At 45.2% G+C, this 269764-nt stretch overlaps 9 protein-coding genes and 2 non-coding genes across 19 annotated transcripts; 7 read left to right on the forward strand and 4 right to left on the reverse strand.

The window, feature by feature from the left end:
* Positions 1-293: 293 nt before the first annotated feature.
* CA7 (carbonic anhydrase 7) lies at positions 294-8645 on the reverse strand. The gene is made up of 7 exons (XM_008139882.3): positions 8606-8645; positions 5879-6076; positions 2643-2761; positions 1764-1859; positions 1595-1657; positions 916-1071; positions 294-416 (listed from the first exon to the last, which is right to left on the reverse strand). The coding sequence occupies exons 1-7, from the start codon at positions 8643-8645 to the stop codon at positions 294-296; spliced, it is 795 nt and encodes a 264-aa protein (XP_008138104.1).
* A 7467-nt stretch (positions 8646-16112) lies between these two features.
* NAE1 (NEDD8 activating enzyme E1 subunit 1) lies at positions 16113-40561 on the forward strand. Its single transcript, XM_008139879.3, has 20 exons — positions 16113-16235; positions 19621-19724; positions 19887-19947; positions 22217-22247; positions 22933-23004; positions 23232-23311; positions 23654-23763; positions 25397-25506; positions 26775-26837; positions 27238-27301; positions 27617-27708; positions 29979-30038; positions 30129-30262; positions 31834-31909; positions 32206-32245; positions 35314-35400; positions 36636-36728; positions 38883-38997; positions 39084-39133; positions 40326-40561. Exons 1-20 carry the CDS (start codon positions 16183-16185, stop codon positions 40433-40435), a joined length of 1605 nt encoding a protein of 534 aa, XP_008138101.1. The 5' UTR covers positions 16113-16182; the 3' UTR covers positions 40436-40561.
* A 4199-nt stretch (positions 40562-44760) lies between these two features.
* Positions 44761-75821, forward strand: TERB1 (telomere repeat binding bouquet formation protein 1). Its single transcript, XM_008140126.3, has 17 exons — positions 44761-44791; positions 46859-46969; positions 47165-47293; positions 50529-50660; positions 51947-52007; positions 52103-52218; positions 52684-52806; positions 57772-57924; positions 59322-59453; positions 60832-60957; positions 62072-62232; positions 65008-65348; positions 66411-66475; positions 66782-66877; positions 72333-72482; positions 72774-72839; positions 75633-75821. The coding sequence occupies exons 1-17, from the start codon at positions 44761-44763 to the stop codon at positions 75818-75820; spliced, it is 2181 nt and encodes a 726-aa protein (XP_008138348.2). The 3' UTR covers position 75821.
* A 2588-nt stretch (positions 75822-78409) lies between these two features.
* On the forward strand, positions 78410-78516 carry LOC129147841 (U6 spliceosomal RNA). Its single transcript, XR_008555057.1, has one exon. It is a non-coding gene; the product is annotated as a U6 spliceosomal RNA (small nuclear RNA).
* Positions 78517-80278: 1762 nt separating this feature from the next.
* Positions 80279-108111, forward strand: DYNC1LI2 (dynein cytoplasmic 1 light intermediate chain 2). Of its 3 annotated transcripts, XM_008139876.3 has the most exons (13): positions 80281-80606; positions 80773-80846; positions 82903-83019; positions 89475-89705; positions 94816-94985; positions 96085-96178; positions 97116-97251; positions 99297-99408; positions 99878-99937; positions 100704-100745; positions 101137-101254; positions 102104-102220; positions 103859-108111. In XM_008139876.3, exons 1-13 carry the CDS (start codon positions 80500-80502, stop codon positions 103957-103959), a joined length of 1479 nt encoding a protein of 492 aa, XP_008138098.2. In that variant the 5' UTR covers positions 80281-80499; the 3' UTR covers positions 103960-108111. The 3 variants fall into 3 exon arrangements, with proteins under 3 accessions (XP_054567329.1, XP_008138098.2, XP_008138099.2); XM_054711354.1 differs by lacking the exon at positions 97116-97251 and having other exon boundaries at positions 80279-80606; positions 96085-96123; positions 99295-99408; XM_008139877.3 differs by lacking the exon at positions 89475-89705 and having other exon boundaries at positions 80282-80606.
* Positions 108112-126006: 17895 nt separating this feature from the next.
* CMTM4 (CKLF like MARVEL transmembrane domain containing 4) lies at positions 126007-169658 on the forward strand. Of its 3 annotated transcripts, none has more exons than XM_028143069.2 (4): positions 126007-126393; positions 165116-165292; positions 167935-168033; positions 169400-169658. In XM_028143069.2, the coding sequence occupies exons 1-4, from the start codon at positions 126208-126210 to the stop codon at positions 169562-169564; spliced, it is 627 nt and encodes a 208-aa protein (XP_027998870.2). In that variant the 5' UTR covers positions 126007-126207; the 3' UTR covers positions 169565-169658. The 3 variants fall into 3 exon arrangements, with proteins under 3 accessions (XP_027998870.2, XP_054566363.1, XP_054566364.1); XM_054710388.1 differs by having other exon boundaries at positions 126078-126306; XM_054710389.1 differs by lacking the exon at positions 167935-168033 and having other exon boundaries at positions 126078-126393.
* An 8490-nt stretch (positions 169659-178148) lies between these two features.
* On the reverse strand, positions 178149-186424 carry CMTM3 (CKLF like MARVEL transmembrane domain containing 3). Its single transcript, XM_008139875.3, has 5 exons — positions 186154-186424; positions 182837-182992; positions 180800-180895; positions 180310-180430; positions 178149-179255 (listed from the first exon to the last, which is right to left on the reverse strand). Exons 1-5 carry the CDS (start codon positions 186298-186300, stop codon positions 179227-179229), a joined length of 549 nt encoding a protein of 182 aa, XP_008138097.1. The 5' UTR covers positions 186301-186424; the 3' UTR covers positions 178149-179226.
* Positions 186425-195898: 9474 nt separating this feature from the next.
* Positions 195899-212988, reverse strand: CMTM2 (CKLF like MARVEL transmembrane domain containing 2). Its single transcript, XM_008139874.3, has 4 exons — positions 212537-212988; positions 212284-212442; positions 197028-197129; positions 195899-196251 (listed from the first exon to the last, which is right to left on the reverse strand). Exons 1-4 carry the CDS (start codon positions 212825-212827, stop codon positions 196030-196032), a joined length of 774 nt encoding a protein of 257 aa, XP_008138096.1. The 5' UTR covers positions 212828-212988; the 3' UTR covers positions 195899-196029.
* A 369-nt stretch (positions 212989-213357) lies between these two features.
* LOC103284810 (chemokine-like factor) lies at positions 213358-234833 on the reverse strand. Of its 3 annotated transcripts, XM_054710004.1 has the most exons (5): positions 234656-234830; positions 233541-233699; positions 229473-229568; positions 215512-215610; positions 213358-213665 (listed from the first exon to the last, which is right to left on the reverse strand). In XM_054710004.1, exons 1-5 carry the CDS (start codon positions 234716-234718, stop codon positions 213429-213431), a joined length of 654 nt encoding a protein of 217 aa, XP_054565979.1. In that variant the 5' UTR covers positions 234719-234830; the 3' UTR covers positions 213358-213428. The 3 variants fall into 3 exon arrangements, with proteins under 3 accessions (XP_054565979.1, XP_008138345.2, XP_027998868.1); XM_008140123.3 differs by lacking the exons at positions 229473-229568; positions 233541-233699; positions 234656-234830 and adding exons at positions 222682-222840; positions 225679-226116; XM_028143067.2 differs by lacking the exons at positions 213358-213665; positions 215512-215610 and adding an exon at positions 226469-226631 and having other exon boundaries at positions 234656-234833.
* A 4309-nt stretch (positions 234834-239142) lies between these two features.
* Positions 239143-262506, forward strand: TK2 (thymidine kinase 2). 3 transcript variants are annotated; one of them, XM_028143065.2, is made up of 11 exons: positions 239143-239295; positions 240216-240247; positions 246331-246405; positions 247844-247897; positions 250415-250504; positions 252479-252552; positions 257489-257577; positions 258221-258300; positions 259507-259587; positions 260001-260066; positions 260703-262506. In XM_028143065.2, exons 1-11 carry the CDS (start codon positions 239181-239183, stop codon positions 260799-260801), a joined length of 855 nt encoding a protein of 284 aa, XP_027998866.2. In that variant the 5' UTR covers positions 239143-239180; the 3' UTR covers positions 260802-262506. The 3 variants fall into 3 exon arrangements, with proteins under 3 accessions (XP_027998866.2, XP_008138343.2, XP_054565978.1); XM_054710003.1 differs by lacking the exon at positions 239143-239295 and adding an exon at positions 239439-239677; XM_008140121.3 differs by lacking the exon at positions 260001-260066.
* On the forward strand, positions 255321-255476 carry LOC114231003 (U1 spliceosomal RNA). The gene has a single exon (XR_008555054.1). It is a non-coding gene; the product is annotated as a U1 spliceosomal RNA (small nuclear RNA).
* Positions 262507-269764: the final 7258 nt, after the last annotated feature.

Genomic DNA, 269764 nt, shown 5'->3' on the forward strand with positions numbered 1-269764 from the left:
GTGGGAAGAAGACAAGAGGAGGTTCCCAGGGACCTTTGGATCTTGGGGAGCAGAGGCAGCTCCAGGCTTGGAACATGCTCGGCTCTTGTCCTTCCTGTCCCCAGGGCAGCTGAAGAGTGTCTCCTGACTTGGGGGTCCCATCAAGAAGCCTGGAGGGTGGCCAAGGAGCAAGCCAGCTGAAGAGGGGGGTCCACAGCACCCCCAGGCAGGGAGCCTTAGATGGTTTGGTGTCTGCTGACATGGAAGCCCTTGGGAAGATGGTGTCCTACTGGCCAGCCGGGCAGCCGGGCAGCTCAGGCCCGGAAGGAGGCCTTGACCAAACGGCCCATCAGCGGCTGCGGTGGCCGGAAGTTGTTCACCATGTGGATCCTCTCATCGTCCACTGAGGTGAAATGCAGGCCCCGAAACTTCTCCATCTTGAGAAGGCAGAAGAGAAACTCAGGGCGGAATGGGGTGCTGTGATCCCCTCTGATCCCAGACACATCATCTGGCATACTTGGCCCAGGCAGCTCTGCCTCTCCGCCCTCCTCTTCCCCTTAGGGTTTGTCCCCAATTCTCCCCACTCATTCTCTCTTTGGGACCCCAATCTCATTTATTTATTCACTCAGGGGCCTCTGACCCTGCTTCACCTGCTTCCAGTTCCAATCCCATCTAGTTAACACTGATCAGCAAATGCAACATTTAAGATTCTAACACAGTAGGCGTGACCCCCAGGATCCAGGGATCTCCCCTCCCAGCCTGTGTCTACGTCCTAATGACCATCCATCAAGCTAACTCCCATCTAAGAATCTAAACGTTTATTAGCAAAAGATGGGAGTCTCCATGGTGGGCCCACAGGCTGTGGGTTGCTGGTTGGGAGAGTCATACTGCTGGGGTGGACCCCGGAGGCCACATCCCTCCACCTGGAGGACTGACCTGCCTTTCAGAGATGCTGATGGGCTCTCGGAGCACAATCCAGGTGACGCTCTCACTCAGCGGGGGGGTGGTCAAGGAGCCGGGGTAGGTCCAGTAGTGCCGGCTGGCAGGCAGGAGGCAGTTGGGCTGGAAGCAGGTGAACTGGGCCTTGGTGCCCTGCACAGGGTAGGGAACCCAGAAATCAGCATGGACCTCCCACTAGGACCAGACCCGCAGCCCCCCTACCTGTTTCTGTCAGGGGGATCTAGGCTTCTCCTTGGCTCATGGATGCAAATAGTGGGCAAATGCCTGTGATCCCAGAACCATCTCCCAGCCGGGGCCAGGCCCTGCCCACCCATTTGCTCGTATGTAAAAGCTGCAGGAGCTCTTTGGCCACATTTCTTGTCCCTTGCCTTTAGCGGCCCTTAGTGGCACTGCCTGCGGGACAACCATTAACGAATGTGACAAGTATCTTATCAATCCTTTACCCACCAAGATGGCACGCTGGGCACTCCATGGGGCCCCTGACCCTGGTGAAGAGGAGTCAGGTGCAGGATACTGCAGGAGCTGACCTGCCCCCTTCATCTCACCGAGAGTTTACTACCAGAATGGAAGAGTGGATGGGTCTGCTCCGTGATGTAGCCTCTTCCCTTCCCCTCCCAGGCTGCTCTGGGTCAGAGGCATGGACCCCTGGTCTCACCTTAAACCGAACCATGTAGAGTGCGTCTGTCAGACGGTTCATATAAGGGTGTTCAGCCCCGATCTGTCAGGGAGAGGGTAGTGTGAGCCCGGTACCACTGGGTTCTGGAACTAGGGGCAATTCCAGGCCTTTCATGCCCCCCGCCTGGCCCTGGGGAAACCCCCCTCACCTCCAAGAAGACACCGACCACAGCCAGGCCGTCGGGTGCTGAGGCCGCCTCCCCAAAGGTGCTGTACTTCTTGGCGTTCCAATGAACCAGGTGCAGCTAGAGGGTTAACAACAGGCCAGGCCAGAGCTCAGCACTCCATGGGCCCCGGGAGCTCAGAGCAAAGCAAGGCTTCCCTCACTCCCATCAGACTCCTGGCCCCTCTGAAGGAAGGACAGGCCGCCCAACCTCTGGGGCCCAGCTAGCATCCCATGTGGCCCTGGGGAGCCCCCAAAGGGCACACGAAGCCTCCACCCTGCTCTGGGCCCACCCCTTTCCTGAGCCCCAGGGAACCTGGCTCAGGCCCTGCCCTCCATGAACTAACTATAAAATAGATAATGACCATCCAGTGACACTCCCTGAGGAAGAGGCACTTGCACTGAGTCCAAAGAATAATTAGGGGGTGATCAGGCGGAACCTTGGGGGAAAGGTATTCCAGGAAGAACACCTGGAGGTGTGGGTATGCAAGAGCCAGGTGTGGGCTGGGCCTCATCACCTGCAGTGCAGCGTGGGGACAGGTCAGGGGAAGAGGAGGCTCTGCAAGGCCAGTTCATGCAGGGCCTTGAATGCTAAACGCAGTCCTTGAAGGCTTATTAGCAAGGGTGTGGCGGGACTGGATTTGTCCTTGAGAAAATTCCTTCTGGGCACACAGACCAGGGCAGCAGTGGGCAGAGTTGGGGTAGAAGGCCCTGTGCTGGGGGCCGGTGGAGGGCGTTCCTCCCAAAGACACTGGGTTCTCCTCCTCAGTCTCTCCAGAACTCCATACCAGGCCCCTGCCAACCCCCCGACTCTCCAGTCCCCCACTCCTTCCCCAAAGGGACTCCCACTGAGGAGGGTCCTTACCTCGCAGGGGAATGACTTGCCGTCCACCATGTGCTCTGAGCCCACATTGTGCATCTTGCCCCAGTGGAAATGGAACTGCTTGAGCCGGTAGGGCCCATCCAGGGGGCCCCCAGTCACCACTGCGGGTAGAAGTGGGGCGTGTGGCAATCCGTGTGAGAGAGTCCACAACAACCGGCAGGCGCCAGTGCCAGGATCAGGGAAGTGCCCAAGAGGGAGATACATTTTTCATTTGGAAAACTGGTTGGGCTAATTGGTCTTGGGTCAGTCTCCACTCTGTTCCCTGGGCCCTTAGCTGGGCCAGGGCAGAAGTCCCGGCAGCCTGCAGGTGGCAGAGAGTGTGGCACGGACAGAATACATCTCTCCATTCTCCCCATCCTGCCCAATTTTACATGGAAGCTGGAACCTTGCCTCTAACCACCGCCCCCCACCCCCGCCGAAATGATCACTAACAATATGCCCCCCATGTCTGGAGCGCTGACCAAGGGTTGGGTCAGAAGGATTATTTTGCTTAGTCCTCATAGTAGTTCATAAGGGCTAGAACCTATTATCTCTCTTTTGTAAAGGTGGAAACCAAGGCACAGAGAGGGCAAAGCATTTGCCCAGGGTCACACAGCAAGGCACTGACTAGGAGATAAGCCTGCATATCCTCTGTAAGTTCAGAGCCCAAGCCCCTAATCACCAGGCCATGCTGCCTCCTCAGGACCTACTGTTGTCCAGAGGCCAGCTCCTGAGGGTCCCCACTCTGGTGGCTGGGCCCAGGTACCCCCTTGGCCTCTTTGGTGGGTCCCATTTCTGCTGGTTTTATGACTTCCCCACCCTGATATCTGGTGAGCTGGGGCCACGCCTAAGGCCTCCTGAGACTTATTGAATTTCTAGCTGAAAGGGATCTGGCAGTGGAGGGAGCTCCTGCCAGGCCTGAATGTGAGCCCCTGGATCAGGTGACTGCCCTGGGCTCAGAGTTCCACTAGACCTCTCAGGATGGTGACCAGGCCAGGGCCTTGCCCTCTGTGGGCCCTTTGAGGAGGAGGAGGAGGAGGAGGAGGAGGAGGAGGAGGAGGAGGAGGAGGAGAGAGGACAATCCTTGCTGTCTGTCCTGCCTTATCTGAGAAGCAGGGCCTTCAGGCTGAGCTCCCTGACATGGCCTTCGGGGACCCCCTCCTCTGAGCATGCCCTACCTGGGACCCAAGTGTGGTCTCTCAGAGAATGAACTCCTTCCCTAACCCCTTGAACTTGGCTCCCTTGGCCTCTTCCTGACCATAAAACACACTGCCATTCACTGTGCACTTACTGTATTCTCAACTCCATAGGGGTCAACCCCCACAGAGACCTTGAAGGGGACACATGGTTAACCCCATTGGACAAATGTGAGACTAAGGCTCAGAAAAGTAGGTATTCTGTCCAGGGTCACACAGCTATGGAGTGGCACAGCTCCAATCATCTCTCCCCCAAACCTACCTTCTTTTCACTGGCTCCCTGCCCTCTCAGGCCTGGGTATTCTGGTAGGGGAGGGAACCCCAGTGGGCTTGAAAGTGAGCTCCCGTGTCAGTGGTTCAGGGGTCTGCCCCTGAATTGAACCCTCAGTGCCCTCCGTTTAGGAGGTGCAGCCATATGGAAATTGCTCCTTCATAAACCTAATCTAGGGTTGGTTATCAAGGGCCCCATGTCCCTCTCCAAAGCTCTGGGTGAGAGGCTCGTCTTACAATTTAGTACCAGGAAATGCTATGTCTCTCTTCTGAGGATCTGCTGGATTTGCTTCCTTCTGCAGCAAGAACTATAACTGATCCTCTTTTCCTTTTTTTCCTAGCCTACCAGGGAACTCAGAGCTAAGCAACTAAAATCAGTCCCATCTGACTTCCCTCCTCTTCGATTAAAAAAAAAAATTATTTCAGAGAGGAAGGAAGAGGGAGAGAGAGATAGAAACATCAATGATGAGAAAGAAAGAATGATTGATTGGCTGCCTCCTGCATGCTCCCCACTGGGGATTGAGCCAGCAACCCGGGCATGTGCCCTGACCGGGAATCAAATGTGACCTCCTGACTCAATACTCAACCACTGAGCCATGCCAGCCGGGCTGACCTTTGATTTTTTTATTTGAAACTCAAGTTCCCTTGAGTGCTTTTATTATGTGCATGGGGGGGGGGAGGGGAGCAGGCAGAGTTCGTGTTGCTTTCTTACACAAGAAACTCTAGCAAGTTTCCTCCTTGCCCCACTCCACCCCTCCTAAATCTGATCAGAAGGACACAATTCCTTCACGGAGGAGCTCTTCTGAGGCCCTCTGCCTAGGAATTTATCATGAAAGAGCCTGAACTTTACTCCCAGGGCAAAGAGACCTTGGAAAGAGTGCCGCGAATTCCTGCTGGCCTCACTCTGGCCCAGGATTGTTGGGATCTTGAGGTGGCATGTGGGCTGGAAAGAAGGCCTTTGGAGTTGGACAGGCTGGTTTGGGCCCTCCCCAGCTCACTGAGTCTTTACTTGCCCTTTTTTTTTTTTTTTTTTTTAATCCTGACTCGAAGATATATTTTTATTGATTTTTTTTTAGAGAAAGAGAAGAAGGAAGGGGGGAGGAGAGATCGATGTGAGAGAGAAACATCGATCAGCTGTCTGTTGTACCTGCCTGTCTCCACAGGGTTTTCAGACCCACAACCTAGGTATGTGCTCTGACTGGGAATCAAGCCCACAACCTTTGGTGTACAGGATGATGCTCCAACCGAGCCACCAGGCCAGGGCATCTACTTGCCCAACTTAGAGGTACGTTCTTGAGAGGAATAAAAGAGCTGCCTGTGACCTTAGCAAGGGGCCTGGCACAGAACATTTTAGCTCCTTTCTCACTGCTGGGCTTGGCCAGATCACACGCAGAGGAGGGTTTAGCCTTAGGCCACACAGCCCTCCAGTGATGGGGCAGGGAGTGAAGTGGAAACAAACCTGACCTAAAGCACTAAAGAGAAGAGAAGGAAGGGAAGTAGCATTTCTTGAGCTTCTGAGCATCTGCTGTGTGCCAGCACTACAAACATCGCTTCAGTTTTTCATTTTTCCTCTCTATGACCCTAGGGAGCAAAATAAGGTCTTATTACTCTCATTTTATGCCTAAGGAGACTGAGGCTCAGGCCACGGCTTCACAGCTGGTGAGAGGTGGAGCCTTTTCCCCCCACCACCGCATGCTGCCCCTCCTGTGCCTGCCCCAAACAGGGTTAGTTGCCCAGGTGGAGGGGTGCCAGAGTCTGTGAGGGGCCACTTACCAGATCGATCATCGCTGTCATTGAAGTCCACCTGGACAGAGTGGCCATTGTTGGCAATGCTGAGGGATGTGCAGCCCTCGTAGGAAAGCTTCAGTGGCTTCAGGCTGGGCGAATACACAGCCTGTCTGGAGATGATATTGATTGGTGATTGGCGGTCTCCCTGGGCAATGGGATACAGCTTGTACCACTGTGAGGGGCCTGCAGGTTGGGAGAGGGTAAGGACTCAGGCCAGCCCAGATGTCTCCCTGGTATCCTTTCAGACCTTGGCCCTGCTTTGGAGCTATGTGGCCTGCAGCTCCAATCCCAGCTCTGCCACTTACCCTCCATTTCCTTGTCTTTGAAATGACCTCATTAAAACTCACCACCCAGAGCTGATAGGAGGCCCAGAGAGGTAATGCATGGAAGAGAGCACAATCCAGCCATAGGCTTAGGGGTGGTTCTGGGCAGTGAGTCCTCCCAACATCCAGTCGGAGGGATCCCTTCCCCCCACTCCCAGGCATCTGCAGTTCCTGACCTGACCCCACCAGGTAGCTGGCTGGAGTTAGGGAATTCTGACTCTGGGGAGCACATGTTCAGGTTGTTGTTTGTGATAATAATAATAAAAGCTCCCATCATCCTGGCTTTGGCTGTGTGACATGCATTTGTTCCTTACAGCCACTTTGTGAAGTAGAAACCAAGGTGGTCCTCATTTCTCCGATGAGAGGACTGAAGGCCACTCAGGTATGTGCACACATACACTTGGGCACTGGTATAAACACAGCACATGCATGAACTGCCCCCAGCGGTCCTCCCCAGGCATGTGCCTACCGATCCATAGAGATCTTCACATATGTACGCATGTGCATAGTGACCGGAACTCACTGGGCCCTGAGCAGCGAGGCCCAGCAACACACATGTGTACAAACACACACATACCCTGCTGACTATACTTGAAACACACATATGCACCCTTACCCAGAGACTGCCTGTTGCAAACCCAGATCTGCACTAAGGGACTACAGCAAAACACATGCTGGTACACACACACACACACACACACACACACACACACACCTGCGTGCACACCCACACACCTGCATGCACACCCACAGGCACCCACCACCTGCCTCCCAGAGGCTCCATCTGTAGCCGAGAGGCTTCTCCCTGAGGAACATCCTGAGATGCAGCCTATTTTTAGAGCGTTGCCGGCTGGTGCTTCTCCCTGTCTTTTGGCTTCTTACGTTTTCCTGAGAAAATAGCAGCAGGTGCCAACAGAGCTGTGTCCCCAGTGGATGACTCAGATGGAGGTCCAGACTCCCTGGGTTATTTTTGAAGTCTCGTGAGTATGCCGCCTGCCGGCGCCTCTGTCCTTTGTCCTTTTCTCCCTCCGTGCCCCTACACTGGATCGCCCGGGTCTGGGTGGGTGAGGGGCAGCAAGCGGTCTGAGGGCGGCCGGCCATGGGGCAGGCCTATAGGATACTGGATGCTCAGAGCGTGTGGGCAGGACTAGAAAGAAGGCTGGAGTTAGGGAATTCTGACTCTGGGGGAGCACACAGAAGCTGGCTTGGAGCAGGTGCTGGGGGGGGGGGAGATGATCTAGTATGGGTTGTCAACTCGTCCCTTTTCTGCCTCTCTCTCCATCTCTGCTGGTCTCTGTTGCCTTTTTCTGAATGTCTCCTTCTAGCTTTTGCATGCCCAGATCTGGAGTTCTCCCTCCAAAAGATGCTCCTGTGTCCTTGGGGTCCCAGAGGGGGCCAGATACACCACAGCACCTCCTAACTCCCTCTGGCCCCAGACTGTAGCCCAGGACATCCACCCTCAACTCCCATCGACTGCCTCTCTCCCGAGAAGGGGTGGGGGTTGGGGGGTGGGGAGTGTTCTTCCCACTTGAATTTGCCCTTCTCCCACCCGCACCTGCCCTGCCTGGGTCTACCGGCAGCCTGGATCTTGGGTCCTCATGGTTCACCTCAGGGAAAGGGGGACACCCTTACCCCCCACTCCATCTCAGCCTGGTAAGAAACAGCCCAGAAAGGAACTGACCTGCCGCAGGCCCACACTCAAGCGGTCTGCCTCTGCTCCCTTCCTCTGCATCCTACGGAAACTGAGGCAGAATCGAGGAGCTATTTTCCAGGTCAGACCAGGAGGATGGTGTGGGCCACGCCTCACGCCGGGACGTGTTCAGACACCCTGCTCCATGGAGATACCCACACACATACGTGGGCACCCCAATGATCCATCCCCTCCTGTACCTGCCAACAGGTAAGCGCCGAACATCCCTCGGGGAAACTCTCCAGGGGACACTTCGCCCTTGCCCTTGCGGAGCCGGACTCCGGCAGATTCCTGCGCACTCCGCATCCCGCATCCCGCACCCACGCACAGCGCTCCGCCCCCGATCGACCTCCCTCTCCCCGCCGCTCTGGGTCACCTCCATCCCCAGGGCCCGCGAGGGGAGACTGAGTGTGGATCGCGGCCCGGGTCGGAGTGAGTGCGGCGGTCGGGGGCTGCGCGGAGGAGGCGGCACCGCGCAGCTGGCGGCCGTGCGGCTGGGGCGCAGCGCGGACTTTGCGCCAGGCGCAGGGGAGCCTCGGCTCGGGCTGGGCAGGTGGGCCGGGCTCTGGGGGCTGGATGGGATGGGGGTCCCGGTCTGGCCTGAAGGGTGCGGGCTTTGCGGGTCCGGGAAGCCCGGCCGGGCGCGAGGGTCAGGGGGCGAGTCGCCGCGGATCCGGGCCAGCCAGGGTCTGCGCCTACCGTCCTTCTGGCCGTAGCCCCAGCCGTGGTGGCCGGTCATGCCGCCGCCGTCCCGCAGTCGTGCACCTGCCGGTTGGACTCAGTTCCGCTGGCTCAGGCTGCGGCTCCCGCCCCGCTAGCGGCTGCGGAGCAGCCTCTTAAAGCGGTGGCAGGCGGAGCAGTTCCCGGGAGACCCGCCCCGCCCCCTCACCCCCACCCCACTCAGGGCGAGAGAGGCCGGCCCTGCACCGCCCCGTCCGCAAGCTGGTTGAGCCCCCAGTCGAGGTGCGGGGCTAGGGGGGCGTAAACCTCTCCAGTCCTGACCTGATGACTCTCCCTCCTCCTCCCCAGCACGTGTGCAGGCTCTGGGACCAGAAACCGCCCAGGCTTGTCCCTGAGCAGTAAACCCCACCGCCAAGGACCTGCGCCCTGGGCCCCGAGTCCTCCGTGTTTGGAGAGTCCCCTTTAAATTGCGAATTGCACTGGGCATCAGGTCCAGAACTGGAGCTTCCCCTGTTTGCCAGACCCTTGGGCAGGTTCTGGGCCAAGCTTTTGGGTCTATCCTGTTCTCTGAACCTCTCAGCTTCCCTGGAACATTGGATGGTCCTTCCATTAGGCCGCTTTGAGAGTAGGGGACTGAGGCCTAAGAGGTGCAGTGACTTGCCCTGTGTCACTAACCAGCTAGTGAGTGATTCGCTCCCAGGTTGTGTCATTCCAGGTACTGTGCTCTTTACCACCCCCCTGGGGAAGGCGGCAAGTGGGTCCTGTGGGTGCAGGGGTCTCGGAGCCTTGGGGGAGGCCAAGGGCTGTCCAAACCCCTAGCCCAGGAAAAGCCAGAGCCCTAAGGCAAGTGGGGAGTTTTGGCACTAACTAGTGGCATGAAGACAGACAGATCCATAGACGCCAGCTGGCTTACCCTTGGATCCAAGTTCCAGACCTTGCCTCCCACCCTCTCATTCTCTCCGTTGCTTCTCCGTTCTGTCCAGGACTCTCCGCCTGTCCCTGTGCAGCCCTCTGTTTGTCCCTCCTTTTCTCGCCTCCCATGACTGTCGGCACACGTGCAGGGAGCTCAGGCCCCTCACCCTGCCTTCAACCTCACCGCCGGTCCTGGCCCAACGTTTTCCCATCCTCTAGGTCTGGGCCTTGCTATGTCCTCCACCTGGTGCTTCCTTTGTCTTCCACCCGCTGGTTCCAGCCTGGCCCACCCTAATTCATCTTAGGATGTGCCTTGTGCCAAGACTAGGGCTAGTGTCTGGCTAAGTCTTAGCAGGCAAGCCGAGCAGCTGGGTGGATGGAAGGACGGAAAGGATCCCACCAAGGTGCCTGCCCCCAACAGGAGTTAAAGGGCCATAAGTGTCTGCTGCTCTGACCTTGACCAGAGGAGACTTTTTCAGGCCCTGCTCTTGGCTGACCTTGTGAAGGATTCTGCCATTCTGTCTGTCTGACTCCCCTACTTCTCCATGGCTGTCTTAATCAGTTTCCCTCTCCTCGGCCCTGAACCCCAGTTCCCCAGGAAGAGCTGTGGAGATTAATTGATAGCTTTCCAGGTAAGTCAGTGATTTCTCAGCCTTGCCTAGATATCCTTCTCTGACCCAGGAACAGGAAGGGGCCCTTAATATAAATTTGACCCTCGGGTGAGGACGGGCGACTCAAGATAGAGATGCAAGGAGTGGCCCCAAGACCAGCAAACGACAGAGAATGCAACATTGCCAAGGCCCCAGGTCTCCAAGCCGGAAATGTCATCTTCAGACCAAGAAGAGGAAGGCTGCTTCCAAGCGACCTGCAGCCTCTGTTCAGCTCACAGAGGAGCCTGCCTTCTCCTGGGGGAGTTGTAACACCCTCAGGACCTGGGGATGGGCGCAAATGTGTCTTACTTCATTGACCCACTTCCCCCTCACAGTGAGCCAGGCCTTTTCCATATTTATTTATAGCATTAAAAATAATTTGGAATTTTTTGTATAGTTTTGCATCCAGTTTCATCTACACAGCAATCCTGGGGGGATTTCACCCCATTTTACAGATGAGAAAAGCAAGGCTCAGAGAAGTTTAATTATGGTGTACCGTGAGTGACAAAGCAAGGATGAAAACCCAAGGCTGCTGAGTCCCTTATTCAATATGTCTAAAATCACGGGGAGGGGGAAGAAGTGGATTTTAAATTTGGTTGTCATTTGTGTACATATGCTTTGCATATATATGCATGACTCTGGAAGGAGTTAAGAGAAACTAGGGAGAAATTTGCCTCCAAGGAGGAGACAGGGAGACCAGAAGGGCGGGGGAGGGTGAGGAATAGGGGTGGGAGGGACACTCTGTACTGCCTACTCCTTTCGAAAGAATTAAAATGTGTACAGTTGACTCTTGAACAGCATGGGTTTGAACTGCACAGGTCCACTTGTACATGGATTTTTTTTTTCAATAAACACATTCAGTACTCTAAATGTATTTTCTCTTTCTTATGATTTTCTTAGTAACATTTTCTTTTTTCTAGCTTAGTTGATTGTGAGAATACAGCATATGACACATATAACATACAAACCATGTGCTAACAGACTGCGTTGTCAGTAAAGCTTCCGGCCAACAGTAGGCTATTAAGAGTTAAGTTTTAGGGGAGTCAAAAGTGGTACGTGGAATTTCGACTGCATGGGTGTGGATTGGTGTCACTAACCCACGTATTGTTCAAGAGTCAACTGTATTACCTCTTTAACAACCAAATAAAAGTTGATCCAATTCTTTCCTTCCTGCAGCCTGACTTCAAAAATTTCCTCCCAGTGCTGGAGTGCTGGGAACTCAGGAAGATGAGAGGAGCCGATGGAGTCTGCCTGTCTCAGATGAAGCCCCAGTTGTCCCGGCAGCCATTCAGGTCAACTTGGTAAAGCCTGCGCCCTCATTCAGGCGCCTCCTGTCTCAATTACGTGCTGTCATTAAAGCTGAATTGATTTCACTGCTCTGGAGTTTACTCTCTGGTCTCATTGGTGTCAGTGGATCCTGGATTTTGCTGTTTCTGGAGGAAATGTGAGGGCTATGCTGAAGGGCTGGGGAGGAGGGCAGGAGCAGCTTGCATAGCCACACCTCATTCATCAAGCAACTTTGACCTGATCTCACTTTCCTTCTTGAAGGTACAGTGCTTTTGCTCTATAGCTGATAAGAGGCTCATCCCTACCTTGTCCACTTTATGGGTATTCCTGTGAGCATTGGTTGAGAAAACAGATGTCCAACGCTGCACCAACAGGCAGAATCATGCCTGCTCTTCATATTATATTATGCACAGGACCAACAGGCAGGCTAGAAGCCCTATGGCCTAGAGATTCTAAGATCAGAATTATCGTTTCTTGTGTTTTTAAAAAACATTTCCCCTCCAAGCATGTGTGGGGATGTGTGCAAGCAGTGGGATATAATGATCCTGGGCTGTGGACTCAGACAGATCTGGGCTTGGCTTCCAGCATCACTGGCTGTGTGACCTGGGGCAAGTTGCTTCACCTCTCTGAGTCTGTTTTCTCATCTGTAAGATGGGAATAGAGAGTCTAGAAGGCTAATAGTATAGTCAGGTAAGGTGATTCCTGGCACCAAGGATGCACCCCTGAGACCCTAGGACCTCTGTTCTTCCCCCTTTCCTTACCTTGTTGGGCACATTTAAAACCCCAAACATTCCTTTGCCAATTATAGTAGTGGCAACTATTCATTGCAGAAAATTTGGAAGAATCGGAAAAGTATATAGAAGAAAATTTAAACAACTGATCATGTGACTAAAGAATCAGCACTGTTAATATTTTAGTGACCACCCTGCCCACCTTTTTTGATACATATTAGTCATACTTATAAAAACAATCAGAATCACATGTGTTCACATGTATAGCTTTGTGATCAGCCCCCCTCGCCCCCGCTACACACACACCTAATGCCCTATAGTTAGCATTTTCCCGTTTGGTCAGCCTTGGAGAACTTGACACTTAACAACTGCACAATAGTTTAGTATATGAGTTATTTCCAGTTTTCATTACTATAAATAGTACTGCAGTGAACATATTTATACATCTTTGTATGTGTCTGATGCCTCCTTGGGATAAGCTGCTAGAAGTGGAGTTACCATACCAAATGATATATACATTGCCAGTAAGGCATTTAAAAAATATATAGTAGTTTTAGAAATGCATTATTTCATTTAGTAAGCATTTGTTGAAGACTTATTAGATGCCAAGTATTGGGCCAGGCATGGGTGATACAACTGTGAACATTATAGACCCATAGCTGTTTCGGGAGGGGTGGGAAAGAGAGGTAAATGATTGGCCAATAAGAACCAGGGTGAGAAGGGCTAGGATGGGCAAAGGGCAGGCAGGGAAGGTTAGTGGCGGAGGCCTGGGAGAGTGCCCTGGGTTGTGACTGATTCTTCCTGGCTGTTTTCCCATACGTTATAAATTCTTCTAGGGCAGAGCTAGCTCCAAACTTCCTGGGAGCTCAATAATCCAGTCTCCACTGGCTGGGACCAACAATGATGGGTAACAAAATAGACCTGAGCTGGGTCTGGCCAGATCAGTTGGGGTGATTATTTCTAATCTCTATACCACCTCTTAATGGCTGTGAGACTTTGGAATTTTACTCACCTTCCAAGCTTCTGTTCTCTTGTCTGAACTGGGATGAGCAATAGTGTCTGTTCATTGGATAAGCACAAATGGGCACAAAATGAGGTGATGCACATCAAGGGCCTGCCTGGCATGTAAGTGCTCAGAAATGTGGTTAGGCCCTAACCGTGGTCGGCAAACTGCGGCTCGCGAGTCACATGCGGCTCTTTGGCCCCTTGAGTGTGGCTCTTCCACAAAATACCACGGCTTGGGCGAGTCTATTTTGAAGAAGTGGCGTTAGAAGAAGTTTTTAAGTTTAAAAAATTTGGCTCTCAAAAGAATTTTCAATCGTTGTACTGTTGATATTTGGCTCTGTTGACTAATGAGTTTGCCGACCACTGGTAGGGGCTCAGTTTTCCCATCTGTTCAATGGGAGATTGGCCTAGATCAGAGGTTCTCAAACTTGTGAGTGCATCAGAATCACCTGGAGGGCTTGTTAAAACAATTTCCTGACTTCATCCCAGAGTTTCTGATTCAGCGGGTCTGGGATGGGGCTTGAGGATTTGCATTTGTAACAAGTTCCCAGGTGATGTTGATGTTGCTGGTCCTGGACCACACTTTGAAAACCAGTTTAAATGAATGCAGCCACGGTTTCCTGTTCCGATACCTGATTCTTCGTCCTCCACAACAACAAAGACTCATTCATGGGCCTTGAGTTCCCAGATGGCAGCGTTTGTATCAGATCAATCCCCACAGCTCCAGCACAGGTGCTTTGCCATTATGGGTTGAATTGTATCCTTCAAAAGTTGTTGAAGTCCTAACCCCCCAGTACTTGAGAATGTGATCTTATTTAGAAATAGGGTTTTTGGAGATGTATTCAAGTTTAGATGAGGTCATTAGGATGAGCCCTGATCCGATGTGATTGGTGTCCTTATAAGAAAAGAAGGGCAAATAGAAACATGAGGGGAGAATGCCATGTGACAATGGAGGCAGCGATTGAAGTGCTGCAGGTGTAAACCAGGGATTACCAGCAAACCGCCAGAAGCTGGGAGGCAAGGAAGGATTCTTTCCTTCAGGCTTCAGTGGGAGCCCGTGCCTTCATTTCAGGCTTCTAGCTTTCAGAACTTTGAGACAATGAATTTCTGTGTTTTTCAGCCATCCAGTTTGTTACAACAGTCCTAGGAGACGAACACATTGAGAGATTTGTTTTTATTTTTTACAGATACCGCAAATACAGATCTTTTCAAAATCATACATTTAAAAAACATATTTTTATTGATTTCAGAGGAGAAGGGAGAGGGGGAGAGATAGAGACATCATTGATCAGCAGCCTCCCGCACAACCCCCACTGGAAATCAAGCCCTCAACCCAGGCATATGCCCTGACCAGGAATCGAACTGTGATCTGGTTCATAGGTTGACACTCAAACACTGAGCCATGCTGGGTGGGCTACATTTTTTTCATAGGCAGTATGGCTCCCCCGGCCCCCCAAATTTGGGAATGTTTTCTTTAATGCACTGCATAGGACTGCACTGAGGATGAGAAGCTAAGCAGTGAACTCTCACCCATCTCCTTTTGACCTTTCTACATTCCCTGAGCGTATTATATTATCCCATATATCTCATCTGTCCAGCTGGAGAAGGAAATGATAGCATCAGCACGTAATGCGCTGGGAGAGCCTCATGGCTTGGTTTCCCATCAGTTCCGTGGGTGCTGGGTAGGGGACAGGGAAATCATTAGAGGGTGTGCCTCAACCTTGACTCCAGAGACAGCACCCAGGGAAACTGCATCCATCATTACTACAGGATTACGGTCAAATTGTGTTCCCACCCCTGTCTACATCCCAGGCTAGGTTGGGCTTGGGGACTTGTGCTCATTTCCACCTTATTTCAGGCAATTATTAACCTGGAAATGGCTGCAGGGACTTAGTGAGAAAGGAATCCTGGTCGCACTGCCTGTTCGTCTCCTGGTTTCCAGCGTCCTCTCCTTCCCTCTTCCATATGGAGGCCGCCACCCATCACCAGGGCCACCGTCCTCTTCCTGAAAGTGATTCTTTTCAGAAAGCAAAGGCTTTAAATTCCTCCTTGCTTGTTTGTTCATGGTCCTCACATCTTGGCCCCGGCTGTCTCTCAAACCTCCTCTGACCACTTCCTACCCTTCACCTAACTCCCCACCCCATCAAACTCCTTTAGTGCCTCCAGCCTGCCATGCCTTCCCTGCCTCCCCAGATGACACCTGCTGTTCTTCTGCTTAAAATATTCTTCCTTGCTCACACCACGCCAAACACTCCTGGGGTGTGTGTGTGTGTGTGTGTGTGTGTGTGTGTGTTGTGCCTCTGTGCACCTCTCAGCTCCCCCATTTCCTCTGTCTATAGGATGGCCATATTGTCTAGTAAGTACTTGTTTACTGTTCCTCTCCCCTCTTGGGCTGTGACCTCCTCAAGAACAAGGCCCTGGTCTTATTCATCTTTGGTCTTTGTACCTGCAGTTGGGAGCAGCTAGCTAGCTAGCTTTGTGGTTGGAAACAGGTCCTCACAGTGGGCTTGTTGCATGAGATGATGGGTGAAATGGGTAAATCATCATCGCCATAATAATGAAAGGTATTATTCAGACAGGATTTTTTGTGAGTCTGGTTCTTTATATACAAAATCTCATTTCATTCTAATAGAATCCTTTGGCGGAGACCCATTTATCCCCATTGCACAGATGAATACGCAGAGGACTTGAGAAGTAAAAAGCGGGCCTCACAACTAGTTAAGTAGTTAAAATCCAAACCGGCCTGAGTCCAAAGCCCGAGTCTCCCCGCAATCGCCGCACGTAGAAAATCACGGAATGGTGGAGAGCGGGGCTGGTGCAGGGAGGAAGGAAAGACTTGACCAACCAGTCCCAGTCCAGGGCTAGCAAACCGGCGACGCGTGCGCAGTGCAGTGGCGGCGCCCCCTGCGGGCGGCGCGCAGGCGGCGGCGGGCTCTTAGTGCGCCTGCGCGCTCGCGGCGGAGGTGGCGGTACTCTGCAGGGCACCGGCTCTTCGCGCGCCGCCGCGGCCATGGCGCATCCGGGGAAGCTGCTCAAGGAGCAGAAGTATGACCGGCAGCTGAGGTTAGCCGGGGCTCACCGCGTCGGGCGGGCGGGCCAATGAACCCTCTGCGTCCGTGCCGGGCCTAAGCGAGCGAGCGGCGCGGCCGGGCCTCTCCGGCCTCCCGCCGGGCCCGCCCCTGCAGGGCTCGGGAGCTGGCGCTCGGGCCTCCTGCCTGAGGCCGGGGGTGCTCCTGCAGGGCCGACCTCCTACCCGCGGGGCGCGCCCGCCCTCCAAGCAGTGTGTTGTTTGAGGTGCGCGGTCCCAAAGGTGCAGCCTTTGTCACCGGGCAGGCTGCCGGCCCCGCCTCGTTGCGCTCAGGCACCAAGTTTTGCAGAATGGGGGGATCGCGACTCCCCATCCCCGCGCCGACCGCGGTACCTTGTGTTAGGTGTTGTTCTAAGCCAGCGATGTCCAACAGAAATATTATGCTAGTCTCGTGTGAGCGAGGTGTGTCTATGCATTTTCTAATAGTCACATGAAAAAGAAACAGGTAAAGTCAATTTTAATAATACAATTTAACCCAATTATTCAAAATACTACCATTTCAATAGGTAACCAATATTTACATTTTTTTTTTATATTGTCCTCGAAATCCGGCGTTTTACACTACCTAGCACATCTCCATTCCGACAGGCCTCATGCCTAGTGCTCAGTAGCCACATGTGGCTAGTGGCTACCTTAATGGACACTGCAGGTCTAGGCCATCAGGCAGTCCTTGGTTATTTCCTCTCCCTTGTTTTTTCTCTTTACCCTCCCCATTCCTTATTTCTTGAGCATCTTTGGTGTGTTAAGGCAATGAAAGTAACAAACTCTTGGCTCCCTTTCTTTCTGGAGCCTCCAAGCCAGAAGTTACAGTATGTCCCTAAGGACTGGAACTCCCATTTGCACTTACAACTGAGTGCTGTCTTAGGGGCTTTAGGCACTCAATTCTGAGAGCAGCCTTGAAGGCAGACAATTGTCTGCTTTATTGATGGGGAAACTGAGTCTGGGAGAAGTTAGATGACTAGCTCTGTGTTTGAGCCAGGGTGTAAACTCAGGCCCTTCTGGCCTTTGCAAAGCTGGTACTCAGTCACATCACTCTGCTCAGAAGCTTGTGGGGAAAAGAAGCAAAGTGGCAGAGCCCTTGTAACCAACTCATGCTCTCTTGCAAATTCTTGGAGTTGCTTGTGTTTTGAATGCAGATATAACCATACCTGACAGAGCTGAGATGACATTTTTGGTTACTAAGTAACTGGAACCAAAGAGTTTTTGCTGAGTTCGGTCCATTGAAGGGTCAAACTTTACCTTTCATAGTAAGAACTAGTTATTATGTTGAAATGTCAGAGGGAAGCAGTTAGAACAAAGATGTACAGCCAGCCAGCAGTCAACAAGGCCCTGCTTTTCTTAGGCCAACAAGAGCAGAAAGGATTGATTTCTTGTTTGGGCCCTTTCTTGAAACATGTTATCTAGAAATGCACCAGTAATCTCTTAGGCTCACTCTCCAACTACCACGCATCCATCAACTAAATATGTCAGGTGTCTTCTGTGTGCCCTACTTTCATTGGAAAACCTGATGTTTCCAGTCCTGGTTCTTCCAGGTTTTTCCTCCATTCATTTGATAACTGTTCAGTGATCACTTACCCTGGACAGGACATTGTGCCAGGCATTGGGACTACAGTGGTAGATATAGGGAGTGATCTGGGACCTTTTGGAGCTTAGAGTGGAATGGAAAGATGGATATTCAGCAAATAAAAAACCAAATAAGGCAATTATAGTTGTGACATATGCTGTAGGACATACTGGCTACAGGATAAGATAATCTGCTTTAGATCAAGTAACAAAGAAGGCACATTAAAGTCTATCTGTCCTCCAAGCTATGGAATTTTTCTAATGGTTTGGGCTCTCCTTATACTTCTTATAGTGACAAGAAAAGATAAACTAGTTAGTGAGCTTTCTGGATGAAAATCCGGTTGGCTCAGTTGCCATGATACATGTGTGATCATTTACCTTGTTCTTTTAATGATATGCCTGTGTGAATCATATTATAACATATATTTCAAATCTTTAGTACATCTTTGTTAATGCTTAATTTGTTAATTTATTAATCATGCTATTAGAATGTTCATTGGGTATTATAGGTTAAAGTACTCCTATAGAAGTCAATGTGAGGCTTTTCAGATGATAATTCAGTTTTCTTGGTAAAGCTTTTCTCACTCTTACAGATGTCACAAGTCTTATATCAAGTGATAAGTCCTATGTCAAGATCTTAATTAAACTGGATCCATGTAACTTAAGGAGAAATGAAATAGAGAACAGAATCAATTTTAAGTCTAAGGCACTTCTTTAATGTTAATAAGTATTTTTAAAGAATTTGCGTTCTATAAGTTCTCTGGCTTGACGTGAGTAATGGACAGGAAGCTGAAAGACAAAGTGTCTAGTTTTGACTTGACCCCCCCATCCAGCCATGCACGACATCAGTCTTAGTCTTATGTTACACAGCTATATAATCCCCATTACACCTCCTGCTGTTCTTGTTTTACATATTTGCCATGGTTATCACATCAGTTATTCTATGCAGGAACACTTTAAAGATCAAAGATCACCATTCAAATAAGAAAGCTGTATTTTTTTAAAAAGATATTTTTATTGATATCAGAGAGGAAGAGAGATAGAAACATCAATGATGAGAATCATTTTTTTTTTTTTTTGATCTCTCCCCCCTCCCCCCAACCTCCCCCATCCCCCCTCTGAGGCCCGATAGTCCGATCGATGCCTCCTTGTTTCTGATTCTGTTCTTGTTCCTCAGTCTATGTTGTTCATCATTTCCCCTAGATGAACGAGATCATGTGTCACTAGAGATATACTTATAAGAACTGAATGTGAGACGAGCAATAATAGTTATGCTGACAGGCAGATGAATCAGTCTGTAGTGAGTTTCTTTCTGGACCAACAGTTCTTTAGAGACCCAATTTCAATGTCCACCAGTTCCTTATATGTACATGTCAGTACTGACCCCTCAGCTCTGGATGGTGGACAAATAGTGGTAACGGAGAGTCCGACTCCCTCTGGTTTGGTCTCGGCCGGACCCAGGGGCACGGCTTCACCCGGGCTCAGGTGAATGTGGCCTCACTCAGACCCAGGGGCGCGTGGCCTCACCCGGACCTAGGTGCGCGAGACATCACCCGGATCCAGGGACACATGGCCTCACCCGGACCCGGGGGCGATGAGAATCATTGATCTGCCTCCTGCGCGCCCCCCACTGGGGATCGAGCCCGCAACCCGGTCATGTGCCCTTGACTGAAATCGAACCTGGGACCCTTCAGTCCACAGACTGATGCTTTATCCATTGTGTCAAACCAGCTAGGGCAAAATAGTTGTATTTTTATGAAATGCTTTTAAATGTTGAATTTGTATCTTGTTTTGTAGGTTGTGGGGTGATCATGGACAAGAGGCTTTAGAATCTGCTCATGTTTGCCTAATAAATGCAACAGCCACAGGAACTGAAATTCTTAAAAACTTGATACTTCCAGGTAATGTAGTTTTGTGGTTGTAAATTTTGTGGTTGTAAATTTCTTTAAGGTTTTAACTAGAAATATATATTCTTCTGAGATCAGACGAGATCGGGCGCGTTCAGGGTGGTATGGCTGTAGACAGAAATATATATTCTTGACTGATTCTCTTTTGTCTCCCAGGTATTGGTTCATTTACAATTATTGATGGAAATCAGGTCAGCGGAGAAGATGCTGGAAATAAGTATGTTTTATTCTTTTCAAATATTTGCATGTTAGGGAAGGCAGTGTATTGTCACAGGAGAGGAGGCCTAAGTCCCAGCTTCACCTCATTCAGGGTGACTTGACTCAGTGGACAGTAATCCCTGTTTTGGATTATGGTGAGGATGAAGGGAATTAATGTAGCTCAAATGCTAGCACAGTGTCTGGCAAATAGGCCTTTAATAAAATATATCTATCCATCATTACTATCTTTATTGCTGTTATTAATGCAAAGGAGTAGTCATTATTTTTTCAATTGTGGAGTCTGGACAATTCCTAAGTCCTTGCATGGATTCCTGGATGTTAGTATATAATCTATACTAATAAAAGGGTAATATGCTAATTAGACTGGGTCGACTGGCCATCTTCTGGATGTCCGACTTCCTTCGGACAAAGCCATGGTGGTGGGGGCTGAGGCAGAGGCAGTTAGGGGCGAGATCAGGCCAGCAGGGGAAGGCAGTTGGGGGTGAGATCAGACTGGCAGGAGAGGACGGTTGCGGGCGAGATCAGGCTGGCAGGGAAGAGCAGTTAGGGGCAAGATCAGGCCTGCAGGGGAGGGCAGTTGGGGGTGAGATCAGGCCTGCAAGGGAGGGCAGTTAGGGGTGATCAGGCCAACAGAGGAGGGCAGTTAGGGGCAATCAGGCAGGCATGCAGAGGCAGTTAGGGGTGATCAGACAGGCAGGCAGTGAGGTTAGGGGCAATCAGGCAAGCAGGCAGAGGGGTTAGGAGCAATCAGCAGGCAGACAGAGGCAGTTAGGGGCGATCAGGCAGGCAGACAGAGGCAGTTAGGGGCGATCAGGCAGGCAGGCAGGCAGGCAGGCAGGCACGGGAGCGGTTAGGAGCCAGTGGTCCCAGATTGTGAAAGGGATGTCCAACTGCTGTGGGATTGGGCCTAAACTGGCAGTCGGACATCCCTCCAAGTGGTCTCTGGAGAGGGTGCAGGCTGGGCTGAGGGACTCCCCGCCCCCCCCCCCCCCCCCCGCCCCGTGCATGAATTTCGTGCACCGGGCCCCTAGTTAACAATAATTGTATATTTGAATTATAAGAATAATAAAATCTACCTTTTACTTGTGGTGTCTTCTAAGCTTAGTCCAGGTATATATCTCTCCCCACTACACTGTCTCCATAAAAATGCTGTTGTGAAGATGGCCTTTATATCATTCTTCAAAGCTGATCATATTTAGATGTTTAGAGCATTTCAGACTCGCCTTTTCAGGGACTTGGAGTCTGGGATCTCTCATATTTGTCAGTATACAGCAGCAATGGATAAATACAAGGAAAATCAGAATTTGGTTCATATTGAACTTTGATACACAACACAGCCCCCCCCCCCCCCCTTTTTTTTAAAATATATTTTATTGAATTTTTACAGAGAGGAAGGGAGAGGGATAGAGAGTCAGAAACATCGATGAGAGGGAAACATCAATCAGCTGCCTCTTGCACATCGTGGGGATGTGCCCGCAACCAAGGTACATGCCCCCGACCGGAATCGAACCTGGGACCCTTCAGTCCGCAGGCCGACGCTCTATCCACTGAGCCAAACCGGTTTTGGCAACACAGCCCTTTTATTGGTGTCTGTAAAGAAAAAGTCCTATTACCTTTGATTACTTGGTTGCTTAGAGCAGGATGTAATAAGAAAAAGGCTTCTTTTTCTTATGGAGCCACTGAGCTTGTGCTACAACATAGCATCCTGACTGATTGATTAGCAGCCTCAGGTCTGGGCCCTGGGATATGACAAGGGTATGTGTGGGAAGAAGCCTGAATAGTTCTGTTATAGTTACCTGCAAAAGCAAACAGTTTAATACAGCATTTCCCACGTGTGGCCTATGGAGCATGGTTCTGGGGAATGTTAATAACTGCTAAATGGGCAAAGGGATTCCATGGGCAAATGAAATTAAACATTTCTTTAATATGAGACTTTAATATCATGTGTATTGTGTATGTTATGAATTTCCAAGAGGGAAATATAACCTATGGTGATTTCTAAACTTTTTAAAGCCAGAGAACTCTCTTTTCTCTCAGAGCATCTTGTGAAATTCTTAGGTGCTGCACACTTTGGGGAACATTGATTTATTAGCTTGTCTTTGATTACAAGTTTCATCCAGTTTTCTTCCTCCAGGAAGGCCTTTACAATCTGTAATCAAAATATAGTTTGTTTTACAATATGAATGAAATGTACCTGGTATTACAAATAACCTTCCCTTTATATAATCAAAGAAGCTCTTAATTTTATTTTTTTGTGTCTTTTTCAGTTTTTTCCTTCAAAGAAGCAGTATTGGCAAGGTAAACAATCAATTTGTTACAGAATATAGTTGAGTTTAAGCATTTAATGATGTTACTATATTTTGGTTTCTTGAAAAAGCTTTGACTTTAAAAGAGCTTATATTTCTCTGAGAAAGAAGTTAAATTAACTCATTTTTTTTTATCTTGTAAATTTTATAAGTTTTGTAGTTCAAGATTGTAGAAGTAATATATCTTTTTTTTACTGTATCCTATATTAATGCTAAAGCTTGAGTGATGTTAATGTTCAGAGGAAAGAGTATTTTTAACTAAGAGCCAGAATATCTTTTATTTTTGTATTTCATATTAAAAATCTTACAAAGCCATACTAATCAATTTAGTACAATATTCTGAGTGGAAATGACCTTTTTTAATGAGTGACCTCTTGTACAGTATTGTAAATTGATCTAGAATATTCCTGCCTGGTGCTCATGGTTTTTTGGTCATTTGCATAATCAGAAAAGTAGGATACAAATAAAGTATTCACTTAAAAACTCTGAATAATGAGTTCTGTTCTAAGTAATATTCTGGTTGAGTCCCAGTTTAAACACTATGAAAAGCAGAGTTGTCATATCTGTGCATGAAATTTGGCGTAATTTCATAGTTTGTTTGCTTGATCTGTTAATTGAAGGGTTACATTTTAACCAAATTTTTTCTAATTCAAGTTAAATGCTTTCTTTTCAAAAAGAACCGAGCTCAAGCTACCATGGAATTCTTACAAGAATTAAATAATGATGTCTCTGGGAGTTTTGTGGAAGAGGTATATATGTATATACATTATTATTTCTGTGCAGACATTTTATTTTTTAATAATTCAAAACTCTAGGAATTGAGAAATTTGAATTTTTGTATGCTATTTAGTTGAGAGTTGGATTTAACATTGGAGTCTAGCATGTTGCCTCATTTATTTTAAATAGCTTAACTGTTTCTGCCATGTTTAATATGGTTGTGAACTTGTTGGATTTTTTCCCCCCTTGTCCTATTTAGAGTCCAGAAAACCTTCTAGACAATGATCCTTCATTTTTCTGTAGGTTTACCATTGTGGTTGCAACTCAACTTCCTGAAAGGTAAATTTTTATGTTAATTTATTTTTAATTGAATGTCTGAATTAGATTTGCATAGTTTTGTTTTTCCTGTAGAGTATGGTTTTTAAAAATTCCTAAACTCTATAGAAATCTTTAATTGGAAGTACTTACGAATCTCTAGCATCAAAAACATAGGAAAGAAAGATACTGGATGTGAAACTTTGAAGGATATATATTTAGAGCAGTTAAATTGAACATTGGTTATTTTAAGTGGGGGAAAAAACTAGTTAGAAGTAATTATAGGGAAGAAAGGTACTTTGTTTTAAGGTGTTTTGTTATATATACATTTGCTTATATTCTTATTTATTGTACCTTCCTTTACAGCACATTACTACGTTTAGCAGATGTCCTCTGGAATTCCCAAATCCCTCTTTTGATCTGTAGGACATATGGACTAGTTGGTTATATGAGGATCATTATAAAAGAACACCCAGGTAAAATTGTTGCACATATGGGGCTTGCTTTTCATTGCTTTAGCTATGATTTTAGAACTTGACAATTTAGAAAGTCAATTTTAAATTACAAAGTAAATTTGTAGCAGCACAACCAGTTTATAGATTCAAAGTGTCAATCAGTGACTGATAAAGGCTTTAATCTAGTATTTCCTTTACTTACATTATAGGAGGATACAAAACAAGAGATAAGTAGGTACAGCTTCTTCATCTTATTAGGAGGCCTAGTTGCTGTTCAAGTACCTAGCCTTTTTTATTTTTATTTTTTTCTCTTAACATACATAGAGCATGCATGTATGGCTATTTACAGGCGAGAGCCAAGGTCACACTGACACCTAGAAGTCACACCACCTTTTCCCCACCAATCTTTTATTCCATTCTCATACAGGCCTTAGACTCCTCTAGTTCAGGTACAATTCCACAAAACAAGGCATTTACCTAACTACTGTTCCAAGGAAAAAGTGTTATCAGAGACCAGAGTCATTCATATTCAGGCTTGCACCAGCTCAAGGCTGATGTTAGTCCTTTACTTACAAAATTTTAATCTTAAATGATCGTAACATTTTTATTCAGTATTTACACATTGCTCTGAGCCAGGTAGTTTGCTAGTGCAATGATAGAGCCATTGGCATTGGTGTCAGCACTGAGTAGTAGTTAGTATCTGCTTAGCAGTTAGAGAGGGACTTGAGAGAATAAGCTTTTGGCAGGTGATGTTGGGCCATTTAAGAGTTGAAAGTGGGAGAGTGATGGTAACAACTTCAAGTGGATCACTGAAGCTGAGTAGAGAATGAATGGATTTGAAGAGTCAAAGACTGGAGGCAAGAGTTGCTGTTAGGAGATTTCCAGTGGTTTATATGAGAGAGAGGGAGAGAGAGTGCCACTGACTAAGTGCAGTTGTTACAAGGATAGGGAAGTGGGAATAGATGATAATGAAGGTTAACATTGCTAGCTTTGTGCCTGTCTTTATATGAATTATTTTATTTAATCTTACTAATATCTTATAAGATAGGTACTATTTTATCTGCTTTTTACAGATGAGGATGCTGAGGCACAGAGCAATAAGTTATTTGTCTAAGGTCACACAGCTAGCAAGTAACAGAAGTGAGCCTAGCTTTAAAGACTCACTGGGATTACACACTTTTCTGAACTCCCCTATGTGGAGAGCTGTGTGCAGAGTGACATCAGGATGTGAGGAGTGACTGGTGATGGGCCAAGGAAGCAGGAAGTCAGGGATGACCATCAGGTTTCTAGGGAAGAGGTTCAGGTAGATGGTGTTAATGTTTGTCGAAGACGGCAGGAGGAGTAAGGGTAGGTTTTTAGGTAATATCTGAACACAATTTTATCAGTTTTGATCTTTTTCAACTATAATAACAAAATTTTGTTTTAAGAGAATCTTAGTTTTTACTTTCATTAAAACTGTAGTCTACTTACAATTTGTGCTTTTAGTAAAATGTATATGTAAATTTACCTGAATAATGAACAAAAACATTTTTTTAAACTGTAGAGCCTATGCCCATTTAAAAATTATAGATTTCCCAAATTCTTGTAATGTAGTGTATTGCCAGCAGTATTACTAAAGAAGTAAGTTTATCTTTTGGCATTATTTATTTCACAGTAATAGAATCTCATCCAGATAATGCATTAGAGGATCTACGACTGGATAAACCCTTTCCTGAACTGAGAGAACATTTTCAGTCTTATGATTTGGATCATATGGACAAAAGGGTTGGTGTGACCTTATTTATTTATTTTTAAAAGTATGTTTGGCCTTGCTGGCGTTGCTCAGTGGTTGAGCATCGACCTATGATCTAGAAGATCACGGTTTGATTCCTGGTCAGGGCATATGCCTGGGTTTCGGGCTTGATCCCCAGTGTGGGGCATGCAGGAGGCAGCCAATCAGTGATTCTCTCTCGTCATTGATGTTTCTATCTCTCCCTTTCCCTTCCTCTCTGAAATTAAAAAAAAAAAAAAAGTATGTTTGTATTGATTTCAGAGAGGGCAAGGGGTAAGGTGAGAGAGCTAGAAACTTCAGTGATGAGAGAGAATCATAGATTGGCTGCCTCCTACACGACCCCTGTTAGGGATTGAGCCCACAACCTGAGCATGTGCCCTGATTGGGAATTAAACCGTGACCACTCGGTTCATAGGTCTACGCTTAATTACTGAGCCACACTGACCGGGCTGACCTTCCATTTTATAGATAGACTTAAAACATTTTTGAATACACCAATGTGAGACAATACTATAAACCTCCATAGTCCTGTCATCCAGATTACATAGTAACAACATTGTACCTAATTTGTTTTAAATAAATCTTTTTTCTCCAAAATTTAAAAAACCTTTTTATTGAACAAAAGTACATTAACTGAACATATCTATGTAATTAACACCTAGATCAAGAAATTGAACATTAATATATTCCTCTTCATGGCCCTTTCCTAAACAAATAGATGTGCTTTTTAAAATAGTTTGAATTTGGGGTGGGTGGGTGGGTGTTGAAATTTACTCCACTTGAAGCTTATTTTTAGTGTTTGAGAATTACCAAGGCAGCTGCATATTTTGGTATGAAAATAATAATGATATTTATAACACACCATATAACTTAAGGAGTATATGTATTTTTTCTACCTACTTATTAATTAAAATGCAGGTGTTGGGTTCATCAGAAAACACAGAGAAAATCTTCCTGTAGTCTAGGATTGGTATCTGAAATCAAGAGATTTAAGCTTTATTTTTGGGTGGCAGTCTCTGAAACTGGTTTTTGATGGCAAAATGGGGACAATCATAGTACATTCCTGCCATATTAGGATCAAATTGGACACTGCTTCTAAAAAAAGTTTTGTGAAGCAATTTTTATTAACTCAGTTCATTTTCTTTCATTCATTATTTCATGTATACTGGGGAATGATCATAAATATTGTTGAGTTTGTTGAAAATGATAGGAATAAATATTAACTAATTAATGTTAACTGGTATTTTTTTCTCAATTTTAGGACCATAGCCACACTCCATGGATTGTGATCATAGCTAAATATTTAGCACAGTGGTATAATGAAGTATGTCCTTTTTAAAAAAAATAAATTCCTTATGTGACTGTATTTTCAATTTATTATAAAGGATTTCATTGGAGGGGATGAAAGATTGATTTTCTTTCCTTGCTTGGCTTAGGGTAGGTGGGTGCTTTTCAGTTTAGATCTAGCAGTTTCTGTTTTAATACTGATATTTTTACTTACAAAATGAAATTTGAATGAATGTCATTCTGAAACTGGCAGTGGGGAATGAATGTAGAGAAATGGCCCACAGTTTCTGTTTCTGTCAGGTTAGCCTCTGATTTCACTGGGGTGTATGTTTACTGATGAAATCTCATGTGGATGGGAGAAGGGGGAAATTGTGGACTCTCAATTTCCATATTTTGAGTTTTTATAACTAAGTTTTTAAATTTTTTAACTGATTTAGACAAATGGACGAGTACCTAAAACGTATAAAGAAAAAGAAGAGTTCAGAGATTTGATTAGACAAGGTAATATGGGATGTGACTAAATGTTATATAAGATTTGAAAAGCAAATTGTTTGACGCTAATGTTTATTGAATTTCTGTCAACACCTTTGTCAAATGATGCCATCATTAGTTCATATTTTATTTTGCCTTGGGGAAGATTAAGGAGCCATTCCTTGTACAGTTTTAGGAATGACTGGTGATAAACCATATTTATTCTTAAGTTTCAAAATATCTGATCCTCCCTTCAGAATCTGACAAGTTATTTCCATAATGTTGCGGGGGAGAGAAAGAGAAAGAAGGAAAAGGTTGTTTGCTAACCAATTTCTATTTTAATAGGAATTCTAAAGAATGAAAGTGGGTCTCCAGAAGATGAAGAGAATTTTGAAGAAGCTATTAAGAATGTGAACACAGCACTAAATACAACTCAGGTATTAAAAGAGTGGCTGAGGGATTCATTTAGAAAGGTGTTTTTTGAAGTCCTTATGATAAAATAGTTGATTTTAGATTTAAGTTAATATTTCCTAAATTGTATATAGTTGGTTAGAAATTAATATCTATTATAGATTGACGCTTGTTTTAATAATATTCTGTATTGTCCTAGTTAAATGGACATGAGTGCTTCAGTATATAATAGTGATATAATGATTTATATAAATCAATTATTTGAAGTACATGATTTGTGAGTAGTACTAGTTTGGGTGTAGGAATTATATACTGAAGGTGATACTTTGCTGGTCCAAAATAGTGTTGCCTGAAAAGTTAAATTTTACCCTGCATTTCATTTTTTTTTTAACTTGAGATTTTTTTTCACTTTTATTTTATTATTTATTTTATTACATTTTAATCCTTACCCGAGGATATTTTTCCATTGATATTTAGAGAAAGTGGAAGAGAGAGGGAAAGATGGAATTTTTGTTTCGTTTTGCTTTGTTTTGTTTTTGTTAATCCTCACCCGAGGATATTTTTCCATTGATTTTTAGGGAGAGTGGAAGAGAGAGGGAAAGACAGAAACATTGATGTGAGAGAAACACATCGATTGGTTGCCTCCTGCACGTGCCCTGACCAGGACCGGAGCTGGGGAGGCACCTGCAACCTAAGTACATGCCCTTAACAGGAATCGAACCTGGCACCCTTTGGTCTGCAGGCTGATACTCTATCCACTGAGCCAAACTGGCTATGGCTGCATTTGCTTTTGACAGTAATTTTTTGGATATAAGGAGGTGTTTTTAAATGACATTGATACCTTAAAAATTACTTGGAGGATAACTCATTTTAGATGCCCTTTTGTTATTGAAGCCTGGCAAGTGAGGTTTTGAGGGAACTTAGGAATAATACAACTGCGAGTTTAAGTTAGAATTTTCTTATAATTTAAAACATGCTGCCTTTTAAGATAGAAAAGCACTTAAGCTGTCATTATAAGATTTTTGGAGACAAAGAAGTAGTGTTTCTGAGTAAGTAAAAGTGTGTGCTTTGTGAATCAGTTTTTGGAGGGTGATAAAAATTTTCTATGTCTTAATTGGGGTGATGGTTAAAAATATATGTATATTTGTCAAAATGCATTGAATTCTACATTTAAGAGTTGTTCATTTCACTGAATGTAAAATTTACACCAATTTAAAAACACACCAAGGTTCTCATGACTCGGGGATAATGAACTAAGCAAAGAGATAAATGCACCAGGTATTATGAACAAAATTAGAACAGAACAAAGAGCTAGAGCGTGATGGGGAGGACAGAGATCTGGGATCCAGAGGGGGGCCAAGGAGACCCAAAGAGATGTGTTTTAGCAGAAGCCTGAGAGAAGTGACATGCAGAGATCTGGTAGAAGAGCTTTTAGGCTGCGGACGCACATGTGCAAAGAAAGGCCCGGAACTGGGATGAAGCTTAGCATTTGTTCAAGCAGTAAAACTGCCAGGATGATTGGAGTGACGTGAACAAGGGGGCAAGTAATCAGAGGGATCTGAGTTTGGAAAGGCAGAAGGGCCAGATCATAATATCCTTGCAGGCCATTGAAGTGTTTTGAGCAAGGGAGTGGAGTGATCAGATTTGTATCTAAGAAATTATCTAGTTCTTGTGAGAAGAGATTGTAGAGGACGGGAGTGAAAGCAGAGAAACCAGTTGGAGGTTACCAGTAAGACATTTTTTTCCACAGTAGAATCAAAGCCTATAATTTCTGAAGTTTTTATTAATGTATGATGATCTTGCTAGCAAGATCATCATACATTAATTTAACTATCTAGTTTTTGTCAGAGGGTTGTCTCTTTAACTCTAGTTTTTGTCAGAGGGTTGTCTCTTTCAACAGTTGCTAATTAGAGTGAAAGGGTTGAAAATTTTTGACAAGATGGAAAAACATGAAGTACTACAACTCTAACTTGACATTAATGTTTGTAATCTTAGTTATATTTTAAAATGTAAATATGTTAAAAGATTTACTTTGGCTCCTTTATTCCATTTATGATGGAAAAGAACATGTCATTCGTTAATGCTAACAATAATGGGCAGGATGTGACTTCCTTCCATTCTTTTTTTCTTCATCAAACCTCCATCTGCTACTCATTCTAAATAAAAATGTAAGAAAATCAGAAGTATGTATTTGATTACGGTTTGAGAATTCAAAGAACTTATTCAGAGAAACAGCAGTGAAAATAAAGGTGGGCAGATTCTTAGTATAAGTAAATGTTTCATGTTCCTTTGATAGATCCCAAGCAGCATTGAAGATATATTTAATGATGATCGCTGCATAAATATCACCAAACAGGTAACAACAACAAAAAGTAAAAATAGTGCCACCTTAAGCTTTGGGTCAGATTCAAATGCCATTTAATAATTTTTTATTTTACTCTTTTAGACTCCATCATTTTGGATTTTAGCTCGTGCCTTAAAGGAATTTGTGGCTAAAGAGGGTCAAGGAAATTTACCTGTCCGAGGCACAATTCCTGACATGATTGCAGATTCGGGCAAATATATAAAATTGCAAAATGTGTAAGTCACTGTTTTCAAACTATGTAACAGAAAAGAATAATTTGTTTATATTAGAGATGAGACTATTTTACTAGCCTATCAGAAATAAAATGGAAACCTATTATAATCTAATTGCTTTAAAAATAAGCTAAAGAACTTTGAGGGCAGATTTTTAAAAAAATAGATTTTATTTTTTGGGATAGATTTAGGTTCATAGCAAAATTGAGTGGAAAGTACAGAGAGTTCTCATATACCACCCCCCCCCCAGGAGACTGATTTTTTTTCTTATGTATTTCATGATAAAACGTAACATTTGAGCACTTATTTCTGTGCTATGAGCTGTCCTATGTATTAACTAATTTAATATTCACAACATTAGAGAGAGCTACTATTTTTTCCCAGTTTAATAGATGAGAAACTGAGGCCTAGAAAAGGTAATTTATTCAGGGTCAGACAGCTGGTAACTAGCAGAACCAGGATTTGAACCCATTAAATCTATCTCCATACTCTTAACTAGGGCCCTATACTGTCTTTTATTTGTAACTTAAAACTTGGAAGTCTTCAGTTTGGATGAATTTTTTATTAGTAATGTTTCATAATTTAAAGAGTTCATGTCTATAGATAGACACCTGCTATCCAGGTATCACTAGCCTGAACCCAGATAGACTGTCAAAAGGATGGTTCTCAAAGGATATTACCCTTATGGAGTTTGGTGCAGATGAACCCAGGGCCACTGGCTAGGTTTCCTCAAGTGCCAAATAATGTCACACAGAAAAGATCTCTGTTCCTTAACAGATTGCACTCTTCATCTCAGTCATTGTTTACAAATCTTTGTTGTCTTAGCCCAGTGGTCGGCAAACTGCCGCTCTGTTGACTAATGAGTTTGCCGACCACTGGTAGACTAAATGTTACCGTGTAGTTGGAAGCTGTGAGGATTAGGCAATTGTGGCATATTGTGTGCAAAGAGGTAAAAGGTAGTATATGACAGTGGTCGACAAACTCATTAGTCAACAGAGTGGCAAACCGTGGTGGCTTGCGAGCCGCAGTTTGCTGACCACTGTCTTAGCCTAAAAGTTCAACTACTTAAAACTTGGGAAAAGTCAATTGAGGATAGAAAGAAGTATGACCTCACATTGGAGGGAGTTAGCTTAACACGTATCATTTTCAGGGGTGAAAATGTAAATAGACTTTAAAAATTTTACATTGCAGGTGGACAGTTTTGAAGTATTTAACTTTCCTTGGACTTGACTTCAAGGAGAAAAATCATGTTCTTTAGTAACATGTGTTGCAGATTTTGTCAGAGAAGCATGGGTCATGGATTATGGAGGGCAGTTTTTAAGTTGGGTGCTGTTAGTTACAGAGGGAACCCGGGTATTATTGGATTCCAAGTGTCCATCACCAACACTGGGAAGATCCCCAACCACTAACAGGTGCTGCTAGTAGCATTTCCATGGCATTTTCACATTTCATATGTTCCAGACCAGCCTTTTTTCATGAAAAGGAAAACAATTTTTTGTTTGCTTCCTGGTGATATTTACAATTTGTTGATTTTAAAATTTGTTAATAATAGCTTTCCCCCCCCTTTTTCCTAGTTACCGTGAAAAAGCAAAGAAAGATGCTGCCGCTGTGGGTAATCATGTTGCCAAATTGCTGCAGTCTATAGGCCGGGTAAGCTGCTGGGCACACTGGCTTTGATGGACAGCACAGCCCCATGTAGGCCTGATCCCATAACTTCAGCCAGAAAAGGTTTAGAGATGGAGGGCATGGCACTGGCTCTGTGCTTTTAGAGGGATCTCTCACTTGCCTGCCTCATGAGAAAGACTTTTAAGGAGAAAATGTGTTTTTCCAGTGCTCTCCCAGCACTCGGAGAAAGCCTTCCCATCCCACCGTGATCATCTTTGTGCTGTACCCTCTGCTAACCTGCTCTTTTATACTGGAGCAAAATCTGCATTGTCTCTTTACAGGCACCAGAGTCCATTTCAGAGAAAGAATTAAAATTACTCTGTAAGTCCCCTTGAATTAATTTCCTTATTTTGTTTCATAAAAATGTGCCATAAGGAGTGTTCCCAGGAATTTTAAATAGTTGAAATTAAAATTTTTTTCATAACTTCATGGTATAGATAAATATTATTGGGTAAGGTTTTTTATTCTTACAATGTAATAATAAATGAAGATTATTTTAAGACTGGGTCAGAGCTAGAACAAATATCTATGGCAATGCAAAAAAGTCATGAAGGTCAGTTATTTGAAAATTGTCATTAATACTGACTTCTTTTCAGCTTATTGATTTTAACTACTTTGGGAAAGTTTTATCTGAAGGTTTTGAGTATGAAGTTGAGTCATATGTACATGGGGAGTATTGGTTTAACTACTCAGTTTGGTCTGTGTTTAGTGACTGTAATAGAATTAAGAATTTCACCATCTAGTTTAAGATGGTTAGGCTCCAGGTGTTTTTGATAACTCCTCAGTAGACCCGAAGCATTTCTTTTTTTCTTTTTTTTTTAATGAACTATTTTTTTAAGTAGGTTTACAGTTGTGAGTACAAGAAACAGTTAATTCTTGTATTATTACTTATTAATTACTAGAGGCCCGGTGCATGAAATTCATGCACTGGGGGTGGGGTATGTCCCTCAGCCCAGCCTGCACCCTCTCCAATCTGGGACCCCTTGGGGGATGTCCGACTGCCGGTTTAGGCCTGATCCAAACCGGCAGTCGGACATCTCTCTCACAATCTGGTTCTGCTGGCTCCCAACTGCTCACCTGCCTGCCTGCCTGCCTGATTGTCCCTAACCACTTCTGCCTGCCAGCCTGATCACCCCCTAATCACTCCCCTGCCAGCCTGATTGACGCTCCCCTGCCAGCCCGATCGCCCCCAACTGCCCTCGCCTGCAAGCCCTGGTTGCCCCCAACTGCCCTCCCCTGCAGGCCTGGTCGCCCCCAACTGCCCTCCCCTGCAGGCCTGATCCCTCCCAACTGCCCTCCCCTGCCGGCCTGGTCCCCCCCAACTGCCCTCCCTCCCCTGTAGGCTCGGTCACCCCCAACTGCCCTCCCCTGCTTGCCTGATCACCCACAACTGCCCTCCCCTGCTGGCCATCTTATGGCGGCCATCTTGTGACCACATGGGGGTGGCCATCTTGTGTGAGGGTGTGATGGTCAATTTGCATATCACCTCTTTATTATATAGGATTGTATTTCCATATGAATAACTGTAAACCTACTTTTTAAAAAAATATTTTATTGGTTTCAGAGAGGAAAGGGGGGGAGAGAGAGAGAGAGAGAGAGAGAGAGAGAGAGAGAGAGAGAGAGAAAGAGAAAGAGAGAGAAACATCAATGATGAGAGAATCACTGAATGGCTGCCTCCTGCATGCCCCCACTGGGGACTGAGCCCACAACCCAGGCATGTGCCCTTGACCGGAATCAAACCGGGACCCTTCAGTCCGCAGGCCAACAATCTACTCACTGAGCCAAACTGGCTAGGGCTAAACTTTATTTTTAAGAGCAATTTTAAGATCATAGCAATGTTGAGTGCTAAGTACGGAGATTTCTTGTGTACCCCCAGACCCAACACATTCACACCCTCCCCCATTATGAACACCCCCCACCAGCGTGGCACATTGGTTACAGTCGATGAACTGACATGGACACATCATCACCAAAGTCAACAGTTTACATTAGAATAAACAAACAGGTGATGTACCTTCTGTGGGTTTTGACAAATGTGTAAGGACATGCACCCACCATTATAGTATCATACAGAATAGTTTCACCGTCCCAAAAATTTCCTGTCCAGTTAGGTGTTGCATTCATTGCCCTAGCTGGTTTGGTTCAGTGGATAGAGCGTCGGCCTGCGGACTCAAGGGTCCCAGATTCAATTCCGGTCAAGGGCATGTACCTTAGTTGTGGGCACATCCCCAGTAGGGGGTGTGCAGGAGGCAGCTGATTGATGTTTCTCTCTCATCGATGTTTCTAACTCTATCCCTCTCCTTTCCTCTCTGTAAAAAAATCAATAAAATATATTTAAAAAATTTTTTCCTGTCCTCAGCCTATTCATCTCTTCTTTTCCCCCTAACCCTGGAAGCCACTAATATTTTTATTGTCTCTACACCATTTTTCCTTTACCAGTGCAGTTTGAAATGATACCCCTTCCACTCTTGCCTCTATTCAACCCATTTTCCAACGAGCAGTCAGCGAGATCTCTTAAATAGGCAATTAGACCATACCATTTTCTGCCAGACCTACAATGAAAGTGGATCACCTTCCTTCAACCTACAAGGCCTTGCATGATCTGGTCTCTGCCTGCTTGCCCAGCCATCTCATGCCACTGTTCTCTGAAGCATTTATATTTAATTTAAGACCTAATTTAAGAATAATACAATCTGTTTACATGCTTTCTGAAGATAAAGTCTTTTGCATGCTCCTCAATCCTAAAATATATTTATCAAACTTCTCCATTTCTTTACTCTTTCCCAGTGTTTGTTTAGGCTTAGTTTTAATGTTTTGTTCCATTATTCATCTTGCACCTTGTTTCGGCATACAGTGTTTGTTCTGCTAAATCATATGATACCAGATTAAAAGCTGGATGTTGCGTATTTAAGGGTTTATTCTGTTCCCTCTATTTTGGGATATGTTTGAAAATTTCCATTAAATATTTTTTTTTGTTTTGTTGAAACCTTACATATACTAAGAGCACAATATATATAACACTTTACTTTCGGACTACTTATCCATAATAATGATAACTACTGTGCATTGAGCCCTATCAGGCATTGTGCTAGGTACTTTGCATCCATAACTTTCAAAGGTAAGTAATATTATCCCCATTCTGAGTCTCAGAGAGGTGCCATCACGTACTTACTCAGTGCTGAACTGGTTGTAGTGCCAAGGACATGAACTTAGGATGACTTATGTTCTAGTGCCTTCCCTGCTAACCATTAGAGTCAAATAAGAGACATCTTTTCACGTTACCGTGTCTGTGAATAGTATAGACACAATTTCCTGTTCTTAAAGAGATCTGTGATTTGGAATATTCATGTGCCAGTTAGTTACCTCTATAATGTCTTTCCTGTGTTCAGGTAGCAATTCCGCATTTCTTCGAGTGGTAAGATGTCGATCCTTAGCTGAAGAATATGGCTTGGATACAGTTAACAGGGATGAAATTAGTAAGTATAATAATCTTTTGATGCTAGGTTATTAATTTTACTTTTTTCCATCCTTCCTTTAAAAATTAAATTTCTGGGGTGACACTGGTTAACAGAATTTACAGGTTTCAGTTGCACAGTTCTACAGTACATCATTTGTGTCTTCACCACCCCAAGTCAAGTCTCTGTCCATTTATCACCCCTATATCCTCATTCACCTCCCCCCACGCCCACTCTCCCTGGCAATTACCACATTGTTGTCTGTGTTCATGAGTTCTTTCTCTTTTTTTTCTCTTCTTTTTTGCTCAATTCTCTCCCCCTCCTGTCTCACCCCGCCACCCCACAGCTGTGAGCCTGCTCTCTCTCTATGAATCTGTCTCTATTTTGCTCTTGTTAGTTCATTAGATTCCACATATGCGTGAAATCCTATGGTACCTGTCTTTCTCTGACTGGCTTATTTAACTTATTATAATGCTCTTCAGGTCCATCCAAGCTGTCGCAAAGGGTAAAGTTTCCTTTTTTTACAGCTGAGTAGTATTCCATTGTATAAATGTACCGCAGCTTTAATTTTAAAGAGATTAATATTTTATGTATAATAATAGTGAGTATATGGTGATAATATAAATGATAATGGAAATATTTATACTCTAAATTTAATTCTATAAACCTATCCAAGTAGTCATAATTTCACAATGTAAAACTTAATACATATATACAATTGTATTTAGATAGGTTACTAAGTTGTGTGATAAATAGAAGAGCTAAAGTCAGCATGTTACTACTTTATTTTAAAAATATATATATTTCTTTATTGACTTCAGAGAGGAAGGGAGAGGGATAGATAGATAGAAACATCAATGATGAGAGAGAATCATTGATTGGCTGCCTCCTGCACGCCCCCTACTGGGGATTGTGCCCACAACCTGGGCATGTGCCCTTGGCCGGAATCGAACATGGGACCCTTCAGTCTGCAGGCTGACGCTCTATCCACTGAGCCAAACCGGCTAGGGCAGCATGTTACTACTTTAGTAGAGATTATGTTGACTACGTAATAGTCTAAGACAACTGGGTTTTATCTTAGTGTATCTCCCTTTATTTTACTATTATTTATCATTTTCTATTTTATTGTCACAAAATACTAAAATTTTGTGGTAAAATTGCCTTGAGACCTAAAACTTGAGTATATAGTAAGGTCCATCCTTTATTGTTTTTACGTCATGAATTACCCAAATTATATTTAATTCTTTCCCTTTCAGTTTCCAGCATGGACAGTCCAGATAATGAGATAGTATTATACTTAATGTTACGGGCTGTGGATAGATTTCATAAACAACATGGTAGATACCCAGGTAAGAATAGCAATCGAATTATCAAATATAATAAAATCTTAAGTAGACACTTGAATTAAATCTTAAAAGTGTTCTTGGGTGTTTACAATTGGTCCTTGATTTTTATATTGCAAACAGTTTACATTATATCTTATTGAGGAACTACCATTTGTTTTGTAAGTGTAACTATTTGCAAATAGTGTTTGATTCTAAACCATTACAAGGGAATGTTGGTTGAATGGATAGCATATAAAAGAAAACATTTTTCTGTCATTTTTCACAGTTTACCTCTAAGAGTCACTGAGTTTAATTTAGTGGAAATGGAAAGTCACAAGAAGTATGCCAGTGACTCCTGAACTCAGAGCTCTGAAGATGTAGAGATTTCTTTGCTTAATATCTAATTTTTGTTATCTGTTAAATATAATGATTAGGGAGTTGGCATAATTTCAAAGATTTTCAGTTGCCCAGAAAATTTTTATTAAGATAAGTTTAATTATGCAGGATTATTGCATAGCAGTACATTCTAGGTGTATCATAAAACCTGTTGCCCCAATTGATGTCATATGTCTAGTGAGTTACAGTCTTAATGAGCTAGAAGAAAGAAAATGCATAAACACTATATGTATTGCTTTATTTGTATTATTTGATTAGAATGTTTTTTTTATTATTCATTGAATAACAAACCATCTCAAAACTTAGTAGTTTAAAACAATAAATTATTATATGATGACTTTGTGAATTGGCTGGGCTCAGTTAGGCCTATCTCAGTGAGGAGCAAGGATCTTATTGATGCCTGGAACTGGAGTCATTCTGAAGGCTTGACTGAATTCGACATCCAAGAAGTCATTTTTGCTCAGATGTCGGCCCTTTAGTCAGGAGTACTGGAACTGCTGGGGGCTTGTCAGGCATCTGTCACCACATAGCTAGCTAGGGTTTCCTTTTAGCACGGCAGTTCTAGGGTAGACTTCTTACATGGGTCTGGCTTTCCTAGAATTAACATTCCAAAAGACCCAGCTGGAAGGTACAAGGCTTTTTATGACTTAAGTCTTAGAAGTCACAGCATCACTTATATTGTGTTCTATTTGCTTCACAGGGCCAGCTTAGATTGAGTAGAAGGGGGCTACATGAGGGCACAAAGGGGTATACATTGGGGAGCCATCTTGGGAGAGTAGCAACCACATAGAGCATAGGCTTTGAACCTAGGTTCATATCCAAGCTCTGTCACTTACTATCTCTTGAACTTGGATGAGTCACTGTTTCCCTCTAAGTCTCAGGTCTCATATTTATGAAATGACAATAATAGTATCTACTCTATTAGACTGTTAGGGTTAAATATGTGATGTATGAAAATCACTTTACACACTGCCTAGCACCTTGTAAGTAATAAATGGTAGGTATTGCAATTATGAGGAAGAGTAGTGGTGATCATTTTTAAACCATAGTAGTTAAAAAATACTGATTTTTTTTTTTTTAATACGTGAATGTTATGGCAATTATATTTTAACTTCCAGTAGTAATAACAATTAATAGCTTACCTTTGGAGATGTTATAGCTTAATTATTAACAACTGTCTGGGCTTGTATCTGTTTTGCTATTTATGAGCTAAGTAACTCAGGCAAATAATCTGTGTCTCAGTTTTTTCATCTGTAAAATGGGAATAATAGTACCTACTTAATAAGGTGATTGTGAGGATTAAATTAAACAGTATACATATGGTATTTATACTAGTAACCAGCATCTGTTAATGCTCAATGTTACCTGTTGTTATAGTTTTATGTCCTCTGTGTCATTTAATCTCTTGGAAATGAATAATAAAGACCATAATTTTTACAAAGGGTATAAATAGGACATCACTTTCTCATTCATTCAATTCTTCTATCAAAGTATTGAGCACCAACTGTGTGCCAGACACTCTTCCAGATACTGGAGATGGAGCAGTGAACAAAGCAGGCTTATCAAACTCAAATTTTAATAGGTTTTTGATGGTTTATTTGATTGTTATAGGTTTGTGATATTTGCAAATATTGGTCTCATACATTCTGTTATTTTTGTTCTTCATTTTCACACCTTACTTTTTTTATTAGAACACCTGAAACTAGAGTAAATAAAGGAGGTAGCCATTCATTTTGAATCATGTTTATTTCAATTAAAATTAATTTGCATGTATATTTGTAGGGGTATCTAATTATCAAGTTGAAGAAGATATAGGAAAGTTGAAGTCTTGTCTCACTGGCTTCCTTCAGGAATATGGACTATCTGTAATGGTGAAAGATGATTATGTCCACGAATTGTGAGTATTTCTAAAGCCATATTAAGAAATAATACTTGTGCCTGTCCTAAGCTAGTTGAAGTTCATATCTCCTTTCTTTCCTAAAGTTGCCGATACGGAGCTGCTGAGCCACACACCATTGCTGCGTTCTTAGGGGGTGAGTTCCAAGGATGAGAGGACTGGCATCTGTTGTTATATAGTATAGTTATGAAGTTTTGTTATTTTTTAAGGTTTTTATTGATTTCAGAGAGGGAGAAATAGAAACATCAATGATGAGAATCATTGATTGGCTGCCTCCTACAAACACACCCTTCCCCCCGCCCTCCCTCCCACCCACATGCCCTTGATGAATCAAACCAGGGACCTTTCAGTCCGCAGGCCAACGCTCTATACACTGAGCCAAACTGGCCGGGACAGTTTTGTTTTCTTAACTATTTTACCGAGGAAGGTCAGTGAAGCAGGATGTTGAATATTAAGTGGCACAACACCTTTATATTTCTTCACTTTGTCCAGGTCTTTGTTTTAAATATCTTCCCTGTGAGACCTCCCTCACTCCGATTTAAAGCTGAGGCCCCCCCCTCTTGCACTCATGCCTTCTTCCTGCTGTTTCTCCTTAGCACTAAGGCCATTTGAGATGCTGTTTTACTCATTTGCAAATGGTCTCTCCCTCACTGTGCTGGAAGGGAAGGTCGATGGGGCACTGACTTTGTCTTCTGTTCCTACCATATTCCTGGTGCCCAGAACAGTGTCTGGTACAGAGTAGAGTCTCACGTTGTACTTAATTAACGAGTGTTTGTGAAAGATCAAGCTTCAGGTTATAAAAGATGAAGAATTTTTTTCTTAGTAATTTTTTTGTTTGTTCTATTTTTGTTTTGAGTAGTTATAGCAGTATTTAATAGAGATTCTTTCCAAATTACAAATGTATTTAGAACAAATACACCTTTATTCCCTTTTTATTGTAAAAGTTAAGCAGAAGGGAGTCCTTAGAGAATCTTTTCTGCCTATATGTATCCTTTAAAATGCAATCAACTATACTACTATTTTGATGTTTTTTTACTTAATATATCTTGCTAATGTTTCAAAACCACCATAATTAAAAATACTTCATTCTTTAAAACTGTGGCATAATATCCCAAGCTATGAATGTATAAAACAAAACTTTTAATAACAGTTATTAAAAATTATGGTCCTTTATTTTGATATGACCATAAATTATGTCTGTTTTGGATTACTTTTAAACACCTTTGTTTTTAGAAAAAGGGAAGGTTTTCTTTACAGAATTGATATTTTTATATAATTCTTGAAACTTACCTTTTTCAAAGATTTGCTTTTTTCCTTTCTCCTTGCAGGAGCTGCTGCTCAAGAAGTTATCAAAATAATCACCAAACAATTTGTAATTTTTAATAATACTTACATTTATAGTGGCATGTCACAAACTTCAGCAACTTTTCAGTTGTAGAGTAAATATCCTCTGTAGTGTGTTAATAATTGAGACTATAATTGCCTTTGAGTTGTGCTCTAATCTGTAAAATTCTGCCAAGGGAAAACTGTTAAATTGTTTGCTTAATAAACATTTTCTCATTTGTAATAATGTAGTCTTGTTTGGGGGGCACTGGCTGGGGGGCCGGGAGGGGGATAGTGTGTGAAGGAAGCAGTCATGTTTCCCAGAGAGTAAGAGCTATCCATTTATAATTGAGCTCGCTATTTTCAGCTTGCTATTTCAGTTACTTATAGAAATCATATTTCATCAGAAATAGCTTTAAGTACTTTTTTCTTACAGTCTTAAATAATGAATTTAATACATGTGTAGATTTTAGCTCTGGACATCTTAGGACCATCCCTATTTGTTAAAATTAATAGAATTTTAAAAGCAAATATTTCAGACGTATTAGTTTTATCAGAAAACAAGGACACAATGCACCTCGGAGGGAAGGAGGGCCCGACTTCCGGCGCCCCTCGTGCCGGCGCCCCTCGTGCCCCTCCAGGCCATACTCCGTGATGGGTGATCGCCTCTTCCATCAGGGAGCCCTCCCAGCTAAGTCTTTGGGGTGAACACCCCTCTGAGTAATGGAAGCATTTACAGGCAGGGAGATTGGAGGATTTACCCCTGAAGTTGTGACTTTTTCACCACTTCAAGAAGTCAATCCACGGATTTGCTAACACCTGCCCTTGGGGAGAGATTCCCCCTGGGGGCGGGGATGCCGGAAGTCCCGCCCCACGGAAGTGATTCTTGTCCTCTCGGTGGGAAACGGGCAGCGGCGTCGTGGTAGGAAGGCAGCAAAGGATAAAGAGTGGAAGCCCAGAGCCTGGCGACTTGAGGGTAAAGACCGTGGCTCCCTGCGTGTTCGTGTTCGGGTCCCCCCTCAGCCCGGCCCCGGAGCCTGTCCATCGCCTCCCGCGGGCCCAGGTGTTCCTCACAGTGGCCAGGATTCAGAAGGCCCCGCTGTGCCCTTAGCCGGCCCTCGTGAGGGGATGGCTTGAGCGTGAGGGGATGGGTTGTGCGTGTGGGAAGGGACCTTTCTGCGGAGGCTGCAGTCCCCACAGCAGCTGGTGGACAAAGCTTTGGCTCCCACCATTTAGTCAGGTGTCTAGAGCTTGGCAGTTTTCGACTTCAGACGCCATGGCGCCTCCCCAGGTGATTCTGATGTAGCGAAGGGTGGGAACCACTGGGGAGGTCGTTCCCGGGACAGTGGGCGGACCCTGCGCTCAGCCGCACCTGCTGCCGCCCGCACCGCAACTGGGCCCACCCGCTGCTGGGGAATCGCTTGGTGGTGGGGCCTTTAGCCAGCGCCCCGTCCCTGCGCAGGCGTTGGACAACCTGGTCTACGGAGAGCCTGAGGCACCGCCTGTGCTTTTTTTTCCCCCCTTTATTGATTAAGGTATTACACATGTGTCCTTATTCTCCTCTTGTCCCCCCTCCTCCGCCCCCCCGCCCCCCACTCATGCCCTCACCCCCCTTGGTGTCTGTGTCCATTGGTTAGGCCTGTTCCAAAGGAGTTCTGCCAGCTCTGTTCTGCCAGTGCATGAACGGAAATTCAGGAAACTGGGTGGGCTTAGCCTTCCCTCCTTGGAAAGATCACGCACCTTTACTTGTGCAAACGGGTGAGATGAGGAGGATTTAGGCGACGGCTGTTCCAATCTACTGACTAAAAATATAGTGAAAAGGTTTCTAGAACAGTGCTTGGCCTCCCATAGGACTTACGGGACATTAGAAACTTGTATTATAAAAATTGTGATAAATAGAAAACTGGAATAAAACACCATAGAACCACCAGCTAAAGACAAGTGTTATGTTGCTGTTTTGTAACAAGTATTTTTCCTTACTTTTAAACATTTTGAGTAAACAGTATCCTGTGGATGTACTGTAATATTCCTAACCATTTTTAAAAAAATGTATTTTATTGATTTTTTACAGAGAGGAAGGGAGAGGGATAGAGAGCTAGAAACATCGATGAGAGAGAAACATCGACCAGCTGCCTCCTGCACACCCCCTACGGAGGATGTGCCCGCAAACCAAGGTACATGCCCCTGACCAGAATCGAACCTGGGACCTTTCGGTCTGCAGACCGACGCTCTATCCACTGAGCCAAACCGGTTTCGGCCTAACCATTTTTTAAATGGAATATTTAGGTAAAAAATGGCAAAACTAGTATACGTTTGTATATTACTTTGTAAAAGATTCTCATTTAAAATTGTTTAGTTTGGGAATTTTATTTTCATTTTGAGAGAATGAAAAATAGAAAGGATAATTCGGTGTCTCCCATGAACCACATAATGATGAAGTACATAAGTATTTTAGAGTTCTGTAAGTTCTGATTTATTGGTCTAAGAAGTTAATTGGACTGATAGAATTTTTTCTAAAAAATTAGCATTTAAAAATAAAGCAGCCGAAACCGGTTTGGCTCAGTGGATAGAGCGTCGGTCTGCGGACTGAAGGGTCCCAGGTTCGATTCCCGGTCAAGGGCATGTACATTGGTTGCGGGCACATCCCTGGTGGGGGGTGTGCAGGAGGCAGCTGGTCGATGTTTCTCTCATCGATGTTTCTAGCTCTCTATCCCTCTCCCTTCCTCTCTGTAAAAAATCAATAAAGTATATTTAAAAAATAAAAATAAAGCATATAAGAGGTCAGTCATATCAGGGCGGCTGGTTATTTTAAAAATTATTATAACAAATGACATATAAACAAAAATTTAACAGTGGAATACTATCTTGAACAAGCCATGGGTTGTTAGAAAAATTTTTAGTATAAGCGTAGCTTATGAAGAGAAATGCAATTCTAATGACTGTGTATGTGTGTGTTAAACTTCTGATTCATGAAGGGATGCCCAATCTGAAAGGATGGGATGAAAATTTATAGGAAAGACAATAAGAGGACCAGAAGAGGACTAGTTAGATTTAGTTAACCAACTATTAGTGTGTTTATCTATTTATTAAATATATTTTTATTGATTCAGAGAGGGAGAGAGATAGAAACATCAATGATTATCATTGATTGGCTGCCTGCTGCATACCCTCTACTGGGGATCAAGTGCCATGTACGCTCCTGAGCCAGGAACCTGGGCATTTGCCCTTGACGGGAATCGAACCGGGACCCTTCAGTTTGCAGGCCAATGCTCTATCCACTGAGCCAAACTGGGTAGGGATTCTGTGTTTATTTAATAGAATGTGTTGAATGCCTGTAGTACTTAAGAATACCAGCTGCGCCCTAACCTGTTTGGCTCAGTGGATAGAGCGTCAGCCTGCAGACTGAAAGGTCCCAGGTTCGATTCCAGTCAAGGGCATGTACCTTGGTTGCAGGTACATCTCCAGTAGGAGGTGTGCAGGAGGCAGCTGATCGATGTTTCTAACTCTCTATTCCTCTCTGTAAAAAGTCAATAAAATATATTAAAAAAAAAAAAAGAATGCCATCTGCATTTTTAAATGTTTTCACATATAATTCATGTAACAACTCTGAAGTAGGAATTTCCCATTTTACAGATAAGGAAACTGAGCCTCAGAGAACTAAAGCACACCTTGTATCACACATGTAATAATTTGTAGATTCAATCTCTGCTCTCTGGCTTCAGGAAAACTATTCCTTCACTGTCCCTTTTCATTTATAATCCTGGACTTCTCAAATGTTCATCCATCCATTTATTTATTTATTTTTATTTATTTATGTGAAGGAATTGTTTTTTTAAAGAATTTTTATTGAAATTTATTAGGGTGATATTGGTTAATAAAATTATATCAGTTTCAAGTGTACAATTCTATAATACATACATCATCTGTATATTTCTTTTTTTAAATATGTTTTTATTGATTTCAGAGATGAAGAGAGAGGGAGAGAGAGAGAAACATCAGTGATGAGAGAGAATCATTGATCGGCTGCCTCCAACACACTCCACACTGAGGATTGAGCCTGCAAACCAAGCATATACCCTTGACCAGAATCAAACCCGTGACCCTTCAGTCCACAGGCCGACTCTCTATCCACTGAGCCAAGCTGGCTAAGGCTGTATATTTCTTTTTTTAAAATCTATTTTTATTGATTTTAGAAACAGAGAGGGAGGAAGGAAGAGGAAGAGAGAAACATCAATCAGTTGCCTCCTGCATGCCCCAACGGGATCAAGCCTGCAACCCGGCATGTGCTCTGACCGGGATCAAGCCTGCAACCTCTCTGTGCAGGGGACAATGCTCAACCAGTTGAGCCTCAGGGCTCATCTGTATATTTTAAACTGATTTAAGTGGAGAAAAATACCTTTATCTTATAGGTGAAATATAAGGGGAAAAAAACAGACAAGCATGGAAAGTGAGGACACAAAGAAAATACAAGGTGAGAAATTCATGGATCATATGTCTGGAATTAGTTTCATATATTTGTGGGTAATACTGCAGATTATCTGATAGGATCCAGAAAATGAAAGAATAATTCAGCAATTTACATAAATATTTATCAAGCACCTACTCTGTGCCTGTCACAGTCACTTGGGAAACTGACATTCTAATGGGAAAAGATATACTGATAATTAGAACACCATATGAAAGTTGATTTAATGGAGGTAAATACAAGAAGAGTTGGGAACCTCAGAGAACTACCATCAAAGTATGCCTGGAAGATTTCAGACTGATCAGTATAATAAAAATGAAATCCATGGGCATGGAGAAAATTACCAGAGAGGAAATATTAAGAGAGAATAGAATGGGGAATAGTGTTCCTCTTAGTGCACACTATCACATAAGGATTTGGCTAAAGACTGAAAAAAACATTTCAGAAAGGTGAATGGAGAGTCAGGAATGTAATGTGGGGTTTTGGAAGTCAGCCTTAGTGTTATTGACCCTTCAGGTCCTGGGACCCAAATCAGAGTCCTTCTGCCCAGTATTGTTTGCACCAATAGAACAAAACCTAGTTTGGTAAAGCAGAAGGAATGGAAAGGGTGAGCTCATGCTCTAATGGCACCTTCTCTCCAACTGGGAAGGACCCTTCTATATTTATAGGCTGTGGCATGGAGTGATTAAATTCTTTTTCAGGCATGGATAGTTATTCTTCTGTTGCACTTGGCCCTTTTGTGCATGGCCTTTTTTTGCACATGATGCCCCATACCATCTTGGTCTTTGCGCTCACCCCTCTTCATTTTGAGGTCAGGAATCTTCTCTAGTTCCTATAAGCTAGCATAGCTTTGATATAGTTTAGGTATTGAGAAATGTTAGGTCTTTTAGATGATAGCCAGATGACATTAGAAGAATGCTTTGTGAGAAATATTGCTTGAAAGCATCAGTGTCAAATGTTCATAGTTGTGTAGAATCAATATTATTTCTTCCTTAAATATTTGGAAGAATTTACAAATGAAGTCAACTGAATTGAACCTGGAGGGTTTTTAAAAATATATATTATTTTTATTAATCTCAGAGAGGAATGGGAGAGGGAGAGAGAGATAGAAAAATCAATGATGAGAGAGAATCATTGATCGGCTTCCTCCTGAACACCCAACACTGGGGATCAAGCCTGCAACCTGGGCATGTGCCCTTGACGGGAATCGAACCTGGAACCCTTCAGTCTACAGGCTGATGCTCTATCCACTGAACCAAACCAGTAGGGCTGGAGGGTTGTTGGGTTTTTTTACAGAAAGGTTTTCAACATTGGTTTTAATTTCCTTCAAAGATATGATTATTTAGGTTATCTGTTTTTTCTTGGGTGAGTTTTAGTAATTTGTGTTTTTCAAGAATTTGTCCATTTCACCTAAGTCATACAGGTATGAAGTTGTACATAACCATTATTATCTGTAGAATCTATGGTGATGCCATCTCTCCCATTCTGATATTGGTAATTTGTGTCTTTTCTCCTTCATTCCTGATCAGTTTGTGTAGAGGTTTTTCAGTTTCATTAATCTTCTCAAAGAATCAGCTCTATTGTTTTCCTCTTTTCTATCTCATTAATTTCAGCTTTAATCTTTATAATTTCTTCCCTTCTATTTGCTTTGGGTTTAATTTACTCTTTTTCTAGTTTCTTAAGGTAGAAGCAAGATCATTACTTTGAGACCTTTTTTGTAAAACAGGCTTTAGTAGCATCCCACAATTTCTAACGTCATATTTTCATTTTTATTTAGTTTATGTCTAAATGGCAGATATTTAAACCAGTGTAGCTTTAAAGAGAATAATATTTGAATTTTCTATTCCTATATTTCATGAAAGATAAAGATCAAATAATTTTAAGAAGTTTAAGTTCTTTTATTTAAGGAACATAATTGTTTTATATGTCTTTATTTGTTAGACTATAAAAGTAATGCATACTTATTTTTAAAAAGCAAACATTACAATGATATATATTTAGAAAGTGAAATTTAAATGGTTACTTTTTAAAAAGAAAGATTTGGTTTAAAATAATGAAATTTTTGTTCTTTAGAAATGAAGACTGACCTGAACTTACTATTGGAGTGTCTGAAGTATCAAATGGACAACCCTTTATCACAAAAGGAAGCTTTGGTCACTATTCATTCAATTTGTCAACAAAACAGTAAGACATGATAGTGAATTTTTATCTATGATTCTAGTTCTTTAGTATTGTGACATATGAAATATGCACAGCCCTTTTCCTTCCACTCAGTTGCTCTACATGTTTTGTTACTATGTTCATATGATTTATTTTATTCTTAAAAGAATAATCATAATAAATATGATTTCTGTCTTGTTTTGTTTGCACATCCTACAGGTGATGCAGGTGTATATTTTCGGGAAATTGGTGGTTTGATGTTTGTAAAAAATCTTGCAAGGTCAAGTGAACATAGCATGGTGAAAGAAGCAGCCTTATATACTTTAGGAACTGTTGCAGAAAAAAATGGTAAAATATAAAAACTTTATTTCATTATCCTTCAAGCATTGTGTTATACGTTAATAAACTACTAAAAATAATTTTAGAATTAAATGTCTTTTGTATGTGTCTGGATAGTTTTATCCAGGTATTTAATTAATTAATTTATTAATTTATTTATTTATTTAAATTAATGTATGCCAGTCCTAGCCAGTTTGGCTCAGTGGAGAGAGCGTTGGCCTGTAGACTCAAGGGTCCTGGGTTCAATTCTGGTCAAGGGCACATACCTGGGTTGCAGGCTTGATCCCCAGTCGGGGGAGTGCAGTAGGCAGCCAATTAATTATTCTCTCTAATCATAGATGTTTCTATCTATCTCTCCCTCTCCCTTCCTCTCTGAAATCAATAGAAATATATTTTTAAAAATTAATTAAGGTATACCAAAGATTTTATTTAACTTATTAACTAATGAAGCAATCAGTAAAAGGTCACAAGTGTTTTAAAGGCAATGGCAAAAACCAATATAGGCATTTAAGAATGCTGAAATCCTATGTAATAAAAGGCTAATATGCAAATTGACCAAACGGCAGAACGACTGGTCGCTATCATGCACACTGACCTCCAGAGGGCAGACACTCAATGCAGGAGCTTCCCCCTGGTGGTCAGTGTGCTCCCACAGGGGAGCGCCGCTCAGCCAGAAGCCAGGCTCACGGCTGGCCAGCACAGCAGCAGTGGCGGGAGCCTCTCCTGCCTCCATGGCAGCGCTAAGGATGTCCAACTGATGGCTTAGGCCCGTTCCCCCAAGGGGCTCCCAGATTGCAAGAGGGCGCAGGCAGGGCTGAGGGACCCGCCCCCCCCGAGTGCACGAATTTCGTGCACCAGGCCTCTAGTAGACTTATAAATAGGCACTTAATTGGTCAATATCTGCAGGGCAATAATTAATTGCATTCTAATGTCCAAATGTTTTGCATTTCTGTTGACAGGTGTAACTTGCATTACTATCAGTTTAAAAAAATAATTTACAGAATTGGGAAATAGCTCAAAGACAGTGAAAGACACAGATAATCTAGAAGGGTGCACTAGATAGGACATTCAATAATAATAATTTTGTCCATTCAAAATCTTTCACATTCTCCTTGGCATTAGTTGGAAATAATTATTTTCACTTTATTTTTTACTACCATGCATAAGTATAAGTTTTATTTATTTATTTTTTTTTAATGAAAATAAGATTCATCCTTCTTTCCCATTTTGTTTTGTATTTTGAGCCATAGGAAAGTTTTCCATAGTCCCAGCTTATAGGGGAATCTACCCACATTTTCTGTTGGTACTTGTATGGTTTTTTATTTCACTTCTCCATTTTTGATTCTTTTAAATATTTTCTGAATTATGGTGTGATGAATAGCTCCAGTTTTACCTTTTTTTAAAATGGCAACCCAGCTATCCTAACACTTCTTATTTAAAAAGTAGTTTTTTTCACACTGATTTGAGATAGTACCATCATCAATCACTTAATGAATTTTTATATGCAGTGGGTCTAGAACTGATTTTTCTATTTTGTTCATTGAATCAAAAGATGGAGATAACCTACAACCATCTTGTATATGGATAAATATACTCTAGGAATACATATTCATACAATTTTTCTGAAATGAGTTTGAATCTAAACCATTGATTTGTTAAACAACTTTATATTCTTACTAGAGTACCAGTGCATGAAATTTGTGCACAGGTAGGGTCCCCAGGCCTGGCCGGGGATCAGAGCTGATTGGGGCCTTTTGGCTGCTGGCCGGGGGCCTTCCTTTCCTGGCTGCCAGCTGGGGCTTTGCTTTGTTCCGCGCCACCCCCTGGTGGTCAGTGCACGTCATAGTGAGCAATTGAACTCCCTATGGGACACTTTGCATATTAGCCTTTTATATAGAGAGATATTTTTATCCATTAAATATTCATTACTTGCTAAGATTTAAGCTGTGTGCTAGGCATTGGGGATAGATTAGATCAGTGATGGGCAACCTTTTGAGCTTGGTGTGTCAAACTTCGCCAAAAAACTGAGCATAAACTCGGGTAGTGTGTCACTTTGAGGAAAAAACATTATTTCGCAAATGTTTCATCCTCAGGAGCAGCAAATGTTTCATCCTCGGCATGCAGCCACCTCAGCGGCTGCATGTCATCAGAAATGGCTACGCGTGTCAGTGCTGACATGCGTGTCATAGGTTCGCCATCACTGGATTAGATATTGTCCTTGCCTTTAGAAAGAGTCTAATAGCTGGTTTTAGACACTGGATAAAATATTGATTATAGCCCTAACCGGTTTGGCTCAGTGGATAGAGCATTGGCCTGCAGACTGAAAGGTCCCAGGTTCGATTCCGGTCAAGGGCATGTACCTGGGTTGCAGGCACATCCCCAGTAGGAGGTGTGCAGGAGGCAGCTGATTGATATTTCTCTCTCATCAATGTTTCTAACTCTCTCCCTTCCTCTCTGTAAAAAATCAATAATATATATATATATATATATATCCATGTGTTCAAATTATTTTTTTTAAATCTGTTTATGATTATCACAAAAAAATTCCTACTGTCATGTAGGTATCATTTTTTGGAAACATATTTTTATTTCTAAAAAAATATTTAAAAATAGCACAAATATCATTTCTTCCTCTGTTTTCTAAAGTAGGCTTCTGAATTTTCTTAAATTTTTCTCTTGCTATGTTTTTGTTACTTATCCTCTTAAATTTTGTGTGTGTCATATATTTTGTTGTTGTTGTTAATTCTCACCTGAGGATATTTTTCCCATTGATTTTTACAGAGAGTGGAAGGGAGGGAGAGAGACAGAGAAAGAAACATTGATGTGAGAGAGACACATCAATTGGTTGCCTACTAGGGATCAAGCCTGCAACCAAGGTACGTGCCCTTAACTAGAACCGAACACGGGACCCTTCCGTCTGCAGGCTCTATCCACTGAGCCAAACTGTATGGGGCTGTGTGTGTCATATTTTAAGTTTTTATTCAGTAAGGTTTTTATTGGAAATTCTATGGGGTTGTGGTACATTTTTTAGAGCCTAAATCAAGTACTTTTGATTAAGATATTGCTTCTTGGGAGGTGGGCAGGAGGGAGGAGAAAAAAAAAAAAGATATTGCTTCTTTGGTCTGCTAATTTAATAAGCACGTATCAGTTTGTCAGAGATTTTGTTTATGTACAATAAATGTCAATGAAATGATATTTGATTTGTACTATGCAGAGAAATTAAAATTATATTTTTATATTTCAGTTTATTGTCAGCAGACTTTGTGCACTTCAGAATTGTTTGAAGACTTAATTTGGTTCTTATCTAATAATAATTCAAACACAAATTTGAAAAGAATGTCTGTCTATGTTATTTTGGTTCTAGTTTCAAATAATAGTAAGTACATTCTTTTATGTTGTAGAAACAGTTTTTAAAAACAATAAGTTGGGATAATCATTATTAATCCTTTTATTCTAGTCCTTATGTCTTTTGTTCTTACTAACTTATGAGAACTACTAGCTTTAAGAGAATTAATAGCATGCATTTAATTGTTCAATATTTATTAAGTTTAACAAATAGTAAAGTGATTTGTATATTTAATTAACATCGAAAAGAAACAGCTTTAAAAGCAAAAGAGAGGCATTTAATGGATTAGTTTGGTTGGTATATCACTAAATTGGCCATTTAGTTAGTGTCTGCTTTCAGTCAGCAATGACCTTAAATTTCATGTAGCTCTTACTAAAGTTTTTGTTTTGTTTTTCAGTTTTTATTTTGGAATAATTTTAGATTTGCAGAAAAGTTGCAAAGATAGTATAGCATGTTCCTGTATACTTACTGCTCAGACCAAGGTTATTTTTTAGCATTGCTTTATTTACATCTTCAAATTGTTAGAAATTTTATAATCATTTAAAATGCTTCTAGATTTTATTTTTTCGTCTTTGAATTTTTTAATATTTTGGAGCATTTTATTTTGTAACATAACCATGCAAAATACATGTTTTGTAATTTTTTTATAATTATATTTTAATATATATTTTTTAATTGACTTCAGAGAGGAAGGAAGAGGGAGAGAGAGATAGAAACATTCATAATGAGAGAGAATCATGGATCGGCTGCCTCCTGCAAGTCCCCTACTGGGTATCTACGGGCCTCATATATAGTATATAAATATATATTGTGATATATTCATGCATTTCAGGTCTCTGTTATATGTTTTGAAACTTTGCTATTTTTTCATATCACTTCATATTGTTATTTTTTAGTGATTTCTTCCTCAATACTTCAACTGTCCTTTCGTTCTTTTATTTTTCTCTTTCATGGATGCCATTTTCTTTGGAAGCTTGTTTAGACCAAGTTAATGGCCTTTTAGGCTTCCTCCATGTGAATAGCTCACTTTTTGAATAATAAGAATTATATGTCACGGGGAGTGGGGAGACATCAGGATTTTCGAGATACTTAGGTGGGACATGGCCAAAAAAAGGTTGGGAACCACTGCTATAAGCATAAGTAATATATTTCCCATAATCTTGATTAGGTTTTATCTACCGTAATTGTGTTATACTTTGTAATACTTTAAAGTAATTAAAAGTTATTTATTAAAATACTACTTAAATGTTTTCCATTTCTGCCAAGTTACTTCTAAACAAAGTCATATTCCTGTAATATGTGGCTATTCTTTTAAGGGACTGGACAAACACTTGTGAGAGAAACAGGTTGTTTTAAAATTCTGTCAGAGTTGTTCAGGTAAGCAAATATAAATTTCTTGTTATTAATTAGTCATTACTTAAGACCTTAACACATTTTTATTAATTCACTTCCTTTTCTTTTTAATATAATAGGGCAGTCCTTTCAAAATATGAGTTGAATTTGTCAGATAAAAATGTTTTCCAGAATTATCAGTTGTGGTCATCAGTGTGTGGTACTCTGTGTGTCTGTGTCAACAATCCTCAAAATGGTAATTATTTCAAATATCCTATATAATAAAACCCTAATATGCAAATCAAACGAATGGCAGAAAGACAGGCAGACAACCCATCACTTTGATGTGCACTGACCACCAGGGGGCAGACGCTCAATACAGGACCTGCCCCCTGGTGGTCAGTGTGCTCCCACAGCGGACTGCGCAGCCAGAAACCAGGCTCAGGGCTGCGAGCGAGCGCAGTGCGCAGTGGGGATGGTGGGAGCCTCTCCCACCTCTGCAGCAGCACTAAGGAGCAGCCAGCAGGCGGGCAGTAAGAAGCGAGGGGTCCTGGACTGTGAAAGGGCGCAGGCCAGGCTGAGGGCGCCTCCTCCCCAGCCCCCCAGTGCATGAATCTCGTGCACTGGGCCTCTAGTATGAATATAAAAATAAAGATAAGAACAAATGAAAATTTATATTTTCCAAATATATTAAAATATGATTAACTTTGTCTTCTTTCAGATGAAAATCAAAGACTTTGCTGTTCACTTTTTCCACATGCTAATGACTGGCTAAAAAATTGTATGATGCCTGAGATAATTCGCCCTCTTTGTTCATTTATTGGACTCACTCTTGCAAATAACAGTAAGTATACATTATTCTACGAGTTGTATTTGAAGAAGCTATTTCAAAGCATAATAAAAAACTATTGAATTAGTTATTGTATTAATTGAATTAATGAATTAATTTTATTCCAGTAAATTGGGTCATTTTAGATGCACTTAGACTATCACAGATAGGAAAATCTTAAAAGTAGATCTGTTGGGAAGATATTGGGAAGTATCACATGATCTCACTCGTATGTGGACTCTAACGAACAAAATAATAGATCTAGAGATATAGATGCATAGTACAGACTGTAGAATTTCAGGTGGAAGATGGGGGAGGTGGAAGTGATCAACCAAAAAACTTGTGTGTGTGTGTGTGTGTGTGTGTATGTGTATGCATAACCCATGGACATAGACAATAGGGTGGTGAAGGCCTGGGGTGGAGGACAGGGGCAGGTTAGAAGGGGTCAATGGAAAAAAAGGGACATATGTAATACTTTCAACTTTACTGGTATTGATTAAAAAATTTTTTTAAATGCTAGTAATACGAAATATTGATGAAGGTGTGAGCAACTAGAACTTTCTCACGCATTGCTGATATTTATTTTCAGATGTTTAAAGCAAATAGTCATGTTTCACATTAAAAGAACATATATCTCTATGATTTCAAAAATTGGAATCTATAGCCCTAGCTGGTATTGCTCAGTGGATAGAGTGTTAGTCTGCAGACTGAAGGGTCCCCGGTCTGATTCTAGCCAAGGGCACATGCTGGGGTTGCCGGCTCAATCCCCAGTAGGGGGCATGCAGGAGGCAGCTGATCAATGATTCTCTCTCATCATTGATGTTTCTATCTCTCCCTTTCTCTCTGAAATCAATAAAAATATTTTTTTAAAAATTGGAATCTATCCATGGTGCTTTGACATTTCCTCTTTCTCTAAAAGCCATCTTGAATGAGTAATCATAATAGGACCCTGTTACTCTCAGCATAGTGGTATGAAATATAGATTAGAGGAAATTTGAAATATTCAGTGTACAAATATAGACCCGCGGTCGCCAATCTTTCGGACCTCACAGACAACCAGTGGTCCGTGGACCACCAGTTGGCAACCGCTGGACTAGACTGTTGTTTATAAGCCTAAATTGTCATTACTTACGTTATAAACTAAAAACCTCTGTGGTAACACAGTGTCGTTTTCATCTAAGCATTTAAAAATACTTACTTTAAAAAAATTTTTTAAAATATGCTGATTTTAATAATTATTATATTTATTTTAAATTATTCTAAAATACATGTGTAGTTTGATTTAGGGTTCTCCCTCCCCATCCCCAGAAGCTATATTTAAAATTTTTTGAATTGCAGTTTACATTCAATATTATTTTGTGTTAGTTTCAGGTATACAGCATAGTGGTTTGCATATACTTTATACTTCACAGTGTTTGCCTGATGTTGTCAGTACCCGACTGGCATCATTCATAGATATCACAGTATTATTGACTATATTTTCTATGCTGTACTTTACATCCCCATGCCTGTTTTGTAACTACCAATCTGTACTTCTCAATCCCTTCATCTTTTTCTCCCAGTTCCCAACTGCACTCCCCTATGGTAACCATCAGTCTATTCTCTTTATCTATGAGTCTGTTTCTGTTTTGTCTATTTGGTGTGTGGGTTTTTCTCCCCAAATTTTTAAAAATGAAAATACTTTGCTGTAAAAAATCCTGTTTGGAGTCTCTATAATATTGAAAATGTTTGCTTATCCTTAAATATTTCCTAACTTTCTCAGATGTAGAAAATTCTGAACATAATTTTTTATTTTATTTTATTACATATTGTTTAGAATACTTATTATATTTTATTTTTTTATTAATCTGCACTCCAGGATATTTTCTTTATTGATTTTTAGAGAGAGTGGAGGGGAGGGAGAAAGGGAAGTAGGGCTAGGGAGAGAGAGAGAAAGAGAGAGAGAGAGAAACATTGATGTGAGAGAGACACATCAATTGGTTGCCTCTCAAATGTGTCCCTACTGGGCCAGGGATCGAACCTGCAACTCAGGTACACGCCCTTGACTAGGAATCAAACCCTCGACCCTTCGGTGCTCGTGTTGATGCCCTAATCACTTAGCCACATCTCCAAGGGCAACACGATTTTTTTTAGATTAAGATCTTTGTTTTGTATGGAACAATACCAAAAGTAATTCTTTTGTTTAAAACATCTTGGCTCAATTTGTGGTACTAGGGTAGGCTGGGAAGAAGGTTTATGGCAGAATTGTAATAACTAGCTCATATATTCATTTATGTAAGCTCATTGCTGGAATGGGGGTTTTAGAGACTATTGAATGCACAGACTCATAGATACTTTTTTTTTTATCAGAATCATTTTCACAAGGGAACAAAAGAATTTAGACTCTTAAAAACGATATCTGTCATTGATTCTTTTCTTGGAACAATTGTCATGACTCAACATGTTACAATTTTATGCTCCAAGAAATAAAAGAATTAGGCTTAAATAAGATGGATGAAACGTGTTCTTTTGGAACAGTTAAATTACTTAGCTGTTTGTAGATTAAAGCAATCTGAGGAATGAGTTATGTTGGAATTCAGAAAATAGGCAGCTTGCTAATTGGACTACCAAGCTAGATCAATGAATCTATTCTTTATAGCTATTTTGAAGAATTTTAGTTTAATGTCATTTTTGCAAAATATGCCAGTTCTCACTAAAGGAAGCAAAAGAGGTATCTAACACAAGCAAAAGAACTATACTGTACATATACCTGTACTATGTCAAAGTGAATTTCTTACATAAGGAAGTAATTTATGTTATGACTATGTATATGTGCAGGTAAAGATGGGATTTTTCATTCTTTAATTTTGAGATTTTTATACACTTGGCCCTGTATATGTGGGTTCTGCATCTACAAATTCAAGCAACTGTCAATAGAAAATATCTATATAAGCCCAGGGACCGAATGGCGTAACAACCAGAACGACTGGTCAACCAGTCACTGATGCGCACTGACAGCCAGGGGGCAGATGCTCAATGCAGGAGCTGCCCCCTGGTGGTCAGTGTGTTCCCACAGTGGGAGCGCTGCTCAGCTGACTGGGATGAGTGGAGCTCCCACAGCGGGCCGATCCCTGCAGGCCATGCCCTCCACCAGTGCACAAATCTGTGCACTGGGCCTCTAGTTCAAAAAATAAAGTTCTATTGTTGCTGACATGTAGTTAGACATATGATGGTTACGTCTGTACTGAACATGTACAGATTTTTTTCCTTGTCATTATTCTCTAATCAATCTATACTAATAAAAGAGTTAGATGCAAATTGACTGTACCTTCGTGATGCCCACCAGCCAATCAGGAGTGAGTATGCAAATTAATCCAACAAAGATGGTGGGTTAATTTGCATACGCAGGTGCCGAGCCGCTCCGGGCCTCTGGGCAGCGTGGGAAGGCAGAAAGGCAGCTCCAGGCCTGAGCAAAAAGGCGGCTCCGGCCAGAGCAAAGGTGGTGCCGGCAGCTAGGCTAAGGAAGGCCCATTCTTGCATGAATCTCCATGCATCAGGCCTCTAGTACAGTATAAAAACTATTTACATAGCATCTACATTGTGTTAGGCATCATAAGTAATCTAGAGATGATTTAAAGTATACGGGAGAATATGTATGGGTTATATGCAAATATATACATATATATATATTTATATACACACACATATATAAAGAGATAAAATATATATATATATAAACACACACACACACACACACACATACACATATATATATATATATATATGTATATATAGAGATAGAGAGAGAGAGAGAGAGAGAGAGAGAGAGAGAGAGAGAGGTAATATGCAAATTGTCTGGGACGCTGTAACATCACAACCACTCAGGAGAAGGCTGCACGCACAGGTGGGTGGGAGGGGACTGCGTGCGAGGTGAGGCAAGTCATGGATGGCATAGGCCCGTAGCAGAGATGGGGGCCTGCCAGCCGCTGCGCGCCAGCAGTCCTGCCTCTGCGTGAGCTGCAGAGGAAACACCTTTTCTGACCACTCATTGGCTAAGCTCCCGGTACACCACTCACAGTGTTCTTGGTAACTTGGGTAATAAGAATCCAAGAAGGTGATCTAGGGTTTTCTACCTCACTCCTAAAGGAAAAAATGAAGGTCTGCTGCTGGAGGGGCTAAGAAATGTCATATCCTGCCCTAGCTGGTTTGGCTCAGTGGATAGAGCCTTGGCCTGCGGACCGCAGGGTCCGGGTTCGATTCTGGTCAAGGGCATGTACCTAGGTTGCCGGCTCCTCCCTGGCTGGGGCCCAGGTCAGGGCTCATGCAGGAGGTAACCAATCGAAGTGTCCCTCTCACATTGATGTTTCTCTCTGTCTTTTCCTCTCTCTTCCATGCTCTCTAAAAATCAATGGAAAAATATCCTCAGGTGAGGATAAAAAAAAAAAAGAAATGTCATATTCTATGAAAGGACACCTTAAAAATGCCTAAAGAAAGTTGTCATTTTTTTGTGGTGAAGGGACAGGAGTCCGTGTTGATGAAAACACCTTGGCGGCTGCGGTGGCCGGCAGTGGTAGCAGCAACAGGGTGAAGGGGGTGGCGCCTTCTCCTGATCAGCCCAATTAACTCCCACAGAGGGAGGCCAGACTGTGGCTTAGGTCCACTCCCCAGGGAGCAGGCTTAAGCTGTCAGTAGGACATCCCCTGAGGGCTCCTGGACTGTGAGAGGGGGCAGGCTGGGCTGAGGGACCCCCCTCCCCCAGTGCACGGATTTCGTGCACCGGACCTCTAGTTTTAAATAAGAGACTTTAGCATTCTAGAATTTTGGTATTCGAGGGTAGGGTGGAGTGTGGGGGGGGGGTCCTGGAACCAATCTCCTGAGGATACTGAGGGATGTGACTCTATTTGAAAAAGTCAGGTTAATGTTATATTTAGTGCAGATTATGAATGAAACCATACAATTGTTTTTGTTTGGGGTGTTAATCGTTCTACTTTATTCCTTAAGCACATGTTCAGAAATACTTTATATCTGTGGGTGGACTGGATGTATTGTGTCAAGTTCTTGTGCAACTGGAATCTGATTCACATAAGACTCTTTCAAGTGCTAAGCTTGCAGTGGTGGTGACAAAGACAGTGGATGCGTGTATTGCTGATAATTGTGAGTAAAAATGCTTAGTAATTTTTCTACAATTGCATTTTGCTTGAGTTCAGCTCATGAGGGTTGAAATGGTAGCTTGAATATGGATTATCTATTTTCTCATAGAGGTTATAACTTCCCTAAGGGTTCAAATCTTCTGACTTCAAGTCTAATAATAGATTCTATCATTTCTAAGCCTTTGTTTCACTTAAAGTAGCATTGAAGAGTTTAGATGAGAAATCAAGGGACATTTTGGAGACATAAGGAATGGAAAAGTCTATCTATAGATTTTTTAAATTTTTATAAAGAATTAAGGTATGCCTCTAGCCGAAACCGGTTTGGCTCAGTGGATAGAGCGTCGGCCTGCGGACTGAAAGGTCCCAGGTTCGATTCCGGTCAAGGGCATGTACCTTGGTTTCAGGCACGTCCCCAGTAGGGGGTGTGCAGGAGGCAGCTGATTGATGTTTCTCTCTCATCAATGTTTCTAACTCTCTATCCCTCTCCCTTCCTCTCTGTAAAAAATCAATAAAATATAGTTTAAAAAAAAAAAAAAAAGAATTAAGGTATGCCTCTTTCTGGTAAGTGTGAGGTCTGACTTACCCAGCCATTACTAGTGAGTGACAGAACCAGAGCTGAACCCATGACTGCTTCTCATAAACACTGAGGAATGATAATCTGAAAATTTGTAATAAGCAACTCTTGACATTCACAAATAACTGAAATAAGTAGATTTTTAAAAAATCAGTTATTGAGGGCCTGCTATGCATAGGACTCTATGTGAGCTCTAGAGATGCAAAAATGATTAAGATATAGTCCCTCAAGAAATTCACAACCTTATTAATGATATAAATATTATTAGACTCTTGGTGAACTCTCTTAAGAACACTATGAGCAGAAGTATAGTTTAAAATGGCAGACTTCTTGAATTCTGTCACATCTCAGCTTCAGGTATGCTTCACTGCATCATCAACATCAGTAGAATCATGGCCAGTTAGTAGTGGATTTCATTGACAAGCAGGAATTGGTTACATAAGAAGGTCTTTACTGTCCAATCCAGATAATAAGAGGTGTGTAAGATGAGAATAAGCATATTCAACTTTTAGGAATGCTTCATATTACCAACATTATGCAGGATAAATAAGAAACCATTCTTTAAAAAACTTGCTTTAGTAAAATATCTTTAATATGAGAAAAAGGATTAATGATGGCTAGATAAGCCACTCTCTTATTAGAATTCATTTATTTATATTTATGTATATATGCACACATATATATTAGATGTTATATAGATATATAAGATCATTCTCTTAGGATAAGATCTGAAAAACAGTATATGTAAGATATGAGAAATAGTATATGTATAGTTATAAGTTTTAAGTTTGTATTTACTCTTTTTCTTTTCTATTTTATATTAATAGCTACTTTTGGTGAAGTATTATCCAAGTACCACATTGTTTCAAAACTTCTGGCATTACTGCTTCATGAAAGTCTGGATTCAGCAGAAAAATTTAGCATCATCCTTACTCTTGGTCATTGCACAGAGACTTGCGGTAATACTGGATTTACTTAGTGTGCTAATTAAAACATTGGGTGGAAATACACTTTTTTTTTCCTCCTAGTTATATGAAAGGCTTAAAAATAGTGCCTTTCTCCCATTCATTCAGGTCCCAAACCAGTCATTTTGCTTTTCATCCTTTATAACTTATTGTATTTAGTTGGCCCCTAAGACCTGTGGTTCTGCATCTTTTTACCCTTCTGTATAATATCCCTTGCTGCCCAGTTCTGATGCTTCTCTCCCAAGACCCCCAGCCCCTTCACATCTTTTACCAATGTTATTGCAATAGACTGTTCCCTGTTTTCTCTTCCATCTCTATTTTTCAGTACACACTTCACACTGCTGCACAGATTTAATCATATTCTTCTTCACTGAAAACCTTCAAAAGCTCTATCATTTCCTTCTCTACCTCTCTTTTTTCTCCTTGCTTCCATTTCCCCCCCTCTTCACTCTCCTGCTATTCTCCCTCTTCCATTCTCCTCCTTTCCAACTCTCTTCACTTTCCTCTTTCCCTCTCTTCCAATTTCTGCTCTCTCCCCTTCCACTTTTCCACTCTCCTCTGTTTGCTCTCTTGTTTATTCTACTCTCTTCCTTTCCTCATTTTCAGTTCACTCTATTCTCTTTTTTTAAATATATTTTTATTGATTTTAGAGAGGAAGGGAGAGAGAGAAAGAGATAGAAACATCAATGATTCAATGTGCCTCCTGCACATCCCCTACTAGGGATAGAGCCTGCAACCCAGGAATGTGCCCTTGACTGGAATCGAATTGGGACCCTTCAGTCCGCAGGTCAACGCTCTATCCACTGAGCCAAACCAGCTAGGGCTCTATTCTTTTTCTTCTATATAGTTTAGGATTTAGTATACTTTTTAAATTTTTATTTTTTTAATTGAGGTTTAGTTGAGAACTATACTTTTAAAAAATGTTTTTATTGATTTTTAGAGAGGAAGGGAGAGAGATAGAAACATTATCGATCGGCTGCCTCCTGCACGTCCCATTCTGGGGATTGAGCCTACAAATCGGGCATGTGCCCTGACTGGTAATGGAACCATGATTTCTTGGTTCCTGGGTCAATGCTTAACCACTGAAACACACCAGGCGGTTGGGAACTATACGTTTTTAAGAACCAAGTGAAGGCATTTGTTTATACTCATGAGATATGATGCTACTCTGTGGTTGTATTTCAGAGATCATCACTTATGATACATCTTATGTGAGTCAATTATTTCCTAAATTGAATATGCTTTTGAAACTGTTGGTTTTTCTCTAATTTGGACTATGTTCATAATTACCACAAGGAAGAATTATGATCTTATGTAAATAGTTTATGGTAAAATAACTTTCTTCTACTTTACTTTTTTATATCTTTTCCAGAGGAAAATCAGTATGACCTTTTTAAAAACAATGGGCTTCCACTCATGATACAAGCCTTAACTGAATCTCAGAATGAGGAACTAAACAAAGCTGCCACTTTTGTGCTTTGCAACTGCAAAAAAATTAGTAAGTTTATTGTTACTTAAAAAAAATACCAACCAAAGTTTATGAAGGGGAATTTATATCTGCTTTGATGAGCCAAGCCCCTTTAGCTCCCAGGCTCTTCTTACATCTGAAGAGCAGAATGTTTAATTTGGACATGACACTTAGAGTGTTTTGGCATATAAAAAACCTATATGGAAGAGAGCAACAGTACAGATAATTCACATATTTTATGTAGTGTGGACAAATATAGTTGTAAGACTTAAGTTTGAGGGCTATGGGTAACATGATTAAATCATAATGCAAAGTGTATTATTTATTTGAAAAATGTTTGAGTGCCCATTATTAGCCAGGCACTGTGCTAGGCATTAGGAATATAGTGATAAGAAACAGTCTGTGCACTCACAGAACTTAGTTTAATTAGAGAAATAGATAGTAATTGAATAGTCTCAAAAGTGAATGTATTATATAAACTAACCTAAGAGTTTACAATGGATAGAGCACAGATCTTAGAGTCTGTAACAAAGGACTAAGACCTAGACAGGGCAGAAAAGGCTTAAGGAGGAAATGATTCTTGAGCTGAGATCTGAATGTATAGAGTTCATTAGATGAAAAGAAGGGCATTTTCTATGGGCGAGGATCTCAGCGCTAAGCAACAGTGAGGCACAAGACCTTGTGATAGGAAGGAGCCTGGTGCATTGAAGGAATTGATAGGGCCATGGCCATGAAAAGGATTTTTGTCTTTGTGTAAGAAAAATTGCTGCTACATCATGTGTAAAGAGAATTTTAAGGATTATAGGAAGGAACTACTTTATGAAAACTCTTTTTATGAAAAACTACTTTAAAACCGGTATCAATACCTGAGGGTGTTTATATGCCTGGGATAACATATTTTCATGCTATTCTCTTTCCTATAACTCTGAAAAATAAAGTCTGTTTTATGACACTCTGGGTCCTGGACCTCTGCCAACCACTTGCTTTCCACTTATTTTCAGTATCACTTGGGTGGTTGAGATAGTCTAGAAGGGCAAAATTTAGGGCAGGTGTGGGATATGAAGTTGTCCTTATTTAAAGTGTTAAAATAACATTTCTGGTAATGGATAAACTCACTGTTTCCCCCCCCCCCCCTATTGCAAAGCTGAGAAATTATCTCTAAACCTAAGAGAATGTCCTTTTGATGAAAATGAAGCAGAACAATTAGAAGACATAAATATGAAAGAGAAGAATATTGAAGAGTATTGGAAGAAAGCAAAGGACATTCTTCACAGAATAGAACAGCTTGAAAGAGAAGAAAATGAGGTTGGCTTCTTTGTTTCAAAGAATATAGAACGTTTTTCAAGTATTTTTGAGCAATCTAGGTTAGAAGGTAAAAGATTTTTCTTGCACAGGATGTCGCCCAACCAACTGAGCCACACTGGCCAGGGCTAGTTGCTACTCATGTTTAAGAGTCAGATGCTAAAAGTCTCCTTGGAAAATTAGTTGACTGTGGATTCTCATAGGATTAAGTGGGTCATTTGGAGAACCTCCAATGTCTAATCTCCTGCCTAGAGATTGTCAACCAGTGCTCTGGAATCAAAATGGGGGACGACAGCTTGGGGTCTTAGAATTCAGTACATAAATATTTGCTTATTCTGTTTCTTGAATAGTATTCTGCCTTCAGCTTTCCTTGGAATCTTCCAGTGTGGAGACTGTTTTGTCCCTTCCAGTGATTATACCGGTACTAGAGGCCCGGTACATGAAAATTCATGCACTGGAGGGGGTGTCCCTCAGCCCTGCCTGCCCCCTCTCACAGTTTGGGAGCACTCGGGTGGGAGGCGACCCGGCGATCAGGGGAAGGCGACGCCCCATTACACCTCTGCTGCTGCCACTGCCGGCAGTGCAAGCCTCAGCCGGCCCTGGTTCCCTGAGCCTCGGGGGGCCCTGGGTGGCTGGGCAGCTGCCATCTGAGGCTTGTCTGTACCTTGGGCCAGCCCTGGGCGGCTGGGGAGTGAGGGGGCTGGGGACTCCAGAGGCAGGCGCGCAGCAAGGCCGGACCCACATGGGGGCGGGCCTGGCTTTGCTGCATGCCTGCTGCCTCAGCAGGACTGAGGGGACTGGGCACCACCATCTTATGGCTGTGGGCGCTGCCATCTTTAAGGGTGGGGCAGTCAATTAGCATATTCCCTCCTTATTGGCTGTGGATGCCGTCATCTTTGCAGCAGCGTGAGGGTCAATTAGCATATTCCCTCTTTATTAGATAGGATTTCCAGCCTTGGGAAGGGAGAGAACCTCTGGTGTTAGTCAACTACCTGCTAAGGGTGTGTTGAGAGCTTGGTAGCATATGTTAGGTAGTTTCTTGACTTTTCCCATTGTAAGCTTTGCATTCAGGTTTATCAAGTCTGCTAAATAGGTTATCATTCACCTATTTGCTATTCAGTTTCCAAAATGTTGTTGCTTTTATTTCTTCTTTCATTTCTCCTGTCCTTGTGGGGTTTTGCCTTTTTTTTAAAAAACTGCTATTCTAATTGGTGTTTTAGAAGGAACAAAAATAACCCTAACTGGTTTTGTTCAGTGGATAGAGTGTTGGCCTGTGGACTGAAGAGTCCCAGGTTTGATGTGCCCAGGTTGTGGGCTCGATCCCCAATAGGGGGTGTGCAGGAGGCAGCTGATCAATGATTCTCTCTCATCATTGATGTTTCTTTCTCTCCCTCTCCCTTCCTCTCTGAAATCAATGAAAAAATATATATTTATTTATTTATTTTAAATCCTCACCTGAGGATATTTTTCCATTGATTTTTAGAGAGCGGAAGAGAGAAGGAAAGACAGAGAGAGATATCGATGTGAGAGAAACACATTGATAGGTTGCCTTCTGCATGAGCCCTGACCAGGGCCCAGGCCAGGGAGGAGCCTGTAACCGAGGTACGTGCCCTAGACTGGAATCAAACCTGGGACCCTTCGGTCTGCCGACGCTCTATCCACTGAGCCAAATCAGCTAGGGCAATAAAAATATATTTTAAAAAAATAGAAGGACCAAAAATTAATATGGTTGTTAACTTCATCATCTTTACCTGCAAGGCCTCTTTATTCTTTTTTTTTTTTTTTTTTTTACAATTTCAGAGCATTCCATTGAGGAATATGCTAGCTTCAACTTTAGCTATTACAAACAATGCTGCAGTTAATAACATCAACATTTTGTAATGTAAAAGTGTTTATAGCTATGCATAATTTTTATTATGAAAGATACTGTCAAACTGTTTCTCCATAGAGGTTGTACCAACTTATACTCCCACCTGTAATGTACGAGTGTTTATCTATACCCTTTTGATCTCTGCCAATGTCATAGATGAAGAAAGCTATCTCAGTGTAGCTTTAATGTTTATCTTATTCTAAGTGGGATGGAGCACTTTTTCATATGTTTAAGAGTGATTTATATTTTCTTTTCCTGTGAACTGTTCATCTTTTTTGCCTATTTTTCTACACTATTGTTCTTTTTCATATTTTATTGTAGTAGCTTTTTGTAAACATTAGTAGAAAAATTATACTGTAGTTCAAGATATGATATACATATTCTTTCTAGGTGTTTTGATTATCATTGGGTTTGCTTCTGGCCTCTTTTTCCTCTGAGTTCCTTCCAACCCCCCACTCCTTACATTATTCTTATTCTCTTGCAGAACTTTAAAAAAATTTTATGTGGTAAACTATATTAGTTTTTTTCTTTTATGATTTATAGATTTTGTGCAATAGTTGGAAAGGTCTTCCTCCCCTTGAGAATATTAAAATGTCATGTTTTCTTTTAGAACGTACATCATTGTCATTTTTATATATCAATATTTAGTTCATTTCTTGTGTAAATTGTGAGAAATGGACCCAATTTATTTTTCCCCAGATGGCTACCCAGTTGTTTCTAAATAATTTATTAAATAAACTTCCTTTTATTTCTAATATAAACTGCCCCTTTTATCATGTATATTCTATTCTTTTATCATATATATTTATAATGTATAAACTTTCCCTACATTATTAAAAGGGTGTAAATTGGATTATACAGCAAATGGATTACCTTGAAATTATTTACTTGTCATTTTTACATTATAGGAAAAAACACAAAGAGAAAAATATAAAGATAATGTTTCATCTATGAACATAAATATTCAAAATACATTGAAACACCTCCATACGGATAGTATTGGTCCCAAAGCAGAAGATAAGGCTACAAGCCAGTCTAGAAAGCTTCAGAGTTACAAATCTCATGGATTTATGTCTAAAGCATGTACAAAAGATAACCAAATGAAGACCCTGTTAAAGAGTGCAAATCCAGTTAATGCTTGTTACAGGGAGAGTAGGCAAAGTAAGACTTTATATAAAGCCAATCCAAGCTGCAATCAAAACTTACAGGAAGAAACTTTTGAAAAAAAAGATTCTGTTTCTCAATCAAGGTACGTCTAATAATTGTTTCTAACATTTAGAAAATTCAGCAAATATTTTTTGTTCAGTACTGTGTGCCACACTATATAAGCACTGGGATATAGAAATGATAAAACAATGTCTTGGAAGCAGCCTAAAGTAGGAAATGTTGGGAAAGTTGTTTTGGACGAGGAAGAATGGGCCAGTTCATCTAGGGCCTTGCATGTTATATTCAGGATTTTCAGTTTTAACTCGTAGAGTGTAGGGAGCCATTGACAATTTTAAATTACATGTCATGATCATATTTGAATTTTAGAAAGGATACTCAAAAAAAGTGAAACCCTGTACCATAAGTAACAAAGCATGCACTGATAATCCATCAGCAATGTAGCAAAAACCAGTTTGTAAGTTTAGTTTGATACAGGGAATAGGGTGTGATGAAAATCTGCTTTAGGCTTGCCTTTTCGTTTGTTCCCTACACCTCACTTCTGCTACATGTCCTTTCTCGCTCACAATGTAGCCTGTGGGGCTGTACCTGGGATTGTAGCTTTCTTCTTAAACCCTTTCTTGTGTTCTGCTCTTCTGATGGTTACTGTGCTAAGAAGGAAAACTTAAAAGGATGCTCCTATGTTTGGGGAAGGTTGCAGAGTAAACTATTAGAAAGATGGACTGTATAATTATCATCCATTTTTTTCTTCTCAAAACCATTCTTAATGTTAATTTTAATTGATTTCTCAGGGATGTGGAATTGGGAAGCCGTGAGATGCGTTCTTGAGCCAGCCTTTAGCACTTTAGCCCTCGCAGTTCTTTCTCTTTTGTGCTCATTTCTTCCTATATTCCTCCTTTACGACTTTTTGTTCCATGTTTCTGTTGGCATCAATGTTATTGCCCTCTGGAGTCTTGTTTCAACTCCACTTTTAGAAACAAGGTTACCACCATCTCATACCTTACTTTGGCAGAATTTGATAGATTTTGGTTGATCCCAGCTCCAGCTCCTTCTGCCTGCCAAACACTCAGAATGCTTACAGAAACATTTGCACACACACCAAACTGTATATTTACTTTTAGTAATCTGGTATCTTATTTTCTTTCAGTGTCTGTGTTTTTAAACATCCAAATCCCATTGTCAAAAATAGAAAGCAGCAGTTACCAGTAACAGGTATGATTAAAATTTTTTCTTCTTTGATTTTTCAAGAAAACACATATTTAGGTGACTAATATAGCCAAAAATGTCCATCAGTATATCTGCCCTCTAACATGTCAGCCACACCTCTGACTCTTTTTCTGTTATATGCTCAGTTACCTTTTATTGACATCCAGAACTTTTTTGTTTATTCATTGGATGACTGGATGTGAAATACTCGGCTAATGTTTATGAAAATCTCTTGATAATTAATAAATCTTATAAAAATGTCAGGTTCTTTTTAGTATTCAAAAAAATCTTGCATTTTGCAATTTTTTCTAGATCCATTTACATTATGTTCAGATATAATAAATAAAGAAGTCATCAATTTCCTATCAGCTGACAATTGTCCCAAAATATTCAAGTATAGATGCTCAGGTAAATATTTTTTAATTAAAATTATTTCATAATTAAAGTTTTATCTGGTAATAAGTAGAATTTGTAATAGATTCTGCCTGCATGATTTAATTTTCTTTGGAAAAATAATCATTTGTAGTATCATAAAACATTCAAAATATTGCCTTCTATCTGTATCATCCTGTGCTCCCAATATTTGTTTATATGAATCAATGTAGCTAATTTTTATTACTGTATTATTCTTTTTTTGTCAGAAGTAATACTTCTATAAGTTTTACTTGTGACAAAGTAAAGTAAACTTTAAGTTCAACTTTACTGAAAAAGTTAAACATATTTTCTATCTGCTTATAATAAATATGTAAGTGTTTCTAGTGTTCCATGCCTCATCATTTTTTCTGCAGGACTATTTAAAAAATTTTTTTCAATTAGTTTATATTTAATATGTTGTATTAGTTTCAGGTGTAAAATATAGTGGTTAGATAATCATTTACTTTACAAATGAATTCCCCTGATATTTCAAGTACCCACCTGGCACCATACATAATTATTTCTGCAGGGCACTTGTAAATGTTCCATAGTGCTTATTACATCCCTTCTCCTTCTCCTTCATACCCCATCTCTTTAATCTTATTCTCGCACTGTGCACTCTATGGAGAAAATTGAGGCTATTGCACATTAGGCTCAAAATATTACTATCCTTCTGCCTTGGGTGTAGAGTTTAATTTTATTACTCTAAAACTGATTTCTAGCTATAATCTGAATCCCATCTCTTTTTTTCTTCCCATTTTAATATTTGTGAAGTCTTTCTCTTTATTTCCTCTCTAGCCATTAACTCCTTTTGTCCCACCTTAAACTATATTACTTTCTGCTTACCTTAAAAATCCAATAGTGTGATTTGCTATTGCTTCAAATATTGATCTACTCTTCTGTCACCATTTATTACCAGATTCATCTTTTGCTCCCTTCTCTCTCAGTATATTCATTCCTGTTTTAACTCTCTGCAATCTGGCTTTTTTTTATTGCCTTTCTACTAAACATTAATGTTAAAGGTTACCTGAAGCCACTTCCTTCCCCACTCCTAATCCAATGACTTTTACCAAAAATTCTTACTCTCTAGTATCACTACACTGTTGACTACCATTCCTTGAAATACTCTTCTGTCAATAACTTAATGCCACAGTTCTCAAACTATTCACCCAGGCTTCCTAAGGCTCTGCAGTGAACTCACAAGGGCACTACACAATATTTTAAATTTTATAAGTGAAGCATAAAATGGTCAATATTTTTTGGATACTACATGAACTACTAGCTCAAAGTAGTTCAGAGTTTCAACATTAGATTGCACTGCATTCTTTTTGATGATATCATGTCTTTGTGGAGCTATGTTTTCAGTAATAGTTGTGATAAAAATCAAACATCACATGAAAATCAATGTGGAACAGGAAATAAAGTTGGAAGTACCTAGTCTGATTCCAGGGTTTGAGAAGTTATTCTATACCCAGTAGGTACACACATTTCATTAGGAAGTAATTCTAATTAATAAGAATTAAATACAAATATTTTTTCTTTCAATTTAGGTGTCTTGTTTTTTCAAGTAGCTACTGAATTGTTAGAACATAAGTACTTATTAAGTTGCTTTGAACCTAACAGGATGGTTGGCATTTCTTTTGGCTTAGAGGTGCCATAAAAAAATCACCAAGATCTTAAGGGTGCCATGAAGCAAGAAAGTTTGAGACCTCTGGTCAAAAGTATTCCAATTGACAGAGTGGACGCTCTATAACTGTTAACTTCCTTTCAACCCTTAGTTAGTTTGTGATGTTTCTTTCCCAGTTCCTTTCTTCCCTCAGTGATGATTCATTCACTGATTTCACAGACACTTGGGGAGTGCTTATTCTACGGCAAGCACTGGAATCAAGATGAATAGAACTCATTCCTCACCTCAAGAAGTTGATGGTCTAAAACAATTCCATTTAATCCCCTTTAGTACTTTATCATTATCTTTCTGCCAATTTCTGCAAATATTCCCCCTAAGACATAGTTTACAGTACTTACTCAACTCTGTTGCATCAACCATCATCCTATTTAATAAAGAGGTAATATGCAAATTGACCATCACTGCAACACACAAGATGACCGCCCCTATGTGGACACAAGATGGCCACCACAGGATGGCCAGCAGGGAAGGGCAGTTGGGAGGGACCAGGCCTGCAGGGGAGGGCAGTTAGGGATGACCAGGCCTGCAAGGGAGGGCAGCTGTGGGGGACCAGGTCTGCAGGGAAGGGCAGTTAGGGGCAATCAGGCCAGCAGGGGATCAGTTAGGTGTCGGTCAGGCTGGCAGGGGAGTGGTTAGGGGGTGATCAGGCTGGCAGGCAGAAGCGGTTAGGGGCAATCAGGCAGGCAAGCGGGTGGGAGCCAGCAGTCCTGGATTGTGAGAGGGCAGTCGGACATCCCTCGAGGGGTCCCACATTGGAGAGGGTGCAGGCTAGGCTGAGGGACATCCCCCCCATGCATGAATTTCGTGCACCAGGCCTCTAGTTTTACTGATGATTTTCAAATCTGTATCGCTGCACTTGGCTTCTTCCTTGGGTTATAACCTCATTCTTCCATTTCCAGCTGTACCCAGGATATACTTATGTCAATATCTTGCTTTTATTTCAAGCTTAATATATTCAAATCACAGCATCTTTCTTCCTCTTAAGTTGCCCTTTGTTCATCCACTCCATTTCTATTGCTGCTGTTCTTCTGGCCTCCCAGATTTCAAACCTTGAATCATCTATAAATATTTTTTCTCCTTACATCCCCTATTTCTAGTTCTTAGATTTTGTTCTGTTTTTCTTTCCCACATAGGCTCTTTTTGCTTCATGCCTAAATCACTCCCGCAACTTTCTAGGAGTCTTCACTTTCAAGTCTCACCAACCCTCAACTGTAATGTACATATTGCTGTTAACTTCTCTTCCTGATATGTGCTTTTTGTCATGTCACCATGCTAAAGAACCCTCAGTGCTTCTCTATCAAATTCTCTGAATCAAATTCTCTGCTTGGCTTTCAAAATTTTGTGAAATTTTGTCCTGCTTCCACTTCTTGAATTTTACTGCACATTTATTCTCTTTGAGGCTGTCAGAAATGTGTCATGCTATGCCAAACTTTGTCAGTCAATCAACCACCAAATTATTTGAGGTATCCTAAACTTCTCCCTAACCCCAACAGCTCATTAGTCACCAATTTTAACTCAGAAATCTGCAATCTTACTGCAAATGCTCTGTTTCAGAATCCCCTCATTTATTTTCTGGAATGTTGACGTAACCCCTCAACTGATCCTCTTACCTTCAACTGAGATTTCTATAAGACAAATGAAATCATGTCATTTCCCTGCTTAATAAATATCCTTCAGTGCCTCCCCACTGACTATGATATTTAAAAATCTTCAGCATGGAAAAAAAAATCTTCAGCATGGCTTTTAAGACACTTCTTGACTTTACCCTTTCAACCTTCACCAGCCTCAGCTTTTCTCCCACACTTCTCTCATACCTTTTACTACAGCCACACCAAAGTATCTCTGATTTTGTGAACACACTATGCTTTTTCATTCTTCTGTGCTTTTGCACATGTTCATTGTGCTAGAAATGTCCTCATCCCAGCCAACTTTTCTGCCTGGATAACTCCTTGTCCCTTCCAAATGGGCCACTAATACCATTAAGTGACAGGCAGATGGAGAACTTCATAATAAATAGATGTGGCTAACATTACCTGAACGTACTGATCAACCTTAACACTAAAAACACATAAACTCTATGTGCCTCTTAATATGATGCAGTAAGAAGTATACAATACTACCTGTGAGGAATTCTAAAATCAATTGAATCTGAATCTGATCAATCCTTTAGATCTAATCACTAATTTTTGGGGTACACAGGAACATTTTAAAGGCTATAACTAGGATATAATCAGCAAAACCCAGGTTTTGGGAAACTCCATAGTTCAAATGTTCCAGTATTTACAACAAGTAAATGATAAGGAGGAAGAGAGGAGACTTGATAGATTAAAATAAACTGAATGTAATGGTAGACTTTGTTTGGATCATGATTCAAAGAAAACAACTGTAAAAAGAAAGTTTTGAAATGATGGGGAAATTTAAACACTAGGTATTTAATTATATTAAGCATACTTTTCTTAGGTGTGATAATTTTTTGTGTTTTTTTTTTTTAAGCCCTTATCTGTTAGGGATGCATACAAAGTATTTATAGATGAAATAATTCTTTAATGCAAATTCCAGGCTTCATGATCTAGTGCAGCAGTCTCCAACCAGTGGTCTGTGGACCACTGGTGGTCCGTGAGGTCTGAAAGGTTGGCAACTGCTGATGTAATGTGTACACTGGGGGCAGGCAGACAGAATACATGGAGTATAGATAAAATATGATTGACTATCTATCTATCCATATAATAGAGAAATATGCTAATGAACCGGGACGCCGTAACAGGTTGACCGGACAGGAGGAGGTTGCATATGCAGTGTCAGGGGCGGGATGGCAGGGGCCTCTGTGCGCCTGCACTGGGAGGTGGGCCTGATCAGCAGCAGCCGTGGCTGCTTCAAGGGCTGGAGAGAGAGGCAGGGCCTGATCAGCAGCAGCTGTGGCTGCTGTGGGGCCCAAGGAGCGAGGCAGGGCCGGACCAGTGACTCGAGGGTTGGCGGCACCGTGCGATTTCAAATTGTGTGTTGGACTCATAGTTAGTTAATAATTATTGAAGCTGGGTGATGGATACATAGAGGTTCATTATTCTTTTTCCTTTCCTCTAGTGTATTTGAAATTTTCCATAATGAGACATGAAAAAAAATACAACTGGACATGAGTTATTTCTTTAACATATCTTTTCCTAACAGTGACTCCTGCTTAAAACCAGACCAAAGTAGATGCTCCTTTACTATATCACCATAACTCTGTTCACACCTCTATCGTAACACTTATTTCAATACTAGAGGCCTGGTGCACGAAATTCATGTACTGGGGTGGTGGGGGTGATCCCCTCAGCCTGGCCTGTGCCCTCTCGCAGTCTGGGAGCCCTTGGGGGATGTCTGACTGACAGGGAGGGGGCCTAAGCCAGCAGTCATCCTTAGTGCTGCTGCCACCGCCACTGCGCTCGCCAGCCGTGAGCCCGGCTTCTGGCTGAGCAGCACTCCCCTTGTGGGAACACACTGACCACCAGGCAGCTCCTGCATTGAGCGTCTGCCCCCTGATGATCAGTGCACATCATAGCGACTGTTCGTTCCACTGTTCGGTTGCTTTGCATATTACCCTTTTATTATATAGGATGTTGTGTTCATTATATTTCCATCTCTAATAAGACTTTGAACTTCTCGACATATTTAATTAAATTCCTGATTTGACTTCAGTTACTATCATAAAGATATTTGCTTTCATAGATTTGTTATTAGACATTTTGTAACATTTATACATCACTTTAATTTGTTTTCTTTTAGGTTGCATAGCAGTAGGAAAATCCCTGAATAGCCGAAATTTTAGCAAGCTCTTGCACTCTTGTCCATATCAATGTGATCGTCACAAAGTCATTGTGGAAGCTGAAGACAGATATAAAAGTGAACTAAGGAAATCACTTATCTATAACAAAAGTAATTAATTCAGTAGCTTTAAAATTGTAATTATGACTATACCTTCTGAACTATGACCTAGAACATATATTAAAGCTAGAGGGTAAAATAATGTTGAAAAGAAAATCTGTCTCTGATTTATGATGTATCCAGTAAGCAAACTTAGTTTTTGGTGGTTTAAAAATTGTTCCTAATCCACTTAAGGATTCCTATTAGAAAGGGAAAATAAGGGAAATAACATACTAATGGAATTGATGTGCTGTTACTCAGATTGATATACTAAGTATGCTAAATGTTTTCCATATTTTTCAGAAATTCTGCTGACCCCACGTAAAAGACAACTACTCAATAATGAACGTACTACCTCTGGAGGAATAAGTGAATATATTTAATTTAAAACATTTTTATTGATTGATTTGAGAGAGAGAGGAAGGGGGGAAAGAAAAAGAAACATCAACTTACTGTTCCACTTATTTTACAAAGTAAAATCATTTGCAGAGCCTCATGAAATGTACATAATTATGGCTACACATTGATTATACAAAGGGATCCTAAATACTGTTTTGTGACATTCGGTTCATACATGCATACATCTTTTTTTTGTGGGTTAGAATTGCTTTAGCTAAAAACAAATCTATAATAATAAAAAGGGTAATATGCTAATTAGACCAGACATCCTTCTGGACGTCATTCCGGATGAAGCCGGGGCCAGAGGGAAGCCGCTCGGGTCCCAGGTGCCTGCCGGCAGCTGGAGGGAAGCCTGGGTCCCAGGTGCCAGAGGGAAGCTGGTGCTGGCAGCTGGGGGAAGGAAGGCCTACTCTTACACAAATTTTTGTGCATCAGGCCTCTAGTAGTTAATAATTTGGCCTGCTTTTTTAGGATGTAGAAAGGCATCTTGAGGAGGTAGTGATTAGATTGGTCTCATATCTCTCACAAGCAGGCCAGGAAAATTTGATATATTGTCATTCCTCCTTGATAAATTTCTCTTTTGTGTTAGAAACAGTCATCACCACTCAGTCATCACCATACAGAGGGATCCTAAATACTGTTTTGTAACATTCAATTCATACATACATATATCTTTTTGGGTTAGAATTGCTTTAGCTAAAAACAAATCTATAGTACTAAAAGGGTAATATGCTAATTAGACCAGATGTCATAAATTTGAGATGATTCTTTTGAGAAGGGACCATCGCAGCATCTAATCATTTAAAGAGTCTCAGTGCCCTGGCTGGATTTCTCCATTGGTTAGAGCAGTGGTCGGCAAACCACGGCTCGAGAGCCACATGCAGCTCTTTGGCCCCTTGAGTGTGGCTCTTCCACAAAATACCACGTGCGGGCACGCACGTACAGTGCGATTGAAACTTCGTGGCCCATGCGCAGAAGTCGGTTTCCGGCCTGGGCCAGCCTATTTTGAAGAAGTGGCGTTAGAACACTCAAGGGGCCAAAGAGCCGTATGTGGCTCGGGAGCCGCGGTTTGCCGACCACTGGGTTAGAGCATTGTCCCAACACGCCAAGGTGTGGCTTTGATCTCCAGTCAGGGTACATATAAGTTGCAGCCAATCAATGCATAAATAAGTCGAACAATAAATTGATCTCTCTCTCTCTCTCTCTCTCTCTCTGTCTGTCTCTCTCTTCCTCTCTCTCTTTAAAATCAATTTTTAAAAAATTTAAAGCGCCTCAGGGACAAGGCTCTTTTTTGAGATGGATTGCTATCTTAAAGGGATTTGAACAATAAGAGTCTAAAACTGGGCCTTCTTGCCTGTTTTCCTAATGCTCAATCAATATCAAGAGGAACAATGAAGCCACAGAGGAGAGCCTTGTGCTGTACAGAGCTGCTGCTTCCTTCTAGGCTGCCTACTACTTGGCTGCAGTAACCTTTGGGGAATTGGGCACAGATGTTAAGTGTAGGAGTCAATGAGGTGGCAGCTGCAATGGAAAAGCGGGGATTAGCTTTACATGAACAATTCTGTACCCTAATCTCCTGAATGTTATAATAACCCACCCAATACTGATTACAATGAGTTCAAATCATTTAGCAAGTGAAACAAATCATTTCTTAGATAACCTCAGTTTTTCAGTAGACCCAAAAGTAAGGAGTAATTTCACTGATAAGCTTTAAAACAGTTTTTACCAATAATAACTTCTTTCTTTCAACAAATATTTATTGATCACCTCTTATGTGTCAAACACTGTTTTAGGCCCTGGGGATACAATGGTGAGCAAAACAGACAAAAATTCTGTCTTCACGAAGCTTGCATTCTAAGTAAGATCATTAAGTTATACTCAGACATTATTTTCATTTATCAGCCTTCTGCTGGTAAGACTTTCTCTTTTAAAAGATCTGAACTGTGGCTCCTATCATAGGAGAGGTGGACAAATAGCTAATAGTCTTGACGTGCAAGGACAAGATTTTCTAAGTGTTTTCCAGGTCCTACTAAAGTAAATAAATAGCCTTACATGAATATACCAAAAAAACCCTCCTCATTAGCATCTACGTACAGTGATAACATGAATTAGCAATGAATGAAAAAGCTAAAAAGAACTATTTCCTAATAATCATCACCAGAAGATATTTGTGTTTACAGATACCAACTGTACATTCTTTCTGTTGTAGAAAGTATTTCTAAAAAATCAGTTAAAATTTTCCTTCCCCCTTTTGCAGCCATTTTTTAAAAAGTTTTAACAAGTTGAGCATATAAGTATTGAATTTTTAAAGCAAATTTCAGAAGCCCTTTATTCTTTAAAAATATTAAGACATAATTAAATAACAAGTGTTGATATTCTTTTTTATTCTATGAAGTTATGAAGCCCTTTGGGAAGACTGTATCTGTAAGATAGGTAAGCTGTTTATTAACTGTCCTCACAGGAATGTCGAAAGAATTAACAGTCAAATGTTTGTGAACTTTTGTGTTTCTTTATTGAAAAATGTTGTAAGAATTATTCCAATAGGATAAAATTAATGAAGGAGTCACAGTGATAACATCTAGCTTAATAGAAAGCACTCAGCTTCTAAAAATTGAAATGGGTTTCTATTTGATAAGTAACCCAGGCATGAAGTTTTCTCATGTATAGTTCTTATCTTTAGAATAAATTAAGTACTTATTTGGGTCTCAAGAAGATTTTTATTTTTCCAGCAGGTACTAATATGTACTCCAATTCTCATTACAGAAGAAAGAAAAAATCGTAAAAACTTTACTGAAGAAGAAGTGAATTACATTTTCAGTGGAGTTAAGAAAATGGGAAATCACTGGAATGCAATTTTGTGGTCTTTCCCCTTTCAACAAGGACGGAAGTCTGTTGACCTTGCTCAGAAATACCACAAGCTGACCAAACGCCCCAAGTTTGTGGGTCCTTAATTGAAAGAAGACTTGTCAGTTCCTATTGTGAACTTTTTATTTTATTTTTATTTTCCTATTGTGAACTCTTAAAATACAGTGCCTTGAGGATACAAAATTTAAAATATTCTTCTAAACTCTCACGAGACAGGGAATGTGGAAACAGGAATATTGTTTTCATTAAATCCTTTTTGTGATGTGATGAGCTACAGCAAAATATTAAAATAGTTTAGCCTGGCTGGTGTGGCTCAGCGGTTAAGTGTTGACCCATGAACCAAGAGGTTCCTTCCTTTATCGATTCCTGGTTGGGTCGCAGGCTCCCATTGTGGGCTCAATTCCCAGTAGGGGGCGTGCAGGAGGCAGCTGATCAATGTTTCTATCTCCCTCTCTCAGTCAATAAAAACATATTTTAAAAAATTGTTTATAAAATACATTTTCAAGATATGGATTAGTAAGACAAAATGCCTTCATTAGGTCAAACATTTGTTTAAGAATATGCTTTAAAAAAAATAAGAATATGCTTTTATTTTTCCTTAAGCTCAAAGAACATAGGTCAGAGAAAAAATCAGCCTTTACACTTTGACATTATATTGTAATGAGTCCTGTGTGAACATTTGGATTTTAGTATTCTTACCCAGTGAAAATTACTCTCCAGAAAGATAGAATAGTTTCCCAAGCTGCTCAGGTGAGGTTCCCATACACCAAATCAATGTTTGACATTTTGTTAATTGAAATGTTTCCTTGCCCTTGCTGGGTAGCTCAGTTGGCTAGAGCATCATCCCTATGGCATAGGTCAGGGCTGCGGGTTCGATCCCAGATCAGGACATATACAAGGGTCAACCACTGAATGCATAAAGAAGTGGAGCAACAAAAATTAATGTCTATGTGTGTGTGTGTATCCCTCCCTTCCCCCCTCTCTCAAATCAATTAAAAAATTTTGTTTTCTAAAGGCTAATTGTAAAGTTGCTTTGAATACTTTAAAATTCTATGGTCAGGTTCACTTCTTTTTGGTGTATGTATATTTACTTTTGCTTTTTAAAAATTCAGAAGAGCTTTTTATTGTTACATCTCAATTTCCCTACTCTTTTTTTTGTATTCCATCATGATCCCCAAAGATGTCCATTATACTTAAACTGTTGCTGTGGCAGAGGGATCAAGTATAAGGGCCTGAAAGCTTCGCTGTGCTTCTGCACTCTTTGGAGTTGTAGTAGATTCTTCAGCTCCAAAGGGCATTTCCGTGTAGGCATGAGTTCTTTGACCTTTTCAGATCACGACTATTTCTACTTAGACGAAGCATAATTTTTATTAAATTTCTTTTTTTAAAATATATTTTATTGATTATTTTACAGAGAGAGGGAGGGAGAGAGAGTTAGAAACATGGATGAGAAACATCGATCAGCTGCCTCCTGCATACCCCCTACTGGGGATGTGCCCGCAACCAAGGTACATGCTCTTGACCGGAATCGAACCTGGGACCTTTCAGTCCACAGGCCGACGCTCTATCCACTGAGCCAAACCGGTTTCGGCAATTTTCATTAAATTTCTTATTTTCTGACCCACATTGAAAATTCCAGAGGGTCAATAAGAAAATTTTCTATTTAAATCCAAAATTTCCTCTGGGCAAAAGAATAATTGGCAATTAGTAAAATCCCTTGCAGCATTTAAAGTGTAAATGAATCTAGTCCAATATCTGTCTGTTTCCTAAGCACTTTGGGGATTATTTAAATAGTCTTGCTGAGTTATTTTGATTTGTACTTCTCAAGATTTGTGAAAGTTGTTTTAGGTCAAAGGGGTGAACATTTTGGCTGTTGCCTCAGCCTCATTGGTTTAGATAATCAGTTGTCTCTTACCATTGTTCAGATACGATTTAAACATTTTTCCACATTAAGTGGGTCTTACATAACAGTTCTTTGGAAATTATGTATGTAACACAATCATCAAACACTGCTTACAGAAGCATCTCCAAGAGTATGACATACTGTAGTTTAGACACTTTTGTGTTTGTCACTGACACTACATTCAAAATAACCTACTGTCTTCTGAAACCTTATTTTATCCTAACCCTTGGCTAATCTTTGGTTAGCATAAGCTGCTTCCCCCCCCCCCCCCCCGTAAAATGGAGATATCTATAATAATAAAGGCATAATATGCTAATTAGACCGGACGACCTTTGGGAGGAAGCTGGGGCTGCCCGGGGTCCTAGGTGCCAGCTGGCAGCCAGAGGGAAGCCCGGGTCCCAGGTGCTGGAGGGAAGCTGGTGCTGGCAGCCAGGGGAAGGAAGGCCTACTCTTGCATGATTTTCGTCCATCAGGCTTCTAGTTTGGTAATAAAAGAAATGAATAAAAGGAAAGCCAAGAAATGACATATTAGAAGTCTGTGACTGTAAGAATTTAGACATAGCCAAATCAACAGGGATTTTAATAATGACAGACCCTTGGAGTTGGAACTGACCTTAGTTATAATTCCTAGCCAGAGGCATGAATTGCTCTATAACAATCTGGACATTGGTGGCTGTCTTTAATTTTGTATATATCCTCAGAAACCTTGATGTACTACTTCACAGGATGGTAACTGATGGTCAGTTCTTTCTTAGCTAAAAGAAAACGTGCCGTGCTCGCTTCGGCAGCACATATAATAAAATTGGAACGATACAGAGAAGATTAGTATGGCCCCTGCGCAAGGATGACACGCAAATTCGTGAAGCGTTCCATATTTTTCAACAGGGGGTTGGGGCATCCGTGGGGAGGGGTGTGGGATGGGAATGGGGGGATGAGGACAAATATGTGACACCTTAATCAATAAAGAAATTTAAAAAAAGAAAAAAAGGAAAAAAAGAAAAGAAAACGTGCCACCCTGTAGCATCTTCTGAAGAAGCACAAAAGTTGAATTCCTTTTCCATATGCCAGCCCTTGGGACAGTTACAGATAAGTGTCTATCACTTTCCCCTGTTTTCTCTCTACATCTTATCCTGCATGCTGATGAGTCCCAGCTACTTCATGCTTCATTAGAACAGTGTCATATCTCTTTCTGAGCTTAATCACTGACCACTGGATACCTCTGTTTATACACTGTGTCCAGAAAGAATGTGGTCCGATTGGCAGAGTAGGGCATCAGCTTTGCTAGGCCCAATGAGGTTTTATGGACCTTACCTAAAATGCCGCTTGGCATTCTATATGACCAACTCTCAGGTTATAGTTAATATGGTTACGATTTATAGATTATAACTTTTATTCCTATCCTTATGCATTTTTTTTATTTTTTAAAAATATTTTTTTTGTTGATTTCAGAGAGGCAGGGAGAGGGGAAGAGAGAGAAACATGATGAGAATCATTGATCAGCTATCCTGCACGCCCCCTACTGGGGATCGAGCCCGCAACCTGGGCATGTGCCCTTGACTGGAATCGAACTCGGGGCCCTCCAGTCCACAGGGTGATGCTCTATCCACTGAGCAAAACCGGCCAGGGCCTGTCCCCAGCTTTAATAAATGTTCCCTCATGTCACCTGGACTCCTGTTGTGAAGTCAAGAACCCACACACTACTGGCCAGTTCTAGGCAGACCCGCCAAGGGCCAGGTCCCCTTTCCTGTAACATGTCATTTTTGGATCCTATAATCCATTTGGCGTAGCCAGCCAGGATCAGAATCCTACCCATCTGGAGCCCATGCAGGTGGCTGCTTTTCTGCTATATCCCACTTCCTTGTGATATTTAGAAACACCTTGTAAAGTTAGCCTGTTTCCCCAGAGCATATAGCAAGAGCCTTCAGGTGGTGGCCACACCTAAATTTAAGTTTGATAGGTAAAATGTATTTTTTCTTCCATTATCTTCTTCGTTCCCCTTTCTCTTCCCTATTTCTTCCCCTTTCACATCTCTTCCTTTTTCTCCTCCCATCCCCAAGAAAGGAAATGGAAGCCGCCAAATGCTGGCTTCCTGATCATATTTTTTAACCTGTTTATAAAGTAAACTCAAGTGTATTGTCAACTGCGGTAAAGACTACCGCCTCACAATCTTAATAGGGTCAATGAAGGAGGGGGTGAAAGAAGGGATATTTATGAGAATTTGGAGGTCTGGTTTAAAGCTCCTCTTTCAATGCGGGGCTTGATTAGGATTAGGCAGACTCCTGATAGAACCTGGACGCGATCTTCTAGCATTGAGTTCTTTGGCGGGTTTCTTAAGCTTTATGAACTTAAGGTTCCTCATCTATAAACGGGTTAGATACGATTCAGGGAGAAAATGTGACTCTGGCATACAAGTAAGAGCTAGATAAATGGTGTTATGTATTAGTCTCATTCCAAAACCTGGGCCTCGCGTCTGTCCATCTCGCGCTCTCGGCCTCCGACGGCGCAGCGGGAGCGGCCAGCGGGAGGACCCGGGAAGGGATGCTGTTGCACCTCTCGGCCGGCAGAGGCCGCCAGCGCGCCCGGTCCCCGCGGCTCTCGCTCCCGCCGCCGCCTCCCTGCGCAGGGCTGCCTCAGCTGCCGCCTGACCGCCGTCCGCCTCCTACCAGCGCAGCGGCCTCACGACCCGTGAGAGCCTGTGGACATCGCGTTCCAGACGGCGCCCAGCCGGCGACGCGGATCTGCAGGGCAGGCGACGTGAGGCGCGGCGAAGGAGGCGGCGGGCGGCGGGCGCCCCGGCCAGGGTCCTCGCGGGTCCTCGGCGGGGCCCGGGGGAGGGCCCTCTTTGTGGCTGCCGTTGGCAAGATGGCGCCGGTGGGGGTGGAGAAGAAGGTGCTGCTGGGCCCCAACGGGCCCGCGGTGGCGGCCGCCGGCGACCTGACCAGTGAGGAAGAGGAGGGCCAGAGCCTATGGTGAGTCCGCGAGACGGCCGGGCTGGGTCTGCCGGGCCGGGGAGGGCGCGGCCGGGCGGGGAGCCGGCCGGGCTGGGCCGGACCGTCCGACAGACTGACGGGCCCTCCGGCGCCGGTGAGGTCCGGGCTGGTCTCGGGGCTGACCGCTTTGCCGTTGTCCCCATAGGTCCTCGATCCTGAGCGAGGTGTCCACCCGCGCCAGGTCCAAGCTGCCGTCCGGCAAGAACATTCTGGTTTTCGGTGAGCGCCGGCGGCGGGGCGTTGCCCGGGGAGCCGGGGTGGGCGAGGCGGGCGCCCCTCTCCCAGGTCCCAGCCTTCCTCTCCCCTGCCGCCTGCCCGCAGCCTGCCTCGCCCGGTGGCCAGGAGACCCGGGCTGGACAGCCGGAGAGGGGCCAGGTCCCCCACGCCTGAGGTTGGGGTGTTGTCCCCTCTGGAGAGCCCAGTGATGCTGGCATGGGGTTGTCCGGGATATTCCTTAGTCATTCGGCCGCAACATGAACGCTTTCCCTCACATGCTCCTGACTCCCTGCGCTCACAACCTCGACGTTCACCAGACGTGAGCGTGGAGTGGGGAGTGAGTGGGTACATGAGAAAGTTATGTGGAGGAGGTGGGGGAACAAGGTGACTTGGGGTCGGGGAGATGGTCCAGGAGTCACTCCTCGATTTTCATGAGTACTTAAAGGGACTCTGCAAAGAACAGCTGGCCTTGGGGTCTTCGCCAAGAGACTCCACTCCCTTATTCCAACCCTCACTGCTGGGTTACCTGGGTCAGGTCCCTTAACGTCTCTGGTTTCAGTCTCATCCTGCAAGTGGGGGAGTCTGACTGGGTTCATTTCATAAGGCAAACCCATTTGTTGAGTGGGAGCTGTAGGCCGGCACCCGGGCAGCACAGACAACTGTCAGACAGGACAAGAATCTCTGTCCAGGGAGAGACAGATGTGTTGGTGATTGCACTGTACTAGCTAGGCATAGTCAGATTCCTGTGGGAGCATCACGCTGCTTGGTGCTGTTTTGAAAGAGGGTGATTTGGGGGGGGTCAGGTGTTTTGAAGGATAAGTGTCACCATGCCAGGGTACAGAGGGTTAGTCATTGCAGAAACACAGGTGACAAGAAGTTGAGGGGGTTTGGAAGCTGCCAGAAGTTCTTTGTGTGAGATGACTGCTGTGGTGTATTGGGGGTAGATGGTGGAAGGCTGAAAAGTTGATGCTTTTCTCCTGGAGGCCTCTGATTGTCAAGGACCTTTTATTTCACCTCCCTCCCTCCCTCCCTCCCTCCCTCCCTCCCTCCCTCCCTCCCTTAATCCTCCTGGGAGTCCCTTCGAGGAGGGGAGCAGATGGTCTTCTTTAGGTGATGACCGTTGCACTGGGTGAGAGAGGACCTTAGGGACCTTCAAGAAGTAGGGTGTCCAGGTACTCGGTCTGTGTTGTAGAAAGGGAATTCTGGCAGCCCAGTAGCAGGTGGCTCACAATGAGCCGGTACTCAAGTCAGGCTGACAGTACCTGCTGGGTACCACGTGATCCAGATGGAGGGCCTGAGTAAGGAAGTGGCATTGGGGATGGGGAAGGAGACCTTTGATGTGTGGAATGCCTGTCAGTTCTCATGTAGGTTCATATTATTAAATCCCAGGGGTGCCTAGGGATATTCCTTGGTGGTGGTGGTGGTTCTTCATGTTTAAGGTTTGTTATTTGGAGGGGAGTGGTTGTTAGTTGGCTGGAGGGGGATGAGGAAGTGCTTGATAATTACTGAGATTGTGCTTAAGAGTTTTGCTTAGGTCTGTAATTATTTTCATTAGTTTCCTAGCCTTCAGGATGCTTATGAAAGAGATATACTAAAATGAAAAGTGAGTAATAGCTCCCATTCTTCTTCATTGTGATGCAGGATCAGATTTTTTTTTTAGTTCAGATTTCCTGTGTTTTAAGGTTAATTATATTTGGAAGATTTCTTGCTTTTCTTATGGTAAAAGTTTGTGAGCAACTAACTCCGTCTTTTACTTTCAGTTCTCCAAATGCATGTCTTATAAATTGTAGATAGGGCCTATGGACCTGCTCTAGTCCTTCCCTTGTAAAATAAGGACACCTGCAAGAGAGTGTCATTTTAGATCTTGGAATTTGCCGCCTTTATCACCCTTCCCCACACCAGCCACTCTTAAAGCAAAGCCTGCTTTGTTTATGACTGCAGGTGAGAGGCTTCAATAGCATGCTTTGCAGGAAATTCTTAGCTCTTAGTGTGAATGTCAAGACTCCTCATTCCTGCCTACAGTAAACAGTACACTTTGTCTTATACCCATTATTTGTAGGTGAAGATGGTTCTGGGAAAACAACCCTCATGACTAAACTACAAGGAGCTGAGCATGGCAAAAAAGGAAGAGGCCTAGAGTATCTCTACCTCAGCATTCATGACGAGGACCGAGATGGTGAGTGAAGCGTTGGTCCATGGTGAGGGCTGAATGCAGGTCTCTGACTCTTTGGTTGCAGCTCCTGCAACATGGCTAGGCATTCTCAATTTTCTGTTTAGTTCTGTCAACCAATGGTCGTTGTTGCCAAGTCAATGCCAACAAGAATCCCCAATTTGGGGTGTGTTGAAGAAGGAAACTTTATTTAGTGCAAAAAAGCTCAATTGTGAAAACAGCACAGCTACGAAACAGCTTTATAGTGTTACATCTCAGGAAGCAGCGTGAGGAGCAGCGCCTGGCTTTGAGGAGGCCCTTGGGCGAGGCCGCTCTTTCACTCAGCTTGGCTCTGCTCCACCTGCTCCTGTTTGCTCTGCTCTGCTCTGCTCTAGTGAAACATCTTCAGTGGGGAAACAGTCTTCTGGCTTCAGTAAAAAGGGAAAGTGCACTTCCCAAGGTAGAGGGGAGCGGACGTATATAGACAGAAGTCCCTGTCCCTAGACTCTGATTGGTCAGTGAAGATGCTGATGGGGATTTAGTTGTGTAGCTCCTATTGAACTGGGGAAGTTTCAGCCCTATTGGCTGTTATAGGATTCCAGGAAATCCTCTATAAGGGCTCAGATGGCAGGAAGGCAGTCAGTGTAGGAGGCAGGCAGCTTGGTGCAACTTCTCCCTTAAGCGTGGTTTGCATGAGAGGCCCCTGTTTAGAAATGGATGCTAGACCATGTGTTGTTTTTTTTTTTTTTTTTTTAACAAATAGGTATAATTTAAAAAAATAAATATTTTTATTGACTTCAGAGAGGAAGGGAGAGATAGAAACATCAATGATGAGAGAATCATTGATCAGCTGCCTCCTGCAGGCCCCCTACTGGGGATCGAGCCCACAACCCAGGCACATGCCCTTGATCAGAATTGAACCTGGGACCCTTTTCAGTCTACAGGCCGGCCCCCTGTCCACTGAGCCAAACCAACTAGGGCTAGGCCCTGTTTTTTTTGCTTTGTTTTGTTTTTTGTTTGTTTTGGTTTTTTTTTTAGCCCAGTAGCCACCAGGAACCCTTCTTCGTAGGTATCTTCTTTCTTGGAGAATAATTCACACGGGAATCAATGAAGTGTATGTCTTTGTAGCACTTTACTCACTTTCCTTTTTAGAATATGTTAGTGAAAATGGGGAATAGGGCTGTCAGCTGCTGCTCTGGGCAACCCTCACTTTCAAGAAGATACTGAAGCTAGTTTCAGATGTACATAAAGGTAATAAGATGTTTTTAAAAGCTCTGGACTTTTCTGTGAGAGAAATGCATGGCAGACTGATCCATTGTTACTCTTCCTGGTTCTAGTGGAGGATCTGAAATGGGTGTGGTTCAGAGTGTAACAGTTCAACAAATATTCACAGGAGACTTTTCTGAGTCTCTTTGTGACAGTGTAAAAATGCTAATTTCCTGTGTTTCTTTCAGTGGAAGGAATAGGAGCTCATATGTGACTAGAGGCACAATGCACGAAATTTGTGCAAGAGTAGGCCTTCCTTCCCCCAGCTGCCAGCACCGGCTTCCCTCTGGCACCCGGGACCCGGGCTTCCCTCGCAGCCCTGGCTTTGCCTGGAAAGTGATCCGAAAGGAGGTCCGGAAGGACTTCTGGTCTAATTAGCATATTATGCTTTTATTATTATAGATAATATTCTCTTTCAATTCCTCATCTCTAGAATGTGAATAGTAATAGTTTTTACCTACAGGGTAGTTGGGTTGATTAATAGTGCATGGTAAGCACTCTTATAAGGATTAGATATCATTTTACAATTTGAAAAAATATATATTTGTATTGATTCAGTAAGGAAGGGAGAGGGAGAGAGATAGAAACATTGATCGGCTGCTTCCTGCATGCGTCCTATTGGGGATCAAGCCCGCAATGTGGGCATGTGCCCTTGGCTGGAATTGAACCCGGGACCTTTCAGTCTGCAGGCTGATGCTCTATCCACTGAGCCAAACCAGCTAGAGCTCATTTTATAATTCTTTCTTGTAAGTATAATTATGAGCTGGATTGGAGTAATGGTTTTTGGTTACCATTACTCAGTTGCCTCCTTTTTAAACTTATAGGCTTTATATTAGGGTTAGGGCCATGGGGAGATTATTTATTTTAATGGCTCTAAAATAATTATTGGTGTCTAGGTCTTTTTATTTATAGGTAAGTTATATAGTTAAGGATGGGATATAGTCATTAAATTACCTTTTTTTATACATATATTTTTATTGATTTCATAGAGGAAGGGAGAGGGAGAGAGAGATAGAAACATAATGATGAGAGAGAATCACTGATTGGCTGCCTCCTGTATACCCCCTACTGGGGATTAAGCCTGCAGCCTGGGCATGTACCCTGACCAGGAATCAAACTGTGATCTCCTGATTCATAGGTCAACGCTCAACCACTGAACCACACCAGCAGGGCTAAATTACCTTCTTTATGTTTTCCTTTATCCATTTAAACAGTAAGGATCATTATATAAGGGTGATTATATATAAGAGGGCAGATCTCACCACCTCTGGCCCTCTATTTCCTTATTGCTAAAATGAAGAAGCTGGACTCAGGTCCTTTCCAGTATGAAAATTCTTTGATCTCCAAGAGTCATTATTAATAAGAGGGCACGGGTAAGGATTGCTTGTTAAAGCTTGGAGAACTGCATCGTATTAATGGTAACTTACTGGTTATCTTAGAACTCCAGGGTCTTTATTCCTCCTCTTCCTCCCCAGTTTCCTTTGCCATGCTGAAAATTTCCTGAAGGATGTGAAAGAAAGGTAGAAGGTAGACCAATGCTGAGGATTCTCCTTGTGTAAAAAGGACAGAGGCATTCAGGTGCCATTTAGGCCGAATGGATCCAAGCGACTAGGACAACTGAGCCAAGCCTGAGGGTCTCATGTGTCTGAGTCTTTTGCTTCCTTTGTTGGGCAGCATGGTTATTGAGAAAAGAAATTGGGCATTGGAACCACACTGAACTGGTTCAGAAACCCATATAGTCACTAGCTGTGACTGACTGAACCACTCTGCACCTCAGTTTCCTCATTTTTAGAATTGGGTAATATATATTTTGTAGGTTGACAGGATGAGAGGTGATATGTATCACGTGTAGCGCAGTGCTTAAGACAGTAGGATTTATAGTGCCCTTTTGAAAAACATGGTGTAGATACTCTGTGACTCTAAGGCCTCTTGTTTCAAGATGGCACAAGCATATTTCATGCCAAAATATCGTATTAACCATATTCATTTGCCTTTTGAGTTGAAGTACATGTTAACTTTATTTCAGATTCTTTAAAAACTTTTGGTCTTTGCATTTATGGGATTTTTGCTAGGCCACCTATTTGCAGGTTCCTCTTTGAATCTATGGTTAACTATATCTTTCAGCTGTAGTTTTTTAAATTATTATTATTATGTGATGAGACTAGGTTATAAATATAGCTTGTTCCTGGTTTGTGTTAGGACATGACATGTCAAAGGACCACTGCCATCAGGGCTAGGGGCATTTATTTAATCCTCACATGGGATGTGTATGAGCTCCATGCATATGGGTGAGTTGTGTGTAGTGGGCAGTGGGAAGAGAGACTGAAAAAAGGAACTGTGCCTGGTAAGGGGCAGGCTTTAAAATCTGTGGCCTTTATATACAGAGCAGTATTTTTGAAGGAATTCACATAACCCAAACCAAAACTGCTATCTAAAACGTATTAGAGTTTTGATACACCCTAAACAAATACAAAATAATACTGAATGTAAACTGGAATTGAAAAATAAAATGTATTAGAGTTTTGAAAGTTTAGCCAGATGTAGATACCTATACTGTTGTAATAAAGTTAGGATAATAAGTATTTTTTTTTTTTAAATATATTTTATTGATTTTTTACAGAGAGGAAGAGAGAGGGATAGAGAGTTAGAAACATCGATCAGCTGCCTCTTGCACACCTGGGGGTGTGCCCGCAACCAAGGTACATGCCCTTGACCGGAATCGAACCTGGGACCCTCGAGTCCGCAGGCCGACGCTCTATCCACTGAGCCAAACTGGTTTCGGCAGGATAATAAGTATTTTTTACAGTATGTTGATTATACAAAAAAAAGGTAGTTAACAGCAGACAAATTTTTAAAATGTATGTTGGAATTTATTGGGAAATATGTTTAACCTTTTGCACTCGGATGTCGAGTGTGACTCGACACGGTTAGCATCGGTAGCAGCTCGAGAAAAAAGCAAGCGAGTGCAAAGGGTTAATGACATTATATTTTGATCGTAGGTGTTCTTCCTTGATGCACTTTTGAAAAAAATTGTTTTTCCTTAAACATGATGACTAAACTTTTTTAAGATATATTATCAATTTGGAGAATTATCTTTTATAATTTGGTCATCCAGTTATGATTATGGAAATATGTTTCATTAAATGTCAGCACTTGCACATTTGTGTGAATGTTTTTAACTTTTTATTAATGGAAAACAAAAATTACATATATATATATAAAATCTTCTATATATATATATATAAAAGGCTAATATGCAAAGTGTCCCCTCAGGAGTTCGACCAGGAGACCAGGATTTCAGTTGCTCGTTATGATGTGCGCTGACCACAAGGGAGCGGCGTGGAACATGGCAGGCGACCAGCGGCAGCGGTGGGGTGCTGAGGGAGTGAGGGAAGGAGGAAGCGGGGAATGGCACGTGGGTGGCAAGGGAAGGGGGAGGCGGGGAACCTGATTGGCCCTGATCACTAGCCAGGCCTAAGCACCCTACCCCTGCACAAATTTCGTGCACTGGGCCTCTAGTATACATTATAGAGTGAGACTAGTATGAACCCCAATTTGCTTATCATTTGTCTTCAATAGTTACCAGTTCTTGATGAATTTTATTTTAACTACTAGAGGCCCAGTGCAGATTCATGCACCGGTGGGGTCCCTCAGTCTAACCTGCGGGGATCGGGCCAAAACTGGCTCTCTAACATCCCCTGAGGGGTCCCAGATTGCGCGGGGCAGTTCTCGGGTGACGCATCCCTGAATTGGGCTCCCTCCTCTCTGGTTCCATATACATCACCCGAGCACCACAGCTGCCAAGTCACTGCACCTCAGCAGCTCCTGTGTTGAGTGTCTTCCCCCTGGTGGTCATTGCGCATCATAGCTACCGGTCGGATGGTTGCTTAGGCTTTTATCTATAATAATAAAAGTGTAATATGCTAATTAGACCGGACAGCTGAACGACCTTCTGGACGAAGCTGTGGCTGAAGGCCGAGCCCCTTGCATGAATTTTGTGCATCGGGCCTCTAGTATATATAGATTATTCTCACCCTTTTCTTCCTTCACTTCATATTGGATTCTTATGAAGTAAATTTCATACATCTGCAAATACTTCCATATGTATATCTAAAATAGGCGTCCTCAAACTACGGCCCGCAGGCCACATGCGGGTGTTTTTGCTGTTTTGTTTTTTTACTTCAAAATAAGATATGTGCAGTGTGCATAGGAATTTGTTCATAGTTTTCTTTAAACTATAGTCCGGCCCTCCAACGGTCTGAGGGACAGTGAACTGGCCCCCTGTTTAAAAGTTTGAGGACCTCTGGTCTAAAAGATAAGGATTTTAGCCCTAGCTGGTTTGGCTCAGTGGATAAGAGTGTTGGCCTGCAGACCGAAGGGTCCCAGGTTCGATTTCAGTCAAGGGCACATACCTTGGTTACAGGCTCCTCCCCGGCGCAGGCCCTGGTCGGGCGCATGCAGGAGGCAACTAATCAATGTATTTCTCTCAACATCGATATTTCTCTCTGTCTTTCCCTCTCTCTTCCACTCTCTCTAAAAATCAATGGAAAAATATCTTTGGGTGAGGATTAAAAATGTAAAAAAAAAAAAAAAGATAAGGATTTTTAAAAATGACCATATTGTTGTATCAAAAATAATTGTAATTTCTTAAATCATCAGGTATCCAGTGATTCACATCTTAATTTATATAAGTAATGATTTTATCTTAGCATGTAAATACAAAGGTGTCCTGTCTCTTTGGCACCCTTCGTAATATGTGAACATACTGCTTAGTGTGACAGACACAAAAAAAGTGTTTAACCACAGGCTCAGCAGCATAGCTTGCTCCCTCACAGATTGCTGATGTTTTAAGGAGAATAGGTTATTTAGACTATGGGACAATTGACCAGTAGCCTTTCTTAGTATCTTTTAATTCTTATTGAAAGCTAAAGTGTCCTTTACTTTTTACTCCTCAGACATTGCTGGAATCTTTTTATAATGTGGACACAATAAGTTATAGCAGTTTAAAAAGTTTAAAGTTTAGACAGGTCCCTAGGCATTTTGACCAAGAGTTGCTGTCCACTGAGCACTTGGGCCTTTTCTGGTTAAGCATTCTACTTGCGTTCTGTGTGGAATTTTGTGACTGTCACCTTCCAGTTGTTTCCTGGTGTGGCTCTTCTTTCAGCTGTGCTGGTGGTCATTGTCAGGTAGTAACTTAGCTTCACTTCCTTTCTTAGATCACACGCGCTGTAACGTGTGGATTCTGGATGGAGACCTATACCACAAAGGGCTGCTGAAGTTTGCAGTTTCTGCTGAATCCTTGCCGGAGACCCTGGTCATTTTTGTTGCAGACATGTCTAGGCCTTGGGCTGTGATGGAATCTCTACAGAAATGGGCTAGTGTTTTACGTGAGCACATAGATAAAATGAAAATTCCACCAGAAGAAATGAGGGAGCTGGAACGGAAGTGTAAGTAAAATAAGGTTTTCTTAATGGGAAAATTCAGTAGTCTCTTTGGGTGGTTCCAGCCACCTTTCTTTTGACAATGTCGAGAGGCTGCAAAGCTTCCCTTGCAGAGTGTTTGTGTTTTGTTTGCACCATTACAGTTGCTCCTGTAAAATCAGTAGTTAAAACGTAGTCAAAGCAGCCCTGGCCGGCACAGTTCAGTGGTTAGAGCATCGGCCCATGCACCAGAGGGTCACAGGTTCGATTCCAGATAAGGGCCTATACCTGGGTTGTGGGTTCATTCCCCGCTCCCGGTTGGGTGTGTGCGGGAGGCAACCAACCGATGTGTGTCTCTCACATCAATGTTTCTCTCTCTTTCTCCCCTCCCACCCCCCTTTCCAGTTTCTCTAAAAATCAATGGAAAAAATATCCTCGGTTGAGGACTCAAAAAAAAAAAAAAGTATTTAAAGCAGTTTTTATATCAAGTGTCACAGTTGAAGAATATTAATGAACCAATATTTTGTATTATCTTCATTGGTTCTCTTGTAAAATAAGGTTTTCCCCTTGTCCCCCCAAATGTGATCAGTTGTGTGCATCTTTTTATATTTCTACTAGAAATTCGTGCACGGGGGTGTGTGTCCCTCAGCCCAGCCTGCACCCTCTCCAATATGGGACCCCTCGAGGGATGTCCGACTGCCCGGGCAGTCCGACATCCCTCTCACAATCCAGGACTGCTGGCTCCCAACTGCTTGCCTGCCTGCCTTCCTGATTGCCCCTAACCGCTTCTGCCTGCCAGCCTGATCACCCCCTAACCACTCCCCTGACAGCCTGATTGATGCCTAACTGCCCTCCCCTGCAGGCCTGGTCACCCCTAACTGCCCTCCCCTGCAGGCCCGGTCGCCCCCAACTTCCCTCTCCTGTAGGCCTGGTCGCCCCCAACTGCCCTCCCTTGCAGGCCTGGTCCCTCCCAACTGCCCTCCCCTGCTGGCCATCTTGTGGCAGCCATCTTGTGTCCACATGGGGGCAGGATCTTTGACCACATAGGGACAGCCATCTTGTGTGTTGGAGTGATGGTCAATTTGCATATTACTCTTTTATTAGATAGGATTGCTCTCTGCCTGCAGAGTTAGCGTCAGTGGTATGGGGACTTACTGTGATCCCTGCAGCTTGAGTCCTTTGCCTGGATTCCATTGAGGTCCTATGGACCCTCTTATTGGCAGATTTAAAGGAAGCCCACAAGACACATCTTTCACTCCTACCTTAGTTCATTTTGGGATCCAGCAAATATGATTTTAGTTCGTATAAATAGGAAGGATGTTTTTTGTCATTAAATTGAAAGGCTATTTTAAGACTAAGGATATCCTGGTCCTTTTGAAAACAAAGAACTTTCAAATTAAAGGAAATTTTTTGTGTGTGTTTTTCTTTCTCTCTTTAATGTGGCTCAGAAGCTTGTTTTTCTTTTCCCTTGCTTCTGTGCAGTTACATCAGCTTCTGTCCACTTGCCAGGAAAATGGGAGGGGTAGGGGCAGGGACTGGAGTTGTGGCGGCGGCGGTGGCAGCAGCAGTCTTGGCCAAGGCAGGCTTGGCTCAGCTTGGCTTATTTCCACAGGATGACATCATTCCCTTTAGTGAATTAATGAGGGCTTCTGGGGCATGGCACACGGGATCCTCACACTTCCTGGCAGAAGGGTTCAGAAATGTTGATGTGCTTTTCAAATGGTATTTCTTGCTATGTATCTTCCTGCCATAACTTCATAATGTGCTCCTGTCCCACATTGGCTTAAATAGGGAGTTTTGCATCTAATCTTGGTTTGCTGCGTTTATGTGTGCTGCAGTGATTGGTATGCAGCTCAGCTCATCTGTCTCTAGCCACTGACCTTTCTAGATAATGCCTCTTCTCCCCCTGAAATAGAGATCCTAAAGACAACTTCTCAGAATAGTTGTGAGGCTGAAAAGCAGTTTTTCTTTCACTGCATGTTTAGCATCGTGCCTAGATTAGTGGGTTAATGCACTGACAAATTCAGTTTCCGAATCTGTTTTCTTAGAGTTATATGTAACTTTGTAGATTTGTTAAAACAGAAAAAAAAAAATAGAGATAGAGCCTGTTTCTTCCAGACAGGGAAAGTGTCTGCCTTGTATCAGGTCTGGTCTAGGTGTTAGGGATGCATACAGCAGACTAGATGCCTGTTCCTTGGGAGCTTGTGTTCCCATGACAATGGCACACTAAATTTTATGTTCTTAGTTGTTGATGTCTGTCACTTAGGATTCAGCTGCATGTGACACAAAACCTAAAGTAACAGTGGCTTAAACAAGACTGAAGTTTATTTCTCTCTCATGTAAATGAAATCCAGAGGTAAGCAGTTCAGGCCTGGAAAGCAGCTCTAAGAAGACAGGTCAAGGACCCTGGTTCCTTTTGGCTTATTGCTTTGTCATCTCTAGGGTGTGGTTCTCTTCCTCTTGACAACTAGAGCTCTAACCCTCACATCCTTGTTCCAGACAGCAGGGTGGAGGAAGAGGAAAGAAGGGCTGAAGGGCTCGTGCCTGTAGTCTATGTGGCCATGTGTTCTAAGTATCAGGGTTCAATTCATTTATAAGGAAGAAGAAGAGAGAGGACCCTGGAAGGCAACAAGTAATTGCTGGAACCGATCCATGCCCCATGACTCTGGTCAGCCTTCTGAGGACCTCTCTTGTTTTCACCACCCCTCCTCTGAGATACTGCATGTTGAAGGAGTATCTTTGTTACTGCTGGTTTTAGGTTACATTTTAATAAAGCAGCTGTCTATCCTTTTGCTCAGAGGACTCACGCTTTCCAGATGAATGGGACTTTAGGTATTGTATTGAATGAGCGAAGGGTTGTTACCCAACCTAGTTTCCAATCCAGCACCAGTCTTCTGCCTGCTGAGTTTGGAAAGCTATTCCATGGCCAGCCACTGTCGTGCAGAATTAGGTTCTCCATTGGTCCTGAATCTGTGGCAGCTGTTTGGCTGCAGGACCCATCTGAGGGGAAGGGCAGAGCAACCCGCCCCCAGAGCCGCCAGAAGATTGTGCTTTTGTATAGATTAGTCTTTCCTGCCTGGGGGTTCCCTTGCTTATCAAGTAGAGCAGGGGTGGGGAACTTTCTGCCAAGGGCCATTTGGATTTTTTTTTAATGTATTTTTTATTGATTTCAGAGAGGAAGGGAGATGGGGAGAGAGAGAGAAGCATCAATGATGAGAGAGAATCATTGATTGGCTGCTTTCAATAATTTTCCAATTAAAATGTCCAATTGTCCAGACTAGTGATCTTTTCAATCACTTAAAGATGTAGGCATCCTGGATACAGCATAAATACGTGAGCCATTTCTCATGTGTGATTCCTTATTGACTCACTTTGGTTCTTCTCCAGTGTCTCCTCTTGGAGTTGTACCCTGGTTTTATTACCAGTTTTCATCTGAATCCATGAGGAATGGGCTGATGTGCTTTTGTTTCTTGTCCAGGAACCGCTTGATCCTGAAAGTCTTCTGAGAAGACATAGGGAAGGAAAAGCAACTGCATGGCAGAGAAAGAGAGTGCTTTTTGCATTTTCTTAATGAACATGTGGATGAGAGTAAAAGGGCTTTGGCCCTTTAGTCTTGTTGGGCATAGAAGGGTAGAACTGCCTGTTTGCTCCTCTGGCTCAGAGTAGCTTTACTCATCATGTCCTTATTCTCTGGCCTTACGTGTGAGCCTTGAAGCACCCATGTGGCTTTGTGCTCACTTGGCTTAACTGAGGCCGTGGACCACTCAGCCTGAAGGCCTTCTGTGGGTTGCACCTGGGCAAAGTAGTGACTGTGGGTGCCAAGAAGTGGATGTTGTACCACTGACCCCTTGTGTTAAAACAGGTCCTTGAACAGTGTACATGTGACTCAGGATCTCCTACAGATGAGACCAAGTCCACAAGAGTGAGGATGACGAGATGGGGTGGTGCTGGGCAAGCCCAGCCTCCCTCCTCAGTGTGGACATCTCTCAGCTCTATGCAAACAGTTCTTGTGGAATTCAGATGGTTTTATTCTTTCTAATGAGGACTCTGAGGAATTTTAGAAGTTAGCTATTTTTGGTGGTTGCCTCTGTTGAGGTAACACAGTCCAACTATCCTGATATTTTGAAAAAGTATGATATATAAGAAAAGTGGCTTTTTATAGTAGGAATTATTGAAGCCTTGAAGTTTTTTTTTTAAAATATATTTTTATTGATTTCAGAGAGGAAGGGAGAGAGCTAGAGAGAGAGAAACATTAATGATGAGAGAGAATCATTGATTGGCTGCCTCCTGCACATCCCCTACTGGGGGGATTGAGCCCACAACCTGGGCATGCGTCCCTGGCCGGAATCGAACCTGGGACCCTTTGGTCCACAGGCCGACGCTCTCTCCATTGAGCCAAACCAGCTAGGGCGAAGCCTTGAAGTTTTTAAAAAACCCGTTTAAGAGTTGTATGCAGTGTTAGCTGATTTGGCTCGGGATAGAGCGTCAGCCTGCAGACTGAAGGGTCCCAGGTTCGATTCCAGTCAAGGGCACATGCTGGGTTGTGGGCTCGATCCTCAGTAGGGGGCGTGCAGGAGGCAGCCAATCAATGATTCTCTCTCATCATTGAAGTTTCTATCTCTCTCTCCCTCTCCCTTCTCTGAAATCAATAAAAATACATCTTTTTAAAAAAAGAGTTGTATACAATTGAAGATGTCTAGGGGAATGTTTTTTTTTTAAATATGTTTTTATTGATTTTTTTTTTTTTTAGAGGGAGTGGGATAGAGAGATGAGAAATATCATCAATTGGCTGCCTCCTGCGTTCCCAGCCCAGGGGAGCGAGCCCGCAACCCGGGCATATGCCCTGACGGGGAATCGAACCGGTGGCCTCTTGGTTCATGGGTCGATGCTCAACTGCTGAGCTACACCGGCCAGGCCAGGGGAATGTTTTTGCTGCTTTGAAGTTATAATGTTCAAACTGAATATGTCAGAATGGCATTTTGCATCATCATCCCCAAATCCCTAATATTGCAGTAGGATGCATTTGGGAAATTTGTCACAATTCTTTTTGTTTTGTGCTTGTCCTACCTTTTTTCAGTTTTCTGAAGTTGGCATGTATCTCTGTGTATGTAATTTTCTCTTCCTTTTTCACCTATAGTTGTGAAAGATTTTCAAGACTATATTGAACCAGAAGAAGGTTGTCAAGGTTCCCCACAGAGAAGAGGGCCTCTGACCTCGGGTCCTGATGAAGAAAATGTTGCCCTGCCTCTTGGTGACAATGTGCTGACTCATAATCTGGGGATCCCAGTGTTGGTGGTGTGCACAAAGGTGTGTGCCAGGGAGCTGCAAACTTGGCTGGATTTGGCGAGTGAACAGTCACCATCTGAAAGAAACTAGGAAGCTTTAATTAGGCGTCTTCCCAAGGGAGATTTGGGCTAATTCGGGATTCATTAAGGTACATTGAATGTGTCAGCATAGAAAATGTCATTTAAACATTGTTGCTGGAAACATGACATAACTCAGTCTGCTCATAACCTGGGTTGATCTCTTCATGAAGCACTATCAATTTATTGAGTGATTCAAACTTAGAACTAAAAACAGTTTTTATTAGGCTGTTGAAAAATATATATGGAAGAGCAGAATTCTTTTGAGCTTTGGTCTGTAAAGTCTGTTGGACTTGAGATGATTTTCAGAAAGGAACATAAGCCTAGGAAAAGAAGAAAGGGAAGTTGAAATTTCAGTTTCTTTTATCCTGCAGAATGATGAAGTAGAAATAGAAATTAAGTTCAGTTATAGAGAAAGAAAGTTGTTACAAAATAAAAAGAAATGACTTTAAAAACGTTGTGAGTTTCAAAAGTACTTTAGTCCCAGTCAGAGCCACTGTGTTGCCCAACTATAGGGTGTACCTTTTGCATCAGGAATGGAGCCCTATGGAATGTGCAGTGCCCCACCATGCCCAGTAGGCCTGTTTCTTGATGTGACCTTGTTTGATTCTTGGAACCTTAGTGAGGTGATCAGGGCTATTGTATTCCCACTTTACAGATATGAAAACTGAGGTCCAGGATAAAAAAATTATTCAGTTGCTTTTTTTCTTCAAGTAATTTATATATATATATGTTTTTATTGATTTTAGAGAGGGGGGAGGAAGAGGGAGAGATAGAAACATTGATTGTCTGCCTCCTGCACACTCCTTTCTGGGAATCGAACTGGTGACCTCTTGATGCATGGATCAACATTCAACCATTGAACTACACCGGCTGAGCCGTCCAATTGCCTTTCACTCTTGTCTGTTTAATTAATGCTTGGACTTTTGCCTGTGGCTTTCTTTGGAGCTATAGTACTTTACTCTTGAAGAAGACACTCTTCTCATGCGCATCAGGCAAAGATGCAAAAAAATAACTCATTTTTCTTTCTGTCTTCCCTGCAGTGTGATGCCGTGAATGTCCTGGAGAAGGAGCATGATTACAGGGACGAGCACTTTGACTTTATCCAGTCACATCTACGGAGGTTCTGCCTCCAGTGTATCCTCGGGGTGCTGTTTTGGGGCCCAGGGGCACAGGCTTCCCTCCAAGTGGAGCATCTTCAAGGAGAAAAGTACTTCCTGAATCCAGAAAGATTCTGCCAGGGAGATACTGTATACATCTTTTTACTCGTTTTGTATTTTACCATGTTGGAATTTGAGACTTAAGAATTTTTGCCTATATTTGATCACTTTTATTTTTAATGTTATACATTTGATAGGCTTTTATATTTAAGAAGAAAGCTGATGTTTGATTTTATTACCAAGATACTTTTATCATATCTTGGAAATCTCTTTAAACTTTGCGTCTTTTGTAGAAAGGGTTAATTACCCAACACAGTATTGTTTTAGATGCTACATGTGTTTTGTACTGAACATGAGAAAGATACTGTGTCAGTAGTTTCTTGAGTCCAGTGTCTATAAAAATCCAATAGCAGTTGGTGCCATAGTCCCACTCCCTAGAGTGGGCGTGAGGGATACGTTCCTATCACTTCTTTTGGACCCTTTAGCTTGTCCGGCTCAGTGGTGGTTACCAGTACATGTAGGTGCCCATCTCATAAAAGTTTGCTTAATGATAAACTTAATCACATGTGAGCATCTGTGTGGGAAAGAATCTGTACCTTGGATATGCTGAGGGTGTTTCCTGGGCTAGCTTCAGAGTTGTTAATTTGACTGCTAAGAAGCAATCTTAATGGGTCAGAAAACAAGTTTACATGTTAAAAATGAACTGCATGGCCCACTAGCAACATGCTCTTTACTTTTGACCTGGTTTGTCTGCTACTATTATCGTTTTAGTTCTTAAAATTTTAACGCTTTTCTATTGATCATGTATTAATCAAAAACTGGTCAACCTATGGGTAGTATTGTGAGGATTGTGCTTGTGTGTGTTTGCTTTTGTTTCCTGTAGTGAATTGATTTTCCTTAAGCAGATTGCTTAGATGGAGCTGCCTTGATTTACACGTCAGTGAAGGAAGAAAAAAACCTCGACTTGTTGTATAAGTACATCGTTCATAAAACATATGGTTTCCACTTTAACACGCCTGCCTTAGTTGTGGAAAAGGATGCAGTTTTTATGTGAGTTCTTTGTTAGGCGATGCTTTCACATGCTTTTCTTTATTGTACATTTGCTCTTTACTTTTTATCTTTCCAAGTAAGGTGCCTTCTGTCTTACACAGCCAGCTTTCTGCGGCCTTGGGGCAAAGTGTTTGGGCTGGACCTCACAGGTGATAGGTACACTCAGATTTCCCTCTCCGCTCCTTCCCAGATTACTTGCCATTCTGCTTCCAGTCTGAGAGAAGTGGGTAGTGTGAAGTCATGGGTGCTGCCTTTCGTCCTTGAGAGCAAGTTGCCAAAACTGATGCCAGCCATTTTTGCCACTTACTGTCTACTCTGGTAAAATACTAGCTGAGGGAAGGAGTTGAAGTAGAGGGAATTGGCACTTTGGGGATCCTGAATGTTTTCTGTTGAAGCATCTGGTTTCTCTCTGCTTATCAGCAGGCATCCCTGTCAGCATCGGCTTTGGCTATACCTCCTGCTTAGTGTGTTTCACATTTTGGGAGCCCCTGGGCAGGGATTTGGGTACCTGTTTGCCCGAGTTTGTGTCTTTCACTCACTGGAGAATGATAATGCTGTGGATGCATAAATAAATGTTGAAGCTGTGGTCTCTGAGAGGACTTATGCCAGTAGATCAATGTTTTTAGTCTTAGATATTCTCTTGACTTAAAAATTACAGGATATTCAGCAAATACTGAGCACCTTGTAGGTACCTGGGTTCTATGCTGAGTACACAGAAATGAATGAGAAGTGGTCCCTGCACATGGCACTATAGAGACATAACCACAGCCAAGGAGAGGTAGGGGAGTAGTGGGATAGTGGAGACAGTGCAGCAGGGAAGGCAGAGGGGGTGATGCTAGAAGGTTGAATGGTGTGGGCCAGGCAGGCCAGAAAGAATGGAGGATGAGGAGGGACAGTCTATGAGAAGACTGAAGGTGTGAAAGCCAAGAGCTCAGTACTGAATGGATTGCCTCCTAAACATTCAGAGAGAACCTCACTTGGGCTGCTTGTAGACAGCAAACCTAGAGGCTTGGACTGATATTAGAGAATTGTCTAAAGCAGTCAGTGGCACAAGTGCAGAGTAGTATTTGGAGTCACACATGATCCCAGGGAGCAGGAGGAGCAGGAGACTGGCTGGGTTTGGGGCTGGTCTGGAGTGAAGAAGTATCTTGCAGCTTCTGAAGGCTGCATGGGTCATGGCGGTATCTTGATCACACCTTGTCCCTTTACACTTTTGGTCCTTTAGGTAGTTGCCTATTTGGGAGCTGATGACGTCAGCAGAGCGATTTGGGTGCCGACCCCTGGCTAAGCACTGTCTTGGTTTTAGAGCTATGGAGCAGGAATTGAATGGAGAATGAGAGGCCTGTGAGAACAATCAATCACCATCTTTTAGAACTTCTAAAGTTCAAATGTATGTCATGTAGGACATTTTAAACTTGCTCCTTTAGGAAAGTCTGTTGGCTATGGCTTAACTTAATGGATCCTGGGCACCATCTTGCCCTGTGATGTCAAGCTGGGCAGCATCCATGTAGGAGCCTCAAGGACTCTCTGTGTCCCTTTGGTTTGGGGCCCAGGATAGTGCAGGTCATGGTTCTCCCCTTGGCTCCAGGGTAGATTTTCCCAAACCAGTAAAATGTATGAACCAATCCATAAGAAACTTGTCAAAGACAAGAGAGAAACAGCTCACAGGAGAGGTGCCTGCATGCCCAAGAGAAACAGTCCCATCCTGAGCTGTGGCCTCCATGCTGGTCTCTGCATTCTCTGCTCTTAGAACAGGGCTCCATTGTGTCCTTGCTCTTTTTGATGGAGTTGTGGGAAGGCTCTGAACACTTGCTGTGGGTCAGCATATGTAGTCAGTAAGATCCCAGCAGGGCCTGCAGTAGGGATCTGATGAGTTATACCTGCAGTAAATTTTGACTTGTCAACTGAAAGTTGCATGCCAACCCAGCAACTGCAGACTAGATCTTGTGGAGAAGGAACTCATCCAGGAGTCCTATCCAACCCAGAATGTGCACTATAAGGCAGTCCCAGGAAAAACAAGTCAATCCCTTTCTTTTTGCCTTTAGACCTGCTGGCTGGGACAATGAAAAGAAAATAGCCATTTTACATGAAAATTTCACAACTGTGAAGCCCGATGATGCATATGAAGACTTTATCGTGAAACCTCCTGTGAGAAAGGTAACCAAAACAATCACTTTAAGAGTTACAGGTATTTTTTTAATGGGAAAAGAAACCTATAAAGAATCAGATTTTACACATTAAATGATCCTAGGTCAGGGGTTAGTAATCCAAGGGCTTTATAAAAAAAAGTCTTTAGATGAAGTGTGGTATTATGCAGGTGGATTCGGGTGGGGCATGAGTGATGGAGTGGGGTTGACGTTTTCCCTTAGGTCCTGACAGTACCTCCGCCACCTCTGAACTACTTAGTTGATTCCTTGCTCCTAGGAGGTGTTAGAACCTGCCAGACTTTTAGAAAGTCACTTGGCCACATGCCAAGGCTGATCTCAGAAAAACAGTCTCAGCAGGGATTCTGCCCAGACCCATGTGGAGACCCTAGCCCAAGATTCTCCTTTCAGCATGAATTTTGATAGTAGTTCAGGTGTTCTTTACCTCTGACCACAAGTGAGTGTGTCTCTTCCCTTCACAGCTGGTCCACGACAAAGAGTTGGCAGCAGAGGATGAGCAGGTGTTCCTAATGAAGCAGCAGGTAAGACCAGTGAGGCCAGAGCAGAGGCCTTCTCGTGAGTGAAATGCCAGTTCCCTGGGGCGAGGTTGCCGGCATCAGAGAGCTCCTAATGGAGTTTCGAGCAGGTCTTGTTTTCTTTCATTTCTAGAATTGGTGCAGAGTAGGGATTAGACCACCTGCCTCAGGGAATCCCTGCTTGCCTTGCAGATTCTACAGTGATGGGCTTAGTTATCTTTTTAAGTACCTTTTTTTGTCTGGAAATGTAGGTTTTCTGGCATACTTCCCATGTTGGCCAAGTGCCCTGAATTCACTTCCATTATTTCACATAGCCCCCTACAGCCTTGGGAATGAAGGCAGGTGAGCTGATACACCCATTCTGTAGGTGAGGAAAGTAACTTCCCCAGTGAGGCCAGAGCAGAGGCCTTCAGGATGCAAACTCAGTCTCACCTGTTTCACTTGGGCTGTTAGACATGCCCATGTCTAACATGGGTTAGACATGACATGTCTGGTGGTGCAGGCAGGTCAACGGGCTGTTAACAGTTCTTTTGCCAACTGTTCCTCCCTTCTGTGCTCTCCTTGCTTCCTTAGCTTCAAAACTGGTTACTTGGAATATATTTTTTCACCAAATACCAAACTGTTCAATTGAAATTTTTTGCATTTAGTGTTAAACCTATGACTTGGTTGTTGTTAATGGTGCCCTCTAGTGGAATACTTGGAAGTGTTTTTCCAGACCTTCAGTGCACTTGGCAGGCCTTGGTTAATGGCCAGTATGTCCCTCTCTTTGCAGTCACTCCTTGCCAAGCAGCCAGCCACGCCCACGAGAGCTTCCGTGAGTACTTTAAACAGAGGGTCAAGGCCCAGTGTCTTGGGTGTCTTCAAATCTTATACCATTATTTGTAAGAGCGTGTGTGGGCTTTTGTATTTTCAAAGGGAATTTGGTCTCCCAAAGGCCTAGGGCCAGGAACATAGTAGGAACTCAGAAAATATCTGAGGAAGGAATACTCCTCTGGGAATTTGAGTGAACAGGCTTTGTTATCTTGATACCTCTTCTCTCAGGAGAAACAGGTCTAGAAGGGGACTGAGCTGGGAGCAAACTCCCAGTCCTCCCATCCTTCTCCCTAGACTGGAAAATACCCTGTAGACTCATGGTTTCATTTTCGGAGTATGTATTTTCTGTTATTTTTATGCCTTTGTGTGACTTGGGTTGGTTTTGGACTTAGGAATCCCCTGCACGAGGACCCTCTGGCTCTCCAAGAACTCAGGGCCGGGGAGGGCCAGCCAGCGTGCCTAGTGCCTCCCCAGGCACGTCAGTAAAGAAGCCGGATCCAAACATCAAAAGTATGTATCCTGTGTCTGTGCAGAGTGGCTTAGTCCTAGGCTTGCGCTCTGTGGGGATTGTGTGGCTGGGTTTGGGAGGTAGAGACTCATGGGCTGTTTTCTTCCCCAAAAGGGCTGCTTTCCACATCCCCTCTCTCCAGGGGAGGGGGCATGTAGTTGGCAGAGGCCAAGGCCTGTTTCTTTGTTGGAATTGGTGGCCCTTGCACCTGACTTTGTGTAAGACCTTGGTTAGGCAGTGCAGATTCCTTTGGAGAAAATACAGTATAAGAAGTCACATTAAAATGTGTGTTTTGAGTCCTTAGTTTTGTTTCTCATTATGTTTGTTATTACCATTTATAAATTGTGGGACTTACCCCTTCACTTCCCTTGTGAAGCTCAATTACTTATTAGTTGAAATAGCTCTTTTCCCACTGACTTAGTAATTAATACCCAAAGATGGTAGGTGCGATAAGACCTCAAAACAAAATTTTATTTTATTCTTGCATATTTGATGGCTGTCTTCTATTCTGAATAAGAGCTTTTCACAGCAGCTTTGGAGTGTTATGAGGTTATAAAACTTTGAAAAACACTGGCTTGGGGACTTGGGGAGGGAGATGATGTAAAGCACAGGTTATCTATTATGCCTCCAAACAGGTGGGAAATCTAAACAGGATTCCACTTATTAATCAGGCGACTTGTAACTAGCTGCAGCAGTGGCCGTATATAAGGCATCATAGTAGATGAATGTGCTCAGTATGCTAGTAAGACAGTAGCCACTACTGGATCATTCCAAGCTGAAAACTAGGTTTTATTTGTTTAATTGAGTTACCCAGTTTGTGTGATGCTTTTTTTTTTTTAATGTTTTCTTAGATAATGCAGCAAGTGAAGGGGTGTTGGCTAGCTTCTTCAACAGTCTGTTGAGTAAAAAAACAGGCTCTCCTGGAAGTCCTGGTGCTGGTGGAGTGCAGAGCACAGCCAAGAAGTCAGGTACTGACGGACCCTTGAAGACTTATGAGCCTTCTGGTTGGGGAGTGCTGGAGGTGGGAACTGGACAGGAGAGTGATTTCACCTGACCTACGCACCCTCGGTTTTCTCAACAGTCAAGCAAAGGAAGCACTTTTCTGCTTTATATTGACTAGACTTACAGTAGGATTACCTTATTACTGAGCAGGTTTCCTGGGCACATTTATGGTGGGATTAGTGTACATTTAGGTTATCAGGAACTGACTGTTGGGTGAATTGAGGTAGGTCCTAACCTATACATGTCCCCTGGTGTAGAAGCTCTGTCAGTTGGAGGTCATAGTCTAGAGCAGTGATGGCGAAGCTATGACACGCGTGTCAGCACTGACACGCATAGCTATTTCTTTCTTCTTTTTTTTTTATATATATAGTTTATTGATTTTTTACAGAGAGGAAGGGAGAGGGATAGAGAGCTAGAAACATCGATGAGAGAGAAACATCGACCAGCTGCCTCCTGCACACCCCCTACTGGCGATGTGCCCGCAACCAATGTACATGCCCTTGACCGGAATCGAACCTGGGACCCTTCAGTCCGCAGGCCCACACTCTATCCACTGAGCCAAACCGGTTTCGGCCGCATAGCTATTTCTGATGACACGCAGCCGCTGAGGTGGCCACATGCCGAGGATGAAACATTTGCTGCTCCTGAGGATGAAACATTTGCGAAATAATGTTTTTTCCTCAAAGTGACACACTACCCGAGTTATGCTCAGTTTTTTGGCGAAGTTTGACACATCAAGCTCAAAAGGTTGCCCATCACTGGTCTAGAGTGTACCATTGGCATTTTATTTAATTTTTTTTTAATATATATATTTTATTGATTTTTTACAGAGAGGAAGAGAGAGGGATAGAGAGCCAGAAACATCGATGAGAGAGAAACATCGATCAGCTGCCTCTTGCACACCCCCTACTGGGGATGTGCCCGCAACCAAGGTACATGCCTTGACCGGAATCGAACCCGGGACCCTTGAGTCCGCAGGCCGACGCTCTATCCACTGAGCCAAACCGGTTTCGGCTTATTTAATTTCTTGTAATGCTTTTTTTTTTAACTGCCCCCAGTCTTACTGTGCGCTGGAGTCTGTGAACACTCACTGTCTCACTGGAGGGTCATCATTTTTTCCTGCATGAAGCTCACCCCCCTCCATCTGTCCTTCTTTATGTCTTTAGAGCAAGTCTGTATCTTAGAGGTCTCTGAAACAAATAATCAAGTTCCTTGGGAATACACATTTTCCCTGGAAGCTAGAGGCCATTTTAAAAGTTCTTGGCTCTTAATTTTCCATGGGCTGTAAGATATGTTAATACATATGGGTGTTTTCCCTAATGGGTGTTTTCATATCAAAGGATGCCATCAGGGAATCACTCCATCCTCAGGTCAGCCTGGGCCTTCAGGGCTCCTGAGTTCTTGTGCACTCAGAATCTGGTCTGGTGGCCCACGCTGTGAGCTGGTATTCCCTGGTAGGAAATAGGAATTATTTGGTTTTGGGAACACAGACCTATGATATTTGGAATAAAGAAGGACTGAATTTAGGTCTGCCTCATACTTGTAATGAAAAAAGGTTTTTTTCAATAATCCATCATTGCGTTTTTGTGTTTGTTTTTTTAAAGGACAAAAGACTGTGTTGACAAATGTTCAGGAAGAACTGGATAGGATGACTCGAAAACCAGACTCCATGGTAACAAACTCTTCAACAGAAAATGAAGCCTGATCCTCCTTAAAAGTGCATATGTAAAATGACCAAATAACTATGTATATTGATCTGCTAAGACCAGGATTTTTCTGATACGGCACATGCTATCAGTTTTTTGGGGCAGGGGAGATGAACTTTAAAAAAAAAAAACTTCATTGGCTTGTCCGAGTGTGAATTGCACATTTAGGAAGATTATGTGTCAGATCCCTTTGTTAAGGATAAGCTTGGACTCGCAGGCATGTTGCTCTCTCGTGGGAAGCAAGTGCCGCTGGGGCTTCATGTGGAGGGGAAGGTAGATGAAGAGAGAGCGAGCCCTCTTTCTTTCAGGGCGGAGCAAATGAGAGCAGGAAATCATTGATCAGATGGTTAGTCTGACCAGGTGCGTGCTAGCAAATTCACTTGTTCTTGGGAAGCAGATTAAGTAGCAGAAAGTCCAGGAAACAAAAAAGGCTTAAAGGAGGAATGAGAGAAGTGATGGTGGGGAAGCTGAACGTTAAAGGAGGTGAAGGAAGGAGGAGATGGGCAGTGTTAGTAAATACTGTGTGTTCGGTAGAAGTTGAATAATCATTTTTAAGACTTAATATCAGAAGCATTTCCAAACTAAACACTAAGCAAAATGGGAATTAGCCTTGTTCTGAATGCATCTTTAATTTATGAAAGGTGTAAGTATGGGTGTGCCTGAGTCAGGTGGAGCTGACACAGGGATGGGGAAGATGGCAGCCTCCCAGGACTCACGTGCTGGCCTAGGCCATGTTCTCGTGGGAGGCGCTGGGCTCCATGCATGTGCAGGGTGGGGCAGACAGTCACTGGGATGTGTTTCAAGTCAGCAGTTACAAAATTAGTTTACTTTAAATAGTGTTTTCTTAACAACAACAACTCTTTTTTAAATTTCAAAAACTTTTTTTTTTTTTACTACCACAGGCTGGCCTACAAATAGAGAATGGGTGACCAACCTCTCATTTTACTATAATGCAAAGTACTACAGAAAGTTTGAGGGAGGTTTTTAATGTAATTGCACACTGATTAATTGGCTTGCACCAGTCCCTGCCTTACTGTCTGTGGAAGCCATCATGTGGTTCCATTGATGCAAAAGGGTCTTGTCCTAGCTCCCTGGTCTGATCAGTGCTATGAGATGGACAAACAAATGAATGTTTTATATTGAAAATGAAAATGATACACTTCTCTTGTTTTATGTTTTTCATAAAATGTAGCTTTTTTTTTTCCTTATGGAAATAAGAGTTTCAGGTGTCTCCATTTACGGCAAATTCATGCACATTATCATGTCACAGCACCATTCTGGAAATGACTTCTGTGGATTTGAAATGGCACTTTTAATTTTATACATGATACAGAACTTTTAAATGCAAACACTACCATTAATTTAATGTCTAAAACTGTTGTCAAACCAAGGGAAAAACCACAGTTCATTTATGTGGAGTTTACTTTTTTTATATGAATGTTTATTGTACTGTGTCTGAGCATAACTTCCCTAATGTTATTACTTTTACATACAAGATTTGACTGACCACTAACATAGTACTGGGCATAACTTAATATCCTATGTTATAGAACAAGACTCTAAAACTGTCTTGAATTGCTTTTTTGTAAAGGTCTGAACACTGTTAAGGAGAAAGCTGAGTATTTACTTGCCTTTCTGACAAACATAAAACATGTTTCTTGTGCCAGTTTTATTATTGAAAATATACTTTTTCACCCTTTTTAAATTCAGTTTTCTTTTTTAAATGTATTGTGGTTTCCAATTACCCAATTGTCCAGGTAATGACAGTAAACTGACTGTGGAGTGATAGTTGTGGAGTAGTGACCAATAGATGCCCAACAGCTTGTGACCACATTAGCTGGTGGGGTCGCTTAATTCCTCTGTAGTGGCTGGGAGTGGGGCACAAAATGAGTGACCTCAGGAACAAGAAAGAATTCTTGGAAAGGCACATGCCTAAGAGGGATATGGAGTGATTTTAAATTTCAAAGCATAATTTTACTTTTCGTTTATTTTATTTTTTTATGATTTAAACTGATAAGCACTTTTGTGTCACTGTAAAATGTACTAAAACCGATGAAATGCTAAGGCACCTGTGTTTTGTGAAGGAGGGTTTCTTGGAGACCACTTTCAGTTTCTCATGACAAATGGATGCTCCTAGTATCAGAAGAAACTATTGCATAGTGTCATGTGCTTAGTGGTTGCCAAAGTCTACCAACTTTGGGGAGCTGCAGGGTTCTTTCTGGGAGGTGGGGGGATGGGAGGGTCTTATTGTTATTTTGGGGCTTTCAAGCATTGGAACCAAAGGCCAAACAATAAACAGCCTTTACGTTTTACAGTAAAATTCATGTTATTTGCAGAATACACTTGTATGGTAGACTATTAAATACAATTTTATGACTATTTATATACATTATAGTGGTTACATCTGCTGTTTGTCTTTAAAATGGAAGAATCAAAGAAATAAGCCCAGCTTTGAAGATGTGGCCTTACTGAGGCCATGAATTATTCTTTCCTAAAAATGCAACGGGTATGCTGCTAGAATTATTTAATTTTGTTTGCACTTTTTTATTTTGATTGGCATTTTAAAATCAGTATTTAAATTGAAGACTTTGCGTTTCATTAGTTTTAACAAAGTTGAAAGTGACTGCTTTGTACATCATGACCTTAACAATGTTGATACTGTAAGTGAAAGTTCACTGTTGTCTCTATACTAAGTTTATTGGTATTTTTCACTTAAAATTAGGACTGCAGATTATTCCCTGAGCAGCCTTGGTCCAGGGGGGTGGCTCTATCCAGATTCGGTATGCAGTCATGTGGAACCTTGCTTTCTAGTGCTGGGAAAGAAGATGTCTCTAATTACTGGCTTCAATAAACACGAATCCAGACTGCTTACAATTTTTGGTGACTTTCTTTATGACAAATCTTCCCACTGGAGATACATTGAATTGTCTGCTCGACATGTGGGGTGTCTGCCCTGTAGCTAAAAATGTATACCTCTTGAAATTCTCAGAAATTCTGTTAAAAAAAAACATTTGAAAGCCATATTTTGAGGTATGTGGAGTTCCACCTAGTGGGTAAAGTACAATGGTGTTAGTGAGTTGTCCAACCTATTTTCTTTCCTCTTGGATAAATTTTTGATTTTCTGAATTGGGCTAGGTCAGTGGTTGGCAAACTGCGGCTCGAGAGCCACATGCGGCTCTTTAGCCCCTTGAGTGTGGCTCTTCCACAAAATACCATGGTCTGGGCGAGTCTATTTTGAAGAAGTGGCGTTAGAAGAAGTTTAAGTTTAAAAAATTTGGCTTTCAAAAGGAATTTCAATCGTACTGTTGATATTTGGCTCTGTTGACTAATGAGTTTGCCGACCACTGGGCTAGGTGATTTTCATTTAACTAATTTAGAAGCCTTGAGGATTCATAGAGGACTTGCAGAGCAGCTATATTAATGGGAATAGTAAAATATGTTCAAGAAAATTAAATTCTTTGTATTAGACATCATTGCATTTCTAATTGTTATAGTTTAAGCATGTTGATTTTTTTTGTTCTTTAAAGCTGATTTGGTATACAAATTATTTCCCCAACTTTTTATTTTGCAAAATTGTAAACCTCCAGAAAAGTTGAAAGAGAAGTATACTGAACTCTCATGTTCTTTTATATAAATTCACCAGTTAGTAATTATCACATTAGGAGTTCTTAAATGGTAATTTTCTTATCCCATCATTCCTTCTACATTTATTAGCTGGCATTCATCTATAAAGAAGAGTTTTCTACCCTCTGTCCTTTTTGGATTGTGGTTTTTACTATGAATTTGGTTTTATTTTTTTAATTCAAAGTGTTATAATCTAATAACTCAATCCTTTTTTATGCCCAGCTTGCCCCAGATTTGAAGAGTGATGATCTCCAACTAGCTGTGTCTTTTTTTTTTTTAAATGAGATTTAATTCACAACTTCAAATCCACTTTAAAATGTTGATTTCAGGGATTTTTTTAGTATATTCACTATGTTGTGTACCCATTATCACTATCAGATTTCAGAACATTTCCATCACCCTCAAAAGAAACCCTATACCTAATAGTCCTACTTCTTCCATTCCCCCATTCCCTGGCAGTCACAAATCTCTCTATGGATTTGCCTACTCTGGATATTTTACATAAATGGAATAATACAATATTTAGCCTTTTTGTGTCTGGCTTCTTTTATTTTAGCACTAGAGGCCCAGTGCATGAAATTCTTGCATGGGTAGGGTCCCTAGGTCTGGCTGGTGATCAGGGCCGATCCACTTCCCCGCCTCCCTCCAGCCTCTTCCTTCCCTCGCTCCCTCAGTGCGCCGCCTCCTCCAACGCCTCCACCAGCCATGATTTTACATAATGCCACAATGAATAGCCTTGTGCATATGTTGTTTTTACTTGTGGAGATGTATCTTCAGGGTAATTTCCTAGCAGTGGGACTACCTAGTCCAGGGTGAGTTAATTAAATGTCTGACCAAATATAGCAGGCTAATTTTTAAAAATATGTTTTTACTGATTTCAGAGAGGAAGGGAGAGGGAGAGATAGAAACATCAATGATGAGAGAGAACCATCGATCAGCTGCCTCCTGCATGCTCCCAGTATGGGGATTGAGCCTGCACCCCGGGCAGGTGCCCTTGACCGGAATCTAATCCAGCTACCTTCAGTCCACAGACCGACACTCTATCCACTGAGTCAAACCAGCGGGGGCAGCAGGCTAATTTTTAAGTTGAGAATTCTGTATGGCCCTCAAATGATGTTATAAATACACAAATGGTTCTTGGCAGAAAAAGGTTCCCCACCCTGTCCTATTCAAAAGGTAAACAAATGTACTTACATAGTTTTTGTTTTGAGATGACCAAAGTCCTTTCCATAAAGGTTATATCATCCTGTATACCTATCAGCAGTTGTAGAAATTAGGAAGTTAGGTGAGTAAACACTTAACTTTGGGGATTATTTGGTGACACTAGCAGTAGCATTGTAAAGCAAATGCTTGTACCCTCCTGTACTCCAGTGATTCTATAGATATTTCATATAGAGTGATTTAGTCTTCACAACAACTCTGAGAGACAAGTGCCTCTATCTAATCTCCATCTTGCTTTCCACATGAGGAAACAGAGGCATGGATAGACTAAACAGCTACCAAGGTCAGAGCCAGAATTGAATTCAAGAGGTCTAGCTTCTGAGTTTCAGCTAATTGTGACACTGTGCAGGTGTTTATTGTACGCATTTAAAACAGATGGGGAAATAATGCCAATTGAAAGTGTTTTCATATGTGGTCCTAAGCACATGTGTGCTGCTGTTTATAGCCTTTTTCCCTTTCTGTCACAGATGGAGGAGTCATTCTTGTTAGGTGGGAAAATATGGCAGAGAATGTACCCAAAGAAAAAGAATACAATACACCTGTAAAAAGGGGGAAGGGGCCCTGACTGGTTTGGCTCAGTGGATGGAGCATCGGCCTGCAGACTCAAGGGTCCCAGGTTCGATTCCGGTCAGGGGCATGTACCTTGGTTGTGGGCACATCCCCGGTGGGGAGTGTGCAGGAGGCAGCTGATCGATGTTTCTAACTCTCTGTCCCTCTCCCTTCCTCCCTAAAAAAAAAAAAAAAATCAATAAAATATATATATTTAAAAGTGTGGGGAGGGGAAGGGTCCACAGTCAGTTACTTTGCTGAGAAAGGCAGGTTGTGCATGCCACTCTCATATCTTGGAAGGATAGCTACCTCTCAAGGCATGAATAGCTTAGCGGGTTACCTGCGGTAAGGGCTTTTGGCAGGCCCTGAGATGTAGACTTGCACCAGGTCTACATCTGGGTTTTTTCTCCTGCCACCTCTGTATTGGGAGCCGTGCATGGAGGGAAGCAGCTGGACTGTTGGCAAGGGAAGGATTAGGCTCCGATGGGTTCCAATCCTGGTACTTCCTCTGACCTTGCAAAAGTCTTACTATGGAATCAGGCAAATTTAGTTTAGACAGATGAGCAATTGATCAAAAAGCAGAACAAGAAAACAACCAAAATTGGAGAACTTCACTCTTTTTAGGCCTTTCTTTGTAAAGTGGGGATAAAATGTCTTTCCATTCATTGTGAACATTAGAGAAAGTACACATGTGCCTGGCATAGGGTAGGTTTTCAATGTGATTGTTGACCCTGAAAATACCTCTAGGGAATTCCCTAATAAACACTGTTCCAGCAACACCCCCTTTGTAGTATCTACCATTTCCATTTGTGGCATTTTACATTTTGAAGTTTAAATATCTCTAAAGAAAACAGGTTGGAGGGATGGATGGATGGATATCCTGTAACCATTCTGGTGTAGTTCTCATGGGATGCCACACACAGCTGAGCCCTCGATTCTGGAGGCAAGGACAGTGCTTGCTCTTTAGTGCTGTATTCCTTACCCTGCAAGGCCTGCAGATAGCCACAAGGATGCAAGTGCTATCTTGATGCCTGCTCCGACTTGACTGACTTGATGAGGCACAGATAGTGTGTTCTGATTAGGAGGAGACTGAGATGACAGGCCTGTAGCAGTGTTGGGAGCAGGAGGCAGGAAGAAGCCAAAACCACTGCGCATGGACAGTGTAGCCTGCTGGTGCAATGGGCCAGGCCACACTTGAGACATAGCCCAGAAGTCTCTTCCTGGGCTTTGATTCTGAGGGAATCTTACAGCTTGAAGGGGGAGGAGATGCTGAGATAGCAGGGGATTGAGAGGCCAGGAATGGGGCTTTCGGGGTGTACCAGATCAGTGGGAACCAGGGTTCTTTTTGGGCAGGTTGAGACCTTGGGCACGTTTCACAGAGGAGGGGCCTAACTTTTCAAGTGCTTCTAATCTTGTTAATAAATTCCTATGTGAATAAAGTTAACATTTTTCCAGTACTGTTAACATTGAATTGTGTTGTATTTGTTTTGTTAATCCTCACCTGAGGATATTTTTTCCATTGATTTTAAAAGGGAGGGAGGGGGGAAAAGGAAATATTGATATGAGAAAGACACATTGGTTGCCTCCCCAAAGTGCCCCAACTGGGCCAGAGGTTGAACAGGCAACCCAGGTACATGCCCTTGACTGGGAATCAAACCCAAGACCCTTCCGTGCATGGGCCAATACTCTATCCCCTGAGCCTCAGCGGGCAGGGCTGAACTGTGTTCTATCTTGATTGTTTTCATCAAGCAACTCAAGGTAAATCACAAGAATGTCAAGGTATTTTTATATATGATGTTTCTCTAGAACATTTAATGGAATGTAGTTAACATTCCTAAATGGTCATCAGGCTCCTCCATCTTCCCCACCCTGCCTCCCAGCAAATCCTCCTCACCCAATCAGTTCCTTTAAAGAACTTCTATTTCAAGTTCTAGAAAAGGCAATTAATATCTGAATTTCAGATTATAAGCATCTTAATTTTTATTAGGAGAAAAATTCAACAATTTAAAATATGTCCCTTTTTAAGGCAGTAATTTATTTTAGAGAATGGGGTTGCTTGGGTACATCTGTCAGCAGCCTGTGGCATGTTACATCTGTCCTTGATATTTAAAATATTTGGCACCATTTTGCTGGGAATCCATTTCTGACCTCAGAATCATCTAACAAATGTTAGTCTGGAATTAAACTTTGTAGTGTATAGGACACTAAACACTGTACTTGTTTAAACTTTGCATAAATATAATATGTGCATGTTGAGAAGGTATGTCAGCAATTCCAATTACTCTTTGGTGGTTTTGCTCTCTGAAAACCCATCTGAGAGGATATGTTCTCTCTACGGCAGGCCCACAGGAGGGGAGCAGACAGCAAGTCACTTAACCTCTCTGAATCTTTTTTTTTTTTAATTTATTCATTTTTTACAGAGAGGAAGGGAGAGGGATAGAGAGTTAGAAACATTGATGAGTGAGAAACATTGATCAGCTGCCTCCTGCACACCCCCTACTGGGAATGTGCCTGCAACCAAGGTACATGCTCTTGATCAGATTTGAACCTGGGACCCTTCAGTCCACAGGCCGACACTCTATCCACTGAGCCAAACTGGTTAGGTCACCTCTCTGAACTTTAGCTCTTCTTCTGGAAAGTGGTGTGGAGAATCTCACTTATCTTATAGGCAAGCTGGCTGCCTTGAGATGCCTGCTTTATGCAGTGCCTAGCATGCTAATAGTCCTGAAACTGAACGAGCCCTGAACTAATGGTGTGAGAGACAAAGATCTTAGTTCTTGAAAAGGCCTGCGAAAGCATCACTTTAAAGATGGGGAAAGAGCCAGACAAGTGGCTCAGTGGTTGAGCATTGACCTGTGCCAGGGCACATGCCTGGGTTGCGGGCTCAATCCCCAGTAGGGGGCGTGCAGGAGGCAGCTGATGAATGGTTCTCTCTTATTACTGATGTTTCTCCCTCTCCCTCTCTGAAATCAATAAAAATATATTAAAATGATGGGGAAAGAGACCAGAGAGAGAAATTACTTGTCAAGGTCACACAGAAGGAAGCAGAGTCGTGACTGAGAATCCAGGAGTCATTGCTGCCTCCCTGTACCCCATCTGCATACTTTCCCCCCACCCTGGGCAGTGCCTAACACCAGGTTTTAAATCCAGAGACATGAACTACTAGTTTAGACTGAGCAGGAGAGCTATTTTAGGGCAGACAAGCTTTCAGCACAACATAAATTCCATCACCTGGGCAACTGCCTGATTTCTTAGGCAAAGCAGTTCTCTGCCATCTGCATGCGTGGGCTTCCGCATAAGTGGTTGAAGTACGTGGCCTCCTGGGGCCTCCTCCCTGCTGCTCAGCAACTACTGCCATCTTCCAAGAAGCCCTGGGCATGAGTGGGTGACACAAGATGCCAGTGATAAGAGAACTAGGTGAACCCTGCTCCTACAGGGCTGATAGTCTTCTGGGAGCAACAGACAAGCCAACTGATGTCTCTCACACAGTTTCTCTGCTCAAAATAAAAACCCTAGTCTTTGTGGCAATCTTCCTCTTTCTCACTGATTTGGCCTTACAAGTCTTTTAGGTGGGCAGAGCATGGCAGATGTCTGGGCTGGGCTGGGAGCTGTGAAGGCCCAGAGCCAGTCTTTGGAACCTGAGCAGAGTAAAGAGAATGTCTCTGGGGTGTCGGGGGACCAGACGGGAAAATGGCGTGGCATGGAGAGGTAGCCCAATAGGGTGAAAAAGGCATCTTTCTGAGTGAGATTGTGGTGGGGGGGCACAGGGTGTCAGAACCCAAGTGGGGCTGGCCCGACTTCGTATAAGCCCGTGGGGTGAAGGGCACCCACCTGGGTTGTCAGAACCTGAGTGGGGTGAGTGAGAGGGATGGTTCAATGTGGGGTCATGTGGCAGGAGGGCATTTGTGCAGGGATAGGGGTGGCGATGAGGATGGGAGGATGGTTACATACAGGAACGTTGATCAAGTAAATGTATGAAAGAAAATAGCCAGATTTCTCACTGACAGAGAAGGGTTTTAAAAATAATGGAAAGAGAAAACTAGAATATTGGAATGGTGTTGGAACTATCAGTGTGAACTTATGGTCTTATGGTTTTCAATATACACATACACAGATATAAAAACATGTAAAAAAGTATATATATGTATATGTATGTATATATATAATTTCCTAGCTGTTTGCACTGAGAGGTCCTGGGAGCTGACACAGCCTAATAGCAATGAGCACACGTTGTGCCTAGATCTCCGTTTCTAAGTACCATTTCCAATAAAATAAATCAGGTGGGAATGGTTGGTTCCAGGGCTGGGGCAAGCAAAGTGTAAGTGAGCTTGGAACATCTGTACCAGAAAGTAAAAAGGGCTCAAAACACAAAAACAAGAGCGCACTGGCCAAATCAATGACAATTTGAGCATCAAAAAAAGAGAAAAAGATTGTAATGGAGTATATATAACCCATTGAATAAATAGGAAGTCATGAATCTATATTGATATAAATTAATAAACTGATTGGAAGTTTCTTGAGAAATAGCATTCCTCATCAAAATTTAAATTTATATAACTTATTCCGTGGGTTATCAGACATTACAATTAATATTTAGATGCTCAAATTGTCCCAGGTTTTTTTCCTTTATTACAAGAGTTGGGGGAGGGGGGCGGGGAGTAACTTGCAGGGAAGAAGCCTGGTAGACACAAGTCTAATCAACTGATCAAAGGGAACATCATTAGGACAAGGAGCAATGACAGGCTGAGCTAAGAATGCATCACTTGTAGGGTGTTTCTGCCCAAAGTGTAATCCTAAGGGGACATCAGACCCACCCAAATTGAGGGACATTCTGCAAAACAATTGGCTGTAATCTTCCAAAGTGTGAAGGTCATAGAAGTCAAGACTGGTCTGAGGACCTGTTTCAGTCTGAAGGAGACTAAAAAGACATGACAACTAAAGGAATGCATGATTCTGAATGGGGTCATTTTGCTACAAAGACAGGGACATTGGCAAAACTTGAATGGGATCCGAGGGTTAGTGGTAGTGATGTGCCAGTAATGATTTCCTGATTGTATTCTGGTAAAGGAGAATGTCCCTGTTGGCAAAAGTATTTGGGGATGATGAGGTATTAGATTGGCAACTCAAATAGGTAAGTGGGGGGAGCTTTTTGTACTGTACTTACAGCCTTTTAAATGTTTAAAAATAATTTTGATATTGTTTCCAAATAAATTTACTTAATTAAAACAATCTTTAGGTCTGCCCATGTATACAGGCTAAAAAGTGCAAGTGGTGTGACATTCAGGCGTTTGGCAATAGCTCCTAGGACCTTCACCCCCATGACTTCTTTAAGTGTGTTCCTCAGCCACTATTTCATTCCGCCTCCCCTAGTGTCTTGGTCTCCCAGACTCTGCCCTTCGCGTGTCCCAGCATCATGTTTTCCTGTTCACTCTGATCAGTTACCTAAGGCCTGTCTGTCCTCAGGCTTAGCTCACGTGCCCACAGATCTGGAGGGCTTCAGCCCACTTCCTTTCCAAGAAGCAGGCTCTCTGAACCACCTTGAGGGCGTTCCTGGCTGCCCCAGGTTTCCCCAAATGAGTCTGGGGGCCCCTAGGTATCTACAGATATACTCAGGGGCTCTGAGACCTTTTCTTTTTTCCCAAGGTCCACCATTTTTAAAAAATATATTTTTATTGATTTCAGAGAGGGAGAGAGAGATAGAAACATCAATGATGACAGAGATCATTGATTGGCTACCTCCTGCATGCCCCCTACTGGGGATCAAGCCCGAAACCCAGGCATGTGTGCCCTTGACCGGAATCGAACCTGGGACCCTTCTGTCCACAGGCCGATGCTCTATCCACTGAGCCAAACCAGTTAGGGCGAGGTCATATTTTTTTTAAGGACTCTGTACATTATTCAGGGTAACAGAATCTCTACTCCCCATTTGATACAGAGGAGATAAGATTTTGAATTATTCATCTGTACTTTTTGTTTTCACCCAAATCTGATCATGTCAGTCCCCTGACTGCTGGGGCTTTGGGAATCTTCCCAGCAAGGCAGCCTACCTGTCTCAGCCCCTGCCCTTCAAATACCTTTTACCTCTTCTTGTCTGGACAGGAACCCAGACTGCTCACCTCTTTCTGAACCTCTCCGGCCTTTCTGATAGGGCCTTTGCTTAGGATAGCTGTTCTTCCCAGAATGCCTTGCCCTGCCTTGCTCGTTCAGAATAATGACAACAGCAATGAGTAAACGTTTGCTGAGTATCTACTTTGTCTTAAGCACAATTCTAAACTCTTCACAGATGAGGAAACAGGCCCACAGAGGTTAATGTCTTGTCCGAGGATATGCAACTAGTGACTATAATCCCGAGTCCCGTGAATAGCCTATCCCAGTTTGGCCCTGAGACACATGAGATAAAAGGCCTTTGCCCTTTCAGAGCTGATGGCTGGAAGGGCTGCAGATGGATGAGTCAACAGTGAGTCAGAACCCCTGTGATAAATACTTTGATACAAGGAGCTAAGAAAGCCAGGGCTGGAGTACCTGACCCAGCCTGGGGACTCAGGAATTGCGGGACATTCTGCCAGATGTTAATACTGTTTTGATATCTAGCTGGATGAGTTGACGTCTAGCCTGAGCCTTCCAGGATGCCAGGAGTTAGCCCTCCTGTGTGGCTGTTCTGAGCCTTTAATGAGTTAACATGTGAAAGCCAAGTAGAGCAGTGTCTGGCAGCTGGAATGTACAATAGCAGTGCCTCCGCCGCTGCCTCTCCCTCCTACTAGCCTCATAAAGGAGTAGGTGTGCTTACTGGCGGGGGCGGGGGGCATCAGGTGAGATTATGAATTATGCTTTGGCCTCATGGGATTCAGGGCACACAATTCCATGACAAAGGTAATATCTGTGGGCAGTTGGGTCTCAGTGGCTGGAGCTCAGGAGAAGGGTCTGGAGTCAGGAAAGGAGATGAAGCGAGTGCAGTTGTCCCCTCTTACCTGGGTGCACTTCAGCAGTTTCCGTTTCCTGAAGTGTCAGTTGCTCTTGGTCGACCTCAGTCCAAAAATACTAAGTGAAAAATTTCAGAAATAATTCAGCAGTTTTAAGTTGTACATTGTTCTGAATAGTGTGATGCAATCTCACGCTCTCCCACACCTTCCTTCTCAGAAGGCGAATTGTACCATTGTCCAGTGACTTCATACTGTAAATGCTTCCTACCCGGTAGTTACTTAGTAGTATTGTCACGCTGCTTGTGTTTAAGTAACTCTAATTTTATTTAGTAATGGCCCCAAGTGCAAGAGTGGTGGTGCTGGCAATTCAGATATGCCAAAGAGAAGCAATAAAGTGCTCCCTCCCCCCCTTTTTTAAGAAATATTTTCTTACCGATTTTTAGAGAGGGAAAGGGAGAAGGAGAAGAGAGAAACATTGATGTGAAGGCAATTCATCGATCAGCTGAATCAAACTGGCAACCTTTTGGTGCACGGGACGACATTCAACCAACTGAGCCACAAAGGCTAGGGCTAAAGTGCCCCCTTTAAATGTAAACGTGGATATTCTTGATAAAGAGAGGAAAAATATAATATGCTGAGGTTGCTAAGATCTATAATAAGAACGAGTCTTTTGTCTGTGGAATTGTGAAGAAGGGAAAAGAAATTCTTGCTTGTTTTGCGGCCATACCTCAAAATGCAAAAGTTGTGGCCAGAGTGCATGGGTAAGTGCTCAGTTAAGATGGAAAGGCATTAGTGTGCTCTCCCTGCCAGGAGCACGCTGTCACCTTGCCCTTCTCCCGCCTCTGCCCTCACAGGCGTGCACCTCCTAAACTCTAAGGGTCTCCACAAGACTTGCAACCAGGGGAGCAATGGGTAGTGGCAGCTCGTCCTGGGCAAAACCCCTGAACCTGTCTCCAAGGCCCCCTTTTCTCTGACTTCCCCGTGAGCCAAAGCAGCCCTGCCTGGGCTCGGTCCTGTTGCTGCTTCTATCCTAAGCACTTCCTTGTTTCACTGTCCTTAGCTTTGATACATGTACACACACACACACACACACACACACACACACACACACACACACACGATGGAAAGGCATTAAATTTATGGGTGAAAAACACAAACAGAAAATGGGTTGCGCCAGAAAGCACTGAGCCTCTAGGAAGACTTCAGCAAGGGATCCTCTGAAAGGAGTGACATCAAACCATTTACAGCAAGTAAGAGATGGTCACAATAAGGTCTTGTGAGAGAGGCCACATTCACATAAATTTTATTACAGTATATTGTTAGAATTGTTCTATTTTTATTGTTACTCTCTCAACTATGCATAATTTATAAATTAAGCTTTATCATATGTAAGTATGTACAGGAAAGAAAAATACATATCTATGGACGTATACGGTTCGGTGCTATCCGCAATTTCAGGCATCCACTGGAGATCTCGGAATGTATCCCATGCAGGTAAATAGGGGATGGCTGTGGCCTGAAGGACGTTGACTCTAGGGGCCAGTCCTATGAATATGACTGGAAAGAACAAGCAGAGAGATAGGATGGTCAGGAGAGCCTGAGGTCATACATGCCAAGCAAGAAGGCAGATACCTTTGGCAGGATCACATGCTGCTGAGGAAACTCATTCTCAGCCTTCAAGACTCAGCTTAACTCCTTAAAGCCTTCCCTGCCCTCTCCGGGCCCAGGTAATTGTATTGACGTTGTACCCTGCAGATACTTGGAGCAGCACAATCCTGCCCCCACCACAGGCCTAAGCAGATTCTTAGAGGAGTTGCTGAGAATCTACATCTCGAGTGATTCCTCTGAATATGGAAGTTCACGAACCCCTGCATTCTAGAGAAAATGCCCAGGTGGGAATCTCTGGCTCAGCTCAGGTCCCATGCCCACCCTGAGCTATGTTCTAGGAGGACAGGGAACCATGCCTGGTCATTTTTGGATCAGGTGCCCACTCTTCCTGGGAGGTGGAAGTAGAAGAGGAGTAGGCCCAGGACAAGGTGGTGGTGGGCTGTCAGTAGAAGCAGGGGGCCCGGCTGGTGTTGCTCAGTGGTTGAGCTTCGACCCACGAACCAGGAGGTCACAGTTTGATTCCTGGTCAGGGCACATGTCTGGGTAGCGGGTTTGATCCCCAGTAGGGGTTGTGCAGGAAGCTTCACTGATGTTTCTCTCCCCTTCTTCCTTACTCTCTCTGAAATCAATAAAAACTTATTAAAAAAAGAAAAGTAGGGGGATGGATGCTTGGCAGACAGAAACAAACACGTCTGTTCTGGTTCCACAATTACTACCCGCGCAGTTCTTTTGAGAGCCTTGGGGCCCCAGCATGCAGCCCAGGGCCTGGCAGACGGCGGTGGGCCACCAGCAAATGTTTGGTTTAGGGAAGTTGCCTCCTAGCTACCTCAGCTGCTCCCTGAGGTTCACAGGCTAGTTTAGCCAGCACCCGGCCATGGGTACTGGGGGTAAGTGAAGGCAGTGCTCACATTTCCTTGGAGCCACCCTTTGAGCCTTCTTCCCAGAAGGCCATTCTTCCTCTGCCATGGGAAGGGAAGGCAGCAGGTAGCTGGGGAGAAGCCAGCAACTGCTGAGCAGACGAATCTTCCCTGAGTTGTCAAGGGCCAGCAAGGTCTGGAGGCCGCAGTAGGAACTGGGGTCCCACAAAGGCTGGGATTCCACTGGAGGCTCCGGGGAGGGATGCAGATGGATTGGCTCGGGTTGTCCTTGGTCATAGGAACCAAAGGAATGTTAAACTGGAAAATCCCAGCGAGCACTATTTTTAGAGAAGATTTGGAGAACATTTTTCCAGCTGAAGGGACAAGTTTTTTCAGAAGTAGCAGTTGACTCTAACCCCTGAACCGCTCTGCCTGGAATTCGGCCCGGCCCCGGCCCCTCCCTCCAGACATGTGGGAACACTGTTGGAGGAGCCCCATCAGTCCCCCCACAGAAGACAGGGGCATCTGCTGCTTTCAAACACCAAAATGGATTGTTTATTTTTACATCTTTTGAGTCAAATCCCTCAGACGTAAGGGACTTACATGGGCACTTTTCTTTAAAAGGCCTTGTAAGAATAGGGAAAATCATATCAAAACAAGTTGTAAGTCATGTAACATTAAACATGAGACTTTCTTGGGTGTTTGGTTCATGCTTAATATTGATAACTAGAGGCCCGGTGCATGAAATTCGTGCACAGGGGTGTGTGTCGCTCAGCCCAGCCTGCACCCTCTTCAATCTGGGATCCCTCTCACAATCCAGGACTGCTGGTTCCCAACTGCTCACCTGCCTGCCTTCCTGATTGCCCCTAACTGCTTCTGCCTGCCAGCCTGATCACACCCTAACCACTCCACTGCCAGCCTGATTGATGCCTAACTGCTCCTCTGTCAGCCTGATTGCCCCTAACTGCCCTCCCCTGCAGGCCTGGTCACCCCTAACTGCCCTCCCTTGCAGGCCTGGTCCCCCCCTCCAACTGCTCTCCCCTGCAGGCTGGGGTCCCCCCCACCCCCCCAACTGCCCTTCTCTGCAGGCCTGGTCGCCCCCAACTTCCCTCCTCTGCCAGCCTGGTCACCCCTAACTGCCCTTCCCTGCAGGCTTGATCGCCCCCAACTGCCCTCCCTTTCAGGCCTGGTCCCTCCCAACTGCCCTCCCTTTCAGGCCTGGTCCCTCCCATTGCCCTCCCCTGCTGGCTATCTTGTGGCGGCCATCTTGTGTCCACATGGGGGCAGCCATCTTGTGTGTTGGAGTGACAGTCAATTTGCATATTACTCTTTTATTAGATAGGATTATTTCTGATAAACTTAATTGGTCTTCCTACTATATACTTTATACTCAAAATGTTCAATTTCACCACCACTGTTTGTTTATTTTTTTGGGGGGGGATTCTGTTTTAAAAAATATATATATTTTAAATATTTTATATTTTTATTTATTTCAGAGAGGAAAGGAGAGGAAGAGAGAGATAGAAACATCAATGATGAGAGGGAATCATTGATTGGCTGCCTCTTGCATGCCCCCTACAGGAACCCAAGCATGTGCCCTTGACCAGACTCGAACCTGGGACCCTTCAGTCTGCAGGCCGATGCTCTATTCACTGAGCCAAACTGGTTAGGGCTCACCACACCTCTTTATATTTTTCTGTTGAGATAGAAGTCTTTAGGGCTCCTGCTAATTACTGAGCTTATTAAAAGTAGTAGATTCAATCTACTGTTTAATTGGAGTTACAGGGAAAGCTACCCCCATCCCAACACTCACAGAGATGCACTGGGAGAGATCTCAGTAAGAAATGAAGTGAAATGCGAACCCTGCCTCTCACCTCACCATTATCAGGCACTGCCTCCAGGGGCAGAGCCTGCAGGACCACAGTTTGGGAGGGTATTTTGCTCCCAGCCCTTCATGGAATTTAGAATCTAAAGTCCTTGTAGGATCAATGCTTTTGATGTTAAGGACCCTTCATCAGTCCATGGAATCAGTGTGCTTGCAGAGAGGGGCTAGAGTGAGGAGTCCCCCGACTTGGAGGTGGTTGTCCTTGGAAGGAGACCAGCCCAGGGCTGAGTGGCTGAGGGACTTGGGAAGAGGCCAGGCTTGATCCAGGTAAAGAAGAGTATCCTGAGGAATAGCCAATATACTCTCAGGATGAGTTCAGGGACTGAGATAAGAATCAGCCTTACAGTTGCTGGTAGACTCTTTCCGCTGGCAGCAACTAATAAAGTAGCATCTGGTTTATTCATCAGTCTCTTCTGAGTCCGGTTGCCTTGAGTCAGCCCTTGATATGTGGCTCAGACCCTGAAACCCAGAGATCTGTCCAAAGGCTGCCTTGGCTTCCTACGCATTTATCACTAATTTATCTTCTCTGTCGTTTATTTATCTTCATTTTGACTTCAGCTCTTGTAAACACCCTCGAGGCACAGCTATAGCCACCGACTCATGCTATATTGCAATTTAACACTGAGGAAGGCACCAAAATACCACATTTTATCTACTATTACTATGTGGGATTCCCAACAACGCCTTTTGGAAGTCTGTGAACTTCTGTTAAAACGCAAAAGTAAAAAAATTTGAGTCTGTCCTTGGAACTAAAAATAAACTTAGGCTAATGTCCAGGGACAGGAAACAATAAGTCCTGGAGGAGAACCTCCAATCTTTCCTCCCTCAATCCGTCTCCCTCTTGTGGCCCGAGAGAGCATTCTAAAAGGCCTCACCAGGCCACTCTCCCGCTTACCGCTTCGTTCAGAGGTTCAGAGTCCACCCTCTCATGGGGCCCGTGAAGCCCTGCAGAGACTGGTCCATGGCTACCTTTCAGCTTAGGTCTTGTCTGCCAGTCCTCCTCCCCTTGAGTTCTGGGCTTGAACCTCTTCACCATGCTTTGCTTTTGCTTGTGTCTGAGCCTTTGCACATGTTCCCTCTGCCCAGAACACACTTCCACCCACCCTTACCATCTCTTTGCCTCGCTAATTACTATTCGTATTTCAAATATCCGGTGAAATTCTGAGCCACAGACTCCATTAAATCTTTGCTGGAAATGGAAATCCCCATACCACCATGAGCAGCACTCAGCGCACGCTCTTGTGTTTACTGGGTTCAGTACTTGTTCTCCACGGCTCTGCTGGCAGGAGCTCGATCTGCCTTGTTAACCACCGACTCTCACGTTCCTCTTTTATTTTTTTAAATATATTTTATTGATTTTTTACAGAGAGGAAGGGAGAGGGAGAGAGAGCTAGAAACATCGATGAGAGAGAAACATCGACCAGCTGCCTCCTGCACACTCCCTACCGAGGATGTGCCCGCAACCAAGGTACATGCCCTTGACCGGAATCGAACCTGGGACCTTTCAGTCCGCAGGCCGACGCTCTATCCACCGAGCCAAACCGGTTTCGGCTCATGTTCCTTTTTTAAAAAAATGTTTTTAATTTAGATTTTATTTTTATTAAAGCTGTAAGTGCACATGGTTGAGAGAATCAAATAGTTCCACAAGGCCTCAACCCCCCATTACATTTCCTGCCTCCAGAGGCAACACTTTGTAACTTTTAACTGGTTAGTTTTGTTTTTACCTTTATATATATTTTTTCTTATTGAAAAGTATTACATATGTCCTTTTTCCCCCTCCCAATGACCCCTTCTAGCCCGCCCCCACCCCTTACCTTTATATTTGTAATGAACACGCAGACACTGCTACCTCCTGGGTTTTCAGTTTGAAGCATCTACTGATCTCCCCTGATGAATGATGAGCATTTCAGCCTCTTGCACACCCTCCCCATCTCCCTATCACACGCGCACACATCTGGGCCCTATCTTCTCCTAATGTGGTCACATACTTTTGGATAGGTCAGGATTCATTGTTTACATTATTATAATTATGCAAATATTATTCACAGTTGAACCATGTGATTTACCATACTTATCCTTTTCTATACGTCATTTTATTTTTCCTGCAATTAATATCTATGAATATTTGCTTAGTTTCCTAGGCATTTATCACTAGTTTATTTCAAAACTTTCCCCAAACTATGTATCTTTCTTTGCTGTGTATCAAGTATTTCCTTAATTTCACCTTGAAGAAGTCTCTGGCTGCTCCATTCTGGGCTGGCTGACTCCCAGCCCCGCTGCTCGGGGGCCTCTGCCCCCTTCACCTCTCTGTAGGCTGCATCCACCCTCTCTTGGACCCTCTGTTCTCTGCTTCCTTGGTTTATTAATCTTCACCTGAGGATATTTTCCCATTGATATTAGGGAGAGTGGAAGCGAGGGAGGGAGGGAGGGAGGAAGAGGGGAGAGAGAGAGAGAGAGGGAGAGAAACCTTGATGTGAGAGAGACACATCAGTTGGTTGCCTCCCACTGGCACCCTGACCAGAGCCATGGATCAAACCTGCAACCCAGGTATGTGCCCTTGACCAGGAATCAATCCCGAGACCCTTCAGTGCACAGGCCAACACTCTATCCACTGAGCCACACCAGCCAGGGCTGCTTCCTTGGTTTAAATCTTTGTTCTGGTGTCCTCCTCTAGCTGCCTCCTGAGAAAGAGACAGAGAGAGTCTTTGCATGTCTGAGTCTTCCATCAGCCCTCACACCTGACTCATACTCCCGCTGTAATCAGACTTCTTAGGTGGGATCACTGCTCCTCAGGATGTGGAAGGGTTTGCTCCATTCCTTTGTAGCTCCCAAAAGTCTGACGTCTTTCTGATTCCCAATCCTTTATAATGAAACCTGCTCTGTTCCTCCTGGGACCTCAACGCTCTTCTCTGCTCCAGTGGTCTGACGCGCCACTCACTATGCTGGGCACTGGTGGGTCCTTTAAGTCCAAAACTCATGTCCTTTGGTTCTGAAAAATGTTATTGAATCATTATTTTATGATTTTTTCCTTCCATTCACTCTCTTCTAACTTTATGGAAGTCTTATGCTATTATTCTCTTGGACTATAGCTCTAATTTTTTCCCCCTCATTTTCTATCTCTGTTTTTTGACTCTATTTCCTGTGAATTTTCTTTCCTTTAACTCTTTTCTTTTTTCTTTCATATCGTATATAATAAAAGCCTAATATGCAAAACGACCAAATGGCAGAATGACTGATGCTATGATGCACACTGACCACCAGGGGGCAGATGCTCAACACAGGAGTTGCTCCCTGGTGGCCGGTGCGCTCCCCCAGGGAGAGCGATGCTCAGCCAGAAGCCGGGCTTATGGCTGGCAAGTGCAGTGGCGGTGGTGGGAGCCTCTCCCACCTCTGTGGCAGCACTAAGGAGCAGCGAGCAGGTGAGCAGTAAGGAGCGAGGGGTCCTGGACTGGGAGAGGGATGTCCGCCTGCCGGCTTAGGCAGGGAGCAGGCTTAAGCCGGCAGGCATACATCCCACAAGGGGTCCCAGACTACAAGAGGGCACATGCTGGGCTGAGGGACACCCCCCTCCAGTGCATGAATTTTGTGCACTGGGCCTCTAGTTAGTATCCAGGGACACACACACACACACACACACACACACACAGTTTTCAGTATGGTACCCCTGTCTTCAACTGTGCCTAGTGATTCCCAGCTGAGACCCTCTGTTTTACCTTCTCCAGAGACTAGAACTCCAGTCTTGGGGATGAGCATGAGAGGAGATCCAGGGATCCAACTGCTTTTTAAAAAGACTCTCAATTGACCTTGTTTTATTGTGTTTTTTGTGTTTTTTTTATTCCCGCCTTCACCGTCATTGCTAGATGTGCTGTGCCGCCCATGCCAAAGCCTTTTGTTCTGTGATAGAACCTAAGTTGCATTTCAGCCTTGGCCTGTGCCAGCTGACGGTTTAGCTTTCTTGGATCTGCTAAGTCAGTTACCACTTGCCCATTTGCTTTTCTGCTTCCAAAATTTTGTTGCCCTTGTCTCCTTTTCCATTCTTTATCCCAATAGTTTTATGCCCTTTAAATCCCTGTAATTGTCATTTCACTGAGATTTTGGGAGAGAGCAGAGGCCAGAGCCTACATCCAACGATTCAGCTTATCATCTTTGACTGTCAGTCTGTCTCCAGTCCCTAGCATATTGTTTAGCACATATTATGTGCCCAATATTTGCTGATTGAATAGAGTATTACTAATAATTAGAGTCACTAAGTTTCACCTTTGGTAACCAAAAGGTGAGAGTCCTTTTGGTATTTACTGCTTAGCTTGGAATTCACTAGCTCATCTGAGTTGTATATTAGGCAACATTGTGTAGTGAAGAGAGTCGGAACCTGGACTCTACCCACCAATTAATTGTGTGTCCTGGGACAAGCTGCTGCAGCGCTCAAGTCTCAGTCCTCTCTTCTGTAAAATGGGAACAATACCTCCGTGGAGTGCCTTGCTCAGTGCCATCACATTATGGCGTGTAAGAGTCGGATACCAAAGCAACGATTCTTAGAAAGTCAATGTTTTACTTAAGCTTCACACTTGAATTGTAAATTGGTCCCGAATTAATGCCCTTCGGCGCCAAGGTCTGTGTTTAACCTGACTGGATTAGACAGAGTTCGCAAAACTTTTTCAACTCCGAGAGGGTCACCGAGGGTACTCTGCTGTGTGCTAGCGTCCCCAGAACTTACATTGTAGTTATTCACAAATATTTATCGTGTATCTGTCCCGTGTATCGCTGACCCGTACTCAGCGACCCTCACTCACCCCTACCCCACACCCCGGCCCCGCTCTGCCCCGGGCCTCCGAACTGGTTGGTGCAAGGCGCCCAGGGTAGGAGCCCAGGCGCCTGGCCCCTGTCTGGTCAGCTAACAGTCCGCGTCAGGCCAAGCCTGGGCCACGCGGTTGCAGCACCGGGACGGCGCGGCGCACCTCCGTGTTCACCGGGAAGTCCTCCAGGCTACCTGCAGGGGACCCCGCTTCCTCCAGAGGCTGCTCCCTGGGCCAGCACCTCCGTGCCCCTGGGTCGACCTCGACCCTCTCCCTCAGCTCGCGTTCTTCCCGGTCCACACAACCCGGCTTCCCCGACCCCCGCCCTGGCCCTCAGGCATCGCCAGGCGCCGCCCCGCGGCCCCCGCCGGCGCGCAGGCAGGTGAGGGCGGGGCCTAAGGACGCCCCGCCCCGCCCGCCCCGCCCCCCGAGAGCCCGCGGTCCGGCCGCCGCCTCCGCCTCCCCGGGGCCTCGGAGCGCCGCCGAGCGGCCGGCGGGCGGGCACTCGCTCCGCCCCCTCCCGGCCGCCGCGCCGGCTCCCGCCTCCTTCCCTCTCCGCTCGCTCCCGCCTCCTTTCCTTTCCGCTGCTGAGGCGGCGGGAGCCGAGCCCGAGCGGACCGAGCCGTGGCCGCAGCCGGCGGCGGGCGCAGAGGAGGAGGCGGCGGCGGCAGCGGCGGGGCGGGCCGCGGGCGGGCAGTCAGGCGGCGGCGGCGATGCGGCGGCCCCGCTGAGCCCCCCAGCTCCGGGCGCCGGGGGCCGGCCGTGCGAGGTGGCCCGGACCGCCGGCAGCATGCGGAGCGGCGAGGAGCTGGACGGCTTCGAGGGCGAGGCCTCGAGCACCTCCATGATCTCGGGCGCCAGCAGCCCGTACCAGCCCACCACCGAGCCGGTGAGCCAGCGCCGCGGGCTGGCCGGCCTGCGCTGCGACCCCGACTACCTGCGCGGCGCGCTCGGCTGCCTCAAGGTCGCCCAAGTGGTAGGTGCCGGGCGGGGCCCCAGGTGCGGGCGGGCGGCCTAGCCGCGCGCCTTCTCCCCCTGCTCCCTCCCGGGGCGCAGGCCCGGCTGGCCTCGGCCGCGCATCCGCTTCGCGGGGCCAGACCCCTGCTCCTCGCACCCTCTCTCCCGCCCGGGGTCCCAGGGCCGCCCTTTCCACTCCCTTGCGGGTTCTGCCTCAGGTGTGCGCCTCCTACCTGAACACCTGCCCCCGGGCCTACCTGCCTGCTCCCGCCTACGCTGTCGCGAGCCGGCTTAATGCTCGGGCTTGGGGGTCCGCGGAGCCGGCCTGCGGGTCATGTTGCCCCTGGATGCTACTGATCACAGCAACTTGTGTCAGATTGTCGCACAACATCCACCCCTGCTGACGGTCCTTCTCTGTCTGCCTCCACCACTGGGGACCGTGGCTTGGTTTCCTCCCCGGCGCCTGGGAGCGCCGGGCGTATGATAGACGCTCAATAAATGTTTGTGCAATGGAGCCATGGAGCCTAGATTCGGTGGGGGAGCCGAGATCTGCCCACAAAAGTCTCCAGTTTGTACAGTAGAGGTCCGATTCCTTAATTAACCTAGAACACAGAACCGGCATCCCTCAGTCCTCCGCCCCAGCACCGTGGCTGGCATTGCCCAATTGGTACCCAGAGTTAAATCACTCCGGGAGGGCAGCCAGTTCGGGAGGTAACCGAAACAGAGAACTTTCTGTTGGACTTGTCTATGGCAGAGCTCATTTCTCAGAATTCTTATTTTTAGCTTCCAGGGTGTTCGAGGCAGGGGCCTGTCAGCTCTGCCCCTCTGTTGTGGTTTTGTCACAGGCCTCTCTGGGCAGTTCCTCAGCTCCGTGGTGGACAGGGCATGCTCCAGTTCAGGAAGACTGCCCCGATGTTCCCTGTCACAGGTAGGCCTCCCTCGGAGGCCCGGCAGCAAAACTTTAAAGATTTCTCAGAGAGCTGTAATGTAGGTACATTTTGTTTCTTCCAGGCATCGGGCTTCTTTTTCTGACTTGAGTACATAGATAAACGTTCCTTGGGACTAATATAATGTGGGGACACCTTTTAAATAAAGGTCCCAGTGTTTGTAGACTGCAGGATACAGACTGTTTTATGTCTCCTGGGTGAAAGGCTTATTCTGCTGGTTGCTGGAGGGTATTTCTGAAGGGCTCTAAGGAAAGACAAAAGGAGCAAGTTATGCCTTCCCAGAATTTTAAACTGACCTTATCCGGTAAGCTGCAGTGCTCTGTGCTCTGAGGTATGTTGGTTGGTAGTTAGACATTGCTGTTAGCAAAGAGAATGGAGGAGGTGGGGGGAGGTGTGTAACTGCCTTTTAAAAGAGGCAGCTAGCCAGTGTTTGAGTACAGCACAGATAACCAGAAATGAATAAAAGAGAGCAGGCAGGAACTCGGATCCAGGTAGAATATAGGGCTTTGTTAAGCACCTTGCTTTGTTTCCTCTGTGGACTTATGAAAGCAGATAGAACTTGCCACTCAAAAGATCTGGTAAAGAAATTGAAACCCAGTAGTTTGTATAAAATGTTATCCAGCAGTTATCACCTCATTGCTGAAACTTTGTCAGCTAAGGCCAGAAATGGGAGCCAGTGGTATCTTAAGGTGTTGTTTTGGTGTGCAAGCATGTCAAACTCAAAGGCTAACGGCTAAATAAACGAGGCATTCGGTCCGAAGGCCATGAGTTTGACATGCTTGGTGCAGAGCTTTCCTTTGCATCTGGAAGAACTTTGGGGTCCAGCCCCTAAAATCTCACCCAGCCCTGCCATTTGTCTCATCTCTAGAGTTTAAACAAAGAGAGGTTATGTGGAGGTGAGTGAAGGATGGGAACCTGCTTGGAAGGTATGGCAACTTGAAACAGTCTTCTGCCCCACAGATTTTGCTCAGTGGTTGAGCAGAGGTCAGGGTTCAGTCTCCATCAGGGCACATGATCAGGGTTTCGGGCTCGATCCCCAGTAGGGGGCATGCAGGAGCAGCCCATCAATGGTTCTCTCTCATCGTTGATGTTTCTATTTCTCCCTTCCTCTCTGAAATCAATTATATATACCAAAATAAAATAAAAAAACACCAGTTTTCCATGTACTTGGCTTCTCAGCCTTGATAAAAAAAAAAATCAGGATTTTTTAGGGAAAAACCCTCCAAGAAATTGAAATCTAAATTTAAACTGGAAAATAAGGCTGAAGATATTTCTAAGGTGTTACACGGCTCAGAATTCCATCAAGAAATATGGATAAGCCCTAGCCAGTTTGGCTTGGTGGATAGAGTGTAGGCCTGCGGACTGAAGGGACCCAGGTTCGATTTTGATTCAGGGCACATGCCCGGGTTGTGGGCTTGATCCCCAATGTGGGGCGTGCAGGAGGCAGCCAATCAGTGATTTTCTCTCATCATTGATGTTTCTATCTCTCTTCTTTCTTCCTCTCTGAAATCAATAATAAAAATAAAAATAAAAGAAATATGGATAAGTCCTCATTCTGGTTTTTGAGAAAAGTTTGCCTTTTTTTCATTTCCGTTTTTATAGACGTTTCTTGTGGTCTGTGGTCCATTGCAACCTGTAGATCCTTGCTACTCCTAGTTGTCAGCAGCATCTCCAGCACCAGAGAGCTTGTTAGAAATGCAGAATCAGAGAGGCCTCCCCCAGGTTTTCTTATTCTTACTCCCCCCCCGCCCCCACCTCACTCCCTCTAAAAATCAATGGAAAAATATCCTTGAGTGAGGATTAACAAAATAAACAAACAAAAAGTGCCAAAAGCAGAATCAGCATTTTAGTTCTGAAAGGACCCCTAGGGAACTCTTGCTTCAGATCCCTTTCTTGAGCCCCTCCCATGCCTGATTGTCCTGATGTTGCATTGCATTTTTGTAGGACTTTTTCTAACAAATCGGGTAATAGATGTTTAAATTCAGATTTTAGCTTTGCTGATTTTGAAATCTTTTAACCTTGTTGGGTCTTGGCTTCCTCAGTAAGTATGTGGGTGGTAATGATTGAGCATTTTAGGAATTGTAGGAATTAAGGGGTTAATATTTGATAGGTGCTTTCCTGGGTAACTCAGAGACAGATATGAGTATTTGCATTCAGGGTGGGGTAATAATATATCTTTTATTTGATGGAAACCATGGCCTGTTTTCATCCAAAGCCAATCCGCACAGTCCCTCATGGATCCTACTCTCTGGGGGATGTGCTGGGGCAGGGGAGGGGCTTTGCAGCTGATGGTGGTAAAGTAGTGTGTTTCACTGCATTGCATTCTCAGAGTCATTGTGGCTCCTTGTAAAACAGTCTCATTTTCCTTTAGGAAGATTGTTATCTTTGGAAGTTGTCTTCCTGGTCAAGGACTTGTAACCAAAGTCTAGCAGAAAAGCAAAGGAAAAACTACTCTTCAGTTTTCATGATAATTGAAAATAGTAAAATTATCATCTAAGACCTCAGAAAAGTGTATAGTACACATCTGTTTTATAGAACCAGATGAAGATGGTTCAAGAAAAGAACACTATAGACCAGTGATGGCAAACCTATGACGCATGTCAGCACTGACACACGCAGCCATTTCTGATGACACGCGGCCGCATGCCGAGGATGAAACATTTGCTGCTCCTGAGGATGAAACCTTTGCGACTAGAGTCTTGGAGTTAGTTTTTTCCTCAAAGTGACACACTACCCGAGTTATGCTCAGTTTTTTGGCGAAGTTTGACACACCAAGCTCAAAAGGTTGCTGTAGACCAATGGTCCTCGGGAACACAGACCCAGAAATCCTCAACAAAAAACTAGAAAATCAGATCCATCAACATTAAATGTAAAAAGAATAGTACACCACAACCAATTGTGATTTATCCCAGGAACAAAAGGCTATTCCACTTTTCCAAAATCAATAGATGTATTCCACCATATGAATGGCTTAACAAAAACCACATGATTATGTCAGTGGATGCAGAAAAAACATTCAACAAAATTCAACATTCATTCATGCAAACCAGTAAGAGAAGGGAACTTTCTCAACTTGAAAAGGAGCTTCTACAGAAAAATCTACAGTTAACACACATAGATAGATGCAGCTAACATAGTGGTGAAAGAGTGAATGCTTTTCCTCAAGATGGGGAACAAAGTAATGACATCTGCTCTCACCACTGATACTCACCATCCTACTGGAAGTGCTAACCAGTGCAAGAAAAATAAATAGAAGGCATACAGATTGGAAAGAAGGAGCAACTGTCCCCATTAGCAGATGGCATGATTGTCTATGTAGCCAACCCTATGGGAATCTATAAAAAAGCTGGGAATAATAAGACAGTTAGCAAGGTTGCAGGATACAAGGTCAACACACAAAAGTCAATTGTATTTCTATATCTTAGCAACAAATCATTGGAAACTAAAATTATAAAAAACACACACAAAACAACAAAAACCCATGTCAGTTGCAGTTGATCTGAAAAGAATGAAATACTTAGGTATAAATCTAACAAAACACGTATACAATTGGCACACTGAAAACCGTAAAACACTGAAGAAAGAAATCCAAGACGATCTAAAATAAATGGACAGCCGAAACCAGTTTGGCTCAGTGGATAGGGCATCGGTCTGCGGACTGAAAGGTCCCAGGTTCGATTCCGGTCAAGGGCATGTACCTTGGTTGCGGACACATCCCCAGTGGGGGGTGTGCAGGAGGCAGCTGGTCAATGTTTCTCTCTCTATCGATGTTTCTAACTCTCTATCCCTCTCCCTTCCTCTCTGTAAAAAATCAATAAAATATATTAAAAAAATAAAATAAATGGACAGACATACCGTGTTCATGGATTGGAGGACTCAGTCTTGTTAAAATACCAATTCTCCACAAATTGATCTGTAGGTTTAACACAATCTCACAATTCCAGCAAGATGTTTTTAGAGACAAACGGATTATAAAATGTATATGGATAGTCAAATTAGCTAGGGAAGGGGATGGGGAAGGTTGGTGGGAGAGTGTTCAGGGCAGAGGGAACAACATAACCCAAGTCACCTTTGCTTAGAGCTCTATGTGTGTATGTGTGTGTTGGGGGTGGGGATGGGAGGTGGAAGGATTCCAAGAATATGAACTTTGTCTCTTATCTCCATGAGGCTTGGCCAGTGGCTTGTTTACTTCAGGCCTCAAACAGGTTTCCTCAGTTGAAAATAGGGGCTGATGTTAGTACCAGTGAGCCTTCCATTCAAAGTCCTTAGCAATTCTCACATACCCAGTCATCTTACCCTGTTGCACTATAAAATATCTCTGGAATGATACAAGTTGAGAAACTGGGTGGCTGTGGGCCAGCGTGGAAGAGAGATTTATTTATTTATTTTTAAATATATATTTTTATTGATTTCAGAGAGGAATGGAGAGGGAGAGAGAGATAGAAACGTCCATGATGAGAGAGAATAATGGATCGGCTGCCTCCTGCAAGTCCCCCACTGGGGATCCAGCCCACAACCCAGGCATTTGCCCTTGACCGGAATCGAACCTGGGACCTTTCAGTTCGCAGGCTGATGCTGTATCCACTGAGCCAAACCGGCTAGGGCGGAGATTTATTTTTCACTGTATGGCTTTTCATACTTTTTGAGTTGTATACCACATGCAAATACCTTCTGTTCAAAAATAGCTAAAGTGTTAGCTGTTATGAGTTCTACCTTAGTATAGATTAGCCCTAAAGCTAATATACTGGGCATAAACTTTAATTAAGCTTTTATTACTGTCCTTACTTTATAATTTGGAGGCCCTTGAGGATGATTTAGATAATACAGAACTTGAAGGAGCTTGAAGCTTAAATTTTTTTCAATACGTTTTCCTGTAAAGCAAGCATTCTGCACAATAGGAGTGCTTAATATATTTGTTGAAGCTAATGGCAAAATTTCTTCCATTTGAAAGGAATGTACCCTCATTTATTAGTTAAAACACTGTATGGGGATGGAATGTACTATATAACATGGTGACTACAGTTAATAATACTATATTGCATACTTAAGAGTTGGCTAAGAGAGTAGATCTTAAAAGTTCTCATCACAAGAAAAAAAATTTTGTAACTATAGTGATGGATGTTAACTAGACTTACTGTGCTGATGATTTCGCAATACGTACAAATGCTGAATCATTGTTATACACCTGAAACTAATTTACATGTGAATTATATCTCAATTAAAAAATATTGGAACATTGAAGGAAATTAGGAAAGAACATTTAGTATTATGGATTCAAATGAAAAGAGCTTTGGCATTGTTTTCTTTCAAAGGCTGCTTAAGATCTGATGATGATTTCCAACTTTTTCCTGTTAGGAAGGATGCTTCATTAAATGGGCTGCATTCTTCTTTTGCTCTGTTATTAATTTTTGTTACATTTCAAGAAGTGCTTTTATTACATCAGAGGGCAATATCATTAAATTTCTGAACATTAAAAAAAATTATGGACTTGGTCAGCATTTTCCCTATAACATACCTGGAGGTCTGGCTTACCCACAAGTACTTAGCAGTGGGAAACGGTGAGCTCGGTAAGACCTCTGGCTCCTACTGAGTCAGAGGGCCAAATTAATTCTCTGTTAACAGCCCTGGAGGATCATGGTTAATTAGAAAGTGGTCAGAACCTTTCTCAGGTCATGGATGCTTAGCGGAGGAGGCAAGGACCGGAGGATGTGTACCCTGCTGAGTCCAAGATGCTTCTTCCTCCTGGTGGAATGGATGTCTACCTGGGTCCTGGAGAGAGGCGTTTTCAGCCGAGAGGTAGATCTGGATTTACCTGGGCTACAGCACATATGTGACCCACCCCATTAAGGGCCCGAGGTCTGTATGGCAGCCGAGGCTGATTATTTTCCAGGATGGTCCTGTTAGCTGTTGAAATAACCTGGAAATACCAGCATTCTGGCCTTCAACTCATAGACACTATCACTGCCTCTTTATTCTTATTCCTGGAAGTAGCTAGGATGAGGTCAGATTTCTTTGGAAAGTAAAGTTGTTTGTTAGAGAATAGAGCAGTAGTCAAAGGCCTGTGACCGTGATCACAGATCTGTTTTCCCAGACAGTCCCAATTTCCTGTGCTGTCTCATTAGACCATGTTTAAGTACTTCCTAAGTTTTGTAGAAATTATTTGCTTTAAATTATGAAAGATTCCAAGCACCGAGATTAGAGTAATTCGTATAGCAAGTACTCATGTACTGACATTGTGTCCTGAGATTTCTGTTTGAAAAATAAGATTATTCCTGGGGGACAGGCTGTGTATGCAGAAGTAAAAAAGCAGGATGAGATGTGCTGGGGCTTGGAATCCTTAGCCAGGTGGGATCAGAGGGCCCAGAAGGAGGAAGGGTGGCCTGGGAGAGGCCGAGAATACGAGCAAGGTAGCCCGGCCAAGGGGATGGCCTCAGCATCTCCTGAGGTGGCGAAGAGCCAATTTAAACCTCTAAAGGCTCAGTTCACAGTAGTCCAGGGCTGGGACTAGCTGAAGAGGGGACGGATGAGAGGAAGGGTATAGAGTTCAGAAAGTGACACTTCCTTCGGGACAAGATCTTGCTTTCTTAGTATTGGAAACTAAATATTTTTAAGCAGTTAATTTCTTGAGGGGGAGGATTTTTGTGTGAAAAATTCTCACTTAAAGGTCAGCCCAGCCCTCATCGCAGTGCCTCTCGTGTGTGGCCTTGTCTCCTCACATAAAACGGCGGGTCTGTCACTGATTTTCAGAGGGGAGTCCCCAGGGAGCCCCAGAGTTTATTACTATAGAAATGGAGGATTGAGAGTCAGGCTGAGGGGCTGGGTACTAATTATATTTCAAAAAGTCTAATATAACCTGCATTCAACAGGCCTTTTTAGATTGGAATTTTATGGTACTGATTATTTCATGTTTATCAGAAGCTTTGATTAACATTTGGTTAACTTACTCCTGCCTCAGAGTCTTTGCATTTGAGGTTTATTCTTTCATCCATTGCCTCCCAGCCCTTGCCCAAAAATGCCCACTTGGCTTTGTTCTTCAGAATTGCTGTTCTGCTTAGAAGAGACCTTCTCCGACCGACCACCCTATCTAAAGTAAGGCACTGTCCAGCCCCCTCACCCGGCCTTATTTACCACCTGACTGGATCAACTCCATGAGAGCAGAGGTGTTATACGTTTCCCTGCTTTATTCAGTGTCTGAAACAGTGCCTGTCACATAGTAAGGCATGGATGAACAGTTGAATAGACGAATAGACATATCTCTGTTTAAGAAAAGAAAAAATAATGGAGTATTACTTAATGTAGTTTGTAAGGTTAACTTACTTGAAAACATGTGATCCGTAAAAGAAAAATAACATATTTATATATTTATGATTAAATAAACTTCTGTTCTAAGTGGAAAATGTTGGGGAGGAAATGTGGAAATAAAATGCCATTGTAATTATTATTTTCTTTTTTTAACTGTAAGTTTTTAAAGTGTATTCACTGCTAGCTACTAGGAAACAGAAGCTTTTGCTTAGGAGGCAAATTTTTGTAAAAGGTGGCGGGGGACCATAAGAGGCTTGGCCAAGCCTTTTCTTTCTTTCTTTTTTTAACATATTTTTATTGATTTCAGAGAGGAAGGGAGAGGGGAGAGAGAGATAGAAGCATCAATGATGAGAGACAATCATTGATCGGCTGCCTCCTGCATGGCCCCTACTGGGTATGTAGACAGCCTGCAACCTGGGCATGTGCCCTTGACTGGAATCAAACCCAGGACCCTTCAGTCCACAGGCTGACACTCTATCCACTGAGCCAAACCAGCTAGGGCTTGGCCAAGCCTTTTGCTTAGGTAAGTGTAAAATGACAACCAGGGATTCTGTAATTATTATTGAAGTTGTCTGCTTTTTGCTTAACGTGTTGGGAGAGAGGGTCGCTCAGGGTCTGACAAGCTAACTTTTTGAGAACCCTTAGAGCGAGCAGACACTTAACATGTGTAAAGAAAGAGTTGCAAGTGGGATTGAGGTGGAGGGTTCTACTTGTTTTTATAAAGGTCTCTGATTAAAAGAAAAGAACAGCCGAAACCAGTTTGGCTCAGTGGATAGAGCGTCGGCCTGCGGACTCAAGGGTCCCAGGTTCGATTCCGGTCAAGGGCATGTACCTTGGTTGCGGGCACATCCCCAGTAGGGGGTGTGCAAGAGGCAGCTGATCAATGTTTCTCTCTCATTGATGTTTCTAACTCTCTATCCCTCTCTCTTCCTCTCTGTAAAAAATCAATAAAATATATTTAAAAAAAAAAGAAAAGAACAGCAGTTCATGGGGCTAGAGAAGTGATGCCTCTATCTTTTGGAGACTGGAGAGAACCATAAGAAATACTGCAATCCAAAATTTTGTCTCTGAACATTTCAAATGATTAGTTAGATTTGGGAATTAAATGGGTTAATAAGCACTTAAAATGATCAGAGTTTAACCAGAAGTGGGTAGTTTTGGACGGTTTATTTCTTTGCCACTGTGATGGCTGGCGTAGTGGAAGCCTTCATTTTTGTGGTTTCTCGTTTATTCCAGCACAGCTATGAAAAACAGTTTAAGGCTAAAAGATTTCTGTGCCAATGGAAACACACACACACCCCAGGAACAATGGCTCTTCCAGCGGTAGTTGCTTCTTTAATTTGGCTATTTTCAACCATTTTTGGTTCAAACCCTATATGCATGTGTATAATTTGAGATTGAAAGTTGGCTAAATAACTTTAGAGGTAGATCAAGATCACTAGCTGGATTGTGGCAAAAATTCTAACATGTTCTCCCCCTTTAAAAAAACACTATAGCCCTAACCGGTATGGCTCAGTGGATAGAGCGTCGGCCTGTGGACTCAAGGGTCCCAGGTTTGATTCCAGTCAAGGGCATGTACCTTGGTTGTGGGCACATCCCCCGTAGGGGGTGTGCAGGAGGCAGCTGATTGATGTTTCTCTCTCATCGATGTTTCTAACTCTCTATCCCTTTCCCTTCCTCTCTGTAAAAAAAAATCAATAAAATATATTAAAAAAATAAAAAACACTATACTTTATATATATTTGAATGTGTAGATGGGGGTAGGCATTGATAGACAGACATAAATAGGACAAAAATCCTGCCTCCAAGGGGCACCCAGTCTACTTGGGGTTAGAAAGTACACAAACCAAGTGCTTTAATAGAGGCTAGGGATAGCAGGCATGTCAGGGAAGCCCTGTGGCCTATGGGAAATGGGTACATTCACATGTTAAGTGTTGATGTCAGTGCCTGGCATAAGGTGTGGTGTGTCCTGTGGAGAAAGAATGTATCAGGTTCTGGGAGTCAAGGGCAGGCCTCGGAAAGGGGTGGTAAGGAGGTGAACCAGGTATGGTTCCCCAGGTAAAGGTATGAAAGGAGAAGATGTGGGGAGGAGGAACCAGATTGGAAAGGACCAGATTTGTTAGGTTAATGAATTTGGATTTTCTGAAAGATGGGGAACAGTTAGAGCTGTGGTTGCTGAGCACTAGAGATGTGGCTAGTATGACTGCGGTGCACATAAGTATAAAATACAAGCTAGAGTTTGAAGAGGTAATAGAAAAAAAAGTAAAATAACTTAATTTTTTATTTGATTACATGCTGAAATAATATTTTGATGTATTGGGATAAGTGAAATATACTATTAAAATAATTCTACTTGCCCTAACCGGTTTGGCTCAGAGGATAGAGCATTGGTCTGTGGACTGAAAGGTCCCAGGTTCAATTCCAGTCAAGGGCATGTACCTTGGTTGCGGGCACATTTCCAGTGGGGGGTGTGCAGGAGGCAGCTGATTGATGTTTCTAACTCTCTATCCCTCTCTCTTTCTCTCTGTAAAAAGTCAATAAAATATATCTTTAAAAAAATAACTCTACCGGTTTCTACTTTAAAAATATGGTTATTAGAAAATTTAAATTTAGCAATTTATTTATTTTTAATATATTTTTATTGATTTTGGAGAGGGAGGGAGAGAGATAGAAACATCTATGATGAGAGAGAATCATTAATCGGCTGCCTCCTGCATGCCCCATACTGGGGATTGAGCTCGCATCCCAGGCATATGCCCTGATTGGGAATTGAACTGTGACTTCCTGGTTCATAGGTTGACGCTCAACTTCTGAGCCACGCCAGCCGGGCTAAATTTAGCAATTTAAAATTACATATGTGGCTGACATATTTCTATTGGATATCTCTGGGTTAGAGGGTGTGAGGAATGGCTTTGAGAAGGATGAGATGATAGCAGCAAAGCCTGGTAAGAGACTTAGTAATTCAGGTGAGAAACAAAGACCAACTGGTCTTTTGGCAATGAAGGTGGGAAGGACATGACAAATGGGACTTAACAGATGCCAATCAAATTTTGTTATATTCCTGGTTTTTATTTTACATTACACTAAATTTATTTCTCAATGAAAAATATTGAAGCCAATACTTATTGTGCACTTACTATGTAAGATTGCTAAATGTTTTACAGATGTTACCTCATGTAATGCTCACAGCAATCCTCTGAGGCAGATAGTTGACAGATGAGGAAACAGAGGCTGTATTGAGACCAATAACTCCCTCAAGGTCCCCACAGCTAGCAAATGGGGAGCTATGCAGCCTACCTCTTGGAACCCCCGTCTGTGTCTGTTTCTACAACCGTGAGGCAGGTTATGAGCACTGTTTCAGCATCACTTGTCTTTCCTATTCCACAGGGACTTAGCCCATTTCTATTTCCTCTCTCCTGCTGGCCCCACTCCTGGTGGGTCTGCCAGCCTTGACAGCTCTCCTGTGTCCCAGTTCTGGCACAATACATGGGTTGCACCTGTTAGAGCAGGGGTGGGGAATGTGTAAGCCCCGAGAAATCATTTGGCCTGGCCCTGTTAAGGCATTAGGGGTGAGTTAATTAAATGTTTGACCAAATAGAGCAGGCTAATTTTTAAGTTGATAATTTTGTATGGCCCAAGAATGATGTTATAAATATCCAAATGGCCCTTGGCAGAAAAAAGGTTTCCCACCCCTGTGCTAGAGTCAGAGGAGAGGTGATGGTGTTATTATAAAGGGAGGTCCCTCAGCCCTTCTCTTCCAGTTCCTTGGATTATCAATGAAATTTAACAGTTGCTGATATCAGAGCCAAGGAAATCATGCGGAAGCTGGAGACAATGTTTGCTGGTGGAGGAGGGGTAGGAAGGTAAAAATTGAGACTTGATTATCCTCTTGTATGCTCAAGCCAGTAGACTTTTTTTTTTTTTAAATATATTTTATTGATTTTTTACAGAGAGGGAGGGAGAGGGATAGAGAGTTAGAAACATTGATGAGAGAGAAACATCGATCAGCTTCCTCCTGCACACTCCCCATTGGGGATGTGCCCGCATCCAAGGTACATGCTCTTGACCGGAATTGAACCTGGGACCCTTCAGTCCACAGGCTGACGCTCTATCCCCTGAGCCAAACCGGTTAGGGCTCAAGCCAGTAGACTTTAACTTAATTGGAGTTGGAAGAATTATTGACCTTTGGAACCTTTTTCCCCTTAGAGTAGCTAATACAGAATATTGGCACCTTTTTTTTACTTTAGCTTGTGGGTATTAAAGGATAGTTTTTTTTCTTTTTAATATACATTTGTGTTTTTTTTATTTAAAAAAATATATATATTATTGATTTTTTACAGAGAGGAAGGGAGAGGTAGAGAGAGCTAGAAACATCGATGAGAGAGAAACATCGATCAGCTGCCTCCTGCACGCCCCCCACTGGGGATGTGCCCGCAACCAAGGTACATGCCCTTGACCGGAATTGAACCCGGGACCCTTGAGTCTGCAGGCCAACGCTCTATCCACTGAGCCAAACCAGTCAGGGCCATTTGTGTTGTTTTTTTTTTTTTTTTGAATATAGTTTTATTGATTTTAGAGAGGAAGAGAGAGGGAGAGAGAGACAGAAACATCAATGATGAGAGAGAATCATTGATCAGCTGCCTCCCGCATGCCCCACACTGGGGATCGAGCCCTCAACCTGGGCATGTGCCCTTGACTGGAATCGAACCTGGGACCCTTCAGTCCGCAGTCCAACGCTCTATCCACTGAGCCAAATCAGCCAGGGCTGTGTTGTTTTTTAAAAAATATATATTTTTATTGATTTCAGAGAGGAAGAAAGAGGGAGAGAGAGAGAGAAACATCCACGATGAGAGAGAATCATGGATTGGCTGCCTCCTGCAAGTCCCCCACTGGGGATCGAGCCTACAACCCAGGCATGTGCCCTTTACCGGAATCGAACCCAGGACCCTTCAGTTTGCAGGCTGACACTCTATCCACTGAGCCAAACTGGCTAAGGCTAAAGGATAAGTTTTAAGAGGTAAAATCATAATTCTCATACAAATATAAAATACTTTATTAATTAATAAGGGAACTGGTAAGAAATAACAACTTGTTCAAAGGGAAATTCAAAGAGCAGACACACACACACACACACACACACATACACACACCCCTGTGGACACACACACACCCCATGGAATGAATTTGAAATAGATTGCAACTCTGGCTTTGAGGGGATCATCTGTTTCTCCCACAGATAGTTCATTTGCCTGTGTGCAGACAGGAATCACTTGCATTGCTATCAGGTACTACTTGATAGGGTTGCAAAATGGCTCAAAGACAAAGGCGCAAATCCCATAACATCAGATAATTTGGAAAGTTATGTTCTATCAAGGCCTATTTTTCCATTGAAGATACTCAATAATCTCTTTGGTCCAGTTTGAAATCTTTCACAATTTATCCTGAGATGAGGAATATATGGGGAATATCTAACCTGTGCATGTTAGAACTTCCCAATTTCATTCGTCCCTTTTTCTGTGTTTCCTCTGCTCCTCCAGCCTGGCGGGTGACCCCTGACTTGTTGAGTTGTTGGAGGAGGATCCTTTATGGCTTCTTGTACTCCATTCTAGATTTCCTTGGTCACTGTTTTTCACAAAAAACAGATCTTGATTATCTACATTTAGGACCATGCCCTTTAGGAGCTGAGTCAGGCTAGAGTGGCAAGGAGTACAGGTAAGAGCAGGCGTCCTCAAACTACGGCCCGTTGGCCACATGCGGGTGTTTTTGCCGTGTTTTTTTTTTACTTCAAAATAAGATATGTGCAGTGTGCATAGGAATTTGTTCATAGTTTTGTGTTTTTTTTAATATATTTTATTGATTTTTTAAAGAGAGGAAGAGAGAGGAATAGAGAGTTAGAAACATCAATGAGAGAGAAACATCGATCAGCTGCCTCTTGCACACCCCTACTGGGGATGTGCCCGCAACCAAGGTACATGCCTTGACTGGAATCGAACCCGGGACCCTTCAGTCCACAAGCCGACGCCCTATCCACTGAGCCAAACCGGTTTCGGCCATAGTTATTTTTAAACTATAGTCCAGCCCTCCAACGGTCTGAGGGACAGTGAACTGGCCCCCTGTTTAAAAAGTTTGAGGACCCCTGGGTAAGAGGATTACCTGCTGCCATAGGGTGGGTGGGGAGGGGAGGTTGAATGGAAAGTGGCTGAGAGAAGTGCTTGGTAAATACTAGCTATTATTCTTAATGCCGATAAGTCCCACCTCATCTAGCCAGGTTCTAGTTCAGTCATTCTCCCATTCACATTCTCTCCCCATAAATCTGTTACCTCAACCTGGTTGGAAGCTCCTTGTTCCCCAAAGTAACATGTTGTTTCTGTGAGGCCACTCCAGCCCTCTGCCCAGGAGTGAGTGGACCGGGGTAAGGCAGGATCCTATATATCTCCTTCCCCTACTCTCTTTCTGCTGGCCCTGCCATGTCCATCTTCATAGGGTTTTCTTTGTGCTATTGATGTCCTATGTCCTGTGATGTTCTGTGATATCACTCTAGCTTCATTATAGCCTACTTTACATTACATATGTCCCTCACTCTCTGGACTCTCTGGCTTTCTGAACAGATATGGATATACTTACAGTCTTCCATAATCCTATCTAATAAAGACAGAACATGCAAATCGACCGTCACTCCACAACAAAGATGGTGGTGCCCACCGCCAATAAGGAGGGAATATGCAAATTGATGTGACAAAGATGGCGGCGACTGGGCCGGGCCGCTTGGGTCATCGCCATGGCAACGACGCAGGTGTTCTGCCCCGCCCTGGTCTCTGGGTAGCGCGCGTGCGCAGGTGTGGAGCCACGCGCAGGTGTGGAGCGGCTGGAGCGGGACAGGATGCCTGCTATGTGGGGGGGTGGGGAGGGAGCTACAGGAGGGTGGCAGGGCTGGAGTGAAGGTGGAAAGCGGCGGCCAGAGCGAAGGTGGCGGCCAGAGCGAAGGCCCGGGTCCTGGGTGCTGGAGGGAAGCCCGTGTCGGCAGCCAGGGGAAGGAAGGCCTATTCTTGCGTGAATCTTCGTGCATTGAGCCTCTAGTAAGCTTATAAGCACCTGCAAGTCCGAGACCCAGTTTTCTCCTATTGAGTGTACATAGCAGTGAACACTTGGCTACTTGGTAATCACACAATTCATCCAAGTTCAGTTTGATGTATTAGTAAATTTGGAACAAGTTCCAAATACAGGGAAAAAGTAAAAACAAGTAATTTATGTTGAAGGTGTGTCTTAGTCTGTTATATAAAAAAAAATACCGTAGGTTGGGTGGTTTAAACAATAGAAATTTGCCCTGGCTGGTGTGGCTCAGTTGGTTGGACATTGTTTAGTGCACCAAAAGGTCACTAGTTCAATTTCCGGTCAAGGCACATACCTAGGTTGCTGATTTAGTCCCCAGTAGGGGGCGCAGCTGATCAATGTTTCTTACATCGATGCTTTTATTTATTTTTTTCTTTTTCTCGCTCTTTTCTCCTCTCTAAAAATCAATAAACAACAGAAATTTATTTCTCACATTTCTCACACTTCTGGAGACTGGTCCATGATCAAGATACCTGCAGGGTAGGTTTCATTCTGAGGCCTCTCCTCTTGGCTTCTAGGTGACTGCCATCTTGCCATGTGCTCACATGACCTTTTCTTTGTGCATGCCTGGAGAGAGGGGGAAGATTTCTCTTCTTTTACAAGGACACTGATGTCATCCTCAGGGCCTCATCTCATGACATCATCCAACCCTAATTACTTCCCAAAGGCTCCCATCTCCACATAGCACATTGGAAAGTTAGGGCTTCAACATATGCATTTGGGTGAGGGAGATGTAATTCAGTGCATACCAAGGTGAGAGCATGGTATACTAGTAAATCAGTAATGGAGGTTCAGGGTGGCTCCAAATATCTTGAAACTCAGAATTTTAGACAGACGGAGTCTTGTGTGCCCTCCTTTGTTTTACAGGTGAGGAATCTGGCCCCTAGAGAAGTTGTGACTTACCTGTGGCAACCCAGTTTGTTGGTGGCCTTGGAACCTGAGTCTCTGGCCGGCGTTCTTTCCCCTGTGACAGCTGCTACCGGAGGGGTGATAGTTTGATTCCTTTCTGTGAAGCCAGATGTGTGACAGCTTTATGGATTGTGATAATCTTTCTTATCCTTTGTATGATTTGGGGGAGAGAGGATGGGTGGTAAATTCCCTCAGGTGTGTTTTAGGATAGTAGTTTTAGGAAAGACTAGAGATGACGAATCAAGTCTGCTTGTGATGCTCTGTTTAAATTGCAGGTGTTTAACCAGCCCAGAAAATTGCCCAAGTGAATGTACTGGGGCAGGCAGCTGACTGGGGAGTCCCAATGTTGGACTGTAATGAAACCCTGATGTTTGCAGGTGTAAATTGATTTTTTAGTTCCTTAATTTCTCTAATAATAAATTGATGTCAGGATAATTTGCCAGCACATCTATATATATAAAAGCTTAAATGACCGTTTGCCCTGTAGCTATGACGCACAATGACTACCAGGGAGCAGATGCTCAATGCACAGGCTTGGAAACATGGAACAGACTGATGAATCTCAGAGGGAAGAGGCGAGGGGGAAGGCAGGAAGACATTAACCAAAGATCTTATATGCGTACTAGAGGACCGGTGCATTGATTCGTGTACCAGTGGGGTCCCTTGGCCTGGCCTGTGGGGATCGGGCCGAAATTGGCAGTCCGACATCCCCCGAGGGATCCTGGATTGCAAGAGGGCGCAGGCCAGGCCGAGGGACCCCACCAGTGCACAAATCCATGCACCGGGCCTCTGGTTGGTTTATATTCCTTTGAGCATGGTTTTGCAGGTGAAATTGGGAAACAGACCCCCACTTGTGACAGTTAGTATATCCACATGACTCTCTGTCTGGTCCCGACATGTGTGATGGTGGTGGAGGTGGTAATGAGGATGTTGCTGGTGTGGTGCTCAATAAAGAATGACAAATTGTAGGGAAAAGGAAATCTGGGGAGCTCAGCAGGGCCAGTAGTTTGTGGAGCCTCTCTTATGTGTCTATCTCTACAGAGTTCTGTAGGATATCTGCTTGTCCCCCTCCCTCCCTCCCTCTCTCCCTCTCTTTCTTTCTTAATGGACTATAGAATCAGCCATTGTGTCTCAGACCAGATCAATATAAATGAAAGCAAAGTTTAAAAAAACTTTAAAAAAATTCTACCTGTTTACAACAATAAACTTCTTAATACTTAACACACAGAGCATTAAGACCTGCTGAATACAGGATCGGTTCAGCAATATTATTGTCATAGGGCAGTGGTTGGCAAACTGCGGCTCGCGAGCCACATGCGGCTCTTTGGACCCTTGAGTGTGGCTCTTCCACAAAATACCACTGCCTGGGCGAGTCTATTTTGAAGAAGTGGCGTTAGAAGAAGGTTAAGTTTAAAAAATTTGTCTCTCAAAAGAAATTTCAATCGTTGTCCTGTTGATATTTGGCTCTGTTGACTAATGAGTTTGCCGACCACTGTCATAGGGGAACACAGAGAGTCCCCGGCATCCTGTTTTAAATCTCTGTTGTCCAAGGCTGCTTTGTACAGCCGGCAGGTTGTGCACCGCACAGTGGGTCTAGCTGAGAGGGTGAGGGAGGCTGAGAACCAGCTGCAGGCTCTCCTTGCGAAGGCTTAGGCCCTGGCACCGGAGAGGGGCTGCCAATGCCCAGCTCGTTAGTCCAGAGGGGGTGCCCTTTTCCGTTTGCCATCCTCTTGCCAAGCCAAGCTTCCACCCAGACTGGGATCTGTTTCTAACTGGCACCGAGGTGCTATATGGAGCAGCTTGTATCTTATTTATTTAAGTGGGAAACTTATTCTAGAGACATGGCTTAACTGGCATATTAAGCTAGACGAGAGAGTGTATTTTTAACTAAGACCAAATAAAACAAAAATATAAACTTTAATTTTCCAGATAAAATATTTTACACAGATTTATTTTGAATTACTAAGCATGTGTGAGGCCTTCCAGCATTCTGTGTGGTCCTCTGTGAGGCATGTCAATGATGTATTCCGTAGTGCATGACTGACTGAATGAATAGAAATAAAAAGGTAACTTGCTGCCTCATTTCAACAAAAGCTCCCATGTTGTTGAAGTTAAAAACTTTGAGTCCTGCTCAGAACCTAAATTATCATTAGAACATCTGTCAAACAGTTGATGATGTGCGATGGGTAGTTGAGGCTGGTGCAGAGAACCCGATACCACTTCCACTCCAGGAGGTCCTGGCTGGGTGTGTGCACTGAGGGGGCCTTTGTGACTCACTGGGTGGGCTGCTCCAAGGCCGAGTCATCTCTTCAGTGTTGGGCAACGCTGAGTTGCCAGGAATAGACACAGGGGTTCCTTTTGGGTTTACTCAGAACCAGGTAAACGAGGTTTGGAGGGAACCAGGGATGGCCCAGCAGCCAGGCCTCATGAATCTGGGGGTTTTACTTGAATCAGTTATTCACTCAAGAAGACTCATTTTTCCTCTAAGCTTCCCAGTCAGGAGGCAGCCCATGGCTCTTGGGCCACCAAGGGCCTATGTCCTCCCCTCACAGGCTGGACGGTGACCCAGTCACATCTGAAAGAGGACTGGGCTTGCCCTGGCTGGTTTTGCTCAGTGGATAGAGCCTCGGCCTGCGGACTGAAGGTCAAGGGCATGTACTTTGGTTGCATGCTCTATCCTTGGTTGGGCGCGTGCAGGAGGCAACCAATCAATGTGTCTCTCTCACATCAAAGTTTCTCTCTGTCTCTCCCTCCTCCCTTCCACTCTTTCTAAAAATCAATGGAAAAAATACCTTCGGGTGAGTTTAACAAAAATTAATTAATTAAAAAAAATACTGGCTCTGCCCAGCTCCATGCTGGCCCCACGCTAGCCTGAGGCCCACCAAGTGCTTCATCCTGTGCCAGCCGGGCCTGCTTATGGAGGGGCATCTGTCCGTTTGGCTTCTGAGCACTGATGGCCCTTCCAGAGGGGCTTCAGCTGTTCGGGGCTAGGCTCTGCCCTTCAGCAGTGGGTTCAGCTCTTTGGGTCTGGGTTCAGTTCTTCAGCCTTAGGCTCTGCCCTTCAGGACTGACTTCAACTGTTTGGGAGGAGGTTGGGCTGGGCTGGGCTGGGCTCTTCGGTACTAGTGTCAGCACTTAGGGACTAGATTCTTAGTCCTTGGCTAGGCTGTTTGGGGCTCTGCTCGGCCCTTCGGGACTAGGTTTCACTCTTTTGGGCTCGGCTCGGCTCTTTGGGGCTCAGCTCAGCTCTTGGGGGCTAATCTCCCCCCTTTGGCACTGGGTTCGGCTGTTCAGGTCTGGGCTCGGCTCTTCGGGGTTAGGTCGTAATTCAAGACCACAGTTCTACAAGAAAATTAAAATATTACATCAGACATTATTTGTCACTAAAGAAGTCATAGACTGGGGAGTGGGTAATGAGGAAAGAAAATGTCATGGCCTTGTAAATTTTTTTAAAATATATTTTTTATTGATTTCAGAGAGGAAAGGAGAGGAAGAGAGAGATAGAAACATCAGTGATGAGAGGAAATCATTGATTGGCCGCCTCCTGCACGTTGGACCAAGGTTGTAACCCAGGCATGTGCCCTTGACTGGAATCAAACCTGGGACCCTCCAGTCCACAGGCTGACGCTCTATCCACTGAGCCAAACAGGCCAGGGCATGGCTTTGTAAATTAAGAATACTCTGTGTTCTGCCCGGCCTGTAATGCCCAGTGGTTGAGTATTGACTCAAGAACCAGGAGGTCACAGTTTGATTTCCCGTCAGGGCACATGCCTCGATTGTAGGCTTCATTCCTAGTAGGGGGCATGCAGGAAGCAGCTGATCAATGATTCTCTCTCATCATTGATGTTTCTATCCTTCTCTTCCTCTCCTTCTCTTTGAAATCAATAAAAACATACTTAACAAACCAACAAACACACAAATACACTGTGCTTGGGCCTCCTGGAAGAACAGGTGTTGCTTAGAGGCTAGGTTCAGCTGTTCGGGTCTGGCCCTTCAGGGTTTACCTCCGCCCTTTGGCACTGGGTTCGGCTGGTGGGGCCCAGGGGCCAGGGAGGCCAGCATATGGCACTGTGTCTGTCTCAGATAGCCAAGGACTGGCTGCTGTCGACCTGAAAGAATCCCAGGAGTAGGTCTGGTCAGGGACCTGAGTGGAAGTTGAAAACCTGGCCAAAGAAGGTAGTTTTTTTTAATTTTTTAAAAAAATTTCTTTATTGATTAAGGTGTCACATATTTGTAAGAAGGTAGTTTTCTTAATAAAATGTGAAACTTCTGCCTTCTTGCTTCCAAGAAGAAAAAACTGGCTGAGGAAAATGCTGTTTTAAAGTCTGTAGACTGAGGGCTATGCGGAAAGCATCGCTGCCTGACTTGTTTGCAGTGGGAACACAATCTCTTGCTGTAGGATTGCCGTATTGAGAGGCCCTACGGAACAAACCACATGTCACTGTGAAGTAGCTGCACAAAAGTGGAGGACAGCATTCAGACTCTGAAGTGTATACCCTGAGGTATTTTCTGTAAATGATGGAGCAACCCAAAAAAGCAACTCCTAAAGGTCAGAGGAATCATAAAAGAATGCTTAGGCAAAGTTGTAGCCATTGCATTTTCTGATAGAGATATATTTGTACATATTGTAAATATATTCTGATAGATGATCTGTTTAAAATCATTCCAGGTCTGACTGCTCTGACGCTAACTTGCTGACTGTGGTTGAATTCCAGAGAGCACGTCTGATTGGCCTGATTGCCACTGTCTCTATTTGGGTGGGGCTTCCCCAGGCAGGCCAAGTTAGAGATGCTTGACCAGCCGCTGGGTAGGCTGCCCTTGGGTCTTTTCCTGTGACATGACTCTTACTCTCTCCATCACAGCCTTTGCTTCAGCCCCTTCCAAATTTCCCGGTCTCCTCCTAGGTCCACTGCCCTGCCAGGATCTATTCTGCCTCATCACCATCACTCACAGACCTCCTTCCATCTGAACACCTTACCACTTACCTGACTCCCTCCCCACTTTATTCAGAAACACCAGAGAAGCTTCCCATGTTTCTATTAGTTGTGTTCCAGCCACACATCTGGTGAAGTGTCTTTCGGAAATCTGGTACTGTATGAGGCTTACAAAGCTCCTTTATGTCAGGGAGCACAGTCTAAGTCATATATAAATTGATCTGTAATATAAATATCATATTTTTAATTTGAATGCTATTTTCCAAAATGGAAGAAAATTACTTTCTGATTTTAAAAGTATTGTGTCTGTTGTTTAAAACAAATCAGACTACTATAGGAAAAAAATGAAAAAATTAAAAATCACCACTATTCTCATTAGCTAGAGAGAACTTCCATTAACAGGTATATGTTGTTTTAGATTTTGTTCCTGTGTGTTCATACTTGTAAAAATGGGATATTATACATTGGGTATGGCCCAAGTGGTTTTTTAAAATTTAGTTATAAATAGATTTACATTATTGCTTTTAAGAACTTTTCATGGAAGTACAAAATACATACAGAAAAGTGCACAAACCTTAAGCATACAGCTAACATCTCAACACTATGCCTCATTATGCTTTAAATCGGGGGGGAAACGTCCGGCCCAAGGGCCATGCACTAGTAAGCCCATGGAAGCATCTGGTCTGGCCCTGGCAGAGCATTAGGGGTGAGTTAATTAAATGTTCGACCAAACATAGCCAGCTCATTTTTAAGTTGATAATTTTGTGTGGCCAGAGAATGATGTTAAAATATCCAAATGGCCCTTGGCAGGAAAAGGTTTCCCACCCCAGCTTTATTTTTTTATATTTATTTTTAAAAGATATTTTTATTGATTTCAGAGAGGAAGGGGAGTGGGGGAGAGAGAGAGAGATCCATGATGAGAGATAATCATTGATTGGCTGCCTCCTGCATGCCCCCTACTGGGTATTGAGCCTGAAACCTGGGCATGTGCCTTGACTGGGAATTGAGCCGTGACCTCCTGGTTCCTGGGTCAGTGTTCAACTACTGAGCTATGCTAGCTGGGTGGGGATGCTCTCCAATTGGCCTGTCTGGTAGCCCACCCTGTCTTGCTTTTGTTTTGGTTGCCATTTTGGAAATTGATCCGTTTCTTTCTTTAGAATATTTTTGTTTTGTTTCATAACTGAGTGATAAAATTGAAGGCTTTTATTCTATATTTTGAATCTGGAAAAACAGCATTTAAAAGCTAATTTGGAATTTGTCAAATCTTGGTTTTGAATTAAACCAATAAGAAAAAAAAATTTATTAAGGGAGTGCATTTTCTTTCTGAGAGCATAAGAAAACCACCAGAAGTTTGAGCTATAGAAATTTGGGCATGTGCCAAGGATGTTGGTGGTCTCTACATGTGCTCTTTTTAAAATTAAAATACAGTAAAATGTACTTTTGGATATACAGTTCTGTGAGTTTTAACACATACATACATTTATGTAGCCACAACAATTAGGATACTGCATAGTCTCAACCCACAAAACTTCCTCATTCTCCTCCTTTGTAGTCACACCCAACCCTTGACAACTACTCATCTGTTCCCCATCACTATAGCTTTGTCTTTTCCAGGATGTTATATGAATGGAATCATAGAGTATGTAAACTTATGAGACTGTCTTTCACTCAGTGTAATGCATTTGAGATTCATTCGTGTCGTTTTTATCAATAGTTCATTCCTTTTCATTGCTGACTAGTTTTTCATTGTAGGTATGTACCGCAGTTTCTTTATTAATTTACCTGTTGTAGGACATTGGGGTTGTTTATAATTTTTGGTGATTATGAGTGGAATTGCTATAAATGTTCATGTACAGTTTTTGTGTGAACGTAAGTTTTTATTTCACTGGGGTTAATACCTAGAAGTGTAATTGTTGGGTCATGTGGTTACATGTATGTTTAACTATGTAAGAAGCTGCTAAATAGTTTCCAGGGTGGCTGTACTAATTTTCATTCTCACCAGCAGTATATAAGAGTCCTATTTGCTCTGCATCCTGGCAGGCACTTGGTATTACTGTGTCTCACCCTCCCCGCAATGTAATGCTTCGCATAGTGGTTCTAATTTGCATTTTCCTAAACAGCTAATGATGCCAAGCATCTTGTGCTTATTTGCCATCTATATAGTCTTTTTGGTAAAGAATCTGTTCGTCTTTTGACCATTTTTTAAAGAAAAGTGGACAGTTTGTTTTCTTACTGTTAAATTTTGAGAATTCTTTATATACTTTGGGCATAAGACCTTTGTCAGATACATGACTTGCAAATATTTAAGCTCAGTATTTGTCTTGTTTTTTTCAGTTTCTTAACAGTGTCTTTTGCATAACAAGTTTTTAGTTTTAATCAAATTAAATTTATCAATTTTCCTCCTGGATTATGCTTTTGGTGTCATATCGAAGAACTAATCTCTGGTCATGAAGGTTTTTTTTCTCATGACTTCTTCTTTTTGCAAGGCAAATATCTTGACTCCTGCAGGAAGGTGCAGTGCACCAGCAACAAGGCAGGCAAGCACAAAGAACGGGAATTCCGTTCTCCTTTTTATCCCTGACGAGTTACTGCACCGTACCCTCTCATGATTTCTCGTAAGAATTATAGTTTCATGTTTTATTTTTGGATCTATGACCCCTTTGAGTTAATCTTTATACAAGGTGAAAACTTTAGGTTGAGTTTCATATATTTGCCTATTGATGTGTAGTTGTCCCAACGCTATTTGTTGAAAAGACTATCTTTTCTTCATTAACTTGTCTTTTTACCTTTGGTGAGTTCTGAAATTTTAGCATTTCATTTAGAGCAGGTCTACTGACTATGAATTCTCCTAATATCCTTTTTTTTTGGAGAAATGTCTTTATTTCACATTTATTCCTGAAGGTTAGTTTTGTTAAATACAGAGTTCTGGGTTGACAGTTTGTTTCTCAGCACTTTAAAAATGTTATTCCACTTTCTGGCCTCTATGGTTTCTGATATTAAATCAGCATCATTCAAATCATTGTTTTGTTATGTATAATGCGTAACTTTTATGTTTGCTTTTAGGACTTTTTCTTCTTTAGTTTCCATGGTTTGATTATGATGCATCTGGGCATAGATTTCTTTGAGTTTTTTCTGTTTGGGGTTTGCTGAGCTTCTTGAATCTTAAATTTATGTCTTTTGCCAAATTTGGGAAGTTGTCTCTTATTATTTCTTCAAATACTTTTTTTATGTTTCATGCTCTTTTTCCTCTACTTTTGGAATTCCAATCACAAACAGTAGACCTTTTTGTGCTTGAGTCTAAGCTGGGGAATTTTAGAGAAAAAAAAGAAAAGAAAGAAACTGACCGCTGGTTCAGTGTACTTTGAATTCTGATTTCCCTGATCTGTCTACTGCTGTTTATTTCTCAGAGTCATGTAATAGTTGCTTCATACATTGTTTCCAGATTTATAGCAGCATTTAGTGGGATGGACAGGGTGGGATGTATTTAACTGGGATTACAAAATTGTGATATTTGGAAGCTTTCTAATTTGTTTTTATTGCCTGCAGCAAATAAGCTGTTAGCTTGCAGGCTGCTGGGGCCCTGGTCTGCTTAGGCTGAGTTGTTTTTGTTTTGAAAGTAAGGGAATATTTAAAATATTACTCTGGATATTGCTGGCATGTGCAGGGAATCATAAAAATATTTATTTTAATAAGGTTTGGATTTAATAACTTAATGAACAGACTTTTGCCTGCATATGTGAAAGTGGAGTGTCCTACATAAGGAAAGGTTTGTGACCACTCAGTTCAGCTCCTACCACCAAAATTTAAGTCTTGCCGAAACCGGTTTGGCTCAGTGGATAGAGCGTCGGCCTGCGGACTCAAGGGTCCCAGGTTCGATTCCGGTCAAGGGCATGTACCTTGGTTGCGGGCACATCCCCAGTGGGGGGTGTGCAGGAGGCAGCTGATCGGTGTTTCTAACTCTCTATCCCTCTCTCTTCCTCTCTGTAAAAAGTCAATAAAATATATTAAAAAAAAATTTAAGTCTTTTACTTCATTCTTTACTGACAAACATTTAGCTTCAGCATGACTGATGTCACCTAAAACCTGTTGACTGCCCTCCTCTATTCTGTATTTCTGTAGCTGAATCTTTGAACCTTAAATGTTTGCCTGTTTGAATCAATTCATGGCATCACCTGGCTTTCTATACTGTTGGGATAATTTTGAAGGTTCTCTTACATAGTAGCAATTCCAAGTCTCTTATCCATAAACATGGCAAATGATAAGCCAGCCCAAATAATTGCTAGAAACTTATGTGGGCAGGGGCCATCCCAAAGGTCCTTCACCTGAACCGTGTTCTAGGCTGACATGAAACATTAATTATCACCCTTTGGGTAGTGTGCAGTTACCTGGGGGTATGGTTTAATGGTCACTTATTAGATGCCTATTCATTCCCCATTGATTGGTCAGTCATTGACCAGCTCTTTTACTGAGTGCCTATTGTGGGAGGAGGGGATAGAGCAGGAAACCAGATAAACGTGATTCCCGAGACAGGTGCCACGTTGCAGTAAACCGGAGTAAACATGGGAAAAGGCGTGTGTGGGCACTTCCTCACGCAGCTCAGTTTGCAGGAGAGGCTAAAGCTACCGAGAGAATGAGACTACGGCAGCTTGTGTTAAGTGCGCGGAAGAAATGGAGGCAAAGCCTGGAGGGAGAAAGGCTAATGGTGGAGGCTTCCTACAAGAAGCTGCATTAATCTTCTCACCTGCTTGTTTTAAAATTACTTTTAAAAGAAATCACACAAGTAATACTACTTTATTTTTGAGGAAAAATTAGAAAAGACCCGTAAGTTAAAAGAAGAAAACAAATTTCCTGGAATCTTATTAATCAGAGGTGAGTATCGTTCACAGTGTGCATAACACTTTTGTGTGTGTGTTTATTAACATGTGGACACATGGGTGTGTATACATACACACGATACAAATGAATAGTTGTATAACAACTATTTTATGTATGCCTTATCAGTTGTCTTTACAGCATTTTCTTTTTCTTATTTTAAATTTACATACAGTGAATTTTACTTTTCATAGTGTACATTTCTGTGAGTTTTGACAAATATGTACCACCACAGTCAGATAGTTCCATCAGCCCTCAAAATGTCTCATTCTACGCTTTTTTGCCAACTCCTCTCTCTATGGCTACTCAACCCCTGGCAATTAGTGATTTTGTTTCCATCTCTATAATTTTGCCTTTTCCAGAATGTCACATTAATAGAATTACAAAGTATGTAGCCTTTTAAGTCTGGCTTTTATTTTCTCACTTAGCATGATGCATTTGAGAAATTGTTCCATGTTGCTGTGTGTCCCCCTGGAACGCCTGAATCAGTAGCTTAACAGCCATTGGCTTAGATCAGTGGTTCTCACTGGAGGTGGGAGGAGATTTTGTCTCCCCTCCCTCCCTCCCCCCCAGGGGGGTAGAGACCAGACATTTTTGGTTGCTATCACAGGAGCTGAGTCAAGTACTGGTACTTAGTGGGTAGAGGCCAGGGATGCTGCTAAACATCATAAGATGAGCCCTTGCTGGGTGGCTCATTGTTTGGACTATCGTCCCATACACCAAAAGGCTGCTGGTTTGATACCCAGTTGGGCAGAACGTTTCTCTCTCACATTGATGTTTCTCTCTCTCCTCCCCTCTCTCTTCTTTCCTCTCTCTAAAATCAATAAAAACATATCTGGGTAGGAATTAAAAATAAAATAGCCCTGGCTGGTGTTTCTCAGTGACTAGAGTGTTGACCCATACACCGAAGGGTCATGTGTTCGATTCCCAGTGGAGGGCACATACCTGGGTTGCAGGTTTGATCCTGGCCCAGTCAGGGCACATGCGGGAGGCAACCAATTGATGTGTTGCTCTCACATCAATATTTTTTCTCCTACTCTCCCTCTATCCCTTCCTCTCTCTCTAAAAATCAATAGAAAAAATATCCCTCCCCCACCAAAAAACAACAACAACAACATCAAAAAAAAACCAAAACCATTGTAAGATGCATAGGATAACCCCCACCACAAAAAAACTATGTGGTCCAAAATGTCCATAGTCCTGATTGTGAGAAACCTTGATCTGAGTAAGTGTTGGTATCAGAATTTTGAAAAGATCCCCATATGAATCAAGTATGTGAACCACTGATGTAGACTAAGAGCCACAGGAAATCAGAGAGAGGTAAGAGTGATTTGGGCTGAAGAAAAAGCCAGAGAAAGCTTTAGTGGGGGATGGCATGAATGGGAATTAGAAGGATGGTTTTGATAAGTGGATAAACAGAAAAAGAATATTGTTAGGTTGAGTCTAGCAAAGTTAACATCTTCTAGTTTTCAGATGGATTGAGAATCTCTGGCCTAGGTCCATTACAAAGTGGTGATTTTCTAATTCTGTCCTTCCTTCTGTATTTTAGCTGGAATTCTGTAAGGCACTTTTCCTCATCATCCACTTGATTACTCTGAAATACAGTTTGTACAGGAAAGGCAAGGTACATGCTTGATACTTTTCCTTTATTTGTCACTTTTCCTAATTACAAGCTGATGCTTTAGTAACCTTCAAAGACGAACAATTGGGCTTTCCCCTTTATAATATCAGTGCTTCTCCCCTGTCAGTTTTTTGTGCTCATTTTAAAAAGACTTCTTATTTTGAAATAATTTCAGACTTACACAAAGGTGGGAAAATATTATAAAATAATATATACTTTCACCTAGACTCTCGTGTAAATGTATATTTATCTAATATATATCTTCTTAATCCTCACCCAAGGATATGTTTTTATTGATTTTAGAGAGAGAGGAAAGGAGAGAGAAGGAGAAAGAGAAACATTGATGTGAGAGAAAAACATCAACTGCTCTAGTATGTGCCCTGACCAGGGATTGAACCCGCAACCTTTTGGTGTATGGAATGACCCTCCAGCCAACGGAGCTACCTGGCCAGGGCTATTTATCTAATATTTTAAGCCTTTTGGGAGTACATTGCAGACTTGGTGCTTCTTTATCCCTAAATCAGGAAATTAACATTGATACAATACTATAGCTAAACTATAGACTCCATTCATATTTCCTTTATAGTTCAAGAAAATCCTGGGTCATGTGTTCCGTTCAGTTGTCACGTCTCTTTAATCTCCTTGAGTCTGGAATAGTCTCTCAGCCTTTGTGTTTTATGTCATTGGCATTTTGGAACTAGACAGGTTAGTTATTTTGTAGACTATCCCTGAATTTGGGTTTTTCTGACGTTTTTTCCTGTTTAGATTCTGGTTATTTTGTGGTATTGTCAGGGACACCACAGAAATGATATTGTATTCTTTTAAAAAAATGTTTAAAATATTTTTATTGATTTCAGAGGTGAAGGGAGAGGGAGAGAGAGCGATAGAAACATCAAAGATGAGAGAGAATCATCGATTGGCTGCCTCCTGCACACCACTTACTGGGGATTGAGCCTGCAACCTGGGCATGTGCCCTGAACAGGAATCAAACTGTGACCTCCCAGTCCATAGGTCCATTGGTCGACGCTCAAACGTTGAGCCACACCAGCCGGGCTGACTATGTATTCTTTTCACTGCATCATATCAGAAGGAAATGATAGAGGTTTGTCCCATTGCTGATGGTCTTAACTTGGTTAAAGTGATGTCTGCCAGGCTTCTCCCCCATCAGCTTACTTTTCCCTCACACCCCCTCCCCCGCCGTGAAATTAAAATTAGCAAGTGTATTTGTGAGGAGATACTTATAAACTCTGTAAATAGGTTGTAGTCCTGACTCAACCCCAGTAGTCCTTGGTCATGTCCTTGCCTTCTGATATGCTTATCGGAATGTCCTGTCCCAGACCTGGAACCTGTCATTTCTGCTAGAAGTTCTTGTTCTTGTTCAGCCTGGGCACTAGAGAGGGGCGTCCGGATCAGAGGAGTCTGTGCTGGGAAAGCAGCATGACACAGCCTGGGGAGCAGTGAGGAGAGGCAGGACAGGAAGGGAGCAATGGAGGTCAAGGTGGGAGGGGGCTGATTAGCAGTGCCCAGTGTTGTAAAGGGTTCAGGGACTGGGTTTGAACCCCAACTCAGCTACTGATGAGACTTTGTAATCTTGTATTGGTTGCTTAACATCTTTCCCTCATTTTTGTCAATAGGATGGTGATTAAAAACCATGTGCTTCTTGGGGTGATAAAAATATTCACAATGGTGATGGCTGCATATCTTTGAATATACTAAAAACCATTGAATTATACACTTTAAATGGGTGAATTTTATGGTGTGTGAATTATATCTCAATTAAAAACAAGCAAACCAACTGTGTTTCTCACAGGATGGAATGGCGATTAAATGAGAGAATGCTTGTGGCAGTGCCTAGCACAGCATTTGACCCACAGTAGGACTTGGCAAAGGTTAAGTTCCTTAGGAGGACCAGAGGGTCACATTGTAGGGACCACTGTTTTTATTGTCTCTAGAGCTGGGGATACGTTTACAAAGACTGTGCTGATTTTGTGTAGTAAGGTAGGGAGGAAGGAACCTGAATCCGCAAGTCCTTGACTCTGTGGCAAGGCCCTGGGGGTCCCAGGTTTGGCCACTTAAGGAGGCTCTTCTCCTGGACCCGCCCCCAGCCCCCCCCCCGCCCCGCCCCCGGCTCAGTTGGATGATGCGGAGGTGCTGGGGGCTGTTAGGGTCCACGGGTCTCATGGCTGAGCTGGGTTTTCCAGGTGGGTCTCCTCCTGGCCTCTTTGAATTTATGGTTCATTATTTTAGCCTAAATTAATCTTTAGAAAAAAGCTACTCTTGGTCTTGTTTCTCACTCAGTGAGAAGAGCAGTGCTCTTTCCCATTCGGTTAAGGTGGTTTGTCAGAGATGTTAGGTGGGGAAGCGCCCAAGAATTAAAGCAGAGAGGAAGGGAAGGGGAAGAGTTTGCTTTGGATCACGTGGGGATGTGACGCTGCTCCCTGGGATTTCGGCTTTATCCATGAAGCCAGGACGCGGGGGGGGGGGGGGGGGGGGGGGGGGGGGGCGGGGGGGCGAACAGAAAACGCGAGTGCCAGCAGGAGGTAAACATCTTCAGCTGTGTCTGGTTTGAAGCAGCTTGTGTCCTGTGTCCTCCTCATGTGCTTCATTAGTCATGTAAATGGTCTGAAATGTAACTTTTTGGGCAGGGTGGCATTTGCAGTAAAATGTTGTGGGTATTCTTTTGGCAAGAAAGATGCTGACCGTCCTGTGATTTTCTGAAATCATGTGCAATTATATCATCAAACCACATAATAAGATTTTCTGGTCTTTTTTTAAAAAACAAGAAAATACTTTGCACTTCACTGAGTAACACTGTCTGAGTGCTCTAGGTAGTTGGCTGTCCAAGCCTATTTTAATTTGTCTGAGACGGTGATCTGCTCTGGTGAGCCATTGTTGACAAGTTATCCATGGGTTTAATCTGTGTGCATTCATGCTCGCTGCTCTGTCAGTATAATAATTTATGTTAAAGGTGCGAGTCTTGCCAAAAATGAAATTGAAATACAGTCTCCTGAGTTCAGCTCTTAACTTATGTATGGCTTTAGGATTCCAAAATAGCAAAATTATTTACACAGTAGAACCCAGCTTGAAAAATGTGTCAGGAGTACTAGTTGAGTAGGTCTTGTGACGTGGGCCAAACTCAGACCAAACCAAGCCCACAGCTTCCTGGAGCCGAAAGCAGGAGTCCTGGCCCTCAGTCCTCAAATGAAACAAAGCCTTCAGGGTTTGAAGTAAGCACAGCTTGGGGTGTGGCTGGTTGGACTGGTGACAGACCTGCCACTGCCCTGGTCCTCTCAGCCACTTCTTTTCTTCTGTCCCCCCTAAACCCTTGGCAGCCTCCCCCTTTTTGTCCTAATGTCTCCCTTTCTTCTCAACAACAAGGAACGCACTTGCCTGTGCCCCCGGCTCCTTTGCTTAACTAATCCTGCTGCCTAGGTAGTGCTCCCTGCCAGCCTGGGTGCCTGGGCACCCGAGGGCATTCTTGCCCTTCCAGAGCAGGTGGTTTTCTTTTCATTTTCTGCATCTCACAAATCCATAGCTTGGACACTATTTATTTAGCTGCAGAAAAACAATGGAACCAGAGATCAAATGCAAATACATTGATTGCAGGTTAAACCATTTATACCTGCATTTAGCGCTTTTGATTTGGAACCAAATAGTATTTGCTTATTGTTTATTGTCTTGGGGGACAGGAGGATAATATTTTAAATCTACCTTCCTCATGGGATGTCCTCCCTTGAGGGGAGCAGCTCTCGGATTATTTTTCTTAGAAAAATGCAGTAGTAGTTAGAGCCCTTTGAGAATGGGTAATCAGATTGTGTGCTTTGTCAGAGACCCTCATGGCACTGGCTCCCTGAGTCCTAGGTTGTGTTCCTTGAGAGAAGTCATGTAGTGATGCTTTTTCCTTTAGGCAAGTGTGTGTGGAAGGAACAGACCCTGGATAAGTTATATGTTAGTCATCTGGTGTACAAGAACGAGGTATGGGGAGGAACTAGCTTTGGGCCCTGGGCCAAACCTTCTGGGCTACACGATGGAGATGCCACCTGCTTCCTCAGTGGGTGTGAACATCAGAGATAAAGAATGGACTGTGCCCAGTACAGAGCCTGAGAGCATCCTTACATTATTGATGCTCCTCTAAATGCAAGGCATTGTAATTCCGCGGTGCCTTGCAGTGCACAGCTAGCTATTTGAGCTCCTTCGGCAGACCATACAACATGGCCTGCGAGCTTATGTTTTAAGTGACCTGTCATTTAATAGACATGTCCATATTAGAGCAGCTTAAACCCCTGGCTTCGGGACTCAGATAGATGGTGGGGAAGGCCGTGTACCTCTTCGGTGGTTCTAACTCCAGGATCCTGTCTTAGCATCAGCTGTGCGTTGAGAATGGAGCTGGTTTCTGAAGTGCAGTCACTTCCTCACCCCTCCTCTGCCCTCTCTGAGTTCTCTGTTCTGCACATCATGAGGTCTTTCAGCAAAAGCAGCAATTTAACAACTTGCCTTTGGGTCTTTGTGGCTCAATAGAAGCTACGTCTCATCTTTCAAATATTTTTTCCCCCAGTGTTGGTGGAAAGAGAGACACTTTAATTTTGAATGTGCTAGAGTTGATTAGGACTTGATTTGATACTGAAGATACTTTGGATCCTGCTGTGAGTGTGTGTGTGTGTGTGTGTGTGTGTGTGTGTGTGTGTGTGTTCATCACTTAATTAACAAGGTCCTCAGGGTCCTCAGTAGTTGCTACCCTGCTGGGTAAATGAGCTTCTGTTTTTCACTCTGTGCATTTACATTGTGCATGACCTGAGCCCTGACAAAGTTGAGTACTGACGGGCACATGGCTTTTTTTGTTTCCCAAACGGTTTTTCCTCCCAACACTGTGATGTATTGTTGACAGGTACGCTGAAAGAAAAGAAAAATTTCTGTGTTCAGGTAACATAATCTACACATCCAATAAAGGCAAACAGGTTATGTACTGTGAGGCCTTTTAGAACTGGTAATTTGCTGATGTACCCCAAGGCCAGGGATACAGGTAGGATTTTGTCTAACCTGTGAAGAGGTCTTCATGGATATTAGGGACATGGGCTATGTTTACTTCCTGGGGGTCCTTCCCATCACATTAGTGAGAGTAACCGTGGCCTTTTTATCATGTGCCTGCCTTCGGCTGTTCTGTGCCCACTTCCTGCCCTTCCAGGAAGTAGGATTGTGGGCCATCAGGGAGGCTTTAGGAATGATGAGTTCTTCTGATAAAGGGACCAGCTTGGACTTGCAGCGTGACTTTCATTTTCCATTTAAAGTTTTTGTCATTGAAAAATATTCTTGAGTAGCTTCAAAACAAATAAGAATTGATTCTTAGAGTGCACTGACATTTAATTCATAATAAATCTGGATGTTTCCAAAGTGTTTATACATATGATATTTAACTTTTAAAATAAAAATACACATTTATTGTAGAAATTTTGAAAAATAAAAGAATCCTGTATTTTTTAAAAGTCTATTTATGATCCTAACCACATAGATGGATATTGAAATTCTGATTGTTTTGTTTGTTTTAAAAGAGTTTAAGTAACGTAGTTAATATCTTTACCCTGACAATCTGGTAAGAGCTTATCAATAAAACCATTTGAATCCGGTGTCTTTAAGAGTGAGGGGGGTGGTAACATATTCATCCTGTAAATTTGTAGTTTTGTATTAGATACCCAGGGCATGTGCAAATTAAACATTATGCCTTTCTCGTCACCATGAACTGGATTATGCTTAGTAACAAACTTGAAATCTCAAGGTTTAACACAAGGGAGGTTTCCTTCTACTCATGTTACAGTCTCTCAGGTCCTTGGTAAGCAGGTTGCCCGTCAGCCTCACACAGAGCCACCCCCCACCCCCCCACCTGGAACATTGCTGGCTGCGGGGAGGGGGGACTGACGGGGGGTGGGGGGAGATGAGGGAGCGTGGTGAAACTGTTCATGGTTCCTAAAGGCTGCTGCCAGAAGTAACAGATGTCTCATCGACTCACCTTTCGTTGCCTAAACTCAGAAGTAGATCAGGTTTAGAGACACAGATGATTTGGAGGCCCACTTTAAGGAAGAAGATACAAAATTAAATATATAAAGGTACAGTAGTGAATATTTAGAATGAGAAACACATTAAATTACAAATTTAAAAAGTGTTCCCTTTCTATTTTTGCCTCCACTAAGATGGATCATTTTTGAACTTGAGTATGGTCACTTAATTCTGAAAAAGTATATAAAATTAATCTGAAATGTACTAGTAGATGTATGTCTGAGCAATTCAGATTTTAGATTGCCACTGCATTGTATCACGCATCATCATTTTATGATCAATATGCTCTTACACTGCATACACTGACTTTCTGATGAATACGTGTAGGAGGTTGTCACTGGAACATTAGTTTCTTTAGGCTGTTTCAATGCGTTGGAGGCAATTTTATGTGTCATTGATTTGGGATTGTCGGACCTTGTCAATTCAAGATTTGTCAGATATGTCACGATGTGAACTGACAGATTGGGAGGCATGAACTGTAATCTCCTACACACGTACTCGCTCTTTGTAGTACTGCCACAGATTTCTGCCCTACAGACCCTGGAATTCTAATAAATTTTATTTCATGTGATTCCCAACAAAAAGGGAGACAATGTTGAATGTGTTTATAATTGCATTACTGCATTATTGAATATATTCCCGATAGGGCACAACTTCCATTTAGATACCAATGAAACCACAATTGTCCACTTGTAGTATCTTGCATTTGATGATCTGAAGAATTCTCCACAGATTAGCTTCTGGCTCCATATGTTTCAAACCCTGTTTCTCCTTCACTACCGACATACTTCTGTGGCATTGTAGGACCCACTTATCTTGTGAATTTTAGGGCCTGTTTCTTCATTATGATGTCAGATCAAAGCATATCTGGAAGCCATTCTTACAGTGGGAAAGCTATAGTAACCATATGCATGAAAGTGAAAGCTAAACCCCAATTTAACGTATCCCTCACTCAACTTTTAATTTGCTGAATCCCCAAAATGCTTATTCTGTTCCATCACCACCTGGCAAAAGGAGTTGAGATAGTCAAGAAGTTGGAGTGCTAAGTGCTGAGTTCAGAAGTTCTGAAGCTTCATTCATCATCTTGAGGATAAATCTGCCTTGGGAAAATCTCATAGCACAAACCCAACCCCACTATATGCCTGCCACTATGTATTGGTGAGTGATACTGTTCATTACAAAAGCCTCCAGAAAGGTCCTGACAGTTGATACAACATGGACTAGAAAATTTTTAAATGTTTTATAGTAACTTAATCAGCCAACCCCCATCCCTCCCTTCCTACTTTTTGATGCTGCCAATCATACTTAGCCACAATTGTAGAAATCTGACAGCTTTTTAATATCAATTTATGTGTCAGCTATTTTTTGTATGCTTTTTAATTTATTTTTTTTAGAGAGAGAGGAAGAGGGAGAGAGAGATAAAACATTGATGAGAGAGAAACATCGATTGGCTGCCTCCTGCACGCCCCCTACTGGGGTGTTAGCCCACAATCCGGGCATGTGCCCTGACCAGAATCAAACCAGCAACCTCCTGGTGCATGGAATGATGCTCAACCAGCTGAGCCAGGGCTTAATTTTTAAAAACCTCTTCTTTAGAATATGAACTAAGGAGCAGGGAATTTTATGTTTTGTTCACTGCTATATTAAATGGTCTATTAGATTTGCATGTTCTTGAAACCATTTTTATTTTAATATTTAAGAATGTAGGTGTTACCTTCCCACACAAATATGGTTGAAGTTAGCATACCAGAAACATTTGTAACTCATCAGTATAGTGTGTTATTTCTTGCCCAAGATTGCTAGATCCAATTACAGGGGTAAAAAAAGTTTAGGAGTTTCCCTTATATGAACTATTTCTTTGTGAATTGCCTGCAAGTCAGGCATGTAATTCAGGTGGAGAATTAAAGTCTATGGTTCTGTAGATAATAAGGAGCCATTAGGAGAAGCACAAAGTATGTGCTTAAACACCCATATCTTTGATTTGCTGATTATAATAGAAACTAGAGGCCCGGTGCACGAAATTCATGCACGGGGGTGTGTGTGTCCCTCAGCTCAGCCTGCACCCTCTCTAATATGGGACCCCTTGAGGGATGTCCGATCCTACTGGACAGTCGGACATCCTGCTCACAATCCAGGACTGCTGGCTCCCAACCGCTTGCCTGCCTGCCTTCCTGATTGCCCCTAACTGCTTCTGCCTGCCAACCTGATCACCCCCTAACCACTCCCCTACCAGCCTTATTGATGCCTAACTGCTCCCCTGACAGCCTGTTTGCCCCTAACTGCCCTCCCCTGCAGGCCTGGTCACCCCTAACTGCCCTCCCCTGCAGGCCTGGGTCCACACCAACTGCCCTTCCCTGCAGGCTTGATCACCCCCAACTGCCCTCCCTTGCAGACCTGGTCCCTCCCAACTGCCCTCCCCTGCTGGCCATCTTGTGGCAGCCATCTTGTGTCCACATGGGGGCAGCCATCTTGTGTGTTGGAGTGATGGTCAATTTGCATATTAGGCTGTTATTAGATAGGACAGAGGCCTGGTGCACGGGTGGGGGCCAGCTGGTTTGCCTTGAAGGGTATCCCGGATCAGGGTGGGGGTTCTCTTGGGGTGTGGGGCGGCCTGGGTGAGGGGCCTGTGGTGGTTTGCAGGCCAGCCACGCCCCCTCGTGACCCAAGCGGAGGCTTTGGTATCTGGGATTTATTTATCTTCTATAATTGAAACTTTGAAGCCTTGAGCAGAGCCAAGCCTGCTTGCTCCGTGGCCGCAGCCATTTTTGTTGGGATTTATTTATCTTCTATAATTGAAACTTTGTAGCCTTGAGAGGAGGCCAAGGCAGGTCAGGGTGTGCGGAAAGCTTGGCTTCCTCCATTGCTGGGGAAATCCAAGCCTCCTGCTCTCTCCGTGGCTGCAGCCATCTTAGTTGGGTTAATTTGCATACTCGCTCCTGATTGGCTGGTGGGCATGGCTTATGGGTATAGCGGAGGTACGGTCCATTTGCATATTACTCTTTTATTAGATAGGATGTGAAAATACCACATACTGCTGGAAAAAGGTGTCTTTTTCTGTGAAAGTATTGGCAGTGGAAAAAGCACAGCTACCCTTCCTTTTCTGTAGGGATGCTAACAAGTACACCAGGAATTGTTTTATGGGTTTTTAGTGACTCCATGAGCCCCTAATTATTGACTGTGTGCAAATTATGTTGCTTAATATCTTGGGAGTAGAGAGAGATGGCCTGGCTGTATCATTAATCCTATATAATAAAAGGCTAATATGCAAATCGACTGAATGGCAGAATGACCGGTCACTATGATGTACACTGACCACCAGAGGGCAGATGCTCAACACAGGAGCTGCCCCCTGGTGGTCAGTGTGCTCCCACAGGGGGAGCATCCCTCAGCCAGAAGCCAGGCTCACAGCTGGCGAGTGCAGTGGCAGTGGCGGAAGCCTCTCCCGCCTCCATGGCAGCGCTAAGGATGTCCAACTGCTGGCTTAGGCCTTCTCCCTAAGCCGTCAGTCAGACATCCCCCAAGGGCTCCCGGACTGTGAGAGGGCGCAGGCCGTGCTGAGAGACCCCACCCCCAAGTGCACGAATTTCGTGCATCAGGCCACTAGTGCTAAGCATAAGAAAGGTAGAATTCAATCACAGAGGAGCAAACTTTCCTGAGAGAGAGTGGAATCAGATAATGTCTGGCAGGGAGGGACACAATCAGGGAAGGCACGGGGAGGAGGTGGCATTGAGTAGAGCATTGAAAAGCATGAGTATATCTACAGTAGGCGGAGAAGGGCCCCAGAACAGCATGTGCTTTCCATGCTTGAATCATCTGAGGATCCTGTCAAAAATGCAGATTCTGACTCTGTAGGTCAAGGAAGGGGGAAGTAGAGGTTCTGCTGATGTTGCCAGCTTGAAGGAGGCTTGAAGGACAGATCTGGAACCACCGAGCTGCCTCCTGTACGTCCTTGACCTTTGGGGTGAGGTCTAGACTGGAAACTGTTGTAGGCTTGACTTAAGGTAGGTTGTGAGGTGCTTGGTTAAAGAGGTGAAGTAGAGGCCAGGAGCTCATTCCAATCTGGTTTTAGGTGTGAGAACTCCACGCCTTTCTTTGATCACAGGACCATTAACTCAGCCTTTGATTGGGCTTCCTCCTTTTCCTGAATTCTTCCTTTCAAAGTTCACCTGGTAATTTCCATTGATATCTGTTTGACTTTCTGGTCTCCAATCTCTTGGGACATATTGCTAGACTGTAACTTTGATCCTTCAGAAAGAAATTGATTCTATTTTTGGTATATTTAACAATGGTTTTATCAACTTCCAGTCTGTCTTTTTGTGATCCAGTCGAATGATAAACTTTTAAAAACCATAGCTCATGAATTAACTAAATGGGCCTCCTTTTTAGAGTAGAGACTATAAATTAGAAACGTGTGTAGACAGTGTCCACTTACTCATGGCAGAGATAGAACTAAAAAAATCACAGAGACATTACTTTCTGCTTCTTCGCAAGGGCCACACCGCGACAGACTGGATTCAGTGTACTGTGGTGGGGCTTAGCTGTCCACACGAGGAATTTGATAACGGCTCTGTACCTTTACACCCTCATGGAAGCAATGAACCAGGTCATACTCCTGACATGATAACTGCCGTCCCCAGAGGGAAACTCTGTGGCTGCATAGGGTGGCGGTGGTGGGTTTTATTTAAATGTGGCAGGCACAGCCCAGCCGGCGTGGCTCAGTGGTTGAGCGCCCACCTATGAACCAGGAGGTCACGGTTCTATTCCCGGTCAGGGCACATGCCCAGGTTGCGGGCTCAATCCCCAGTGTGGGGTTTTCAGGAGGCAGCTGATCAATGATTCTTTCTCATCATTGATGTTCCTATCTATCTCTCCCTCTCCCTTCCCTCTGAAATCAATAAAAATACATTAAAAATAAATAAATAAATGTGGCAGGCACATATGTCCCCGGATGTGTACTAAACCTACATACACATGTTATGTTTCCAATCTTCTTCCTAGATTTTGGCCCTGATTGCGTTCATCTGCATAGAGACCATCATGGAATGCTCCCCGTGTGAAGGCCTGTACTTTTTTGAGTTTGTGAGCTGCAGTGCGTTTGTGGTGACCGGAGTCTTGCTGATTCTGTTCAGTCTCAACCTTCACATGAGGATCCCCCAGATCAACTGGAACCTGACGGTGAGTACAAGTCACCACCCTCCGACTGTGAAAGGATCGGCTGCTGCTTGGCCCCAAGGGAGAGTGGGAACCTCTCCATGTTGTGCTTGGTTCCAGTTCATTGTGGTACTGAAATATTCCATTGCAATTCAACTGTGAAATGTTACATTTCTTTACTGAGTTGAATAAAACTATAACTTAAATGGAATCGTCACTAATGGCAGAAACATCCTAACAATTACTTTGACCTCTTTGAAGATGTCATTTCAATTTCATGATCTTCTGAGAAGATTAGTGATGTCGATATGTACAGAATATGGGAAAGAGACAATGGAATTAATGCATTTTTGCATATTTTTCACACCGGACCCAAAAGCCATTTATAAAAGAATTAATTCGGGAAGAATTGAAAATATGAATGAAAATGGCAATAACTTGCAAAGCCTTGGGATATTATTAAATTCAAAGCAACTGGGAGGACTGGAAGGAAGGTTTAGTGTTTGATCGGTCTTGAGTGGAAATGTGTCCTCTTCTCCCTGTGGTTTGGGTTCTTAACCCTGTTTGACAGCCTTACCCTCCAATCAGCATGGGAAGCTCCTGGCTGGTCACTCCCAGGCCCCTTTTCCTGGACTTGTGGGTCTTGTCTTTACTGTACTAAACGAGAGGAAACTTAATAGCATTTGGTTTTCTTGGTATTTCTTTGCAAGTAAGCATGTGACGGAGCTCAGAGGGAATCGGTGAGGGAAACGCAGGCAAGCAGTCAGCTGCCTCAGCCTTCTGTGCCCGTGGGAAGAGGACCCTGTGGGCCCCACAGCTTCTAAGAGGGCAGCAGAGGAGAGGAGGGCGCTGAGACCAGCTGCCTCGGGAGAGCGCCTCTCTCTTTGGCTGGTGCAGCACCATGGAAGTGTGGCCCGGGTGAGGGAGCTGGGGAGGAGGCCGGAGCTGGTCACCTTGCCTGGCAGGGCCACTCCCCTGTGGTCCTGTGGGGTGCCCAGAGGAGAGGTTCTTCCGACAGGATGCTCTCTGTGTTGTTCAGACTCTTTTAGGAGGAAAAATAAGAGCAGAGCTGAACCAGAAAAGTTAAAGACATTGAAGACTGAGTTGGTTTTGTCTCAGCATTGAACACTGAGAAAAATGTGATATAAATTTAAACTCTAAAACCTCAAGATAGTGGAGGCATTTTGTCTGAGTTTTTATGACAGGTTTTAATGTCTCAACTATTTTTAAGATTAAGTTTGTGTTATCTGTAGGAAAATGCTTACAGAGTTGTGATCTAAATTGATAGCGTAGTAGACAGATAGCAAAGAGAACCTCATAAACCTCCCCCAAACAAAATGCAGGCTCTGTGGGTTTTGTTGTTGTTTTGTTTTAGATGTTAGTTTTTATGTGTAGGCCTCTGATGTTATAAATATTAGCTTGTTCAAATTTGTTTTGAACACTGTGCAAATCAAACCTATTTGTGGGCCAGATATGGCCAATAGGCCTGGAGTTAGCACCCTCTAGTCCAGATCCCCTTGATCTGTTATTGGAGTTACTTGGGCTCACACCTGTACTCACTACTATGTTACTGGAGGAGGGACTCGAAAACATGGTATGTGAGGGTGACCTTCCTTTGCTTCTGTTAGCGTAGGAGGGCTGCAGCCGGGTGTTTCAGGGGCCAAACAGGAAACATGGAGTGGCTGCTTATGAGACAGCAGGGAGTGGGGACAGCTGTGGCAAATTGGAAAACATGCATCTTATAGAGTACATATCCCATTAAAAGTATTTTATTTTATTATTTTATTTAATATATTTTTTTATTGATTTCAGAGAGGAAGGGAGAAAGAGAGATAGAAACATCAGTGATGAGAGTGAATCATTGACTGGCTGCCTCCTGCACACCCCCTACTGGGGATCGAGCCTGCAACCTGGGCATGTGCCCTTGCCTGGAATCAAACCTGGGACCCTTCAGTCCTCAGGCTGACGCTCTATCCACTGAGTCAAACTAGCCAGGGTCCATTAAAAGTATTTTTTAAAAATTAAGTACCAATGTTGACTAATATCCGCCCCCCCCCCCCAATCCACAGCTGAGGGCATGCCTAGGGGTGCCCCCTAGCATAAGTAGAACAACGCACATTAAGAGCCTTGGTTTTGTTTCATGGCCAAGGAGCTCAAGCAGCAGGTGCCGACTAACTTTTGCAGTACTCTAGTTTTAAGCTTTTTAAACTGTGCAAGTGATAAGTGGTTGTTATAGAAAAACTGGACGATATAGATATTAAAATAGAATAAATAAAATCATGTGATCACGCAAGAGAAATAAAAACATGTCTACAGAAAAGCTTCCACATGCCAGGATGATTTGAATGAGTTTTTAAGAGACAACAATGGAACCCTAAGTGGTAATTAGTGTGCATGTCCTCGATAGGCTAGCAGTTTGCGTTTCTGTAATAAGTCATTGAGAAATGGTGACGTGGGTTTTGCCGTGTGGTTTATCCAGTAGCATCATCCACAGTTATGGTGTTTGCCTTCCTTTGTACAACCAACACCCCCGAGGCCATTGAGATGAAACTATGGAGCCAGCACAGAGGCTGGGTATTGTTCTTGTTTCGAAAGTTCTTCAGTGGCTTTCAGGGCAAAGCATGAGATGCTTCTTTTCAAGTGATTTTGTTTATCTTTTTCTTTAGGATTTGGTCAACACTGGACTCAGCACTTTCTTTTTCTTTATTGCTTCCATTGTGCTGGCTGCTTTAAACCACAAAGCCGGAGCAGAAATTGCTGCCGTGGTAGGTGAACTCAGGTGGTTAAAACATGGGCTGATGTGTATACTTCTTGTCACTTGCTGTCCTCTGTCCCCTTATATATGTCCTACTCATTGTCCTTTAGCTTTTTCTTTGCTAATGAAATTGTTATTGGGCCAATGGAGGTCCCAGTCCCTTCAGTGCTATGGTTCTCAAAGTGTGCTTCCCGGAACAGCAGCCTCAGCATCGCCCAGGAACTCGTTAGAAATGCCATTCTCAGGCTCCCCCAGAGCCGCAGAATCAGAAATGTGTTTTAACCCGCCTCCAGCTGACTCAGGGGCGCACTCCAGTTTGAGAACCACTGCTCTAGTCTGTTTCCAACAGGACCCTGGATGTCTGTCTGTTAGTGGTGTTGCTTTTTCCAGCCTACGGGTCTTAATGATGTGGAGGTCTTAATGAAGAGCACAGTCTTGACACCACTTAGTAGTCAGATGACATTTTTGCTCTTCAGGGTAGAATGCCATGGGGGGTGGGGTGGGAAGCAGATAATGTAAGATTGTCTCTGTGCTCTGCATTTCTGTATTCTGTATTTACCAAGAATATGTAGCATTTTGTAATGGGGGGATTAAAAGGTTCATGAAAAATATTAAACGAGCTGCTCTCCCAGGTGTCACTCAGTAGATGCATCAGTCGTTGTTAACTAAGCCAAACCTGCTGCTTCTCACCCCGGAGCTGCCTCGGTGACAGGCAGCTGGAGAGCAGGTGGGGGTTTGAGGGCTGTGCTTTGGAATATCAGGCCTTTTGGCTTGAGTTGGGCTCACACATGAGCCCCTGGTTTTCTGTGTGCATGGGATTTTGTGTACATGTATTTTCTCATCTGGGACCAGTGACCATGAAGGTGCTGTAAAGGAGGCATTTTAAAAATTTTAATTGATTTTAAATATGTTTTTATTGATTTCAGGGAGAGGGAGAGGTAGAAACATTAATGATGAGAGAGAATCATTGATCAGCTGCCTCCTGCACACCTTCTACTGGGAATCGAGCCCGCAACCCAGGCATATACCCTGACTGAGATTCGAACCATGACCTCCTGGTTCATAGGTCGACGCTCAACCACCGAGCCACACCGGCTGGGCAAAAGGCATTTTTGTAATTAAAGAAAAAAGATCCAAAATACTTTGTGAGAAACCTTAGGCTGTCTTCAGGTCAGGCAGAAATGGACATAGTTCCAGGGACATAAAACAATGTCTTCTGTGGGTCACATGACTATAGATTTGCCACAGTCTGACAGCTAAATGTTCATCCGGCCAGGTGTTGGGGGCACAGCTGTAAGCCGCTCAGGGTCCTGCCCAGACAGACACCTTGTAGACTGCTGATGTGTCTGAGGACTATCCATGCCTGTTTCTCGTAGATATTTGGCTTCTTGGCAACAGCGGTGTATGCGGTGAACACATTCCTGGCCGTACAGAAATGGAGAGTCAGCATCCACCAGCAGAGTGCCAATGACTACATCCGAGCCCGCACCGAGTCCCGGGACGTGGATGGGCGCCCGGAGATCCAGCGCCTGGACACATGAGGGCCCGCCAGAGCCCTCCCTCATCCTCGTGCCCGTCCTTTCAATCAAGTTTTCTTTCCTTCATCATGACAGATACTCACGTGTTTAAGCTGAATTTTGTCCTCTTTGGTAAAGTTCATTTTGGGAAAGGTCCCCCGCCTCCCCCAGAGTGGCCCTGTTAGGTATGTGAGGCGGAGAGCCCCTGCACCCTGCAGTGTAGACAGAAGTGGGTGGGAGAGACCTACGGGTTCTCCAGCGTTTGGTGGCCGTGGGAGCAGCCCGTCTCCCTGGCTGCCGTGTCCACTTTAGGTCTTCACCGGCCCTGAGCACAGGCTTCCTTCCCATCTGACTCTGAGCCACCCTGTCATGTGTATTTGTGACAAGTCAAGACTTTGGATTAAATGGGGGCTGCCACCAGGGGGGAAGTCAAGGCATGAAGGTACAAGGTTGGCACAGTCTGTCAGCAGTGATTCCTGGGCAGCCCCCATGGTGAGCTCCATCAGCGTTCGTCTTGCTGCCAGGATCCTCCCCTACTGCTTGTCTTCATGCCCCGGGCGTCGAGACAGCCAGCACAGGTCCGGGCAGCCACGTGTGGCACTGAGGGTTGCAGTGATGGCTGTGCTGGTGAGCTCTGGGCTGGGGCTGGACTTTTTGGGGATGGGCAAAGCTGGTGTCCCCTTGGGACAGCTCCACAGAACTGTTGACATGCAGGAGGGTTACCTTTCACTCCCCACCTGCTGAGAAAACACTCGATTCTTCCTCAAATGAATCACCTCCCTGATCCCAGATTCTCCTCCAGGAATATGGGGACCATCTTGTTTTTCTCTCTCCTAACTACCCTTAATGCTTTGAGGCTGCATTGCAGATTTCCTATCATTTTACCTCCTCGGGTAAAATCCAGGAAAGAAACGCAGTCCACCCCGCCAGCCGGAACACCTGCCCGTTTGGACTGCAGGTGGGGACACTCCTTTAGAGATACGTGCTAGTTTTCAATGACCTGAGAAAGTTCTAAAGTGATTCTGTGTAGACTTGTCTAGGACTCAAAAATACTTGAATTTGCACCATGACATCCTTCCATTGATATTTGAGAAGGCACGAATTGAAGCTTTTCAGGGTCCTAACTATGAACGTCCATCTTAGAAGTTGTTGGGAAGAAATCTAGGTATGTCCAATTTTTGAACTGATTCTTGCTAACGTGAAGATTTTTGTGGTGAAGGAGTTAAATGAGCCCCTATGATGCTGTAGTGTTGTCTTTTTCTTCCTGTTGGAGATTAATTGTATCTTTTATGGAAAATTGTTTTAATTTGTCAGGTTTTCACTCTGAGCTGTTTTTGATGTTTACAAACCTCACTCTAGCTCTAATGCTTTGTGATTAGCCCTCACCAAGGAAAAAACAGTTACTGCTGGTGGGAAAGTGGGAAGATCTTGCAGTAACGCGGGAACCTCCAGGAGCTTGTGCTAGTGAACGATCCCAGCGTTGGCAGCGTTCTGTGTGATAAGAGAGAATAGGGAATGTATTTGGGGTGGCGGGAGGAGAGCATGCGTGGGAAAGCGTCCGTCTATGCGTGTGTGGCATTGCATTCTTCATAAAGAGCAGCGTTGGGGGATTGATCAGGTGGCTGGGGATTCCTAGGAAATGGTACTCTGCTATCTCTGAGGGGGCGGGGTTAGGGGTTAGCTCCCTGAACTGAACATCTAGTACGATCTGAGTTTTGCTGCAGTTCTTTCCCTGGGCACCGGCCCAGGTCACATGTGCAAGCCCCTGGTCTGCTTCAGGGGCCATGGCTGCGGGTGCAGACCCAGCTGGTCTGGGGGTAACTCACCTCCCTCTGCTCCCCTAGAGGGCAGCCAGGCCTGGTCACAGCGGGGCGTGCTGCCCAGAGGGTCTGATGGAGCCCTCTCTCCGTGTCTGACCTGAGGCAGTACAAGTCACGCTTCACAAACTTTGAACCTATTCTATATAGTGATTTTTTTAGGAGATTCTAACATCTGGATTTTATCTGTTCATTTTATGTATTTATTTTGCATTTGTTGAGTGTGTATGCCTAGTCAAAATTGGGCTTATCTCACTCTGCGAGTTCCCTTTAAAAACAGGGTCACAAAGACTCGGCCTTGCATTAAATGGGGCCCGCTTGGAAGGACCACCCTGGACTTTATCAGAAATCTCCTGCCGGGAATCATGTTACTTGGCCTCAATAAAAAACCGCCTTTGAAGTGAGATCGAAGGAAAGAATACCATTCAGGCAGGATTGCTGCCCAAGTTTTCCCAAGGCACTTCCGTCGGACCAGTTGATCATCTCGGGAAAAGGAACCTGCTGGCCTCCTGAGGCTGTGCCGTCAGCTGCAAGAAGCCGTTCTGAAGCCCATGGACCCTGTAAAGGCAATTGCTGAGGAAGAGTGGTGACACCGAGTGCCACAGAGCGAGTTGGGAGTTAGCGTGCATCTTAGGGTTAGAATCTTTGGAATAATTTATGTCCCTGTAACTATTTAATATCCTTTGTGCCATGAGGCTCTCCCTTGGAGTTTGTAAATATATTTCTTCCTATTTAATTAGCTCTCTCGCTGGTGTGGTGCACCGCCATCCATCTCGTCACCTGTGGCAGCGTGGTGGTGAGAAGTTGTCCAGGTGACTGTAAAGACACCTGCGTTCTTCTTACGTTGCCTCTGTACAAACAGGACAATCTAGATTTCTGGGGGCTTATGGCACTTCTTTTTCTGGCAAATTAAAGGAAGCGTGTTTTTGCATTTAATAGTTCCAATATGGGTCAATGTCAGTTTGTTTTGGGGTATTTTCAGACTGAGGCAATCTTAGTGTTTCTCAATTTTCTGGTGGGATGATAATGGCTTTCATGGTCTGTGCCAAACCTGAAGAGAGCTACAGTTGCTTTGTGCATTTGAATTTGTTCCTAGCGACTGTATGGTTGAAACCCTCAAGCATTTGGTGGTTTTAGATGGATGCAAACACTGACGTCTTCAGAGAAAGTTTATCTTGGCACGGATTTGGTGGATGTGGTATTTTTTCTCTCTGATTCTCCTTTATCTTCCCTTTACACTGAATGAAGGCATGAAAGGAAATACCATCTCCCTTTCATACAAAGAGATTGCAATCATGAAAGCCCAAAGGCACTTGGCCCCTTATAAAGCTGGGCAAGGACCAAGGCATTTATAGGTTAAAATCTCATAAGAACCCGGCCGGCATGCTCAGTGGTTGAGCATCGACCCTATGAACCAGGAAGTCTTGGGTTTGATTCCCCGTCAGGGTACATGCCTAGGTTGCGGGGCTCAGTCCCCAGTGTAGGAGGCAGCCAATCAATGATTCTCTCTCATCATTGATCTTTCTATCTCTCTATCCCTCTCCCTTCCTCTCTGAAATCAATAAAAATATATTTGAGAGATTACCTTTGCCTAGAAAAAGGCAAGAATGTAGTAGCCTGCCTAGTCCCAGTACTTATCCATGTCCTCCTTGCAACCTGAACTGAAGGGTCGGCATCAGCAGAGCCCAGCCTGGCCACAGGGAAGCCAGTGAGGGCCCGGCTTGGCTCTGAGGGCTTGGCTTGGGGAGGTGGACAACACTCATGGCCCTTTGGGTACCATTACTGTCCCCTGGTAGGAACGATTAAGCCCCTGGGTGGGTATGGCGTGTATCTGACCTCCACCCTGTGCTCGAGCTTCTGGTGAGAGCTTTCCTGTTTTCATTTCTTACCTGAGGATATGTTTTCCATTGATTTTAGAGAGGGGGAGGTGAGAGAGAAACATGGATGTGAGAGCAACATCTGTATACACCATGATCAGGGATAGAACCTGCAACCTGGTTTGTGCCCTGACCAGGATCGAACCCTCCAACCTTTAGTGTACAGCACATCACTCCAGCCAATTGAGCCACACCAGCCAGGGCCATTCCTGCTTTTTTAAAGTAGGCAGCTTCATCCACCTTCTTGAAGGTTTCTTTAATTCTGACTTGGGGTTAAGCCACAGCTGGTCTCTGAGGAGAGGGAGCAGTCTTCTGTCTGCATAGGTCTGTGAATTCTTGCTTGCAATGAATGAGCCTTGAATGCCATCCTCCCCCTCCCCCCATCTGTCGTGTCCTACGTGTGGCCTAGCCTCATCTTTTCTTATAGACACTTGCACTGTTTGGGAAGAAACCCCTCTCCGTGTGTTTAAGAGGTGGGCCAAGTTCTAATATCCGGCTGTGTAAGATTTTCTGTGGGATTTTAGAACCCATCCTAACAGATGAGTAGGGTGTGGAGACAATACGTGACTAATTTAGTGATTCTGGGAGGCAGTGGCTGTTTATGTGGTTCCACTGGTGCCATCCCTGTTCAAAACAAAGCAACAGGAAGTCGCTGTGCGATAGCCTGGTTCTCGTTTTCTCCATATCTTATTTATAGGAAAATGACGACATTGAACAGGTAGTAAAAGGCACAAACACTTTCTAGGTTGAGAGCTGCTGCCGATTGATTCTCTCGAGCAAAATAAAAAGTTGCTTTCCTGCTCCAGGGATTGCCATTAGCTTGTGAGGTCTCCAGCCCACTTTTTATTTCTCAGTGAAGTTTGCAGAACCCAGGGCTCTCTCTTCCCCATGTCTTGCTTATTTTATCAGCACCCACTTTTAGGACGAGAAGGGTGATGAGGTGGGAGCTGGGGCAGGTCTGAAAGGTGAGAGGAGGGGGCCCCTCGGCCCAGGCTCTGTCTGCTGTGGGGCTGTTGATAACTAGACTGGTGACCGACCCAAGAAGTCTTGAGAAGATGTACTTGGTTAACTACCTTTCTATCCCCGTGTCTTTGGAACAGTGAGGTCTTGTGTTCTGGAATCAGCTTGAGAGCCGGAGCTGAATGTCGGGCCAGTGTGCCGTGGCGCCCGGAGGGCTCTGCATGTTGTTTGGGAACTCGCAGGTCTGGCCAGGTGACTTGGATTCTGGTTTCGGTGCCACCTTAGAGCAGACTCGGACTGAACACTGCCTTGTAAGCTTCCCAGCTCTTTACAGAATCACGTGCCTCTTCTCTTATCAGATAGTGTTGAAATCATAAGAACGGTCTGGTTGAGAAGGTAATCTGAAATATTTGAACCTTTACATTTCTTTCATTTCGAAACTGTCTCTGAAAGAAAATACCCTCAAAATCTGTGAGATCTAGAACTGTCTTCTGAAAGCGAATGTTCTGTTTGACTTGTCTTCACACCAGTGAACGGCACTTATCCCCTCTTAGGCCTGAAACAGAGCAGTGGGCCCAATAGGTTTTCCCTTTTTTGGTCTAGTCTATATTCTTACTCCATTTGGATATAATTTCTCAATCTGGGTGATTTTTTTTTTCTAGTTTATCTTATTCCATAGGTATAAGGGTAAAGAAAAGTTACCCACAAGCCCACTGAGTTGGAATGAATCAATGGCAGTTTGCTAGAATAAAGTTTATATTATGGATCCTTGATTAGTCTATCTTTTTCATAGGGTTAGTTTGTTGTCTACTTTTTGTTGTTATTAATCCTCAGCTGAGGATATCCGCCCCCCCATTGATTTTTAGCGAGAGTGGAAGGGAGTGGGGAGAGACATAGAGAGAGAAACATCAATGTGAGAGAGAGACATCGATTGGTTGCCCCCCCCGCACGTTCCCGACCAGGGCCAGGGATTGAGCCTGCAACCGAGGTATGTGTCCTTGACAGGAATCAAACTCGACCCTTCACTTTGTGGGCCAATGCTCTATGCACTGAGCCAAATTGTATACATTTTTGATGCCAGGACTAATTCAGGCACCCTGGAGTGGTTTGGGCTGCATTACACAAAGGCTGGGGAGCCTTCATTAAGGGGTTAATAGCCTGGGCTCTAGTGAGCTATCAGAACTTGTATGGTTCTCATTTAGAGGAGGAAATTGTCTCAGATGACCTTTGTTAGTGGGATTAGTGTGAGGCTGAAAGTTTCTTTTCCTAAGTGTGCCTCAGAGGAGAGAAGGTGTGAAATAGTTGATTCCATAATAATCTGAAACTCAGTAGGAAGCACCTCCTTTTATTAGAAAAGCCACCTGAAGTAAGGCCTGTGTGGGGACCTGGTGCCCAGGTCAGGCAGGGCCAGGTCTCGCTGGGGGCTGCTTCCCTCTGTGGGTCATTTTGCTTTCCTGCCTTTTCCAGAATCGATTTGCAAGTTTCAAGATTCTGTTCCCATCTCTGCAGAAGTGAGGCAGGCAAATATTCGGGGTTTGAAGGGAGAACTGGCTGGTCCAAGGGCTGTGGGAAGCTGACTCTGAGGACAGGATGCCTGGGAGGCCCCCCAAGCTGGCCCAGCCTCACAGAGGGGCCACCTGCTTCCAGCTCTTCCACCCTGTAAACCCACTAAGAATGAGTCTTCAAATCCTGTCTCAGGATGAAATGGCGTGTGCGAATAAAGCTTTTCATAACTTGATTTTTGATGGGGTTCCTCTAAGAGAACGCTAGGGATCGAAACTGTTTGTATATGTTGCAATTTGTAAGGGTTCAGGAACCCATGGCAAAAACACTTAACTAATTTATTACAGGTATGACCGTCTGTCCCCGCCCTCCCAAAGTAGGCAATTCTGTCTTTGTATAGTTTACGACAAATAATTATCACTTCACCTTTGGTGCCTTCCGTGTGTCGGTCACGTAAACACTCTTGTTAATCATGGAATTGAAAGAAAGATGTACATTTAGTTAAACCAGATAACACTATTTTTGTAGCGTGATTTTAGATTGTGTCCTTTTACTATTGCTTTCAGCAGTGCTGGTTTTGCGGTTGGCCATTTTCCCTGTAAACCTCCTATGTCTCTAAAGAGAAAAAAGACAAAACCACCCCTGGCTGTTCCTAGCTCCCCTCTGCTGCTTTCTCCCCACCTTGTTTCTGCTTATTTAAACAGTCTGAGAGTGAGAGTATATTTCTGTGAAATAATTCTTAATCAGTGTATCTGCATTGGGCATTTTTTAACCCCTTGTTCAGTCGAGGGAGATACTGCTCACCCCAGACAGTGAGAGGAACGCGGCTCCACAGGGAAAGAACAGAACAGAACCCTCGGTGCTCAGACTTCCCTTCTCTGGGGCTAAGCCCGTGAAAAGGCCGTTGTCTGGGGCTAGTGAACCAGAGGTGTTCGAAGGCCTGGCTTTGCTGCCTGCGGCTGCCGGACCCCCCGCTGGTCCCGGGCTCACCTTCCACTGGATCTGATTGGTTGGGAGGCCGGGGTAGGCTCCCAGGCCCTGTCCGGTTTGGGGCCTGAACAAAGTAGATTCCCCGCTGTGAGGAGCTTGATGAAATCACTACGGGATCACACTCTAGCTGCCCCCTCTTGCTTCCCCATCCCTGCAGGACACGAAAAATCTTGAGGAAACTAGCTGAGCCATTGCAACATGAAGGAATGGATTTATTGAAACAAAACTGTAGCTTTTTTGTCCTTTCTGAAGGGCCAGAATATGTAATTATTTTCTAACAAAGCAAGTCAAGTCAGATGGCTAATAACTCTAGGTGACCACTCATTGGTATTGGCCCAGGGGTACTTTGGGGAGCGATGATAATTTAATAACCATTACACTTTACTTCGTAAGTCTATTTCCTTTAACAGTTTAGACACAGCTGGGGGGTGTTCTGAGGTGATGCCCATGTGGTAAACTTTGGTTTATGCTGGTGGCTGGTCAGAGCTCCCACCCTGGCTTCTCAAACCGACACGGGTGCCCTGGGGTGGGCACCCCCCGCTCTGACTGGCTCAGGGGTTGGACTCTGCCCACTTGGAGTGATTTGGGGCCCCAAAGCCTTGGCTCCTGTTGGTTTGTCCCCCAACAGCAGACAAAGCCTCACATTGCCCTCAATCCCCCCCTTTTCTTTTGAAGGACCAATTTTTCATGGTACTTGTCCTGATTGTTTTCATAGTGTTCAAATCTGTATTTTTGTATGTAGAGGGAAATAATTTTCTCAACACTAATCGCTAATATTGTATTAAATTGTCATGAAGGAGTTCTTGTTTAATAAATGGACATGTAAAAATGGTCTGGTCTCTCTCCCTGCTCCGACTTACCTCCCGCCCCTTCAAAGGCCGTGGACCCAGTTCCTGCAACGGGCCTGTTAGGTGGAGGGTGAACACAACCAGCGTCCACCGGACAAGGCCTCCGGGGACAGGTGTTGACAGGCAGCTGGGCTAGGGCTGGAGGTCGAGCAGAAACCCCCACCGTGACCCCTCTTGGCCTCTGCACATTCACCTTTCACACACATTCTCAGAACGTGCGTGTGTGGAAGTTGGGGCAGAAAGCTTGCTTCTTCCCATCGGCCTGGGCCCAAGTGCCGAGAGGCTGCTCCCAGGCTCCGATTCTGAGGTCCCTTGTGCAACCAGTTCCCAACCACGAGGGCTCCGGGGTCTGGCTGCCGGAGGGGTGCGGTGGGATGTGCCCTGATACTGAGAGGCCCTGGGCCTCCTCAGAGGGGCTGGGTGACCTGGGCAAGTCATCAAAGCTTCTGTCAGTTTCCTGGCCTATAAACAGGATTGTGTGAGTAAGAGCGCAGGCATGAGACGCTTAGTGGGTGCCTGGCATGGAGCAAGTGTGTGTGCGTGTGTGCGTGTGCCGACGCTGATACTGGATGGCATTGCTCTGGGTGGTGGAAGGTTTATTCACACACTGCAAGCAGGTAATCAGTCTGGTTTAATTCATTATGGCTTTTTCCAGGGGAGGAGATTCACATGCAAGAGAAGAACAAAAGTTACAAATGCTCCCAAATGGGTCCAGAACTCTGGCTCATTTCGCAAGGCCTCTTGGTCACAGGAAATGCTATTTAAGAAGCTGCTTTTGTATAAAAAATTACATAAAGTCACAAAATCCCACTGAAGATATATACACAGCACAGGTCCTTAGGAGACACAGAAGGCGCGTTTCACCTCTTGTGAGGCGGTCGGGAGACCTGCGCTGGCCTCTAGAAGCACATGGTCCTGAGCGTCCAGGAGCCTGTCGCCTGCTGGCGGACCCCAGGGAAGAGTGGCTCTGGCTGGGCCTGCCCAGCGACCCAGGACGCTGTCCCTTCATGTGGCACCCCTGATCTTTTGGACCTGGTAAGCTACTTTACGAGCTTTTCTTTGAAACGGTCTTAGACCCAGAATAGTCATGTCCCCTGAAGAAGACATGGTTTCCAGGGGTGTGAGGAGTCAGTTAAGGGCATGGCAAAGGCCAGCTTCCTCCCTGCTTAGAGAATGAAGGAGGTGGTGCTCCTTGAACCAAAGAATCTTGGAAGGATCATTCTCGACAAAGTTCCTGGCATGGGCAGGGGCACCAAATGCAAAGGTCACTGGGGCTGGGGGGCTGGCCCCTGGTGGTTTCTGTCTTACTTCAGTCGTCCCGTTACCTCCTCCCTCCCACCCCCGCCCCCGCTGGTATGAATATCCCTGTGACAGATGTCACATGGCTCCCTTTGTGCTTATTTTTGGCAGAGAGGTCAAAGGGCTAAAGGTCTGTGGGACAGAAACGAGGAGTGGCGGAATATTCACGATGCCCTCCTGTGCAGAGCGGTTAGATAGGCTAAGCCAAGGGGCGCCGTCTTGCGTGCCGGGCTCAGAAATGTCACCTTGGGGCTGTGAGGAGGCCTGCTCCTCTGGAGAAGTGACAGCCTTCCTCCCAACACTCCCGGTCCCCAGGCCTCGCTCCGGCCAGCCGGTCAGAAGAGCAGGAGGGAAGGCCCGCGTGGCTCGGGCTGCCAGGGCAGGGCAGCCCTTTAGTCGGAGTCAGAGTCGGAATCCTCTTCTGAAAAGAAAGCAAAGAGGAGGCTTGGCAGGAGTCTCCTGGCTGGTGGTGCCCAGGAGCCGTCTCTGGAGGCCACGCATGGGCTGGAGCCCCGACTCGGGCCCCTCCTGCAGCTGACTGTGCTGTTGGTGGGGTCTGCTTGGCATGAGGGCCAGGGACCCTCCACAGGCAGCTGCTGTCACCTCCGTGGTGCAGCCAAATGCAGGTGGGAGCCCAAATGCCCTTTCCTCTGGGGCTCCATGCGCCCTCAGTGTCCCTGAGCTGTTCTCACCTGGGGTGTCAGGACAGGACATCTCTACCCCAACCCTACCCCACAATTTAGCAGGACAATGTGGGGAAAACCATTTTCTTGTCTAAGAAACTCAAATATACTAGAAGATCAGGAAACCTCTTTTGGGCGATTTTACAGTTTCAGTCCCCCCTTCCCTCCAGTCCCAATCCTCGTTTTATATTGTGATCAGAAATAGGGTACGGCTGTGTGGTCACAGATGGAAAACCAGCCATCCAATTTGCAGGCCCCACCCCCTTTATTTTTAAATTAGGCAATGGCACAGCCATTCTGAGCTGAAGGGTGGCTGGAGGGGCCAGAAGGCCCGCTGCACTCTCCTTGGATAAAAAGCAGAACAAGCCGAACTTGTCTGCGCGCTGCGGGTAAGGCTGAGAGCGAGCTTGGTTCCCTGGCACTTAAGCCATGGGGCAGGCCAGACTGCAGGGGGCGCTGGTCACTTTGCAGCCCAGTGCACAGTGCCCAGGAATTGAAGCCACTGACTGGCTGCCCTGGGGGCTCATCAGGGACCATTTAACGGAGATGGAGGTGCCAGGCATGCCCTCGGCTCGCCCTTCCTGGAAAGGCTCGGGCCCTGGGGAGCCCCGTGCTCGTCCGAGGGGACCGGCTTTCTGATCAGTGCTGCATGAAGGGATACGAGAACCAGGCTGTGAAAACACTTCCTGCCCATGGGGAGAGAGGGCACGCTGCTACTCCAGCCTCAAACCAGCCAAGTGTCAAGTGTCCTCAGGGGAGAGCAGGGCCCCAGCCCGCAGGGTGGCCACCCACCTTCCTCTTTGTTGGCTGTGGTCTCGTCTGCAGAGCCCCCTTGTTTGAGGAATTTGGCCACGTCATTGAAGATCAGGTAGAAGTCAATGGCAAACACGATGGTGGCAAAGAAGCCAAACACCTGTGGGACAGAGGACAGGGTGGGTGGGATGGGAGTCCCTGGTCCAAGAGACTGGGAGGCACCTGCCCCAGCCTCACCTCCTGTGTTTATCTGATTGGACAAGCAGCTCAGATTGGCAGGCACAGGCCCCTCCCATTAATGAGAAATGGGAAAAGGGGCTGTTAACTTGGCTGGCAAACACCCTTTCAAAGCTGGGGCAGAGTGGATCTCCAGTAAGAGGCCTTTGGGGGCCTAAGCAGAGAGAGAATATGCCCCAGACGCTAAGCGTGTATGCTAAGAAGCATCTGGGACTTTAGGAGGGAGGGGTAGGGTGAACTTGAGGGGGGCATCACTGGCCACCCCCCTCCCAGGGGTAGGGCAGCTACTCACCCCGGCCGCTTTGGAAGCCCCATCCGAGTATTTGGCGACAGCTGTGATGGAGATGGCAAAGTAGATGAGGGCCGCTGTGACACAGCGGAGGAAGTCCTGGGGGGGGGGGGGGGGAGAGGGGCACGGTCACACCGCCCTGAGCTCCATGGAGTGGGGCACCACAGGGGAGGGGCCAGCTGGGAGCTTAGGCAGGGGAGAGGGTTCAGAAAACACCAGGCAGCAGGAACAGGGCTGGAAACCCACTGTTCCGGAGGAGGGTGGGCCCGGCAGCCTGAACACATGCCTGGCTCCCGAGTCCAGCATCTGTGGGGCTCCCACCCTGTCCTCCCACCGCCACTCCTACCCCTGCTCAGGTGCCGCTTGCAGGCTGCCAGCAGCTGAGACTGCCCTGCCCCTGGGCCTCACGTTGTCACATACTTGTTGCAGATCCACTTATGAATTATGGTTTCTGTTTACTTGTCCCTAAAATGGGGACATAGAGGGTGCTGCCCATCAAGAAGAATGCTGGGGATGAAGTCAAGACTAAGGTTGGGGTGTGTGTGTGTGAAAGCTGGGGCCAGGGGCAGGGGCAGGCTGGGAGGGGACAAAGGGGACATATGTAATACCCTCAACAATAAAATTAAAAAGAAAAATTTTTTTAAATGACAAGACCAGGGTTCACCCTGACGGTGGGGCTCAGTTGGTTGAAGCATCGTCCCATATTCAGTCAGGGCACGTGTGAGAGGCAGCCCATTGATGTTACTCTCTCCCTTCCTCCCTCTCAAATCAATAATAATAAATTTTTTTTTTTTAAATATATTTTATTGATTTTCTACAGAGAGGATCAGAGAGTTAGAAACATCGATGAGAGAGAAACATCGACCAGCTGCCTCTTGCACACCCCCTACTGGGGATGTGCCCGCAACCAAGGTACATGCCCCTGACCGGAATCGAACCCGGGACCCTTGAGTCTGCAGGCCGACGCTCTATCCACTGAGCCAAACCGGCCTCGGCAATAATAATAAATTTTTAAACTCACTTTATTAAACAAAAAAAGACAGACCAGAGTTCAAGTGTAGGCTTGCTGTTCCTTCTGACCCACTGCATACAGCGGAAGTCTGAGGCAGGGCTCTGGGCCCTCCCGGGTGATACCCCGAATTGCCAGAGGGCTGAGTGAGGGTCTGGGTAAACCCTGCAAGTCCTCAGTTGACGTGCCCTGCCCTTGTTGAAATGGCTTGAATTCCTGTAGCTGAGACCAGGGAGCACCAGCGCCACCTCGTGGCCAGGGGCAAGGATGCAGTCTGGGATTCCCTTACAGCAAGCATGTCAAACTCCTGGCACAGAAGGAATATTGTGGCCCAGCCAATATATCGGTATATGAGAAATGTTTTAATAAGAATTTCGTAACTTAATTTTTTACAATATCCTGTTATACATAATTATTAACGAACTACAACGTTTACTATAATCGTGTTGCATTCATTTCCCTTACGCGCAGGCGCACCATTTCTGTCCACTAATACTAGCAGCGAATATTTTAGCAGCTGATTGCCACATCATTAGTCTTATACTGACTTGTTTGGTGTGTGCACAGGAAATATTTCGCTTTCGGAGAACACGAAAAATAGGTTTATTTGCGTTATGCTAATTAATTTGTGCAGTTATTCAGTGTCTGGTAAGTTAATGTTCAAGAAAAAATATTAATTTTTACTAAAATGTTCTATTTTATTTTAATGATTACTCATTTACTTCAGCCCTTTGTATTCAGCATGTCTCTATCGAAATAAACCTACGTTTCTATGAAAATTGAAGCTTTGGTTTTTTTGCGGCCCACATAAACTTAAACCTTGTTTATTTGGCCCATGTTAGCCTTTGAGTTTGACATGTTTGCCTTAGACACCTGGAGGCCCTGACCCAGGTTTCACAGCTGCTGAGTGGTGGGGCCCAGATCACCCGAAGCCAGGTCTACCCGCCTGGCTCCAACCAATGGCAAACAGCCGTTCCAGTGCATTGAAGAAAGGGCAGCCAACCGCTTCCTCTTGGGGCCCCAGCCCTCACCATCATGGGCCAGCACAAGCCCTGCCACTTGTCATTCAACTGCATGGCATCAGCAAAGAGGAAGAAGAGGGCCAGCAGGAACTCCAGGAGGGGCGCGGTGAGGAAGGCAGATGCTGAGGACGCCACGTAGCAGACAAAGGTGATGAAGGAGAGACCCTGGGTGGGTGGGGAGCGAGAAGTCAGAGCCTTTGCACAGCCCCTCACCCAGTCACCTTTGAGCCCCCTGCAGTCAGGAACAGAGGAGGCTCGGGAATGGAAGCTGATCTGCCCTCAGTTCTGCAGCTGCCAGGCTTAGGACCTGGTCATGGGGCCCAGGCTCACACCTGTGTTGCCCCAGTGTTTCTGGGCATGGCCCTTAGTCCTGACCCCATGCCAGCTCCTTGCCAGGACCCAATCAGGAAGTGCCAGCCTCCTATGTGTCCAGCCCAGCCCCCCAGGAGGCCACTCTCTGGGGCTGCTCACTCCGCCCCCACCCCACCAGGCTCTATGGCAGAATCCACCCAACTCAGATGATGTCCATCAGGGGCTCATCAGACCTAAGCAGTCTCAAGGGCAGCCCACTGAGCAGGAACCAATTTCAAAAATTCACTCCCAACGCACAAGATCTGTACTGTTCACTGAATGCAATCTACCTGAAAAACAATAAAATCTTAAATTTAGTTCAAGATACGGGGGCTGAAGTGTTTAGAGTTGAAATGTACTGATGTGTGCAGTTTACTCTAAATTCATGGAAAAACAAAATGGAGCCCGGCTGGTGTGGCTCAGTGGTTGAGCGTTGACCTATGAACTAGGAGGTCACGGTTCAATTCTTGATCAGGGCACATGCCCAGGTTGTAGGCTCGATCCCATGTGGGGTGTGCAAGAGGCAGCCGATCAATGATTCTCTCTCTTCATTGATGTTTCTAACTATATCTCCTTTCCTCTGAAATCAATAAAAAAATATATTTTTAAAAATGGATTGATAGATGGAGATGTGTGATAAAGTAAATATACCATTGTGTTAACAACTGTACAATCTAGGTGGTGGGTATATTGGTGTTAAGAGTATAACTCTTGTGACTTTTTAATATATTTGCAAATTTTACTACTGATAAGAAATAAACATCCAGGAGAGGAGCGTTGACACTTATGCCCCAGGTCCCACTGAGGAACTAGAATGAAAATGTTCTCTGCAGCCCTGTCCATGCACTGTGCGTGGGAACTGAAGCTGCCAGACGCCGAGCCCCCAGTAGTTCTGCAGTCTGTGTGTGTGGGGCGGTGGCCTGGGCCAGTGCCCGCTGAGGCTTGTGGGATCTCCTGGGATCCTCGCCACCACCCATGTGCCAGGTGCTGCTTACAGCCCACTTTACAGACGAGAAGACTGAGGTTCTGAGAGGTGAGGTGATTGCTCAGTGTCATGCAGCTAATAAGAGGATAGCAGGATTTTGAACCCAGGGCTGGCTTGACCGGCAGTGGCGTTCTTAAGCAACCCTGCCCTGGGGGTGTTGGCTTTTATCTGGTTTCTGTCACTGTGTCTGGGTCTGAACACCTCTATGGCTGAGTAGCTCTGAGTGGGGCCCAGGGGGCCTTGCAGGGATACCCAGAGGCCTCACAGGAAGCACTGAGGCTGCTTCAGACAAATGAGCTACAGAAATCACAGGAAGTCCCCAGGGCACCCACATCTGTACTGAACATGGCCCAGGGGATAGCTGAGTCCAACTCGAACAGATGGTTAACTAGGACACAGAGGCAGCCGAGCCTGCTAGCACCTCCCAGGAAGACAAGGTGTGGGACCCTGACTCAGCCTGTCTACAGCTCCTGCTGTACTTGTGAGCTGTTCTTGTGTCCCTCTCCTTCCTGTCCCCCCACTCCTTCCCGCCCCCCCCCCCCTGATTCTGGAGATCCCCCTCTAGATTCCTGTTTCCTCATTCTCCGATTCCTAGTTACCACTCCTTCCCCGCTCCATCCCACCCCGCCCGCCCCGTTCCTGTCCCTGCCAGCCTCCCCATTTGCGTGGGCCTGGGGGCAGACCAGAGGTGACTACAGAAGTCGTGAGTGCAGCTCCCCTTGCGACTTCAGTGCCCACCCTCCCTCCCTCCCCACGCCTGACACTCCCAGACAGATTCCCGACTCCCAGCTCTGCCCTGGGCCTCCTCTATGCTCTGGCCAGCTACCCCTTGACTTATGAGGGGGCCTGAGTGGGGTGGGTTTGGGGTCCCCTCGGTGGATGGTGGACTCAAGGCTTCTCCCTGAAAGTAGCTTCCATCGATCTCTTGGGTGGGGCTGGAGTGGCCAATCAGGAGGCAACCCCTTGAAGTGAGGGCTGTGGGTCCTGCTGCCTCACTTGGGAGTTGGGCAGGTCCTGGCTGACCTCTGGGCTGACCCCAGGCACAACAGAGGTGATAGGGCCACAGACCGCCTCCTGACCCCTATCCCCCTCGGTCCTTGCTGTCCTCCAGGCCTCACCTGTCAAATCCCTTAAGCTCCCGCCTCAGCTTTCTGGTCATCAAAGTGGGAATACAGACAGAGGCTGTCGAGTTGCTGGGGATCTAAGGAATAAGTGCCCCTCCCTCAGCCCGCGTCCCCTCTTCCTGGTCTCTTCCTCCCCTTCCCTCCACGGGGTCCGCGGACAGTGCGGGGGTTTTCGCAGTGTCCTGAGGACAAAGGCCTGGCTGGCCCGGGTGGGGGGAGCGGGAAGGAAGAAGCAGCTCAGCGGGGGCGGGGCGGGGCGGCTGGATCCCGACTAGGAAGGGGAGGAGGGGGATGAAGTCACCCCGCTGGGCTCCGGCCCCCGCCCCTCAGCCTGCGTGCCCCCCATAGTGCTGCTGGGGCCTCACCCATTCCCAGGGGTCCCCTTCCCACTCGGTGCTGTCCCCATCCCAGCTGGCTGGGCTCCACCACAGCCTCCGCCCTGCAGCTCGAGGCCCGGCTGGCCCTCCCTGCGCCCAGGAAAGAGGGCAAGGGCGCCCGACGCCGGGTGCGAGGAGGGCCGAGCGGGCTGAATCCTCCCCGGGCCCAGAGAGGGCGGAAGCGCCCGAGGCCACACAGCGCCGCGTCGCGGGACCTCTCCCCAGGCTCCCCGGAGCCCTCACATTCCCCTCTCACCCCAGTCCTGGAGGCTCGAGACCGTTTTTGCCTCCCCCAGCTTTGCACTCGCGCGTGGAACAGCCGGGAGATCACGGGTTCGGGCCCCGCCTCGCCTCTGCCCCGCGCGCTGAGCTTCGGCGAGTCCGTCCTAAACGCGGGCGAGTTTGCCCGACTGGACGGGGCTCCGGGAGGGATCCGCCGGGCGCGCCGGACAGGGGCCCCCGCCCCGCGAGGGGCCGCGCCGCACTCACCGACTCGGCCAGCAGGAGGCGGCCTTTGAGCGAGCAGAGGAAGGCGCGCGCGGGCAGGAGGGCGCGCAGCCCCGGGACACCCGCGCCGGGCGCGGAGCGGCCGGCGGGCTCGGGGTCCGGCTCGGGGTCCGGGTCTGGGGGCCACATGGCGGCGGCGGCTGCACGGACAAGGGTCGGTCTTGCTCCCTCACCTCCCGCGCCCGGGAGGGAAGCGGAAACCCCGGCTGTGCGGAAGGAGAGAAAGGCCAGGCGAGCTCGGCGCAGGGGCGCATCCCCCGCCGCCCCGCCCCGCCCCCGGCCCCGCCTCTCCCCGGCCCCCTCCTCGGCTCCCACCTCCCTTCCCCTCTTCCGCTCTCATTCCTTCTCCTCCCTTCCTCCCCTCGCACCCGGGACCCGCCGCGGCGCTGGCCTGGGGCTCCCTCAGACCCCTCACGTTCTCCTCTCTCCCCTGTCCTGGAGGCCCCACAACTTGTTTGCCACCCTCGAGGACCCCGTCGGAGCTCCCACCCGTCTGTCCTTGCCACAACCCAGAAGGGTGGTCTGCACTCGCTGTCTCCCGTCGAGCTTCCTGCCGGGCACAGGGCCGGGGCCCAGGATCCTAGGCGTCCCAACAGCAAAGCTCTGCCTGGTCCTCCCGCGGCTTTGATCGCGCCGTCAGCTCCCCACCCGCTCTCTCTTGGCCATTCCGCCCACCCCCGCCCGCACCCCTTTATTCAGGGGGAGGGAGGCCGAGACACAAACCTCGTGGCCTAGACACGGCACACACGCGCGCGCCTGCGCACACGCTCATTCTCAGGGCGTCAGTTCAGGGGAGCCAAGACCAGTCCGTGACATTCTGGCTGCCCGGGCCTCTGCGAGGGGCACTGCCCTCCGTCCTTCCACCCCAAGAGCCAGAATCCCGGGGGTTGGCCTTGTTCTCGCTCAGCCTCTCTCTTACCACGAAGGCCACGCATCTTCACCTCCTACACTGTCTTCTCCGTCCACTTCTCACCACCACCAAGGCCCCCCCTAGACCTCAGGCCACTCCTGTCTCCTCCCTGCACGGTTCCGAGGAAGCAGATGGGAATCTTGGGAGCTTCCCATCTTGCCCAGGGTCTCCGTATAGGGCAAAACATAACCCCTCTCTGCCCTCTCTCGCCTTCCCTTCCGCCCATCTGCTTTCTCACGGTTCCTTAAACCAGGCTCCCTGCTGCAACCGGGCCTTTGCATGTGCTATGCCCTCTGCGTGGAGTGCTCTTTCCCACCTTGTTGTCTGATCAGTCCTTGAGTCTTCTGTGATCAGAAAGCAGCAATACTTCCTCAGAGAAGACTTCGCCGGCCTCTCCAGCTAGGTAAGAGGCATTCATTTACTTATGGATTCATTCAACAGCAGAACTGGGAGCCCAACCGGAGGGGAAGCCCCCGCTTATTTTGGGGGTGTGGGTAGACAGTAAATGTATCCAGAAAATCCTGAATAAGGTGATTGCTGGTAATAGATGTCTGGCAGGTTCAGAGGGCAACCAGGCAGAAAGGACTCAGCTAGGGACCAGTGAGAGGAGACAGATTGTGGTGGCCCAGGCCCTGGAGTTTGGGATTCACCCCAAATTCCCTGGGAGCAGGCCAGGGAGGGGAGGAGTTAGATCAGAGGACCACCTGGTTCTAATCTATGTTAATTAAAATGTGGCTCAAAATTGCAACTCAATATAAGAAAACAACCCAGATTTTTTTTTATTTTTTAAAAATAGATTTTATTGATTTTTTACAGAGAGGAAGGGAGAGGGATAGAAAGTTAGAAACACTGATCAGCTGCCTCCTGCACACCCCTTATTGGGGATGTGCCCGCAACCAAGGTACATGCCCTAGAGTCCAGGGGTCCTCAGACTTTTTAAACAGGGGGCCAGTTCACTGTCCCTCAGACCGTTGGAGGGCTGGACTATAGTTTAAAAAAAACTATGAACAAATTCCTATGCACACTGCACATATCTTATTTTGAAGTAAAAAAACAAAATGGCAAAAACACTCGCATGTGGCCCGCGGGCTGTGGTTTGAGGACGCCTGCCCTAGATGGAATCAAACCTGGGACCCTTCAGTCTGCAGGCCGACACTCTATCCACTGAGCCAAACCTGTTAGGGCAACAACCCAGATTTTAAAAGGGGCCAAAGATTCGAACAGACAATTCAACAAAGGTGTACGAACATCTAGTACACACATGGGTGAAAAGCTGCTCCACATCATGACATCTAGAAATGCAAATTAAAGGCACAATGAGGTACTGCTTTACACCTATTAAAATGGCTTAATGAAAAGGGATGCTACTATTTAAGTGCTGATGAGGATGTATAGCAGATGGGACTTCCATACACTGCTGGTAAAAAGGTTAAACAGGCCCAGCTGGCGTGGCTCAGTGGTGGAGCACCAACGTATGAATCAGAAGGTCAGGGTTCAATTCCCAGTCAGGGCATGTGCTTGGGTTGTGGGCATGATGCTCTCTCATCATTGATGTTTCTATCTCTCCCTCTCCCTTCCTCTCTGAAATCAATACAAAAATATATTTTAAAAAAAAGTTAAAAAGTCCTGCCCGGTGTGGCTCAGTTGGCTAGGCATCGTCCCGTACACAGAAAAGGTTGTGGGTTTGATTCCCAGTCAGGGCATATACCTAGGTTTTGAGTTCGATCCCTGGTTGGGGCAAAACAACCAATGTTTCTCTCTCTCTTTCCCCCCTCTTCTCTCCCTTCTCCTCTCTCTGAAATCAATAAACATATTCTCAGGTGAGGATTAAAAAAAAAAAAAAAAGTTAAACAGAGGTCTATCATGTAACCCAGCTATTTTACTTGTAGGTATTTACCCAAGAGAGATGAAGGCACGGGTTTATATAGAGGCTTGTACACGAATGTCCACAGCTCTATTTTTAACAGCTTAATGTAGAAACCACCCGTTGGTTCATCAGCAGGGGAAGGGATACAGTAACTGTGGGACATCCCTTCCAGGGAAAGCATCTCAGCAATAAAAAGGAATAAATCATTGGTAAGTGCAACAATATGGTTGCATTCAGCAGACAGGATGTTGAATGAAAGGAGCCACAATCAAAACAGTACATGCTATATGATTCCACGTTTATGAAATCCTAGAATACGTGAAACAACTGTGGTGACAGAAATCAGACCAGTGCCTGGGGTCGGGGCTTGAGGAAACTTTTTGGGTGCTGGGAATGTACTTTATTTTGACAGGAGTGGTGGTTACTTGGGGACACACATTTCTCAAAACACATCAAACAGTACTTTTAACGTGGGTGCGTTTTATTTTATGTAATTTACATCTCCATGTACTGAAAGGGCACCAAAAACAAAATACGGTGTCAGCCCAGAGTGACTGAGAGGGCCCAGGGAGAGGGCAAGGAGAACCTGGTGGGTGCCCTTGCACGACGTGGCTGGAGACCCCGGACCACTGTCCATCTCACCACACAGGCTGTGCGCTCCCTGGGGACCGGCCCCAGCCCAGAACCTGTCACAGAGGATGGCACCATGAAATATCTGCTATGGAATGGAGGAGGGTGGCTCTATTCCTTTCACGTTCCCTGTGGAAGGAATAGTTTCCGTTCTCCTCCACTGGTTTATTTATTTTATTCTTTGGATTATAATGAACTACGATTAGACTTCATTTTATTGGCTGTTGTTCCATCTTTGGCCAGTAGGTGGGCTCATGCGCACTCCTCTCCCCCCTCTTTTTTTCATTTCCTTATTTTCTGCCACTATGAGATGCTTCAGGTTCATTTTGTATTCTCCCCATCCTGGGCTGGAATCGCCGGTTCTCCAAGAAGCCCTGGTGCCCTTTATCGGAGAATGAAACCAAGGTCTCTCTGGACAGTTTTCGTTTACATTTCTCTAGTTCTGAGTGGCACAAGCACTTTTGATTTTTACATGTGTGAGAGCCATTTGCATTTCCTTTTTCTGAGAATTGACTTTTCACACACAGGAGAACACACTTGCCAGGAAGTTAGTCCTTTTTCTGAAATGTGAGTTGCGAATGTTTTTTCCTGCTTTGTCATTTATCTTTCACTTTGCGTTTTTGCCATACAGGTTTTTTTCTTTTAGAACTTGCTGTTTTCTCCTTTAATCTATAAATGTCATGAATGACTGTAGCAGTTTTCCTAATGCTCACCATCCTTACATTTGTGGGATGTGCCTTTCTTGGTCAGGGTGTTTGCTCTTTTGCTAAATCTCTGGGTTCATTTAGGTAATATTTTTATTTGAGATTTTTGCCTTTGTTTTCACAAATAGAATGGACTTGCAGGTTGTTTGTGTTGTTTTTTTTTTAATTTTACTATTTGTGTTATCCTTTATCTAAGTCTTTCTTGTTTCCTAATGAAGACACTTAAAGTTATATATTTTTCTCTGAGGACCAGTTCAGACACATGCCAAAAATATTGCTCTAGTTTTTACCCATTTCTGAATAGTTTGTAGTTTCAGTTTTATTTTTTAAAATATATTTTTATTTCAGAGAGGAAGGGAGAGGGAGAGAGAGATAGAAACATCAATGATGAGAGAGAATCATTGATTGGCTGCCCACTGCACACCCCACACTGGGGAGGCATCCCACAACCCCAGGCCAGGAATCGAACCATGACCTCCTGGTTCATAGCTCAGTGCTCAACCACTTTGAGCCACGCCCGCCGGGCATAGTTTCTGTTTTCATTTCCTCTTTAATCTACAGTCTATCTTCTCTCCTACTGGAATTCCAAGTAATTAGACCTTTTGGTACTGTCTCTAAAGTCCTTGAGGCTCTGTTCATTTCTTTCCGTCTTTTTATTCTCTTTTGTTGAGATCAGATCATTTGTACTGATTTATCATCAAGTTCACTCTTTGTCATCTCCATTCTGCTTCTAAGCCCATTCAGTGAGTTTTTAAAAAAAATTTGGTTATTGTATTCAGGTCTAAGATTTCCATTTGATTATTTTTTATATCTTCTATTTCTCCACTAAGACTTTCTATCTTTCCATGTGTTTTATTTATTCTTTAAAATTTATTCTTAGAACACGCTTATAATATTTTCTTTAAAGTCCTTCTCTGATCCTCCTAACATTGTGTCATTCTTTTCTTTTTTTGTTTCTTCATTTGTGTCATTCTTGAGGTTGTTCGTTATCTTTTCCCTCATAAGATGTTGAGATTTTTTCTAGTCCTTCCTATGTCAAATAATTATTGATTGTATAATGGACATTTTGAACATTAAGGTTTTTTTCTTTATTGATTAAGGTATTACATATGTGTCTTGTTCCCCCCAGTCCCCCCCCCCCTCCCCCCCCCCCCGCCCAGCACGTGCCTTCACCCTCCTAGTGTCTGTGTCCATTGGTTAGGCTTATATGCATGCATACAAGTCCTTTGGTTGATCTCTCCTCCTTCCCCCCACCCTCCCCTGCCTTCCCTCTGAGTTTTTTTTTTTTTTTTTTTTTTTAAATATATTTTATTGATTTTTTACAGAGAGGAAAGGAGAGGGATAGAGAGTTAGAAACATCGATGAGAGAAACATCGATTCAGCTGCCTCTTGCACACTCCCTACTGGGGATGTGCCCGCAACCAAGGTACATGCCCTTGACCGGAATCGAACCTTTCAGTCCGCAGACTGACGCTCTATCCACTGAGCCAAACCGGTTAGGGCCCCTCTGAGTTTTGACGGTCTGACGGATGCTTCTCTGTCTCTGGATCTGTTTTTGTTCATCAGTTTATGTTGTTCATTATATTCCATAAATGAGTGAGATCATGTGATATTTATCTTCCTCTGACTGGCTTATTTCGCTTAGCATAATGCTCTCTAGGTCCATCCACACTGTTGCAAATGGTAGGAATTCCTTCCTTTTTACAGCAGTGTAGTATTCCATTGTGTAGATGTTCCACAGTTTTTTAATCCACTCATCTGCTGATGAACACTTAGGCTGTTTCCAAATCTTAGCTATGGTGAATTGTGCTGCTATGAACATAGGGGTGCATATATCCTTTCTTATTGGTGTTTCTAGTTTCTTGGGATATATTCCTAGAAGTGGGATCACTGGGTCAAATGGGAGTTCCATTTTTAGTTTTTTGAGGAAACTCCTGTTCTCCACAGTGGCTGCACCAGTCTGCATTCCCACCGGCAGGGCATGAGGGTTCCTTTTTCTCCACATCCTCGCCAGTACTTGTCGTTTGTTGATTTGTTGATGACAGCCATTCTGACTGGTGTGAGATGGTCGTTTTGATTTCCATCTCTCGGATGATTAGTGACCGAGAGCATGTTTTCACATGTGTCTCGGCCTTCTGTATGTCCTCTTTCAAAAAGGGTCTATTTAGGTCCATTGCCCATTTTTTGATTGGGTTGTTTATCTTCATTTTGTTAAGTTTATGAGTTCCCTATAAATGTTGGAGATTAAACTTTATTGGAGATAACATTGGCAAATATTGAACATTATGTTTTGAATTCTGGGTTTGCTTAACTTTTATAGAGATTTGTTGTTGTTAAAGCAGACAGTCAATCTGGTTAGATTCAGGCCTACCCACCATTGGCCTGTGGTTTCAATGTCCAGTCAGTTTTTAAAAGCTTTGCAATGTTATTCTGGAATAAACCCCACTTCATCATGGTGTAGAATCTTTTTAATATGCTATTAGATTTGGTTTGCTACTATTTTGTTGAGAATTTTTTGCATCTATAGTCGTAACAGATACTGGTGTTTAGTTTTTGTGTGATATCTTTATCTAGTTTTGGTATCAGGGTGATGCTGGCATATAACATGAGTTAAGAAGTATTCCCTTCTAGTTTTTGGGAGAGTTTGAGAAGAATTACTAATTCTCTTTTAAATATATATTTCTTTATTGATTTCAGAGAGAAAGGAAAGAGGGAGAGAGAGGTAGAAACATCAATGATGAGAAGAATCATTGATCGGCTGCCTCCTGCACTCCTCCAGCTGGGGACTGAGCCCGAAACCCAGGCATGTGCCCTTGGCTGGAATCGAACCCGGGACCCTTCAGTCTGCAGGCCGGTGCTCTATCCACTGAGCAAAACTGGCTAGGGCCTAATTCTTGAAACGTTTGGTGGAATTCACCAGTGTAGTCATCTGGTCTTGGACTTTTATTTGTTGGGAAGTGTTTTTGGATACTAATTTAATCTCTTCTTTTTTTTAAAAAAATATTTTTATTGATATCAGAGAGGAAGGGAGAGGGAGAGGGAGAGAAACATCAATGATGAGAGAGAATCATGGATTGGCTGCCTCCTGCACACCCCCCACCGGGGATTGAGCCTACAACCTGGGCATGTGCCCTTGATGGGAATCGAACCCAAGACCCTTCAGTCCTCAGGCCGACACTCTATCCACTGTGCCACACCAGCCAGGGCTAATTTAATCTCTTCACTTGTTATAGGTGTGCTGAGATTTTCTCTTTTTCCTTCTGTGAGTTTAGGTAATTGTGTATTACTAGGAATTTTTCCATTTCATCTAACTTGTTGGCATATAATTAAGTTATTCATAGGATTATCTTATAATCCTTTCCCTGTATGGTCAGTAGTAACCATTGTTTTCATTTCTGATTTTAGTTGTGTTCTTTTTTTTTCTTTGTCATTATCTAAAGGTTGTTAATTTTGTTGATATTTTCAAAGAGCTAATCTTTGGTTTTGTTGATTTTATTTTTTCTCCTTATTCTCTCTTTTACTTATCTCTGGTCTGTTGTTTCCTCTTTTTTCCTAGCTTTGGGTTTAGTTTGCTCTTTTTTTTTCCTAGTTCCTCAATGTGTAAAATTAGGGCGTGGGAAAACTCTGTTTCAGATACCTGCCTCCAGGGGTGAGAGGAATGGCCACACAGAGGAGTTTAACAAGGTCCACCCTTTTCTGCTGGATTCTGAGCACAGCCATATTTACCTTACACTTTCAGGTAAAATTTACATACAATGAAATGCACAGATCTTAAGTATGCAGTCAAAGGTTTGACAGATGTATTCACCTGTGTAACCAGTTCCCCAAATAAAGATATCCAACTGTCTCATGCCCCCCAAAGTCCCCTCATGCTCCTTTGTAATCAATCCCCATTCTCCACCTCCTGAGGTAACCACTGTTTCCATTTCTTTCACTATATTTTCCCTTGTTCTTGAACTTCAAAATAGAATCATATGGTATGTTCTCCTTTTTATTTAAAAAAATGTTGATTTCAGAGAGGAAGGGAGCGGGAGGGAAACATCAGTGATGAGAATCATTGACTGGCTGCCTCCTGCACCCTCCTGCTGGGGATCAAACCTGCAATCTGGGCCTGTGCCCTGGCCAGGAATCAAACTAGTGACCTCTTGGTTCATGGGTTGATGCTCAACCACTGAGCCACACCGACGGTGTGTCTTCCTTTTGGGTCTGGTTTCTTTCACTCAGTACTGAGTGAGATTCATCATTATCTTTTACTTTTGTCGCCATTCTCCATCATGTGTCAGTAGCTTGTTTTCTGTTGCTGGGGAGTATTATATTGTGTGAACGTAGCACAGTGTACCTCCTTTGAAACATTTGGGCTTTTTTTTTTTTTTTTTTAGTTTTTAGGCTCGTATAACATTCTAGTATATCAGTCCTCTTGGCTAAATATCTGGGGGGGATGTAATTCTGGGTCATTCGGCAGGATAGTGTACATGTTTTAGTTTTTCTCTAGAATGTGAATCCCTGTAGGCTTTCCTTCTTTTAGTAGGGTTGCCTTACCTTACCTGGCCAGCAGGGGGTGGTGTGAGGGCTACAGAGGTGCGCTTGAAGGGTAGAGACCAGCTCTTCCTGTTTCACCAGGGACCTGCTCCAGTTGCCCATCTTTCCCACCTGCTTGACAGGCAGCCGCCTCCTCCTCCGCAGCAGCCAACTGTCATCTCCTCCCACTGGGAAGCGCACCCCAGTCTCCCCATGGCACTTAGGACAGAGGCCAAAGTCTTGACCCTGGCAGCCGAGGCCCAGCTGACTCTCCCCGCCTCTTTCTCATGTGGTTCCTGGCTGAGCTCATGCCCCCCTCCACCCCTGCCCCTCCTCCTAGCTCCTCATGCATCAATTTGAGACCTCACTTTTCTTTCACGAGGATGACTCTTCTCCTGTCAAATTGCCAAGTGGCTGGACTGTCTGGTGAGAGTGAGGCCCTGACCCTGGTGGTGGTGTGCGTGCGTGCGTGCGTGCGTGTGTGTGTGTGTGTGTGTGTGTGTGTGGAGGGGAGGTGCCTGCATGTGGGAGCCGTGGCTCTGGGCTTATGCTCAGGTCTTTACTGGACAGAGATGCTGCAGGTCCTATGGACCGCTGGCCATCTCCACAGCAACCAGCCCCCGAGTCCCTTCTGAGCTCACCCTGCTTGGCTCACTCCAGCCTGACTCCGGTTCAGAGGCCCTGAGCCCTGAGGAAGTGCCACCACCCCTGTCGCCCTCCTCCCATGGGTGCTTCAAATGAGGACCAATCTTATTTTCCTCCTAGCAGCTACCTGAACGCTTTTAAAAAAATATCAGCCCTAGCCGGTTTGGCTTTGCAGAGTAAAGGGTCCCAGGTTCGATTCCGGTCAAGGGCACATGCCCAGGTTGGGGGCTTGATCCCCAGTGGGGAGCATGCAGGAGGCAGCCAATCAATGATTCTGTCTCATCACTGATGTTTCTCTCTCTCTCTTCCTCTCTAATATAAATAAGAATAAATAAATAAAAAATAACGTGGAAAAGAAATGCACCCACATGCTGGTCCCTCAAGCCCTCACTCACCGCACCAAAACTTTCGGTAACTTCGGTTGCATGAACAAAAAAATCCATTTAAAGAAAATTTCTTTTCCGAGCAGAGGTGGTTATTTAAGTGGAAAAGGAAATCATTGAGGAAGAAGACAAGGAAGACAGTGGGACTCTGCTTCGTTGTAAAACGCACGGCCACTTCCAACCACAAGCTTCTCCTTCGTGTCATTTCTTGCCTGGCTTTGCCGCCGCCGCCGCCGCTGGCTTTCCCTTTTTGTCTTCCTTCGGCTTTGCCGCCCCCGATTTTGCCTCTTCCTTTGCCTTCGCAGCATCTGCCTTTTTTTGAGGAGGAACCAGCACATTCCTTTTGACCTTCTTGCCTCTGAAGTGTTTTCTTTGAAGGCATATATCGATTAAAGGGAAAAATGCAGCCACACCAATAAGGATCTGGAAAACAGAAGGAGCCTCTCGTGACTTTTGCTTTTCGCCCTGAAGTTGGCCTATTTCATTCCTGGTTTCTTTTCTTTTCTTTTTTGTAAAAAGTATATTTTTATTGACTTCAGAGAGAGGAAGGGAGAGAGAGAGAGAGAGAGAGAGAGAGAGAGAGAGAGAGAGAGAGAGAGAGAGAGAGAGAGGGAGAGAGAGAGAGAGAGAGAGAGAGAGAGAGCGATAGAAACATCAATGAGGAGAGAGAATCATTGATTGGCTGCTTCCTGCATGTTCCCTACTGGGGATCAAGCCCAAAACCTGGGCACGTGCCCTGACCAGGAATTGAACCTTCTGATTCATAGGTCAATGCTCACCCACCAAGGCACACTGGCTGGGCTCCTTCCTGGTTTCTAATAGTAAGCAGGTGCTGTAAAAGACACCCCCTTGTCCCCTTAAATGGCCAGACGCCAGAGACTGAGCCCCCCACTTCCCCAGTGCCCTGTCACCCCCTGCTTCTTTCTCTCTTTACACCCGGCCTGGGGGCAGGGAGGGAGCTTTTGCCTCTGGGTCCGCAGCTACAAGGAGGAAACCAGCAGCTTGGCTGGCTGCCTAGACATCAAGTTTATTTCAATGGCTTCTCCACAGGGAACATTTATCAGCTTTACTTTCAAACTTTGCTTGGATCGCAAGATTCTGTGAAAAGCAATTCTGTGGCCTTCAAACGGGGGAAAACACCCGTTCTCCAAAAAGAGGTGATTTCTAAGCAAATAAACAGCCCCACAAGGGAGACTCACCACAGCAACAAAGTAGTTCATTGGCATGGTTTGGCGAGTTTGCACAGCGAAGGCCGTGGCGCCGGCCAGGAAAGCAGTGGCGAACAGGTCATTGAGAAGGTCCTGAAAGCACGGGAGAGATAAGTGTCAGTCAGCCTGGGACCGAGCCGAGGCCCATGGACAGCCCACCTGGCAGAGCTTCCTAGAAGGAATGAGTTTCAAACTTCTGTCTAATGGAAGAATATATAAATATTTTATATATATTAACTAATAATGTCTACACTAATAAAAGAGTAAGATGCAAATTGGCCATACCTTCGCAACACCCACCACCCAATCAGGGGCGAATATGCAAATTAACCCATCAAAGATGGCGGGTTAATTTGCATATGCAGGCGCTGAGCAGCCGGGGGCGGGGCAGGGCATTTGCACCGTCACCACCGACAACGCAGGCATTCCAGGCATTCCGCACCGCCCCAGCCACTCAGGGCCTCTGGGCAGCGTGGGAAGGCGGAAAGGCAGCTCCCGCTGGAGCAAAGGTGGTGCCGGCAGCCAGGGGAAGGAAGGCCCATTCTTGCACAAATCTTCGTGCATCAAGCCTCTAGTATATATATATTTAAAGATAAATATACACCTGGCTAGGTGAACATACCTGTGGCCCCTCAGCTGGGTTCTTGTAGTCAAGACCCAAAGCCCAGGATCTTTTATTTTTTAAACTTTTAAACTTTTTATTGATTTCAGAGAGGAAGGAAGAGGGAAAGAGAGAGAAACATCAGTGATGAGAGAGAGAATCACTGATTGGCTGCCTCCTGCACATCCCACACTGGGGATGGAGCCCACAGCTGGGAAGGTCCCCTGACCGGGAATCGAACCATCACCTTCTGGTTCATAGGTCGACACTCAACCACTGAGCCACACTGGCTGGGCTGACCTGATTTAATCTTAATCACTACTCTACAGGGCCCCATCTGCAATTGTAGTCAGACTGGGGGTTAGGATATCAGTGTATCAAATTTGGGGGTATGCACACATTCACTTCATAACAATTCCATTTTCTCAATTCTGAGCTAGTGCTAAAGTTTTATAGCAATTCAGATATCTCATTGGGCACGTTCATCCTTGTCATTCTTTTAATTCTTCCATAAGACTTTTCGAATCATCTTGTTAAGTTCCATGAACAACCTCTGTTCAGATGGAATCTCATTTAATTGATAGATTACTTTGGAAGTAAATTGCCATCGTTATGATAGCAGCTCTTTGCATCTGTGACTGTGTGTGGTATATTTCTCCATATTTTTAGGATTCTCTTTTGTATCCACTAATGAAACGTTATAATCTCTACATAAAGTCATACACATCTTTGAGCAGTTTTATTCTCAGACACCTAGTAGTCTGTTGTTTAAAATGTTTGTTTTCTCAGTGTTTGTTGCTGGTAGTCAGGAACTCTATTGTTTTTGTCTCTGGTAACCTCAAGGACCTCTGATCAGTTCTAGTAATTTGACTGTAGATTCTCTTGGATTTTCTGTGTAGAGAATCAAATGATGTATGAGTAATGCTAGATTCCACCCCCCTTCCCAATCCGTATACCTTTGTTTTTCTTGTCACATTGTACTGATTCAGTTCTCCAGCAGAATGTTGAATAAAATGGGGACAATAATCATCTCTCAGGAAATGCTTTTAAAGTTTTACCATGAAAGGAAATGTTTATTGTAGGTGTGGGTAGATGCTTATTATTAAAATAAGGAAGTTCCTTTTTTTTTCCTAGTTTGCTAGAGATTTCTAAAAATAAGTATTGAATATTACTAAATAGTTTTCCAGCAGCTTAGGAGATGGTGAAATGGTTTTCTCCTTTAAATGAAAAATGGCGAATTATATTAGTAGAAGTTTGACAACTAAGCCATCTTTACATTCCTGGCACACGCCCTGCTTGATCATGAGGTATTGCTTGCTTATACTAGTATGTTACTGGATTCAGTTTGCTAATATTTTATTGAGGATTTTGTGGCTACATTAAAATAAGATAGGCCTACAGTTTACTTACCTTATACTGTCTGGTTTTAAGATCAAAGTCCCACCAGGTAGTACAACATATTTTTTTAAAAAATATATTTTATTGATTTTTTTTACAGAGAGGAAGGGAGAGGCATAGTTAGAAACATCAATAGGAGAGAAACATCGATCAGCTGCCTCCTGCACACTCCCTACTGGGTTTATGCCCGCAACCAAGGTACATGCCCTTGACCGGAATCGAACCTGGGACCCTTGATTCCACAGGCTGACGCTCTATCCACTGAGCCAAACCAGCCAGGGCTAGTACAACATATTATAAAGCCTTTAGAAAAAAGAGAGAGAGAGAAAGGGACAGACCAATGAAACTGAATATAGAGTCCAGAAATGAACCCTGCATATGGGATTTAGTATTTTAACAAAAATGCCATTTCAAATCAGTGCAGGAAACATGTACTATTCAGTGAATGGATAAATCAAATGATAAGACAGCCATCAGGGTTTAAAGCTAGAGCCATGATTCACACCAGAGAGCAAAATGGCTCCAGAGAATAAAAAGGTTTAAATTTAAAAAATTAAACAAGCGCCAGATGAAAACATGAATTATTTTATAACCTATTTTTCCATTTTTTTGTGTTAATTTTTGTAAGTTATATTTTTTCCAGGAAATTAACTATCTAAATTTTCCAATTTATTGGCATGGAAGTTTACATTTCCCCTGTGATCTTTAAATGCTCTTGATCTTTAGACTAACATTTTCTTTCTTTAAAAAAAAAAAAAAGACCTTGAGAAAAACTTGAGATCTATTTACTTTATTAGTCTTTTCAAAGTCCGATGTCATTAATTTTAGCTCTTATCTTTGGCATTGCCTTCTTAATTCCATATTTTGTGTGTGCCTTCTTGAGATAGATACTTAAATTGTTAATTTTCAGTCTTCTTTTCTAATTATATAGATTTGAAATTGGATTATTTCACTGCATTCTACCGTATAACTAAATTTTCATATGTTTAGGGAAAACATTAAATTACCCACCCCCAAACACATGGGGACTTAGTTAAATTTTACTGATTCATTTCTAGTTATAGTGCATTGAAATTAGAGAATGTGGTCTGTATTATATCAATTCCTTGTTATTTGTTTACATTTACTTTGTGGTCTTACTAAGGATATAATTTAAATGATTGTTTCAAGTGTGCTTGAAAAGAATATATAACCTTTTACTGTTTGGTGTAGGATTCCATATGTTCTATTTGTCAATGGATCAAGCTAGCAATTACTTAGGGAGAGATGTTAAAATCTGGCACTATGGTTGCTATTTACCAATTTTTCCTTATAATGAAGTCAATTTTTGTCTTTTGTTTTTTGCTATATTGTTAGGTGCACACAAGTTTAGAATTGCTATAGGTAATAGTCTTCTTTATATGCCTTTTTAAAAACATAAAATTGATATAATCTGGTATTAAAGTTATGCTATCTTTTTTTAGTTAGTATTTTTCTCTTATTATTTTCCCTCATCTCTTATAATCTTGCTCCACATGTCTTGTAATTAGGTATGTCGCTGGATTTTTATTTACTTACTTAATTAATTTTTATTTTTTATTTTTAAATATATTTTATTGATTTTTTATAGAGAGGAAGGGGGAGGGATAGAGAGTTAGAAACATCAATGAGAGAGAAACATCGATCAGCCGCCTCCTGCACACCCCCCACCGGGGAGGTGCCCGCAGCCAAGGCACATGCCCTTGACTGGAATCGAACCTGGGACCCTTCAGTCTGCAGAACGATGCTCTATCCACTGAGCCAAACCAGTTAGGGCTTATTTTTAAATATATTTTTATTGCTATCAGAGAGGAAGGGAGAGAGAGAGAGAGATAGAAACATCAATGATGGGAGAGAATCATTGATCGGCTGCCTCCTGTACACCCCCTCACTGGGGATCAAGCTCACAACCTGGGCATGTGCTCTTGACCAGAATCGAACCCAGGACCTTTCAGTCCGCAGGCCAATGGTCTATCCACTGAGCAAAACGGGCTAGGGCTATTATTATTATTATTATTATTATTTTAAATCTTTATTGTTCAGATTATTACCGTTGTTCCTCTTTTTTCCCCCCAAGCTCCCCTCCATCCAATTCCCACCCCACCCCATGCGCTTACCCCCCCTCCCCCACTGTCCTCATCCATAGGTGTATGATTTTTGTCCAGTCTCTTCCCGCACCCCCCACATCCCTTTCCCCCCCGAGGATTGTCGGTGCACTCCCTTTCTATGCCTGATTCTATAATATTCACCAGATTATTCTGTTCATCAGATTTTTTATTCACTTGATTTTTCGATTCACTTGTTGATAGATATGTATTTGTTGTGCATAATTTTTATCTTTACCCTTTTCTTCTTCTTCCTCTTCTTAAAGAATACCTTTCAGCATTTCATATAATACTGGTTTGGTGGTGATGAACTCCTTTAGCTTTTTCTTATCTGTGAAGCTCTTTATCTGACCTTCAATTCTGAATGATAACTTTGCTGGGTAGAGTAATCTTGGCTGTAGGTTCTTGCTACTCATCACTTTGAATGTTTCTTGCCACTCCCTTCTGGCCTGCATAGTTTCTCTTGAGAAATCAGCTGACAGTCGTATGGGTGCTCCCTTGTAGGTAACTAACTGTTTTTCTCTTGCTGCTTGTAAGATTCTCTCTTTGTCTTTTGCCCTTGGCATTTTAATTATGATGTGTCTTGGTGTGGTCCTCTTTGGATTCCTTTTGTTTGGGGTTCTATGCACTTCCTGGACTTGTAAGTCTATTTCTTTCACCAGGTGGGGGAAGTTTTCTGTCATTATTTCTTCAAATAGGTTTTCAGTATCTTGCTCTCTCTCTTCTTCTGGCACCCCCATAATTCGGATGTTGGTATGCTTGAAGTTGTCCCAGAGGGTTCTTACACTATCTGCATATTTTTGGATTCTTTTGCTTTTTGCTTTTCCAGTTGGGTGTTTTTTGCTTCTTTGTATTTCAAATCTTTGACTTGATTCTTGGGATCCTCTAGTCTGCTGTTGGATCTCTGTATATTATTCTTTATTTCAGTCAGTGTATGCTTAATTTCTAGTTGGTCCTTTTTCATATCCTCGAGGGTCTCACTAAATTTATCGGCCTTTTCTAGAAAATTCTTGAAAAACCTTATAACCGTGGTTTTGAACTCTATATCCAGTAGTTTGCTTTCCTCCATTTCTTTCATTTGTGACCTGTTTCTTTGTCTCCACATTTTGGCTGCTTCCCTGAGTTGACAGAGTGGCTTTGTGTGCTAGGTGTCCTATAGGGCCTAGTGGCTCAGCCTCCCCAGTTAGCTGAGGTGGACACTCTTGGTGCACCCCTTTGTGGGCTATGTGAACAGTCTTGTTGTAGTTAAGCCTTGATTGTTGTTGGTATCACTGAGAGGAATTGACCTCCAGGCCAATTGGCTGTGAGGGTCAGCTGTGTCTACAATGGGAGAACTTCTGTGATGGAGACACCCTTATGAGGCAGGACTTGCTTCAGTGGGGCTTTGGTGCTCACCGAGTCTGCCCCCTGAGTGTATCCCTTATGGATCTAAGGAGTTGTAATCTGGATGGCCCTACTCTGATCCCGGGTACACTGGCTCTTGGATCTCCAAGGAGGTGGTAATTTAGCCTCTGCCTGAGGCCACCCAGCAGGAGCTATGGAGAGATCTGCAGATTCCTCTTCTTTGTTTGGGGTTTGGAGATGCCCAGATGAGGCCCAGCTGTGAAGCAATGCAAGCTGCTGTGGGGCCTTGGGCCTTCTTTTGGACGTTCTGGGTCTCACTGACTCAGCTGCAGTTTGTTAGGTAAGTTTAGATTTCAAAGGACCAGGCCATTCATATGCAAAAACCTCTGCACACAGCTTGGATGGGGTGGAGTCTCAGGGCGGAGCAAACAGCAATGGCTGATCCTCAGCCCTGCCCTAAGAGGTCCCCGGGTCTCAGTGTCCCTTGGTAATCACTGCAAGCACCTCTGAGAGAAAGCCGCCCTCGAGTTCCACCCGATGCCAGACAGTCCAGTTTCTCCCCGAATGAGTCTGGGTCCCCAGAGTCTCCCCTGGAACTGGAGTTCAGAGCAGTCGGGAGTTTGTGTCTCCCTCTGGCTTGAAAAAGCCAGCCGTGTACTCAGTTGCCAGCCCTCTCGGCACGCATGCCTCCGTATCTCTGCACTTTACTTCCACACCTCCTCTGAGTCTCAGTGTGCTTTTCACTTTCCTTCTAGTTGTAGAATTTCCACTTAGCCAACCTTCCTGTGGTTCTGGATGATGTCCGTTTTGTCTTTTAGTTGTAGTTTTGAAGTGGTTGTGTGAGGCGGCAAGTTCAGGTGTTTACCTATGCCGCCATCTTGGTTCTCTATTGCTGGATTTTTAGAAAATCTGTTCTTAGAGTCCTCTGTCTTTTAAATGAAGAATATAGTCCATTTATATTTATCACTTCTGATATATTTGGATATATATCTACCATTTTATTTTTCTCATTAACATAAATCACACATATTTCTTTTTCTTTTTCCCTTGTATTTCACCTTTTCCCCTGAACAGGTTTGAGGTTATATATCCTAAAATTCTGTTCTTCAGCAGAATCCTATATAATAAAAGGCTAATATGCAAATTGTCCCCTTGACTGGGAGTTCAACTGGGAGTTCGACCAGGGGGTGGGACCAGCTGGCCAACTGCCCACAGCCCCTCCCCCCCAGCCGGCGCCACCCCCAATTGGCTCCCCCAACCCCGATCAGGGTTGGGGCCGGCCCACCAACCACCTGTGGCCCCTCCCCCTGGCCAGCCCATCCTGATCTGCCCATTCGGGATGGGCCACCGTACTCCACCCATGCACGAATTTGTGCACTGGGCCTCTACTATAGTATAATGTTTTAATGTGTTAATGTTTATATTATTACCAAATCCCCTTTTCCCAAAATCAAGGACTTATCATTCTTATCATATGACAACCACTGTGATCTTATATGGTATTGCGTTGCTTTTGCTCAGTTCCACCTATTTTAGTGTTCTCTCCCCCAAATAAATTATTAATATATATTTTTAAAGCCTCTCTGTCTTAATGTTCATTTAGATCAATCCAAAAGCTTATTAGGTTCTTTGCTTACTGTTTCTTTTTCTTTTAAAAAAAATGTATTTTTATTGATTTCAGAGAGAAAGGGAGAGTAAGTGAGAGATAGAAACATCAATTATATGAGTGAATCATTGATCAGTTGCCTCCTGCATGCCCCTTACTGGGGATCAAGCCCGAAGCCCAGGCATGTGCCCTGACCTGGAAATGAACCATGACCTCCTGGTTCATGGGTCAATGCTCAACCATTGAACAACACAGGAATTTCTTTCTCCCTGAAGTACACCTTTTGGTAGTTCTTTAAGTGAAGGTCAGTGAATATAAATATTTTTTGTTCTTTGTCTAAAAGTGTCTATTTTATTCTTTGTACCTCAGCCCTTCAAATAAATTATTTCATTATTTTCTAGCCATTGTCATTGCTGTTGAAAAATATGAAGTTAGCCTAATAGTTGGAGATTTTTTTTAAAGGTAAATCATCTTTTCTCTCGGTTTGATTCTAAATTTCCCTTTGTCTCTGGTCATCAGCAGTGCCTCTATGACATGTCCAGGTGTAGTTTTGTTTTTACTTAGTCTCCTTGGTAACTCTTTGAGACTTCACATATTTCATTAAATCTGATATTGATATTGCCGCCACTCAGCTCTTTTTTGGTAACTGTTTGCATGGAGTTTTTTCATTTTCAACCTATTTGCATCTGTAGATCTAAAGTGAGTCTCTTGCGATCCTAATATAGTGGGATTATGGATTTTTTAATCTATTATGATAACCTATGCCTTTTATTGGAGATTTTAATCCATGTAGATTAAAAACAATTACTGACAAGGACTTACTTTGCTATTTTCTATATATTGTATCTTTTTGTTGTTCCTCAGTTCCACCATTACTGCCTCCTTATAATCCTTAAATTTTTGTAATGTACCAAATTTATATATACATATGTATATATATAACTTACATATATATATATATATATATATATATATTCATATATAATTTCCTTGGGGTTACAATACTTAAATTTATAACAATCTAGTTTGATTGATACCAACTTAGTTTCAATAGTACACAAAAACTCTTTTTGTTGTCACAAATTATATCTTTATACATTGTGACCCATTAATGTAGATTTATAATTATTGTTTTATGCACTTTCAATTTAAATTATATCAGAAAAGAGGAGTTACAAATAAAAATACAATAACACTGGCTTTTATAGTTACCTATATAGTTACCTATACTAGTGGCCTTTCTTTATTTTGTGGCTTCAAGTTACCTTGCAGTGTCCTCTCATTCTGGCCTGAAGGACTCTCTTTAGAATTTTTTTTTAGGGCATGTCTACTAGTAACAAATTCCTTCACCTTTTATACGGGAATTTCTTAAGTTTTCCTTCATTTTTGAATGGCAAATTTTGAAAGGTAATTTCAGTTTTGGAGGATATTGTATTCATTTCCTGGGGTTTCCATAACAAAGTAACACCACCTGAGTGGCTTAGAACAACGTAAATGTATCGCCTCACAGTTCTGGGGGCCAGAGGTCCAGAATTAAGGTGTTGGCGGGGCCATACTTCCTCTGAAGGTGCTAGTTCCAGGCTCTCTTCTACCTTCAGGCATCCTGATCTTGTTCCTGTGTCTCTTCACATCATCTTCCCTCTGTACAAGTTTGTCTTTGTGTCCAAATTTCTCCTTTTTATAAAGATACTAAAGGCCTAGTGCACAAAATTTGTGCACTGGGGTGGTGGGGAGGTGGTCCCTCAGCCCAGCCTGCGCCCTCTCGCAGTCCGAGAACCCCTCGCTCCTTACCGCCCACCTGCTCGCTGCTCCTTACTGCTCAGCTCACTGCTCCCTTGTGCTGCTGTGGAGGCAGGAGAGGCTGAGCCCGGCTTCTGGCTGAGCGGTGTCCCCCTGTGGGAGCTCACTGACCACCAGGGGGCAGCTCCAGCGTTGAGTGTCTGCTGCCTGGTGTTCAGTGCGCATCATAGCAACTGGTCGTTCTGCTGTAAGGGTCGCTTAGGCTTTTATTATATAGACTAGTCATTTTGGACTAGGGTCCACTCTAATCACCTCATCTTTTTTGTTACTATATATATTTCATTGATTTCAGAGAGGAAGGGAGAGGGAGAGATAGAAACATCAATGATGAGAGAGAATCATTGATCAGCTGCCCTTTCCCCTGGGGGTCAGGCCTGCAACCCAGGCATGCGCTCTGACCGGGAATCAAACCATGACCTCTGGTTCATAGTTTGAGGTTCAACCACTGATCTTATCTTAATTTGATCACCTGCAAAGATCTTTTTTCCAAATAAGGTCACATTTACAGGTACTCGGAGATTGGACTTCAACATATTTTGGGAGGACACAATTCATAACAGATAGTAACTTTGAAAGAGATAATTCTTGGTTGACAGTTTTTTTCTTCTTTCAGGACTTTAAGTATATCATTCCACTGCCTCTATGGTTTCTGATGAGAAACTGGCTCTTAATCTTATTAAGTGTTCCTTGTATGAGATGAGATGCTTCTCTCTTGAGAATTTCTCTTTGTCTTTGGACAGTTTGATTATAATGTTTCTTAGTGTGGATCACTTTGAATTTATTCTACTTGGTACTTTTTGGATGTGTAGGTTTATACCTTTTACCAAATTTGGAAAGTTTTGGCCATTATTTCTTCAAATATTCTTTCAGCCCCTTTTTCTCTCTTCTCCTTATGGGACTCTGCATGTTGGTATGCTTGGTGGTGTCCCAAAGGTCTCTTAGGGTCTGTTCGTTCTTTTCTTTATCCTTTTTTCTTTCTGTTCCTCACACTGGATAATCTTAATTGATCTATCTTCCAGTTCACTGATTCATTCTTCTGCCTACTCAATGTGATGTTCAGGCATCCTAGTGAATTTTTCATTTCAGTTATACTACTTTCCAGCTCCAGAATTTGTTTGGTTCCTTTTTGTAATTTTTCTTTAATGGTTTTATCTATTTGTTCAAGAATTGTTCTTTTGGTTTCCTTTTAGTTCTTTGAGAATTTTTAAACAGTTAATAGAAAGTCTTTGTCTAGTAAATCTAATATCTGGGCATCTTCAGGGATGGTTTCTATTAATTTTTTTCTGTGAATGGGCCATGCTTTTTTCCCCCATGCCTTGTAATTTTTTGAAATCTGGTCATTTTAAATATTATAATGTAGAATAGAATCCGTTCTCCCCAGGTTAGTTGTTGCTGCTTGTTGTGAGTTGCAGTCATTTGTATGTTTCGTGACTTTTTCTAAACTATTTTTTGAAAAACTGTATTATTATTCTTGTGCGGCCACTGAAGCTTCTGTTTCATTAGACTAAATATCAGGTAATGATTTGACAGATATTTCCTTACATATCTTGAAACAAACAAAGAAAAACACTCTACCAGTCTCTGCAGATTGGCTGTGTTAGGGCACTCCTTCAACACTTATCCAGGCGGTTTGCAACTCTTAGTTTTCACTTGCTGCATGTCCAGAGCCTAAAGATCAGCCAGAGGTGATAGCTTAGGGTTTTTTCTGAGAATGCATCTGGCCCTAGGCATGTGCGTGGCCTTCTAGATTCCCTGGTATAGAGGAAGCTTTTCAAAGCTCTTATTCCCCCGTGTATCTCCTTCCCCAACCTCTTCCTTCCCAAATTTTGGTCTGTCTACTGCTTGCTTCACGTGTTTTCCCTTGTCCCAGGTGGCTGTGGTTAGTTAGTATATTTGCCTTTAAACGCTTTTGAAAAATTCTATCCAGGAGGCTACTTCAGCTCTGAGACAGATGAAACAAAGGCAAGTCCCCCAGCCAATCCCTCAGGGAGCCACCAGACAGGCCAAGACACACAACCGTTGCAACTGTAATTCTTTGAGAACAAGGTCTATGCTGTTCCCTCTGCCACCAACAAGGAATGTGGCCAGGAATGTGGACTGTGGTCTTCATGGCCATTTCCCCTCCTCCATTCGCTTGAATCTCTTCTTCTGGAATCCCTATTAGGCTTATGATGGGCTTTCTCATTCCATATTCTCTTTTTCAACTTCTTTCATATTTTCTCTCTTTATCTCTCAGTGCTATATTTTCCTCATATCTTTCAATTCACTAACTCTCCAGCTTTGTTTGATATGCTTTTTAACTCTTCTGTTGACAATTTTATTTCAATAACTATGCAGGGTGAGGCAAAAGTAGGTTTATAGTGTGAGTATGCAAAACACAGTTTATTCTTGTATTATTGTTTATTAATTATTGTATTATTTTCCATATGAACAATATGGAAATATGTGATTAATTCTAGACATTATACTTTGTATTTTAAAAAAGATCTGTCTAGTCCTGATCAGGTAGCTTAATTGGTTGGAGCATCATCCCAATACACCAAGATTGCGGGTTCAATCCCTGGTCAGGGCACATACAAGATCAGCCAATGACTGCATAAATAAATGGAACAACAAATCTATGTCTGTCTGTCTCTCAAATCTATTTTTTAAAAATTTAAAAAAGATCTGTCTATTCTTTCATCATGTCTTATTCTTTTCTTAGTGCTCTTATTTATGTCTTTAATAATTTTAAGTATATTTTCTATTTTCTGACAACTCTTCAGTTATCTTTTCAGTGTTCTAATCCTCCTATCCTACCTAATAAAAGAGTAATATGCAAATGACCCTAACTCTGCTACACCACAAGCCACATCCACAAGCCACGCCCACCAGCCAATCAGCACAAGTATGCAAATAAACCCAACCAAGATGGCTACAGCCACAGAGAGCAGGAGGGAGGCTTGGGTTTCCAAGGTGATAGAAGAAGCCAAGCTTTCTGCCTTCCCTGATCGGCCTAAGCCTCCACTCAAGGCTACAAAGTTTCAATTATAGAAGGTAAACAAACCCTAAACAGAAATGGCTGCCGGCCACGGAGCGAGCAGGAGGCTTGGCTCCGCTCCAGACTACAAAGTTTCAATTGTAGAAGGTAAATAAATTCCAGATACCAGGGCCTCCGCTTGGGTCACCAGGGGGTGTGGCTGGCCTGCAAACCACCACAGGCCCCTCTTTCAGGCCGCCCCACACCCCAAGGGAACCCCCAACCTGATCCGAGACACCCTTCAGGGAAAACCAGCCGGCTCCCACCCGTGCACCAGGCCTCTATCATATCTAATAAAAGAGTAATATGCAGATTGACCATCACTCCAACACACAATATAGCTGCCCCCATGTGGTCAAAGATCCTGCCCCCATGTGGACACAAGATGGCGACCACAAGATGGCCAGCAGGAGAGGGCAGTTGGGAGGCACCAGGCCTGCAAGGGAGGGCAGTTGGAGGCGATCAACCCTGCAGGAGAGGGCAGTTAGGGGTGACCAGGCTGGCAGAGGAGGGAAGTTGGGGGCAAACAGGCTGGCAGGGGAGCAGTTAGACATTAATCAGGCTGGCATGGGAGTGGTTAGGGGGTGATCAGGCTGGCAGGCAGAAGTGGTTAGGGGCAATCAGGAAGGCAGGCAGGCGAGCAGTTGGGAGCCAGCAGTCCTGGATTGTGAGAGGGCAGTCGGACATCCCTTGAGGGGTCCCATATTGGAGAGGGTGCGGGCTGGGCTGAGGGACACCCCCCCACCCCTGTGCACGAATTTCATGCACTGGGCCTCTAGTTTGTTATATTTGCTGATTCTTTATTCTTACTTGTGGGGATTTTAAACTAAGATGCTTTGTAGTTTTGAACTGTGAGTTCATATTTGACAAGACCCCCTGGTTCCCCATGCCCACCCTGTGAGAATCTATCTTTAGGTTTTGTGATTTTGTATTTAATTCTGTCAGGAGTTCCATGGATATCATCTGAATATCATAAAATTGGGATCAATTTTCATGCTAATTCTCAGGCATTACATTCTCTAAGATTTCTAGGCTGAATGTAGTAAAAATTCAAACCAAATCTGTATAAAGTCCAAGCTCAAGATTTATATTTCTCAAGGTGGTCTTTCTTTAAAAAAAATTCTTTATTGTTTAAAGTATTACATATGTCTCCCCCTGCCCTTGACTTCTCCCCGGCCGTTCCCATCCGCTAGCACATGCTACTGTCTCTGTCCATGGGTTATGCTTATATGCATGCATACAAGTCCTTTAGTTGCTCTCTTACCTCCCCTCCCCTGCCTTTCCTCTGAGGTTTGACGGTCTGATTGATGCTTCTATGTCTCTGGATCTGTTTTTCTTCATCAGTTTTTGTTGTTCATTATATTCCACAAATGAGTGAGATCATGTGATATTTATCTTTCTCCGACTGGCTTATTTCACTTAGCATAATGCTCTCCAGGTCCATCCATGCTGTTACAAATGGTAAGAGTTCCTTCTTTTTTATAGCAGGGTAGTATTCCATTGTGTAGATGTACCACAGTTTTTTAATCCACTCATCTGCTGATGGGCACTTAGGCTGTTTCTAAATCTTAGCTATGGTAAATTCTGCTGCTATGAACATAGGGGTGCATACATCCTTTCTGATTGTTTCAAGGTGGTATTTTTTTGTTTATTCCACTCTAAGCTCAAGCAGAGATGAGCATGCTTTTTGCTTGTTTTTTTTTTTTTTTTAATAATATATTTTTATTGATTTCAGAGAGGAAGGGAGAGGGAGAGAGAGATACAACTTGGGATGTGCCCTGACCGGGAATGGAACCTTGACCTCCTGGTTCATAGGTTGATGTTCAACCACTGAGCTACGCCGGCTGGGCAAGCATGCTTTCTTGTTTCTCTGCGTGGGAAGAGGTATCTTCTCTGTCTTTCCCCTAAGGGTGTACTGTAGTCTTTACAGGGTGCTGGCTTCAGGCAGGGCTCTCAGTTCTAAATCCCCACTTTGCTTGGGACCAGCGCCTCATCACCTAACTTAAGAATGGGTGAAAACCCATACTCCTAGGGGAACACCTCGTGGGCTGTTCCCACCAACTTCAGTGGCTTATTCGACCACTGCTCCCGTTTTCCATTTCTGATGCCTGTGTGTGTGTTCTCTCTCTCTCTCTCTCTCTCTCTCTCTCTCTCTCTCTCTCTCTCTCTGCCAACTCAGCCATTCAGTTAAAGCAATAATGGTTACATTCCCCCTAGTTTTCAGGTAAGTGCAGCAACAGGAGGATTTCCAGGCTTCACTGATTTTTCATCTTGCTGGAGCTAAAATAAAAGTGTCTTCTCTCAAGCTCCTCGGCTGGGAACTTGTTCTCTGCCTGTCCATTTTCTCTGTCCTCTGCTTATCCCAAGAGCCTTATTGGCCCTCTCCTCCTTCCTCTCTATACTGAGGATCCCCATATACCTCACTGAGACCTGTGGGTCCCTGGACCCTAAATACTTTTAACAAGTTGGCAGGACAGAGTGCAGTTAAGGACTCAGATTCTACTGACAAAGCTTGGGTTGAGTTTTTTTTTTGTTGTTGTTCCACTTACTGGCTGAGTTACCTGGGGGCAAGTCACTTGGCCATTCTTGAGCCCATTTCGTGTGTAAAGTGAGAGAAGCAGGGAGCACAGGACGCTGGAGGCAGGCTGGGAATGTGCAGTGAATGAGGGCCTGGCTTCGGTGGGGATAGGTCTGTGCTCTGTGGTTACACAGGCAGCGGGCAGGCATTCAGGCCCATCAGTCCTGGGGCACACCGTCACGCGCTTTACATGACACCTCAGGGACAATCACAACAGTGAGTATTCCTGACCTCCTATTGCAGACGAGGGGCAGCGGCTCCAAGTGGTTGGGGAACTTGCCCAGTACCTAGTCCAATGGATAACTGACTGCTTTGACCTGAGCCTCTTTCTGGGTGGAACACCCTTTACAGGGATAGTCACTGGGAGATCTTAGGCTGTTTTAGAAGTAATTTAAAAAAAAAATTCTCATTTTATTTGACCAAGTTGTGGGAAGATGGTTTTTCTCTGAGTTCAGGGGATGGGGTATCTTCTGGGTGCCCTCCCCCCAGTCAGACGTGAGCTGGTACAGGGCTTGGGAAGAGCAGGTAGTGGCCACACCTCCCCTCCTCCCAAGTAGAGCAAACCCTCCCAAGAGCCAAGACCTTGGGGTTGGACCAGCAGGAGGGTAAGAGCCTCCTTCCCCCAAGGTGGGTTTTTTTCCGGAGCCTTTTCCACCTAAATTCAGCCGCCTCTACCCCAGCCCCATCCAGAGGTGCTGAGCCCACGCCTGGCACCGATGCGGGGCGGGGAGGCAGGTCTCTGTGCACACCTGGGCCCGGGCCGGGCTCCCGCACTTACAGTGATGGGCCACAGGATGAAGGGCATGTATCTGTTGATGGCGAAGGAGTAGACGATGATGAAGAAGAGGAAGACGGACAGTTCCATGCTGATGATGAGGGTCAGGAGCGGGTGCACGACGGTGCCGGTGAACATGACCAGCGCAGCTATCAGGCAGCCCTGTCGGGAGACACGGCCCAGGGCTCTCACCGACTCCCGGCTCCTCCTGGGCCTCGGCGGCCCGCTCCTCCCTCTCTCTCTCCGGGCCACTCACCACGCTCAGGATCTTGACCTCGGCGTGCCCCATCACCCAGAACTCCTTGTTGCTGTCCTTCAGTTCCCACTTGTAGCGGCGGCACCCCTTCCTCGTGCCCACTTCGTCCTTGGGCTGCACGGATTTGGGCTTGGGCGGCGGCGGCTCAGCTCCCTTCTTCTCCTCCCCTTTCCCCTCCCCGGGGGGCTGCTTCCCCTCCCCCGGGGGTTGCTCTCCCTCCTTCTTGCCGCCCGGAGGAGGAGGAGGGGCCCCCGCAGCTGGTTTGCCCCCCTTTTTGCCTTTGTCTGCCATCGTTGCGTGGACCCTTTCGGCTGCTCACGGCCCGCCCAATTCCTTGTGCTGTTCCCGGACAGGCCTGACCCTGAGCCAGCCGGGTGCCAACCGACTTGCTCAGAGGCCACGCTCAGCCAACGGCCGGAGACCAGCGGAGCCAACGCGTGGTGCCCTCTGCACGCGCCCTGCTCACCGTGGGAAGGTCATCCCCGCACAGGGCCCGCCCCGCCGCCCGGCCGGCCCCGCCCCCACGCAGGAGCCCCGGCCACGCCCACCGCCCGGGCCCCGCCCCCACGCAGGAGCCCCGGCCACGCCCACCGCCCGGGCCCCGCCCCACGCAGGAGCCCCGCCCCCTCCCCACGCCCACCGCCCGGGCCCCGCCTCCGCCCGGGGCTCCCCTCCCAGTCCCTCGTGGCCCGGCCCGGGGCTGGGTTGGCGGGCAGCAGGGCGGGGTCCAGGGCCTCGGGTGCCCCCCCCCCCGCAGACCGCGGTGCCCTGGGCGGGAAACGGCAACTGGACTTGGACACAAGGCGACACGTGGAAGCAGCAGCGTTCCCGGCTCAGCGGCCCTGACTTTATGATCACGTGTGTGGGCCGACACGGGTGACGGCGTGTGAGCTCAGGGCGCGGGATCGGCCTCCTTTGCCAGCGCGGGTCCCACGGTGGGTGGCTCCGAGGGCGCAGGGCTGAGCATCTTCTCAGACTCGGGTTTGGGCGGCTGGTGGGATTCTTCCCCCGCTGGGGAGGCCTTGGCTTCGCCTTCCAGGCCCAGGGCTTTTTTCATGGCTTTCCTCACCATCTTGGTGACCAGGGTCGCATCCACGAGACACACGATTGCCGCCGCGAGAGACAGGGCCTGTCGGACACAAGGCCCCCCACGCGGGAAGGAAAGGCGGGGTTACTGTGCAGCTCCGGAGCCACCTGTCTTCTTGCCCCTCTCTGACCCTCCGCTACCGGCTGCGACCCTTTCTGTCCTTCCCAGGGAAAGGAATTTTGGAAATGGTGGGTTTTGCCGACACTAACGACCTCATCTGACTCACGAGGCACCAGGAGAGGCCCAGAGAAGGAGGACACTGGACTGAGGAGGCTCTGGGTGGGGTTGAGGTCCTGAGATGGCCCTTCGTGGACAGGACTCTTGGGCTAAGTTTGAAAGGGCAGGAAGGAGTTCCCAAGGGGACCAGCTGGGAGGAGAGGAATCTGGTGTGGCTAAGACCTCGAGAGAGGTTGCGGGAGGGGCAGAGTTGAGGCTGGGGAGGTGCAGGATGTGGGACTTTATCAAGAGGAGAGGTGGGGGTCGGACTCAGAAAGCCCTCTTGCGGAATGGAGAGGTGACTGGCCAGTGACCCAGGCTGGAGGCAGGGGGACTGTGTGTGTGTGTGTGTGTGTGTGTGTGTGTGTGTGTGTGTGTGGAGCGGGGAGGGTTCCTGCCATCCAGGTAAGAATTTATGGAGACCAGGCGCTAGGAGCCGCTGGCCGGTGGCAGAAGACTTGGAGTCTGAGTTAGCAAATGGGGCCAGCTCCTGTCTGCCTTGGATGTTTCTCTCTCTGGTCACCTAATCCCTGGCTGCTTAAATGAACTTTCCCCAGGCAGCTCTTGCCCCATCTAATCTGCGAGTTCCCCTGGGGGAAAGGATTCTATCCCCAAAGGAGTTCAGGCCTGGCACAACCCAATGGGACTGGCAAATATTTACTGATTATGGAATGAATTCAAAGAACTTCAACCTTTTTTTTTTTTTTTTTTTGGTTAATTTCTCTTCCCATGGTTTAACCTCTTAAACCAAAGTCTCACCTCCCCACGCCCCCACCATCTTCCAAGCATGTAATCTGCCATATTTTGTGCCCTTCATATGAGGATTCAAGTTTCAGTTTATCCCAGCCTGTGCCATATCTGTGAAAATGAGAGTTGTCAAGATTGAGTCAAAACATGCCTAGCCTTGGTCTGGCCTGTGTTGCTAAATGGTTAGAGCGTCAGTCAACCCACTGAAAGGTCTCGGGTTCGATTCCTGGTCAAGGGCATGTATCTGGGTTGCAGGTTCGATCCCTGGTCCTGAGTCGGGTTGGGGCACATGTGGGAGGCAGCCGATGGATGTGTCTCTATGTCTCTCTCCTCCCTCCCTCCCTCCCTTCCATTCTCTCTGAGAAGCAATGGAAAAAAATATCCTCAGGTGAGAATTAACAAAACAAATAGACAAGCCTAGCTTTGTGTGGGGCACTTGCTGGATGCTGGAAAGTAATTTCCTCCCTTGGACTCCCTCCCTCCCTCCCTCCCTCCCTTCCTTCCTTCCTTCCTTCCTGAATAGGCTGGGTCACTCACTTTTGACAATGCACTCCCTCCTCCCTCACCCTACAATCATTCTTTTCATACGCTTTTAAAATATTCTCTAGTCCAGCCCAAAAAGTCAACGTCCTATTTATAGACAAGAATATCTTGTTGCAAATGGTTTAAAAAATAGTGTATATGATTCTCAAAAGGGGTTCAACAACTTGCTTTTATCCCTATTTGGAAAATGGGTATTAGAATGAAGATTTTCATGAGCTTAGAATTTGTGTAACTTCACATCTTCTCAAGTTCTTGGTGCAGGGAAGAGAAGGGATGGTGGTGAGGGTGTTCTGTAATTGAAACAGTGAAGGTGTGCCAGTTCTCCTTTTTCAGGAGTCCTGAAATACTCAACTACAATGGAGTCATGGAGGCCTCTACTTACCCCTCCGACATAGAATAAATGCCTCCTTTCCTTTTCTTGTATTGTCAAGATGGCAACTATTAAAAGGAACACAGTTGTAATGAAACTGTTGATAAGATCCTGTAATACAGAATTGAAAATGATCAACTTTACATGAAAATGTAATTTCACAAAATATTTAAATTGGTCAGTTACCTATCTAAGGATGGATGTCTGTGGCAAACTTTCCCTCTGATTAATATTAGGAGGAATCCCCAGCAGCACCATTCTTACATCTTCCAGAGACATGAGTTTATGTGACTTTAAGGTCCTGGATAGGACTTTGTCAGCAGAAACGGGTTTAATTTCTTTAAAGAACACCATTAAAAAAATAAAAGCTGACAACTTTTCCATCAGACGTTTCTTCAAGGCCACAGAAAGTGAGCATGAAAACATCTAGAGGCTTGGGGGCCTAGCCCAAATTGGTCTTCCAAAAATATGATTTTTGGAAGCCTTATATTTTAAATTAATTCTGAATTCTATTCCACAATAAATTTGTTTTAATATAAAAATAAAATTTTAGACCTGGCGGATGTGGCTCACTGGCTGAGTATGGACCTATGAACCAGGAAACCACCATTCAATTCCCGGTCAGGGCACATGCCTGGGTTCCAGGCTTGATTGCCAGTGGGGATGGGGGTGGGAGGGTAGGGAGAGGTGTGTGCACAGGAGGCAGCTGATCAGTGATTCTCTCTCATCATTGATGTTTCTATCTCTCCCTCTCCTTTCCTCTATGAAATAAATAAAAATATTTTAAAAATGAAAATTTTGGATTAGGACTTTACTGATTTAATTCCATTCCTAAATCTTTAGGTAGAACCGATCCTTTAGTCGTTGGGTCATATTTATTCTGTAGGTTCACACATCCTGAGAAGGCAGGAACCCTTCTGGGGAGCAGGCCTGATATTCTGGAGTGAATGCCTGTGCTGTTGTTGACTTTTGCGCTTTCCTAAGACATGGCCACAGTTGAGTCTGCCCTGACATCTGTGTCAACATCCTTCCTTCTGGATTTCAGTACCGGGTTCTTTAACTGCTAAGTAATGGGTGAGGATGAATGGGCGGGGGCACATCCCGGAGTATAAGCAGAGGCTGGGCTTTGGTGGTGGAGCAATAATGGAAGAAGGCATTCCATGTGTCAGTGGCACCAGTGGGGAGGGGCAACAGCCCAGGGTGATAGAATCCTGATATGGCCCAGATAGCTAATTGGAACATTTTTAGTCTTAAAGTGGCCTGACTTAGTAGTACCAACCCGTCTGGTGTCCTTGCCCAGATATAGCAAGGAGCCTGCCATCCAGTGTATGGACTCACAGTGGCTCTTCAAGGTGCCAAGCACTTCCCAGTCATTATCTCACTTAACCCTCATAAGCACCCTGCACAGTCAGTGTGGTTGTTACAGCCCAATTAAGGGGCTGTCACAGAGGCTTAGAGGGGTTCATTAAATTGCCTAAGATTGAGTATCTGCCAAGGGGTGGAGTCAGAACTCAACGCACTCTTGCCTCCCAGCAGGGACTCCCACATAGCATGGAAGGGCAGCCTCCATCTTTGTCATTTTCTGTGGAATGGGTCATTGAGGGTCAACATGGATGGGACAAAAAAGGTGAGAGTGCTTTTTGTTGATGTCATTTGTTGAGCTCATTTTTGGCCTGCCAGTTCCCGGATGTGTGACCGGGGGCATGCTTTGTCACCCCTCTGTGCCAGCATGCTGATTTTTAATATGAGGCTAATGATTGGGATTCGTGGGGTTGATCTGAGGATTACATGGCATAAGGAATCTGAAAGCAGAAGGTAAGTGCCTGGCGTCTAGTGGGTAGTGGGAGTGCATCAACACGTAGATTCGTGATATCTGGCCTCAAAGTGTGCATAGACAGTAAACTTTCTGCAAACGCCAAGTGTTTTTCCTGTTGAGACTGGCAAGCAAGGAGCCTTTCCATCAAATGTGAACCTGCTTCTCAGAAGGGCATTCATGTCTATTATTCGGGCACCTGGAGGGTAACAGTGTAAGGGGGACGTGGAGCAGGGCTGGTGAGGGTTGGAAGTGAGTTCCAGTGCGTTCTATAGGCTGATTGATAGGTCTGGCTATTGTGGGGCAGGTATGGTGGTTTGCAGCGTTGTACCTGAGGACTGCAAACTAAGATATTGGAAGATGTGAACAAGGGTTCTTACAACTAAGAAGCAGAATGTAGACGTTTTAAGATAAAAATTAACTAGCCGTGGTCATGGGCCATTGTGAATTTGGATGAAAGTACATTAAGAATGATACTGGTACTAAACCAAATACAGACTGGCCCTCCCCAGCCAGCCTCGGATTCCCCATCATGATTCCACCCCCTCAGTGGACTACTGGGTGTTACGGTTTACTGTGATCCTTCCTCAGAAAGAAGCACTCTCCTCAACTGTCCTGGGAGCTCATGTTTGCCTTGTACCCAACATTGCTATTGTAGCTCACATTTCCTGAGCACTTACTATGTGTCACATACGGTGCCAAGGTGTTAATACATGATCTCATTTGATTCTCACAACGAACTTTCATTATCCCCAATTCACACATGGGGAAGCAACTTGCGGTGGGGGGCGGGCGGGCGGGGTTGTTCAGCCAGTGAGTGGCTCTGACCCTCAGCCGTCTGACTGGATTGCCCAGGGCCTTCTCCTGACTAACCCCGCTTCCTTTTGCCTTAGACACAGACCCTCTTATTGGCCTCGTCCTTGACAAAGACACGTTCTCCTTGATCGGGTAAAATTGCAGTTGAGCCTTGCAACATGGACTTCTGGCTGGTTTCCCTGTAAATGCCATCCTTATTCATCATCGTTTCTCTCCCTCTCCCCGACCCCCCGTGGCTCAATGCCCTATTGATTCAAGGAGCCTCTGCCGAGCAAAATGAGAGATGGGTTTGCTACTTGTCAGTTATTTTCCTTGAAGCTCTCAGACTGTTCTCCGAGATAAACAAAATGGTGTCAAACTGTAACTGGGAAAGAAAAAGAGGCTCTAATGTCGAATGCTTATGTTTAAATATCACTATCAGAAAGAACGTTAAACGTTTAAATTTGCTTTACGACATGTGGTACTTGTAACAAGCGTTTATACACAATCAACATTAGATGGTGGTCAACTAGCTGCAACTTTCATTGGTTCCACTTGTGCCTGGAGTTCTCCAAACAGGTGGCAGCGTCTGATCAGAAATCGCCAGAACTGGTGTTTTTCACGAATCTTACTTGAAGGGGATATTCTAAAGCTGATGCTTCTCACTTCTAAATGTAAAGACATTGCTGGTAGTTTATGAATCATCACTTCTATAGAGCTTTATTTTAAATTATGTTTATTATGTGGTGGTTGTTTTTTTTTTTTAATTGCTTTCTACTGGCAAGAACATCTGCTTGACTAGGACCCAGTTTCTCTGACCATCCTGGGTAATATTTTTTACAATGTAGAAGTGTTAAAAAATATGGGCTATTCAGAAGACAGTGATTACAGTTCATACATTTCTTGGGTATATTGACAGATGACACTAGACGATGGTGGCTAAAATTGGTAATGAAGTCGAGAAATGAAGAGAGTGCCTCCATGTTGGGAAGGTGGGGATGAGGGAAGCTGTACTCTAACTCGCTCTGATTCAGAGCTGCGCTGATGAGTCAGGGGCTAGCTGAGAGTTGGATGGGCACCCTCCCCAGGGGTGTCAGGGTCCCTGGCACAGCCTTCACCCAAGCGAGAAGCTGCAGTTGAGACTCGGGTGTGGGTCCCCAAGCCCAGGCTCCATCATATCTCCAGAGAAGGAGGCCCTGCTGCCCAAATCTGGTCCCAGAGTCTACAGACCTCGTAGGTCATCTATGTGAGGCCAGCACTGTGTGGTGCTGCCCTGCTGAGGGTCTAAGCCAGGGGTCCTCAAGCTTTTTAAACAGGGGGCCCGTTCACTGTCCCTCAGACTGTTGGAGGGCCGGACTATAGTTAAAAAAAAAAACGATGAACAAATTCCTATGCACACTGCACATGCCTTATTTTGAAGTAAAAATACAAAACGGCAAAAACACCCGCATGTGGCCCGCGGGCCGTAGTTTGAGGACGCCTGGTCTAAGCCTTGATTCCTCAGACTTTCTACCTCCCTGCTGGGGACTTTCCATCCTTAGCCCTTTACCGAACAAGGATGGGAATAGGGGAGTCAGGAACTTTCTCTTCCTGTGAGCCTTTAAGGAAATTGACACTTAAAATCAGTACTCCTGCCCGGCCGGTGTGGCTCAGTATGAGAGTTGACCCATGAACCAAGAGGTCACCGGTTCGATTCCTGGTCAGGTAACATGCCCCGGCTGCGGGCTTGATCCCCAGTAGGAGATGGGCAGGAGGCAGCCGATTGATGATGTTTCTATCTCTCTATCCTTCTCCCTTCCTCTCCCTCTAAAACTCAATTAAAACATATTTAAAGTCGGCACTCTTTACCCTAGTCCTTTGCCCCCTGGACACTAAACCATGTTGCCTGGAGAGAAGGGCGGAAGGTGGCTGCTGGGCCAGCTGGACCCCTGTAGTGTGTGGGCGGGGCTTCAGGCCAGTGCCGAGTTCTGAAGCAGTGGCAGTGTGAACCCGGCCACGTGTTCTCTGGCTTGCTGCACTGACCCTTCGTAAAGGTCCCAGGTGACTCCTGCAGCTTGATGCCAACCTGTCTCCAAGTCCGCCTACTCTCTGAAGTTTCAATTAGTCACCTCCTGGGCTGATACCAATACTGTCCCTAAGCCAGCAAATTTTAAATCGGGCCAAGCCCTTCCTATGGGAGCTATTTACCCTCTGAGCAATCATATATACTCATGTCCTTCATCTAATGGAATCTGAAAGGGCAGGTTAGGAAGGAAAGGAATGGATAGGAAAAGAGAATAGTTTTGGATCTTGTTTTGATGGATGTTTTTAGAAACCTTCCAAGTCAATTAGATCACTCACCACCTGATCAACTATGTTGGTTAGTATGTGGCTGCTTACTATGTGGGCTGCTAGTTAGTTGAGCATCAGGATAACTGGGCAAACTTTGTGGTAAGACCAACTTTCCCAACTATGAAGCCCCTGGGAGTTCACCAGGCATATCCACGTGCTGGTCCAGGCCCTGGCCTGCACCCTGGAGGACAGGAGCGAGGAACAAGCAGGGACTCGGAGTCACCCTCTGGGCTCCCGGAGCCATCCGCAGAAAAGAGAACGCTCTCACCCAGACAGAGGTAGCAAAAGGGGGCCTGGCTTTATCAGGGTTCACCAAAGCCTGCAAAGGTGCAGAGCTGGTCTGAGCTGCCCGTGACCACTGCGAGAATAGCTCCTCTCCCAGGAACTTCGTGGTTCATGCTTAGGAGACCCACCTCTTGCCTCTGCCTAAGACACTCCCTGGACTCCCGCCCTGGGCCTCGCAGCCCAGCATGGGGCCTTGGGCTCTCTCTCTCCAGCTTTATGGCAGTTGACCTTTTCTCCGAGGGCTCGGATCCTCCTGCCCCCGGCTCTGACCTTGGTGCTGTGGAGCCCTCAGTCACCACTCCCAAGGGCCTGCTCCCCCCCACATCCCTAGGACAGTCAGTCCATCCTTGGCTCCAAATTTGAAGGAGGCCAAGAGGAAACAGGACAAGATACAGAGAACATAAAATGCTGAGACTCTGGGGAGAACCAAGATGTAGGGAGGGTGGAAACAGAGAAACCATCACAAGCAACAGGGCAAAAAGCCCCGAAGAATCTGAGCTTTAGAGTCTGGCAGACCCGGGTTCAAATCCGAGTTTCCGTGCCTACACATGACCACGGGCAACTCAATCCTTCAATCCAATGTTCTCCCCTGTCCAACGGGGCGTGGGGGTGACTACAACCTCCTCGGGCTGTTGTGAGGATTAAATAAGGTGGTACACGTGAAAACGTATCTGGCGCATGGCATGTGCTCAGAAACAGTTACTTTACCTTCCCTTCTCGGACATTTCCACGGACAGAGATTTCCGTTTCCCCCGGGGAAACCTCTCCCTGGTTAGAACTCCACCACTAACAGGGTCTTCCATGTGTCCAATGGGAGCTGCTCAGAGCTTTGCTTTGTCTGCTTCCTGTTGCTCGGCACTCGGTGGGACAGAGAGAGCTCAGCAGCCTTTTCAGAAAATCCCTCAGACACTTGAAGAAAACATTTGCGCTTTAGCTCCATAGCAACCAATTCTACCTGAAGGCTAGAAAACGGTACCGTTAGGATGCGGGGTGTGGACGAGGTCTGAGCTCAAGAGGGAGGATTGTCCGCGGTGCCAACTCAACTGGTAAAAGCCACCCTTTGAGGTAAAAGAACCTTCTGGAATCTAGGGTCTGCTGGACACTTCCTAAGGAATCGTTACTGTGTGCCAAGCGCTGTGCTGTTGGCTTGAAACACGTTGAAGTGTCACAGGAGCCCAGCGATTGTGATCGCGCTCTTCCTTCCCTGACGCGGAAACGGAGGCTGAAGTTCACACAGCGAGGAAGGTCCGGAGCCGGGGAGTAGGCCCCTGTCTACACCCAGCGGAAGCTGAATCCCCGCTCTAGTCTGAGGATGCAGCCTCAGGCTCCACAATAAATAGCGCTCATCGGACACCGGAGGGATTAGCTTCAGGAACTTTCAGTTGCTAAAGACAGTGGGATGCCGAAGCAGCTAGAATGCGCGATGTCTTTTCCCGAATCCTCTACCATCTGGCACCCTTTGGGGAGTACGGACCCTTAACACACATGGAAAGGTTGACTCCTGCAACCTTTTAGGGCATGCGTGACCATTTTCTATACCTCTGCCGTGTCCGGTCTTGCTTTTTTTGGGGGGGGGGGGGGGGGGTGGGTGGAGAGGGGTGTGGGTGTTTATAACCTGTTAGAGAGGGTGCTGTTTGCAAAGTGGAAGCATGTCTGTTTTACAAGCAACAGGTAAGAAACGTGTACCGACTGACTATATGAATGAAACACTTCTTTAGGACGAGCTGCAGAGTGCCCCGTGTTCAGAACCATGAGGTGGCAGCAGGGGTGGGCGCTGGTTGCCCTGTAGACAGAGGGGTCCAAGGCGAGTCTCTCCCCGGGGATAGGTAGCACCTCACTGTCAGAGCTCAGCTATGTCCTTGCCCGGAGAGATAGCTCTGGTGTTTTCATGTAAAGAGAGCCTCTGCTCTGGGGCCGAGGGCGAAGCTTATATTTGAATTATGAAAACGAACACTTACAAGTAAGGGCCAGTGTATATAAGTCATCAAGTGGTGAAGGGTTAGCATATATATTAGAATAAATAAAATAACGATGAAGATTTCCAGAACTGTGATTGCTATGTATGACTCTTGGGCTTCCGCGATGATGAAGCAAGTTAATGCTGCGATGAGAAGACCCTGCAGTAAAAGAAACAGGTTTTGTTTTAATGCACGTGGACTATTAAAAAAAAAACCCCACACACCATAAATTGTCAAATGCAAATCTGATTATATTGAAATTGCCTGTATTGTCTTGAACATACACTTTATTTTTTAAATTTTTTGTACTTTTAAGAAATGAAATAATACACACAAATAATAAAAATGCACACAATAGAGGAGGGCAAAAAATGCCAGTTCCTTTCACCTCCCTTAACCCAACCCTAGTCCGACTCCTTAAAAGTAACCACTGTTAACAGTGTATGTTTTATACCCAAAAGAAGTGTGTGTATACAGATAGAGCAGAGAAAGTAGATATTGATTTCGATAGAGTAATGGAGAAGTCTAGCTTGCTTTCTCTCCAAATAGCTGCGGATCATCCCAACGTCATTTATTGGGAAACACCAGTATTTTCCCCACTGACTTAATACCCAGATTTTATTATACACTAAATTTTCAGTGAATTGGGTCTTTTTTGAGACTGTTTTCCTCCATTGATTAGATGATTACTTTTCTAGTACTTTTGAAATGACAGAAATTTGTTTTATATCGCATTATCTGACCTTTCCATACTCATTCTCAGATTGTTTTATGCCTCCCATGCTTGTCTTGGTCAAATTCCCCAACTAAGCCTTTTGGTAGTATTTTTATTGGGGTTTCATTTAATTTATAATCTGGAAAAGTTATTGCAAAATTTGGTCTTGCTATTCAAGAACAGAGTATGTCTTTTCTGTTATTTTAGTGGCTTTTAAATATCTCTCAATAGAATTTTAAAGTTTTCTTCATAAGGGTCTTTCACATTTATTTCATTTCATCTTAGATTCTTATTTTGATTGCTGTTGTAAACAAAAATATTTTCCTTTATTTTAAGTGCTTGTTTGCTCATTTCTACTAATGAGCTAATAGAAGTTACCTTATTCTAAACTGTTTCCCAGTTGACTTTGAGTTTTTTAGATATCAGCTGGAAGAAGTGATATATTTTGTCTCTCTTTTCAAATGTTCTTACTTCTTTTTCCTAATTGTGATGACTAGTGGTTCCAGAAAATTATTAAGTAACAGCATTGATAGTGGGCATCCTCTTTGTTCCTCATTTTAATGGGAATACTTCTGATGTTTAATTTATATGATGCTGACTTTTGGGTTTATTTTTACAATGTCAGTGAAGTACCTATGTATATCTATTTTACTGGTCTTTTCTCTCTCTCTCTCTCTCTCTCTCTCTCTCTCAATCAGAGATGAATGTTGGATTTTGTCAAATGTGTTTTGGACCCTACTTGTACTATTTTCTTCTCTTTGTACTTAGGATATATACTAGAGGCCCAGTGCACGAAATTCATGTACTCGGCAGGGGAGGGGAGGGGTATGGGGGAGGCGGGTCCCTCAGCCCGGCCTGTGCCTTCTTGTAATCTGGGAGCCCTCGGGGGATGTCCTGTGTTGAGCGTTTGCCCCCTGGTGGTCAGTGCATGTCATAGTAACCAGTTGTTCTGCCAGCTCTCCGATATCCCCTGAGGGGTCCCAGATTGCGAGAGGGTGCAGGCCAGGCCAAGGGACCCCACTGGTGTACAATCGGGGCCGGGGAGAGATGTGGGAGGTTGGCCAACCGGGGAGGGCTCCAGGTCAGTCCTGATCGGCCAGATCCCAGCAGTAAGCTAACCTACTGGTCGGAGCGTCTGCCCCCTGGTGGTCAGTGCACATCATAGCGAGCAGTTGAGGGGCCTTAGCATATCATTAGCATATTATGCTTTGATTGGTTGAATGGCCAACTGGATGACCGGACACTTAGCACATTAGGCTTTTATTATATAGGATTGGGGATTAGTTTACTATGATTTTAATGTTGAATCATCTTATGTTTCTTCTTCGTGGTGTATTTTTCAAAAGTTCTGATGAATATTGTCTGCTAATATATGAATACTTATTGCTTTGATACAAGCGAGATTTCTACTTTGATTTCTTTTTCTGAACTTCGTCAGGTTTTGATTACCACTGCTATGTTGACTTTGTAACAATAGTTCAGAAGTATTTTTTTCCCTCTGTTCTTTGAAAAACTTTGAATAGTACCAGAATTACACCCCCCTGAAGGTTTGAAAGAGTTAACCTGTGCAAAAAGCTGGTGTGATATATTTTTGAAAGATACTCATTTGATAAGTTCTCATTTTCTTCTGCGCTTATGTTGGGCTCTTTAGATTTTTCTCTACTCTGGGATCACTTTTGGTGATTTGCATTTTCCTAGAAAAATCAACTATTTCGTCCCATTATTCAAACTGATTTGCAAAACAAACCAGTTTGAATAATTGGGCGATCCACTCCTGTGGCTCCTTTCCGTTTCCTGGGGGTTTGTGATTCTTTTCCCTGTCTGGTTTCTAACTTTGAATATATGCCCTCTCCTCCCCGCTTTGCCCATTATATTGGCGAGAGGTTTATCAGCTTTATTGGTCAGTTCTGTTATTTGTGCTTGCTGATTTACACACTGCTGCTCTCATCTTCATTGCTTCCCTAAGTCCCTTTGTGAGGGGAAACCCAAGAAACAGAAAAGTAGGACAGGAAAAAGAGAAGCCAACTTTAGTAGTAAGGTTTGAGTGTGTGTAAGGAACAAGAGGGGGAGGAGGAAGCGTGAGGCCACATGGGGCGGGGGTGGGGAAAGGGGACATCTGTAATACTGTCAACAATAAACATAAATTAAAACAAACAAACAAACAACAAAACCAAGGGTGACTGGCCAGGGGACCTAGGGGAGGTTTCCCAAGGCTGAGGCCTGCATCTGCCCTGCTTGTGCCCGGCCCCTGCCCGGCCAAGGCACCAGCTCTCTCCACTCACCAGCCTCACGATCTTCAACGCTCCCGTGGGTGAGAAGAAAAAACGCTTGATGCTGTCCCTGAATTTGGGTGGGACTTTGGTCCGGCCCTCCGCGCGCTTTTGGATCGCCTCCTTCTCCGATTCGCTGATGGCATCCAGCTCCGGTTTGCTCGGGGCCACTGGTTCATCTGGCTTCTGGCCTGGGGCCTTCTTGGGGCCTGCGGTTTTCCCTTTGGGTCCTGGTTGCACCGAGCGTATGGACGACGCTGAGCGTTTGGATGGATTCTTTGTGGGTGCGCTGCGCCCGGGACGCCCCGAGGCGCCCCCTTCAGGTTCCGTATTATCGTAAGAGGACATGGTGGGCCCCGGGCCTTAGCTCTGTTAGGTTGGCCCTGCGGCTCTGACCCTGCGCTGCGGCCGCCGGCTCTCCCACGGCCACCGGCGTCGCGCCCCAACGGCTGCCGGCCGCCCATCCCTCGCGCGCACCAGCTCTCCCTGCCCGAGGACCAACCGGACTCTCCAGCCACCCTCCTTGCCACCCGGGTTGCGCCGTTGCCCGGCGTGGGAACTCGGTGTCGCAACCCCACCGCTTCAGTGCTGCCAGCCAGCCAGTGGGTGCCGCGGGCTCCTCTGCTGCCCGGGCCGGGAGCGGAAAGCCCGGGCCGATGGCATCCAGGCACCCACCGCGCTCTCGGAAGGTGCAGTCCAGGGGATGCGCTGGGCGCCCAGTCCCTTCATCTCTTCCTCCAGCTCCCCGATGGAGGCGAGAGGGAAAGCCCCGGCAGAAATCACGTGGGGAAAAAAAAAAAAATAAAGAGATGTGTTTAATCCTGAAAAGGTCTCTAAAATGACACAATTTATATTTCGTCATGAATAGCTTTTTTCTGATAAGGACCGCTGGGATTAAAGAGAAGCTTCCGGTAGATCAGAGCCGCGTCGGCAAGGCAGAACACCACCACCAGGAGGCCGAACACCTGCAGACAGAGACACAGAGTCACCGCTGGGGCCGCCACCTGGGCGCTGTCGCTCACACAGGGTCGTTTTTACCGAGGGGTCTGCCCAGCGGCCTCCTCTCCTGCTGGGGCACGGGGGTTGCTGATACTGTAACAGTTACGGTATAACTGGAAGGGAACTCGGGGACCATTTTATTCTCACTCCCAGGTTTTCCCAGTGCCTGCCGGGAGAAAGGGAAAGCATCATTTAAGTGAGCGGAAGTGCTAGTGAAGTGGGGTGGGCTCTGAACTAAAGACTGGCCTCGATCTCTCGACTTGCTCCTGGAACGTACTGTTGCAAGACCTACTGCTGATATTGAGTCATCAGTCAACACGTCTACCTCCAATGTTCCACTGTTTGCCTTTCCGGGTGCAAACGCTACTGGAGAAAGGGTCAAGGTGAACACCGGCTCCAAGATGAAAGGGCGGTGCCAGGAGCTGTGATGACAGCTCTGGAGAACCGGAGTGATAAGATTATCTCAGAGGCTTGGCTTTGTTCACCTACGGGGCGGGGCTCTCCACGGGCCCTGGGAAAATAAAGTGGAGGTCAAGGGAATGAACTAGAGCGTGGTCTTCAAGCCCGCGCTGGCCGCTATTTGAGAGCTGGTGCCTGGGCTGGAGAGGGGGCATCCTGCGTGCTGTTTGCTCAGCTCCATCTAAAGGCCTGGAAGTCTGGCTTTCTGCCTCCAGACACCGCTCCTTTTCTGCCCTGAATCTCGAGCATGGCCTCCTAGGTTCTGACCACAGGAAGTGCCTTCTACCTATGCTTTCATGACTCTGGCACTCTCCACACATTGCTGGTTCTTCCACCAGGAAACCCTCCCCTCCCCCCTTGATTCCTGGCAAACTTTGATTCCACAGCCAGAGAATAGTAGCTTCCTCTTTTCTGTGCCCCAAAGTACTCTGTCAACAGCTCACATACAGCTGTTCACACTTCCGTCTCTGGCATTAGGCTCTAAGTAACCTGAGGAAAGGGCTCATGTTCTAGTCCAGTGCCATCCCAAAGACAGAAAATGTGTCACCAAGCCCGGCCAGCGTGGCTCAGTGGTTGAGCACCAGCCTATGAACCAGGAGGTCACGGTTTGATTTCTGGTCAGGGCACATGCCCAGGTTGTGGGCTTGATCCTCAGTAGAGGGCGTGCAGGAGGCAGACAATCAGTGATTCTCTCTCATCATTGATGTTTCTATCTCCCTCTCCCTTTCTCTCTGAAATCAATTTTAAAAAAAGTGAATGAATGAATGAGTAAATAAGTGAATGAAAGTAAATCCTATGCCTGGGTGACCCCTCTTTCTTCATAGTAGAGGGTAAGATTATCTTTAAAGACACCCGGGGAAATTGCTGTTGTAGCAGTATTTCATTTCTAGAGTAATTCCCATCCCTCATGAAGTTGCTTAGGGCCTAATAAGGGAGATGAAAAGCCATGGACTCTGACATACATGGCTATCTGAGAGTGATCAGTTCTCCTAAGCAGTCCATACTATGAAAAGACAAGGAAGTAGGAGGGAGATTTATTTAATAACTTCCTAATTCACTTCTCTAGATCAGAACCTAGAAAAGCCAAATGATTTTGAACCTCCTATAAGAAATCCTTGAAGAAACCTTGTTGAAATTCTAATGAAAAGTTGTATCAAGTTCCAATATACATAGGGGAATTTTTTGTAATGGTCAGTGCTCTCATTCAAGAGCATATATCTCTTCTTCAAATCTGCTTTTACAGCCTTTAGTAAAATGTATTTTCTTTTCAGTAAAACATACCTATTAAAAATACACATATCTTGCCCAGCTGGTTTGGCTCAGTGGATAGAGCATTGGCCTGTGGACTAAAGGGTCCCAGATTCGATTCCAGTCAAGGGCACATGCAGGAGGCAGCCGATCTCATCATTGATGTTTCTATCTCTCTCTCTCTCTCTCTCCCTTCTTCTCTGAAATCAATAAACATACATTAAAAAAAAAAAATCCTTGAAGGGTATCAGGTGGGACTATTTCAACTACATTACTTGACATTTTTTATTTTTTTTATTTTGGCTTGCTTTCCAGGATAAAGTCTGATTAGACTGATTTGTATCTCATCAGAGTTCAAAATAATTCTTTAGTTAATAGGCTTCCTACCACGATTCCCTTATCAGGAGACATCTATTATATTCCCTCTGAGGAAGGATCTGGACAAGAACTAACTGAGCTCAGAATAGTCTGTCTCCCCTTAACAAGTGGTACGTTTTTATTTTTTAAGAAATATATTTTTATTGACTTCGGAGAGGAAGGGAGAAGGAGAGAGAGATAGAAACATCAGTGATGAGAGAGAATCATTGATCAGCTGCCTCCTGCAAGCCCCACACTGGGGATAGAGCCACAACCTGGGCATGTGCCCTGACCGGGAATCATACCATGACCTTCTGGTTCATAGGTCAACATTCAACCACTGAGCCACACCAGCTGAGCAGTATTTCTTTCTTTCATTTTTTTTTTTTTTTAAAGGGAGAGCTATGAAACTTATTCATGGTATTTTGCTTGACATGAAGTTTCTCAAAGCTAAGTATTATAACTGATTCTTGTAGCTTTTCTCAGTCTAGTCTAGCCCTACATATCTATGAGAAATATGTAGGAGCCTCATTGTTTAGTTAACTTCATTTTATTGTGACATCATATTCCTTCACATTAATCAGGGCATATATTCATACAAAAAATATTAAGCCACTGGGTGCTGTAAGACCTCAGAGGCCCAAGGATGAATACAGTATAGAGTTCTTTTCTTGTATCTTATTTTTTAGATAAAGTGAATTCTGATCAAACCTAAAGGAAGAAACCAGAAAGCCTCCACTTACCCCTCCAAGGACAGTAAACGTCGTGGTTTCTGGTATCAGTGCCAACACAGATATGATTATCATGAACATGGCTGCTACCAGTGAGTTGATAATATCCTGAAAACGCAGAATAGAAAGGTCAGCTTTACATGAAGATCACACACACACACACACACACACACACACACACACACACACAGTAGGAAAACAGAAGAATGAGCTCCCCAAAGATATACATAGTTCCATTTTATTAAACAAATTTATTTAGTGTTTATCGTTTTAGAAGTTCAAACTGCTACAGTAAAATGACACCTATATTGTGTTTGGTCTACAAGGACGTCTAGTAATCCACTTAACCTAGAATACACCAATCATTGATTTCCTTAATAGGCTTTTTTTTTTTTTTTTTTTTTACTTAAATGTAGTTGGAGGGGAACTCCTCTGGTTAGGAGTAGAAGACCTAATACATGGGAGGTTTGAGGTAGAATGGTGCATTGGGAAGTCAGGATGCTCAATTATAACAATATGAGAAGTGTAAAGTAGTCGACACTGTCAATCAAACCACTTTATAATGTGACTGAAATGCAGTTAATAAGCCTAAAAGCAGTGCACTCTTAGGAGAAAGTGGTAATTTCCAGGAAGAAACTCCCACACATCTCTATGCAATGGTTGGCCAATTATGCTGTCATTTCTGATGATGTAGCTCATTTATGATTTCTTGAAGCGAAGCATTTTCCTTCTGAACTGTGGCTTAATGAGGTGCAGCTTACATTTTGAATGGGGGATAGTGTGGGCAAGGGAAGTCATCTTTATTCTGGAATCATTTATGTATGCTTACAGACAACTAGAGACAGGAAGGAATTAACACAGAAATATCAAACTTCAAAACCCTGGTAGCTCAAAAAAGTAGTGATTCAAAAGAAAATAGGAAAGAAAGAGGGTCAATGGGGACAGGTCACGATTAGATATACTTAGGAAGAAAGAACTTCTCATTTGCAGGAGATACTAAGACTACCTGCCCCAGGTCACTGTCCCAGGTCAGTGCCCCCGGGGTGCGGGACATGTTGCTCTGCTTCAGACAGGCAGCCCTGCTTCCTGTGAGTGACGTGGGCGTGTGAGTAGGAAAGGCTTTGGATCAAAAGGCTTTACTGTTCTAGATTCTGCAGAGCACCGCAGGAAAAGGAAGGGTGCACCTGCCCCGGGACGTGGGTCTCCCTTGGGTCCTCGCTGGTCTTTCTCTGGCCACTCCTTTTTCTCACCCCAGATGTTGGTATTTCCCAGATTTGGCTTCAGCTTCCTCTACACTCTCTGAGCCATTTAGGCCAGTCTCCGAGCTGATTTCCATCACCAGGGAGTGTGATGACTCTCAAAGCCGCAGCTCTAACTCCTCTCTCCTTGGCTTCAGATCTGTCCTGAACGTTTCCATCTGAATATCCCACATGCAACGAAAACCTAGTATTTCTCAAACGGAACTCACCACCTACCACCCTGCTTGGTCCTTCCTCAAACCTATTCTTCCTCCTATACTTCCTGTCTCATTTTCCTCTTAAGATAGTTATTAAAGGGCAGGCATCCATGATTCTCCTTGGTTACTCAGTCCTACCCATTCTACCTCATTAACATCCCCTTTCTCTCCAGCTGTTATAACCTTAGTTATAAGGTTAACATTTCTTAGTTATAAGGTTAACATTTCTTAGTTATAAGGTTAACATTTCTCAGGCCTTGATCAGTTTTGTGCCCGGATTGTGGTAACAGACTTTTATGTGATCTCTCAGGCCTGCCTCTACTTTTGTTCCATTTCAAGCCATTATGGACCCTGTCGCCAGTGCCATCTCCTAAAATGTGAGCTGATCATGTCACTCTGCTACTTCATCTTTCTTAAAAAAATTTTTTTTTATTGATTTCAGAGACAAAGGAAGAGGGAGAGATAGAAATATCAATGATGAGAGAGAATCATTGATTAGCTGCCTCCTGCACACCCCCTCCTAGGGATAGAGCCCGCCATCTGGGCATGTGCCCTGACTGGGACTCAAACTGTGACCTCCTGGTTCATAGGTCAATCAATGCTCAACCGCTGAGCAAAACCGGCCGGGCTGATACCTAATCTTTCAAAAACTTTCACTGGCCTTTGGGTTAAAACCCAGGGCATACAAAGCCCTGTGTGCTCTGACCTCCTACTGCCTCCCAGGCCTCCACTCTTTCCCCCTCTCTTCTTTCCAACTCAATACTCCAGCCATTCAGAGCTTCCTGCAGGTCTTTGAGGGTCATGCTCTTTCCCCCGCTGCGCCCTCGCATACATGGCTCCCTCTACCGGGAAAGCCCTTCCATCCCTGTATCAGTCTGTTAACTACTTTTCATCCTTCAGCCCTCAGCTCGGGCCTGTTATGATTGGGTCCCCTTCCCTGGCTGGGTGCCCCTACACCATCCTGGGTGCACATCTGTCACAGCACCTATCACACTGAATTGCTCATCCGCCTTTCTTCCTGGCGACACTGAAAGTTTCTCAGATCTGAAGATTTGTGTTTTGTCTTATTAAAGAACCCATCACAGAACCTGGGATGAGCAGAGACTTAATATTTGGTGAATAAATGATTTCGTTAGATCAAGAGCAGAGAGGAATCTGGGTATCATAATGGAGTAATAACTTAGTTGGCCATCTAGCATTATTTTGAAAAGATTACAGTATCAGCAAAAGTGTGATCCTCAGAGATTTAGAGACCACTTTCAGGAAGCTACACATAGTCCACTCTCCCCCTCAGTGCATCCTGTTCAATGTAGGGCTCCAAGTTTATTACTTGTAAGAAGCTCCAGAGAATTATTAGTTTGGAGAAAAAGAAATGCTAACATGTGTTAAGTTTTAATAACCCCAGAAAAGCAGAATATGAAGAGCAGCTATCCAACTTTTCGAGCACAAGAGTAAAAGGATGTGGACCAAGGTCATCATCTCCTTGAAGAAATCCTTGGGATCATTTAGCGTAGGCCTTTCTCCCACTAGATGATGTTATGTACTCTGTGGACCAACGGATGAAGGCTTTTAATCTCTTCTCCTAGACCTCCCTTGAGACAGGTCCAGCTCTATAGTGTGGATGAAGGAGGAGTTTGGAGGGATGCTGTGAAGGTCCTATCTAGTTCCAAGATTTACCCTTTTTGGGATTTCTCAGCTTGTGATTAGCCTGAAATGATCATCATTGGCCTTAGATGGTGGTTTCAGGAGGTGCCACTTTAAGGCATGCTTCTGGTTTGAGAATAGCTCTCAAGTCCTCTTTTTACATAGGGGTTATCAGCTTGGAGATCACTTGAGGAGGAGGAGACAGGTGCAGCAGAGGGTCTTAGGAGGGAGGCCTCTGGAGATAGGATGCTGGGGATAAGACTTGAGAGAGGAGACAGAGTTGAAGTCATTCTTTTTCTCCTAGAACCAGCTTATAGTCCCGACTGCAGGACCATCTGCACCTTAACTAACGTCTTCAACATGCCGATTTTGGCAGCGTATGGAACGGTGTGGGCACTCCACTGGGCAGTTATTCCTAACGTTACGAATGTGGCAGATGAGATCCATATGCTACGGAATAAGGCTCTACAAGATGCGTTAATGACTGCAGACTTTTAAAATAAGATAATTATGTGCTTTATTGAGCCTCCCAAATTATTTTGATTTTCCATTTAGTGATCAGGGATGTGTAAGATATAGATACCTCCATCTCTACTCCCCCACCCCCCAACTTTGAGGACAAAGCAGCATGCATTTAAAAGGAAGATAAAGATTAAGAATGTTCTAGACTTAACCATGACCTTTAATTTAAAAAATGTTAACAAGATTGACACTTAGGTGAATTCTCCTGAGAGAAGGGTCAGCCACATCTACTTTAGCCGGAGTTCAAAGGAGAATTTATGTGCCGTGACTCCCCTGGTTCCCTGAGAATCTCCCCCAGGGACAATACAGAACACCTTAGCAGTGGGTGGCCTTTCTCCTTCCTAAGTGTATCAGAGATTTCCTTACAGGCTTAAGAAAACGAAAGAATGGAGTTTATTAAAACGTCTCACTATGGCAGGAAAAAGTAGGTAAGTTTAACGATGAAACGGAACACTTACAAGCAAAGGCCAAAATAAAAAGGTAATTACGCGATCAAGTCTGAGCATATATAAAACTATGAAAAAGAAAATAATGGTGACTTCAAATCCAGTGATAACAATGTATGGCTCAGGGGCTTGTGAGATGATAAAAAAGGTCATGGACGTCGCAGTTAGTGCCTATAGGGAAAAAGCACAGACATGGTTCATCAGTGGTTATTGAATACAAGTGTAAGCTGTTAAAGTGACCATTTCTAAAAAATACCTAAATGAACCAGTCTCTGCCATACACACATCTAAAAGGCACGACTAAAATGCATGGATGTGTGCATACGGCAGAAACCATTTATTTAGCTATTCACAGCGTTCACTATAGCTGCTCACCAAGTGCTCATCTCTGCCTGGTCCCTTTGCTTTCTGGGAATGTACTACCTTCCCCAGTGGCCATTTAATGTTGGGAACTTTCCCAGTATAAAATTCTTCCTCATCGTCAGCAGAACTGGTTCCCTGTAACTTCAAACTATTTCCACCCCATCTCCTATATGTCACTTCTTTAAAATTAAATTTTTTTCCCCCTTCCCTCTTTTTTCTTGAACTCCTTCAGCATAGTAGTCTCCTATGGCAGTTTCCACTTCTCTAACTAGCCCGGCCACCTTCCTCCACATGATGATTCATTCTCTCCGAATGTCTGTTCAGAACTGACTGCAATGCTCCTGCAGGCCCCGCACTCCAGGCTCTGGGCTGAATGAGCCCTGAGCTGGGTCCCATCAAACTTCTGACCGACAGTAAAGAAACACAGCATCCGCCGAACCCCCTGAGTCTTCTTATCTCGCTGGCTTCTGAGGGGTCCCAGGGCAGCTGCCTCACCTGGGAACCTGGGGACCTGGTTTGGGGTCCAAGTGGAGGCCATCCAGGTAAACAGGCTGATTTTGCTTTATGAGTGTGGAAAGCACCCCCGGGGGAGGACCGTGCCTTATCTCTCTCCTTCCCGCTGGGATGCCTGGCCTCTAGGGCGGCCTTGATAAAGACAAGGTTGGAAGAGAAGACAGGGCATTCTACTTCCTACTCTACACCCAGCTCACTGCCCGTGAGCGCCTTGCACGCCGCCCCCCCCCCGCCCCGCAGCCGGCCCTCACCAGCCGCAGCATCTTCACATGGCCTTTCACGCTACAGCAGAAAGGGCGATGCTTCGGATTCATGGCGCCCGCAGACCCGGCAGCAGCACTGGCCCTTCAGCCCCCCTCCACCGGGCCTCCTGCGGGGGCCGCAACGGCAGCAGCCGCCTCGCACCCCCGCCCCTCCAGGCTAGGGGGTCCCCTTCCCGCTCTCACGCGCGTGCACGTGTCTGCACTGCCCGCACTAGTGCGCATGCGCCCTAGCCTGTTCTCTGGCAAGCTGCATTTTTGCAAAGTGAGCCTGGCGGGGAGCCAGCTGGCCAGGCCCCTGTGAGCACGTGAGCACCGCCCCGCCCCGCCCTGCCAGGTACCAATGGCAACCGCTTTCCAGCTCTCCACAGTAACTTTCCTGTCAGAAAGCGCCCCCTAAGGGAATGGTGGGGAGGCAAGGAAGGGAGTCCAGGAATGTTTGTCCTGCCACCCCATTCTCTGGACATCACAAATGCCATCGTCTGGAGTAGCCACCATCACCCTCTCCTCAAAGCATTTATCATTAGCTGATATTGCAGATATCTTTAAAAATGTTTTTATTGATTTTTTACAGAGAGGAAGGGAGAGAGACAGAAACATCAATGTGAGAGAAACATCTATCAGCTGCCACCTGCACAGATGTGCCCGCAACCAAGGTACATGCCCTTGACTGGAATCGAACCTGGGACCCTTCAGTCCTCAGGCCAACGCTCTATCCACTGAGCCAAACCGGTTTCAGCTGATATTGCAGATATCTTTAAAAATGTTTTTATTGATTTCAGAGAGGAAGGGAGAGAGACAGAAACATCAGTGGTGAGAGGGAGTCATTAATCGGCTGCCTGCTGCATGCACCACACTGGGGATCCTCCCTGGCCGGTGTGGCTCAGTGGTTGAGCATAGACCTATGACCCAGGAGGGCCCCGGTTAGGTTCTGGGCTTAATAATATAAATTGCACAAAAGCAGGGACCTGCCAGTCTGCTTCTCTCCCTGCAGGATCCCCAGGATCTGGCATATGGTAGACACTGAATTTGTGTTGTCTGAACCAATGGTCCGGGCCTCCTACCCTGTCCTTGCCCCCAGGGAATCACTATCTGGTTTGTGAGCTTGTTTGCTCTGTATATTTTTATTTTGGCCTCTCACACACTGTTGCGTGTTTTGCCACAAACCAGCCTGAAGCCCTTCAGATACTCAGTTCAATTTGTTTTTGTTTGTTTTTATATATTTTATTGATTTTTTACAGAGAGGAAGGGAGAGGGATAGAGAGTTAGAAACATCGATCAGCTGCCTCCTGCACACTCCCTACTGGGGATGTGCCCGCAACCAAGGTACATGCCCTTAACCAGAATTGAACCTGGGACCCTTGAGTCCGCAGGCCGACGCTCTATCCACTGAGCCAAACCGGTTAGGGCTCGATTTGTTTTTCACTAACCCTCCTATGAAGCCATAGCTCCACCATCGCAGAGCCTTTCTTTTTAGGGATGTGAAGAATGTGTGGCTCCTTTGATGTGATGTAAATTCTGTCCTGGATAACTTGGCCATCACCCCCATCCATTCAGACCTCTTTGGATCCTGCCCATCTCGGCTTTAGTCCGTTTCATCCAGTCAGATCCGATCAGCATGTAATGACAACAGCCTCATGTCAAATCACAACATATTTTGAACTTTACCTTGGAGTTTGTTTATGGAGGACACAGGTTTTCCCTGTGCGAGGTCTGTGGCATATACTACAGGAAGCACAATGTGGGCTTGAGGCTTTCTGGTAACAGAGGGAGAGGCTGAGTGAACCCTCTCACAGATGACTTCCTTTTCTCTGTCCACCAGGTGACTTCCAGCAGCTTGCACTCCTGGGAGAGGTGGGACACCCCTCCACCCAAGCACTGGAGTGGGCACGCTCAGTCACTGCTCCTTACCCAAACAGCCTAGGCTGCAGGGCCTGGGCTTCATCTACCTCACACCTGGGCTGATTTTTATTTTTATTTTTTTACAGAGAGGAGGGGAGAGGGATAGAGAGTTAGAAACATCGATGAGAGAGAAGAAACATCGATCAGCTGCCTCTTGCACACCCCCTACTGGGGATGGGCCCACAACCAAGGTACATGCCCTTGACCGGAATCGAACCTGGGACCTTCAGTCCGCAGGCTGACGCTCTATCCACTGAGCCAAACCAGTCAGGGCTGGGCTGATTTTTTGCTACCTGACTATGGCTGGGTTTTACAGGCTTCCTCCCCACCCCTTAGTTGTCTGCCCAATGTTGCTTGTGCCTTTGTTAAAAGATAAACTGAGGCGTATTTAAAAGTTTAAGAGTTTATTTGAGCAAAAATCGGTTTGAATCAGGCAGCATCCAGTGTAGCAGATAGGATCTCTGAAAAGCTGTTCAAAATGGAAGACTTTTATAGGCAGAAAGGAGCAGGAACGAGGATGTTATACCAGGCAAAAAAGGTGGCTGGTTATTGTAGGCTACTTTCTTTTAGGGGTTAGCAGGGGTCTTACCTGGCAGATTCCATTTCTGGGAGAGCTGGAACTATAATTAAGTTAAATCTTGGTTTGGAGATGTGGGCTTAGCATAAGAGACTCCATTTTGGGCCTGTTGTCTTGCTCTTGTTTTGTTGACATACTAGAGGCCCGGTGCACGAATTTGTGCATGGGTGGGGTCCGGCAGGCTCACCCTGATCAGCAGATCTGGCTGGGCTGGCCTGGAGGAGGGGCCACTGGTGGTTGACGAGATGGCCCCGCCCCTGATGGGGGAGGTGATTGGGGTGGGGTTGGGGGGGGGAAGGGGCTGCCGGTGGTTGTTGGCTTGCCCTGCCCCCTGGTCAAACTCCAGGTCCAGGGGACAATTTGCATATTAGCCTTTTATTATATGGGATAATATCCTATTCATTTCAGGTGTACATAATAAGGACTTTACATTTAAATATATTATGAAATAATCCCCATGATAATTCTAGTTACCATATTATTGACTGCGTTCCCAATGCTGTACATTACATACCCATGACTTGTTTATTTTATAATTAGGAGTTTGTACCTCTTAATCCCCTTTACCCATTTCATCTGCCCTTCAACTCCTTCCCACTCTGATAACTACCAGTCTGTTTCTGTTTTGTTTGTTCACTTATTTTATATTCCACCTATAAGTGAACTCATATATTTGTCTGTGTCCAACTTACTTCACTTAGCATAATATCCTCTAGGTCCATCCATGTTCATACAAATGGCAAGATTTCATTCTTATTTTATGGCTGAGTAATATTCAGTTGTGTGTATGTGTGTGTGTATAAAAATCTTTATCCATTCATTTATCAATAGACCGGTTGCTTCCATATCTTGGCTATTGTAAATAATGCTGCAATGAACATAGGAGTCATATATCTTCTTGAATTAGTGTTTTTGTTTTCTTCATGTAAATATCCAGAAGTGAATTGCTGGATGATATGGTAGTTATATATATATATATATTATATTTTTTTTTTTTGAGGAACCTCCTTACTGTTTTCCATAATGGCTGCACCGTTTTAGATTCCCACCAGTAATATACAAGGGTTTCCTTTTCTCCACATCCTCACCAACACTTGTTATTTGTTGTGTTTTTGACAATAGTCCATTCTGACAGGTGTGAGGTGGTATCTCATTGTGGTTTTGATGTGCATTTCCCTGGTATTGAAGAGACTGTCTTTCCCTATTTTATATTCTTGCCCCCTTTGTCATAGATTAATTGACCACATATGCGTGGGTTTATTTCTGGGCTCTCTATTCTTTTCCATTGATCTATGTGTCTGTTTTCATGCCAGCACCACATTGCTTTGTAGTATAGTTTGAAATAGGAGACTTTTGTTATTTCTTTAGATTGCTTTGGCTATTCTGAGTTTTTTGCAGTTCCATACAAATTTTAGGACTCTTTGTTGTTGTCTTGTGGTTTTTTTTTGTTTGTTTACACCTTCCTGAGGGATCTAGTGCATTTACAATCCAGACTCTGGATATGTCCAGAGTTCAGAGGAGAGAGTGCAGGCTGTGATGCAGCATAGACGGGCTTGCATTCCACCTCCACTCCGTGATGAATGCTTATGATCATTTAAACAAGTTGCCTAAGTTTCTGAGGATCAGCTCAGCTAGGAAAATGGGAGTGACAACAGCCATTTGCAGGATTCGTGGGAAGAATAACTGACACGGCGAGTGTGTGCCGCGTGCCTGCCTAGAACAGGCGCTCGGTAAAGCGATCTCCGGTAATTGTTAACCAGTCAGCCGCTGGTATTATCGGCCACCCCTCCTCCAGGCGTGCCGAGCCATGGGTTCATTCTGCCAGCGTCCACTTAGCGCGAAGATTTTCTGTCTGCAAACAACGAGCTCCTCGCCTTGAATTACTTTCGCTGTCGGGGATGGGGAAATGGGACGGGGTCTCTTTAAGGGCCGGGCCCCAGCTGGCGCCCCGCCGAGCCGGCGCGGGATGGAGGCTGCGCGAGGCCGCTGACTCCGCACCGGAAGGAAGCGCGGGCCTCCGGACCCGCCCGCCGGGCCATGCTCCTGCGGCCGCTGCGGAGCTGGGCCCGCTGGGCGCTGCGCCGGGAGGGGCCCGGGAACCCCGCCTGGAGCCCGGGGCTGCGGGGGGCACAGCGCCGGGCCTGGCCTCGGGGTAACGCGTCTCGGGGTACCACGCCTTAGCGTTCAGCGGAGCCCGCCCCACTCCCCTCCCTCGGCTCGCGGGACCTAACTGAACCCCAAACTCCCAGTTGGAGGTGCGGGGGTTCAACGCCCGGCGCCTGCGGGAAGGGGCGGGGCAGCCCCTGGCACACGCCCCAGACGCCAGCCGGCTGCGAGCGGATGCGACCGTGGGGCGCGGGGCCGGTCTCTTGTTCGGAGTTGGGGAGCCCCCTAAAGAGCAGAGAGAAACCCACTCCCCATGGCGGAGGCTGCTCCTGTCCCCTGCCCACCTCCTGGGCCGATTCCGTGGGCCGTGGGGCGGGGAGGCGGAGGCTGGGAGCTGCGGACAGGCAGCCAGCCCCCCACACGGCCAGGTTCCTAACGGCCAGTTCCTCGCCCTCCCTGGGCCTCGGGCTGTTGGGTGGCGCCTCCGAACCACCCGTGACGGGGGGGTGGGGGGGGGTGGGGTGGGCCGCGATGCCAGCCCCGGGCCTAGAAGAGAAACCCGAGTCCTGGGCAGGAAACCTATGGCCACGGCCAAGTCTTACCTGTGCGTGCGAGCGGGGCCCACTCTGTGTTTTCATTTACTGGACACCAACTGTGAGGATCAGCGATATTAAATGTGTGGAAAATGGAAAGCCAGATGTTAAAACTCAGTGAAAACGCTGACACGGTTGGGGCGCAGGCGTGCCAACAGGCCCCGGGTGGCAGGGGCACAGGGGCACACAGGTAGACAGGTGCCGTGGGTCTGCCTCCATCCGGCCACGGAGGCCCCAGGTGTCATTGGAAGACATTTTTAGGTCAGGGAGCAAGCGTAAAAAGTTCTGTTTTTGTGGTGGTTTAGCAAACTAGGACAAAGAAGAGTGAATCATTGAAAACTGAGCATAAATACGGATTTCCTTTCCTTTGTAGATAAAGAAAATGAGAAAGAGAAAAAGTCAGTGGTAAGTCCCTCTTTTTATGTGCACTCTCCATATACATAATTTATGTTGAGGAGGGGCGTGAAGGGATATGCACACAGTAAAAAACAAATGCCAGAGGATCTCCAGGGATAGGAGGGAGGTCTGGCTCCATCCCTGGGTCTCAGACTCCCTCCCCAGCTTATATGATGAAATGTTACTCACCCATTCAGAATCCTGTTTTTGAAAAATATTTAATGACCTGGAAAGGTACTCATTATGCAAGAGATGAAAAGAAAAAACACCAAGGATAAAAATCTATGATGTAGGAATCAAATGAAATAATATATAAACTTTCCATTGGAAAAAAAACCCCAGAAAGAAGTATTACAAACTATTGCAGAATTGTCAGTCTGGTTAAGGCAGAATTGGGGAGTGTTAACAGTGGGTTTGAATGAGGGAGAGAGAATTTGGGGAGGGTAAGGAGTCTTCCCTTAGTTATTTGTTAAATTAAACAGGGTTCCTTAAAAAAGAAAAAAAAAACACACAACCCACAGCAACACAGCTTTAGTGAGTTTAATTTACATACCCCCAAATTCACCCATTTTAAGTGTACAATTCAGTGAATTTTAGTAAATGTACAACATTACTATTTAGTTGTGCAACATTACCACAGTCTAATTTTAGAATATTTCTATCACTAGGAAAAGAAACTTCCTGCCCATTCGCAGTCACTCCCCCAGCCTCAGGCTACCATTAATCTACTTCCTCTATGGATTTGCGTTTCTGAACATCTCTATATATAAAAGGCTAATATGCCGAGTATCCCACCGTCCAACCGGTCACTATGATGCGCACTGACCACCAGGGGGCAGGTGCTCAACGCAGGAGCTGCCGAGCTGCAGTGACTTGGCAGCGGCATTTCTCCGGTGATGCACCCCAAAACCAGAGAGGAGGGAGCCGGATTCCTTGCAGGGCCACATGATTCCACCTTTGGCTGTGGGTTATGTTGTTGCTGGGGCACTGTCGGCCCCAAATCTGGTTTACTGCACACTTGCATTTGCGTTCCACACCCTGTACGACAGCAACTATGCAGAGTGCCCTCTTGCACTCTGGGACACCTCGGGGAATGTCGGAGAGCCGGTTTCGGGCTGATCCCGGCAGGCCAGGCTGAGGGATCTCACTTTGCAGATGCTGGGGAGGGAACCGAGGGAGGTTAGCGCCAGGGCATGTCCAGCCCGTCTTGCCCAGTCCTGCCCAGCCGGCCACCTTCTAATTAATTACCTTTCAGTGTGCCTGAATCTGTGCACCGGTTCACTAGTTTCTGATAAAAGGGAATCATAAAGCATTCAGTCTTGTGGGTCTACCTTCTTTCACTTAGCTTGTTTTGAGGCACATCCACGTTGTAGCATGTATCAGTACTTCATTCCTTTTTGTTGCCAAATAGTATCCGATGGTGTGGATGTACCACACTTTATTTACTAGTTGTTGGACATTTGGGCAAGTTTCCTTTTTACTGCCTATTTCTCAGGGTCTTTTTGGTTCCGGTGGGGGCTTGGAAGCCCGAGCCTCTTTGCCTCTGGAAAGCGTGGTTCTGATTAAACATCGGAATGGCTGTTATCTCTGGAAGCATGAGTGATTTTTATTTTCTCCTTTTGGTTCTCAGTATTTCATACTGCAAGAATGCTTAACTTCTCTTCAGGAAAGATTAAATGTTGTTATTTAAAAATTAGGCTAGGTGTGCATCACAGTGTTAATTGTAACCACAGGAAGTTGAAATTTGACAAGGAAGATGTAAACTTTGGCACCTGAAAGAGAGGCGGGCCAGGCTGGCCACATCCTCCCCCAGCATGGCAAACATCTGTTCTTGTAATCTCTTTTAATCTCCTGTGACTTTCCTTCCATCTTCACACTCACTGTGTGCTGTGTGGGTGCTGGGACTGGCTCCTGAGTCCACAGTGCTTGGCACATACTAGGCCCTCAGTGAACAGTTGAAAGACTCTCAAAGATGAGAAACGTGTGTAGAAAATAATCCAGGCCTGAAGCATGCTGAAATGTAATGATGTTCATCTCTCAGTAGTTGAGTATAGACGGTATTTTCTCCTTTATGAAGTTTTTCTATTTTCTTCAGTGGGCATGCTCTTCTTTTATAGTATTTTTAGATATGACTTTTAAGAAAAATTAAAGACTTCCTTTGCTTGGTTCCTCTTTCTTTCCTCAGTGACAGGAGAACTTTGTGGGATTCTTCATGCCTTGCATGCTCTGTTATTAATCAAAGGCCTTAGATTTACCAACTTTTAGGATTTCATGGTGGGAGTTAGAACAAGTATTTTTATTTTTTTTGCATTTCTTGACTTTTTATTTTTTAAATAAATCTTTATTGTTCAGATTATTACAGTTGTTCCTCTTTTTTCACCCCCATAGCTCCCCTCCACCCAGTTCCCACCCCACCCTCTGCCCTTACCACCCCCCCCACTGTCCTCATCCATAGGTGTACGATTTTTGTCCAGTCTCTTCTCGCAACCCCCACATCCCTTTCCCCCCGAGAATTTTCAGTCCACTCCCTTTCTATGCCCCTGATTCTATTATATTCACCAGTTTATTCTGTTCATCAGATTTTGTATTCTCTTGATTTTTATTATTTTTTTATTATATATTTTTAATTTTTTTTTATTCTCTTGATTTTTAGATTCACTTCTTGATAGATATGTATTTGTTGTTCATAATTTTTATCTTTACCTTTTTCTTCTTCTTCCTCTTCTTAAAGAATACCTTTCAGCATTTCATATAATACTGGTTTGGTGGTGATGAACTCCTTTAGCTTTTTCTTATCTGTGAAGCTCTTTATCTGACCTTCAATTCTGAATGATAGCTTTGCTGGGTAGAGTAATCTTGGTTGTAGGTTCTTGCTGTTCATCACTTTGAATATTTCTTGCCACTCCCGTCTCGCCTGCATAGTTTCTGTTGAGAAATAAGCTGACAATCATATGGGTGCTCCCTTGTAGGTAATTAACTGTTTTTCTCTTGCTGCTTTTAATATTCTCTCTTTGTCTTTTGCTCTTGGCATTTTAATTATGATGTGTCTTGGTGTGGTCCTCTTTGGATTCCTTTTGTTTGGGGTTCTGTGCGCTTCCTGGACTTGTAAGTCTATTTCTTTCACCAGGTGGGGGAAGTTTTCTGTCATTATTTCTTCAAATGGTTTTCAGTATCTTGCTCTCTCTCTTCTTCTGGCACCCCCATAATTCTGATGTTGGTACGCTTGAAGTTGTCCCAGAGGCTTCTTACACTATCTTCATATTTTTGGGTTCTTTTTTCTTTTTGCTTTTCCGGTTGGGTATTTTTTGCTTCTTTGTATTTCAAATCTTTGACTTGATTCTTGGGATCCTCTAGTCTGCTGTTGGATCTCTGTATATTATTCTTTATTTCAGTCAGTGTATGCTTAATTTCTAATTGGTCCTTTTTCATATCCTTGAGGGTCTCGCTAAATTTATCAGCGGTTTCTAGAAGATTCTTGAGTAACCTTATAACTGTGGATTTGAACTCTGTATCCAGTAGTTTGCTTTCCTCCATTTCTTTCATTTGTGACCTGTTTCTTTGTCTCCGCATTTTGGCTGCTTCCCTGTGTTGATAGAGTGGCTTTGTGTGCTAGGTGTCCTTTAGGGCCCAGTGGCTCAGCCTCCCCAGTTACCTGAGGTGGACTCTCTGGGTGCACCACTTTGTGGGCTGTGTGAACAGTCTTGTTGTAGTTAAGCCTTGATTGTTGTTGGTATCACTGGGAGAAATTGACCTCCAGGCCAATTGGCTGTGAGAATCAGCTGTGTCTACGATGGGAGAACTTCTGTGCTGGAGTCACCCTTATGGGGCAAGACTTGCTTCAGTGGGGCTTTGGTGCTCCCTGAGTCTGCCCCCTGAGTGTATCCCTTATGGATCTGAGGAGTTGTAATCTGGATGGTCCCACTCTGACCACTGGGTACACTGGCTCTTGGATCTCTAAGGAGGTGCTAATTTAGCCTCTGCCTGAGGCCACCCAGCAGGAGCTACAGAGAGATCTGCAGATTCCTCTTCTTTGTTTGGGGTTTGGAGGTGCCCAGATGAGGCCCAGCTGTGAAGCATTGCAAGCTGCTGTGAGGCCTTGGGTCTTCTTTTGGATGTTCTGGGTCTCTCTGACTCAGCTGCAGTTTGTTAGGTAATTTTAGATTGCAAAGGGCCAAGCCTTTCATATGCAAAAGCCTCTGCACACAGCTTGTGTGGGGCGTGGTCTCAGGGCAGAGCAAACAGCAATGGCTGATCCTCAGCCCTGCCCTAAGAGGCCCCCGGGTCTCAGTGTTCCTTGGTAATCGCTGCAAGCACCTCTGAGAGAAAGCCGCCCTCGAGTTCCACCTGATGCCAGACAGTCCAGTTTCTCCCCGTATGAGTCTGGGTCCCCAGAGTCTCGCCCGGAACTGGAGTTCAGAGCAGTCAGGAGCTTGTGTCTCCCTCCCAATTGAAAAAGACAACTGCGTACTCAGTTGCCAGCCCTTTCTGTGCACGCGCCTCCGTACCTCTGCCTTTACTTCCGCACCTCCTCTGAGTCTCAGTATGCTTTTCTCTTTCCTTCTAGTTGTAGAATTTCCACTCAGCCAGCCTTCCTGTGGTTCTGGATGATGTCCGTTTTGTCTTTTAGTTGTAGTTTTGAAGTGGTTGTGCGAGGCAGCAATTTCAGGTGTTTACCTATGCCGCCATCTTTGTTTCTCTCCAGAACAAGTATTTTTAGAAGAAGATTTCATCTGAACAACATGTTCTTTGTAGAAAGAAATAATGTCTGTATAGAATGATGTTTGGTTGAGCTCTTTTAAATATTTCGGAAGAAGAAAAGTTGTTTCTTTGAAAAATCTATGAGCCCTGGCTGGTGTTTCTCAGTGGTTAGAGCGCCAGCCTGTGCACCAGAGGACTGTGGGTTGGATTCCTAGTCAGTGGCCTATACCTGGGTTGCAGGTTCAACCCCTGGCCCCTTTTGGGGTGCATGCAGAAGGTAGCTAAATGACGTGTTTCTCTCACATTGATGTTTTTCTCTCCCTTCCACTCTCTAAAAATCCATGGAAAAAATATCCTCGGGTAAGGATTAACAAACAAAAGAAAAAGCACAATAAAAATCAAGTCCACTATGCCCTAATGGGATCTGTCTTTTGCACACTCCCTTGGGTTCATTTATTTTATAGTTTCGCTTTCCCAAGGAGTGAGCTGGCAGGGAGCTGGGATGGGAGGGTGGCCTGGCATCTGTGGGAAGTGTGATTACCCAGCTCTCTTGGATACATTTTAGGATCAAGGCAGGAGGAAACCTTTGCTGACTGACAGCGTTTACAGGAGGTGGGGCAAGTTATGCCCCATGTTTTCTGTAGGGTGTGACTGAGACTCCACTGGGGTCATGAGAAGGGGTCCGCCAGGCCTGGGTGTGAGTTCCAGCTCTTTCCCCTGCTAGGCCTGGGACCTTGGGCAAGTCACTGATGTGGCCCACATTTCTCTGGATGCCTCCAGCCCGAGTGTAAAGGTCATTGTGCAGCAGGATGGGTCCTTTACTGACTGTGCCCCGGGGATGTTGTCAGGGGCCAGTGTGTCTTCTTTCGTAGGCAGGACTGCCCATTTCCTCTTGTGATCTGCCGGACCCAAAGTCCCCAGCGGTGTCTGCCTTCCAGACCATGATTGAGCACATTTTCCAACACAAAGCAGCAAGTTAGGCTCTAGATAACATATATGTGCTTTCTAATCTCAAAGCCATCAGAAGTTAAAAAGGCAGCAAATTTAGACCTAAAATCTACTGGTCTGAGGGATTGAGCTAGGGAAGGGCTGAGCTAGGGTAGCAGGGGGCAAGTGGTGGATGGTCTAGGGGTTGACATAGGACGGGTCTGTCCTGGAGGGCAGTGGTCTGGTGGCCCCCGCGGTGGGCACGGAGCCTGCCCCAAAGGGGAGGGTCAGTTTGTTTATTACTAACAGCGGGCTTTGGGGGTTCCTGCGGAGGGATTTTTGTGTACACGTTGAAGTCTTGGACTAAACCAATTATGCTGTTTACCTGAGCCCCTCTGTAGAAATTCTTCCCGATATTCCCCCAGGGGCTTGATTTCTGGTTCTAACACGCATTTGTCTTTTGCCAGATCTGTGTTGAGGGCAATATAGCCAGCGGGAAGACGACATGCCTGGAGTTCTTCGCCAACACAACAGACATTGAGGTACGGCCTCCACAGCAGGCTCCTAAGCTTGACAGAGTTAATTTATAGGGGGTGTGGAGCAGCCCTGCCCAGGAGAGAGATAATGCGAGCCACAAATGCAAGCCACATGTAGAATGTAAAATTCCTAATAGCCTTGCTAAAAAAAACACACCCAAAAGAATATTTTATTTAACATTATATATTCCAGATGTTATCACACCAATAGGTAATCAGTATAAAAATCATCAATGAGCTATTTTGCATTCTGTCTTTCATACTAAGTCTTTGAAGTCTGGATTGTATTGTATATTTCTAGCATATCCCAATTTGAACTAACCCATTCCAGCTTTTTCTTTTTAAAATACGTTTTTATTGATTTTTAGAGAGAGGAAGGGAGGGGGATAGAAAGAGAAACATCAATAAAGAGAGGAACATCATCTATTGGCTGCCTCCTGCACACCCCCTACTGGGGACTTCGCCTCAACCTGGGCATGTGCCCTGACCAGGAATTGAACCAGTGACCTCTTGGTTTCTGGGTTGACGCTCAACTGCTGAGCCACACGGGCTGGACCCATTTCAATTTTTTAATAGCTACATTGGCTCATGGCCACTGTATTGGACAGTGCAGGTACAGAGCTCCCCACAGTCTGGTTAGGAAGAGTTTACATGTGAAAGAAGGCAAACTATTGAGCATGGCTGGGATGTTACAGTGTACGTGAGTATGCAGCGAGTATTACCATGCATAGCTAGCTAACGCAATTTCTAGTTTATTTACAGCTCAGTCACTAAGAATAATCTCTACACTGAGACCCTGACCTGACCCTTTTTCCTTGTAGATTTTAGTGGTGTAATATTCTGTGTATGGCTTTTTTTTTTTTCCTTTACTGCAGACCCTATAATTTTCAAACTTTAGGATCATTTGCTTTCCTCCTTTCCTTTTCTCAGTGATTGGGCGTTGACCTGTGAAGAAACAAGATTCTTAGCTATCAGTGTGCTCAGTGCAGAGATCAGAGGGCGGAAATGGAGGCAGAGCAAGTGGCCAAGGTCACGGGAGAGTTCCCAAGCTGGAAGTTGGGCTTCGCTTTGCAGCCGGAGTGCCTGCAGTAGCTTCTCTCACCTCTCTGCCAGCCGGACACGCCGGCAGTGAGAGCTGGGATGGAGCACACAGAGGAGGGATTGAGAGAACCTCCCTTGCCCTTAGGGAGCTCCAAGGCAGCCAGAGGTGCCATGTGCCTACCCTTGTGTGCAGGGACGGATAGTGTTGTCTTGAGCCATTTCTGGAAGTCACGTGAGGAAGGCATGTTTAGACTGAGTGATGGCCTCGCACAGAGGGTTGCTCAACTATTTTAGCTCAACCTGGATGCCCAGATCTTCATTTTATCTCCCGCAGCACTGACATGCTTTCCTTTCGCAGAGCTCAGACCGAGCAGCAGCCCTTTGATGTTTTCTTTCTCTGCAGGTGTTTCCGGAGCCGGTGCCCAAGTGGAGAAATGTCCGTGGCCATAATCCTCTGGTGAGTGTGGTGTTCTGCGTGCACCACCAGCTTCTTCTTGAGTGAATGGCGGTGCCTGAGCCTGCCCCCTGCCCAGGCATTCGCCACGCTCTTAGCTGGGTTGGAGGCGAAGGAGGAGGAGACAAATGGAAAGGGGCTGCATGTAGGTGTTCTGAGGTCAGGGATCTTGGAGACGGGGCTGGGCAGGTGCAGAGCCCAGGGACCTCCTGTCAGTGATCCCAGACGATCTCAGGTGGTTAGCCTTGGTTACCGGGGATCTGCCTCCTGCTGTTCCTTCTCCTCCCACCCTCTCCTAGAAGAAACCCATTAGAAACCAGGTCTCCTCAGGCCTAGCCTCCCCAGGACCCATCATCTCTAACCAGTTTCCTTAGTAAACCTCTGATTTGGATTTGCACTTGGCGATGTCCCGGGGCTGCCTCAGGCTCACCCTGAGGCTTCCTGTCTGCTTTCCCAAGGGTGGACCTAGCAAGCAGGGGCTCTAGTGTGCTTGTGCCCCTTGCTCTCCTTCCCCATTCAGAAGGCTCTGCTCTGGCTGCGTGAACGTGAAGGCTGGAGTCTTGTCCTGTAAGAGGGAGCTTAAGAAAGGGCTGCTGGTCCGGGAGCCTGCCTGCCCCATGATGTAGGGATGACCAGCTTCATTGTTCAGGCAAGGAAACTAACAAATGCATTGCCCAAGGTCACACACTGGTAAATGATAGATCTAGTTTGAACCTTGGACTAGAGGGAGCCTCTGTAGTCCCCTCATTTCTAGCAACACAGTTGTGCTCTCCTGGTGTGGTTCTTAGACTCTTGAGTTCCACTGGGGGCGGGGACTATGTCTAATTTGGCTCACTGTTGTTTGCTAGAACATAACACACTGCTGAGCACTTAGTAGGTGCTTGTTCTGTTACTCATTCAACCACTAGTTGTTGTCTGCGCCTGCTCTCCTGGCCCTAATATTCTGGTTTGGGAAGGCAGAAGACAGTTAAATGTATGATACGGCGGGTAGTGGTTGGAGCTATGAAGAAATCTAAAGCAGGTGAAAGGATATTATTTAAGTCAGAAACTCTCAGAGTCTTTGAATAAAGAATCCCAGAGACATGAACAGACTTTTCACCTCTGTGCATGTGGGAGAAGACAGAATGCCAGTCTTTCTCTCTGGGCATCACAGAAAAGCCTCAGAAACATTATCATTCTCTAGGAAACCGGGAGGATCCAGGGCTGGATTATTAAGACAACTAGAGTTGCAGACTTGAGGGATTATGGTGATATTTCATAGGGCACAGTCCCAGTCTCAGAACTCGGAGTATCCTTGGTTCAAAGAGCATTTCCAATGACAGTTTTGTAATAACAAATATAACAGAATTAGATATTTTTGCCTAAGTTTCCTCTCTAGGGGGAAGGTCAAGATTGGTAGTTTTGTGAAAAGTCTCAGTCCATCACTATCTGAATTGGCTTTCTAATACAGAAGGTGTTTGTTTCTGCAGCCGTCAGACAAGAGTGCTTCCCCCAACCTTTCTGAGATTTTCTTTTACCCGAAGTTAGGAGCCTGTAGTTTTCTTTTTCTTTATTTAAAAAATATATATTTTTATTGATTTCAGGGAGGAAGGGAGAGAGAGAGAGAGACATCATTGATGAGAGAGAATCATTGATTGGCCACCTCTTGCATGCCCCCTACTGGGGATCAAGCTTGCAACCTAGCTTGCAACCTGACCAGAACCAAAAGGTGACCTCCTGGTTCATAGAAGCCTGCAGTTCTGAATGCTGAGTTGGAGATTTATTAGTTAACGCCAAGAAAAAAAACCCCACAAACAAACATGGAAGAGTGAGACTATTAGTAAGTGGCATATGAAACATGAAGTGTTTTGTATCTACAGGCAGAAGATGGGTTGGGGCTTCTATTTTACACAGGAGAGCTGGGGAAGGCGTCTCTGCTTGGTGACATTTGAGCAGAGACCTAAACAAAGTGGGGGAGTGAGCAGTGCACATATCTGGAGGAAGTGCATTCAGACAGAGGGCACAGCAGATGCAAAGGCCCCGCGGTGGGAATGTGCTCGGTCTGGGTGACACTAAGGAGGCTCGTGTGCTTGGAAGTCCACGGAGCCAGAGGAAGAATGGTAGGAGACGAGAGAAGACGGAAGTGATTGTCTGGGCTCTGTGGGTCTTGGTAAGGGCTTTGGATTTCATTCGGAATTCAGTGGGAAGTCACTGAAAGGTTCTGAACAGGGGATTGACAAGAACTGATTCAGGTTTAAGAAGCTCACTTTGGCTGCTGGATAGAGAATAGACTCCAGGGGCTCAATGAACATTGTTGAATGACTGAATGAATGTTCCCTGGGGACTTTATATACGCTCCGTTAGTGCTGTTGCTGGGCTGTCTTATAAGTACTCCAGTGTCTGTCTCTGTCCACTCTGGGTTTATGTCTGGCCCCACTTCAGCCCACATAGGTATTACGAGATGGCTATTGGTGACCAAAATGACCAGGGTCCCGTAGGTAGAGCACGTTGAGGTAAGTTGCTGCGTTCTCCCTTCTGCAGGGTCTGATGTACCGTGATGCCTATCGATGGGGCCTCACGATGCAGACATACGTGCAGCTCACCATGCTGGACCAGCACACTCGTCCGCAGGTACTTTCAGATGCTTGGGTTCAGCCTTTGTAACATTGTCTTCCGATGAAGGCTCTGTGATTGCCAGGAAGGGAACCCTCATAAGGAGGCCTCACTCCTGGGCCTTCAGTGCTGCTCAGCCTTCTCTCTCTTGGGCCAAGGACTCTTTTCTGCAGCTCTCTGAGGAACGCTTCCCCCCGCCCCCCTCCGCCTCGGCAGCCCCAGCTAGTCAAGAAGTTGCTCTGCTACCACTGTGAGCCTGAGTCTTCATGACCCAGCCATGACTGGGCTCCCCACCATTTAATCCAGTTCCTCTCAAGGTGTGGTCCCTGGACCAGGAGCAGCAGCACCGGGGGACTTGTTAGAAAGGCACATTTTCTGGCCCCGTCCTGGACCTGCTAAATGAGAATTCTGGAGATGAGGCCCAGCAGTCTGTGTTTTATCAAGCTATCCGGGTGATTTTAATGCACGCTTTGTTTGTTTGCATGTTTGAGAACCACTCTAAACTTCACAAGGTCTGGCTCTTGGTTCAAATTCTTGAGAGAAAAAAATCTGATTGGCTCAGCTAGGGTCAGGTGTCCAGCCCTGGGCCAATCAGGTGTTGGGAAAGTCATGGCGCACAAACAGCCTTCTTGGGCCTCTTCCATCAGCGGGAATGTGAATAGGGGCAGTTAGGAGCCTGTAGAAGCAAGGCTGGCTGAGGAGATCCTGATTGGCACCTGTGGTTCAAAACTGCAAGTACAACCTAAAAGACCGGCTTTGGAGGCTCTCCAAGGAGGAGATCCCTACAGCCAGTTACACGGATGCAGCCACTTGGCTGGGTGGTTTGATCAAGGGTTGGGCACTTGCAGCTATAGCTATCGATCTTCTACAAATCCGTGTAGATAATGAGCAGGACGGTTTGAATTTCTATCCCCCCAAATGTCTGTCTGAATGATGCAGTTAGAGGATCTGCGGTTGGCACTTTTCCCTTTGCTCACCCCACTTTTCCTGAGTGGTAGTCACTTGCAAACCTGGAAAGTATCTATCATATGTGAATGTAACAGGACACACCATGGAGGAGGCCTGGGTCAGACGAACAGGAAGAGAGATGGATGCGTGGGGAACTAGCAAAAGGTGGTAGTGGAGAGTGATAAGGAAGGCGAGAATGGAAAAACAGCAGGGAAGACGATGGACAGATAGATGCACAGGGGGAGGGAGTTAGGAAATCCCTGGGTCATGGTTTTGAGTCTCACCCTGATCTGCTGGTTCAGGTCCCATGGGTGCTGTGGGTGCATGAGTACCATGCTGAGTGACAGCAGTGTTTGCCCACTTGGTGTCAAGGGTAAGGGCCCTTCCTGCTTCCCTGTGGGACACTGAACAAAGGGAAGGGTCATCTGTGGACAGTGTGAGCAACCTGCCACGGACGGGCAGTCAGTGCCTCCTCCTTCCCTGCTGGGGGCACAGTCCTTCCCCATTTCCAAAGGCTGCAGTGGCCTCCACACAGCCCTCTGGGGAAGGGGAGAAGTTGGCAGGTCTCGCAGCCTGTGGGGCTCCAGAAAGCCAGACCCTGAAGCACTGCTGACGTAGTCCCCATAATGTCACCCGAACCCCTCTCTGGGCTCTGCCTTAGGCATTCAGATCCCTCTGCTTAAGCAAAGGCACCGCGTTTAGGTCCGTGGTAATCCCCACACTTTGCACTCACACCGCTTTGCTGGCCAGCACTTGGCAGTTTTTCTAGCACTTCCCTAAACCCACAATCCCGGCGAGGCTCTCCACTCCTGTGTAGGAGGCTGCTGCTGACGAGCCCTGGCCTCAGCATTGCTGCTCCGGCCACTGAGCTTCCGGGTCTGGGGAGGGTGCAGGCTGAGGGAGGAACACAGATGAGCCTGTGTGAGCTTCTTGATTCTTATATTCAGCACAGACCACAGTCAGGGGGAGCACAGGCATTCTTCAAGCCTTCCTGACCTCCTCCTCTTTGCCTGCGTTAGTGAATCACTTTTTGTTTTATTTTAGACGTCACCTGTACGGTTAATGGAGCGGTCGATTCACAGCGCAAGATACATTTTTGTAGAAAACCTGTATAGAAGGTATCATAGTTTGCACTATTGATATTGCATTAATTTGTTCAAAATGAAATTGGAACTTGTTTACCCAAATGACAGATGTTGAGTACCTACTGTGTTGTATCAGTTATCTGTTGCCATAGTAATGCTGTGTAACAAACAACCACAAAACCTCAGTGGCAGGCAGCTGTCTACACTGACTGCTCAGCCATGTGGGGTGGTCGGCCAGGCGGCTCTGCTGACCTTGGCTGGACTCCCTGATATGTCTGGGGAATGGCTGGTCTAGGATAGCCCTGGGAAGGGTGAGGAGGTGACTCATCTCTCTTTCTCTTGCTTCTTGTCCTCCTTCTGGGACCAGCAAGCGAACCTGGGCATTCATTCCTCGTGGTGGAGGCAGCAGCACCAGCTGAAATGCATGATTGCTTTTTCAGGCCTCAGCTTCACATTTCTAACACCCCATTGGTCAAAGCTGGTCACACAGCTGACCCAGTCTGAGAGGTGGGAGGGCCTGTGTGCGTTATGTGGCAAAGTGGGAGGACATAGGGAGGCGAAGATTTGGAGCGCCTAGAACAATCAGTCCGGCACAGTGAGCGTGATATTTGTGGGGAATGGAGGGAAAGGCTGTGGTGTTTAATTTGTGGGGCTGCTATCCTGCCCTGGTCATTTCATACACATTTATTCCTCCGCTGCCCCTCCCAGGAAGCCTGGCGTCTGTGATTAGGATTTCCCTGGGACAAAGAACCATGGGAGAAATGTACAGTGTCCTTATTTCTGTTCTTGGAATCTAATACTTTTAAGCTCATACGGCCCCCAGAGGGCATGGATTCCCTGAAGACCTTGTTGGAACCTCAATCAAGACCAGTTCTGGTCTCACTTGATGAAGCCAGAGGCTGTGGGTCGGGGTGTGGGCTCAAGTGCTCCAGAGGCTGCTGGGAGCACCATGCACCGTGGCGGGCCAGGCCATCCACCACTGTGGTTTCAGGGACATGTGAGAAGGTTGTGCTCCTCAAGCCCTTTCCCTGAGTCCTCAAAGGGCAGAGGAAGATCACGCAGGCCACCGACTCCCCCTTGTCCTCCCAGCCCCTGTGGCCCACAGCAGCCTGCTAACAAACCGGACATTTCTGTGACCTTTCCTCTACGTTAGAAAGTCATTGGATTTTGCATTCTAGCCCATAACATGCTCTTTGGTTTGTATCTGTAACAAACATCCTGCTTAGCATGTGGCTTGGAGTACCCCCACCTTTAGCCACGTGCTCCAGAGTCCCCACGTTCGGGAGGCCGAGGATGAGGCAGGGACTCACTTGGGAGCTGGACCAGCTTGTCTGTCTGGCCTGGAAATTGGGGTATATACTCAAGTGGTCAAGGGGCAGAGCAGGGACCCTGGGCAGGAGCTACATTATCGTCTTCTCCACCTGTCCTTCCCCTTGGCACCCTCCAGACTGCCTTGTTTGGCAGGTCAGGAGTTGAGATGGGATTGGAAAGCAGTGCTCCTTCCCGATTGGTTGGGGGAACTGTGATGTACCTGCTGTGAGGGGCAGCAGCCATGAGGGAGTGGGGAGGGACATCTAGGTTCCTCTCGTTAATAAGGCCGGAAGCATTGGGCCCATTGGAGCCCCCCAAGTGCTGGGTCAGGGGAGCCAGGCCTTACAGTCGGCATTGCCCACAGATCACCGAGCCTCAGGTCAACATGCAGGCGCTGCTTCGTCGTCCAGGGTGGGGCCCGAGAGCCGGCATGTCTAACGCCGGGGAGCCACCATCCTGCTGGTTGGGGTCACACTTGGAGGGGCAGGGCCTCAGAGGAACCAGCAGCCAGGTGGCCTTCAAGGAACCCTTGTCCCAGCGCTTGGCCCTTTTCCCCGGGAGTTTTGTCCCTGGAGCTGCCTGGGGGTTTGGTCCTGAAAGCAGGAGCCCGCCCTGCCGGTGAGGTTGTCTGGGCCGGGCGGCTAAGGCGTTCAGGGGCAGGGCTTCCCTGGCTTCCTGGCTGCCTGCTTTTCCTTCCACATTTGTTGCCTCAGGTTTTGGCTGTGGGGTTTTGTTGTGTTACCTTTGTTTCAGGCGTCTGAGTTATTCCTAGCTCAGGACGGGGCCAGCCAGAGGTGTTCTTTTTGGAGGCAAAGTGAAAAGTGCTTTTAGCCAGACTAAAGTGACAAGTGGAAGTCACCCTCCTCCCACCTCTAGCTTCTCTCCAGGCGTGGGTCATGCACAGTGATTGATGTGGGACTGAGAAAGATGTTTTGAGAGGTGTCTGTCCCCCAAATACAGATGCTTTCGTGTTGAGCCTAGTCCCAGTGTGGCTCAGAACTGGGTTGGGCTGGATCCTCTGCCTGGACCTGGAGGAGGATGTGTTGGTTCCCACCTGGGAGCTTGTGTGGGGACAGTCCTTTCACAAGGCAGGAGCTAGTGGCCGCTGCCCCTTGGCATTGGGGTTGATCTTCTCTTTCTCAGAAGCTCTTGCAGCCTTGGCTTGGAACCGGGGGGTCCTGGCCTTGCTGCCTGCGGGTGTAGGCTCAGGTGCCCAGAAAAGCCCACAGATTGGAATTCTGCCTCCACCAAAGCAGAATTTCTTGAAGGGTAGTCTTGCCTGTTGGGGCTCAAACAAGTGAGCAATTCTCCTGGGGAGAGGCCCCCTCCCCCGCCCCGCCCCCGCCAGTTAGGGGTGGGCAGAATATCAGTGCAATTAGGCCCGGGGCTTGTGTGACATCCTGAAGAGGAAGATGTGTGTGTCTCTCACATGGATGTTTCTCTCTTTCTCCCCCTCCCCCCACCCTTCCACTCTGTAAAACATCAATGGGGTACTTACCTGGAGGTACCATGATCAGGAAGGTGGTTTCCCAGGGCGAGGCCTAGCCATTGCACTCCAGATGTGCTGACCCCTGTGACTTCTCAAGTGCGGGAAACTCGACTACATGATTTGTGGTGGCGGAGGACTGCGTTCGCACTCTCCCCTGGAAAAAAACCAACGGGAAAATATCCCCGGGTGAGGATTAACAACACAAGGACCCCGAGTTTGGAACAACAGGCAGGTCCTCCTGCCTCCCGGACTGGCCCTGGGGCTTGGACTCCTCCCCCTGTAGTTCCGAAGGGGACTTGTGGCCTGGGTCTCGCACCTGAGGACATGACCCAGCCCAGCCCCTCGGTGGACAGACCAGGGAGGGCGAGTGGTACAACAGAGAGCCAGGCTTGGATCCCTGCTCAGAGTTGAGCTTCTCTGAGCCTCAGTTTTCCTCATCTGTGAATGGCCTCACGTGGTCTTGTGAAAAGAGAAGAAAATAAGTTGCAAGGTGACTTGTGCTGTGTAAACTGGGGGCTCTCTGGGCCTCAGGGCGAAGGTGGCAACAAGCTGTGCCCAACAAATACAGTCAGCAGAGTTATGGGGACCCAAGACCTCGATTGTGCCACTTGCCATCAGGGGGCGGGTTCATGAAAGCCCTCAGCTCAGGTTGGTGAGTTGGGCCTTTGGATTTTCTGTGGAGGCTCTGTCATCTGTGTTCCATGGAAAGCAAAGCAGTGGCCTGTTGGGGGTGCTGGGCACGCCATTGTCCAGGCAGATGGGGGGTGGGGGGAGGGAGGGGAAGGGGAGGGGAGGAGCAGGCATAATTGCCAGGAGGAAAACCACAAAGTGGGCAAAATAGCACCCACTGGCTGACATGCCTTTGGGTGCCCCACTGCACACAGCTCGGGCCCTCCGCTCTCCTTGCTGTTGCTCTCACCAAGCCCAGTTCTGAGTGGATCGGAGATGGATGTTAAAAGGGGGAATGCCTCCCCTGGGCCTTGGAGGGTCACCCAGCTGCAGCCATTCTCGGTCTTTCCTGTTTGTTTCCTCCGGCCGAGGAAATCCGCAGGAGCCAGGTGGACACCAGGTCTCTCCGCACCTCGGCTCGTTCTTCCTTCCCCTCTTCTTCTTCCCTTCCTTCCTTTATTTTCAGTTTACACTTTAAGTATGTGGCAGTCTCCCCTGACTCCCACTTTTGATTTGAGAATTAATCTGTTGTTACATTTTGGAAAATACAGCAAAGTATAAAGAAAAAAATAAAGTCTCACAAAATCCCACAGGTCAGAGAAAAGCACTTTTAACATTTTGGTGTTTCTCTTTTCAGTCTTTTTTCAAACTTTGTGGACAAATACTTTAAAAAATTTGGTTGGTTCATGTACAGTTTTGTTTTTTGTTGTTTTTGCTTCTCTTCAAAACTTTATTCAAATCATGCAGTTTTGTATCCTGCTGTTTTCATTGAATTATGAGCATGTGAATGTCACTGAATATTATTTTACAGCATTATCTTTCAGTTACTGCATGGTTTTCTGTTCTATAGATGTATCAAGGTTAGTTTTTAAAAAAAAAATGTTTTTATTGATTTCAGAGAGAGGAAGGGGGAGGTAGAGATAGAAACATCCATGATGAGAGAGAATCATCGATTGGCTGCCTCCCACACGCCTCCACAGTGGGGATCGAGCCTGTAACCTGGGCACGTGCCCTGACAGGGAACTGAACCATGACCTCCTGGTTCATAGGTCAGTGCTCAACCACTGAGCCACGCCAGCCAGGCCCAAGGTTTAGTTTTTCATCATTTTAAACAGTGCTACGTGGACATCTGTGATTAGTCCCACAAAATGAATTTCTGGAGGTGAAGTTGGTTTGCCGTGCCACCTCCTAACCCAAGCGCCATCCCTGTTCTCAGGGGACAGGCTTCAGAGCCTCTTTCTCTGCTTGGAGTTCGAATTCGAAATGGGTTTCTCATCGGCAGTGCCACGACTCGGGCTGCCTTACCCCATAGCCCATCGCCAGGCGGCGGAGGCCGGAGGTGTGAAGGTCCTGGTCATCTCCACGCGCCCATTGTCATGTGGGTCACTGTGGTGCCCTTGGCAATGCCCTTTCAACCAAGGCCATCGCAGTTACTTTTGGGGAATGGCACCTCCCAGAAACTCCCCTGTGGGTAAGCAGAGCCCTCCCGCCTCATTGCAGCGGGAAGATGCCCGAAGTGGACTACGTGATTTTGTCGGAATGGTTTGACTGGATCGTGAGGAACATCGACGTGTCCGTGGATTTGATAGGTGAGACAGCCCAGGCCCGTCCTGACTGCCCTCCTGGGCCTCCCTCCCCTGGGCCCAGTGAGGATGAGCTTGTCCAGGTTTCCAACCAGCCAGCCGCGGGGGCGGGGGCGGGGCCGTTACTGTGGTGCTTCTTTCCCCACAGCAATTCAGCCTTGTGCCCAAGGGCAGATGGAATTGGGGGGCTCCTGGTCCCTCCTGGAGAAGCACCTGGCCTTTGTTCCTCAGCTGTTCTCCCTGTGACTCCCTGTGATTTGGGTTTTTTTTTTTGTTTGTTTGTTTGTTTGTTTTTAGTTTGTAAGGGAGGGAGGAGATGACAAAACTTAGACATTAACTGAGACCCACCGGGGGCTGGGCCCTGTGCTAAGCTCTATGTCTGGAGCCTTATTGAGCCTCACAATGACCCAGTGGGGCTCATGCCATTGAAAGGGAATGGAAGTCAGGATGTGGGTCAGGGTGCCTGTCAGGTCACACGGCTGGTTGGTGGTGGAGCTGTGAGCCGACCTTGGTCTGTGTCTCCTGCTCAGAGATGCTGGCAGATGTTTCTCTCCAGGCCTTGCCCACACGCCTTCCTTCCCCTTCTCCTTGGCTTTCACTTCCAAGCCATGAACAGTCATTAGAGCCGCATGTGTTTTTTACATCTCAGTTTATCTCCGGACCACTCCTGAGACCTGCTATCAGAGGTTAAAGATGAGATGCAGGGACGAGGAGAAGGTCATCCCATTGGTAAGAGCCCTTTAACCTGGTTAGAGCTGAACGGGGAGCCACCAGCACCCCAGCCTGGCCCCACCCTCCGGGAGATCCTGTGCTGCTGTCACAGAGAGGGAAACAGGAACTGAGCGTATCCGAGGGGGAACTCTGACTTCCTCTGTGCTGGAGACCCCACGTCCAGATCTGCTTCACTTCCTGTGTCCAGACTCAGCGGTTGGCACCCTCCCTGTCCCTGCCCAGGCATCACCCGGGATTGTCGGGCCCGCCTCCTGAAGGCAGCTTGCCTCCGTGCCCGCTGGACCCCTTCTAGAACATGCCCTCTTGCTCACTGCTGCATCCCCAGTGCTTAGTGCTGTGCCCGGCTCGGAGGCGACACTTCTTGGTGGTGCTTGCTGCTTCACCCTCCTGGGCTGGCTCAAGGCCACATGGACTCTAGTGGGATTGTTGTACCTGCTCTCCTTGCCCTGCTCCCCCACTGCCCACATCTGCCTCTGAAATCCAGCCTCCACACTGCTGCCCGGGTGCTGTTCCCAATGCAGAACACCCCGTGGGCAGTGTCCCAGCCCCAACCCCTCAGTGCCTCGTCACGGTTTAGGCCGGGGCGGGGGACGTGCAGCCCGGGATAAGGCCCGAGAAATCCTGTGCCCTGCAAGGCATCAGGGGGGAGTTGATAAATGTTTGACCAAATAGAGCAGGCTAACTTTTAAGTTGGTGATTATGTATGACCCACATGATGTTATAAATACCCAAATGGCCCTTGGCAGAAAACAGGCTCCCCACCCCAGGTCTAGAGTATCCGTAGGTTAGGGCAGTGGGAGTGGGGCTCCCAGGCCAGTGAGGGTCACATTCCTCTTGGTGGGAGGGAAAGGTGCAGGCTGCCCAGGGCTGGGATGCCTGGTCATGGCATGGCCATGGATCCCCCTCCCCCAAAGGAACTGGTGGCTCTGCTGTTAAAAAAAAAAAAAAGGGCAGTAAATGAGAGAATCCCAGTGGGAGGGCTGTGGAAAGCCCCAGCAGCGTGCACTGGGGGCCTGGGCGGGGCTGGCCGGCGGAGTGAGCAGCGGCATTTTTCACTGTCCACCTGAGCCAGGTTGGTTGTCATGGGCTTCTTTGTCCAAGCCACTGCCCAAGGTCATGACCTTCACCCTACCTGCCCGACCCTGGTGGGAGAGGTGTGCTCGCTGCCTTGTGTTTCAGCAGCCTGTGTGTGTTTCCCGGCAGGAATACCTGGATGCTATTCACCACCTCTACGAGGAATGGCTCATCAAAGGGGACCTTTTCCCTTTAGTGGCCCCTGTTCTGGTAAGTCCTCCTGATAGGGCGGGAGACTTTTCTAGAAGGAAGAGTCACCTGGGAATGTCGGCCACTCTGCAGTCTGGGGAAGGGCCGAGTCCTGCAGCGCTCGGGAATGTGGAGGAAGGAAGCAGGGAGGGTGGGCGGGTCGCTGTCACTCTCCCAGTCCCCATTCTGGACGAGTCTCAGGGACTTGGACAGACCCGAGAGAAGGCGATTTGACTCAGTGTCATTATACCAGTGGCCACAGTAGCATCTCACTTATCCAGCATCATCAGCGAAGGAATGTTCTAGATGGCTAAAGCCTCTAGACCCGGGTTTTGGCCTTAACCATTTGGGATGGTGGTCTTTCTGATGCAACAGTCCCTTCTCCAGTGGATGGCAGGCTCGGAGCCTCACTGCACCTTTCCTTGGTGACTCAGGGCATCCGAAGGAACATCATCTGCTGTTCTGGGCGGGCACACAGTGATGCCTTTAGGAGGTGTGAGGTGTGTAGCACTGTTTGCCCCAGCTTGCTAATATCTCGGAGTTCCTGTTTTTGCTTTTCACGGCAACCCTTCTTTCTCCTTCCGACACTTGCCATTTCTAACTCGATTGCTGTGTCTTCCCCATCCGTGATTCCTTGCTTCTCTGTCCCCTTGCTTTTGATTTGCTGCTGCTGAATCTCTGCAGGCAGGCACTGGCCACCTAAGACTGCTAGGAATGAGTATGCAGCGTGGACCTGCGGAGGGCCGTGCACAGACTTTGCGCCTGGCCTTGGGGCCATCTCGTTGGGCTGCTCAGACTCTTCCACTCCTGGCTCTTCCAGGCAGGGAGGTTGCTGGGAAGTGAGATATTACAATAGTGGGCTTTAAAAGAAGTACAGTACAATTTCCCCTCATTGTAGAAAATTAGGCGGTATAAAATGATGAGAAGAAACTCATTTATGAGCTCACTGCAGGGACAACTGTAGTGGATTCTTAAGTGAAAATAGAACTGAGAATTTAGATTGACCTAGAACGGGCGCTGTTTGGCTTTAACCTGCCTCTCCCCGGCTCCTCCTGCCTCCTGTTCTCTCTCTTCATCTGTGAAGGGAGGAGGGTGCTGAAGCGAGTGCAGGCTGTGACTGTGTGTTTAATTTCCAGGTGATTGAGGCTGACCACGACATGCAGAAAATGTTAGAACTCTTTGAACAAAACCGGGACCGGATATTAACTCCAGGGGATCAGACACATGGCCCATAGGACAGGAAAGATCGTGCCAGAAAAATGCCCGCGGCTGCCAAGTTAGCCCTTAGGGGCGATGTGGGAAATCTCTTGGGAGGGCTTTGAATCTGGCCGGATTTGTTCTCCTAACGGCCTTTCTCCTTTGCTGGTGTCTCTCTCCTGGGTTCCTGGCCCTAGAGGGTAAGTGGTGAACGGGACCAGTGGGTTTGTCATGCCCTTCAATGTTGGCAGCCTTGCCGGGCCCCTCTGATGAAGCGCTTAGGAAGGGCTGGCTGGCCTCATGCTGGGTTCCTGGTCTCACCCCTCAGCCACACAGGAGGGTGAGAGTGGTCTTACATCCCAGGGTCGGAAGTTGAAGCTCAGAGAGGCTAAGGGATTCCCCAAGGTGACACAGCCAGGGAGTCGGCATCATCCAGCCTTTTGGCAATTCCAAAAACGTTGCCCTGCCCCACGCTGCCTCGTCCTGAGAGCCCCGTCTGCCCCGGCTGGAGACCCTCACATCTGCGTGGGGAGAGCCAGCAGTGCATGGGGCAAATGTCATCCTTTCGTTATGACTTTAGCAGCTCTCAGGACAATCAGCATTTCTAGACGTTCACAAAATTGTACATGCTTGGCCCAAGGCCAGCGTTCAGTGGTTTCTCAGCACAGGCCACCGTGGCATTTACACCGGGGCACCTGGGCTTCCATCCACGGGAGAATTCTGCGTTGGCTCTGAATGGTGCTTGGTCTCCTGCTGATGAAGGTCACGCTGCCAGTTCCCTCTCAGGGAAGTGGCCTGTGGCCCCTGGCTGGTCTGCCCAGTGCCGAGCAGAGCACGGGGCCTCCAGCCCTGGCTTCCGAGGCTCCCTTACCCCATAGTGGCCTTATGTGCGACTGAGAGTTTGTTCCCGGGGGAGAGAGATGCAAGGGGCCTTAAGTCCTCCGATCCAAGGGGACGCCTTCAGCCATAAAGCATGAAACGTCTTTATTGGTTCAGAAAAGATCTTAGCTCCGCTCAGCTGTAACCGCATTGAAGCACAGCCGTCTCTTGAGTCACGCGGAACAGGAGGAAGGCAGCACGTTGTCTGAGACGGTCTGGGTGGGACGCCGGGCTTGCAGGCAGAGGCTCTCGGAGCACTGGTGGGTGGAGGGGAGCAGAGGCCCCAAGAGCAATGGTTGCAAACACGAGGAGGGGCAGTTGTAAACTCTGGGGGAGACAGGCCTGGACCCCTCCCTTCCTGAGAAGTGGTTGTTGTAAATGAAGGTTGGGAGGCCTTGTTCTGGCCTCTGTGGGTGTGGCGCCCGGCACTAAACAGGTGGCAGGTGTTCCCGGGGTCCAGTCCCAGAGGGAGGCTGAGCGGGCAAGCACGCTGGCTTTTAGCCCTTCCTGTCTGCACTGCTTCTTGGGCTGTGTGGGCAGGAGGAGGGGCAGCAGCCCAGATGATCCACTAGGAACCTGGAGGAGGCGGGAGCCTCTGCTACCAGGACCCTTCACATGCGGGGGCCATCTTTGAGAATTTGTATGTGATCGGGCCACTGTTTTCACATGCGGGGGCCATCTTTGAGAATTTGTATGTGATCGGGCCACTGTTTTCACATGCGGGGGCCATCTTTGAGAATTTGTATGTGATCGGGCCACTGTTTTCCCCACAGCTCAGTCTGAGCATCTGTTCTGGGGAAATGGGATTTTTTTTTTTTAAATCCTCCTCTGCAGTAGCCAATAAATCCTTCACCTAAAAGCTGATGTTCATTCTGGAGCGCTTCCTATGCCAGCGAAGTTAGCCCCCTGCAACATCCTATTGCCATAAGTTAACGTTGTTTTTTAAGCACCAAGTTTCCTGACCTGGGACGTGTGGGTCCAGAAGAGCTGGCCGCGCTCCCACCTGGCACCGTGGAAAGGATGCTGCACGGATCCACAGGGGCCGGACTGGCCACAGAGGTCTCCGTGACACGGCTGGAGCCCAGCTTGCCTGAGGGCTGCTTCCCCCGGGTGGCAGGCAGGGCCGGTGGGGGCAGGGTCGGCGCAGGTATTAACACAGCGCGAGCCCCGGCAGGAAGCCAGCAGCCGGGGCCCAGCTCTTAGACAGGAGGGAGGCGCTCCCCAGGGGTCCCCGAAGCAGCAGGGAGGAGCCCGGCAGCGGCTGGCGTCCCTGAATTGCTGGCTTCGCTAAGTTCTTAGGCGGCTTCTGTAGTGCAGGAAGTCAGTGCACCCAGAGCTGCCTCCGCTTTGACTCATGCTAATTAAAAATATACATATATTTTAATAGTTTTTAATATATATATTTATTGATTTTAGAGAGGAAGGGAGAGGGAGAGAGAGAGAGAAGCATCAATGATGAGAGAGAATCGTTAATCGGCTGCCTCCTGCACGCCCCCTACTAGGGATGGAGCCTGCAATCTGGGCATGTGCCCTGACCAGGAATCGAAACGCAACTTCTTGATTCTTAGGTCAATGCTCAACCACTGAGCCACACCAGCTGGGCAAGCTTTTCTTTTCAAAAAGTTCCCATTTCTTATGGACTCTGGAGCCTCACCTGCTGTTCTGTGGCATGAGGGGAGGTGGGGAAGGGGCACGGCTGCCTCTCAGGCTGTGGGAACCGACACCTCTTCTTGTGGCGGCTCAGCCGTGGAGCTCCTCACACCCCAAGCTGATGGTTTTCTGTCTGTTGTCTCAGTCTGGGCAGACCTTCTCCCTGGGCCCAGCTGGCCTCCCACCCGCCTGCTCCCTCATGCACAGCCTAGACTTGTCTGTAGCCGGGGATGGGAGACCTTGGCAGCTCCAGGCTCATCTCTGCAAGTGCCCAGAACAACAAGCAGTCATCAGTTGCTAAGTTTTAAATGAATCTCACCTTCTGGGATCCACTTAGCTTTGTGGGTGGGGCTTGGGATTTGGGTTCAGAACATGGACTAGGATCCCAGTTTCCCTAGTTACTGACTGCAGGGCCTTGGGCAGGTCACTCACTTCTGCGGTCCTGTGTTTTCCTCCCCTGGACACTGGGGCTCTTTTTCCCTCACAGGGAGGGGCCGCACAGATTAGGAAGGGATGGGTTACATGGGGGATGAACACAGCGGTACTTCCTGCTCCTTCCCAATCCGCCCACCTCTCTCTGCTTGGCTGGAGAGGTGACCAGACTTTCTTGTACTTTCACTGGCAAAGTTCCTGGAGGGAAAGCTGTTGGTGGGCTGCTCCAAGCTAGGGCCAGCCATTCGCTCACCCTGGAGTCCCCAGGCGATCTGTAAGCAGGCCTCTGGTCTCTCCCTGCCTTCTGACAGCCCTTCCCGTGCCCCGGCCCTGTGCCAGGCTCTGTGCTGGGTGCCAGGCCTACACTGGTGAACAGGACAGACACGGGCCATCCACTCCTGAAACATTAGCTCATTATAGCTGCTTTCACCCTGAAATATCCTCCAGAAAACCCACAGGGAGGCAGGAGGGCACCAGCAGCCTCACTCCAGTACAGTAATCTGTTCCAAAGAATGAATGACAACCAATACAAACAGTAGGATTTCAGTGAAGGAGCGGGGTACAAAATTAACATATACAAACAGTCCACAGAGGTTATGAGGGTAGTGAAAATCCCACAATGCTAACAAAGAAGATTAAATACTTTGGAATAAATTTAGCAAGAAATGTGCAAAACTATACAAGAACAACGTTAAAGGCACCTTGTAGGACTTGAACAGTCCATTCTCGGATGGCAGGACTCGGCATGATAAAGATGCCGGTTCCCCTAAGTTAATTGACACATTCAACACAATCCCACTGGACACCTCAGAGGCTATTTTATTTGACCAAAGTTCATGTAAAAAAACCCCCACAAACTCGTAGAAATAACCAGGAAACCACTGAGAAAGAAAAGCGATGATGGGGGACTTGCCTTACCACACATTCAAACACACGGTAACACCTCTGCAGTTAAACCATGTGGTCCTGGTGCAGGAAGAGACACAGACCAGAATAGAGAGCCTGGAGAGGGACCCATGTACACGGGGACACAGCATCCGATGAAAGTGCCACCTCAAGTCTTTGGGTTGGAGATGGACTTTTTAATCAATAGCGCTGAGATGATGGATCCATATCTCACACCATTCCTAGGAACCCCTGGTTAGGGATCTGAGTGTAAACATTAAAACCATACAAGTACTAGCAGGAAATGTGGGTGAATTCTGTTTTAAAACCTTGATGTAGGGGAAGCTTTCTACCTGAGGGTCAAAATTCAGGGGCAATAAAAGATGAATACATTTGAGTAAATAAAAATTAAAAATTCATGTGACAAGAGCACACACACCATAAACAAAGACAAACTTGAAGCATAGTCACAACATACATCACAAAGGGCTAATATCCCTAAATACCCATGAAGATTATTTAAAAAATGAAGGACAGAGGATCAAAAATCTAATAGAAAAATGAGGAAAAGACATGAACAATTTACAAAAATGGCCCTTAAACATGAAAAATACTCAGATTGACTCAATTAGAGGAATGCAAATACTGTGGTCTGAATATTGTGTTCCCTCCTCCCCGAAGTTCATACACGGAAACCCTAATACACTCGGTGATGACTTTGGGAGGTGAGTCGGTCATGAGGGTGGGGCCCTCATGAGTGGGATTAGTGCTCTTTTAAGAAATCCCAGAGCCCCGTCCACCATGTGAAGACACGGTGAGAAGTTGGCAGCCTGCAGCCCGGAAGAGGGTCTTCACCGGAACCCGCTGTGCTGGCACCACAGTCTCGGACTGCCAGCCTCCAGGACGGTGGGAAATAAACTTCTGTTGTTTGTAAGCTACCCCGTGTGTGGAATTTTGTTACAGCAATCCGGACAGACTAAGTCAGCAAATTAAAACTGAGATTCCATTTCTCACCTACCAGCTGGCAAAAACAACAAATCCACCCCAAAAACCCAATGACCAAAAACCCCACATTCTGTTGGTGAGAGGCCATGGGAAAACAAGCACTCTCAAATTGTGTGTGTGTGTAAATTTGTACAACCCTCTGGAGAGAAACTTGATAATATCTAATAAATAGCATATATACTTGCAATATGACCCAGCAATCCCTCTTCTAGGATCTAATATGCTTTTCTACAACAAGAAAATATATATGCACATGGTTATTTATTGCGGCATTGTTTGTAAATGCAAAATATTGGAAGCAACCTCAAGTCCCATACACGAGAGTGGTTAAGTGAACTCCGGTACATCCACACAGTGGAGTAGTATGCAGCTGTAAAAAAGGACGAAGATCTTTGTGAGCAGATAATGTGATTTCCAGGACACGCTATTAAGTGAAAAATAAGCAATGTCCAAATGAGCATCTGGAGTATGCTTCCCTTTCGTAAACAAGAAGAGGCCTAAGAAAACAGGTGCATGGGGAGTGCTGGAAAGACAACCAGAAACTGCAGAGCAGGGTGGAAAGAAGGGAAGAACGGGTTGCAGGGCTGAGAAGGGAATGGACCCTCTGCGAATGTATCTTTTGCATGACACTGACTCCTAGAGCCACAGTAACGGTTTCACGTTACCCCCTCCCCCAAATGAACAATTAAGGTCAACTGGGATGTAGGGGGAACTGAGAGTGGAATATAGACACACTGTCAAGCCGTAACAGTTTCACAAGTGAATAGCAACCACACTGGCTGGGAAAGAAAACAATATTATGGTTATGGGGGATAATTAGTTGCAGGGGAAGGAATGAAAGGGAATTCTTTGTACTATTTTGAATGTTTTCTCTAAGTCTAAAATTAGTTAAAAATAACTCCATGAGGAAAAAAAGCAGAATGCAACACTATAAATGTTAAAATTCCACATTTTAAATGTATGTACATGTAGGAAAAAAAGGCTGAAGGAATTGCACCAACACCATAATATTGGGTATCTCCAATGGTGGACGTTGTGATTTTTTGCTTTTGCTGCCATTCATCTGTATTTTCTGAGTTTTCTACTCCTTTGATGGTTTTATTTGATGGGTCCTGGGAAACAGTGGAGAACAAGACAAAGTATCTCAGGGAGCTTACACTTTAGTGGGGGACATGGAACATGAGTGAATACATTTAAAATAGCTTTGTGCAGAAAATTCACCGAAGTCGATGTGATGGGGAGATTGGTGGCCAGGAGGTCTCTCCCAGGGCAGGGCAGGCAGCAGAACCAAGAGCCAACACACCTGCCCGTGTTCTCGGGCCCCAAGGGCCAGCTGCGCCTGAAGCTGGAATGATCACTTGGTCAATTTAGGCACATGAGCCGATAAATAGCCTTTCTTGTTTAAGTTGGGGTTCTGCCTCTTGAAATTGACTAACAGGCTCAGAGCCTGTCAGTGAGTGGAGGGCCCCCCATTTCCAGGGCTGTCTACCCCACTCCACCCTGTAGTTCAGTGCCAGCTTTGTGGCAGGTCATGGACCAGGCAGCCAGCAGCCATAGGACAGAAGGTAGGGCAGACCTGGGATGCCTTGGAGAGATGCTGAGCAGGCACAGCTGGGCTGCGACCCTGTGAGCAAAGGCAGGCCCCGCCCCCAGCCAGGCAATTGGTCCTGATAGAGTTCACGTGGGCTTGGGGAGGTGCCACGTGAGGTCAAGCCGCGAGGTCAAGCTGTAAGGTCAAGCCAAGCAGAGCCCAGGAAGGAAGACTCACTCTCCCACGAGGACGCTGCGGGTCCTTCCATTGCTCACAGCCAGAACCTGGCCAGTCATCAGGTCAGTCACCTGAGAGGAGAGTGGATGGCCTTGGAGTGTGTATGTGGGACCTCTGAGTGTGCAAGGGGCGCTCGTGTGTGTGCACCAAAGCCGTCTAAGCAGACGCACACAAAACTGCAGGTGCTGTGAGCTGAGCGATGCTCCATTCAGTGTGTTCAGGGTGTCTCCAGGAGCAGGGTGTGGGACCCCCACGAGTGGATGTGCAGGGGGCTTGGCCAGCCGTGGACGGCCATACGTTGTACCAACCCTCCTTCCTCCTTCTCTCGCGTGATTTCTGCTGCTCGTGTGGCGTGCTACTGGTGCCCTGTCCAAAGACCCTGGAACACGCCGTGTCCACACACGCCGGCCCATTGTGATAGCCTCATATGCCATCAGTTGCAGCTCCCCTTTCTGAAGACTGTGGCGAGAGGAGGCCACCCAGCCTGCACAAGGGTCCCTCCTCAGCCCCCACCCCTCAGGCCTCTGGCAGAGAGAGGTCAGCCTTGTTTGCAGAAGGACCTTGAATGCGGTGCCCTATGTGGCCACAGGGTGTGTCGTGGTTAGAGGAGGCAGGAAAAGCCGAGCCCAACAGTCCCCTGTGCCAATGGGACCCTGAGTGTGTTTGTCGTTGGAACGGGGTGTCAGTGTAGGGTGGTGATGCCACTACCATGAAGGCTGCTACAGTCATTCCCAGGAGGAGGGGCCCCAGAACACGGAGGTGGCCCCTGAGCCATGCACACTGGTGTTCAGGACAGAGGAGTGATTATATCGCATACAGAGATGGGGCTTAGGCAGCAGGCTGTGCCCAGAGAGAGATGCTGGGGGCAGGGGTGGGCAGGGGCTATTCCTGAAAATGGAATTCTTGAATGGGTTAAACCTCATGGAACATCCCAAGGGTGGAAGGCAAGTTTCGTCTACAACTCTGAGTGACCTTGGACAGTGGGTTTGAACGTGGGACAAGGGAATTTGCTCGTTCTTCCGGTGTAGGTTCATTTGCTTTGAACAGTGGCAGCAGGTGGCCAGCAGGTGGCAGTGTGGGCTTGGAGCGGGCCTGATGGAAGCAGGACTCTCGTTAAGTCACTGACTACCCACATACTCAATATTCGGTCCAACAGGAACATGGCCAGGCTTCTGTGGGCGCTAATTTTGAGAGAAGAATGTATTTTCAGTTTGATGTTGATTCCTGTTTCCTTTCCTTAGAAGTTTCAGGGGGCACAAGCCCCCCCCCCCCCCTTAGATACCATGTTACTTTTTTATTTTGAAATTTTAAAATAAATCTTGTTGAAGGTATTCATAGACGTTCCCTTTCCCTGCATTGGCCTCTTCTAGCCCACCCCGCCCCAGGTACTTCTTGCAACACTTTTTACTGAGATGATGTATTTATTTCGAACACAGAAAAGATCCACTGTTGCTTAAATAGCGCTTAATCCAGGAGCAAGAAAAGCTGTTCACCTTCCAACACTGATGAGTACATAGGGGGTGCCCCCCGGCCCCCCCACCTACAGCACTCTTAAGGGTTGCAGAAGCAGGATGGGTTTCACCCCTGGAGTGCATGTAAAGCTATACAGTACAGCAGACAGATATATTTTTTTTGCCTGAAAAAACAACAACAGTACAAGTAAACCACAAGGTGACAGAACTGCTTGTAAACAAGGTCCCTACTCCACGTGGAGCCAGAAGCTCCAGGTGCTGCCGAACCTTTGACCGGATTCCTTTCAGTCCTGCACGGACAAAAATACTGGTTCTGTACAAAATAAAATTCACAATTGCCATTCTTGCTAGCCCTCTTCTTAAGAAAGGGGTTAGTGAGTTGTGTTAGCCCTTTGTGGGGTGGGGGAGAAGATGGAGAAGGGGTGTTTGGTGTTGAAGGACGGGCGAGGGAGGCAGAGTGGACTTGAGGTCTCTGCTCCCTGCCGCTGGTGATGCAGGTGGGACCCTCCTCAGAGGTTCCCAGCTGCCCCGCTCTGGCAGGCTGGGCGTTCAGGGGTCCTCTCTGCTACCTGCCCGGTCTCTGATGGAAACTGCTGGACCTCATGCGCCAACATCGGGGCCGCTCTACCCCACAAACGTCCTTCTGTGGCGCTCGGCATCAAGGCCGAGGTGCAACCACTGGTCCTCGCGGCGGCGTGAGGGGGGTCGCGTTGCCCTACATTGTCTCTGCAAACACCCCAGAGGGCAGTACCAGCTCCTGGGGCCTGGCTCCAGCCCATGTAAGCTCAGGCCGTCTGGGCCCATCCTTAGCGAGGGGACGCTCCTGCGTCTCAGAGCCCTTATGTTTTTTGAAGATGCTCAGTCCTGGGAAGTGGCTGGACTGGTAGGGGGGCAGCTGCGACCCCTGACC

This window comes from Eptesicus fuscus, chromosome 21 (genome assembly GCF_027574615.1).
Source record: "Eptesicus fuscus isolate TK198812 chromosome 21, DD_ASM_mEF_20220401, whole genome shotgun sequence".
In the NCBI taxonomy this organism is placed as follows: domain Eukaryota; kingdom Metazoa; phylum Chordata; class Mammalia; order Chiroptera; family Vespertilionidae; genus Eptesicus; species Eptesicus fuscus.

What these genes read in the sequence shown, in the direction of transcription:
- CA7 (XM_008139882.3), bottom strand. Translation starts at nt 8,645, where the DNA reads ATGACCGGCCACCACGGCTGGGGCTACGGCCAGAAGGACG. An exon ending in GGGCTACGGCCAGAAGGACG is followed by an intron (nt 6,077 to 8,605) that starts GTAGGCGCAGAC and finishes CCCAACCTGCAG; the next exon opens with GCCCCTCACAGTGGTACAAG. An exon ending in GCAAGTCATTCCCCTGCGAG is followed by an intron (nt 1,860 to 2,642) that starts GTAAGGACCCTC and finishes TTAACCCTCTAG; the next exon opens with CTGCACCTGGTTCATTGGAA.
- NAE1 (XM_008139879.3), top strand. Translation starts at nt 16,183, where the DNA reads ATGGCGCATCCGGGGAAGCTGCTCAAGGAGCAGAAGTATGACCGGCAG. An exon ending in CTGGGAGTTTTGTGGAAGAG is followed by an intron (nt 23,005 to 23,231) that starts GTATATATGTAT and finishes TGTCCTATTTAG; the next exon opens with AGTCCAGAAAACCTTCTAGA. An exon ending in CAGCACTAAATACAACTCAG is followed by an intron (nt 27,709 to 29,978) that starts GTATTAAAAGAG and finishes TTCCTTTGATAG; the next exon opens with ATCCCAAGCAGCATTGAAGA.
- TERB1 (XM_008140126.3), top strand. Translation starts at nt 44,761, where the DNA reads ATGGAAAGTGAGGACACAAAGAAAATACAAG. An exon ending in GGTTCTAGTTTCAAATAATA is followed by an intron (nt 50,661 to 51,946) that starts GTAAGTACATTC and finishes TATTCTTTTAAG; the next exon opens with GGACTGGACAAACACTTGTG. An exon ending in ACTCACTCTTGCAAATAACA is followed by an intron (nt 52,807 to 57,771) that starts GTAAGTATACAT and finishes TTATTCCTTAAG; the next exon opens with CACATGTTCAGAAATACTTT.
- DYNC1LI2 (XM_008139876.3), top strand. Translation starts at nt 80,500, where the DNA reads ATGGCGCCGGTGGGGGTGGAGAAGAAGGTGCTGCTGGGCCCCAACGGG. An exon ending in TCATGACGAGGACCGAGATG is followed by an intron (nt 83,020 to 89,474) that starts GTGAGTGAAGCG and finishes TTCCTTTCTTAG; the next exon opens with ATCACACGCGCTGTAACGTG. An exon ending in TGTTGGTGGTGTGCACAAAG is followed by an intron (nt 94,986 to 96,084) that starts GTGTGTGCCAGG and finishes TCTTCCCTGCAG; the next exon opens with TGTGATGCCGTGAATGTCCT.
- CMTM4 (XM_028143069.2), top strand. Translation starts at nt 126,208, where the DNA reads ATGCGGAGCGGCGAGGAGCTGGACGGCTTCGAGGGCGAGGCCTCGAGC. An exon ending in GCCTCAAGGTCGCCCAAGTG is followed by an intron (nt 126,394 to 165,115) that starts GTAGGTGCCGGG and finishes TCTTCTTCCTAG; the next exon opens with ATTTTGGCCCTGATTGCGTT. An exon ending in GAGCAGAAATTGCTGCCGTG is followed by an intron (nt 168,034 to 169,399) that starts GTAGGTGAACTC and finishes TGTTTCTCGTAG; the next exon opens with ATATTTGGCTTCTTGGCAAC.
- CMTM3 (XM_008139875.3), bottom strand. Translation starts at nt 186,300, where the DNA reads ATGTGGCCCCCAGACCCGGACCCCGAGCCGGACCCCGAGCCCGCCGGC. An exon ending in GGGCTTCCAAAGCGGCCGGG is followed by an intron (nt 180,431 to 180,799) that starts GTGAGTAGCTGC and finishes TCTGTCCCACAG; the next exon opens with GTGTTTGGCTTCTTTGCCAC. An exon ending in CACAGCCAACAAAGAGGAAG is followed by an intron (nt 179,256 to 180,309) that starts GTGGGTGGCCAC and finishes CTTTCTTTTCAG; the next exon opens with AAGAGGATTCCGACTCTGAC.
- CMTM2 (XM_008139874.3), bottom strand. Translation starts at nt 212,827, where the DNA reads ATGGCAGACAAAGGCAAAAAGGGGGGCAAACCAGCTGCGGGGGCCCCT. An exon ending in AGGTCAAGATCCTGAGCGTG is followed by an intron (nt 212,443 to 212,536) that starts GTGAGTGGCCCG and finishes GTCTCCCGACAG; the next exon opens with GGCTGCCTGATAGCTGCGCT. An exon ending in TGAACTACTTTGTTGCTGTG is followed by an intron (nt 196,252 to 197,027) that starts GTGAGTCTCCCT and finishes TCTGTTTTCCAG; the next exon opens with ATCCTTATTGGTGTGGCTGC.
- LOC103284810 (XM_008140123.3), bottom strand. Translation starts at nt 226,014, where the DNA reads ATGTCCTCTTACGATAATACGGAACCTGAAGGGGGCGCCTCGGGGCGT. An exon ending in CGTTGAAGATCGTGAGGCTG is followed by an intron (nt 222,841 to 225,678) that starts GTGAGTGGAGAG and finishes CTTTTACTGCAG; the next exon opens with GGTCTTCTCATCGCAGCATT. An exon ending in ATTTATTCTATGTCGGAGGG is followed by an intron (nt 213,666 to 215,511) that starts GTAAGTAGAGGC and finishes TGTGTCCGACAG; the next exon opens with GCCCTGTCTCTCGCGGCGGC.
- TK2 (XM_028143065.2), top strand. Translation starts at nt 239,181, where the DNA reads ATGCTCCTGCGGCCGCTGCGGAGCTGGGCCCGCTGGGCGCTGCGCCGG. An exon ending in AGAAAGAGAAAAAGTCAGTG is followed by an intron (nt 240,248 to 246,330) that starts GTAAGTCCCTCT and finishes GTCTTTTGCCAG; the next exon opens with ATCTGTGTTGAGGGCAATAT. An exon ending in ATGCCTTTAGGAGGTGTGAG is followed by an intron (nt 260,067 to 260,702) that starts GTGTGTAGCACT and finishes TTTAATTTCCAG; the next exon opens with GTGATTGAGGCTGACCACGA.